Source organism: Oculina patagonica, chromosome 9 (assembly GCF_052425735.1).
Source record: "Oculina patagonica isolate OP01 chromosome 9, crgOcupat, whole genome shotgun sequence".
Classification (NCBI taxonomy): Eukaryota; Metazoa; Cnidaria; class Anthozoa; order Scleractinia; family Oculinidae; genus Oculina; species Oculina patagonica.
The window spans coordinates 7,152,414-7,403,045 of NC_135766.1; the positions used below are offsets into that span (position 1 = coordinate 7,152,414).

The following is a 250,632-nucleotide window of genomic DNA, read 5'->3' on the forward strand; positions in this document are numbered from 1 at the left end:
TCGCTTGGGCAGGTTGTTTTCCCATTACAGACCACGTTATGTTCTCTAGAGAATTTTCCTTTTATCCACATAAAATTATTTATTCATATACACGCGACTATTTGAAAATTTGAAAGCGAGAATTCTCAAGAGTATCATCACATTGTCTGTAATAGGGCAACAATACGCCCAAGCGAAAAAGGTCTATTTTTTCTGCAACTTGCAACGCAACGATGACGACTGAAAAACATTGCAAGTTGCAGAGAAGGCGACACACGCACGCAATTTTTGTTCGCAATTTGCAACCATTCTCGTCCCCATAGCCGTTTCGTTTCTCTTAGCCGGCTTGACACGAGAAAACGAAGGGCTCTGGGGACATAGGATTTTTGAATTAATTCGAGTTTTTTTATTGGCTGTTTGGAACAAAGAATTCCTTACTGGTACATAGTACATTGGTTTTTTACCAATCCGAGCGCGCGTAGTATATTAAGCCCTCTTCAGGAGTGAGACAGGGCTGTCCTTTTCTTTTTCTTTTTACGGCAGAAGTATGTCTAACAAAACTCGTCAAACTGACAGTGTAAAAGGAATCGTTCTCTTTGATAATGAAATGAAGTTAGGTCAATTTGCAGATGACACCAACCTATTTTGTGCAAATATGGCATCAGTAAAAGCGTCGAAGAAGCGGCACTGGCTGTTGTTAATCAGTTTGGGGAGAACTTAACACCGAAAAGACAAGATCCATGTGGCTTGGCAAATGGGCCAATAAGCGTGAAAAGAAAAGTGGGTCCACTGCCCGACGAGTTTCGTAGAAATATTCCTATCATTGGAGACAGAAACTTCAAGCGAATTTGGATATGTGCAGATCGAGAGACTTAACGTTATTTGAAAAGGTATTAATAATAAAAGCTCTGGAAATTTCATCACTCGTCTATTCCGCTTCGCATGTTCATGTCCCTAGTGAGGTTATAGATAATGTTAAAGGACCGATATTCCGTTTTTTGTGGAAAAATAAAAAAGATAAAATTAAAAGAGTAGGCTTGCATCAAGACTGCACTAGAGGAGGACTTCACATGGTCGATGTTGAAACATTTGTGAAATCACTGCGCCAGTCTAATAGCCTTAATCCTTATGCTCATTTGTTCCGTTCACCAACACTGGATAGTGGTTCTTGACCATTGTTTCGATAAACGAGAGGCTCAAAGTTTTTAATGAATTACAACTACAGTGGCGATTTCCTAAATGATCTTCCGAATTTCTATAAAGACGCGCCAAGATTTTTCAGTGAACTCACATCGTAGTCTAAAGTGTCAGCCGTCCTCTCGTCTCAACCCCCCAAACCCCCTCCCCCCAACCCTCTTTTGGGGGGTTGGGACGTGAGGAAGGCTGACATTTCAGATTACTCACATCACTTTATCACTTTATTCCAAAAATTCTTCGCGTGACCAACTGTTGCATAACAACACGGACATTTTAATAGGAGGAAAACCGTTTTTCAGTGGTAATCGAAAGGAGTAAGGGTGATCAGATCTCTCAGTGAAGATGCAAGCTTTCTTTCTTATAGCGACTTCGGAAAGAATAAACTTTAAATAAAACTTACTTTCTACAGTTTAATCAACTGAGTAATTTCTGTAATTCCAAATAATTTGTTATCAAAAGCGAGAACTCAAAATTCTACATCGGAACGAAATTACAAAGCGCTTATAGTCAACAAAACCCACACCTGCCAACAGACCGGCTCTAAACGATGGGAAACCGTTAGTTGTAAAATGTAATGATCAACAGTGGAACAACACCTCAACTCTAAAAAGAAAACATGCAAAGAAAACAGACTAAAGGAGTACCATTTCAAATTTATTCATAGAATTATTATTACTTAAGCCTGGTTCTCATATGATCGTCCCGATCGTCTCTGTCGCTTCTGTCGCTTCAAAAGGTTTGCTTGCTCCAATCACCTCAGACTTTGCAAACGACAGAAGCGACAGAGACGATCGGGGCGATCATATGAGAACCAGCCTTAAAAAGGAACCTCACTGGTTTGGGATAAAAGCTGATGATAATTGTCTTTACTGCGGCTAACAAGACTCGATTGATCACACCTTCCTTGACTGTCCACGCACCAAGCGCTTTGTTAAAACCTGCTTAAATTAGTTTAAGGATGCAGATGAATCACAATCTAATTCAACAACTGAGGAGCTTCTATTTAAAATAACTAACCCCTCTCCCTTTCTACTTAAAAAAAATTAACTACACTCTTATATAAATATCAAGAAATTAAATGAAGAAGCACTAATCCTTCCAGAAATTATCAGTAAAATTTAAAAGTTCAAATATCGACTGGAAAATTTTACAGTCAGTTCTTAATATGACTCAGGTGGTCAGATTTTACGCTACGGCATTTGGTACGGCTGAGAAAAGTATTTACATACTAGCACTTGCCGCAGATATCCTTCATTGAATGAAATTTTACATTGTTGATCCTCGGCGATAGAAACAAGGAAAATGTTCTCAGTGTTGAAAATCCACGAAGCTGGTTGGTTCTCCCACTGTTTTCTATTTGCTACTTTTGCACTTTTTTGGTTTGGGATTTTTTGTTTAAAGAACATTAATTCGAGATTTTGGACTAATAAAACGATCAGACTACTGTCAACAAAAACAACTATTCGCCCTTGAGACAGCTTAATAAAAAAAATCCTGTATTACTATTTTTATCGCTATTTGTTATTAGTTTTTCTTTATTCAGGCACAGCCCTGTAATGGTGCCTTTGGATTGATTGCTCCTCTCTCCGTCTTTGTATGCCTTCTCGTTACATAAAAAGCCCTTGGCCTGTATTTGTACAAAACGTGGAAGACATTTTGTGTTTCAAAAGTTGTGTGTAAAAAATATTTAGGTGCATACAAGAATACCGCATGGTCTATTGACATAATGATATGAAGCACAACAGCTAGAGTGGGAGGAGTCAGCTGCTGTCACTCATGTGAATAAGCTGTCTTGCTAGTCCCTTGTTGGCGACTTCAACCGGTGACTGGTTCATCTGAAAGGGCACAAAACAATTATTGGAATGCTTTATAGTTATGAATATGTAGTTTTGGCAACAAATTTTCCAGTACCTCTACTTTTTTATTCATCACCGGCGGGCAAAGCTACAAGGAAGGTGCTTTTCCCTTTCTTCAGTGATCAAACATATCTTTTAACAGAGGTAACATAAAACGACATCCTTGTGCAGGGTTTTTGCTTCTTTTTAAGGTCGTGTATTATTTTAGCTGGAATAACAACGTTTTGAGTAAGGCTGTGGTTTCGCAAAACTTTAAGGTATTTGCTTGTAAGCCTATTAAGGTCGGGACACACAAGGTGTCAGGTCTCTGCTCCGTGTGTACTGCTTCAAAACAAGTCGCTGCGTCAAAGCGCTTGTTCGTTGCACACACAGCGAATTTTAAGAGTGGGAATGTGACTAGTTTCCAATTCAATATAACAAAAATACCTGACACTCTCTTCATTGATTAATTTATATTTTGTCGCAGCCGTGTACACACGCTGCGGCAACGCTGCATCGCTCATTTTGTCGCAACGACAAAATTCTGTCGCACGAATGCACCATGTCACACGAGGCGACATGTCGCAGCAACTTGTCGCCTAGTGAGTCCCGACCTTTATGAAGGGAAAAGAAGGACCACAAACTGAACTTAATTGAGTTTATGCAAATGATATGCAGTGTTAAAATGCAACGGCTGTCAAAATCTGTTTACAACATAGAGACTGATAATAATAATGACAATAACAATCATAAGGATGCAATGCCACACAACACTAATAATTGACAATTAACTCCAAGGTTGTGAGGTATTACCCTTTGCCTCGAGTGGTCCCCAGTTTCCTTTCAAGGGATAACGCTCAGATTCTCTGGATACCAGAGGTTTTTTTTGCACGTGGCGAATTACTCAATGGCAGTGAAGGCCATCGCCATGAGTGACATGAGCGGCACGACAGACACTGACAACCGCACAAGAAAAACCTCTGGCACCCAGGGTGAATGCTCAGAAAGAAATTACTGGGTTACTTTTTGCCACTCTTAATAATTACCCTAGAGTGAATTTCTGTACTTTCCAGCTTCTATTGTCAGCGCTGTGCGGTGCAAAATTGCATTCGAAATTCTACCACCTTGCCACAAACTACCATGACCTGCTCCCATCTGGCCTCTTAGCTCAGTTGAGCTACGAGGAGCATCAGTGATCTAATTATAATTCAAATCCCAGATCAAGGTCAAAGAATTTTTCTTTTTACTGTCCCCCAATATCTAGGTACAATGCTAAAAAGGAAATTACTGGGTTACTTTACAGCATTTTACATTACCCTAGGTAACGTTACATAATTCTCTACTTTCTAGCTTCAAGAAAGAAAAGGTTTGGCAGACAAAGATAAACCTCTATTTTTTTAAGGCACAGGATTAAATGACTGCTATGTGACTGTCCTCACCTTATTTTGTATGTACAGGTTAGCCCCATTTTCAACCAATATGACAGCTATTTCTGCTCTTCCCTCCTCACAGGCCATGTGGCTAAAGAAAAGCAATATACAAGGATTTCATGTTATCTTGCATTGTTGATATCAAATACAATGTACTGTTTGCACATGTGTGATTCAATATGTTTTAAGGTATAATTTCAACAACAAAAAACAAGTGAGGAACTACATGTAACTTACACTTATCCATTACGGGCAAAATGAATTTGAGCCAACTCACAAAACAAGATAATTTTCTTATATCTTTTTGCGATTCCTTTTAAAAGTTCCAACCATGGTCCTCGTCACTTGTATATGGTAGTACCCCCCCCCCTCTCCAAACCCCACCATGCAACATTTCAACACATAAGGTTAACCACGGGAGGTCAGAAGAGTACCTTAGTTTAACATCTCTAATGGCCTGGTAACAACACAAATGAAAAAAAAAAAAAACTCAGAGACTCAAAGGAAGCTGATCATCTGAAAGAATGATCAGCTTCCTTTGCATTCTATCCTTTGAGTCTCTGAGTTTTTTTTTAATTCGACATTGCTGATCCTAGCAGTATGCAGGACACGTGTCACTTATCAACCTGGTAAAATGGCCGAGCTCACAACGAGTCTCTCGTAGCTCAGTTGGTTAGAGCGCCCAACCGGTATCTGGGAGGCCATGGGTTTGAACCTGTCGGGGACTCAGAATTTTTCTTTGTCCCATGCTCGAGTCATGTTGAACACTTCGCCTTCATTATTTATTATCGAGCTGAAAATTTACCATCTTTATTATTTACTACAAAACTTGATGAATTCGACATTGCTGATCCTAGCAGTATGCAGGACGCGTGTCACTTATCAACCTAGTAAAATGGCCCAGCTCACAACCAGTCTCTCGTAGCTCAGTTGGTTAGAGCGCCCAACCGGTATCTGGGAGGCCATGGGTTCGATTCCCGTCGGGGACTCAGAATTTTTCTTTGTCCCATGCTCGAGTCATGTTGAACACTTCGCCTTCATTATTTATTACCAAGCTGAAAATTTACCATCTTTATTATTTACTATGTTTTATGTTTCATGTTTATTTGCTATATTTTACTTTTAGTTAGACATTTAAACACCAGTAGCGTTCCTCCTTGGGTGTATCTAACGCTTTTAAGTACAACTGTAACACAAAAACAGACGTTCAACTACAAAGCAGACCTCTGAGGGAACATTATCTGTTAGTCGGAATAATAATGAGGATCGAAATGCACCAATCACAGCGAACCAAAATGCATAAACGTCGCGATCAACATCTCAAGGCGATTTTATCGTGAGACAAAGGATAAAAAACACCAGGATGAACAATATTCACATCTTTAATGACAAATTTGTGCGTTTGTAACAAAAAAAATTTTTTTCTTGCAAATGCTGTAACATGATACCTATTAAATGTAGTTGTTTTAAAACCATTTATTTCATGAATTAAAAAACAAAAAAACCTCTTTTGAAAGCTGATTTAAAACGTAGCACAACTAGGATATTAATTTTGTTTCCTGATCAATAGGTTAACATGCGAAGTCTAATGTAATTAATTTGTGGTTTTAACTTGGAACCATGGAATCTACAGGAATCCTCATAACTCATGCGACGCATGTGATGTTTGTGAGAGTTTCAGTATATAAGGTAGACTAATCTGCACATGCATTAAGTGCAAACTAAGTACCGGTACTTTGTTCCAGATAGAGCAATACCACGAGGAGAGTAACCTCTGTCATCTTCATATGAAGATATCAGGAAATGCCTCTAAGTCCTATCCCCACGTCCGCGTTGTAGGAGGTGGAAATAAGCAAAGTAAGGGATTGCCAGGCAGGGCGAAGTAGGGCGGGGAGTTTCACTCTCCTGGCCGCTACGGTAGCCATGAATGCCTGCTTGGACCTACCCCGAAACGTGCTGGCCAACAAGGACCCTGGTGAGGCTGACTGGGCTAATCACCCGCCAGTGGATTGAGCGATTACAGAAACGGAAACAATGTTTGCAACAGCTAGCTAGGCTGATTCTAGAAGAGGCCTCTTCAGAGAGCTGCACGACGCAATCTGATGAAATCCCGGCTGACAACTCTTTTGACGATGAAGACCAGGACTAGGATTGGGACATGGAATACATGTCAGCACCCGGTATGAGGCAGGAAGGGCCACTTAAGTGGCAAACGAGATACGCCAATATAACATCGCGGTGCTTGCTATCTGTAAAAGCAGGTGGAATGGAGCAGGTTAGGTTACGCTAGCGACTGGAGAGCAGCTGGTTTACTCTTTACAACATGCACACACGGAAGGAGTGGCGTTTATGTTAAGCAAGTCAGCAGCAAAGGCCTTGACTGAATGGAATCCAGTGTCACCAAGGATTATCACAGCAAGATTTAACTCCAAAGGCAGAAAGGTCACCATCATAAACTGTTATGCCCCAACTAACACCGCAGCAGATGACCAGAAAGAAGAATTTTATAGTAGTGTCCAAGGTGTTTTAGATCACATACCAAGATGAGACATCAAAATTCTTTTGGGCGACGTCAACGCCAAGATAGGTCCTGACAACCCCGACAAGGAGAGGGTCATGGGTTGCCACGGGTTGCATGAGTGAAAATGGAGAATGGTTTACCGTTTTTTGTGCTCTTAATGACCTAGTCATTGGTGGAAGCATTTTTCCCCACAGAGCCATTTATAAAGCCACATGGATATCTCCCGATGGACGAATGGCAAATCAGATCTAGAGACCATACGCGTTTGTTGGACGCGAGAGTGAAGAGAGGGGCCTCTGACCACCATCTTCTACTGGGGACCTTTAAGGTGAAACTTAAAGCATACCACGACTCTTTAGCTAGACCTCACAGTAAAGAACAAGTTCTCCGCCCTTGAATTTGTGGATGACGATCTCAACAATCACTGGGCAAGGCCGAAAAAGACGTGGCAAGACTCATGCGATGAAGTCCTAGGTAGAAGGGCAAGTAATCGAAAGGAATGGCTGTCCAAGGAAACTTGGTCTCTGATCTTGTAGAGGAAAGGTGTTAAGGAGGAGATTAATGGATGCAAAGAGCAGGCCAGACAAAGGGACTGAACATCATGGTATTGGAAATTAAACAAGGAGGTAATGCTCTTGCGACTGAAGCTGAGACTGCAGCAGGGCAGCGTAACATGAAGAGGTTATACAAAATAACTAGAACGATGTCAGGAAAGAAAAGTAAACAGACAAGGCCAGTTAAGAACAAGGAAGGCAGGACCATCTCCACAGAGCCAGAGCAAAGGACGAGATGGGCAGAACATTTCCATGACATCTTAAATAGACCACCTCCTCCTGTTACGCCAGGCTTTATTGAAACAAAATGGACCCCTTCTAACTGTCAGCATCCATCCACCATCTAAAGCAGAGATTGTTAGAGCTCTGAAACAAGGAAGAATGGGAAGGCAGCAGGACCAGACAAGAAGCACTCAGAATCAATCCTAACAGCGCAGCAGAAATGTTACATCCACTTTTCCTTACGATCTGCGAAGCAGAGAAAGTTCCAACAGAATGGAAACATGGTTATCCAGATGGTGAAGCTGCCCAAAAAGGGAGATTTTTGACTCTACAACAACTGGCTAGAATTATGCTTCTCTCCATCCCAAGCAAGGTATTCTGCCGCATTATCCTTGAAAGGCTTAAAGACGCCCTGGACAAACAACTGCGATGTAACCAGGCAGGGTTTAGGAAAGATAAATCCTGCACTGATCACATTGCCACTCTAATGATAATCATCGAACAATCCAACGAATGGCAGACTCCATTACACATGAATTTCATCAAGACAGTGTTGATAGGAACATCATCTGGCAACTCATGCACCATGGAATTCCATCAAAGTTCATCAAGCTGATACAGGACCTATACGAGAAGCTGACAGAATCTTTCAAAATGAGCACCTGTAGGAGTTCGTCAACGCTGTTTGCTGTTTCCGATGATCTTCATCATGGTTGTCGATTGGATTATGAGAGAGGTGGTAAGGGTAAGACAGGAATCCAATGGACACTAACAACTCAACTCTATGATTTGGATTATGCAGACGATATATGCCTTCTTTCTCAAAAACTACAACATATGCAAGCCAAAACCAACAACCTGACACAGATTGCAGAGACAACCGGTGTCCTAGCCGTTTTTGTCCCCCCTGGATTTTGTCCCCCCGGTCAAAATCCGCCAGCGGATAATGACCCCCCGGTCAAAATCCGCTAGCAGATATGGACCCCCGGGAGTCAATATTTGCTAGCAGATTTTGTCCCCCCTTCGCGAATTTTGACCCAACGTCAAAAGTGATCATACTTCGCTATCGTACTCCTGGAGTCGTAAACGAATAAAAGAAAAGATGATTAGATGTTAATACGACTATTAATTTTCATGAACATTGAAAAGACGAAATAGACGAGGTAAGTCTCGGTGTTTACCAAACACAACATGCATGCGCATTAGAAAATCTGTTATTCTCAACACGGCCCGAAGCAATGTTTTCCAATCGAAAATCAAGTGTCATTTTTGTTGATCCTAGGCTAAAGTGCAGAACCAAATTTACAATTGCTTTTTTTGTTAGTTTGTTGTATACGTCTAAAATTATAATAAACAATGTTCGGATGACAAGTCCCAGTGTCAAGTTAGTTTATTAAAATAAATGTTCGGTTGAGTGAATTTACAAAAACCTGAAAAGATACAGGACAATAAGATTACTGGACTCTAATTGCATTGGGAAATTCTTTTTGTTTTTACTTTAGACAATAGATTTCTTCTAAATAGCTTCCGACATTAAAATAGTTTTTCGCTTGCTGATAAAACAAAGAGCAGTTTTCTCGACTTTTACTCTAGACAATAGATTTCTTCTAAATAGCTTCCAACATTAAACAGTTTTTCGCTTGCCGATAAAACAAAGAGCAGTTTTCTCAACTTTTGCAGCATAAGAAGTGTTTTTTTGTAGCATAAGCTTTGTTAAAAGTTGTAAACTTGAAATAAAAAGATTTTCACAAAAAGCGCAAACGCGAGTTTTATCCCTTCTTTGAATTAGTTGTGAAACTAGAGTAAATACGTGTTCACGGTATGATAATTATTCTTATACCGAAAGTATAAAAACACATTTACTGTTGTGTGTTTAATATTCTCTCGTTGTTAGACAAGATTAACGTTTTCGATTCATTGCTAACAGGAACCGTAGTTAGACGCTGTCTTTAGTCAGGTCTTTTGTTTACGACAAGCTTTGCAATGAATTATAGTAAATTTCTGAAATAACTTAGAGACGCAGCATAGAACGAAAAATTGCATCGCTATTATAAGAAGTTACTTTATTTACTATAATAAATATGGCAGAATTATAACAAGTTTTGTGTTGTCATTCGAGGGAACGTTGAAAAAAAGTTTGCAAATGGAAAGTTTACTAAGTAAGAGGGAAACAAAGCTTAAATAACAATTGTTGAGGGGGGGACAAATTCGGCGAAGGGGGTCAATATTGGCTAGCGGATATTGTCCAGGGGGGTCAATATCCGCTAGCGGATTTGGTCTGGGGGGACAAAATCGGCGGGGGGACAAAATCCGCTGTGACACCGGCCTCAGGGTGAGCAAAGAGAAAACCAAAATGATGCGAACCAAAAGAGAGCAGTGGGACAAAATTAAGTTGAATGGTGAGGATCTGGAAGATTTCGAAAGTTTCACTTATCTAGGCAGTATCTGAGAAGGAACTGAGGAGGATGTGAAGTGCAGAATTGAAAAGCGAGACTGGCGTTCAACATGCTCAGACCAGTCTGGAATGCCTCCTCGATTTCAACCAAAACCAAGTTGCGCATCTTCACCACTAATGTAAAAGCTACGCTTCTTTATGGCTCAGAGACCTGGAAAGTGACACAAGCTCTTTCAAATAAGCTACAAAGCTTTGTCAACAAGTGCCTCAGAAAGATCCTCAAGATTCACTGGCCAGAAAAGATCAGTAACAAAAAACTTTGGAGCAGGACAGAACAAGAGCACATACCAACTGAGATATAGCAAGAAGGAAATGGGCTTGGATCGGCCACACACTAAGAAAACCAGGCACTGACACCACCAAGCAGGCCTTAAAGTGGAATCTGCAGGGTAGAAGAAAGGTTGGAAGACCTGCTAAGACCTGGAGAAGATCAACTGAGGAGGAGTAAAGCTAACATCAGCTGGAACGCAGCAGAGAAGGCGGCAGCAAATAGAGTTTGGTGACAAAGCATAGTTGACACCCTTTGCTCCACCAGGAGCCTAAAGGAATAAGTCAGTCTGAAATCTAAGTATACATGGGGGTCCTCTGCTGAGGGTAATTCCATTACACATTTTCACAGTTACTATAAATATCATCATGGTTTGCTCAATACACCTTAAAAGTAAGCCAAAAAGCACACATTATATGTACACTAACTAAGAACCATATATCCTATGATACATGTACATGTATACTGTCTAGCTAGGCCATATGTGTACAACTGAAACAATAAGGAACTTACAGAGCAGTGTTGCCTTCAGCATCCTGTAAATCACAGTCTGCATTTTTCTTTAAAAGCAACTTGACCATCTTTGTATGACCCCTGAATAATGTCAACCAAACCAGTCTACTTAGTCAATGAGGACTTTATCAAGGGGACAAAATACATGTTAATACTGAGTTAATTCAAATAGTGGTATAGTATAGTGATTATGTCGGGGAATTTTTCCTAGAGGATTAGTAAAAAGCTGTAGAAAATTCAACAAAACGTGTTAACTGACCTAGATGCAGCACGATGCAATGGGGTACCACCACTTGTTTTGTCCGGTGTATTAACATGTGCTCCATTTTGAAGGAGCAACTCTGCAATCTGACAAGATATATAACCCTCAAGTAACTGTTATAATTATGAAACAAACATTTCATATTTTATGATGAAATGGTTAAATGAATGGCAGAGTTTGCACTATTGAGTAACCAATGCATGCAAAAGGTTGCTATTAGCACGGAAGAAGCACAAATTAAGTCACTAGAGCTGATAGCTAAGAGTCACTTTAACTTTTTGAGTGCTCTGCAAACCTCCCATTAAGTGCATTCATAACTCAACAGTGCATAGGTGTGGCGTCTACTATTTGCTTTATAGCATATCTTTAACTTAAGGTGGTTTACTACTAACAGTGTCTCTGAGATCTGCACATGCAGAGGTTACTCTCTGAATTTTAAAGTAACATGCACTACACAATCCCCAACAGAAACCTAAAAAGATAACAAACTTCTGGATAGGTATCAGACAGTGTCTACAGTTAACAATGTTTTAGTGTTGCAGAGGGATGTATTCTTTTCAATTTTACCAATAGAAAATTAACCCTTTACCCCCTAAAGCAAATGGCCTTTTTTCGTAACTGAAAAAGTATAAACCAGATATCTATGTTTGAGACACCATTTGAAAGGTGTTGATCAGTAAATTGCATAAAATACTTAAGCAAATTAAAAGAATGTTATAGCTTTAAAATAAATGAGATAAAATGTTGAAAAGAAAAATATTCAAAAAGTTGTTTATCTCCGTAAATTTTAGGTTTACCCCTAAACTATATCATATTGTGCAGCTCTCAGTGTAGTCCAGTTAATTTCAGTTATGTTGCATACCACAAATGTATCAGGCAAAAAAGTTTCAAAAGTCATAGGGGTGATCAATCAAGTCACAAATAGGGGGGAGGTACAATTTTATGCTTTCAAAATGCAGATCTTTCCAAGGAAATTTTTGTACCAAAATTTCAATCAATCAGACAAATATTGACCAAGTTATGACGTTATGTGCCATTTGGCACTCTTTGGGGTTAAAGGGTTAAAGAAAGTTAAAAAAGCAGCAACAACCCATAAGTGCAAAAAGTAAACACTAAATTATCCAATCAGCATGTACACTTAACTTAATTATGCTAACAATGCAGTTAACAAGTTACAGTACCTCGTATCTGTTCCTAGATGCTGCATAATGCAAAGATGTTTGGCCCCCTTCATTTGTGCTATTAACATCAGCTCCAAAGTCAATTAGCATGGAGACAATCACATCTCTTCCAGCAGATGATGCAATCATCAGTGGAGTCCACTGTGACTATTTGATTATAATTAGCAATTATTGGATGAGGCTGAGTATGATATGAAGAATAATGCAGATCGAGGAGGGTGTTATCACCGTCAGCCTTCGGCTTCGGCGGATAACACCCTCCTCGATCTGCATTATTCTTCATGTCATATAAAAAAGCCGAATTCAATAATTGAAGAGCGGCGGGAATAAACGGCCCCTGGACTTTCTGACTAAATCGAACATTATCGAAACAGCTCCAAATTGCGCATGCAGGTTTGTTTACGTGTGCTTAACAATGTCCTGTCTTTCATTTCACTGGTCTTTGTTTTGAAAAATTACACATGCAAAAAGACAAGGTTTTTGCTCGCGCGGCTTCTTTTGTCTTTTCTTTTACAAACGATAAACAAAGGAAACCTTTTGTTTCTCAAAACGATGAAGTCAGCTAAAGTTTTGGGATTACAGGCCTAGCCCTAACCCCTTAGCTTAACCCTAGTGAAAAAAGCTTAACCCTAAACCCCAAGTGTTAGGGTTAGGGTCTGACGCTAGGGTTTCATTTCAAATTTAGGGTTAAAAAGCTAAACCCAAGTTTAAGGGTTAGGGTTAGCGTTAGCGTTTCAAAACTCGCGTTGACGAAGTTCCCGGCAAGAAACCTCTTGTTTTAGGCCTTCTATGCGACCAGGCTCAAAACTACCTTGTTTGCAACGTTTTTTCCGAAGCGCTAAACAGCGCTGTTGTACAAAACAAAGGCAGAAACATCACTCAGTTCTTCGAGCAATGCTGTAAACTTACAGGTATTCATACTTAATGATGTCCTTCAACCACCTGGCAGCCGCACTCGAGCTAAAACTATAAACTTTTCCGTTTTACTTTCACAGGCGCCATTTCGCTCAATTCAAACTCTTTCGCCTCTAACATGTGACCTCACGTCACAATGCAGTATCCAGTCCTACTCTACTCAAATCAACAAAAAACATGCGCAGCGAGTCGAAGACATGCTTGTTAAATGGTTTCTCGCCTTCCGTAGACGCTTAGAAAATCCTATAGGGAAAGATGTACATGCGATGCGTTGGAAAACTCAGACTGCTAGCTGACTGGGAGAACGTAAGCCTGCAAAATGCCTTTTTTTTTGCATACATAATTTCTGAAAAATGAAGAAAAGATCAGCCGAATACAACACAGGACAGTGTTTAGCACACGTAAACAAACCTGCATGCGCAATTTGGAGCTGTTTCGATAATGTTCGATTTAGTCAGAAAGTCCAGGGGCCGTTTATTCCCGCCGCTCTTCAATTGTTTTATTATTCATTCAAAATATTTCCAGAGCTCCAAATGCACAAAATGAATTTAATAGGGTTTTGACAGTAGGCAAAGTACACAAATACACTTGTAACAACGTTCGCTTTTAAATTTGATTTAAACTTCAAAAACTTGGTTACCTTCATTAAATTTCTTGTCCTTTTTAGTGTCGATATTTAGAACTTGCTTGAAGTGTCTATTGAAGCTAAATCTGATGACACAAAGCGATGTTTTCGAGTACAGGTTTCCATATCGTTCTTGCTTACTTTGACGTAAAATTTTCGTAAAATCGCTCCAAGTCCTCCGCTGTGGCTGGATCAGGGATCTTTTCCTCTTGAAGATATGCTTTCAAAAACGATCAACTTTCCTTTGTTGCTTTTTCCGTGTTTTGACTTTCCTTGTCTTCTAAAACTTTAAAATTTTACCTCTTCGTAATGCTCAAATCTAGCGGCCATTTTTGGGCTTTCAACCTGCTCGGCAGCAAAGCCGTTCAGTCGCGTGACGTCAGCGGTTCTTGGGAACGAGGTTGCGATCTGTTAATCATACTTGAGAACGAGGTTGCGATCCATTAATTTTTGATATTGGATGATTGACGTCATCCAATAATTGGTTGTATACTGTCTAGCTAGGCCATATGTGTACAACTGAAACAAGCCAGTTAGCTGGAATTAACCGGGGATCGAAAGCCAGTCAGAAACAGAGAAATATTTTGAATGAATAATAATAAAATTTATTGTTCAGCTCTATAGAGATCTTCAAGACATGTAACAAGCAGCTGACATGCAAGTAATTGCAAACAGCATATTTCCCAGTCGTCAGTTGGCCATGATGGCACATTCAGTTCAGTCACATGTAGAGTTAGTGAAACAATTCAGTGCTCACAAGTATTCACAACAAGACCATTTTACAAATCACAATGCAGGGTATTGACATTTTACAAGACCACTACGCATTGTTTATCCTGGAAGTATCAGGGGCGGATCCAGGATTTTTCAAAGGGGGGTGACTGTTTACCAATATTTTTTTCGGGGGGGGGGGGGTTGGGCTTTTAGGCAGTTTTTTGAAAGTAGGAGTGCAAATGAGTTTGGATGGGAGGCGCATATTTATTGGAGCTGAAGGCTCCATCCGCCTAGGGGGGTCTGGGGGCATGCCCCCTCAGAAAATTTTGAAAAGTTGAAGCCTCTTAGACGTGATTTCCGCGATTCTGAGCAGCTTTATACAGCTGTCAATTAAGTTATTAAACCACTGTTTTTCCTTGATAATTTGGCAAAATATTCTTTCTTCAACTTACCTTGAGTTATATTTCGGACTCTAGCTCTTATGAAATGAACAGTGATTGAAATTTAAAGTTGACAGGCCACGAACTTACAGGAAAGAACAGATATGCGTTTTTTGCTCACTCACATGCGTGAAAATAAAGTGGCCTGGGGACAACTTTGGCGACTTTGCTTGTTTGTGAAATCGCTTCAATGCGAAAAAACGGTACGAACACTCGCTAAAAAAGATGTAAATGGAGAAGAAAATCATTCCAGCAAGGCTAAAACAACTCTCGAAAGTTAAGAGGAATCTAATTTTTTCAAATTATACACACGTCATGTTTTGTTACATTAAGCCAGAAGTTCGTAAAACAGGCTGTCGAAAATCTCCTATTTTGGAAAAATGGCCTTTCTTAACTTTGAACGGCCGCCTGACTATGAAAGGTAGATGTACATTGTCCTTATTTTCTATTTTAATATGTTTATTTTCATTTTTCTGGTGGATCAAGGGGGGTGGCTAGCCACCCAATCCACCCCCCCTGGGTCCGCCCCTGAGTATATGCAGGACATGTGTCACACCAAGTGTCTCTCCATAGTATGAAGACCATGGGTTCAAATGCTCTATCTTTTTTTGTCCCAAACTCATGACCAATGCACATTATTTTAATCTTTAGCAAGGGTTTCCTGAAAAACCAGGGTCGAGGATCGGGGATTGAGTTAAATGTTTTTTCAATAATTTTTTATTACAAAAAATTACTACAAAGTGCCTAGTGCACAAGACATTTCCCTTTCTGCTACTGCATCATGCAATATCAGATTCCAAGAAAACCTTAGTGCCCTCGCAACACAGGAATAAACCAGGCCAGAGCTTATCCCAGTTTCTGTGGCATGAAGTAACTAGGAGTATTTAAATTACTCCCCTTGGATGGGATGCTAGTCCATTGCAGGGTTACCCCCCTCCCCAGGGGGGTACCCATTTAATATACACCTGGGTGGAGAGAGGTAGTATGAGAGTGAAGTGTCTTGCCCAAGAACACAACACAACGACCCCAGCTACATGTAGGGTACGTAGCCTGCAGAGCAGGCGTATTTAGTGAGCATATTCAAATGCATTTTGATCGGGCGCCATCTTGGATTCTTACTCGGGAGAGGATTGGGGATAGACCTCTCTCTGCCCTCATCCAACATGGTGGCGAATCTACTTGATCGCGAACTAGTACTACGCGCGCCCACAGAAAACGCCTGCACTGCAGGCTACAGCTAGGGCTCAACCTATATAGACCGCTCGATCCACAGTCCAGACACGCAAACCATTAGGCCACCGCCCTTTGCAAGTAGCAGAGCTCTATATATGCAAAACAGTAAGTTTTCAAGGACAGCTTTTTGGAACATTTTTTGATTACCGGTAACATGAAAAACCAGTCATGCTTACTTTTGTATCCTTCAAATGTTGACATGCACCTTTTTTGAGTTTGCTGAAGTTTGGAAGTGATTCTGGATACAAATAGCTACGTATACCTGCTGAGGTTGTGAGGTGGACTTTAATTCCTGGATTTACTAAAAATTAAAATGATTTTATTCGTAGATATCAAAACAATTTGATCCCCCCCCCAAGAAAAACAAAACAAAACAAAATGACACAAAACTTTATAACTGGTGTAATTTTTACATTGCACTTAAGGGAACAGCAATAAGTATAGGCTCTGTATAAGGCAAAAACTTAAACACAAAGGTCAACTTACATCATCTTTTTCATCAACTGGTACTCCAAGATCAAGCAAAAATTTCACAACTTCATTATGTCCGCCAGAAGCTGCCCAGTGCAGTGGCATCCGCTCATTCTATAACACACCAACAGATCAGGGCAATTATTTAATATTTTTATTTAACTAAAAACCTAAGAGTATTGTACACCCCCTCCCCCTCTCTCTCAAGCCATTTCTCAGTCAGCCCTTGGCCAGTGGTTTGTCAGGTTGGAACATGTGGCAAGAAGAACACAACTCAGTGCCCCAGCCAGGGCTCGAACCCAGATAGCTTGATCCAGAGTCCACCACATTGACCACTAGGCCTAGCCTGCAGTGCAGGCGTTTTCCGTGGGCGCGCGTAGTATTAGTTCGCGATCGAGTAGATTCGCCGCCATGTCACTCCTACTACCCTAGGACACGTATCTCCTATCCCCAATTGATCCTCTCCCGAGTAAGAATCCAAGATGGCGCCCGATCAAAATGCATTCGAATGCGCTCACTAAATACGCCTGCTCTGCAGGCTACACTAGGCCATGATCATGCTACCAAAAGTCAATTTAATAATTAACAAATAAAAAAGCCTTGGCCGTGCTTTGTTCTGTTATAAAGCACGCAACGAAGTGATGAGAGCACGAAAGAAGTGTAGGGTGAAACACAAGCCACAGGCGAGTGTTTCTCTCTACTTCTTGAGTGCTATCGTCACTTCCTTGAGTGCTTTATAACAGAACAAAGCACGGCCAATGATTTTTTATTTGTTTTATAATTAAGTTTTACTTAAAACTTTAGAGAAATTGGATTAAAACAAGATTTAATCTCAGGATGCGCACGTGGAATGGCGTGATGGATCGTACGAATTTTTGAAATAAAAGCACGTATAGCACTACTTGAGGTCTTATCATTAATTGTTTGATAGAGCTGAACCACTCAAACCTTAAAAATTCTCCTCGGTTTGCTAAAACAACGAGATTTGAAATGATCCACGCGCACGCAAACGGAAAAAGATGGCGAGAGCACTCGTAAGCAGCGTGCTGTATACTCTCATAAAGCACGCTGTTTAAACCAATCAGAACGCTCGTTAGATTGTCACTTTATTATAATATGGTATAAAAAAGAAATTCATTTCACCCCAAAAAAATTTGGAAAATTAAAAAAGCTTGAAACCAAGTTCTTAAAGTTGAACTGCTATAATTTTAATTGAAAAACACGGCTATTATTTGCATTTTGGGAAGCCATCATTAAAGTTTTAAAAAATGCACGTGGTTGGGTGATTTAAGGCCAGCATTAATTAACATTCAGTGGGTAATTCCCTAACACAATGCATGTGTCCCTTGTTTAACACATTCTTGTAGAGTTTGCAATTTTCAATATGTTTCCAAAATAAAACTTGAAATGCACAAAATTAAATAAGTCATTTCTCACTACAAAAAAGAGCAGAATATCAACCCTCCAAGTTTATTTTCTTTCCAAGTGGCCAATTGGCCAGCAGCTGCCAAAGTTTTGTTGCCAGTGAAAAATTTAGTCGCTCACGCTTTCAATCCTTCTTCTCAATTTTAGTTGCCAGGCTGGCGACTTCATTTCCAATTTTGTCGTCAGCTCCAAAATTTAAGTCGCTATGGCGACTAAAATGGTCTTAACTTGGAGGGTTGAATATCCATAAATTACATATTAATGCCTCCTGGTCAAACATAATTTTTATTCACACAAGCAACATAATAACAAAAATATAGTCAATGACAGCACATTTTGACATCAATTGCATGAATGGCGTGATGGTACGATTTTATAAAAAAATTTCATGTCAAAAGAAGTTTCTGATCTACAAGTGAATACTTGGTATTTGCTCCAAGACAAATTGAATAGACGTGATGCTAGATCATGCTTGCTTTTGCCGAGGAGGAACCGTTTAGTCTGTCGGACGAACTGTTCGATCGATTATTTGGGCTGAAATGCCTCTCTTATGCGCTCTAATGCACTGTCAAACCTGTTAAATTTTATACGACACGAAAAAAATTCTTGTTCTGTTTTGGTGAAATGTTCAGTGATATCAAGTGGCGTGTTGAACTTTACACCTTGAACAAACAAGAACAATGCAAATGGCACACTGTGGCGTGTTACCCTTAACGGTGCAGCTCCCAAAAGAATTTCATCAGAAACAATACCGTAAAAACCCGCAGATAAGCCGCACCTTTTTGGCAAAAATCTTCGCTCAAAATCGAGGGTGCGGCTTATCTGCGGGAACATTTGGAAAAGGTGCCGACAATTTTAGTGAATTGACACTTTTATGGAAAAGTATGCAAATAATTATTAAATATAACATAAAATTACAAGGGAAATTGGTCATTGCTTTTGCAAGTTTGACAGCCCCTATAAACTGTTTGCAGTGTCGACAATGGCCTATATTTTCAACAGAATAAAATACTGATTAATACACCACATGTGTGAAAATACAACGAGTATTCGCATGGTAGATGCAGATCATGGCCTCCTGTTTCTTCCCTGTTAAACACTTTGATGGCAAATTAGCAGTACTGATTACGAAACTCTCTTAATGCAACAAGTTTATCTCCAACGGATGGCTCCCAAGTCCCATTTTATCGATAGGATAGCAACAAAACACGAACGCCTCCATCTTGTTCTGCTTGTTCGTTCTCGCCCCAGTCCCATTTTTGCTTTTGATCAAATGCCTGGCTACTAAGCTACCTGTCAACAAATACCATAAAAAGATCAATTATACCATAACCGAGAGAATTCTCGCGCGCTGATGGGTCCAAAGTTATGGTCGATGAGAGTATAGACCATGAAAGTGATGACAGATCACGCCACGCACACGCACGGGCTAGAATTGTACAAGTTTGGCCTCCATGAATGAAAGCAAATTTCATCGTGTTTTTGTTTGAATCAAATACGCATTTGTTTTCGGAATTCAGGATTGGAATTTTACTTAGGTGATCTGTCGAAAGAAAATTGCCCAGGCTTTTGAATTTTTGGTCTAACTGAGAAGAACGGTGCTAGCGAACCAGCAACGGACTCAGCAAACTGTCGATGTTCAGTGAACGAGCGCTAACAAGATCTTCAGAAAGAAAAATAGTCTGGCTCGCTTCAAGCGATAGGCACACACTCAACGAGAGAGTAAAAGGTAATTAAAATTGTTATTCTTTGAATTCTTGTTCATCTTCTTTTGTATCATTGTCGTTTTTTTGGTCGGACCGGAATGTTTATGTCCCACCGGCAAAGTTTTTTCATGGTCAGGCATTGCTTTTGATCAGTACTTGTTTGAGTTTGTTATGGTATAAAACAAATCAACCACATTTTTCCATGGCCTACACTCTTATAGACCATAGAAATGACGCCATAAAATGTCCAAACCTTTGCAGTGAAACCACTCGCCTATGGCTCGTGATTCCACTTGAGTTTTGAACATTTTCTGACGTCATTTCTATGGTCTATAAGAGTGTAGACCATGGAAAAATGTGGTTGATTTGTAAAACATATGTCAAAGTTGACGTTCGTTATATTAAAGAGCTGAAATTGTGGGTATAAGAATGAAATATTTAAGTTTCAATGTTTAATGAGTTTATGTTTGATCGATGAAGAAGACTCCTGAAGACTTGACTTTGGTTTTTCTTTGATTTACTTTCAAAAAACTTTTTTTTCCAAAATTTCAGTTGCCAAATTCAGGGTGCGGCTTATCTGCGGAAAAAGTATGTGCTGTTAGAATTGACTAAAATGCGCACTCCGCATCGCAGCGATACAAATAAATTCAAATTTTGCGCTCTTACACACAGCAGCCAATGAAATGAGCGGAATTTTATTCAATTAGGTAAGAGTTTGTTCGTATTACGAGTCAAGTTCGAGCTCGAGTCAAGTTTGAGTCACGAGTCAAGTTCGAGTCAATTTTTTATTTATTTATTTATTTATTGGTCTTTTGGTTTTAAATTGCTGTGTTACATGCAAAATGTTGTACCACAATTGCAGGAACAGCAAGATTTGGCTCTCAATGCTGATTGCGAGAGCTGATTCCTTCATCGGTTCGCAGCTGCTTTTTAAAGAAGAAAACATTCCTTGGCATCCAGTGAATTTGATCGTTACAGTTTCCTACTTGTATTATTTACTCACAACTGAGGCAAAGGTCCACTTCAAGGACACAAACATTATATTTAAAAAACACTTAACAAGAGAACTTGAACATTGCCTGCGTAAGCGAACGGACAAGCAGCGGCCGAAATTAGTAACACCAATCGTGAGGTGACGTCTAAAATATGACAAAAATGGGTAAAGGTCATGCTTTTTTCAAAGCTTGCTTGATTCCAGCTATAAAATTTAAAGGCATTTTTCGAAGATGTCTAGACAGTTGTTGATTCTTTCACTCTTTCAGTACAAAAAGGAGTCAAGACAAAACAAGTTCACTGAAAAAATTATTTTCCCCCAGTTCGGGGACTCCAGGACACACCGACAGTAATGCAAGTGCTCCATTTCTCTCAAGTAACGCAAGATTTATGGTAAATTCGGAGCTGCCCGAAAAAAATTAATCTGAATCAAATAAAAAAAATTGAAACAAAAATTATATGAATTCCAACTGTGCATCAATATATCACTGATTGAAAACGAGTCGGTCGCCGCTTCTCGAAATAGAATGCGATGTTAATTTTGCATAAGAAGAAAAAAAATTCTTGTCGCCCAAGAAAGGCCGCTAAGAAGCCACTGGCAAAAGCATATAGAATTAAACAAAAGCGATGAAATTCATTCCGGAAAAGTTTTATAAACATAGAATTGAATGACAGAGCAAGGAATACTGGTAGTTTAAAGCTTTATATCGTTTTAAAATACAAATAGGTCTTCGCGATCGTGTCTGGATCTGAAAACTTTATCGTGTGAAAATTCTAACTGCTAGCGCTGATGAGGTCTTAATTTACCTCTGCGACATTTTTAACATTAATAGTTCTAGTCAAAACATCTTGTTAAAAAAGAAAAGGTGAGAAAAAACATTTGACTCGAACTTGACTCGTGACTCGAACTTGACTCGGGCTCGAACTTGACTCGTGCTACGAACAAACTCATTAGGTAATTAACACTTTTGGTTCCAACGGAAGATTTTGCATTTCCCCTGCTGATTTCTGCCTACTTCTTACACGAAACATTACTTAAAAGCAAAATAAAGAAGTCGCTCGTTTAGAAATTCTACGGAGTAGATTTTCCTGTAAGTCGTTGTGAGTAAACTTTAACTGTTTGGCAGCGTTTTGAGGTAATTAAAAACCGTGGCATTTTAAAAATAATCGCATTTTATTAAAACAAAGGCTTCTGAAAATCACTCACAGCTTAAACTGCGTTTGATCGCCACAAAATTTATGACTTTAATATATAATTTAAGGATTATTCTTTCAGATTCTCAAAAATCTAAGCAATCGCTTCACATTTTCCCATTTTAATGCACTTAAAAAAAGGGAACTGTCAGCCTCATAAATACCCGCCAGCCACCTTACAGTAGAAACTCTAAAGAATTGCAGCAGAAACTTACTTTTAAGACCTTTACATGTAAAAAGCAACATATGCACAATTGTTTTCTATCAACGAATACAAAAACAATGCAAGAACCAATCAGATTTCCAATGAACACAAATTTAAAAAGCATAGTATTACACTTCTTAATCACGATTTACCTATAGTGTTGGCAATATTAAGCTCTCAAATTAAAAAATTAGAACAAAACGGTTTTGGGGACAAAGGAAACATCTACACTCGCTAGCCAAGGTTATCAACAAATGTCATATTCTATATCGAAAAATTCATATTATCCTCCCAGTTCTTGTTGTTGTTGATTGTTGCTATTGTTGTTTGTATAGGTAATAGCATGGTTTCTAGGGGTATTTGGGATAAATACCACATGTGATATTTCAAAAATCACCAAAACACCACAAGTCAGGAAGTAGGGAGTGATATTTGGGGGGCTTGAAATATCATGAGCAGGTATTTATTCCAAATAGACCCAAATATTCTGTAGAAACCATGCTATTTCTTGTTTATACTACAAGGCAAAGAAATTTCGAATTTCACTTTTTTAATGAACTGGGCAATTAAGGTGATTCCACTGAAATAGAAGGAGTATTAAAAATTTTCTGAAACTTGGTCCAGGTTACAATTATGTTATGAGCATTAAAAAAATGAAATAAAAAATGGGGGTCACCGCGCTAGTTTTTGTGTAAAATGGATGGGCATTTTAGTAAATATACGACCCGCGAGATATATATTAGGAACCCTAGTAATCCAAATGGGGATCGCTATTGTTTCAAGAAAAAAATCATTCTGCATAAAAGAACTAGTCTAGTTCAACAAAAAGGACATTTATCTTATATTAAAAACTATTCTTGTTGTACAGGAATTAAGATAATGAAAGAAATTTAAGATTTTGCTCCGTGCGCACGTTAACGGCACTACTTAAAAACGTGTTTTTTACGGCATTAAAATTAAAATATCTCAATGTAGAATTTTAAACTTTTTTTAAATCGCGATATATTGTAGACAACAGTTTGACATTTAAATTAATGCATTCAAAAATGAGGGTCACCGTGCTCGTTCAAGAGAAAACAACCATTTATTTCCCTACCGAGCTTAGCCTGAAGGGAATCTCGTAGTGTTCTGCGTGCGCGCGCGCTCGTGCGCGCGCTAAATGACGCGAAAACTTATGCGCAGAAAGGATGCGCAATGCAATACCGTGGAATCACCTTAATTGCCTATGTTCAGGTATTCTAGATAGAGAAAGAAATATCATCAACCCAGACAACATTCGCCATGGCTGCACTTGGTGAGTTAACTGGGTTACTTCCAAATAATCAATTAAAGTTAACTGGGTTATCAAAACTGTCTGATGCGGCCGCGTATTTGAAGAGTTAACCGACCCTTAACCAAGTTAGTGGTTCTCATAGAAATTAATCAACTTAGAACAATGGATTTTTTAACCCGGTTAGGTTAATTCTAAACTACCTTTCTGGGAAGTTTTAGCCAGGTTAGCAGTTTCTTATGAGATTCAACTATTGTTCTACACGTCAATCACCACCGTGTGAGATGAGATTTCGTTTTCTGTCACACGCAAACATGGCGTCTGGACACAATTCATGGCTTAATTCTATAATTTCCCTCATTACTAGAGAACTCGAGAGCCAGGGCAACAAATATTTGGCTCAGTCAGGGCTGTCGTGGTATCCTCAGCAAGTTTCGCTTGCAGCTTCGCCAAAACAGGCAAGAGTGCACGGTTCATTCACGCCTGTATTTAAAACACAACATTCCTCTCAATCATCAGAGGGCGGCGAAAGTTCAACCTGTTCAACCTTTTCCTCCTGAAAGCCAGAAGAGAACGCCCTGGACAATTGTAGAGGAAGGAAATGAAATAAATCTCAAAAGCAAAAGAAGAATCGGGCATATGATAACTAACATGATCAAGCTGGCCAGCCATTTCACTTGTTACGAGTAGCTAATCATGACAACACTTCAGTCTTGTCTGATCTTAATGCGGCCTCTAAAAAAGTTTAACCGAGTTAGTTATCGTAACCATACTTTAAACGAGTTAAGTTTTGCGGAAATTTTTAACCAGGTTTCTAAAAATTAACCCAGTCAACTCTCTAAGTGCGGCCGCAGCCATTAAGTGGCTAGGAATATTTCTACTCCCCCCTAAATGGGATGCTAGTCCATCGTAGGGTACCCCCCAAGCATATGTCGCCAGTTCCCATCAGGCTTTTAGCCAGGTGGGAGTCCAGGAGTCCTATGGAGGGCCACTTTTCAGAGAAAATTAATATGAATAACTGTATACAGAGGTGTTTTTAGCAAATTTGGAAATTTATCTTTAGATACCTTTGCACTGATAACTGCAGAGAAACAGCTTGCATGCTCCTCAGGCCCTCCTATGGGGACAAAGTCAAGCCTTATAAAAATTTTGGACTCCCACTTTTTAAATCCTGGCTAAAAGCCTGGTTCCCATTTATACACCTGGGTGGAGAGAGGCACTATGAGAGTAAAGTGTCTTGCCCAAGAACACAACGCAGTGACCCTGGCCGGACCGCTCGATCCGGAGTCCGGCACACTTACCATTAGGCCACCGCGCTAAAGCGATTCCTGGACGATAATTCTTTCTAAACTTGTCGACTTTTCTCCTCTCCATTACAATACGGGCAAATCTTAAAAATATTGATAGCTAATGAAGAAAACATGATTGTATGGCGCCAAAACGTTGTCAATTTTGCATCCTGACCGCAAAAAGTGACACGTAAACAGATCCCCCCTTTCAACAACTAAAAATTTCCAGACATCCTCCACTTTCTCATCAGTCCCACCAACCCCCAACAAGTGTTTTGTGAAAGCTCCGGACCTGAAACTTGTACTGTGGGATTTTTTACTAAAAAAGGCCAATACAGTAAAAGAAAGTGTGACAGACTATCGAATTAACTTCACCGTTGGAGCCATGCGCACCGATCGGTCGATCAAGAGTAGGTCAAACAACCAAAACAAACCCTTTTATTATAAGACAGATGGTGTGAAATCTTACCTCATCTAGCTTAGTTGCCAAACTTGGTTTCAAGCCTATTTTGTTCTTCAATTCGGTAAGTTTTCCCTCATAAGCCAAAGCACAGACTTCTACACGAGACATTTTATTTATCTCTGGGTAATCTAGCTCCCAGTCCTTCCAGTGCACTTGTTCTCTAACCTACCACAGGAATCCCACAGGAATACCATCCTCATTTCTGATTAGCGTGTCGTGACATCACGTGCATCACGCAACCTGAAACAGTCCGATTGTAAGCCTGTGGTAGTCCGTCATGTTTTCAAACTTTTACTGAAACAAAAATTCATGAATAAAAAGTCATTAACGGTGGATGGCTTTGTCAATAGCCTACGTGTAGCCGTACCCACCCCCCCCCGAGGAAAAGCGCTTTTCCTCGGGGGGGGGGGGTGGGTACGGCTACACGTAGGCTACTTTGTCAACAAATCACGTTTCACTCGAAAAAATAGCCAAAAGGCCTTTTTTTTTCTTTTGGACGGGCGAAGAGGCCTGGAGCGGAGGGTCGCCTAAGGAACCCCATTTGTAAAGCCTCGGGCTATCTTTATATTTAATACTTTGACGAACAGGCTACACTTATTTTCTTCACGATATCCCGATGTTAGTTGCACTGAAGAAGGCCAGGTTGGTGTTGTGAGTTCTTTGAAATGGCGTTCAGTGCGAAGTCTGTCCGACTATTGTCGTACGTTCATCTCGTGCTCGGGATTTTGGCCATAGCTGCCGGGATAGCTTCTATGAACGTCACTGATTACTACAGCGGCTTATTTGGCATGGGAATTTGGCTTGGATCTTGGGTATGTGCTGAATCACAATTCTTAAAAGAGAAATAACTTTATTATAACGTCTGTTCAAGTGCTTGTTTCTATTTTTTCTGTAAGCTAAATGTTTGCACGTAACGCTTAAGTTATTTTAAGTTAAGCTTATGTTGTACTATTTGCTTTAGTGATAAGCTTAATTTGTGGAGATAAAATGTATAATCTTACTTATATTTATTTGCAATAAATTTGAAGGTGTGGGATATTAGTTGGTTGTTAAAACATTGGGTGTTTTGGTTCTCGGTGTCATTTATTGTCCGCAAATTTCCTGTTTCAATACTTGCTCCATGTCTGAAATGCATTGTCATTGTGTTTATGAACTTGCAGCATCGACCGATTTACGCCAATAAATGCTTCACAAGATATTAGTTTAAGTTAAAGTTATGGCCGTTTTAATTAAATTCTAAACCACGTAGATATAAAAGAAACTAACTTAAGTTTAGACTTGTCCCTCTATACTAAACTTTCCTCATGAGAAGCGATATGCAAATTACCGTCAGTCATGTTATTGTGTTTCACGGCTACGTTTCCAGTGAGTGTTTTTTGTTTTGCAAGTTTGGTTCTTTATTTTCAAAAAAATATAGCACTGGTCCTGTGTGTCGGATATTTCCTTAGTTAACTCAGTTTCTGACAACTAGATGTAACACTACAAACTTCAATCTGCTTTAATCCCTCGATCTGAGATGTTTGCCCGATAAAATTTAAAGCATGCAGCAAACTGCGGAGCTCTAGTGTAGCGTGAAAGTATTTTCTTTAACAACCCTTTAGCACCAAAACGAAGATGTAATTTTCTCATCTATATTAAAGACTGTGATATTTCCATAAACATTTTTTTTATTTCTTTTCAGTTGATGTAAAATTGGTTTCAAAATAGAAAAATTATATATTTTTTAACACACAATTGCAATGATTACGTCAACTTGTACGTAAGCACTCTTAAGGTTGTAATATTAACAATTGATTATACTATGAGCCCAAGTTTTGCATGAGGGAATAGTCAACGAGGCACAGCTCAATTACAGTAGAAAACGAGGGGCGAGTAGTGTAATTGTTTTAGTCAACTCCACTAGATGATTGCAGTCCAAATCTCACAATTTTATGCACTTTTAAGCCAAAAATCAAGAATTGTTGTCTTTATAAAGCGCAACTGACATGCGCAATTGTGTTCTATCCGCAAATAAAAAACAGTGAGATAACCAATTAGAGTTGCAGATTTCCAATAGAACATGTCTGAGTTTTTACTGAGTGTTGTTAGACTATAATCATACTTACATGATGGGTAAAAGGAAAGCAGTTTGCAGGTTAAAAAATATGATAGGAACCCCATACTGCACTATTAAAGCAAGATATAAGACTTGTGAGAAATGCAACCTTACATTTATTTATGAATCCTGACAAAACATTTTTTAACACTGCTCTGAACGATTTATGCAGATGGTGTGGGAAGTGGTTGCCCAATCTTCCAGAAACCTGAGGGACGTGTGAAAATTGCTTGACCAAAAAAGTTAAATATTAAGAAATTATATATGAAGTAATATAATTATGAAAAATCATCCTAACATACAAAACTTTGGCACATGCCTTCTACAGCATATTGCTAATGTGAGCTAGGCTTGAAGAACAAAATACAGGCTAGTGTGATCATTGCTGTTTTAAGGGTAGGTTTTATCTTTATGGGCTGAGCTCGAGTACAAGGATTAGCAGCTGCAATTTTTAACCAGCACACACAAAAAATCACTTTACCTTGCCATGTCATTCGATGAAATTCCAAAAGAAAAATTGTGACTTGAAAAGTCTTGAAATTTAGATGGGGAACACAAAGACGAACCCAATAAGCGGGGTCCAATACCCCCCCTCCCAATGTTTAGGGTCTCATTTGTCAGATAAACAGCAACTTAATGCATTTTATCCTCATTGGGAGTTAGGCACAGGGTTTATTATAAGGGTTGCTATAATTATAAGCCTTGCCTATAACAAAATTACTGAAACCAGAGACCTTTTACGTACATGTATGTGTCGAGCAGATATAATTAAAGTTCCTAAAATCATCTATTGTGAGAGCATGTTTAAAATACCAAATCAACATTGAAATCATTGAAGCTAATCACTTTTATTTATTATATTTTAAAATTGCATTAAGGTCACAGTTGCTCTCATGTTGATAGGCTCTTTTGAATTTTTCAGCTGTTGCTTATCTTGAAATCTACTTAATTTGCTTACAAGTTCTCCTCTCTTAAAGCTCAGTGACTATTAAAGCAACATACAATGTAAACCGCAGAAAAAGAGATAAAAAAGAAACCTTTAGTTAGTTCTTGCTTCTTGCTCATTGTTGTGGTAAAAATATATAATGTAGGAACACAATCTGGTGTTATTAAACTTTGAAGGCTGTCTACTTTAATTGTTTGAAATGGTTCAGGTCAGTAGCAATATTTTCACAAATAATTTGCAAAGTATCCCTGTTGTCAAAATAAAGATAAACATCAGCATTTTTTCTAACCACAATATCTGTCAAGCCTCATTTGCATTCACTTGACAGTGCTGAGTCATGGGATGAATTTTGATGTCATCTGTTAATGGTGACACGTTCCCATAAAAAGTTTCTAGTTGTAGGAATTTTTGAAATGTTTACTGCAGTCGGATATTGAGAACTTTGCTTGTGTTAGAAATGCAAAAAAGTGGGGGTCACTGACTTCGTTTCAGGGATAAAGCGTATGGAAGCTAAAAAACATTACCCTGAATTTGAAAAATTGGTGCACGTAATTAAACATGGCTTACACGGTTTGAAGTTAAAAATAACAAAGATGAAAAAACCAAGGCAAACGATCTTAGTCATTCTGTAGAAGTGCGTCTGTTGGGTAAATAATTTTAAGTGTTGCCGTCCTTTTTGAAAGACTTTACCCTGAAAAAGGCATTTGAAACTGTCCTATGGCAAAACGAAAAGCTCAAAAAGTGGAATTTGAATGCAAGTTGGACAAAAAAATCAAACTTTTACTCAATAGATTCTTTCATTTTCTTGCAAAACGTAGATGATCATTAATAAAAGTGATCTGTTAAGAAATCACCGACCATTTAAGAGAGCAAATTGCAAGCAACGTTAACAGAAGGGCTACCCACCCTTCATGTGTTTAGAAAGTTTCCTCAGCGCACAGGCTTGATGCATGACTTGCGTGATGTTGCAACGTGAATTATGTGCACAGTAAGGATGCACATAAAAATTATCAGGAATGTCCTTAAGCAAAACTTTCATCTATAGAATGTATTGCATGCAATCCATTATTAGTCCAGCATTGATGTAAGGCCGTCCCCTTTTTTTCTCTGTTTACTGTCATCTGACTGACGTATATTTTTGGGGTTAAAAAAAACTCATGGATGCTGGCAGATTACAAAGAAGCATCTAGATGGTTCATCTTTTTTTCACTCTCCTCAGCTGAGTTTAACCACAACATCGATCCTTTCTTCCTCCATTGCCGCCGTGTTGATTTTGTAGCTAGATCTTGTTGTTTCCAGCGCCTGCAACAATGATGCTTGGCCGGGTACTGGGCCTCCTAGTTCCTCCTAGTTCCTCCCTGATTTTTTTAATTTTTTTTAATTGAACTGACCAACCCAAAATTCGAGAATGCATTCGACGGTAAACGAAGAAAAAAGGGGACAGCCTTGAAGCCCTTTTTTATTGTGTTGGCTCTGCAGGTTACTTATGCAAATTAACGCCACTTATTTTTAGGTCAAAAATAATTGCTTATTATTGGTGCTTATAATGCAAAACAAGGGAAATGTAGAGAGCTGAGGCTTGTAAAGGCACTTAATAGATTCTTATAAATCAGTCATCTTGAAGAGTCCTTGAAATTGGTTAAGTTCCTTGAAAGTACTTGATTTCTGCATTAAGATCTGCATTAGTGTATGCCCTATTAGGGCCGATTCACACTTACTAGCGGACAAGTTTGAAATGCCATGACATTTTTGACAAAAACAAAATTGTCTCGACAAGTCAGAGACCAATTAAAGAGAACAAAAGGTGAAATTATTTATACAATAGCTCTGCACATGCTTCTGGCATCCCTGCACATTTCTCAGAACAGCTGTCTTGGGCAAACATCAAATATGCAGTACCACGCAGTAAAACAACTCGCATTTAAAGTACGCATTTAAAGTACGCATGTTCTCATGGTGTTGAATAATGAGTTGTCTCAAGATAACTTTTTCTTTTCTCATTCTTAAATTTGGCAAATTGCAGAAAGATTTTTTGCAGCTGAATTATAATAGTGAGAGCCACATCACGGTGTATATATACTAGCCTCAACAATTTTTGAGTGTGTGTTGTTATTAGGGCCAATTTGGGCCAAACACAATAGCCAATCAACAACGTATCGTTATCTGACATAACAAGGGCCATGAGAATGCGGGTTTTCATGAATTGTCCTGCCTAGGGGCAGGACAACAGCCCCTTTAAAGTTTTGTTCATTGTGACAAAATTTGTCCCAGTCCAGACAAGTTGTTCGCACTTGTTTTTGCACTTGCAATGTCCAGACAAGTCCAGACAAGTTGTTCGCACTTGTTTTTGCGCTTGCAACGTCCAGACAAGTCCAGACAAGTTGTTCGCACTTGTTTTTGCACTTGCAATGTCCAGACAAGTCCAGACAAGTTGTTCGCACTTGTTTTTGCACTTGCAACGTCCAGACAAGTCCAGACAAGTTGTTCGCACTTGTTTTTGCGCTTGCAACGTCCAGACAAGTCCAGACAAGTTGTTTGCACTTGTTTTTGCACTTGCAACGTCCAGACAAGTCCAGACAAGTTGTTCGCACTTGTTTTTGCACTTGCAATGTCCAGACAAGTCCAGACAAGTTGTTCGCACTTGTTTTTGCGCTTGCAACATGGACCAATCATAAGACAACTGATTCTTTGTTGTCATGAATTGTTGGCGTCTTAAAAAACAAATTTGCACTTGTTCTCTGAAAAAATGATGAAATCTACTAATTGTTACAAAACTTGTCTATAGTGCGAATTGGCCCTTACTTTTTTCTGATAAATTAAAAGATTTTGCTGAGGAAAATTTGTCCATGAAGGACTTCTAAAATATGAAAGTAACTAGCAAAAAATTATGTAGAGTGAATGCCTACCTAAAGCACAATTTAGATCTTTGCCTCAATTTCATGTGCCAGGCCTCTGATGTGGGATTGTTTGCCTTGCGGTTTTGTTATAACGGGGAACATGGCTGATAGTGTGTAGAGTTGTTTCATATTTCCTTTCGAATGCAATTCAAATGAGGGATGGGCAAATGTGCATTCAATTGTTAATGGTGATAAGTTCAGTGATGGAAAGTTTAGCTGTATCTGTATTTCAAATTGTGTTTCTGTTCTCCCTCAATAACCAAACATTAATTTTAAAATGGTATCATCTTGTAAACTCAGAATTAAATAAAGGCCATTAAAAACTACCGGTAACTGGGGAGCTCTGCTTTGAGGCTTGTCTAAATTGCCTTTAGTTTGTACTTTGGTACAGCTTTTTATATAAGTTGTTTCAAGGAGGGTCAGTACTTTAAGTGGGTTGTTGCTTTCGGAACATTACTATATAAATTTAGAAAACACCCTGTAAGATAGGGTGCACTCAGCTGACTACTTCTATAACTCGATAGGAACACAGGTACAGAACTAGCACGAGCTGTTGGCGTAATGATGGCGTGAGCAAAGAGCAATTACATTTTGATGATCTAAATAAACAAGTGATTTATTAATTAATTTTGTTTTTCTTCGCAGTGTTTTCTAAAAGAAATAGAAAACATGTTTTCAGTGTTTCTATTGAGATATAGAAGCACACCTGAAAGTTTGGGAGAACTTGAAAAAGCTGTGGAAACACTTGCCCATCAGCTTGTACACGTGTTCCCACAGCATTTCTTATTCTCCCAAACTTGCACTCATGTTTCTATAACTCGATAGAAGCACAGAACATATTTTCTATTTCTTAATTGTGAACTTTTTTTCCATGAGATGAGAGCCTCGATAATACCAAGATGACATATTATTTGGTAAACCAGTTAGCTACACATGTACAGTTGATGTTAACAGTGTGCTTGTAAATTGCACTCTTTTAGGTTTTCATGACAGGTTTGGCAGGACTGGCAAGTTCATTGAAGCCTGGCAATTTTTGCAGGGTATTAAAATTATGTTGTCATGTTAAGTTTTTTTAGTATGTAACTTAGCTTTAAACCTGTAAAAAAAAATTAGTTTGGGGCAAAGACATTATTTTGATCAGACTTCCTTCCATGAACATGTCATAATATTATTGTGGACAGGCACTGTTTTTAACAACATATTACCAACTTGAAGCAGACAAAAGTAATCTTGCAATCAAAATATTTATTTCATATTTTTTTTATGAATTGTATGCTAAGATGAATAAATTAAGTTGGTGGTCCCACCTCCTGCAGGGCTAAAACAGGTTGCAGGTTGCTTCTTTGTTAACTTTTATTTTGTTTCTACCTTAGTCTTTCCATCTTCTAACTTGATTATAGCTACCGGTACATGCACTAAGCAGTGAGAACACTATGGCACAAGATACCATAGCATGTGAAAATATGGTTCACCACTGAGGAATCAAACCCTGGTCTCCTGCTTACAAGGCAAATGTGATAACCTCTACACTATTGGGTGAACCAACAGTGATAATGGGTGAAATAGACAGGCTATTTACTTATTTTATCAATAAGTTCATGAGGTGATTTCACTAAGGATCAACTGAAGCGGCACCCTACCTTGGACGGAATGTGATCAGTTCTCAAGCACAATGGTTAAGAAATTTGGACTTGACCATCAAGTGAAATCCTGATATATCAGTATCCAGTCAATGTCATGAACTTTCCAAGCAGCCAAAACTATCAACAACTCTTTTTCCTTTTTCTGTGCCATATCAGTTACTGAAGCTAAGCAAAGAAATCAAAGAAACTAGAACAGCTAGGAACTTCTCTTCATTCATGTTAGTTTTGATATTGTGTGTACATATACAGCAAGATTTGTTCTCTGGTCTTCTCTGTTTAAAAAAAATATGTTTTCAAATAGTCCACCACAATACGTACATTTGGGAACAGGGACTGTACTGTGAATACTGAGACATATGACCTGCAACCTGTGAACTGCAACCTGTATTTTAGCCCTGCCGTTCCACACCTCTCATAACCACTGTTGTCGGTGAATACTGTACTATAAAAAAAATTAATACTAATTGCTTTGGTGGCAAAGTTATTTACATGTGTATTACTATTTTATATAACAAGTTTGGAAAGTGGAGTTGTCACCACCATTCTTGAATGTCTCAAACAGAACCCATCAGAAGATGTAACTGGACACCTTAACAACTGCCATACAAGGTGTATGTTCCTCTGTAGTCTGGGTGAGAACTTTTAAAAACATAACAAGAGAGGGAGTGTTGGTCTTCTAATGATCATTGTTGTTGCAATCTTGCAGATTGGAATTTTCCTGGGATGTTGTCTCGTTGCCATAGTCATGCTGTCCATTTGCTGCATCATAATTGGCACTGTAGTCATAAGGCACTTCCATTTTGAGTCAACTGTCACCCGTGACTATTACAAGGGCAAAGGAACCTTTGGCCAAAAGAATCATGAAGATTATAACAAACCAGAGGAATATTTTGAGGACAGACAAGAAGGTGGAATGATTGGCCTGGCTGTGTATGGCTCTCTTTTGGCTATCAACATATGTGACGTGCTGTTGTGCTGTGCATCTGTTTATGTGTGCCGTGACCTAACGCGGAATGAACAGGTACAGTACCTTGATTTTCGCATGTGTTTACTAGAAATGTGTTTTTTATAGATCTTGCTTCTTTTATATACTTCTTTTAAGATCTTTTATTGATCTTCTTTGCTTCTTAGTTAATGTTAATGTTGCAAATTATGCAGTGCAGGGGGGGCAGGAACTTAAAAATTGGACTGATGGGTCATGACAGTTTTTTTTTACCCTTGCTGAAATCTAGCAAACATCAGTTTTTCCCTTGATGACATTCTGCTTATTTAATAACATGAAAATTCTTTTGTGGTCACTGCATTGCATGTCTCTTGATGTATCAACTGGTGCTGCACATTTAATAACAATATTCTTGCAAGAAAATTATGCCAGGAAGCCAGAAATAGCATCAGAGATCAAGATTTTTATCCCCCCAGTCACCCTTTTGAACAGGGAATTGTGAGGAAAGATGGGATTAAACTCCTTTTCCCTTCTTCTCAAAAGAATCTGTGGAAAACTAAGGCATTGACTTTATCATACAGTGTAGGCTTAAGGTCATTGCCCTGAAATACTGTAGAACTGAACAGAGATTTTTAACCAAATATTTACTGGTTTATTACTTTAAGGGAACTTAAATTTTGAAATAAAAAAAGGGGGGTCACCATATTCGTTTAGAAGCAGGAAGACCTTGTATATTCCATATAATTCCTTTATAAAACGATTTTATAATGAAATAAAACGCTAAAAAATTGCGAGTACTGGCAAAGTACAATTTTTTAGCGATAATTTATTTTTTAAACATAGGAATTGATCTGTTTTCATTTTACAGAAAGAATTTGATCGCTACACCCAAAATATGAGAAAAAATTGATAGATCACCAGACTCGTTTACGAGAAAGCAAACATTTACTTAATGAAAAAAGCCGCCATTTTGTTTATGTGTGTGCGCTCACGTGCGCCTATTGCGCGTAAAATTCTGCGAAGTAAGGATGCGCCAGGGTTCTCCAGTGATCAAGCCGACATTATCACAGCTGGGCAGATATTTTAGTATAGTTCTGGAAATTGGTAAATACAGACCAGAACTGTAGAGCCGACCTCACAGAGCAAATATTTGTCCTTAAATAGGCAGCCATCAGTATTCCTGGTGCATCATTGTCTCACTACTCTCAAGGGAATGCTTCTGCTGCAGTACCTAATCCACAACTGGGGTATGGTGGACAGACCTGGGCTGAGTTGGTCTTTCAAGGAATGCCTCAGTCGCTACAGCCAGTGCCAGTTCAGTTCATACAGAACCCGGATTATCAGTTTTTTACACCCTTCAAATTACCGGTAAGATATAAGTGTGGTTTGAATGTAGAATTGTTTTAAAGGCTTCTCTTGCTGTTTTTCTGTGGTGGAACTTTCCTAAGCAGTCAAGGTCCACAAGTCAAGTTTCATTTTGCGTAGTTCATTCAGTGGAACCAGAACGTTAATTTAGTCCGTCTCAGTGTACATTTCCCCTACAAGCTGAGACAGAGCCTGCAGTTTCTGTCAGAGGAGTTACTAAACAAAGTCAATTTTCAGACAATTTATCCCCGAACCTTGGGATTATTACTAGCTAGAACTTTAATAAAAAATTTCTCTGTTACTTACTGTAAATAAGACACAGTCACTGTTTAGACTGCCATGTTTGAGACAGACAACGATAAGTAAACATGTTTAGTTTCACTAAACTAAAGCTACACTGCCCTCAGATTACAGCCAATCGCACCCTACCCGGGTGGGGGTACTCCCTATAGTGGCCTATATGGTGAGTCTCCGTCCGAAAGGGGTACCTTGTCCAGGCTGGAGGTATGTTAAAGGGTAGGGATTTCACAGTTGAAGTATAGAAAAGGGTAGGGAAATGTCATTAAGGGCCTTTCAAAAATTCTTTCTTGAACACGCTGGACGGTTGATTAATATTTTAAGGGGTTATTGAAATGAAAACTCGAGAAAAGAGATTTCGTATCCATTCCGTAGCTATGTGAAAGGGGTACCACAAGGGTATATGAAAGAGTTGTCTTTTCTGTAAAAAAATGGTATATGATTGGGTGAGGGTTTGGACCTTGGGGCGGAGCCTCTCCGTATAAAATATTTTTCGAGCCTATTGCAGCAAAGGAATCAATCCTATTTATGCAAAATGCAAGTATCTGTCTTGATAACGTACTTTTACTAATCTGCACTTTACTACTGTTTTTAAACTTTTTTCTTTTTCTCTGATCAAGAATTATGCTGAATTGTACCCAGAAGGCATTGTGAACCCCAGCGTAGCTCAGAATGAACAACGGTGTGTCGTGAATGAACCGCCACCTGAGTACACCCCAACACCAGACCCCTCAGCTTGTGAGCATTCCGTGCTCCCGGGCTCTTCTGTTGAAGTCCCCCTTAATTCTTTCCATCCGTCAACTGAGGACAATACAACAGTTGAACAATCCGCGATTTCAGTGCACACTGCCAGTGTACCGCAAACCACCGGAGTTTTAGAACACTGCTCGGTACATCCGGGGCTTTTGGAGGTTGCATCGGATTGTCCGGTGTTGTCCACTCGAGTCCACGAATCATCAAGCGTGCCCGAAATATCTTCAACACCAAATAGCTTAGCAATCAGTACAGGATCAGACACGTCATTTGCATCTTTGAACTCACTACCAAACACGATACAAGTCAATACATTAGAGGTATTGGATGATACAGCGAGAGATACAAGTTCTCAAACGAGATAGCCAAGGGACTGCAGCTGACAGAAACAAACAATTTGCAGGAATGGGTGCACTGCACTGTTTACAGTTCTCTTTACAATTCTGGGCCTGTTTGTTTAAAGCACGATTAAGCTTAACTTGAATGCTTATTTCAGCTTTAGAACTTTTCAGTGAGTGATGAGGTTTCTTTTTATCAGTATCTTCTGTCCTCCAGTTTTGAGAAAATGAAATCCTTTCCAACAACCCAGCCCTGTTCTAACGCTACAGGTATTTGATGAATACATTTCACTAGCACTCTGCTTGGCACTTGTGTTCATTTGCTTTCGGGCTGGCTGTATATTTTTAAGGCTAGAATGTTGTGTAAGACGGTGTAGATGAAGCTTTTATTTATTCTCGCCATTGTCAGTTTTAAAACAATGTTGATCTCTCGGGATAACATGTAACTAGCTATACTTGGATTATTGAACAACGCCTTATTATTTTAAAGAAAAAATCTTGATGCCTTGTCTGGAAATACGTTTGCATAAAACGAGGCCCTTTTTACAGTTGGATTTTATTTTTTAATTTCTTAGAATGCATCGGCTTTTATTTATCAACTGTAAAGTGTATATATTTTAAAATTAGAGGAAATGGATTCTTATTTGAAAGGCGCAGGTTTAAATTGTAAATACCGTGTTTGTACAGCTGTAGTGTAATTTATTTCATAGTTAGCTGTTTTCTGATAGATAACTGTGGTAAAATATCCTGTTTTGTACAGCATACAAGAGAATATATTTTTAACCATGGATCTTGATTCCAACGTCTCTTACGCAATTAAACGCAACAGGGCACTTCTCGAAAATGTCGGTTATCTAAATTTCACGTTAATTATGTTGGGCTTGCGCATTGTTCTAAATGATTTCATACGCGTTGTGATTTGGTGAAAAATCGTATTTTACGTTACATCATAGTTGGTAGCACATGGAACAGGAAGTTTGAAACAACGCAAGAGTAATGAGTTCATTAAAGGAGCTATGTCACTGTCAACACATTTTTTTTCAAGTTTTTCATTCGTAATCGTCTCAAACTTTGTCACTTAGCTTGTAACCATCCTTGTTTATTTTCGGGGTTTTATTACTTCTTTGTTTCTTTATCTATGTTAGAAAACTGTTGTTTTGAGGTTTCCTTCAACTTTTAACTTATCAGAAAAATAAATTTGAATACCGTGACATGGCTCCTTTAAACTGTAATTGGATGGTGAGCCTGTTCCAGATGTTCGGTTAGTTGGGAAGTAAGTAGCGCGAGAAACGCGTTTAGCGCAAAGAACGCTGTGGGCTTTTCCTCCTTATATTTCGGTCGACGTTTTTCACGCTGCTTCCCAACAAACCGAATGCCTGGAACTAGTGAACTCCTGATTGATAACGACACGAACAAAAAACGTTATTCTACTAAGTTATGGAATACGATTTCGTTACACAATCAGAGCATAGTTCAATCAGAGCATAGTTCAAGCGTTTTAACTTTTCAATCACATTGTTTCTAGTTTGATTTGTATGTAGGTTCATTCTAATTTTTATATTTTTATATTATTTTTACATATAGTAAACAGCGCTTTAGAATATTTATAGTTTTAGCGCTTTATAAATGTATAAATTATAAATTATTATAGTTAATAGAGGGAAATGGTTAGGAAGCCCGGCAAACATCAAAGGAGCAAACAATGAGGCCAAGACTTAGGTTGGAAGGTCCATGACCGTGCACATCTTTTGTTTTGCTCTCATACACTATGCATGAGTTACGTAATCCAAAAGTGTTTATTGGTTTGTTGCTTGAACACACGTAACCACCTATTGTATTTTGTCAGGTTTTGTGCACGGTCAACCCCCAAAATAGCGAACAATAACCTATAACAAAGAACTTTGACGGGCTTCCTAACCATTTTCCTCTATTAACTATGATCAGAGCGACGAATTTCGTACATTTTGTGCCTGTCTTATAATAGATGATTTTGTACGTAAAAATTTGTTAAAGCCAATTGACTATATAATTCAGAGCAAAAACACGTTTTTGATCCTCCTCTCTGCAAAAATATGGTCTTCGCGGGGTCTGCGAAAGGCAGGCACCATCTTCAATAAACGCAGATTAGTTATCCAGTGTATGTTAAGTTTTTATGTTTGTGGAAATTTCTTTCTCATTTAACCTTATCCTGTTATAATAAGCACTAATTTAACCCTTATACCATCAACACCTTGGAACTTTCATTAAAATGACTTTGAAGGGAAAATCCACGGAAAAAGACAATTGATTTCTCGTCATGTTACAATTTCCTTCATCTACGATCTCTCCACTTTGCTGTCAAACTAACGGCCATTTTCTCCCAACATTTGAATATTAAATTAGACACGCTTGGAATCTATAAATACGTCCTTCAGGTAAAATAGTCGTGAAAAGAGCAAACATATCCGGCAAGTTTGCCTGATACTCGATTCTGCCCTTCACATCAACTTAATGAGCTCTTCATTCAGTTCTTCACACGTAACGTTCATAAAAATTTATTTGAAAGACTGTTAGTACAATCAAGTTAAACCTTAAAACAGGAAGCCAACGGAACAACATGCACGTGTCTATTCAGGGAGACGAGCGAAATTCTAACCACGCCCGAGCGCTCGAGCTCTTATGTGACGTCAAATTGACCTTATTGTGACGCTGAAATTCGTTCGTTCGTTCGTTTTTTATCTCTAAAAAAGTGCAAAGGCTTTTCGTGATGTCATAAAGTGAGGTAAGTTTGGTAGTTAACAACTCAATCAATTCATAGTTAGTTGTACACTAACGTTCGAAAACTATTTATTGACGTTTGCTATGTGGCGCGTTTTTCATTCAGCTTTTTACACGCGCATTTTTGTGTAGAGAACTTCCTAGGGATGCAATACAGTTGAAGCTCTTTTAACCTCCCTCATCGAAGGGACAAAGCAAGGTGCCGTGTTGCTGAGGTCACCGCTGACTTCATTTTTGTCACTCTGACAGTTCGAAGTGTTGAGTAACTAAATTGAGGCCCACTCGTATTTTAACTGTCTAAATCGATTACTATCCAGCACTGAGACACGCGCAGCTACATGTACTGTATACGAGTAACGCAGTTTGAAACGTGGTTTAGAGAGATTTACCCTGATTTGGCTTTTAGTTTAACGGCAAGTTAGAATACAGAACAATGTAACGTCTTCCCGCGTGCGCTTATCCTTTTTTCTAGCTTACTCTTCGCGAAATAATTATCTCTCTAATGGGTCTGTCACTGTGCTCCTAACGAGAATGGCAGACTTTCTGAGCTTTCATGACAATCTACTCCGACCCAGGAAAACTTGTTAGTGAGCTCACTATTATAAATTCCTTAATTTAAATATAAATGGTAATTTACCTAAGCGATAAAATAAAATAAGGACAACAGATCACTACTAAGTAAAATTCCATAGCCAGTAATTGTGTCCGTTACTTACACAAACATAACTATTAGGACTTTTCTCTACCATCTAGTCATTAAACCCTCTAGTCAGTCAGTCTTATGGATGGTTTTCTGCACTTTCAGCCTTTGTCTGCTCAGTCTGTTTGTTTCAGACCTTTCATGTGCCTATGCACATGTTAGGCTGTTCATTCGGATTGTTGTTGCTGCAGTCTTCATCCGCCCGTTACTTACATCCCACAGCGTTGGAACTATTCCTTCGCCTCAAATAATCAAGAAACAAAAAGAACATATGTAGTATATGTGCCCCGTATTGCGACAGCCACCCATGTGGCCAGGTTTCTCTCGACAAGAATGAGTTCAAGAGGGAGTACCAAACAACTGTGTTTGTTGCTGGCATGGCTCACGATTTTCAAGTCTTCCCTCAGCTTATTGGTTATTCCCCCACACTATTTGTCTGATCAAACAACCTCAGTGGTAAGTATTGTAAGCTGGTTGAAACATTCCTAATAGTTGTTGTTTCTCAAAATGTATTTAGCGCAGAAATAGACAATTAATCCCTTCTTTTACAAGGTCTTTCAGCTAGCCCCGGGGGTGGTGGAATTCCCCATTATTAGCATCGCTTGATTGCAAATTCCCCCGCTATGTCGCGGGGGTGGGGGAAACAAATGACTAGTGCATTATAGCTCGAGATGCGCCACTTTCGCTTTGATTGCAAATTTATGGCTCAAGTCTCTTAACCAACAAAGTGGCCGCTCTTTGCTAGTACTACACTTATTAACTTAACAGATAGAGTGAGCCAACCCATCACCCAAAGTTATGATGTAACATCACCGCAACTACAAAACAAACTCTTTTATTAGAACGCAAAGGCGCTCGTCTCAACTCCTTGTCACTGCATAAATAACAATATTTACAACGTAATTCGTGAATTTCTTATTTATACAAACAACTTACTTCTTAAAAAAACTAATCTGGTTCGTGAATTTTAACAGGGTCGGAAGAACATTTTGATTGGCTGACATGAAGTCATTTGCCTGGCAAGCTTAAATGATATGTACAGCGGTCAGTTCCCTCGTGTTTGAGCTTGTAAGTTGGCCGTGGAACTTTTTGAGTTTGATAGCAACTCGTGACACTTCAAAAACGGTAAGCAACGTTTAAACAGTCACCATTTTTATGTAACTTAAAAAAACTGGCAAACGTACGTTCTCGCGTTTAACATGTGAATCGGATGTTATTAAGAATTCTCACTTCCACAGAAAGCAAAAAAATACACCGTCTATACTTACTCAAGAGTAACTTGAGCTGTTTAAATGTAAATATAACGCTTTGCTTAGAATGCTTACTTTCGCGACCCAAAATGTATGTTCATATGAAGGTGACTTTGTCGGTTGATGGGCTTGGAAGCAATGTGGGCCAACTCAAAATACCACAACTTGCCGCTATAAACAGAAAAAAATTCAGTGTGCTTCAGAAACAGAGGATTGTTAAAGGGATGGTTTCGCCGCTCCTCGCGTGTACATTCTATTCCACCGACTCTTGCGGGAAATTTGCTTTGAAAATTTCCCGGTGGTTAGTGAAAACGTGGCAACAGAGGTGTTATTTGTGATAAGAATTCCTTTTGTTTGTTCCGACTCCGATGTATAAAGTACCTTGTTCACTTTATTATCAACCAAACGTATTGCAGTGATCATAGAAAACTCAGGCTAAAATAATGTTTATGCACTTTTTGACAAAAGGCTCTCTCTCTTTTCGACTGAAACAACTCTCGCTCGTTACGACGGATTGGCAACATTATCTCAAACCATTTACTTTATAACATTATCTCAGATACTAATGCCTATAAACCAATTAAAACTCAGGAAATGCAATATGCTATGGCCAAAAATGTGGTCGATTTGTTAAATGCATTATGCACAGGCTATCATTTGTACAACCAGAAAGAATGATGCATTCACAGAAAATGTCGACGGATTTAGCATGGCATTCACTGTTGGCCTGTAGGAGCTATTGTGGACACACGCACGAGTTATCTACTCGCATCCGATTGGTTCACAAAAATGCAACTGAACGGGTGACATGCGCCGAACCGTGAAATCATCCCTTTAAAGAAATTTAAGATATTTTCTTTTCATTTTAGGGGAAGTGGGAGGGGGGAGCAAAATAAGCAATTTTCAGTTCTTCATTTTGAGATAACCCAATTGAATGACCCAGTTTACACTTGAGCACGTTAGTAATTCGTACCGCTCAAATTAAATCGTTGACAAACCGTTTTCTGTCAAACAACCACAGGCTAGAAATAAATAACGAATGAATAATCACAAATACTAAATACTCAAGAGGCTAACATCTTAAAATTGTCAAAGGAATAATAAAAGATAAAGACGATAACTCCTATCTGACTACACCAATTAATCTTATTAATTGCCTAATCTATTAAAATTCGATTTTACGTTAAGTTGTGTCTTTATGTGGCATCAGATGAATTCTGCTGGTCTTTGTCATCAGGAGAGGAATCAATAACTGCCACTTGTTAATCTTCAGTTTCTTTATCCAGGCTTTTCTCTCTGTTGTCCTTGCCTTCCTTTTCTGACGAGGAGACTTTTTTAGATGTCTCTTCATCATCTGCACCCTCGTTCGTGGAAAGTGCTGGATGCCGTGGAGCATCATCTTCCTTCTCTCCCTCTGAGAGTTTCTGCTCAGAGAGATCCTGCTCTGATGATCTTTCTTCTGGTTCTTCTGAAATCTGCGGTTGCTCACTCTGAGAAGATTGCCGAACCTCTTCGTTGTCCTGCTTCTCGGGTTCATTTCCATCTTTGTCATCTTCAGCTGAGGCAATTTCTTGATCTTCAGTATGCTCTCCATCTGACGACTGACCCGCGCCAACTTCAGTAGTAGCATGTTCCTGTTGCTCAGGTTGCTCTCCATCTGACGAATGACCTGCTTTGTCTTCAGCAGCATTAAGTTGCTGTGGCTCGGGATGCTCCCCATCTGACGTCTGACCCTCTCCCAATTCAGGAAAAGCATGTTTCTGTTGCTCAGGTTGCTCTTCATCTGACGACTGACCCGCTCCATCTTTAGGAGCAGCGTGTTTCTGTTGCTCAGGTTGCTCTCCATCCAACGACTGACCCGCTCCGTCTTCAGCAGCATTAAGTTGCTGTGGCTCAGGATGGTCTCCAGCTGCAGGTCCCTGCTGTTCGATACTGTCTCCAACTGATGGTTGCTCTTCTGCTTCTTGTTCAATAGTAGGATCCTGGTCCTTCTGTTTATCTTCACCTGATGGTTTTTCTCTGTCATCTGCATCTCTACCTTCTTCTTCTTTACCATGTTCCTCTTGCACTACACCCGACTCAGCCACCGACTCTTCACCCTGTTTGACTTCCGTTTCTTCCTCGTTATCTCCTTCCTCTTGTCTTTCTTCATTGCCCTCTTGGGTTGCAAGGTTTTCACTAACAGTGTCCTCTTGCGGTGTCTCTGTGCTGCCTCCTTCAGTAACCACACCTTGCTCTTCACCTTCTTGCTGTGGCTCAAACGCACTCTCCTCAGTCTCATGCTGTTCTTCACTGTCGTCAGCTTCCACAGTATCGTTCCCTTTCTCTCTTTCTTTGAGGAAATCCTTAACTTCATCCACGATTTCCTTTGATATTTGATTCATGGGCACGAGTGTAAGGTCCACAATTGACTTGTTAGCTTTTACTGCTTCAAGTAATTTTCTTCCTCCTTCATCACCAATTTTGTTTCCCTCCAAGTCAACAGAACGAAGGCTTTTACATCCTTTTATTCCTTCAGCTATGGCAACTGCTTCTTCGTCTCCAATCTTATTAAAATCAAGAGACAAGGTTTCAAGAGTACGGTTGGTTGCCATGGCCTTGCTGATATTCTGCCATCCCTCCACCTGGATGGTGTTTCCGCTAATCGTCAGTATCGAGACAGTGTTGTTATGCTCGATCAGTCTGGCGATGTGTTGGGCGCCATCTTGAGTTAGGCCACAGTCTCCTAAGTCCAAATTCATGATTGACATGACGGTTGTTCCTACAATGGCATCAACGATGATTCCTACACCTTCATCTGTTAAGGGATTCCCGTGTAATCTGAAACAGGACAACACAATACGAAACTTAGCTCCTGAATGCTTGAGGAATGCAAAGGACATCATAAATGCTACAACTTTTGTTCACAACTGTCACTTGAAGTAAGCTTATACCATGATACCGGATAAAATCAACCCTAAAACTTCCTTACCACTGCTGCCTAATAATAATACATCGTGATATTATAGAGCACATTCAAAACTTCGCGAAAAAAGCCACAGTTGAAAAGTTTACTAGCAAGGGAACTTAACAAACGGAAGTGATTGATACCAGCCTGGAGCAATGAAGAAGCTACTACAAAATCAAGTAATACTTCAAAATTATATTTGGATGTTCAATATGCGAGGGTTGTATCAATAGCTCTCCTTAGGTTCAATGTAAAATGTTCAGCAAAAGACCAAGACAGAAGCACTTACAATAACATCCTAAGTGACTTGTTTTTCCTGATAACATCAGCCAAGTGTTTGGCGCCTTCAGGTCCAATGTGATTCACACTTAAGTTCAGCATCTGAAAACAAAAAATTTGACACGTTGAATAACAAAACAAAGAAAGGACAGATTCATCCAAGTTTCCATGGCTTGTGTGGCGGCTTCCGGCTGCCAAGGCAACAGAAAACACAGAAATCACCTTTAAATTGGGAGAGTCTATCAGAGAAGCTGCCAGTATCTCTAACACACTGTCATCTGCTGAGGTATTTCTGAGAATGACCGATCCTAGATCTTCTCTGGAATCTATAATCCCTGCAACCTCCTCGTACTGCAATGTATAATAAGAAAATCAATTAAAACTACAGTGTAAGTCAATATACATGTAAAAACACTCAGTGACCAAAAAACAACACCTTTTAAGGGGGCTCAATACAGTTTTTAGTACTTTCCAGGGTCAATAGTTATACCACAAACATTTAACTGTTGCCACTACAAAAACGGTATCAAACAAATGCCAAATCAATATGAAACAAATTGTGCTTATTTTCTTGATGTATAAGCCGTTAGAACACCCTTAATTTAAGCTTTAAGTGCTTATATCTCAAATGGGGTCCGGTGACCCCCCTTTTTATTATTGAATAATGATTGGCATGTTAAGATACAACTTTTTGCAAAGTTAAAAAAATTCTGCGGAGCAGTTTCAGAGCCACCTAAAATTTTCGAAAAAGTAAGGTGGCTCTGAAACCGCGACCAAGACACTTTTTTTTCGTCGCATTAACCTGCTCTTTAGTTAGTGCAACTCCAGCCAATTCAACATCTTCTTTTCCTTCTAGTAGAGACTGGACAGAGCCCTCGTGCTTGGTACCAGGCTGCACACCAACAGCCTTTAGAGCCTGGTCTGGTAACTGACCAGAGGAAACTAAATCTGGGTCACTTCCAGGATCTTGCTCGAGTCTTGATTTTGTCTTCCTTTTCTTTTTCTTCTTGGACTCCTGATCTAAAAAGCGGAGATAAACAAAAGCATTGATATTATCCACCAGCAGACAATACAAGGCATGAAACAAACACAGAATAAAGAAACCAGGAAAAATGTTTGCACATACGCAAAAAAATCACGCCCAAGGCCTGAGCCTCAATAATAACTACTACAACAGCATTCTATTGAGAAAACTGATACTGACTGGCCATGTAATTTTAATCACTACTGTGAAACCATCTATTAGACAGGCACAAAACAACTTGAATCGTAACTATAGCAAAATTCTCGAATCTTACTGGTTCATAGCACACCCTATATTTCACCAAATAAGACTTGCAAGCAGCTAAACGATTAAATAACAAAATTTACACGTGCACTTGTTGTGTGATTTTTTCTTCTGACTGAATAATCCCTCTTGGTATTACTAAAACCTTTCGGAAACAGCCTTCCGATACGAATTCTGCCACAGGGGTCATAAATCGTTAAAAGGCTTCACTGCATCCAAATTTTTACCGCAAATGTTATCAGTTACAGAACGCGTGGACGAGTTGTCTCTGTAATTATACTTAAACAATTCGGACTCCCGCTCATTCGATTTTGTTATTCAGTCGTTTGATTACAGACCAACTTGGTCTCCATTAAAGTCCTATTACCATGACTAATACTTATAGAAAACACTGAAAATTTATTTTAGAAGAAAACTGTAATCCTAATAATTACTCGTTTCACAGTAATAATCTTCTGGCATATGATTAGTAGCAAGACATAAATATTTCACAACTACTTTTATCTGAAGCCAGGACAACAGGCCTTTAATTTTCTTTTTACACAGTACAAACTTTTGTAGCTTTGAAAACTGTCTGTTTACATAATAAAGATCAACAACTCAAGCGTTACGACCACGCAGACGTGTAATATCAAGAAAGAGTCCCGTTTCAGGATCTTGTACCGTTTATGCCTTCATCTTCACTATCACTGCTGCTGCTGCTGCTGCTGCTGCTGCTGCTACTACTGCTGTTGTCGCTAGGCTCTGAAGACGTGACGGGATCATCCCGTTCTTGTTCGTCATCTTGTTTGTACTCCTCTTCTCCTTGTCTCGGGGTTTCTTCAGGAACGTCCTCGACCTGCTCAGCTTCATCTGCTCCTGGCTGTTCTTGGTCGTTCTGTGCTGTGATCTCTTCTGGAACATCTGGATTCTAAAACAAGCAGGAAACCATCTCAATGTTAATGTTTACAATCTCCATTACACCTTATATTTCTCAGCGTATATTTTTCTCTGAGGAGGAACAAGACTATGGTTGAGGTTTGTTATGTGGCTTATCGTGTTTACTTAGTTTTGCTACAATACAACATAAAACAGAAATACCCTTGTCAACATTTAGGTTTTCTTGTAAAACTCATATTAAAGGTCGATGTATAAGTTTACGCGATACGGTTAACAACAATTTTGTTTGTAGTCAATATTACAAAAAAGGTAACAAGAAATAAGCAATCAATATCCCATAAAACCCCGCTTTAAAAGCTTCTATTCTCTAATCAAGCCTACTGTCCTGACCGTGCACACCAAACTGCAGGGATGTTCTAGTTTGAACTAGTGAACAGCACGTCTGCGAGCTTCTTGAATTGCGAAAAATGTCCTCCTACGCATTGAACAAACCGTGTTTTTAACGCAATGGGAAATACAGTCCCTTGTAATATACATGTATACAGGCAAGTAAGGTTGTATTTTAATGCTTCTTGATGAAGTAAGCGCTACACTCTTTTTATTTTATAAGAATGTAGTTTATAAGAATATCGAGGCTGAAATTTGCGAATTTTTAAGAATATTTTAAGAATAAACCCGAGGCTGAGATTTTGAAAAGAATATAGTTTTTAATTGAAACAAAATTAGGTTTTCATTTTCGTCACTATCTCTGTGAGGAATGCTTTGTTTAAAGCCAAAACGGCCAGGCTGCAACAAAAAGCAATGGTGCATGTGTACAATGTAACACGATACAGATCTGGACACCAAACTCTTGTAATTGAGTAATTGATTACCCAATACTTGCTAAAACGGAAATGTCAAACGGTATTTTCTAAGAATGTTCATAAGAAAAATAAGGGAGAAAAATAAGACCATTCAGCCTGGGTCGGAAAAACTGTATTCTTATAAAAAAAAAGAGTGTAGTCTAGGAAATGAAATATTTTTTACAACTTAAAAAGTTTGCAGACGTGCTGCTCTTTAAGAAACTGACAAAGCACATTAAAATGGACTGTGACGCTATAGTTTGGAGACCTTAGTACAATGCTGTATGAGCAAACAAAACTCCAAACCTCATCTTCATTTTGGGCTTTCTCTTCTTCCTGTTCATCTTTAATGACAGTTACGTCCTCATCAAACGAGACATTCTTGCTTTGCCTTCCTTCCGAGTCAGTTGCACTAGTTGGTCGTCCATTCTATAACGGATAGTAAACATTGTTACCAAGTCATTTCCAAACAAATTAATAATTCAACAAGTTTAAAACAAAGTAAATCAGAACCGTGACCAGGGTTTGGATTTGTGATCTTAATAGGTATAAATGTTTACGATCTTATTTCTCCTTTATTCTGTACATTAAGTTCCGATTAAAATATATCAAACACTAGAGAGAATATTTCATCCCATTAACAAGCATCACAATGTTTGTCAAAAATACTCTGCTGCACGTCTTATTTTCCACTCTTTTCTCGTTGTTTGGAAATGTAATACCTTATTATTGGAAATTAGCACTTCAGGAAATGAAGCGTTAACGTTAATTAAGTGGAGCGTTAATTTCTGCGACCTTAATTTCCATTATTTTGGCCCCAATTTTTCGATACAGTCCATTATTTCTTCAGGGTGGACACTCGAGGCGGTCAGATTCCTTCGCTTAACCCATACGTTTGGGTTTATTATCACGAACATTGTTTCCGTCCCGTATTATTCGCCTAGTGTTGAAATAAACTTGTTTCTGTTGTCTCAACAAGCGTTTTTTCTTTGTGTACGTCGCGTTAAAATTTCCTCCATTTTGAAATGTTACCCTCTCTTTCGCGTTAATTTCCTTTATTGGGAAGTAATATTTCCTTCAATTCGTCGATCGCGTTAATTTAAGTCGCGTTAATTTCAAATACCTTAATTTACACAAGCGTTAATTTGCTATAATAAGGTAAAACACTCACTCTCGTGTTTGATAAACTTTACATTACATCAAAACACTTAAATCCAAACAAACATAACAGAAAATGGACTGAAAACTGGTGTACAATTATAAACAAACACCTCTCCATCCATCGACGCCAACAACTACCCACATCTTACCAAAGTCTTCTTTACTGCCTCAGCAAAACTGACGAACGACTGTTCGACTGTGGAAACCTCCCAGCATTACAGACTTTCTATATTGTACAAAATTTTTAAAAGAACTGATGACCCTCACGATATAAGGAACTTACTAATATAACAAACTCCATAATACTTTCCGATAATATGAAACGTCCGATTATAGCCCAGACTACTATTCTGCTGAAACGAATTTCAACTCAGAGTCGATCAAGTTTATTGAAGTATAAAAGGTCAAGACTAAGATTGAAAGGTAACAAACTTTACTGACTAGCATTTTTGTGTGGTCTTAGGGAAGGCATTGCAATTATTTCTTGTATTTAAAGCTCGCAACATTTGCTGTTTTCAGCCATTTCTGTGATGAACTCTCGCTTCCCGCAGAAAAAGTTTAAGCTGAGCGGTACTTGCCGCGATCATTTCCCATATAAGGTCAAACAGGTATAATGGCTGATAACCGGGATTCAGTGAAGCAGTCAGAAAGCTAGAAATTCATTATCCGCTAATAAACACACTAGTCAACATGGAAGTAATTTTACTTGGGGGTAATTTTTTTTAATGTTATCTGTCACAGGTGTAGTGCGTAATTAAAAGTTTCTAACGTTTAATCGATTTCGTTTTAATGCTATCAGTTATTTTAGCAGAATGTTACATTACATTTAGTTGGTGTATCAGATTGTTTCCTACATTTACCTACTGTACATAAAAAAAATAAATTACTTTATTTAAGTGCCGTGTGACTGTATTTCAGAGATGCTGTATTTAGCACTGCTGTTAATAAACAATTTATTGGAACTTTAATTCGTTGGGAAACTTCCCTCTTTTACATTGTTAAATTGGTCTCACGAATTTCGTTTAAATAGTTAGATTTATTTTATACAAATTGCAGAGCTTGAATAATCATATAGTTAATAGAAAATTGAAGCTTATTTTTTATTGCCAACGAGACAGCCGAGCCAAGAGGCGAGGCTGTCGAGGCGGCAGAATCATAGAGCCGTGTGCGTATGAGTGTATAGGCAGAGAAAATCTTAAGTTCTGCTTAAGGGACTTTTTTTTGACCATATTTGGGTGTAAGTAAACCCCATATTTGGGTTGTATTGTTCTTTCCAACTGGTTCCCAGTCTCTCACTCCTTGCTCAACCAAGCTAGAGAGCAAATGACCAAAATGGCGTTCACGCGGCTCGCTGTTAAAATTTTCAATGTGGTCATTCATCCCTTTACCGATAAATACACCTTTAGGGAATTATAAATCGAAAGAGAATACCCTACAGAATATTCGACCGCCGAAAAAACGAACATCAAGGTCTTTAAAGCAATAAAATAATCTTTCGACTTTGGAGTCCTTTGATTTACGATCGAAGAGAGACATGAAAATCAAAAGCGGACTGTTGACTTCAAATAGAGTTTTCTTGACTTATGAGAATGCTGAAGTCGGGTAAATGCTTCCTTTTAGTGTTGATTTTGTTTATAGTAATTGTTTGACCGATGATTTATTCCAAATCAAATACCGTTTATATTTCATTTGGCACGCATTTTCTCTCCGCGTAGGAATAACTTCAATACAAGGCGACGCTCACTAAAATTACTGCATGTCATACACACAAGAAAGTCAAAAGTTTTTTGCTTCTAACGGCAAATGTAATGTTAACTTGAATAAAAATTTTGTCTCCAAATAATCCTTGACCGTTCAAGTTTTGTTTTCTGTTCAAATTTTTCAAGTTTTGCGTAACTGAACATGACACTTCGCATGCGAGACTTAAATCTGACCCGTGCATTACTGTCTCTGATTACTGAAAATTATTTTAAAAAAAGCATCTTAGCAGTTTTGATTTTGGGATTTGATTTATAAGAAGTTCTTGAAATGCAACTATCCCTTTTGTGGACGGAAACATTTTAACCATCGCGTGTTGCATTTACAAAACAGTGATTAATAAACCTCATTTATCGCCTACATATTTGTGACATTTTAACGTTGAAAAGAATTTAAAGATTTGTCAAGAGTTATAAATCTGTCAAACCCGTAGCCTGTTAAAAGAGTGCGCGATCGCGAGAATACGCGCGCTGGAAACTACGGCGCCTGCTACCCAGGCTATCAAGCCTGTGTCATTTATGAACACCAGAGAAATAGCACTTTTTTCGCATATTACCTAAAATACAATTTACCATATTTTGGTCATTTCAAATATAGTTCTATCAAAAACCATTCAATATCTGTTCTTATGAACAAACAGCATCAGATGACCCTGCCGATTTGGAAGCATTGACCCCCAATCACTTCTTGCTGCAAATGAAGGTGTCTGGGTTGCCACCAGGGCTTTTCGTCAAGGAAGACCATTTGGGCAGGAAACAGTGGAGAAAGGTCCAATACCTAGCCGACGTCTTCTGGAAGAGGTGGATTAATGAATATCTACCGAGTCTGACTGAAAGAGGAAAGTGGTTAAGAGACCAAAGGAAGGTTAGAGTGGGCGACCTGGTGCTCGTTTTGGAAGAGAATGTCCCTCGCAACAAGTGGACTGTGGGTCGTGTAACTGAGGTCTTTGAGGGAAGAGATTCAAAGGTGCGATCCGCTAAGGTGAAGACTTCAAGCAAGGAGTTGCTTCGTCCAATCGTGAAGCTGTGCCTATTAGATGGACAGGAATGAAAGACACTTACGAGGATTAACAAACGCTTAAACTTTGACGTTTGTGGGGCCGCTGTCGTGTCTTTCGTGCTTAAATGCACGTGGGCGCGATTGGCAACGTAACTCTGAATAATTCCGTGTTTTGCATGCACGTGACATTTTTTGATTTTGGGAACGAGTATTTTTGACTTTGTAATTAGATTGGGAGCGGTTAGTTAGTTCGCGAAGTTCGCGAAGAAAGTTACGAATTTTCAGAGAATTTCGAAGCGAAACGTAGGACGAAATGTAGGGCTGCGTAGACACGCATGACTTAGAGATGTACGTTAGCTAAGAAACTCTGATACGGACAGGACTGGCCGTGAAATTCACACTTGTCCATAATAAAGTATTTCACCGGCAACAAACAACTTAGAGTGCTAAAGATACGTAATGTCGCATATACACACATGAGAGTTACCGGTTGTGGCACAACTTGCAAAAAAACCGCTCGGGCTCGCCTGGCTCGCTGGCTCGCCAGTCTCGCCTCGCTATTTTTTGCAAGTTGTGTCCACAACCGGTAACTCTCATGTGTGTGGGGGTCGCAATGCCAAAACTCTCATGTGTGTGGGGCCCGCAAGGCCAGCCCTTTTGTGTGCGGGGCTCGCAAGGCCAACCCTGTGCTAGGAATAAATATCAATTGAACAAATATTTTTAAGGTATATACACCGAAAAATGGCTGCCGCAAGATATTCGTCAGAAGTTTTGCAAGCTATGATGGAGGAAAACCTCCGTGAATTTCAAGAAAACCCCCAAAGAAATTTAACTTTTTTATTGGCCCACACCGATTTTAACGAATGGCTCCGTGTATGGAAAATGAACATACCGGAAGCTAACGAAAACAACAAAGATCTTTACACTTTTGCAAGAAAAAACAAAAAAAAGTTTTATGAGCTTTTGGTAAGCGAAATTGATGACTTACAAAATTTAAAAGCAAGCTTTGGACTTGAAGTCAAATTTTCAAAAAAAATAGACGGTGAGACGCAACACATGGAACACTATTTCAGAGAAAGTGAACCACACCTTTTTTTAAAAAACGACAAAGACCAAATAAAAAAAGAGTTTGACAAATTTATTGACAAAGCAAAGGGAGAAATTGAGGGTTGGTCAGAGAACGGCTCTGGGTGGGCCATTGAAAGAATAACAAATGCGTACATCAACGTTGCGCGTTATCAGCCATTGAGAGGAGGAACTTATTTGCCTTTGCCCCCAAAGTTGGCAAACAAGAAAGCAATTATTAACGTGCAAAACAGAGATAACCAATGCCTAAAATGCGCTTTGAGAGCTGCATTATTTCCTCCAAGAGATGGGAAAAATCCACAAAGAACAAGCAGATACCCAGTTGACGACGGCATTAACTACAATGGAATCAATTTTCCAACTCCACTAAAGCAGATTGACAGGCTTGAGGCGCAAAATAAAAACCTTGCAATAAATGTGCTTGGGTGGGACTCAGAAGACGAATGTGTGATACCTTTAAGATTAAGCGAAAAAGAAAATAGCATTCCCCGTATATTTCTTATGTTGATTGAGTCAGGATTAACACAGCACTACTGTTTTATAAAAAGAGTAAGTGCTTTGTTACATGACCAAACCGGAGATCAGCATAAAAAACACTTTTGCATGATGTGCTTGACAGGTTTTACAAGAGAAGACTTGCTCGAAAAGCACAAAAAATATTGCAATGGCGCTAAAGGCAGACCAACAAGAATCGAAATGCCGGAGAAGGGGAAAAACACTCTTTCTTTTAAAAACTACCACAAACAAATGAAAGCGCCTTACCAAATTTACGCCGACTTGGAAGCACTGCTAAGGCCAATAGAAGGGTGTAAACGCGAAACGGCCGAGGAGCGCCAGAAAAGAAAAGACCTTGGTGAAGAAGTGAAAGACATGAAGCCGAGTTACACAGACAAAACAGAACAGCACGAGGCATGCGGATTTGCTTACACAGTTGTAAGGAGTGATGGTGAACACGAAAAAACATTTGTGTACAGAGGACAAAACGCCGTTGAAGTATTTTTGAACTGTCTTTTAAGTGAAGAAAGAAAAATAAGATATGAATTGTCAAAGCCAAAACCTCTTGTGATGACGGCAAAAGACTGGGTAAACTTCAAAAATGCAACCAATTGCCACATTTGCGAAGAAACGCTAATGAAACAAAACTTTTTGGACTCTTTGCCAGTTTGGATTGGAAACAAAAAGGAGCTTAATTACTTTGGGCAGATGCACAAAAAATGTTATTACAGAAAGGAAAAAGAGGTAAAAAACCTGGATACCGAAACCCACTATAAGCTAAAAAAGCTTGAAAAAGAAACACACAAATTAGCAGCGAAAAACCAAAAAAACTGCTTAGCGTGCCACAAGCCGCTTATCCAGCCGAACTACAAGGATGTGGTAAAAGACCATTGCCACATAACAGGCAAGTTTCGAGGAGCCGCACACAACATTTGTAACTTTATGATGCGATTAGATCCGAAAAAGGTCCAAATACCAGTTGCATTTCACAACCTGAGGGGTTATGATGCGCACCATTTAATGCAGTCAATTTCAAAGATTTCAAAAGAGGCACAGAAAGAAGTAAAATGTGTTGCAAACAACATGGAAAAATACATCACATTTTCACTTGGCAAACTGCGTTTTATAGACAGCTTAAACTTTCTTAAAGGAAGTCTTGATTCACTTGTAAAAGCGATGCCGAAGGAGGAATTAAATATAACAAAATCTAATTCAACACAGTCGTCTGATGAAAGTTTTGAACTTCTTTGCAAAAAGGGAATCTATCCTTACGAATACATGGACTCATGGGAAAGATTTAGCGAAACAAGTTTGCCTGAAAAAGAAAAGTTTTACAGCAAACTTAATGATGAGAACATAACGGATAAAGAGTACGCACACGCGCAAAACGTGTGGGAAACCTTTGGCTGCCAGACCCTGGGCGACTACCACGATTTGTACGTTAAGACTGACGTGACCCTGTTAGCCGACGTCTTTGAAAGCTTCCGAAAACTCTGTCTTGAGAAGTACGGGTTGGACCCCGCGAATTATTACACGACGCCAGGCCTTGCTTGGGACGCACTCTTGAAAAAGACAGGCGTGGAGCTTGAGTTACTTACAGACTATGAAATGCATCTTTTTGTCGAAAGGGGAATAAGAGGCGGGATTTCGATGGTAAGCAAGAGGTATGCAAAGGCGAACAACCCTTATGTTGAGGGATTTGACCCGAGTCAGCCAAAAAAATACATAACGTACCTCGATGCGAATAACCTTTACGGGTGGGCAATGAGCAAGCCGCTTCCAAAAAGTGGATTTAGATGGAAAAAGGTTATGCCAACAGAAAAAGAAATAACGACAAAAAAAGAGTATGCAAAAGCTGGATGGATTTTAGAGGTGGACTTGGAATACCCGAAAGAGCTGCATGACGCCCACAACAGCTATCCATTAGCACCAGAGAAAAAGAAAATAAACAAAGAAATGTTTTCGCCTTACCAAAACAAAACAATAAAAAATCTTGATTTGCACCCGCCAGACACCGAAAAGCTTGTTTTAACTCTTGAAGACAAAACCAATTACGTCGTGCATTACCGAAACTTGCAGTTTTATCTAAAACAGGGAATGAAACTCAAAAAAGTGCACAGGGTCTTAGAGTTTGAACAAGAGGCGTGGATGGAGCCGTACATCCGGATGAACACAGAATTCCGAAAAGAAGCGAAAAGCGTCTTTGAAAAGAACTTTTACAAGCTAATGAATAACTCAGTTTTTGGAAAAACAATGGAAAACTTGAGAAACCGTGTAGACATAAGAATAGTGCGCAGTGACGAAAAAAAGAAAATAAGAAAATTAGTTGCAAGCCCATTGTATTCAAGGCATGTGATGTTTTCAAACGATCTGGTTGGAATAGACATGCGAAAAAGTAAGCTTTTTCTTAATAAACCGGTCTACACAGGCATGACCATCCTTGACGTAAGCAAGCTATGCATGTATGACTTCTTTTACAACCATCTGAAAAAGGAGTACGGAGAGCGTTGCGAGCTTTTGTATACAGACACAGACAGCCTTTTGCTTGAGATAGAAACAGAAGACGTTTACGCGGACATGGCAAAAAACATTGACAAGTACGACACAAGCGACTACCCAGAAGAGCATTCACTTCATTCAAACGAAAACAAAAAGGTGTTGGGAAAAATGAAAGACGAATGCGCAGGAAAACTAATTTCAGAGTGTGTTTGTTTGAGGCCAAAAATGTATTCAATAATGACAGAAGACAAAAAAAATATAAAAAAAGCAAAGGGGGTAAAAGAGTGTGTGACAAAGAATAAGATAGATCATGAAAACTTCAAAGATACACTTTTTCAAAACAAGGAAAGCTTTCACGAAATGCACATGCTAAGAAGCTATGCCCACGAGTTGTGTTCGATAGTGGTGAACAAAAAATCGCTATCCTCCTTTGACTCAAAGCGATGGATAGCGGATGATGGGATACATACAAATGCTTACGGGTATAAGTTTTGCGAAACAAAGCCTACATAAACATAACGTTTAGAGCTTTTCTGAGCCCAAGGGGCTCAAGCACTAAGTGCTTGGTGGTAACTGTGTATTTGGAGGAATAACAAGCAATTCTTCACGCACGAAGCCGCGCTTTGGACCATCGTGCAAGTAATAAAGAACTGGCTGATTAGGTTTAGTAACAGACCTTTCAATGCTGTAGACTTTTAATGACCAAATCGGATCTGTAGCCCTTTTTACGCCGCCTTCCAGCTCGCCAGGTTGGTAGAGATAGCGCACATTAACGAGAGAGGGTATTTTTTTTTCTTTCTTGCCAACAGGCCTTGTATATTTTGAGGACGGTTTGGACGAAACAGCCTTTTCTTTGATTGCAGTAGCAGGTTTTTTTCCAGTAAGACTGGTAACTTCGTTGTTCAGAGCGGTAACAACTTCGGGAAGCCTTTTTACCCACGCTGTCGACCGCTGGCCAGATGGCAGGTTCATCTCGACACCGTACTGATAACCAAACAGGCGCCCTGCCAGTGTTTGATTAAAACGTTCAACAATAGCTTGATCTCTGTGAATGTTAACACGCCCGCGTCTAATATAGGTTTTGTGATTTTCCATTTCTTTAGTAACAGCTCCCATGAATTCGCGACCAGGGTCAACTTGAAGCATCTGTGGCCATTTTAGTGCACTTCGCCTGTAAATTGTCTGAAAACCTTTTGCAACCTCAGTTGAATCTTTGGAGGTCAAAGGCTCGGCCTCTTTGAAACGGCTGGCAACGTCAACAACAGTCAGAGCGTATTTGTAAACTTTTCGCCCTCGCGGCAGTTTGTCGTGTGGCAGAAAAAGAAGGTCCGCCTGGTGGACCGCGTTAGGAGAAGAAACATCAAATTTTGGGCGAGGAACGTATCGTGGTGCCGGAAGGTAGATCTGCCAAAGGGCCTGCTTAACTAGCCACTTTTTAGCAGCATCTTCGGAAACCTTGGCCGCCTCGGCTAATTTTTTTATCGCTGCAATTCCCTTCCAGTAGCCCTGGGGGCTATAGTAGACTTTCGAGATTTTCTTCGAAAAGTTTTGCTCCGCAAAAATCTTTGCATCCATGTGTATATAAGAAAAAAAGAAAAGTTTAAAGAAACCGAAAGGCAGCGTACCCAAGTGCAAGCGCGCCAGCGCCAACGAACATAAGTTCACCTTGTTTCTGCTGCTCACTTGGCTGATAGAAATCAGAGAACTTGGGTTCTTTCGGAGGAATCATTTGTTTGTCAGGATGTGCCTGGTTGTAGAGTTTGAAAGCGTAGTCTGTGTTCGTAAAGTTTTGTTTCGCTTGCTGTTTGATCTCATTGTTGGTTTCGATCCAGTCGAGAAGCTTCGTGCGGTCGCGAGAGTACTTCGCGTAAGCTGCCTGGTAAGCCTCGAGAGCTTTGTCGTGTCTTTCTTTTTCTTTCAAAGCGGCGTCATCTCCGCCACCCAAAGCTCGAGCAAGATAGTTGCCGCCAATGAAAGCAGCAGCGTTCAAGATAGCTCCGCCAGCCATAATCGCGACGCTTGCCATTTTGTTATTATACTATTCTAATTTTTTTTTAATTGGTTGGGAGAATTTTCTGGTCCTCGAGATACTGTTTAAGTGCAACGCTGCCAGCCATGACGGCTGTGAACTTTACATAGTTCATAAAACTGCTGCTTGGGTCGGATGTGAAGTTTTCTTTTACAACTTTTTTGGCAGCCCAGCCGATTCCGGCGGCGAGACCTGTAATGGTGGCGGCATCCATGAGCGTTTTCACGAGCTTGTTGTCGGACATGGCGGTTCAGTATAAAATAATAAAAAATATTCAATTGAAAAATTTTTTTGTTTATTCTTCACCGTTTTGCGAAGCAAAGTTTGCAACTTCTTCACCAGATTCAACTTCTTTTGTTTTTTTTATACCTCTTTTAAAAATTGTATCCTCATCCTTTTGCACCCGAATAGCGGTTTTAACGCAAGTTTTGGAAAATTCAAACCAAAGTAATGCAATACCAGCCATAGCTGCACCTTTAACAAGGTTGTCAAGAATAAAACCAAGGGACATTGTCGGTATAATAAATGAAAAATAAATGTTCAAAAGAAATTTTTTAATCCATCGGACGGATTCCTCTTTGTTTGCGAGGTCTAATGGCATTTTGGATTGTCGAAGGCGTGTCTGAAGAACGCGTTGCAACCCTTCCAATACTTTCTGCTGTAACTGGTGTGTCATCAGTTATAAGAGTTGGCGGAGCTTTAAATGTTGGACTTCTTTTTTCGTTGACAAAGGCTTTGATGTCTTCGCGTTTGACATAAGTTGTAACGATTGCACCGCCGATACCAAGCAAAGATATCCATTGATTTGTGGTGAGACCGCTTGATTGCGGCTGAGCCTCGGGCGGAGCTGGTTCCGTTACGGCCGGTGGTGTTACATTTCGCTTTGCAGCAGCAGATTTCTTTTCCTTTTCTTTTGCAATTATTGCAGCAGCCTCGACAGCAGCTTTTTTCTGTGCTTCACGAGCCTGTTTTGTTTTTTCAGCTGCAAGCTTGCCAGCAGCCACTCGCTTTGGATTTTTGGCAGGCTTTGTTGCTGGAGTTGTTGAAGTAACTTGTTTCTGTTCTTCTTGAGCGATCGGAGTTTGTGATTCACGTTGTTCGAGCTCAGCCATTATATAATGAGACAAAAATAATATTTAAATGAAAAATGCTCAGCAAACTTTTTTGGTCAGCAATTTTTAAGCATTGTTCAGTAATTACTTAGCATTTTCTTAGCATTGCTCAGAAAAATCTTCAGTAGTTAGTGTTTCAGCGCCATGGCGCTGGGACTCAAGAGTCCCTTTGGTTTGCAACTTTGTCAATTCGTTTAAATCAATGTGCTTTGTTGTGATGAGCGCAGCATTTGCAACGGCAAGAAATCGGCCGCATTTCAAAGCCAGACCGCCTGCCAAAGTGGACAGCTCTTTACTGATAATGTAGTCGTTTTTGAGTTCCTTCTGATAATCATTGACGTCCTTGATATTTACGGCCATACCAACGACTTTAGTTACAAGAAAAATAAAGCTGTCGATCAAGCTGTCGGTTGTTTTGGATCCAACGTATGCCTCATATCTCTTTAAGTACTTTTCAACTTCTTTATCTGTCAAGCGCTTCACCTGCTCGTGTGTCAGTTGCACACCGATTGCTTCTTTGGCTTTTCCTGTTGAAACAAGGATTGCAAGCTGTTCACGCAAAGCAGGAATGTCAGGGCCTTGAATGAGTGCCATAGCGCTTTCTGTACTTTCTGGTTCAGCTCCTAGCAGTTCCATTACGGAAGCTAATTCTTGTTCACATGCAGCGCCCTTGACGCTCTCGGGAGGAGAAGTTGCGAACGGGTCAGCCATTTATTACTCTAAAAAATATGTTCAATAAAACAATTTTGTGCCGTAAGGGTGGCGATGAGAAATGACAAGATGCGAAAACTTATTTTTTTTTAGCTTTAAAATGATTTCTTTGTAATCCTCATTGGCAAGTTCGCCAGCGTAATCCTCAAAGATTGCCTTCGTGGTCTTGGCAGAGGGGGTGTAAAAGAAAACGATTGCCGCAACATTTTCGCGGAATGAGGATGTTATGCTTGTCAATTTTTGAGTTAACACCCATATGCTCAAGCCTGCGTGGCGAGCAGAGAAAGCAAGATTCACCAACTCCCCTGTTCTTCCTTTTACATCTTTCGAAGCAGCACAGTCGTCGAGGATGATAAGCGTGTTCGTACCCTCAAAAAGAAATCTTGAAAGCCTTAACCAAGATTCCACCTCGTGCTGCTCGCAAATGAAAACAAAAAATCGAATATCTTCCTCAGCAAAGCGATAATAAGTCTTGTTGTGCTCGAAAGTCGGGCAGATGAGCACGATGTAGTCAAACTTGCCTCGGAAAGGGCCACAAAGCTGATTGACCACGTATCTTGTTTTTCCTGAGTTCGTTGGTCCCACAATGAGGGCGTTGAAGGGTATATTGGCAGGATCCATCTTCGTTCGTATATGTACCTAAGGTACACTTTTTCAAAGAAAAAATTATAAAAGCACAGATTCTAACTGCCTGCCAAGTATATTCATTTGGGCGTCGCTGATTACGTAAATGTGGCAGTTCAAATTACCTGTGCCGCTTGCTTTCCTCTCTAGCTCAAGCTGGACACCGTCCTTTGTGTTCACAAGGCGCGTGCCGCTTCCGTGCATCGAGTGGTCAGCCATGGAACGCAGATCAATAAGAAGGCCAAACTTGTCTTCTGTGTAAAACTTTTGCAGAGTCATGTGCTGCGTTTTATTTTTTTCTTTCATGTAGAATCTTTTAACTTCTCCCCAAATGTCCATTCCTTCGATGCCGTTGTTGTACAGCATGTTTGGCGAGCCGTTGACAGTGATGCTTACTTTTGTAAGGTCCGGGTTAATGTACTTTTCCGAGCTCCTTGCACCTTTGTTATATTGCTCAATAAATAGGAGCAAGATACCTTTCATGGACCTCCTCTGCGGGTTGACCCTTAGATTCAGACGTGTGTCGGAGCCTTTTGCAAAAGTCGTCACTTTATCACGCTGGATGTGGTCGTAAGCGAACTCTTTGCCGCCCGAATAAGCGCTGAACGCTTCATCTGCAATTTCCTCGCTTCTTATCATCTCGTACTCCAGCTGGATGTTTGTCAACTTGTATTTTAGTTTTGTTGTATCTGAGCCTCTGACCACATGTTCGGCTGCCGCGAGCTTCAGTTCGAACACAAGATCGTTGTATAGTGCCTGAGGATAAAATGCCCCATGGTCAGTTAAAATCTGGTGATCCAGTCGGATGCGGTATTTATTTCCATATATCTCATTCAGCTTTTTTTCGGCGTCCACACCTGAAGTTTTCTTATCGCCAGCATTTGAGCGAATTTTGTTGAGGTCCTCGCTCTGAATGCCCTCTGGCACCCTGTCGTCGCGCTCCTCCTGCGAAAGGAAAAAGTCCTCAAATATTTTGTAGATGTCATAGCCAACCGTGTCCTGCACGACGGTGCCTTCGTACTTTACAACAAACTTGTCGACCAGAGCTCGGCTGACGTTGTCAACCAGAAAGTTGTTGGCATGGCCTCCGCTCAAGTCGATGTTGAAGCGCAGCGCCAGCGAGCCAGGCACAATGACCTCGTTTTCGTTCAGCTTGGGCACTGAAACATACAACGTTTCCTCTGGATTGGCTTCTGTGCGGTCAAAAGTGATTCGTTTTACCGCGCGCTCGGCTTTCAGTGCGCCGAGTATTTTCTCTGTGCGTCCCGGTCGAAGGTTTTCTTGAACAGCAGCCATCTCTCGATTGGTTTTATTGTTAAATTGAAAAGTTTAATTTGAAAATATATATATATAAATTAAGCGATGGCAACAGGTGGTGGTGATTTTGGATTCGAGGACCCTGATTTTGACCAAGATCTTGACCACAACAGTGATAACGATGATGAAGAGGAACAAGAGGTCGACACAACCCGACCATTTCAGCCCGGGGAGGCATCCACACCCTACCATGGGGGTGAACAACATGAAATGCAAACGATGCAGCACGAACAGAGCGGGCTGCCAGACACATCCTACGAAGAAACACCTTTTTTGGGAAGCTTTATTCATCAAGATGACAAACCGGCAATGATTGACAGAGCTAAAGATTTTATCAAAAGAAAATTCCCCAAAGTGAACTTCGCAAAATTAGGCCCAATAGGTTTTAGCAAAAAGAGTGGCAATGAAACTACAATTGTATCCTTTGGATCAAAAGGTGGCGAGACCGAAATTTTCAAAAAAGACGGAACTGGCCTTCTCAAAAAATTCACAAACAAGTTTAAAGCCCCCCTTGGGCCAGAAGCGGAATCTCTGACTGCTCAAGACAATGAAGAAATAAGAGAAAGGAGACAAATATTAAGAGAAGCTGAAAGTCAAATACAACAGGCAGAAACAATTGACATGCAGAAAGAAAAAGCCACCCAAGAAGTAGAAGATTTCAGAATAAGAATCGAGCGAATAAATGCCAAGATGGATCAACTTGGGTCAAATGTTGAAAATGAATCAGAATTACGCAGACTTAAGCAACTGAAAAAAAATCTTGAAAAGGATTTTGAAAACAAAAAAAAAGAAGTTGCTGCTCTTGAAAAACAAGCTAAGCAAATGGCAAAAGAAAAAACACGAGTCGACCAACTAAGGGCAGGCATCGCTGCCAAAGAGAGCGAAAGAAACACTTTGCAAGAAAGGCTCAACGGCACAAGAGCGTTGGATGATCTAAAAGAGGAAGAAGCCGAGCTGAAGCAACAAAACGAGAAAGATCAAGCTGTTATAGAGGATGAGAATGCCTCCCCCACTGACAGACAAGCCGCGGAAGAAAGAGTTGCGGAAAGAACCGAGAAACTTGGACGCTTGCAAACGCAGATTGCCGAAAGAGAAAGAGCGCTTCCACTTCGTGAGAGGATCAAAGAGATCTTCAAAAAACATGGCGTGACATTAACAGCAATACTTCTGGCTGCTGGTGTCACGATTGGTTCTGTTATTGGAGCCATTACAAACGCGTTGAAGGCCACCGGCAAAGCGTTGGGGAAAGGCCTAAGTGATATTGGCTCAAAGGTAGCATCAGCTCTGCCTGGTCTCATTGGCTCGATTGCGAAATTTCTTTTCAAAACCGCTGGTCAAGTAATTGGATTTCTTGCAGAGCACACCTGGCTGCTTATCCTTGCTGTGGTTGCTTTTCTTGTTGAAAAATACATCAAAAAGAGACGTTAGCGCATAAGGGTGTAGAGCAAAGCTGCTGCTCCAACCGCGCCAACAGCGACAGTTGCTTTGTTTATTTCGTGTGAATCATTGGCTACGGCCTTCGTAGGTTTAGCGCTTTGCGCGTTGCTAGCTTGTGTTTCAGCAGCGCTTGCTGCAGGTGCCTGATTTTTTTTTGCTGTGGCGCTCTTGTGTATAGGATTTGAAGGGTGGCTGTTTGGTGGGTTGATTTTTGATTTTCCTCCCGCCATCAGTTTAAGAGCTGCTTTTTTTGTAGCTTTATTAACCTCATCATTCACTCCTAATTTCATCCCAACAACAGCCTGCTTAAGCTGGTTATTGTAACCAACAACGCTTTCTGTGTTTATCACCATACGAGCGGGCATCAGCCAGGCACCTGGGCAGACTGCAAGGTTAAGCCGAACCTTAGCTTCGTCGATGGCTAGTTGGTATCTTTGGACCGACTTTGCCAGATCAGGTTGCCTTATAGCGTCTTCAACCAACACGAGGAACTCACTTTGCGCTTCCTTTGCACGGCCGCCTGTTCCAAGTATGCTACTTCGAACGTTCACCTGCGAACCGAGAATACAGTAGACAAAAGCCTCTATCGACTGGTTTACTCTCGACAAACCTGCCTGAGTAAGCCCTTCAGTGCCGTTAGGACAAAACCAGTCTGCCTGTGCATATGCAGCGTCGTCTGGCTCGATGTATTGAATCAAGTTACCTTTGCTTGCAGCTCCCCCTTCGTCCGAAAATTTATCGTAATCGGGGTATTTTGCTCCAGTTTTGTTTGGTCCAATGTTAGTAATCCAGATATAAACGTTACCAAGTCCGTGGTTTGCGCCTGTTGTGAAACGGAAATCGCTTGACGGGTCGACACCGAACTCAGCACATATTCTTTTGTAAGAAGCCACGTCGTACTTGTTGTCGAACTGGCTAAACGTTGGGTCGCCAGGCAAGGCGCTTACGCTCTGAATCCCCCCCATCTGAAACAATATTCGCCTTATCGTGAAATAAACGTGAAAAAGGTAAAAATTTCGCACAATCGGTGGCAAGCTAAGAGATGAGTGTTCTTCATCGAAAATTTCTCGACTTATACCGCAGCCTGTTGTCGCGCACCATACCGCAAAGTTAAGTTGCTGTGGCCAATAGGCCATATTTTGGCTAGCAAGCCACCTTTTTGACTCTTTTCCTGATGTATGCTTCAGTTTTGTTTTTTGAAAAATCTCTCTTAATTTCGTTGTGAAATATTGGTCTGGTGTGACGTAGATGTTTATTTGGCTGTTAAATATTTTTTTCAAACTCGGTGCGGCTTCGTGAAATCCAACCGCGGGAATTGGCAAAGATGAGCCTTTTGCGCCGCTTGGTGACAGCTGTTGTGGAAAACCGCCTGAAATTTGATTCACCCCCAGTGCTTTTTTCATCTCTGGGCTCCAATATTTGCTGTCAGAGCCAAAAACATTTATCAAATGGCCTTGCCCTGCCTTGTAATAAATGTCTGCCGTTGCTGTGTGGTTGTACGCGAACTCAACCTGTGCAACAAATTTTGTTCGGTCAGCGTTTGGATATTTTGCAAGAAAAGGTTTCCATGCATTGTCTTTTGCCGCTTCAGAAATTGTAGTTGCTTCTGGGGTTTTCATCCACTTCATAAAATCTCTTGTTTTTGCATCCATGGTCCTCTTTTATATTAAACATTTTTTATTTTTATTTAATATAAAAATGGTTGTGCTGACTGTTACCACAAAAGAAAATCCGAACACTGTTTATTTTGACCAGCCTATTCCAAAACTAAGCTATATCCGGCTTTTAAGTTGTTCTCTTTACAACAGCTGGAATAGTTTGGAAAAGGATGGAATAGTTTTTTATAAACAAGTGAACAAGGAAGAGAAGGCGCGTTATATACGGCAAGGAAACTTCTCACTCGATGACATTGGGAGTATTTTTGAAAAAGGATTTCCAGAGAAAAACATGTTTTCTGTAACAAAAGGCATTGCAGGTCGTTTATTGATAATAAAAGCAAAAGAGCCCAATTTAAAAGCTTTTGGACTGAATGAAAGTCTTATTAAGTTCTTTAATTTGCCTGGGTTTGAGAATTACGCAAGTATTGAAAAGGAATTTTTTGAAACAATTGAGGTAAATAATGTTTCAAATCCTAAAAATTACTTCATCAACTGTGACCTTATCGACAAGCAACAAAGCTTGCTAAATGGTAAGCCATCAAGCCTTTTAGCGTTTTTTGACATACGTGGAAAACCGTATGAAAAAGTTTATTACCAAAATACACATTTTAACGTCTTGCGCGACGTTTCTGCTGAAGAAAATGTATCATCTCTGACTCTTTGGATTAGAGATGAGAATGGAAAGCCATTCGATTTTAACGGCACAAATCTTACATATGAGTTGGAATTGAATTAAATTAAATACAAAAATAACTTTTATGTATACGAGACCATGTCATCTGCTAATGTTCTCCCGAGTGCCCCTGCTTATGGTGATCGCGAAGAAACACAACTTTATCCAAGCCTCCCAACAAATGCCGAGAATTTTCGGCTGACTGAAATAAGTAAAATTGAAAAAGAAATATCCGCTGAAGCTGAGCATTACAGGCTTGTGTTAAAAAAATATAAAAAAGTCCGGAAAGTTATTCACTATTCCGTGGTCTGTCTTGGCGCCGTGACGGCAGCTCTGTCTTCTGGAGCTGTTGCCACTTCACTTACTGGTGTTGGAATTGTTATCGGCGTTCCTGTTGCAGCAGTAGCAGGTATATCTGGCGCAGCTTCCACTGGCCTGTCAGTTATCAACAAAAAGCTTGAACGTAAAGTTAATAAGCACTCAAGAATCCTCGCTCTGGCTGTTGCAAAACATGACTCGATAAACAGCTCTGTCTCACAAGCTCTGAATGATAATCTTGTTTCTGACAAAGAGTTTCAACTGATCACACGAGAAATGCAAAAATATCGCCAACTTAAAGATACTTTACGCTCAAACTTTGCAAAAAAACAAACAAATTCACTCCAGCCAGACATCGGAAAAATTCGGGAAGAAATCAAGAGAGAAGAACGCAAAAGATTGGAAAAAAAACTTCTCGAAAGTGCCACCGACATTTCGAAATAAAATTTCAGTCCAATAAAACATTTTTTCATTTTATAAAAGAATGATTGTCTGCGCTCATCTTGTCGTTTACTTTGTGATGGAAGCATTGTCGTTCGAGTTGCAAAAAAATGTTCGAGACATCACAAGAGAGGTTGTTGTTTGCCTGAACGAGGCAAAATAAAAGGTTAAAGCGTGCTTAAAGTGGCTTTCAGCCGAGTCGAAATCAGAAAAAAAATAAACACTTGATTTAATCCCCACAGTCAAGGGCTTGTCTGAACAATGGATGCAAATTTTTTTTGTGTGTGTGGGTGAATGTCCCACAGCGTCAGACTTATGCAAATCAACAGCTTTTTAATGATATAATAAGCAATCAATAAACATTACAAGTGTGTTAAGTAAAATAATTTTATTCAGTTGCTAAGTTAAATGTTCGTTGACAACGGCGGACATCTATGGCCGCGGTATCCAAGGTAAATTGTTCGTTGACAACGGCGGACATTCATGGCCACGGTATCCAAGGTAAATTGTTCCTTGACAACGGCGGACATCTATGGCCACGGTATCCAAGGTACATTGTTCCTTGACAACGGCAGACATCTCATGGCCGCGCGGCGTCTGTCCTTTGATGACTTGACAAGTTTTTTGTCAACTTTGTAAACTTAGCAAGTTTTTGTCAATTCGGGTTACGCGTAACCCATTGGCATTCCAATGTGATGACGTGTTTAGGCTTTAACTTGGCCGATTTTTGTCAAGTTTGAGAACTTGGCTGATTTTGGTCAATTCGGGTTACGCGTAACCGATTGCATTCCAAAGTGATGACGTGTTTTGGCTTGTAACTTGGCAAATTTTGGTCAAGTTTGGCAAACGCTTTAGTTGTATTAGGCTATCGTTTGACATCTACAAATGATTCATGTCGATAAACTGAGTTAAATCTTCTTAATTTTGATCGAAAAATGTTTGAAAAACGTCTACAAGCATCCGATATACTTAACCTTGCGACCAAACTTCACGACCAAGCATCTGATTGTTGTCCGTAATTGCTAAGGTTTCGCGAAGCGAAGGCACGAATAGCTGATGTAAAATATTATAATCAGATCCTAGTTTGTCGTTTCCAAATGATTCATGTCCGTAAGCTGCGTCTTTGCTTCTTTTTTCGATTAAAAAGGTTTGATAAACGTCTCCATACATCGGCCATAATTGTTTGTGTAATACAAAAAAGCTTATGTGAATAATATAAAGTTATAATTTTAACTGTGATTGGTCACAAAAGACGTCATTACATCGGGAAATAACCTATTAACTAAAAATAGTAATGACGCCTGGTGAATAAAATTACCGTGATCTTATATTGTTCTTTTATGTGCTAGAAAGTTCTTAGCTCAATATTTCACGGTATATTTACATGTTAGTCAAATTAAATATTGTTGTTGAATAAATCATAGCTCTCAAAAAACACATACAAAGAGTTTGAGTTGTTTTCCGGCTAAAAATATTCAAGATGAAAAAAAAACAATTTGATTACGTCAAGGGGGTTTCCCACGTAATTGACACAGGGTAAACAATGACTTCCTGTGTTACTCAATAATTTATGCACTCACCGGAGCGTGCAAGTTTTGTTTAGCTTGTTAAAACGTTTGCGACAACACTGCTGTCTAATTTTTTTAATTTTTCAATCAGCTCGTCTGTTAAAAAGATTGTTATTTGTTTTTCATTTTCTTTAGTTTTTTTGTATGTTGTAAACGCTTTTCCACGAGATCTTTTCAAGTTTTTCTTTACACTCAAGTTAATTTCTCCAGTTCTCCCTCTTCCCATCTTCGTTTACTCAATAAGAGCATTTGTTCAATAGGAATTATTTCTGGCACAGCAATTAAAGGTTGGTTGTAATTTAATACAATGGCGCCATACAACGATTGGTACACTGTCGGGTCCGGCGAATCTGCTTCAGGAAGTTAGGAATGTAAAAGCCACTCACATTTTCCTCCTTTCACACAAAAGGGCTGGCCTTGCGGGCCCCACACACATGAGAGTTTTGGCATTGCGACCCCCACACACATGAGAGTTACCGGTTGTGGACACAACTTGCAAAAAATAGCGAGGCGAGACTGGCGAGCCAGCGAGCCAGGCGAGCCCGAGCGGTTTTTTTGCAAGTTGTGCCACAACCGGTAACTCTCATGTGTGTCATATTAACAGAAGTTGAATTATAATCTGCAAAGTCTGCAAAAAGGGCAATTATGTTATTCAACAAATTGTCACGATAACCATAAATTGTCGAGGGTTTCAATCGGGTTAGCCGTTAGCCGCAATATGGCCAAAACTGTGGCCGTTAGCCGTAAAAATTGAACCTAACGTCCACGTTAAGATGTTCGGCCATTATCTTTATTGTTTTTGTTGTTGTCAGGTTAAACTAAGGGTTTGGCTACCCTCTATGGATCTAGATTATCAATAAAATATCAGTAACAGTAATATCAGTAGCTAGTCGAATGAGGTGTCCAAAAAAATCTTACAGAGTATTTCTATTTCTTTGATGAAACAGAAAATCATTTACATGATGTCCTTTTGATGCTGAGCAGTTTTTTAATTTATGTATTCAAGTAGCTCAGTTAACGGAAAAGTGACCATTTGTTGGTCACTTAGTTCTTGATCCATGTTGATTGCGAGGTGGGGGGAGGCTAAAAAAGTTGACTTGATCCTAAAGGGGGGGGGGGGGACAAAAAGTTTACTTGAGCCTAAAGGGGGGACATAAAAAGTTTCTGATGTTGCCTTCTCCCATTCACCAACCACCCCTCCCTATAAATAATGACCACTCCATTATTATTGTCCAATACCAAAAATAACAGCTAGTGATATTGTCATTTTGACTAATAGGGTCCCCCAAAACGATTGCACCTTATCCGCTTTATATGAGTCCCTTTCTCGTTGAGGGGTTTCGCTTATTAACATGTAACATAGACTTTCTCAAAGTTAATCTGTTTGGCTTTGAGGTTGTGTTATTGTTTTGAAGTGACAATACTGTTTCAAAACAAAACAAAAATGGCTGCAAAGCCAAATGGGTGGCCTTTTAAGGCAAGAAATTACACAAATGCCTGATGTTCTACACCCTGTTGGTCTTTCTACTTTTCTTGTTTAAACACAAAAAAAGGTTTGTTTTAAGATCTTTATGTTTTGTTTACATGTTTCATGATTGCAGTTGCTAAAAACATAACATCAATCCAGGCAGTAAACAGGATATTTCTCATAGGGAACTTCAGTGTAGGGTTAACTTTCACAAGCCTTGTAGGTCAAAAGCAGAGCACCTGGGATTTACTTACTGGGATGTCATAGGTTCATTGCATGTTGGGAAATTTGAAATTACAAGTTAGCCTGTGTCACTGACTGAAAAATAACCATGATCATTGAATTGCCAGGCATGTTTCTATCACTGTGCAGCAAAGCTTGAGTTAAAAATATAACAGTGGCACCTGATCCTGGCATGAACAACATACCCGGTATGTAAATACATAAGTGATCATTTTCACCTGAACTCTGAAGTTCAAAACCCAAAGATTGCTTTTTTGCTGCCATCAATCACAATAATGGCAATAACCCACAAACCTTAAAAAACAAAAACAAGCCAACAGATTTGACCTGGTTTAAATGTCTCCCGTGACTGGTCCGCTTTGATGATTGACAGTAGCAAAAACTGTAAACCGGTTTAGCGGTTGATTGAGCTGAGTTCGTGTTACTGAAAAGCACAATAGATATACAGTATCTCAATCTGTATTATCAAAATGAAGACGTCATTGTTTTTCAAAAGCATTTTGATAACCACTTGTCAATCCATTAATTAACTTCATCCCATTTATTATCACACATGGACTGAGCTAGACTGGGCAGAGGCACACCGATAGGTACATTTAGTAGTTAGGTTTTTTATTGCGGGCCCAAGAGAGGCCCGCAACCCTAATCTTGACAGTGACCAGCGGATTGCGTATTACGCGTGCGCGCTACGTTCATAAAGGCTATCTGCAAACCGAAAGTTGAAAATTTTGTTCTTCCACTAAGAACGATCGGAATGCAAAAAACGTGTCAATCACGACAGCTTGTCGTAACACCGGAAGAGAAAAATCTTGTCTCCAAGAGCGATAAGAATGCGAAAAATCAACAGTTTGTCACATTAGATCGAGGCTTCTGTCTTGCAGACATTACGTTTTGCAGACGTTGTTTTATAGGTGTTGCTTTTGAGAAGATCTGCTGTGATTGTATCACAGATAAACTACGGCAAAGCGAATGATTCCAACAACGGTTATTCTCGAGAAATTCCTTATAACACTGACAACAAAGCGAGTTTGCCGACGGAGGAAAATCACATCTCAATTCACACCGCGTGCTCGACTACACTTCGCAAAACTGTCAATCAAAAAAACAACTCTGATTGGTTCGCGGCAAAAGGAAACGATAAAAAACATTCGTGACTTAAGCGTGGCGCGTTACTCGACCTTACTCGGAATAATTTTCTTTTCAGTGATTTATCGACACTGTCAGGCCCGCACTTTCTAACCTGTGGTTACCACTAGTTTAATGTTAGATTTATTTTTAATGAGCTGTATATCCGTTTAAATTGCGCACTACACTTAGAACTTAACTTGAGAAAATTTTACTGTTATTAAACATTAGTGCCAAGGTGCTGTTGAATGGTGCTTTATATAGATCTCTTCTACTCGCTAAAGGTTTTGATTGTTTTATACGTTTTTGACAAATTGCTCTTAGTGCTTTCAAATGTGTTAACCAATCACAAGCATTTTGATATCTAGCTTGACCTCCACGTATATTCTTGGCTTCTGATTGAAGATCCATCAGTGTGGATGTTTGTAAGCATATTTGTTTATTAGTCTTCGGTTCTTCCTAACACTGAACTGAAAAAAGGCTGAGAATACTGTTTACCATTTTGCTTTAAAACAACAAATACAGTGTGGGTAAGTATCATAGCATCACCAGTTTTCTGTTATAACATATTAATATACAATCTTCGTTCACTGTCCAAAATCCACGCGCGCCATAGGTTAAAATCGAGCACGTGATTTTCCTTTACCTGTCGTCAGCAAACTCCAACAGTGCAGTATTGACAATAATGCACAAAAATCGTGCATTATTGAAAATGTCTTCAGCTTCAAGGCTTGCAAAAGTGGAAGAAAAAGATATTCCTCAAATTATCAACGATTCAATACCAAAAAATACCAAGAAGAAAACAACCTGGAGTGTTTTCATTTTCAAAGGTAAACTGAAGCTGAATTTTTTGTGTGCGATTGACTTGCTGGCTTGCAATTGTAAAAGCGATCGGCTCACCTTGAACAAGCTTCTCGCTGACTGTATTTATGAACGACTCCAGCTAAAGAACAATTTAATGGACCATTTTGAGCTTTATTTAATTTTCAGCTTATTTTGGATTTCTGTATTATTGATCTTTACAGCCTGCATGTATAATTATGTACTACTCAAATTCTTATTATTATTCATTAAAAGTCTAGTTCAAAGTTCGGTGAATCGTGTTTTTCTTGCAGTGTACTCAGATTGTATATTAAAAGGGTTAGAGACTGTTAGTTCTTGTTTTGTTGACAAATACACGCACTTGCTGGCCGCACAATGAACTCGAAATTTTTAATACTGCACTCGGCTACGCCTCGTGCAGTATTGAAAATTTCTCGTTCATTGTGTGGCAAGCGCGTGCGTGTATTTGTCAACAAAACACTCACAACAGTCTCTAACCCATAATTAATACTCACAGCGTCCTGTTGTTCTTTGTCTGTTTCATCTTCAACCTCTTCAGCATGTTCTTCCTTTCCAGCCTCAATCTTATCCTCAGTTTCATCTTGAATATCATCTTCAGCATCTTCTTTTTCACTTTCTTCCTCCTCATCATCTGATTTGTCTCCTTCTTTCTCTTCATCAGATTCGAAATCTTCCTTGTAATCCTCATCTTTTTCGTTCTCCTCTTTTGCTTCTTCATCTTCTTTATCGCTCCTTTCTTTTGCGTCACTCTCGCTCTCATTCTCCTTGTCCTTCTCTGGGACTTCTTCAAATTCTTCGTCATCGTATTTGTCAGCTCCAGATTCTTCAGCTTCGGTACCATGTTCATCTGACAAAAACAAAGTATTCTGAGACTGCCAATACCACACAGCCAAGCACTAGGGTGCAGGCTCATATAACACACCAATCCGAATTCAAGCAGCAAAGTGAATAGGGTTGCAAGCCAGTTTAAAAAAGCAAAAAAAAAAAAAACACTGGTTGGATTATGTTCATTAGACCTTGTTGTCAATAAGTTTGTAAAGCTTTGATGTTTTCAAGTCAAACCACAAAACAGATAAAAAATAGATTTGTCCAGAGGAGTTAAATTATCTTTAAAAAGACAGCATATAAACTTAAGGATTTATGTCTTTTTCAACACCAACAGAAACACTCAAACCCATTACCTTGTTTGTTTTCTCCAGGTACACTGTCTGCAGATCCAGCGGTTTTGTCGTCGTCACTTTTCACTTCTTCATCTTTATTGCTTCCTTCATCCCTGGGAGTCTGGGTACTATTGTCCACCATTCCACCTTCATCTGTGTAAACATAATTCCCGGTAAGATTGAACCTCAAACAGTGACAACCCCTAGAATAAGCCCTCTGAAGCTGGCAGGATGCAAGTTCTATTTGCACCCGTCAAGTGTGGATGAAAAGACGATACAAATTATGTGGACTGAGATGGAAAGAGAAGCAGTGAAAACTCCTCAAGATACATGTTCACATAACAGACACAAAGTCCGCAAGCACAGAGAATTGTTTGAGTGGGCCTGGTGGGCGTTTTTAAACTTATCACGAAGCCGTAGGGCAGAAAGCAGAAAGCAAAACCATACGACACTTAGTTGAACCCCCCCCCTCCCCTCTGATCAATTTGGGATATGACATCATTGATTTACCTACAAACAGAAACGTCCATTCACATCGTACACTTCTGTATTTCCATTGTTTCTGCTCAAGAAACCAGCTGCTAACCGCCCCCCTCCCCCTCCCCCTCCCCCTACCCCTCGGCCGCTCATCCCTAAAAAAAGTTTCGTGGGTTCGAACCCCAGACCGGACCAACACTCAGGGTCTTAAAATAACTGAGGAGAATGCGCTGCCTTTGTAATTACATCTGCAAATGGTTAGACATGGTTAGATTCGGAAAAGGACGATAAACCGTAGGTCCCGTCTCCTGTATCTTCAGTCTTATAACAGGGGACATTAAAGAACCCACACACTATTTGCAAAGAGTAGGGCACAAAGTTCCCGGTGTTGTGGTCTGGCCTTTGTGTAGTAAATTACAGTATGTGTACAGCGCATTTGAACATTACATATGGAAAATGCGCTATATAAATTGATTATCATTATCATTATGCCCATGCACCAGGGCTCCACGTGGCCAAGACTGAGACATGCTTGAATTACAGTGATAGCATTTACAGTGAGTGTTTTGTGTGGAAGCCCGTCTTCAAGGCTGTTCCCTCCCTTTCTTTCCACTGTTTAATCAGTGTGATGGGTGCCTGTTTCCCCTTCTGCGTGGCGTCCCATGGTTGGGTTGCAGAATTTGCCAGCCATGGGAGCGGTCTCCATCTAGGACCTGGATGCCAATAGTGGAAGCTCCTGGATGGAGCTGTTAACGTAGCATATAGCAGTTATCAAAGTAATCCATAGTGAAATAATTAGCAATTATTGGATAAGGCTGAGTATGATATGAAGAATTATGTATGATATGAAGAATTATGTATGATATGAAGAATTATGCAGGTCGAGGAGGGTGTTCCTCCTCGATCTGCATAATTCTTCATATCATACGAAAGCCGAATTCAATAATTGTTTTATTATTCATTCAAAATATTTCCAGAGTTCCAAATGCACAAAATGAATTTAATAGGGTTTGACAGTAGGCAAAGTACACAAATACACAACAACATTCGCTTTTAAATTTGATTTAAACTTCAAAACCTCAGTTACCTTCATTAAATTTCTTGTTCTTTATAATGTCGATATTTAGCACTTGCTTGAATTGTCTATTGAAGCTAAATTTGATGACACAAAGCGATGTTTTCAAGTACAGGTTTCCATCGTTCTTGCTTACTTCGACGTAGATTTTCGTAAAACTGCTCCACGTCCTCCGCTGTGGCTGGATCAGGGATCTTTTCCTCTTGAAGATACGCTTTCAAAAACGATCGACTTTCCTTTGTTGCTTTTTTCGTGTTTTGACTTTCTTTGTCTTCTAATAACTTAAAAATTTTACCTCTTTGTAATGTTCAAATCTAGCGGCCATTATCGCTTTTAACCTGCTCGGTAGCAAAGCCGTTCAGTCGCGTGACGTCAGCGATTCTTGGGAACGAGGTTGTGATCGGATAATCATCCTTGAGAACGAGGTTGCGATCCAATAATTTTTTTATTATTCAACAAATGCGCGTGCTGCCCATATATGGTCAAAATGGTAACGATATCTGTCATCCGTATATAACAGATATCATGCGATATACGTAGGTTGCGAAGATTCGTCCGAACTCTCGTAAAGCGCTGCATAATTAGTTTTTCGAGCTGCAAAATGTGTTTCGCTGACAATTTGTTGAATAATAAAACAATTATCCTGCTAAATCTTGCGGAATATCGTCTGATTTTAGCCCACTCGGCCTACGGCCTCGTCGGCTAAGTATCAGGCGATATTCCGCGCCGTTTTGCAGAATAATTGTTAAATATTGGACAGTTGCGATCCAATAATTGGAATTTCTTCCAAATTTGGTCGGCGCTAGCCGAATAGCTGGAATTAGCCGGGGATCGAAAGCCAATCAGAAACACAGAAATATTTTGAATGAATAATAATGCCAATCAAAAATCTTCTTTCTGGTTAGGTTGGTTACATTTACTTATTAGTTGACACGTTTTACAACAGATTGTTAAGCAGTTGCATTTCAGGTGAATATTTAAATGTCAGTAATACCTTAGCAAAACCTTGTTAGTAGTTTTAGACCAAATAATTCAAGATTTGTTTACAATGAGGTTAAGAAAGTTTTAAAATTTTATTCCACTTTACTTACGATAAATTATTTTAGAATAGCCACTTGCAGGGAATGCTTTTACTATGAAGGTCTCTGGATCTGTGTTAAACAAAGCATTAATCTTCTAATTTAAAGACACGCAATTTAAGTGGATATTTTATCTGTATTTTACAATTAATAATTTTAAAGAGAATAAGCAAAACTTCAAATGTCGAACTTGTGGTTCTCTGTGAACCATATATCAAACATGACCATTTCAATTATACAATGTTGGATTCAAAATCAACACAGTTTGACACAGTATGTGTATGATTTTAACAGAAACTGCAAACATTTGCATGCTGCAGGCTTAGCTTCAAAGCCTTTGTTACAGAAGATATCTAAAGAGATTAACTAAAACAATTGAACATAATTTCTTGGGTTACCTAACTTTCAAGTAAAGTTTTTTTATATATCTGTTCTACTGAAGGTCTCTTTTAAACTTTTTGAATCACAACCATAATAATATTGGTATGTCGTACGAAACGAGCAGATCTGCAGCAGATCTGCAACAGATCTGTTTTGCCAAAAACAGACTAACGGCAGACTAATTTATCGTCTGCAGAGTCTGTTTCAAGTCTGTGCAGACGCAGTGCCTTGATCGTCTGCTATGATTTTGAGCTGCAGACGATGAACAGATCAAAAACAGATCTGCAGATTATCTGTTAAGTCTGTAGTCAATCTGCAACATGTACTGTGATGAAACCAGCTGGTCGATCTTATTTTTCCCTGGCATCAACTAGCCCGAAAATTTAATTGCTGCTCAATCACTCAACTCATGTACCTTGTATATTCATTTGAAGGTAATGCGATTCATCCGAAACGTGTCATCTGGCATCCCAAAGTACATTTTTCATCTGTGAATTGTATTATTTATATTGCAGTGTGTTTACAGCTAACATAAATTTAAAACTGCAGTTTCCTTTCCTCCCGCGTGCTTTTCCATACATGGTTCCACTGTTGAAGGTACAACGACTCTACAAGTATAAATAAAAGCGCCCCGCATGTGGTTTGAAGCATCAGGTTACGTGAGTTCGCACGTGATCAATGGTGGAATTTACATTCAACCAGTTGCACGCAACAGTTTCAAACGTTAACTAAATTGTTCATACATAAATTTTAGTTTTACACTCTTTAGTTAATTGAAATGTATCGCTTACTTGCTGAAATTATCAGATAAAATATGATTTAGTCCAGGTCTTAAGAAAAACAACTCCCGATGTGTGTGAGATGTGACAATGTCACGCGATCTCGATCTGTAAACCTGACACTTCTATTTACGCTGTTTTGGCGGTCAAGGTTTGAAAGTTATAACGATCTGTTAACCGAACGGAACAGTCAGACGCGTTGTTCAGTTTGGTTTTTAAGTTACAAGGTAATTTTCAAGTGGCAAAATGGTCCAAAAGCAAGAAACATGCTTCGGAATATGTGGTATATAGATTTTCGTGCAGCAAATGTGTTTGTTTATTGTACGCGTCGCATTTGAGTACTGGTTTCAAACTTACCTCACACACAAAGTGATGCGTGGATTTTAATGAAATCGATGTTGTGCAAGAGGAAAGGATATATACAACACAACATTTACAGACAGGCCTTTGGAATTAATTCTTATAGCGCTGACTGCAACTTCGTACACATGCAGTCATGTATTGATGTCCACGGACTGGCGGGCCGGTAAGTGACCACAAATTCGTCAAGTAACAACTTGATCGCCATTTCTTCAAAGTTAACTTTGAACAGACAGAACATTAAAATTTGATGTTTTTAAGTTCACAAGCCATTTTTATTCGCTTAAGAAATCGCTTCTGAAATGCTTGGTAGTCGAAGAAGGGAAGTTTAATTGGATACAATTATTCAGCAGATTTTTGTACAGTCTTCAGATATATAAATTTACCAACTGTTCTCTAAAATGTAGAAGTACAGCAACAGCAGTGCTGTTTGACAGTCTCTCCAAATTAAGTTGACAATAATTATAAATAGAGCACATTTTCAGTTAAATGTAATAATGTTTTGTTTTTGGTGTGTTTATTTGCAACATTTATACGCCTTTGACAGTTTCGCTTAGCCAGCCCTCCCATTTGCCCGTTATAATTCGTTTTCGAGGTAAAAAAATAATTGAACAATTTCATTGAGCAAACAGAACCGTGCAGCTTACACGTATGTTGCAAATAAAATACGCCCTCAATGTTTCAATAATGTTTAATATTTTGTTATCGTGACCATTTGTAGAAAAACAGTTGCTACTGTAAGTGTTGCATGCAGGGTATCGGAAATACGTGCAGAAATGTAGTAGTCGATAGTAGTAGTACATGTAGTTGAAATTTTTTAAAGATACATTTGACTGCTTATCAGCTGCAAACAGGCCTGAACAGTCAAAGGAAACAATTTAGCTGTTGATGAAAAACAGATCCTTTTGTATCGCTTTTTATTTTAAAATAAATGATTTTTGATTGGTGTAGGTCGTCTGCTTTTTGTCTGCTATTCGTCTGCAGAACGTCTGCATATTCAACAGACGTATTGCAGATTAGTTCTGCAGACATTTTACAGATGTTTTGCAGATATTCTGCAGACATTCTGCAGACATTCTGCCGATGATCTGTAGATAATCTGTAGATTATGTGAAGACAATCTGCAGATCTGCTACAGATCTACTAGCAGATCTGCAGCAGACTATAAACAGATCTGCCTGTTTCCTACGGGTAATGCAACCAGAATTGAGAAAGGCCTAGAACTCGACAAAGCGTACATGCCGGTATTTTTTTTACAACAGGCATGCCAACTGTAGCGTTCTGACGACCTATTTCCATACATTTCTTACAAAGATCTTCTGTGTTATGTGAAAATGGGAATCCTGCAGTGCTAGACAGAGATGATAAAGAAAGGGGGGAAAAAATGATGTTCACCTCCTTTTCTCCAAATTATTTTGATTCTGATCTCATGATCATGTCCTTTAAATTTCCAGCTATTTTGTTATCAACCATTTTTAATGTTCATTTTTATTTAGTTTACTTTAGTTATCAATGAAAATCAATACTCGCTCAACATGTTGACTTTGATTTATAATTTTTACTGATTTTATTGATAATTGATTTGTATTTATTGGTATCATTGCCTGGTTTTGAGTGGCATTTCTCATGGTGATCTCAGAAGCCGGTCTGCTTGTTCACACAAGGTGATAAGGCTCCAGTATTGCACGATGAACGAGGGACAAGGTGTCTACATGCTGGCTGTGCTGCATGTGTCACGTTCGTGTGGAGTTAGAAGTTGTCCTATGTAGCACATACATAACTTGCCTTAACGTCGTATACACTAATAATTAGTGTATACGACGTTATTGTTTATGAGAATCCTAACTGTCACATCACATTATGCCACATCATGCATTGAGCACACGCGTTGAGAAAACGTCAAGTTCTAAACACATGTGGGTAGCCTTGGGATAACTTTGCTTTCACTTTCCCGTGACCCTTACATCTTTCGGGATATATCACCTTTTGTGATAAATCTCTACAGATCTAGAAAAATGAGCCAAATTTGAATGTTAGAAGTCATTTTCTCTTCTGATGCCTGGTAAATCAGTCACATTTTGCTTTTTTGAACGCTTGCAAATCCAATTGTAAAAGACAAGATTTACCCTAAGGAACTTTAAAAGTGAAATTTATTTGTTTAATAGACCCACTCAAACAAACTTGGGCAAAGGAAGTTGGCCTGCCTCAATTCATTTAAAATAATTTGTTGCCAGAAGCAACAGAGGTCATAGTGAGCGACAAAGTCAAGTTTATCCAAATAAGCACATTCTTTCAGATATAGTATGAATTCAGTTACCCCCATTTTTTTGACATTTCTGTCATGAGTGAGTAACTTGTAAACTAGCAGTGGTGAAAGTTTAAGAAAAATCTCAATGTTAGAAGATTTGTGCGAACATCCTTCAAAAAACCACTTTAAATGGGGACATGTTTAAAGCAATTTCTTTGTGAAAACAAACCTTTCACTACTAACCTACGGCTTGTTTGCTTTGAATGTACTCAATAGCTGCCATGTACTCAGGCAGAAGGATTAGTAAATGACCTTTAAATAGGTCACATAAAGTGGAGGTATTTCACCTTTTTCTTCATCTTCACCATCAGCAGAATTAATTTTGGTTATTATGACATCAAATGTCTCTCCTTGTTCTTCTTCCTCCTGTTCATTGGCAGTCTAAAATAAAAAATATAAGCAAGGTCACTTTCCATGCACCTGCAATTTGTGGTGTATGTTTATAAACACTCTCAGACTGCGACAGAAAGAGCAAAAAAGTAATGAAAAAACTTTGTTTACAACATTTCATATGTTCGCTTCCATAAAGAACTTTGTTTATCACTGTTGTCTCTGTGTGGAAGGGACAGGCTAGGAGAATTCGCCATTCCAGTCATGACTTACTGATTGATAAAATATTCGAAAAAACTACAGAATGATGTGAACAACTTGCAACAAATTAAGGTAAAGACTGAATGAGGGTCCTAAAAAAATCATTTCTTTTCTTGTCATTTTTCGTTTTTAATTTGTTGTTTGTAATCTGTCTGCCAATCTTAACAATTTCTGTTCTTTTTGTTTATAACTTACGTTTATACCTTAGCGAGCTGCTGTTTTGAAATTTCTTTCTGTTGAATAGAATTTTATACTTTAATAGCGCTAAATCTTTGTGTACATCCTGACCAGGCGCGCCATTCGTGTGATTTTAGTTAGCTATTTTAGTTATGTGATCTCTTCTCTATTCACTCAAACTATATAGTTACTTTTGCAAACGTTTGCAAAGGAAAAGCCATTAGCCTGCGAATACAGCCGCCTCTCATTCGCTTCCCGCAACGAAGAGCGAAACACGAAGAGAGACGTCTGCGATTCACGGCCAGAAATTCCATACTGATGACGTAAATCTGTCCAGAATCCGGACAGGAGCGCTGATTGGTCAGCTAGTTAATTTACATAATGTATGCGAAATATAACACTTCATTACACGAACGGTAAAAAACCGGATGTTATTGCGGACTAAAAGTAATTCATATGTAATTGGGGAACAAAAAGAAACTGCTTTATAACAAGATGAACGACCTCAAAGATGTACCGAAAGGACGCGCCACAGCGGCCGTTAAAAATAGATCAATTTTGTCACCTAACTTTTATTGTTGACATAAAGGCAGCCGGTGTCACAGCGGATTTTGTCCCCCCGGACCAAATCCGCTAGCGGATATTGTCCCCCCTTCGCCAAATTTGTCCCCCTCCCTCAACAATTGTTATTTAAGCTTTGTTTCCCTCCTACTCAGTAAACTTTCCATTTGCAAACTTTTTTGCAACGTTCCCTCGAATGACAACACAAAACTTGTTATAATTTTGCCATATTTATTTTAGTAAATATAGTCACTTCTTATAATAGCGATGCAATTTTGCGCTCTATGCTGGTCTTTAAGTTATTTCAGAAATTTACTATAATTCATTGCAAAGCTTGTCGTAAACAAAAGACCTTTGAGTCTCTTTCTCACGGTTGAAAGTATAATTCTTGAGAAGAAAAGTCCTACTGGTGTGGTTCATTCTGTTGAAGCAGAGAGGAATAGCGCCCTGTTTTCCTTTGGTTCATGATTTATGCAAGCTTTTTAGTTGAGACTTTGAGACTTCTGATTGCAACAACATTTATTTCAATAGAACAAGCATAACTCATCAGTTTTTACAATAATTTCAGACGTATACAACAAACTAAAAAAAAAAAAGTAATTGTAAATTTGGTTCTGCACTTTAGCCTAGGATCAACAAAAATGACACTTGATTTTCGATTGGAAAACGTTGCTTCGGGCCGTGTTGAGAAAAACATAGCTTTTCCAATGCGGTGTTTGGTAAACACCGAGACTTACCTTGTCTATTTCGTCTTTTCAATGTTCATGAAATATTTGTATTCACATTTAATCGTCTTTTCTTTTATTCGTTTACGACTCCAGGAGTACGATAGCGAAGTATGATCACTTTTGACGGGGGGACAAAATTCGCGAAGGGGGGACAAAATCCGCTAGCGAATATTGTCTCCCGGGGGTCAATATCGGCTAGCGGATATTGTCCGGGGGACAATATCTGCTAGCGGATTTGGTCCGGGGGGACAAAATCCAGGGCGGATTTGGTCCGGGGGGACAAAATCCAGGGGGGACAAAATCGGCTAGGACACCGGCAAAACAAACAGGCAACAAAAATGTGAAATACAGATAACCTGAACGACCTGAACCATCCACAACCAAAGAATAAATGCTACAGAAAAACAGAATTTTAATTTGACAAACAGCGGGGAAAGAAGAAACTAACTCAGAAGAATTGTTATGATTGTTGCGGTATCGGTATTTACGGCCCAACACCTCCGAGAGTTGCGCTCAAGTTCCAAAACAATGTCATCTAGTGATTTCGCAGCTTAATTTTCCAAATTTTACTAATGTGCAACTTTTCGCGATGAAGTTGTCCGGTGTAAATGACCCCTAAATATGTCGTTGACTGCCTTGAAAGTGTTTGTGATCAAGCAAGTGATGTGCGGCTGAAAGCAAAAAATATAATTATGCAAGACCAACTGCGTGTGGTGTGGGAAATCTAATTAGTGGTTAACGTCATCAGTATGGAATTTCTGGCCGTGAATCGCAGACGTCTCTCTTCGTGTTTTGCTCTTCGTTGCGGGACGCGAATGAGAGGCGGCTGTATTCGCAGGCTAAAAAGCCATGCATGCCTGAGAATACATTAAATGACAATAATTTAAGTGCTAATGAACATTTAATTTATCTAGCTTACTGAATACATTATATGTAAATTAGATCTTTTGTGTGAATATTTATGTTATGTTTTCTTTTTCCTTTTTTTCCTGTAAATATTTGTGTAATGTATTGTATTTTGATGTAAATAAATGCTGTTAATTAAAAAAAAAAAAAAAACTATATAGTTACATGTAGGAAATTTACGCCTCAGTGTTTCAAAGCAATACAAACTACGTATACCTTAAGTTATACCCAAGCAGTCTTCATAAAAACTGTGGTTTTTTCGTACAGTTTGTCTCCAAATTGAGTACAGTATCCCCACCTCCAACAACTTTTTGGCCGTTCTGACACGAGTCACTCGCTATCTAACTGCAGAGAAGGATTTCAAGAAAACTATGCGTGGGATGATTGTGGCTACAGTTTAGTCTGCATTACTTGCCTCAGTCATGAAGGTTTTTGATCTGTCCTCATCTTCACCATCTCTAGAACCCTGTGTATTTTTATGCTTATTCTTTGAACGTTTATGAGCGGATGCAATTTGACATCTGAATAACAAACAAACAAACAAATCACTGAAAATTATTACAAATTATACACATCATACGTGTACACTGCCTTCACATGTCTCTGCATCGAATGTTCATCATCTTGTAAGTAAATTATAATCTTGTATATTAGGTCTCTGGTAAAAAACTAAGACAGGACACAAGGAGTATGGTTCACTAGAAAAGGATTTGAAAATTTTAAAAATACTTTTTAATGTTCATTTCAGCAACTAGATAAACTAAATCTTGACATGTACAATTCACACCACAGACTATAACAGTTTACCTGTAACATGGAGCAGCTCCCTCCACAACAACAAACTGAAAATGCCCATTTTTCCCACCCAAGATATGACCAGGCTTGTGTTTGTACTCACAACACGAACTCAGTCGAATATCTTGCATACCATCGATGTAAAATGTCAAACCAAATGGGGCTCCTCTGTGTCGCCGTGAAATAAATGTAAAGATTGCTGCAAACAAACATTGATAAATTGTGTAAACAAGGGTAGACTGTCCACAGCCTCTCGATTTTTCAACGCAAAAAAGCAAACGAAGCGAGCGCAAAAGGGCAAACGAAGCTAGCTGTTCTCTCGCCATTCTCACCGCGCGCTCATTGATCGAAAAAAACACGAAAAAATAGAGGGCTGTGGACAGTCTAAAACAAGGGTGAACCATTGGCTAGATTGAACTTAGATCTAGAAAACAAGTGAAATGTAAGAGAAGTTACCGGTAAATCTTTTTTTCTGAAATTATTTTGATAATTTATGTTTCCCTTTTTTGTACTTTCTATGAATGATAAAATAAGGATGGTAGGAAAATGGAAATCACGTATAATGGTTGGCCAGAAATAAATTAGATCTAATTCTGATTTTGCTACGATGTTAAGAAATGTGTTTGCTTTTTAGCTAGGTAATATTTTATCATTGAATGCATGTTTCAGTTTCATTAGGTCTTGAGCCCATTAAATAGTGGAACCTTTACCTGCTGTAGGCCTTTGATTACACACTCCACTAAAATGCCTGCAAGTACCTTAATTTTTGTGACATATTTTTTCGACACATATTTTTTTACAAATTTGAAGAGTTCAACATCTTCTTGACATAAAACCATGGTTAAAAATATTGGGAAACATTTGTACAATACATTAAGCTACCTAGGAATATGCAGAAATGTGTTAGGTATTCCCGTCTTTGGCATTCTATTGCTGCTACACCTGTAATGTTGAGCTTAAACTTCAGAACATTCCTTGTAAAGGTTTTACTAAATTATTAACAAATTGGAGTCACTGTGTTGTCAAAATTCGTTGCCATGGCAACCTCAAAAGTGGTCAAAGATGCCTCATTTTTGTACTCTAAAACTAGACGGTAAACTTTTTTGTTTTTCACATAGTTTTGTCTAAAGGAAAAAAGAACCAATCTGACTTTTTAAAAAAAAAATCTGTCAGAAATGTTCAAAGCCACCTTAAATTTATGCAAAAATAACATAGCTCCGGATACTTTTGACAGATTTCTTCAAAAATTTGCAAAAATGTTTTTTGTCAGTTGGATAAAAACATGTGAAAAAGAAAAACTATCACTGAGTAGTTTTTGAGTTATAAGCCTCGAAAGATCCATTATTATTCAACACATGCGCGCGCTGCCCATATATGGTCAAAATGTTAGTGATATCTGTCATCCGTACATAACAGATATCCTGCGATATACGTAGGTTGCGAAGATTCGTTCGAAATCTTGTAAAGCGGTGCATAATTACAGTTTTGCTTTCTGCAAAATGTGTTTCGTTGACAATTTGTTGAATAATAAAACAATTATCCTGCTCAATCTTGCGGAATATCGTCTGATTTTAGCCAACTCGGCCTACGGCCTCGTCGGCTAAGTATCAGGCGATATTCCGCGCGATTTCGCAGGATAATTGTTAAATATATGTATCTTTACCCTCATATGATGTTGCCATGGTAACAGATTTTGACGTCACCATGACCTCAAATTGTTCATTTGTCCATAAGAAGAGTTTAACAGGAAAGCTTAGGTGCATCTCTTATCATGTGCTAATTTTGAGTAAATTAGTTGAAGCTTACTGTTTGGTGGCAGCAACTCTCTGAAGACACACAGGGTGCTTCCTCCACAGTGCTGCTGTAGAACCATGACTTCTGATAACCTGTCTTCTGGAAACATGCTGTTGGTGAGAACAAGGCTTGGACCAAGAAACTTCATTGTCACTTCTGCCATTGACTGAAGCTAAAAGGAATTTAACATATGCCCATCAGTCTTGATGGTAATGGTAATAGTACAGTATGGGGCCCAGTTCTCGGCCGGGTCCAATTCTCGGCCACTTTGTGTTTAACGCGATTTTTCAAGCTCCAGTTGAATTAAAAGAAAAAGGTTTTTCCTTCAAATGATAGACTTTTTTTTTTTTTTTTTTTTTTAATATTTTTAATTTCTTGCCATACAAACATACAGTACAACAATACAAAGAAAAAAGAAACACTACTTACAATTTAAACATTACTTACAGTCCTAACGCTACTTACTTACACTAATACAATACTTACTTACACTACAACAATAAATTATTACAAGCTTAACATTACTTACTACAAACAAGCGCACGTTAAAAAATAAACAAGGTATATTATGCTATGGAGAGCAGAAGAAAAAAGAGACATGCAAAGCAAACACCAGCTTTCTAAACAAAAGGTCAAAAAGCAGGTTTCGAAAAAATAGAGTGACCTAAAATATTTTCGGTTGAGTTTTTTTAAAAGGTAGAGTGGAAAAAGGAAATAGTCTAACTTAATACAGGAATAAAGATATTCCATTTTCTGTAATGTTGAGCAAGTGTACCTTTTTTCCTGGCAATGTAAAATTCTAATTTAAGAGTAGCTCTTAATTTAGCCTTAAAAACTGGTAAAGAAGGTTTAATCTTATCAAGCTTACACCTATAAATAAAATATTTTCCAAGAAGAAGAATATGGTTAACTACCATAAAGTCTGTATCGATATCAAACTTACCAAACAAAACATCGGTAAGAGAAAAATTTAAAACTTCATTCTTATGGATGGCCAACCACGACAATACCTCTTTCCAGAATACCTCGCTTGCTTTACAAAGAAACAATAAATGCTCGAGGGATTCATCTTCAGAGTAACAGAAAGCACATAATGGCGAGTCTACAATCTTAAATTTATAAAGTCTGTCATTTGTATACACAATATGGTTTAGTAATTTGTACTGAAAAGCTCTTAACTTTGTATCCAAAGTAACACTAAACGCTAGAGAATAGATTTTCTTCCAATCGACGGAGAGATTTGGATAGTCATTTTTAAATTTCTTTTGGGCAGTAGAAGGAATTACTTTACGAGAAAGAAACTCTTCATAAACTATTTTGGAGGGAATGTTAGAAATATCCAACATTTCCCCCTTTATTGGCACTTCAAAAGAATTTGCAGGGCAGGAGTATGGTTCACGGTATATACTCTCACCTTTGATAATGGAGCGCCATTCCTTTGGAATGGCACTGACTACTCCCATTAAAAGGAAAAATTGACTAGGTGATAGTTTTGACCTGAGAACTTTATCACTTTCCAGAAACGTATTGTCTTTAGAGACTAAATCTCTCAAATGATAGACTGATTCATGTGCTTTAAGTATCTTGAGTTTGATCGTTCAACTCGATATTAAAAGCTCACACGTCGAGTTTACGCGGAGGTAGGTGAATTTGTTTTCCCGAAAAATTTGTTTGTTTACGGCTCCTTACATCTGTCCTTAAAATTTATGGATGTACCGGTAGTTAAATTCGTATTTTATCCAAAAGCCCCCACCAAACGAGCTAATTTTTGGCATGTGAAACAAAGAATAATTCCGCTTTCTGCTTTAGTTAACTTTTCGTTGAACCGTTGTATTTTTTGGTCTTAATTTACTTCAAAAATGTTTCTTGCAACGTTTGCGTATTTGCCAGTTCTCGGCCACCCTGCTCGCTATCACAGCTTAGCGCTTGGTTTTTAATATAATTTCATCTGCTGCTGCCAGAATGAAAGAAATAAATGTTTTAAAAATAAAGTTCAATCTTATCTCTAAGTTTTGAGCTGACTCTTGTCTTGTCTAATATTTCTACAACCTAACTCTTTCAAGACCTTTTCACTGCAAAATAAACCATTTAAATGCATTGGTCACACAATGCGGTTTTGCCAGAACCTGCACATAGGCAACTAGGCGCGTTAAAAACCTTCTTTTCTAAAGTAAAACAAAGCCTCATAAAAATAATTTGGGATCGATATAACATAAATAAGTTTACAGAGTGATTTTATGACTGTGAAAATTAATTGAGCATTTTTTTACAGATAATTACGCACAAGTTTTTTAGTGGCCGAGAACTGGGCCAAGGTGGCCGAGAACTGGGCCCACAAATGGAGCTTTTATTTTTATTATTGCTCTGGCAAATTAATTTTTGACTGGTCGATAGCTTTACACCAAAAAGCTGAATAATGTAGCTAGCTCTGGGAGTAATTTCAAGTTCCTGCGGTTCTTCTGAGGTAAGAAATACAAGTTTACGTCAAAAGTGGCCGAGAACTGGGCCCCATACTGTACATGTACTTCTACAGCACATTTACCAAAGCTCAATGTGCTTCACAATTACAGCATGGGACGAGATTGGACATCAGCATATTATACATGCCGCTGGCAGCCGCTATCCGTCCTATATGATCTCGTCCCACCACCCAACAACATGGATACATGTGAATAGGCCAGACCACAACACCAGGAACTCTGTGCCCTATACTACTCTTTGCAGTAAGTGTAGCATAAAGTGATCATGTTCACTTTATGATTGATAACTCAAGCTATAACACTGAGATACAAGGGCAGAATTTAAAAAACGTCTGCTTATAATAACTTTTTTTTCCAAATATTTGAGATCAAGTTCTTTGTGCACGTGTAACTCATGGCAACACCCAATTAGTAGCTTCAGTGCACTAGTAAATTAAAGTAGTTTGCAACAAAATAAGACCACTATTTGTAGCTTCCCAGAGATGTAAACAGATGTCTTTTGGCTGCTGAATTTTCAAAGAAATACCCATGGCAGTGTGGCCTTATAGCTCAAAGTAGTTGAAAATGGTTGAAAATCATTTGAAACCATGTACTGCTATGGAAGTCTTGGAAAAAATGTTTCTTGACATCAGAACTAAGAGAATTCCAGTTTTTTGAAGCTATTTTTAAATAATTTACATGATGGCAACTGTGTGTTGGCATACGTGTAGATGTAGTAATTAATAAGCACAGGTTAACTGTAGTAGGCATCCAGTTAAAAACAGGAATTTTTAAAATTATGATGATATCATCATACCTGTACTCTACGGGCAACAGCAGGTTCTGTTCTGGCCAGATAGTGAAACTAAAACAGAATTTTAAAACATGATAAGTCACAAACTTCTTTGCACCAAAAGAAACAAGAGCTCTTAGAGCTTACAACTGCGCTGGTCTCGTGAGCACTTTTTATGTATGTTTTTTCTTACCATCTTGTTTGTCAGTCGCAACATTGTTCGACGCAGGTAAAGGGGATAAGGGGAGGGAGGTGCATTTTTTGTTCCCCCCACATGGCTCCCCTAAAGTGCTCACGAGACCAGCACACTGTTGTAAGCTCTAAGAGCTCTTGTTTCTTTTGGTGCAAAGAAGTTTGTGACTTATTGTTTGTGAAATTTGTGAATATTGGAGCAAATAATTAAATCAAATTTGAGAAGAACACTAGACCTGTGTTTTGCTGAATGGGAATTCCCCGGGGAATTAATTTACTAAATAAATGACGTAACCCTTGCAAGTCAGGGCATGTTTGTCTCTGTCAGTGGTTTTCCATCAGATTTTAGAAATCCTATAGATGACACAGTTTCAAAAATAAATAACGCTAAAAAGTCGAACATTTCACACTTGACATGCTAAGTTTAGACCAGAGGATTTGTTTAGTTTCCGTTTGTAGCAGATTTAAACCTTTCAGAGCTTTGCGTGATTCTTGCCGATCAGTGCCTTGTGAAAGTAAAAATTTGTTAACGCCAGCAAATTCCAGGACACAAACGTAATGTAAATAAATGTAAATTCTTGCCCGCTAAAGCGTATTTATTTAAAGCGTGAAATTTTAGTTTTTTCTTCGATTCAAACGCTTCAAAATACTTCACACTGAATTTTGTAAGTAAAGATTAATGGATTCGCAAAGATTTGAAAGGTAGCTGATAATAGCTTCGAGGTCTAGCCGATCGAAAGTGAAACTTGTCATGTCAGCACATTCTTTTACACCAATGTAATGGTATTTATTCACAGATTCTGGCCCGCTGAAATATATTTTTCTTTCAAGATTTCCTCACATACCCTTTGAAGTCTGACACCTTTTCTTGGTGTACCGGCAGTCCTGGTGCGTCGGGGAGTGCCTGATGGGGGAGGTGCTGGGGCTGGGTAAGTAGCCGGGTAGGCCCTGGTGTATGGAGATGGACCAAGTTCCTCTGTTTCATCTTTAAGATAGCCATTCATCTGCGGTGAACTTGAATCAACCTTAAACAACCAAAGAAAACAAAAATGTCAATCAAAAAATCATCAAGTCACACCCTCCTCATGAAGAAAGCTGTTATATAGTCTCAGGTGTTTGATGTTGTCTTCCTCAAGGCTCACTTTAACACGATTGTAATCTTATAATGTTTATCTATTTATTTGTTTCCTTTAAATTGAGGCCCTTTCACAACTAAAAAGAGAAACAAATACCATAGAGATAGGTCTCCACTGGTTCAGGCATTAAATTTTCTAAAAAATTATCCAGTCAGTAAAAATAATGACCACTGACAGATTAATTAAGTGGTGTTAGTAAGGTAAAGGTAAAGTCTGTGTCCGAGCCAAGTGGCCCATACAGCTGGAGCTTATCCCAGTTTCCATAGCATTAAGCGACTGGGTGTATTGCTAGTCCCCCCTGGATTGGATGCTAGTCCATCACATGGTTAAGTGGTGTTGACTGAGAGTTTATTTAATTAGTTAACATCTTAAAAGAGTAATTGAGCCAGTGGCATACTTCCTTCTACCCTCATCTTGTTACATTGATATCCAGTCACTTCATTCCACAGTCAAGTTGTTCCACGTCGAGTCATTCCACATAACACTCAGATCATTTGACACAATGCTCAGATAATTCCACCAAGAAATAGTTATTAAAGAAAATCGTTAAGAAAAAAATGACAAGTTGATGGAATGCTCGACCTTGCCTTGTTATTTTCTGTGTTGAAAATTCGTACGCATGCTGTTTGAAGTTGTTATTGCATTCAGTACTCTATTAAGAATTACCCATCTGCATCTGCAACTGAATGCTGCTCACTTGGTCGATCAAAACAGTAAATCATTAAAAAAATAAGATGTTTTACATTTCTGCTGGAACACTTATAGAGTAACGCACAATAAGGCTGTTCTAGTAAAGTGATAGTCAATGAATGCAGGCAACTCATTTCAAGCATAAAATTATATATACATGTACACATTCAAAAACATTGAGTAGGGAGTATTTCTTTACATTTTCATTGAGCAACATATTTTCTTAACATTCTTGTTATTTTAAAAGTGGAAAGATCTGACTAATCTTTGAAACAACCTGATGTGGAACAAAGTGACCATGCGAAGCATCTCAGCAGTGTAATAAGAAGTTAAATATCATGTTTGTGTCACAATCTGAAGCAAAATATTTTCCAGCCTCAAGGCTATCTCACAGATCATTACCCTGTAGTAAATCTTCTGTGTTTCATTGTCATAATAAATCTCTGAGGGTTTCAATGGTGCCTCCTCCTCTTCACCATGACCAGTAAAAGTTGCTGGTGCAGTAGATGGTCTTTCCCTGTGCTGTGCTTTATGCATTTTCCGAGCTGTTCTCTCTCTGGGAGAGAGGAGAGGAAGAATGTCTTCATCACCTTTTCTATTTCTCCCTTCCTAAAAAATGCACAAAGGGTTCAGTGTTAATGAGCTTAAGCATTAAGATCAACGTGCAATGCTTAACATGCCCCGAAATAGAACTGAACATATATTTTCAACCAAACTTTGCCTACTTGTTGATTACCTTAAGGTCATTTCCCTGTATTGCATTGTGCATCCTTACTGCGCAGAATTTTACGCGTAATTAGCGCGCGCGCACATCAACAAAATGGCGGCTTAGTCCGCGAGAGAAGTAAATTGTCACTTTCTCCTAAACGAGCCTGGTGACCTATCAATTTTTGTGTTTTGCTGCAGCCGCAATGGCTGCAAGCAAAACACATTGAGAGCTGAAGTTTGTGCCGTAAGGTGTAAGGTGTAAGTGCCGTAAGGTGTAAGTGCCGTAACAGAGGAGAAATCTGAACTACCGATGTCAATCAAATCCATGAACAAACAAAATCGAAACCAATGAACCGTAGCGCTGATCGCATTCGAAGTTACGGGCCAAAGTATTCGAACGCAAACCACGTTGGACACGTTGGAAAACAGAAAACCGATTTAAAAGTATATCGCATTGGGAAAGAAAACAAACTGTGGCGCGACCACTCCAGTTTTATGAGAAAATTATTCTGCAGTTTTCATCATTTACGAAAAGAGCGAAGACTTGGAACCTCGCCGAAGGTCATAAATATTTTCTCCAAAGGACCGGTTAGTGCACAGTTTGTAAACTTTCGCTTTGAAAATAAACTTACCCTCACCTTGTCTACACTGTCTACAGCATACTAGTACTGTATTAACTCTGAACTTCATATTTTAAAATAAAATGTATGAACGTGTAACTTGTCACGCAAAGACAGCTGGAAAGGAATATACCATGCTGGTAGGTTGCACCGCTAATTGTAGCTGTATTCGAGCTATATAAAAGACAGCTAGAAACGAATTAATACTAGTAACATCACAATGGGAAAGAAACTTATTCAGTGGTGCACACCGTCGAAAACAAAGAAATATTAAAGGAAGTTCTCATTCACCAGATTCACTGCATCAGATGCAACATTCGTCAGTTCGTGTTTAAATGCGTGGCGACCAGTTTGTTTACTAGTTATTAAAAAATAATACGGTCTTCATTTAATAAACAGTTCATCCTTAAATTTCAGCTTTTCTACGACTGACAGGTAGGTACTATAGTATAAGCCCCGCTAAAATAGCTGGAAAGGGAAAGTTTTTTGAAAAATGAATTTTTGACTGCCAGACGCGCTGGCGCCACATGTTTATTTTGTGAAGATTAATTAAACGCCGTGAAAAATAGAATTTGATGTCCAGCGAGCCACTGCATCTTCGGCTACGCAGTCCTCAGTGAATCCTCCAACTTCACAAATTTCTAAAACTTTAAGAAAACGAACTTTCGCAGAATCAAAAATTGGTCCTTATCGATCTTCCGATCTTGTTGTGAAGACACTGAAATTTGACGAGTGTTCATGCGTGAAGGGATGACTGACGAATGATAATAATTATTTGTAAACTTTCGCTTTCAAAATGAACTTTGCGTTACGTTCAACGCCGTCTTTCTGTTGTTGTACGCCGGTGCGCGTGCGATTATTTATAATTTCTGAATTTTGCATATTTAACTCAGGGTGACACAACAAGTTTGTTAAGAGTTAGTTGTTCCAGTGTTTAATTTGGGTGAAAGTGGTTAAAGAACCACTGTCTTGTCACTAATAAATATATCACATTGAGTTCTTATAAGGTCAATAGATTCTGTCTTTTTCGTTGTTGTTAAAACGCTACCATTGTGACAATGATTCCAAATACAACTAACGGTAACCAGTGAGATAACGCCACTAAAAGAATCACATTGAGTTCATTGAGATTTTTTTATAATGTTAAGAGTTACTGTTTTTTATCAAAGAGACAATCATGTCAGACATTACGTTAACTTACTAGTAATTAAATTATGTTTGCTGTCTTTGATTTCAACATAACATTGATCAGTAAAATTATCAGGATTGAATTAACACAAAGTGACTACAATATAGTGCAATTATTAACCTGCACACAAGTGACAGACAATAAAAGACGTTGGATTTCAATCTCGACTCACTTGTCTTTCATCAACATGTTCCCTAAGACTTTGCTCTAGCAGCAAAACACATGGACCCATTGGGGCCCTATTTTTTCTCATATTTTGGGTGTAGCGATCAAATGCTTTCTGTAAAATGAAAACAGATCATTTCATGTGTTTGAAAAATAAATTGTCGCTAAAAAGTGTACTTTGTCAGTAATCGCAGAGGAATTATAAAGGAATTATATGGAATATACATGGTAAACGAATCTGGTGACCCTGCTTTTTTATTTCAAAATTTAAGTTCCCTTGAAGTAATAAACCAGTAGGCGAAGTTTGGTTAAAAATCTATGTTTAGTTATATTTCGGGGCAATGACCTTAAGGGAACTTAAATTTTGAAATAAAAAAATTGGGTCCTCATATTCCTTTAGGAGCAGGAAGACCTTGTTAATCCCGCATAATTCCTTAATAATTCCCTTGCGAGTACTGGCAAAGTAGACATTTCCAGTGATAATTTATTTTTCAAACAATAGTCATAAGAATTGTGATCTGTTTTCATTATTTTCACAGAAAGAACTTGATCGCTACACCCAAAATCTGAAAAAAAATTATAGGTCATCAAATTTATTTACAAGAAGGGACGATTTATTTTTCTCATGCAGTAAGCCTCATAGAAAAAACCCCGCCATTTTGTTTATGTGCGCACCCGAATTACATGAAAAAATCTGCACAGTAAAGATGCACAATGCAATACAGGGCAATGACCTTAACAGGTCTTTTTCCAACTGACAAATTATAATTATTGTAACTTATACATAATAAAAATTTGAGCCCTGTACACATGTATAGTTACGTAGCAATGTACATCTTGCAATGCAGGATAACAGAGCAGGTGCCAGAGAACCTCTCAGTGTACTCTTATTTTATACCTTACACCTGTACCTTATTTTATCCGTGAACAACAAAATAAAAATACAATTTAATTTAAAAATCAATACACCAAGAATCCATCATTAGTACACAGCATTCAAAGGAGAGATTTACACAACAGCAATCAAGTTGAAAAGAGTTAAAGAATCCTACTAAAGATGTCACTGTAGAAGCAACATTTAAGTTAAGGTAAAGTCTTACCTTAAACTTAGGTTCCAACATCTTAAGATATGAAGAGAAGAAAATTATACATAGAGAGAAAGAGAGTTAAGAGAAGATTAAAGAAATGAACCAACCATGAACCAGGGTGCAGAGAAGGCATTCATACACTTCTCAATAAAAGAAAAACATGACATTACGAGTTAGTATTATTTTAATGTGTGAATGATTATATATCAATTGTACCGTAATGAGCATTTTACGCAAACCGTTCACTGAAACGAAAAATCAATTAATCATGCAAAGGATAAAATTATTCGAGAATTTAATTTGTATATTAATTATTTCTTTTATGGCAGTCAAGTACAAATGTATTTCAATTTGGAGCTCAAATTTAAACCTATGAAGCTTAAATGCTGTAAGTTTTATGCAAAATACATGAGGAAATGAGAAAGGGCTTATGGTGGCATGTGGCTGATGGCCAATCAACTGTTAGAAATTGTCGCCACATACCTTAATAACAGTTACTATTTTTTTGCGGCTACTTATTTTAGAATTTTTTTCAGAGCAAGATTTAACCACTATTTAAAATAATTTTGAAGTCGACTATGCTTAATTTTGATTCCCTTTGGGGTGGGAGGGGGGTACTTAAATTTTACGAGTACTGTAAATACTTGCAGATAAACTACACCTGGAGATAAACAGCACCCTGAATTTAGCAACTCGAATTTTGGAAAAAAAAAATTTCAATCTAAATTATAATTACATTGTTGTGCATGCTCAAGGGTTGCTAACATTGCTTCACACTAATTTTGTTTACAAGGCATTGGATGGAAGTCTATTGAGAAAATGTACTAACTCATAGTTTTTGGAAGTTAAAACTACAGCATTATCTGCTCTTTAAAATGTGTTATGGGTAAAAATTTCTTTTCAAATGTTTAACATAAAACTGTGCCAGATTGTACATTTTTGCCTGAGCTTGCATCAGCTTGTGCATGCAAATTCTAACAAGCTCGCACTAGCAACACGCGCAGTTATAATCATATCATCATCATTACAATAAACCTACATAGAGCCACCTTAAAGCAAAATATCTTTGAAATATACGTTGTATAATATTTTTAACAAAAGAAAAAGGCTTGATATGAAATTTGCAATTTGCGGTCACTTGTGATGTTTGCCTTTAACTAAAGCATTTGCAAACATCATTTCTGACATTCTTTGCAGCGGATCGTGCCCTTACATAGCCCACTTTCGAAAATAGTGGAAGCCTGGGCGGGAGAAGGCGTGCGCTCAGTTGTGGGATCGTTTGGGGGCGCACAAGGTTGAAAATAAATGCGTGAGCTCCCCCAAAATAATTTGATCCCCAGGTTTACACTCTTTTTGAAAGTGGGCTATTATTAGAAGTCCTTTTGGATGTATATTTCAAAAGATTTTGGTGAGAGGGTAGTATGCATATGATAAAACAGATAAAAATATACAGATGGTACAGATTACGTATTAAGACAACTTTAATAGCAACGATACTCATTCATATATAATCATATATTCGTATTAAATAAACGTACTAGAAAAACATTCTCGCAATTTAGTGCGATTACTCAACTTGTTTGTCCGTAGAAAACAGTAAGAAACCTGCAATTTTCAAAACTTTAACCTTCAACAATAACAGTCTATTAAGAGTTTTCAGATTCATTTTATCAATATGAGGCTACTTTATTCACGTCAACAAAAACAAAACAAACCGTAACAGAAACGTAACTTTATGACAGTTCATGTCCTCTTTATTTTCTCCATCCATTTTTTCAGATAATATTCCGAATGTAGAACCATCCGGCGATCCCAGTATATAGAAGTCTCACCCACGCATTTATCCACTGAGGGTGGTCAATTATGGTCTTAATTGCTAAAACAAGGCCACTCGCTTTCCCACGTGTTTTACAAATCTGCTGCATGCTGTGGTAACCTACGCATGCATCCTGATAAAAAACAATTGTGCGTTTGTGCCGCCCAGGACTCTAAATTTGGACCCGTTTAAGAAATTACCGTACCCAAATTCGCAAGTAGCCAATCAGAAGCGCGATCTACTGTCCTGATATCCTACGATATCAAGTCACTGACCTGATATGCCACCATATCATGGTCACTTTGAAGTAAAGTAGTGTTACTGTACGATGAATTGAAAAGAGGTTTTACCAATAAAACAGAACTTCGTAAATATTTAAATTTAGCGGTGTTTAAAAGAGAGAAACTTTCCCGCCAAAACTTAAAACTTGAGCGCCCTCGCCAATTGCGCGATGTTTGCCGACGAGTACAGAGACATTCAGACTGAAAAAATGGAGTCGGAATTTCCAATTTTTCGCTTAATTTTGATTTTAAAAATTTAGAGAATGAAACTCTAAACAAACGAGTGGAAAAAAAGGCAGAAGAAGAGCTTAGTTAAAGTGTTGAAGACCAATTCAACACAATTTGCAGTACGTACCTTGCAAGCACGACTTCAACAGAGCGATAAATATAACCGGATTTTTGGCTGAATTTGGGTATGGTAAATACCTAATCGTACCTTTTTGGTATGCTTCGGTGGCATATCAGGCTCAATTGGTCTCGCCAAAATACGAACCATGGCTCAACCAATCTTGCCTGATATGCGGCCAAAACGTACCAAAAAGGTACGATTAGGTATAAGAATTTGCCCTAAATTTGATATAGTAACTAAGTCAATCTTTTTATACCCCATTGTAAACTAAAACGCACAGAACCATGCTCGTAAGCTAACGATGCGCAACACAGGGTGCAATAGTTTTAAATTCGTACTTTTAAAAGCAATCTCTCATTGAATAATTTTAAATGGCTGCTTTCGTGCGTTTAAAATAGTGTACCCCGTTTTAGGAAACGTCTCTAAAATGGATACCCCGCTCTAACTCAGGAGCTCCAAAATCACGACCCCATTGGGCGGCAAATACCTGTATAGGTATTGTATGGGAGTAACACCCCGGGGGTTAATCTGCGCCTAACGGTTTAGTTAGTAAAGGGGATTAACCCTGATTGGGTAATCCGATAATCTATTGATCAGAAGTGATATCATATCACTGATGACATTATTACATTTGAGGTTAACTTGTATTACATTTACGGTTGGTCACCTTTTTACATTTAGCATTAAATTGTATTACATTTACGGTGGGGTAAGTTATTACATTTAGGGTTGATTTTTATTACATTTGCGGTTAGTATTTCATTTAGAGTTAATTTTTATTACATTTGCGGTTGGTATTACATTTAGCGTTGTTATTACATTTAGCGCTCGGTGATACAGCAGTGTTATGCATGCTCTCGGTTTGCAAACATTGCTTCGCACTTGTTTACAGGGCATTGGAAGGAATTCCATAGAGAAAATGTACTAACTAAAAGTAATTATCACATTTATTTAACAGACATTAATGGATGGCATACCAAGAAATACACAGCATGGAAGTGTCCACAAGGACCTGTGTGAATAAGATCGGCATGACTTTGTGCAAAGCCAAGACAGCCAAAGATTGACAGACATGGGAAGACAATTGTGGGTGCGGGATGAATAGGAAATAACTATATTGATGAGTAAGTGTAGTGAGTCAGTTCAGGTTTACATGTAAGAAAAGTGAAAGGAATTAAACTGCGTACAAGCAGTTTGTGGAAAATGAAAAACAAGAAAGAAAAAGAAAACATTGTTTCATCAGGCAGAAAATGCATACATGTATTGTTTACCACATATTTCTATTGCTGATCTGGCAATAAATAAGTTGTGATTACCTTGACCCTTCTGACCAATTCCACTTTGTAAGTTTCATCAAGTCTTTTTCTAATCTCATACTGTCGTACCCTCTACAAGAGAAAGTACAGGATTCACAACAAAGAAAAACTCTTTAGTGCATGTACTTTTTATTTAAGGTTCTTTGATTACCTTCTATTCAATTCAGTATAAGTGTCAATTTAAACGCTTAAGCCTGGTTTTCGCTAGCAATGCAAGCACAAGTGCGATCACGCAAAAAGCTCAAATTTTGACCCTTGACCTTGTGCTTGTTGCAAGCACAAGCACAAGCATCCAAATGCAGTGCGCAGATACTTTTGCTTGAGTTGAAGCCATTTTCACAGAGAAATAAGGGCCGTTATCCTTGAGCTTGTGCTTGCATCGCTAGTGAAAACCAGACTTTAGTTTTGTATGCTTTGAAAAATATTATAATATCTGTTTGGATATGCTAGCTGCATGAACTTTCAAACTTCAGAAAATTTTAGGAAATGAAATGTTAATACCCAAATTTCAAAAAAATGGCTTTGCTTTCAAAAAATTTAATCCGAGCTGGCCTTTAATTTTCATCACTCTTTAATCCCAAAATCAATTGTTGGCAATTATATATGACAAGATTCCGAACAGTTATTTACTGAAACGGTCTGTTGGGAGCCCCTGAAATTCATTTGGTCTTCTATAAATTTACATACATAGTGCTAAAGAGCCAGAACTTAAAATAAAATATTATTGGTTTACATTTATTAACTCAAAACAATTTAGAATGTCCTATCAGTTGATGAAGCGATTGTCTGAAACAATGTGCATATTGACACTTAAAGCGAGGGTTTCACAGCAATGCGCATGCGTGACGTGACAGCTTCTAGAATAAATCATACGGGTCAACACTAAATTCAAAGTAGCCACCGTTTGTTTAATCCGAATGAATCTGTCGTTAAATATTGCCATCCGCCGTTCCGCTTAGTCAAATTGAAGTCAGCTATTTCTCAAGTACCCTTAAGTGATGTTTTGTCGACTGATTAAGGCGTTTGGGCAACGAAAAAGACATTTAACATACGGAGTCTTGTAGGCGATATAGAGATCGACCGGCGACAGGACGTTCTCAGGAGTACTTTAAGATCAAAAAGCTAAACAGATCAGTCTGGTGTGGTGCTAAGCGGTCTTGTGTGGCTTACAGATGGATCTATCATTTGCAAATTCATAACTGTAGAATGTACGGGTTGGTATGAACAGTGTTTTGATGCGATTGAATAAAATTTATAGGTGTGATGTGATAGTGGACGTGATAAGAAACAAACGCGCGCGAGTGATCACATAGATTGTTTGCTCACTACACAAAGTTATCTTGCAAAACAAAACAAAGCGGTAGATTGTCGATACCATAAAGAAAATAGCTACAAGGAGGTACAACTATTTTAGATCACGGCATAAGCTAAGAAATCATATGTCCACATCGACGTTTTCGCGATTGTATTTTCCCGCATCTCAATTCGAACGTACGTTTCTGCCGATTTATCTTCACAGCAACTGCATGAGATTGGAAGAATTCTATCATAACAAAAGCGTTGAATGTGCAAGCTTTAAAGTATAAGGAAAACTGAACATCGTTTCTCTTTTTTACGCCTTTTTTCAATCATACCGGACAAATAAACAAAGCAATGCAGAGGTATCTTGTCGTGTAGTTCGCCGCGCGATTTGCAAGGAAAATCATTCGATTATTTTGCTTCCATCTTTCCAGTCACAGTCTTTTCTTGGTCACACATCATAACACTGGCAGCTGAATACTTTGCTAGAAGCTGGCGACATTTTCAGCTTGAGCTTTGAAATTGTAAAGAGAGTCGATTGAACGAGTCAGACGAGTCGATCGACCAGCTTACGCGAAAGTTCCGTGACACGGGCAAATTACGCGCTGGATTTGCATATTGACATATCGCTTCCGATTGGTCTATAAACAATAGAAGTGAGTTTGCTTATGTCATAGCTTGTACATGCGCAGTACCGTGAAACGGTCCCTTTAACAGTACAGAATTAGACAATAACTACATTTTCACATGATGTCTTGGTGGCCATTGTTGTAGTTTACTCTAATGCATTCCAAGGAAGTACTTCCAATTATTTGGGAACACCAGATGAATTTGGCTACTGTGAAAACATCCTGAACACACAAATCAACCATACCTCCATATCTAATGTCTTGTGAACAATTGCAGTTGCTAAAAGGTCACGAACATGTTTTCTGTGTTCTTTTTTGGCCATGTTAAGTCTGTATGTCTTCTCATCAATGATCTTGCCATTTCTGGTCACCTGTTGGCACAACATAGAAGAAATTTAATTGAACACTAACTGATTTATTAAGAGGTTGATCGGCTGTTTTAGGTTTGTTTTTAAGGGACTCCTTAGTATTGCATTGCACATCCTTACTATGCAGATTTTATGCATAATTAGCGTGCACATGAACAAAATGTTTTTTCTTTTATCTTTGCGGTTTGGCTCGTGAGAAAGATATCTTCAGATATCTAAAAAATTAGTATAGGAAATCAGGGGATTCATTAAGGTTTGGAGTAGGTGGGTATCAGGGAATGGCACCTATGCAAGGTATCAGCAATGCCGCCAGACTTCCCTCTTTGGTAAACTACCGTAAAAACTCGTGTATAAGCCGCACTTTTTTGCTGAAATTTTGGGCTCAAAATCGTGGGTGCGGCTTATCTACGAGACAATTGCTTTTGAGGGGTGTAAATTGCCTAGGCTGGGGTCAGAAAAAGCACTAAAAACATTGAGTAAATAATATTTAACATCTTGAAACCTGCTGCTGTCGATCTGGGCCCTATTAAAGCAGCCGTTAATTCCTCAGTCACGAATTGTTCGTCAGTTGTTCTTTTAAAGGATTTATTTGCACCTCTTTTGAGCAGCAAAACTTGAGCTGACATGGAATCTTCATTCCTCCACAAAGCTACCTATTTGCTAAACTCCCATTGAGCAGCAAGTTATTATCAACACAGAGCTGAAATGGTTAGAAATCGAACTAACTTTTCCATGTTGTTTAGAGGACCGATCACCGATCGAACACGACGAACGTGACTCAACCCCAGACTTCTCTCTTTAAGTGACTGTGTGGTTACTAAGCAAACGTTTTGTATCGTTCTCTATCTGTTGTGCTCGTCATTTCCAGTCAAATTTGATCGTTTTCCACATTGGACTTTAGCAATAAAGACAATATATCGTCAAAGGAGCTTCCTTTTTAAAAGGTATTGGGATTTCAAGTTTTCAAGTTTTTATTTTTTTCTCAAAATCAAGCTTTAAAGTTTTGGTGCGGCTTATCTATGAGTGCGGCTTATACACGAAAGTCCTGTTCAATTTTCCCTTTGCCTAGCCCATAATGAAACCACTGGGAAATTGCACAACCTTGAGTACAATTCGTGATAATTAGTAGGTATGAGTGATGTTTTGAGAGTAATTCTCAAAAATACACGAGCCTTTAGGCAAGTGCAGTTTGACAACTTTCAAAACATCACAAGTACATGTACCTATTACTTACGAATTGTACAAGAATTTAGTGCGATTTCTTATTTATAGTATACACTGTACTTAACAATTATGATTCGCAATCAGTAGGGTAAGCTTTATAACTCATCGCTTTGTCTTACGAACCTTTTAGGTAAACTTCAGAAACCTAAGTCTTTGCCAGCCAACATAAGCAAAATCTTTAGAAGACTTCTCAATAATTTAAGAAATCTTAGAAATTCAAAGTCTTTAGGTCAACTTTAGAAGTCTTCGGTAGACTTTGGAAATCTTCAGAAGGCTTAAGGTCATCTTCAGAAAGAAAAGTAATAGGTACTCATAGAGAGTACAATTTGGGATTAATTGTACAGCTCCAGAAACCCATAAGGGTTGAAACGTGTAACTCCCTATGATTCGCATTGTACAAAGCGTTTGCACATTCGTTTACACTAAGTACCATATTTGGAAAATCACGAGAAACATTAAACCAATCATTACTATATTTGGATTAAATTCACAGTGCGCGCTAGCTCCCGCTCCCTGGCGTAATCTTGTTTTTGAACAAGCTTAGTTGAATAAAGTTAAATTTGGTTAAATTCTCCTGTTTCATCTTCTTGAAGTAGTCTGGAGAACTTTGCTTCGATACACTTAATGTATTTCTTTAGTTTCTATAAGAAATTTACGGCGTTTAGGTCGATAATCAAGCAACTTACCGCAAAACCAAAAATTATGTTGCGTGTGTCGTTACGTGTATGAAGCATTCGCGTACAAATTCTTCGTGTTTCCAAATAAGGTACTTAGCGAAATGAATACCGTAAAAACTCGTGTATAACCGCACTCGTAGATAAGCCGCACCCCCAAATTTCAAGCATGATTTTGAGAAAAAAATAAAACCTGGCGGAAAAATGTCCAGTTGATTGTGAAAAAATGCTGGATTATGAGGAAATTTCAACAATCAATAAAAGCTAAAGTTGATTCCTTGAGCCTTTCCAATCGATGTGCAGGATGTACTATAAACACATAAACGGAAAACACTTCAGTCTTACCCAGAATTTTAGAACTTTATAGAATAAACATCATTTCTGCCAACTTTAAAGTGTATATGACATGAAAAATATTTTCTGCTTATTTGAAAGGCCTTTCGAAATACAGAAGAATGGCGTTTTTCTTTTCGAAATATCTTTTTTCGTTTCAGAGATATTGACGTTTTTGTATTATGCAAATTAGATCAATGATGACGTCATAAGATTTGACTCTAGAAAATGGTAAAATACTGAATAAACAATATCTCTAAAACTATTGAAGCAGTGTTCTTGAAACTTGGCACCACAAATGTGCATCACAAAAAGAACAAAATGACACCCTTAGTATTGTTGCCATAGCAACTCTTTCAGCTCCAGTCTCTCTCTGTCAAAAAGACAAATATCCCCATATCTGACCTCTAAAGTAAAGCCTGGTTTTCATATGTCGGGAAAATCCCAGACGATCGGGGATTTCACTGTTTCCCGACCGTCCCAGACTTTGCCGACTAATGAAAACTCGAAATCGTAAATATCCCCGATCGTCTGGGATGGACGGGGACAAATCTGGAGAATCGGGAGCGTTTCTATTTTCCCGACGGGTCCCAGATTTCTGCGATGGTCGGCGATCGTTCAAGATATATGAAAACTCCAATTCTTAGTGTCGGGGACGTCGGCGATAGTTTTAGCTCGTTACCAATCTTTTAATTGCTTAGCTCCAGTCTCTCACCGCCCCTCACAACTAAAAATGGCGTCTGTTATTGCCGATCAAGGCGACTCTGATCCCAGATTTTCCCGATATACGGCAAAATCTGGGATGGTCGGGAAACGGTGAAATCCCCGATCATCTGGGATTTTGCCGACATATGAAAACCAGCCTTAAGACAAAGGGTCCTGCTTAGAACAGACATAGTTCCCATATTGTCTTAATTCCCACCATCGGTTTGCCTGCGCTAGATGTTCTTGGTTTCAGACAAAAACTGGGGATTTCAGTTTTTATTGAGATAGCACCAGCGGCAAAACTGTTGTCATGGCAACAGCCCTAAGAGTGACATTTTGTTTCTTTTGTGATGCACATTTGTGGTGCCAAGTTCCAAGAACACTGCTTTAATAGTTTTAGAGATATTGTTTATTCAGTATTTACCATTTTTTAGAGTCAAATCTTATGACGTCATCACTGATCTAATTTGCATAATACAAAAACGTCAATATCTCTGAAACGAAAAAAGATATTTCGAAAAGAAAAACGCCATTCTTCTGTATTTCGAAAGGCCTTTCAAATAAGCAGAAAATATTTTTCATGTCATATACACTTTAACATTTTTTATCTTTTTCTGCCATTCGTTGACAGATATTTCTTCGTTCATCGCAGTTTTTACATCAAATTTTGCACCTGATTTTGCGCTGTGTTCGTGAAAGCGTTCGTAGCTTAGTAACCAGGCACTAGTATCCAGGCCCATCGCCAAGAGACACGTGGAACGCCTGGGGATTTAAAATTATTCATGGAAGAAAAGCGTGGTTTTCGTCGCTGTTTTGAGAGGAAAAACTTTTTCAAAATGATCAGTCTCCTTGTTATTTTTGTTTGTGAGGATAGTAAAGAGCTGCTTTGTCGCTTATATGGAGCAATTTTTCAGTTTTATGCGCAAAAATGCGCAGAAGATGCGGAGGATGCAATGTGAGCGATTTATGCAGATTTATGTGGACCCGCACGGCCGCACCACCGCATCCTGTCAGATGCCCTGTAAAATTGCATGCAATGGTCTCGTAGATAAGCCACACCCACGATTTTGAGCCCAAAATTTCGGCAAAAAAGTGCGGCTTATACACGAGTTTTTACGGTATTCAAAGCTGTGCGCGCACGTTACACGTTTCAACCCTTATGGGTTTCTGACAGCTCTCATCTAATCAGAATCCAGTAATTTTGTTGAGGGTACTATAAACTGCTGTTATTTTTTAAAGAATCATGACTATAATTTCAAATTGCTGTGTCAATTGCTTTGCAATACCAGAATGGTCAGAGCCCATTGGGTTCTATATTGTATGTGTAGTAAAAAAGAAATTGAAGATATAAAATGTTTCATAGCAATACCTCTAAGACAGTGCTTATTTTAATAAAAAGAACTCAGCACAATTGCCTGCACAGCCTAATATTGCAGATGTAGTTATATCTAAAAGTATGTGTAAAATACATGTCAACTTTATAATTACAAATCTTACCAATCCTGACTTTTTCAAATGCTTTTTCATGCGAGAGTTGGAATAATATCCAGCTAGATGCTTGTCCTGCAAGCTGTTGTAGGCAGCTAAAGGACTGAAAAACAAAAGGACAGGTCATTAATGAACCATTAAGTTGTGAAAGTAATGACGTAAGTTCAGAAATAAAAGAAACAACCCCTGTAATTGCTGTGTGTTGGACTGGTTGGTACCGGTAATAAAGGGGAATTGAACCGAATTGAACCAAACAATTAACTCTTATTCCACCATCACAACTGGTGTTCTCCGACTAAAAAAGTCAGGCGGTACTTACCCCGAATGCAAGGATCAAGGTTACTGGTACTTTTTGATAAACAGTCTTTTCAAACTGCTGTTAACTCAGAGGGTCCAAACTTCTGAAGGGGTTGATACTTTTGGGTTATTACCAGCAAAAAAAAGTATACCAATGTTTAACAAAATGTTTCAAATTTACATATATACAGAATATACTTTGTATACAGTCAATTTCTCTTAACAGACACCTCCATAACACAAACACCTGACAATGGTCCCAGTGCCTCTTTTCAGTCATTTTACTGTAACTAATAACGTAACAGATAACTCGCCTCTGCTAAAGTGTTACTGTGTATGGGCACCAAAGGGGTAGATAACTAATTACTACCGTGGTAAGTAGATATCTGGGTACGAGATTATAACAGTATAATAGTTTGAAGAAACTCTCAACTCTTGCTTAAGCAAGCAAGTATGGTCTTTACATTACTCTTGTTCAAATTTGCTAAGTGTATAGTTACAGTGTAAGCTTTAAGACTACAAACTGTGAACGTTTGCTTGAACAAGGGAATGCATAACATGTTACAGTATGCAACATGTAAGTACTGATCGTTATCATATTCAAAAGCAGCAAACTATCGATTGTAAGGAAAAGACAAGTCACATTTCTTATATTATATTTTTGTATATTTAAAGTTAGCGCTTTTAAACAGATATTAAAACAAAGGTGTGTTTATTGTGCATAACCATAATTTTGGCTTTATTATTTCGGAGTTACTAGTGTCACATTACCTCGACTCTCTATAAGGCGGACACCTCTCTAAGACAGACAGTTGGGGCCAGTCCCAATGGTGTCCATCTTAGAGAGAACTGACTAAAACAAATAATATAAAATAATTTGCCAAGCTATTTATTTCTTAAGTGTGGGGCTGACTTGGCAATACAATAATTTAACTTTGCAAGATCTCTAACTATCATAGAATGCAAACAAGAAAACACTAGTAGTGAATGCTTACTTCCTCCTAGATTTCAATCATATATTTTCTTAATTAACAATACATGTAATTGAGGGTGCGTTTCTTTGGGAAAATCCAAAATTGGATCATTGATCTCAGATCACACGGATACTTTGCTCCCAAAGAAACGAAGAATCCGAAAACGGATTTTTTTCCATGACAACCCCGTAAACACATTTCGCACAGAACATAAAATATCAGCACAAATTTATTTTTCGTCGAATGTATCCTACCTAAAATAATTTAAGCATACAAAATCTTTTACAAAAACCACACGTCGAAGTAGATCTTCTTTAGCGTTAAGCACAATGTGGCGAGAAAGCATCTGAGAGCGAAAATGATTGCGAAATGATCAGCGCAAATTTCACTCGTGACAATTTCAAAAGGATACAACTTCCGTAGGCACACAGTGGCTGTTCTAGAAAACCTGTATCCCGTTTAAAATGATACTATATACCTATCTGAAGCTACCGTTTCCTTTTATCGTGAAATATTTTTGTATTTTGATCGAAATAACCGCCTAAAACTTTCCGTATGGCAGTGTTTACAAAGAGCGAACCTGTATTTTCACAGCAAAGACCGCTGGGCCAAGGTACTTTTTTCGAATCCTTTCCCAAAGAAACGCACGGATCATGAATCCTAAAAATCCGGATTCAGATATGATCTGATGTATCCACTCGAAGTGTGGATTCTTCAGATCATTGATCCAAGATTAATCCATTTTCGGATATAGGTAAAGAAACGCAAAATCCGTTTTTGGATCAAGAATCCGGATTTGGATTTTTCCCAAAGAAACGCACCCTGAAAGGCTGTGGGTAAAACCAACCTATGTCAAATTTTAAGCTTTTCTTTACGTTCCAAAGGATTTGGTTTAAAAATTGAATGATGAAAATAACAAACTAAAATTAAACTGTACTTGTGTTATATTGGGTAGGGCATTGTTGAGACAATAACCATTTTCTGATAACCGACCCGAGGTCCCTTCTTTTTATTCTATATACTTGTAATTGATTCACTGATAAAATACAGCCAGTGAAAACACAGATCTGGTTCAAATCCCCCTTGAGAATTAATAGGTACCGGATATCATATTTAAACTTATAATATACAAAGCAAGAAATTTAGCCAAAGACAAACTCATGCAACTGCATGAAAGATGGGAGTTTCCATCAGAGAGTACATTTGTAAGGTACTTAATTATTTTGCGAGTGCGATGCTGCTGGAAAATTATCCCAATTTGCATCACATGACAGCATGCCCTGAGGCGATCATAAGAACTTTATAGGTGCAGCAAGATTCAATTAGATAGCGAAGTAAGTTGTACATGTATACGCATATGCAATTAAAAGACATGTCTATGAAATAAAATCCAATTAGGCGATTCAGTAGCTTTATTTATAACCATGAACAGGAGAAACAAATTACACAAAAAACAAGAGTTTGCAAGGAAAATTTAGCAAGACCAGCTTTTCTCATAGAAAAGTTTGCTAAGTATAACTAGAACAATACAGGGAAACCTTTTCCTCGATCGATTCATCTTAAGACAAAAAATCATTCAAACATTTATAGCTAAGTTAAAGGTTAACCTAAATATGATCTTTCTCGGTTTTATGTTTTATAGCGAAGGCGTAAAGTTTCTGTTGAGGTTGGAGACCAAATAAGAGCTTAGTTTACTAATTTATCTAAACTTAGACGAAAACGAACACTTTTTCTTACAATCCGCAATTTGCCTAACCTGACACAAGTTTGCTTCAAACGATAAAAGATTTTAAAAACTTACCCTGGATCTGCGTGACTCATAATTTTAAATCGTCCTGCAGACTCGATCAGCGAAAATCAATAATGGCGTCGTTTCTTTCCCACGTTACTTTCCTCGTTGTCAATTCAAACAAATATGGCCATCCATCGAAGTCAAAGTGGAAGCCATAGAGACCACAGTGCTATGTACACTATCCCATTTCGATAAGACGAGATTTTAGCAAGTGATACTAGAGTTTACACTCGCATTTGAATATATTCCACACTGAGGTCTGTTGTCAAGGAACGGTGTGTCGCTAACACACACGTGACGTCAGCTTCTTACCCAGTTCGCCTCTGAGACCCGCCACTGAAGTCAATCAAAGAGCTCTTTGAGCCACGACTGAATTTTTTTCACCAAGTGTTACGTTTAGTTTTCATTCTTTGAAAATACATGGGCAGCAGGTGATTCAAGCATTTCTTTGATGCAATAAAAAAAGCAGAAATAAAGAAACATTATAAGAGATAATCGGCTTAATGTCTATTACATTATTACATTATTGTATGTAACATGCATTTAATAATTACGTAAGGCATATAAAAGGAGATATGAGGTGAGGAGGAGTCATCACGTAAATATTGAATCAAGAAGGGGGGGGTCACTTGCTACTAACATGGCCTGGAGGGGGGGCCTTACAGAAATTTTGATCTTTTCAACATATTTTCCCTCCCCCCCCCCCCCCCTCTACATAAATAATGACCGGTCCTTAGCTATTATGCAACGTCTACTGCAGATGGCTTTCCTAAATCACCTTGCACCTGTTTATAACTTCTACCCGTATTTCTTCGCTACACTGTTGAAGCTTGATAGTTTGACCCTTCCTCTACACCAATAGTCTATGCCGACAATCAATAAAGCTCAGTGCGGACATACATTTTCTGTGCGGCTTGGCTCGCGAGAGAGAGAAATCATCGTTTTCTCGTAAACGAGTTCGGTGACCTAGCTATCATTTTTATCTCTTAGTTCGAAAGTAGTGATCAAATTATTTCTATAAAATGAATACAGATCAATTTCTATGGCAGAATAATATATTATCCCCGAAAACGTGTATTTTGCCAGTACTCGCAAAGGATTTATATGGTAAATACAAGGTCTTCCTGCTCCTAAACGAATAGGGTGACCCCCCTTTTTTATTTCAAAATTTAACTTCCCTTAAGGTAAACAACCAACTGACAAAGTTTGGTTGGAAATCTATGAGCAGTTCTACTTCAAGGGAATTACCTTAAGTAGATATGAGGCGTTTATTAGAGAGAGGCGTTTATTTCACTTTAACTGGAACAAGGTCAACAAAACAAATAGAATACGTACTTTGCTGGCGGAGTAAGATACAACAGCATGAAAACAGAGTTTGTGAGTAGTAAACTAATCGAATCTGCGCTAATGCAAAGCCTAGAGAAGTCGTTCATAGTTTGATATCGATGTCATCGGGGTCAACCATGTTGGCGTTGTTGGCTTCTTCGATGTCCCAGTCAAGCAAGAAACTAACTATATTGCGTGATTTTACTCTATGGAGCATTTCCTTGTTTTTTGAGGTGATTCTTGGAGGAGGCGTCTATTAGACACAGGGCGTTTATAAGAGGGGGCGTTAAATACAAACTTTACACTTCAGGCGTTTATTAGAAACGAGGCGTTTATTTGAGAGTGGGCGTTTATTAGATCATTTGCGGTACGTACGGGTAAAGCGAAACAAAGTTTTTTTTTCTTGCAGCTTGGCTTATTTTGTAGTTTATGTGTAGTTATGTCATTATTTACGGAGTTGGGGCTTGCTGTCGGGTGACCTGTTAGATAACGTTTTGCGAATGAACTACCATTAACCAAAAAGCAATAAAGCCCATTTTATTTGTCTGTTAGAAGTGTGTTTTCTTACATAAGTCTGTTCCAGTTGTTCAGTTTGTTGGGGAGCAGCGCGAAAAATTGCGAGTGAAAAATAAGGGGAGGGTTAGTTGGCCGGAACAGCCTTTACTTTAAGCTGCCCAGCTAACCCAACCCCTTGAAGAGGTTTAGAATAGACTAGAATCGCTAGATAATTACTGCCGGCATGGAAAGAGACCCTATACTTGGCTATCGAGAAAACGCCGTTCACATAGATAAGTAAATATAACTAAGTTTAGTACGATAACCAGTCTGCTTAGTTTTGTAAGTAGCTGTTTTTGTAAGTAGTCTTTTTTGTGCGTGTATGTTTTGCAATAAACTTATTAAAAAAAGTAAATGAAGAACCGGTTATCGCCCAAGAAGCTTAATTTAACTTTGCTAGAATTCACGTATGGTTATTACTTTTATCTCCAGTTCACAATGAACAAATCAAAAACGGAGTTATTTGATAGACTTGAAACTTCCGAGCAAAAGTCGAAAGTAATCCCAGTCAAGCCTGCGTTGCAGACGAACTAAACCCCGTTGCAAGAACCAGAATTTGAGTTATCGGGGTAAATTTGACCCAAATTTTGATCAAGGGAAACGAAATTTAGTTCGGTTAGCGGGGTTTTCGAGTTATCCGAGTTCGAGTCACCGGGGTTCTACTGTATAAACCGTTTCAAAATTCTTGTTCATTTCTCCCGTTTCCAGTCTCCGAATAGAAAAAACAATAACCGGCAACTAATTGGAATTAGCATAACCACACTGACCGTGTATTGGTAATCGCGCAATCTGATTGGCTACACAGTTGCCCAATATTGATCGGTAGACGGCACTCGGAGCGCACGATCAGTTTTTCGCTGAATTTTATTAACCAAAACATTTAATAAATCAATTCTAGCGATATTCTGTGTTTAATAGATTGGTCAGTGGGTTATGCTAAAACAATAAGACGGCTCGCTCTCGGTTTCTACCGACTTTGATAGTTGGCTCGGGTTTACTATTGTAGTACCCCAGCCTAGCCCCTATGCATTCTCTCGTCCTATTGTCCGTGCGAAGTTTGGGCGAGTCTCTCTCGCTGACGTCATGCCTCACAAGAGGGTCCGGGTTTGGCCGAGCCGAGAACGCCTAGGGACTAGTAGTTACCAAGGAAGGGTGAGAAGGGAAATCCAGTGAAAGCAATCACTTGTCATAACACAAATGTGGAGTGATATAGCGAGTTTCGCCCAGAACGTGTTTCGCCCTCATCGTTTCGCCCATAACAACAATCGTTTCCCCTAGAATGTGAATGGTTTCGCCCAGAATCGATCGCGAGTGTTTTCAAAAAAGTTGAACTGGGTTCAACTTTTTTCGCGGCTGTCTGCGGTTATGCAGCGATTTACCCAATCACACTTTTGGATTTTGTCACATGACACCACTTACCATGTGGAAAACCATTTTGTTTTAAATCGCCGTCGATTTACATGAGAAAACATTCAGATGTACGCAGTGGTGAAAGAAAACGCCTGGGGTCAGGTCACGGAGGTTTTGAACCGGCAATCCGGGAAGGTCGCCTCAAATCTTTCTTTTTTCTTGGTGTCTTTCGAAGTATTTATAAAATGCCTCTTGGTCATATTCATGCATTTCTTTTACTAGCGTGTGGTACAAAGTGTTTTCATGGCAGCCATGTTGGAACAGTCAAACAACATGATATTTGCATAAAAATGTTAATGATTTTTTTCCCAAAGGAAAAACAATTTGTTTTACTCCTCCAATATGGCCACCAATAACACACTCAATTCACCAACTTGATAATTCAGGATGGCGGGCATTTACGTACGTTCAACGCACGTAAAAAAGAAACGCTTTTTATTACTTTTTACGCGACAGTGGAAATTTGCCTACGTATCTTTTTTTACGCACGTTTTACGTACGTAAATATTTATGCGTCAGTGGAAATCCCCCACCTTAAGTCTCGACAATCTCTGAGTCTCAGTCTGGGCGAATCGAGTCTATCTCTGGGTAAAACGATTCTCTATCTGGGCGAAACTCGTTCTGGGCGAAACCCGGGGCTTCCCCCCTTAGTATGTTATTTCATGTGTTATTGACGATAGAACTCTGTTTTAGGAACTGAAAGTTCTGTGACCTGGCTTTCAGACTCCAAAACCCAAACAATAGATTCTGCGCACAGAATATGAACCCCCTGGAAATAAAGGGCATTAGGACAAACCCTACTAAGGATTCACACAGTGCCACAGGGTCATCTGTGTAATCAAATCAACAAGGTGCCACAAAGTGTTTTCCAAGTTGTTTTTTATTGAGTGCTGCTTAGTCAAACAGTCCAAATCCCATATCATCATCACTCTCCTCCTCTTCTTCCTCCTTCTTCTCTTCCTTGGTCTCCTCTGCCGGTGCAGCATCAGCTGAGCTGGCTGCCGCAGGAGCCAGAGCAGCAAACGCTTCAGGATTCTCCAGGAAAGCTTTGAGCTAATTTCAAAACACCAACAATTAGAATTAGCCGCTTCTAAACAACACACACACAAAAAAGATAGAAACAGCTAAGAGTTTTCATCAAAAGAAAGAACTCTTGCAAAACTTTTTTCAGAGAAGAAAATAAACAGGATCAGCTATTTTTGACCCTACTGTGTACTTTCATAGGTAAAGAAACAGTGGGGTACATTGTAATGAACTACATACTAGTTATGCAACGCTTTTGAGTGGTATACTATGGAATATCCCATGAGTCACTTGTATTTTTTCGGTATACACACGAGCCTTTTTGGCTCCTGTGTATACCGAAAAATACAAGTGAGATCGCAGCGCACGATGGGAAGGTTGGATTGAATACCGTCAAATATACAACGGCTTTCCTGTATTCTGATTGGCTGTATTTTCTATGGCATGGTATAAATGATTGTATTCCACCTTTACCTGTTCAACTTGTGGGAAGGTGATGTTTGTTTCAACAGCAACAGCAGCAACATTCTGAAAAGAAGAAAATTATATTAAAACAACACAGACAAAATTCTAAACTGATCGTTAATGAATTGCAATAATCACTAAAATATCAATAATAAGCGCTGGGCTAATTTTCTGTTCAAAAGGCTTTTTTGGTTGGATTTTAGTGCTCTGACTACTGCCTGGCGAAACTCTCTAAACATAACAATATGAAACAAACATGTTCTACAATCAGCAGAAGACACAGAAAGTCTGAAATATTGTAATAACATAAACTACAAAATATTTTCTACAGTAGGAGGCTTTAAAATCAAAAGGAATCAAATGATCACTCTATTTAGAAGGGTGCATTATTGGCATTTGTTAACGCACTACCAACCTTTAAGAACCCTACGATCATCACACTCTTCACGCCTTAACCCTGTCAAATTCCACCTTAAGTCGTATGGGTCTCGAGCTTTTGCTGTTTCGTCGCCTGAACTCTGGAACAGTCTACCTCTTTTTATCCACTCATGTGACAATTTAAGTTCTTTTAAATCAAAACTCAAAACTTATCTTTTTAAAAAAACTTATTACTCTTGGCGATTTTTACTTTTTATTACTTTTAATGCACATTTTTAAGATTTATTCAGCTAATTTTAACGAATTTTTATCGATTTTATTATATTGTGATTTTAGTGATGTTTAATTTTTTTTAACATACAGTATTTGTAAAGCGCCTAGAGCAGGCCTGGATAGGCGCTATAAAAATGTTATTATTATTATTTTTTGTCTCAGTGTTGGGGAGGGGTGAGAGGGCTTATAACAATTTAAGGATTTCATATCTTTTTCAATGTGAAAACGCAAATGTTTTAGTTTTTTAAGTCATTTTATCACTTTTAATGAATCACACTATTATATACAAGTTGGCATTTTTCAGGTGAAAATTGTAAGTCTTTTAAGCTATAATATGTAAGAGGACTAAACTCGAATATAAATACATCAGGAAAATATGCTATGATATGTATTGTCTGCAAAAGAAACATCTTAAGATCTGATGTTTTGGCAACCAGAGTAAAATTTAGTGGTTCATCAGCTGACAGTGTGAAGTCTTTCATTATAACGCAATTTTTCTTGCAACTTGCCATGCAACATATATTGCACTTCCTGTTGCCCAAAAAGTCCATCAAGTAGTAATGCCCTCTACTGTTTGCAATGTTGTGGGACAAGTAGGCTGTGCATGATCTGTCCATCACTTTGTTCAAATAGGAACATGGACCTACTCTACAGCTATTGCCTCATTACTGATTTCCATAGATTTTTAAAGGTTAGTTCTGAGAACTTTGTGGATCCTTTTGAATGTACATGTACTTGATGACTGGCTTTATTTTTTCTGATTTCAATGTTGATAATTCATGCAAAAAGAGTTTGTAATTTAGAAATTAACACACCTTGAAGCCATTGATAATTGAATGAGGTACAGAAGCCACAGTTGGATAACCAATTTGAAGTGACACTGATGCCACATTCACAATACCCTGCAAAATAATTCATTGTAAAATTAAACTAATAGTACAGTCACCTTAAAGTGTAAGGTGGGAGCACTTTTTCAAGGGGGTGGGAAGGAGGAACTTATTTACAGTAATTTTTCCCAAATCATTACCAGAGGGTTTTCTACTTTTTGGCAATGTTACATTTAGGTATTAGTGACAATAAACTATCTATTAACCCTTTGTCTCCTAAATTATTTTTATTCAGCTAGGTCCTTAATATGTTCAGAAAATGTCAGATTAATGTTGTGGGACAAGTAGGCTGTGCATGATCTGTCCATCACTTTGTTCAAATAGGAACATGGACCTACTCTACAGCTATTGCCTCATTACTGATTTCCATAGATTTTTAAAGGTTAGTTCTGAGAACTTTGTGGATCCTTTTGAATGTACATGTACTTGATGACTGGCTTTATTTTTTCTGATTTCAATGTTGATAATTCATGCAAAAAGAGTTTGTAATTTAGAAATTAACACACCTTGAAGCCATTGATAATTGAATGAGGTACAGAAGCCACAGTTGGATAACCAATTTGAAGTGACACTGATGCCACATTCACAATACCCTGCAAAATAATTCATTGTAAAATTAAACTAATAGTACAGTCACCTTAAAGTGTAAGGTGGGAGCACTTTTTCAAGGGGGTGGGAAGGAGGAACTTATTTACAGTAATTTTTCCCAAATCATTACCAGAGGGTTTTCTACTTTTTGGCAATGTTACATTTAGGTATTAGTGACAATAAACTATCTATTAACCCTTTGTCTCCTAAATTATTTTTATTCAGCTAGGTCCTTAATATGTTCAGAAAATGTCAGATTAATGTTAATTTCCAATTATGTCAGTTTACCATTTGTGCAAAAACAACACGACAATTGCTATGTAATTAGACTTTATTGTCAGCAGAAAAAAGAAAGGGAGGGGTGCTTAATTCAAAGTTTGGTACATAGGGGGGTACTTTAGCATATAAACTGTTTTTGAAAAGAGATAATTTTCTTGGTCTGACCTACCTCAACAAAACGAGCCATGATATCTTCTGTAGTAATGTCCAACACATCAGGTGAGAAACAAGCACCACCTTCATACACTGAAACCATACGATGATATCAGAATTATTGCATGTGCATTTGTTGTTTGGAGAGGAATTTACGAACATGCTAAGTTTTTAAGAGCGGAGTAGTTTACCTGAAGTATCCCTCAGAGCATGACAAGAAAACTAACAAACTCAAAAAGTGCTTACTGCTAAAGAAATAGATCACACATGTGTTTTTAGGCTACTCTTTTCCTTTTTTACATGTTATAGTTTAATTATGGAGTAGCTTAACTGGGCAAAAAAAAGTCAGAGTATAATAATCAAACATTTAAATCTTTTGCCAGGAACAACTGTTAGACAATTTAATCACCATGTTTGTTTATAAGTGGGACCTTTCAAACAATATAAAAACCATTGTAAGGGTGAATGATTAGGCATGTCCAAGATAAATTGAGCAGGATGTTTCCACAGATTTGAAATTTTTCATGTCAAGAAAGATACAAAGCAATTGGAATTCTTATTTCTTCTTTAATGTAGATGGAAACTAGTGGCAAAGTTGTAACTTAAAAGGAAGTTTGAGCCCGTTAAACCCCTTGTTTTAGAGGTAAAATAATTTGACTTAATATCATTACATGGTATTGGCAGTTCAATAAAATTGTGCCATACCTTGTTGGATAACAAGACCATACGAGAAAGGAGAGATCTTCAACATAGTCAACAGCGTGGACTCTGAAGCTCCCACTTTTTCATCCTTCTTGATCAAATGCACATCGTTCTAAAAAAAAAAAAAAAAAAAAAAAAAAAAAAAAAAAAACAAGCTTAAGCAGCCTTTAGAAACCAAGGGCTATTATTTCACTTTTATTGTCTCCCTTCATCACAAACTAAAAGTAGGACTGCCACGAACACAGGCCAGTAGACAAGAGAGATCAACAAGCGAGCACTGCTCTCCCACGCTAAAAGCAATGTTAAAAAGGTGCTTGAAAAAGGATTTTTACGATAATTACGAAGCAGTGATAACAGAAGATTTTGAGAGACATTTCAAAATAAATATCAACGCTATAAAAACATGACATTTCGGCGACAACATGTAAAATTTGCATTTGATAATGGTGACATGTCGTCGCCGAAATGTCATGTTTTTATAGCATTACTATTTATTCTGAAATGCCGAAGCAAAAAACAAATTTCGGAATTTTTTTTGCTGCTAAAGCAAGCCTAGACTACATTCTTTATGTATGCCTAATATCACAATTTTGGAAAATTTGACCTTCAAACCTGTTCAGTAACCTTATGGCCTTTCAAAAATACTGTGAGCTGCAACACTTATTTATTACCAATCAGAAGATGATAAAACTCACCAAGATTTCAATAGTTCCTTTAGCAATCTTGGTTGGAATGGCCAAAGCCTGGAAAAATGAAGTCTTCTCTGGCCCCAGACCAGTGTTACCCTTTGGAACAAACACGTCAATGGGAGCAATCGCTCCAGCCTTGGCTGGGGCAGCCACCTTGTTTGCCAGGATAAGATCCCGTACGTCAGTAAGCTCTTCCTTGGTAAACACAAAGCCAACATTTCCTTTGATGTGTGGAAGCAACCTAAGGGTCAACAAAACACTTGTTACAGCTACCTTATAACCTAAGGATAGTACTCAGCTGATGAAAGCTGGATTTACTTGACCTACACAATAATTAAGTTTTTTACAAATTGCAGAGGCTGAAAATTTTCAACTGTAGATGTACCTTGTCTCTCTGTAGTTACGATCTGATTCCATAATATTGAAACACTTATCTGATTATTTTTTTTAAATATATATTTTTGGACTCCAGACACCTCTTAATGTCAATATAATTGCATTGATTCATTCCCAAGGAAACCAAAAGGAAATTTATAAGGAATCTTGAAGAAAAAAACTACTGAAAAGATTAATTTTATTCAACAGCTTGTGTGTATTTTACACTCTGGACAAGCTTTAACGCTACATTTTCAAAATTCCCTCACTTTTCCAAGGCAGGATTGTTCTCCAAGTGTCCACGAATGGCTTTCCTGATCATAGTGTTCTTGCCCATAAGAACCTCGGCTCTTCCACGGAGAGACTGTCGGATCTGCTGCATCTGTTTTGACCCTACATTATCCACACCAACAAGAAACATCTTTGGATATTCATCCATACATTGCTGTTGAGAAGAAGAAAAATGTAATATTTTATCACTTATTCACCAAGCTGCATATCTACCATCTCTTATTTATTACAGATATCAAGCTTTTGACAATGGACGTGTGTCACATATGAACCTCAAAGCTGTGCTCTTGGAATAATATTGCAGGGTGCCCAAAGGCTCTTATGTAAGAAACCTTGGGTGCCCAGCTCTTAAAAAGATTCATGGTAGCAAAGTTATGCAAGTCGCCCAAAGGCAAAAGTAAGTCGCCTGTGGCACCCGGGCACTGCTAGAGCACAGCTCTGAACCTAGTAAATGGCCCAGCTCACCACAAGTCTCTCATAGCTCAGTTGGTGAGAGTGCCTGACCGGTGTCTGGGAGGCCATGCAGGGCTGCAAATAATTTTTTTCACTTAAAAGGACATATGTCTTACTAAGACACCATCTTGGTTGGACAAAACAACATTTTGAAAAAATGAAAACTTACAATGATCCTCATAAAGTAGTTTGACTTCCATGTTGCTTTGTCTTCCCTAACCATTTTGATTGGTGAAGGATTGCGCAGGTACAGCGTTTAAAGACTATTTAGAAAACAAACAGAACAAGATGTTAACCAATCCGTACAAGCAGATAGGTATTGAATAACAAAATCACCTTTACATTCTACACAATGTTATCTTAGCCTGAATTTAACATCTTTGTCACCAGGTGTATCGAATCGAACCAAAAACCAATCAAGCACCAGTCGTTCAATTGGGATTTGGTAATTAAGTAAAATTCCCCACCCCAGGGAATTTGCCAATTTTTTTTAAAGAAATGCTAATGCCCTGGGGTTAGCCCGGGGGGGGGGGGGGGGGGATGGGCACTGCTGGAATTGACTGATGCATAAAAAAAGACTGTTTCCACTAAAATATCGACTTCATCTGTTCCTTTAAGTTTATTCTTTTATTTTCGAACCTAAAAAAATAGGCATTCTTTCAAGGAGAAAACATTTTTAAAGATCAAGGAAAGAGGGTAGAAAGGGAGACTTTAATCGTGATTGAAGATTGTTGTAGCTATACTAATAGGAATGCTTCAATTAAGGGAAACTGAAGCTTGTGTAAGATAAAAATTCGTAAGTAAAGCAACACCAATGTGGAAACTGACAATGCGCTTTGCCCGTTTTTTATCAAACCATCCGACAGCCAAAAGGTTCTGTGTCTTATTATATTCTTTATATCGGAACATATAAAAGCAGAATAGAATGTTTTGCTAAAATTCAACAAGCAAACTTCGTTTACAACTTACTTCAAAGACAACGTGAAAGAAAGAGAACGAAGCACGTGTCCACGGCACAGACCATAATAATTCTTCCCTACCCATAATGCATCTATCATTCTCGGGTCTTCGGTCTTTCTCGGTACACTAAAGATCGATATCTAGTCGTTGCCACTGTCCGGCCGGGTTGCTGTTTGGAGTTAAACTTCCATCCAGGAAACCAAAAGCGATAAGAAAAAGAGATGCTTCAGCTTGAGTTTTGGTAAGCGAGAAAATTTGGGTAGCGATAAGCTGCAATAAGGCAACACGTGCATGGTCCTCACAGAAGACGGAAGCTGGGCTGCGCATATTTAAGCTTAAATGAGCTTTAAGCTCAAGCCTATGACTGAGGTTTTAGAGATTTTAAACTTAAAATGATAACGAAAACATAAGCTTAAGCTTTATCATTATTACTTTTTCCAAAATTTTGGAAGTTTTCTATGTGCACAGAATATGATAACACGCTAAAGGTCTTTCTTGCCAGCCATGCCCCCACCCCCACCCCCACCCATTATATATAGGAGGGCATTGCCCCTGCCAGCCTCGAGTCCAAAAAAGTTTTCGCCCTTTATTGGTTATTGGTTATTGGTTTGAACCCTCCCACCCAGTGGAAGTTCCAGTTTAGCTTTATACTATCTTTGGTTTTTGATATGCTTCCTTCACTTTGGAATTTTCACAACCTTTCTGGGTATCAATATAATATTAGACTGTCCACAGCCTCTCGATTTTTCAACGCAAAAAAGCAAACAAAGCAAGCGCGAAGCGCGAGCGTGCAGGGGGAGGGGGCGGTAGGCGAGGGAAGCGAGCCAAAGAAAAATAGAGAGGCTGTAGACATCTTTGAATACAAGTGGAAGTATTAGACTCCTCCCCTTGTCTTCGCCTTGACCTTTCAATTAAATTGGACCAATAAAAATTTGAGCGGTAAAGCACTTGTTTAATTGACTACAAGTGTCAGTTTACAAAACAACTACACGTTTGGTGAAAAAAACACGTGAGTTTTTATTTCGGTGTTGATATTTATAAATGTCGTCTGAGACCACTTCTTCAACCCCCCAAAAACCTGCAAAAAGAGGCAGAAAGCCAAAATCAGGTAGTCCTTCCGATTTTTGCAGACTATGGTGCTCATTCGCGACTCGCTTGGGGAACTTCGGCAAAACATCGTACATCTCTACGGAAAATTTATTTGTTGAGCCAAAACGCGAAGGTGTTTTACGGCGAAAGTTGGCAGACGTCTTGGCCGATTTGGGAATTGTACTGCAAGAAGACGAATTTCGTTCTAGTAGAGTGTGTTCATCTTGTGCATCTTAAGCTAGAAATGCAGCAAGCAATATTGAATTTATAAAAAAATCTCTAGCGTGACCGATAGATGGTGTAGAATCTCCTACAAGGCAAGTTGATCGTGACAAGCGATTCAAAAGAATGACACATTCGCCTCACACATCTTCGGCGAGGCAAAAGTTATGCCGGCCAAATGATTCACCAAAAGTTATGCCGCAAAAGTTATGCTGGCCAAGTGATTCAATTTGATCATGCATGATGTTTTTTAGCGGCGAAACAACAAGAACAACAACATTCCATCTTCTTGCATTTGTTTCGCCGTAGCATACAGCTGGTAGATAAGGCTTTTCCCGAAGCCAGTCGGTAAAATTCCAAGTACGTCCTTTGAACAAAGAAGGTGGGGAACAGCCTCTTTCTGCTCATCTTTGAGCGATGAATCGTTTGGAATTTTCTCCAACGAGCATTCCAATAATCAATTCATCGCAATTCGCAAATCACAGCATGTCAATAGTGATGACAACTCAAGCAAACCGCAAGACGCCTCCTGCAAGCAATCATGATCGGCCGTTGTCAAGGTGATGACACTTTTGTCGCCTTTCAACCAATGGGAATTTTCCGTTTCTGGAGAAACGGGAAATTCAATATTTCCAAAGATGTCTACAGCCCCTCTATTTTTTTCACTCCCCGCACCCCACCCCCTTGCTTCGTCCGTTTTGCGCTGGCGTCCAGTTCTCTTGCTGTTCTCACTGCGCGCTCATCGATTGAAAAAACACGAAAAAATAGAAGGCTGTGGACAGTCTAATATAATATATAATGGTAATAGGACTGAGTGGAGTCCAATTCAGTCTGTAATCATACGTCAAGAGATTAACTCATTTGTTTAATCATGAGTATGATTACAGAGAGAACTGGATGACACAAAGTCCTGTTACCAATTAATCAAAACTATGGCAAAATTTGAGAAACAAACTTACCTTTGGTTGAATATAAAAATGTTGAAAATATAAAAATGTTTAAAACAGATCTAAAAATATAAAAGGATACTCTAAATTTTCGATCGCCTTCTGCGGTCTTCTTCAGAGAATGATGGATTTTGCAAGGTTCGCAGAATTCTAATAAGTTTGCATTGACGTTATTGTCCGTTGCCCCCCTGGGGAGCAACTAGCGATGCATAAACCCTTGGGAAGGAAAGAATGTAATACGATAACTGTCTATATCAAGAAATGGAATTTTTTACAAAACATTTAGTTTCCTTTTGTTTTTGTTTCTCGCTACATCGTTCATTTTCTTTCGTTTTCTTTCTGGTAACAATTATAGTGATTGGGCAATGTTATTTGTTATTTCTTTTTGCATTGTTAGCCTAAGTGTTGTAATGTTAATAGTATTGACTTCATAAAGTAGAGTAATTTTTGTAACTATTTTTTCACACTGTCTAAGCTGTACTGTAAAGTAGCTCCTTTAGTAAAGATTTCCAGTTTCTTTTGCTTTCCCCAATGTATGCAAATGAGCATGTCCTGCAAGTCACTTTGTATACGATTCCTTTCAACTGCTCTTTATTCGGTCGGTCCTTGGGCTTTTTTGAAGATATTTCCTAACGTTCGTACTGGTTTAAACGCTGTCTTGATGTTTCCGCGGCTCAAAATCCGTCGACCACGCTCCGACACTCCTTTCACATACGGGATGGACGTGTATGCCTTCGGATTCTCCTGGGTTCTTGGTTGCGTGTTTGTTTTGTTTGATTCGCCAGCTGACTTGATGAAGCTCTCGGGATAACCGTTAGCTTTTAAGTCATTAATAACGTGTTGTTTCTCGTTTTGTCTTTGCACAGTTGTTGATGGAATGCACTTAGCTCGGTCCATTAGAGTCTTAACGACAGCTCTCTTGCTTTGCGCTGGGCTGTGTGAATGGAAGTCTAAATACTTGCTCGTATGTGTGGTCTTGCGGTATACACCCACCTCGATCCTACCATCCTCATTAACGGTGTTGTTGGTGTCCAGGAAGGCTATGCTGTTCTTGCCCATAGTTGTTGTAGGCATCTCCACTGTAAACTGAATGTTTGGTTGAATAGTTAAATGTCTTTATGAATAAAAAATGGATACCCCGTTCAAAAAATCAGGACCCTGTTGGGCAGCACATAATTACCCGTAAAGGTAATTTGAGAGAGTACCCCCCCCCCCCCCGGCCAACAGAGTTCAATTACCAGTACAGTTGTATAAATTTATTTTCCTGCAGTGTTTGACTCATTCTTAACTTCAATTTTCACAGAAAGCTAAGACTGGTCATTCTTTTTTCAACTGCCAAAATAAAGTTCTATGATGTCATTTTTCAGAACATTTATCCAGGATGTTGGCTATACATGCACGCAGTCAGATGCTGAAGCAAGCAAAGCACTTGAGGAGAATTGCTCGGCTGATATCAAGAGGTTCCCTTGGACCTGGACCAGCTGGTCTCAACAGCTTGCAGGATCGACTTATTCAAGTCTACCCAGAAGTTGCAGAGGCGATTGTCAGTAAAAGGCCAGTTGTTGCATTGGAATCAACAATTATAACACATGGAATGCCATATCCTGAAAATCTTAGGTTTGTGGTTGATATATTACAGTGGATCCCCTTTATCCAACTGCTATAGGGCCAGCGGAATTTGGTTGTGGTCTGTTAAATGGTGTTCATAAGTAAAGAAAATGCCTGCAGAAGTTTTGTTGGGACCAATGCTTAAATCAATTCCCTCCCAAGCTCAATGTATTGACACCTTTAGTTACTAATGCTTGGATATCAATTAACTAATATGGTCTTGATTGATTGATTGATGCATTCATTGTACGCAGTGTCTACCTGTCAGTCTGTCTACCTGACTGAATGTCTGACTGTTTTATCCATTAAATATAAGAATCATTGGTGGAAGGATAGATGGACTGATTGCTTGCCTGAATGATAATTGACAGAAATTATGAATAAATGAATACTGACAATTATAATGATTGAATGAACTACAGTCAAAACTCGAGATCGGACACCCTCGGGACGCGAAAAAAGTGTCCGCAACTGGAGCTGGCCGCTTACAAGAATGCTTCTCGTAAGCGGCCACTAGAGGTGTAGGGGATAGATGGCCGCTTACCGGAGCTTGCCCAGCTAACATAATGCTAAAATGTGTGTAAGTGGTGTTTCGAAATGTAACCGGACGTGGATGACGACAAAACGAACACTGAAATACGGTACTGTAATTACTGTAAATTACTCCGACGAACGGCGATGTGAAGATAATTGATGAAAATAAAATACAAAGGTTGTTAATAGGATTTTATTTGGGCTTAAAAACAAAGAAAAAGTTTATGTCGTAATCTCTGAAAGTGTCCGCGGCCGTTTACGGGAATGCCCGCTTACGAGAATGTAAAAATACAGAGTTTGTATGGAAGTTAAAACGGGGTTTCAAACAAGGCGGCCGTAAGTAGAGCTGTCCGCTTATGAGAGTGTCCGTTAAGAGAGCTTCGACTGTAATTATAATATTAGCTCCTAAGCGTAGCACCATTAAACCATGAAAGAAGGAACACTATCGAAATGAGTTTTCATGGTCAACATGGATAGCGGCATGGTTCACGGGCGTGTACGTACAGTGTACATAAAGAGGTTTGAAAAGAAAAACAAGAAGCAATGAAACAAAATGTGGCTGAAAATTACGTGTAGAAAGTAATCAACCGCCAAAAAAGTGGACATTGAGAGCCATAATCGATTGATGACTTTCGTGTCTATCTGTAAAGACAGCATCGTACATGAAAGAGCATTCGAAAGCTAAATCGGGTTGATATAATAAACTATTGCTAGAAAGCAGATAATTTACTGTTCTCTAAAGTAATTCTTTGTGCCATGAGTATTGATTTTGCCCTGCTTTAATATTATTAGTTTTTGTCGTACTGCTGACATTCAGTTTAACCGTGAGCTATTTAAATTTGTCTTGCACCTATAAACCGCCATAAACATTAAGTACTTTGGCCGCTTATTCACTAGAATGAAAACATTGTAAGCTCCAGTGAAAATTAAATAAATGGGGAGCTCCGCTTTTAGGCGTGCCTAAATCTATATATTATTAATAAACAAGAAGATAGATGAAGATTAAAACCACTGGTAGTTGGCACTGTTTACCCTTTACCACCAGTGTCCTCTTTAAAGGCCACTAACAAAGACTTCCCTGAACACTTGTGACCTTTTTACTGGCCAAAGAAAAACAAGCTCTCTTCTTTTGGGAAAAACTGAACTGCTTACCCCAGGTGCCCAGTTATTTGTTAGTGAGTGAGTTACATTATTAATGGTTTGTTTATTTTTTATTGATAATTGAAGTCTTACATTACATGCTTCTTTCAAGAGTGGCCAAAGAGGTTGAGAAGATTGTGAAAAACAATGGAGCAATACCAGCCACTGTGGCCATTATGTCTGGAAAAATACATGTAGGTATGTACAGTATGCAGTATAATCAAGTTACTTATCAATGAAAACATCTTAACAGATGTCATCATTATTTATTATAACACATCATTCAGTAGAATTATTTAAAGTTCTACGGGGGACACAAGCCAATTACCAATTCCTGAGACTCAAAAAGTGCTTGTGAAAGCATGATACATGATATTTACCTTATTTTCCTACCATGAAACCAAAAAAATAATGCATAATTGAATGGGACAACAGTAAGAACCGTAGTTATTTGTTGCTTTTTGTAATTCCTAGTTAATCGAACATTGGCCTTACAAAGGCTGAGTGTCTCTCAGAATAATGCATAGCAATGACAGCGAGATCTCACAAGCAATCTTCAGACACTGTTGATTTGGAGCAGGTCTTCAAGAGTGAAAAGAACTGCTCAGCTTCTGCACTGCTGATTGGAAGGGTGCATGCAATGAGGAGTCAAGGCCATGGTTGTTTGGAAAAGGATCCTCGCCACACGCCACACGTGCTAGTTAAAGATTTCTTGGAAGTTCCTCCTTTACTGTCTGCCACATATATAGTTTGCCATCTTTGCAGCTCATACTCAAGGGATTTGGGAAATGGATTGTCTTTCAACCAGTACACCCGGCCTTTTGTTTCATCAGATAGCTCCAGGGTGTTTTTGACTATGATTGATGTTAATACAAACAAGCTGGTGGCGGGCGTGGCAATCCTCATCAGAAAACCAGTTTTGCATTTGAAAAAACAGGATATCATAAAGAGAAGCCAAGAAGGGGAACAGCCACAATTTTTTGTAACATTTGATAGATTGGACTGAAACTGGGAATGTTTGAGCAATTCCTTCATATGCTTGTTTTTCTTAATAATTGCCAGTTGCCCGGCAAGGTCTAATATTCCTTTGTACCAATCACATCTGATCCTGATACAATCCAGATACATGTTAATGTCCTACACAGCAGTCACAAAATGTACATTATCTTTCCTTAATTGAACAAATAGTCAATGGGTGGAAGTGAAACAACTTTAGTTAGTATAAATTAATTTTATTCTTACTATTATTTTTATTTTTATTAAGAGTCAAACAACTAAAAAATGCTTTTTAAAGGGGGCAGGGGGTTGTAACCCCTGTTTAAGCTTCACACAGTGAACACGCCATTTTGAGAGAAGCACATGTATATTTACTTGATTGACAGGTTATACAACTCCAGAAACTACCGGAAATACATGTATCTTGTAACATCTCCCTTTCTTTTTTTTTTTGAAAAAAATGAAACATCAAAACAATAATTATAATGAAGTGATCAATAACACGTCTGAAATACGCTTAACAAAAATAATATATCCTAAAGAACCATGTTCATGTAAACCAAAAAATAAAATAAAATTAAAAGAAAAACAGTGTCCAATGTTCTGTTCCTTGTTCAGTGTTCCATGTTCCGTGTTCATAATCAGCTTAAATGCCTAAACATAATCTTTGAATCTCACTGGTGTCCTAACTGTTCTCGTACGGGTTGTCCTCGGTGGTGTACTGAGATTCTTCTGCTGGGCATCGCTGACTTCCACTGGTGTTGTCACTTCACTGTGACTAGTACTGGTCAGTGCTGCTTGTCCTCCTGTCTGTGCTGGTGCAGGTGAGGGTGGTCTTGCTTCAGTAACAGCTGTCTCATCAGTCTTCTGCATGTCATACTTGGGCCTCAACGCTTCTCTGTTTCGGCGTACTGTTCCTCCATTGACTTCTACTAGGTATGAGCGGTCCGACAGCTTCTCAACACAGGTACTGGCTTCCCAGATTTTGTTTCGCTGTCCGGCTACTCTGACTTCCTGGCCTATTTCAAGCTCTGGTAATGACTTGCTTCCTCGGTCATAATAGCTTTTAGCATTCTGCCTCTTGGCCTTCAATTTCTCTTTGACACCCTCTTCCACTCTGGGGTACAGAAGATTTGTTGACATGGGTAACAGTGTACGGGTTCTTCGTGACATCAGTCTCTGTACTGGGCTGGAGTTTACACCTTGGGTAGGCGTGTTGCGCTGATCTAACAATGCCATCCACGGGTCCTTGTTGTCCCTGTAGGCTTTTTTGAAAATCTTCTTTGCTACTTTCACTGCGGATTCAGCCTTGCCATTGGATTTAGCATGTCTGGGTGATGACGTCACATGTTTGAACTCCCATTCCCTGGAAAATTCAGTGAACTCTCGGCATGCGTATTGCGGCCCGTTGTCAGTGACAACTACATCAGGTATACCATGACGACTAAACTGCTCCTTGAGAAAGTTTATGATGGAGACTGCAGTTGTGCCCTTTAACTCGCCAACTTCTATGAAATCTGAGTAGCTGTCTGTCAGCACAATGAATTCCTTAGAGTTCAGGGTGAACAAGTCTGAGGAAACTCGGCTCCATGGTCGATCAGGTATTTCGTGTGTCTGCATTGGCTGCTTTACATTCTTTGCTTGAAACTCTGCACATATCTCGCACTTTACAACAGCTTTCTGTATCTCTTTGGTCATGGAGGGCCAGAAGACTGCGTCCTTTGCTCTTCACACACTTGCTTCAATTCCTTGGTGACTGGAATGAGCTCTGGTGGTCAGCTCTGCTCGCATAGCTTTTGGGATGAGGACTCGCTGATTCTTGAAAATGATGCCATTATGGAGCGTCAATTCCTCTCGATAATTCCAATATTCTCTAATATGGACTGGTACTTCTTCTCTCTTCTCTGGCCAACCAATCAGAATGGTGGATTTGAGCGTCTGCATGACAGGGTCTTGTTCTGTTGCCTTTTGTAGTTGTGGCAGTCTCTCGCTACTTATCTTGATGGTGTCGAAGGGGTTCATCGCTTCCAATTCCAGAGCGAAAACTTGAATCTCTTCTTCGTCAGGACTGGTGTCTTTTAGGAAGGCCCTGGAGAGGTGATTGGCCACGAACATCTGTGATCCCGGTTTGTAGACTACTTCAAGATTGTATCTCTGAAGGCGAAGCATCATTCTTTGGAGCCGACATGGCGCGTGCAAAAGTGACTTCTTGAAGATAGACTGCAGTGGTTTATGATCTGACTCAATAGTGACTTTCTCTCTTCTCGTGATGTATTGCGAGAACTTCTGGCAACCAAACACAATAGCCAGGCACTCTTTCTCGATTTGTGCATATCTTTGTTCAACTTCAGACAGTGTTCGTGATGCAAAGGCGACTGGTTGTCCATTTTGTAGGAGTGTCGCACCCAGACCTCGTTCACTTGCGTCACACTGAATAGTAACCTCTTCATTGATGTCATAATACTTGAGAACTGGATGGCTTGCCACTAGTTTCTTTACCTCGTCAAATGCCTTGTCATGCTGCTTGGACCATACAAATTGGGCGTTGGCCAGGGTCAATTCTCTCAAAGGCTGTGCTACTTCAGATAGTTTTGGTAGAAATTTGGCCAGATAGTTGATGAAACCAAGCAGACTCGGTGTTTCTTTCTTGCAAGTGGGCTTGGGCATGTCCTTTACGGCTTTAACCTTATCTGGATCGGGCTTGAGTCCATCCTTGCTAATTACGTGACCCATGAACTTGACTTCTGGTTTCTTCAAATTCATCTTCTTGCTGTTCAGCTTAAGGTTGACTTCTCTAGCTCTGTCCAGAAGCTTTCGGAGATTTTCATCATGATTTGCGTCTGCTTCTTCCTGGGTGTCTCCATACCCAACCACAAGTAGATCATCTCGAAGAATTTCTACACCTTCTAGATCGGTAAGTTTCTTGTGTAACTTGCACTCGAATTCCTCAGGGGCGAGGCTAATACCGAATGGCATTCTTAGATATCTGTATCTGCCAAACGGAGTCCAGAAAGTTGTTTTCTTGCTGCTTTCTTCATCCAATCCAATTTGGTAAAAACCATCTTTAGCGTCAAGGGTAGAAAAGACCTTCGCTTTGCTGAGCCTGGGGAGAATTTCTTCCAACGTTGGCATCTGGTATTTGGGTCTCTGAATTGCCTTGTTCAAGTCTCTGGGGTCAAGACAAATTCTTATCTTTCCTGGCTTTGAGACTACAACCATACTACTAATCCACGCAGTGGGTTCGACCTCCTTTTGTATGATCCCTTTCTTCTCCAACTCTGCGATCTTCTCTTTGACTTCCTTTTGCAAAGTCACAGGTATACGTCTTGGTGCATGTTGTACTGGGGGGTAATCTGGGTCGATAACAAAACTGCTGGAATCTCCTATGTGGCCAAGGCTTTCGAACACATCCTTGTATTCGGTCACGATTTTCTCTTTGGTCAGTGGAGCGCTAGACTTTACTGGCTCTGGACCCACGCTGTTTACTTGTACTGTGTCTGGGATGGTAAGCTTTAACAGTCCCAGTTTCTCACAGGTTTCCGCAGATAGTAGAGGCATGTTTGGGGTGTCTACAATCTGGAAATCTAACTCTTTGGTTGTACTGTTTCGGTGTATCTTCACGGTGGCCACGCCATAGGGCTTCATGAGGGAACCATCAAACAACTTAAGTTTCACTTTACTGCTTCTGAGCGGGGGATTTCCTGTTTGGTTAATGACTGCCAAGTCGCGGAGCCCCATCACATTGCACGTGGCGCCAGTGTCTAACTAACATTGTAACTCGGTGAAGTATAACTCTTCTTGGTCTGAAAAGGTTATTTTGGCGTTGAACTGCTTGCCTGATGTCTTCACACTGGAGACTTCTTCGATTTTGAAGAGCGAATCTTCACTATCGGTCTCTTCCTCCTCGGATTCATCGGTTTCTTCTGTGACTTGCTGTACTCTTTTGTGACCTTTGTGTGCAGTCTTTTTTTCCGCTGTCTTGTTTTTCTGAAAACAGACAGATGCAAAGTGATTCGGCTTTGAACACACTAGACATGTTTGACCATATGCTTTACATTCTTCTTTCTTGTGTTTCTTTGGTCCGCCACATCTGCTGCAATTCTTCTTCGTGTATTTTGCATCCTTTGAATCTTTCTTCTTGTCGGGCTTCTTGTCGCTTCGCCATTTGCCATCTGGTCGTTTCGCTTGAGTGCCCACGGCGTTGACTTGCTCTTTTGTTTGGCTTTGCTCCTGTTTCATGAAATCGAGCTGTTTGGTCGCTGCTTCGTTCGATCTGCACATATCGAGCGTCTTGTCTAGATCCAAACTATCTTCTTTGAGTAGTCGTAGCTTTGTAGCTTTGTCTCGGATTCCTATTACGATCTTATCTCTGATCATCTGGTCCGTGAGTGCTCCATACTTGCACGACGATGCCATCTTTCTCAATCTGTTTACGAACGCATCTATTCCTTCTTCGGGATTTTGCGTGGCTGAATTGAACAGGAATCTTTCGTAGACCACATTTGTTTTCAGTTTGAAATACTTTTCCAGAGCGGCCAAACTGGAGCTTACGCTTTCTCTCTCCTCCGGGGTCAGTTTTAGATTTAAAAATATCTGAAGACAATCTTTCCCCATGACTGATTGAAGCGTTGCTAAACGGACTGATTCTGGACGGTGTTCGAGCCCGGTGCCAAGCTCGTAATCCTCCCACTGTTGTCTGAAGAACTCCCAGTTTGTGACTCTGTCCCCTGACACTTTCATTGGGCTTGGAACTGGAAAGTTCGAAGTAAAATTTAGACCTGGAGCGGTCGGTTCTGGCGGCGCTGCTGCCGAAGCGGTTCCTTCGGTAGGCATGTCTTCTCCGTATTTCGTCTCGTTTTCGAAACTCTGTTGCCAAAACTGCTTTCGTCTTCCTAGACCTTGGTTTTAACGGCTTTTTGTGACGAGTTCCAACGAACTTTACTGCTTGTAGACCTTTTATTCTAGCACTTTACTTCTGACACCATGTTTAAGCTTCACACAGTGAACACGCCATTTTGAGAGAAGCACATGTATATTTACTTGATTGACAGGTTATACAATTCCAGAAACTACCGGAAATACATGTATCTTGTAACAACCCCTCCCCTAGATCCACCTAATTATTGTTTTCCAAATACGACACTCAAAAGATAACAATATTATTTTTTCTGTATGTCTATCTTGGTTATGTAGTGACACTTGACTTTGTATGTGTAGGTTTGTCTGAAGATAACTTAGAGAGACTGGCTCAAGATACAACTGCTATAAAGACATCCAGGAGGGACTTGCCTTATGTTATAAGCAAGGTGGCAATTTTTATCATTGATATTTAATTACTGTTTATTAAACATTACATTATTTTTTATAAGAATGTGACACAGAAATCCCTGTTGTCCTGTAGCTTTCTTTTAAATGTATCAACGCAAGGGACCCATGGAGCTTTAATTCTTTGTGGCAAAAAACAACAAACCGCCAAAAAAAATAATAATAATATAGCTTTTTCAACAGAGAAGACCAGGTTTTACAACATTTTGACAGGAACTTGCACAAGCCTGATAAATTATCTGCTTGTTAATGGATAGGTGCAAGAAAGCCTTTCTTGTACCTTTCTTCTCTTCACTAAGTAAATGTTGATGCCAGCTAAAACCCTGCGGACATGCAGAATATTGACATGTTGACTGTGTTAAACTTGTCAGGGTCTGACTGGTGCCACTACAGTATCAAGTACCATGATTGCTGCTAATACCGCAGGCATCCCAGTGTTTGTTACAGGAGGCATTGGCGGTGTACACAGGGGAGCACAATCAAGTAAGTTCAATAACCCAATCAAGCCAGTCCTTAATTTCACAATCAAAAATGGCAGTAAATTATTTCAAGTAGTTTATTGTATTTATTTTTAATTATTGTGATCCTGTTAGAGGTTAAAAAAAATTTAATTATAATAATTATTGTTAAGTTGTCATTTCTCTATTTCAACAGCATTTGATATAAGCGCAGACCTAACTGAGCTTGGTAAAACCCCTGTGGCTGTAGTGTGTGCTGGAGCTAAATCTATTTTGGACATTGAACTAACTCTGGAATATTTGGTAAGTCCACTGAGCAGACACACTCATCTTATAACTATCATTATCATTATGATATTACTAAGTATTGATTGTGTGTCAAGTTGCCAAAATAATCGCAACGTAACTCCACTTTACACTTTTGCCTGCATATTACATCTAGTTTTGTCTGTATCAACACATTAGCCTGGTTTGACCTGTGTATGTTGTAAGGAAAATTAGTTTCAGGTTAAATCTCAGTGTTTCAAAATGTACCTACATGTAGGATTATCTGTTTCATTCTGAAGATAACACTTGCAATCCCATAAATCTATTGAAATATATTAAAAATAAATCCCAATCAATTAATTCCAAGTTAATTATCAGAGTGTTATCTTCAGCCGAGGTTGCAGCAATTTTTTGACAGTTGTTGGTCACGTACCGGTGTCAAACAAGTCTCATCTCATACTTTTTTTTTTCATGCATTGTGATAACTTAAACAAACAACTTGGTTGAAGTCTTAAAAGCCGGATTTAGTTGTAGCTGATATATGTTGCTTCCTGTGATATTTTGTAGGAAACACAAGGTGTTCTGGTTGCAACATATGGAGCTTCTCTAGACTTTCCTGCTTTCTTTACTCCACAAAGTGGATTTAAGGTTAGTACATATACAGTAACAAATAAAACTCCTGACCAATTGTAGTATTGAAGGGTATGGCACCTTTCAACACAGCACTATAAAAAACAAGAGCTCTTAGAGCTTAAAACTGCGCTGGTCAAGTGACCACTTTAGGGGAGCCATGTGGAGGGAACAAAAAATTTAACAACCCCCCCCCTTATCCCCTCTACCTGCGTCAAACAATGTTGCGACTGACAAACAAAATGGTAAGAAAACACTATGTGTGTCATTTCGTGGTTGACTAGCTCCATCTGCAATTACCATTTTTCTTATATGCTCATGCTGGCCAAATTTAATTTCCATGATCCTTGCTCCTGAAGCCAGAAATATCTGATTAAATCAACATGCAGAGTTGTATAGAATTTCTGTTTAAACATTGAATTACTTGTTCCAAAAAATAGAATATTGAAGCAAATAATTAAATCAAATTTGAGAAGAACACTTGAGCTGGTTTGAGCTGAACGGGAATTCCCCGGGGAATTAAACTACCAATGACGCAAACTTTTCATGTCAGACTTTACAGTAAATGGTCAGAATTTATCCTCTTGATGACCCAGCTTGTAAAATAGATAATGGTAAAAAGCAAACATTTCACACTTAACATGCTTGGTTAAGTTTAAAGGATTTGTTAAGTTTCCTTTTGTAGCAGATGTATAGCTTTTGAGGCATTGCGTGATTCTGGCCAATCGTCGTGAATGCCTTGTGAAAATGAAAGTGCAACGCTAGCACATTCCACAACACAAACGTAATGGCGTTTAAAAAATGTAAATTCTGGCCCGCTTTTATTGCATGGAATTTTTGGTAATTTCTTTGATTTAAATGCTTCAAAATCGCTTCAAAATCGAAAAAAAGACTAAAGTATAAGAAAAATCCCCATGTTACTGTTTTCTAGCTTCCAAACATTACGTGACTTAAAGTTTGACCGAGTGGAGGTTTGGGTCTGGTCACCAACAAAACTACGACTACAACGACGAAAAATAATAAACTCCGTGCAGAGCAAGAACTGCGCAGCGCAGTTAAAAAACTGTGTTGGAGATAAACCATCGCTGGATAGGTACATGAGAGGGAAGGGAGAGGAAACAAGTGAGTGAGCAAGCTGTTCAGTGCAAGGCAAACCACCCCCCCCCCCTCTATTGTTGTTTATAGTGGACATATATTTAACTTCAAGATAGCTATTTTCCAGGCATGCCACTGAAACAGAGGAAATAATTATTTTAAATAAAGATAAGATGGTTAAAAATCTGAACAGGCAGGAGGCAGTGACCAGTTGGCTATATGCAAAGCATGCCACTTATGTCCAGGATTTGAATACAGGATCACTGAGAACAAATCCAGCTAGTGGCAGGGTGGGGAACCTGAACCTGGAACCTTAGGATTACACTCAACTACACTGCCCTGTGACCAGCAATGGCCTGATTATGGCTTTGCTTAAATTTGTTGCATACATAACTGCCAAAACGATCTTTCATATGTTATAACTTATTAAATCTTTTCCTTGCAGTTCAAATAATTATATGAAATTTCATATATTTACCTTCATATCCTCATCTTCTATGGGTATTTTAATTACTTATAAAGCGACCAGCTCCCAGTTGTGAAGAGCACTGCATCGGTATCAGTGCGGAGGTCATTAGTTCAAATTCTGTTCAACCCTAAATTTTTCAGGCCTCACACAACCCTGGATCTTTCATGTGTTAAATAAGAACAAAAGAAACAGCGTTATCCTCAAGTAAGCAAAACAATTTGCAGAAAACTTGAATAAACGGCAAACTTGTGAGGGAGCAGGTTGTACAGTGTAAAGCAAAATCACACTGCTGACTATAGCTATCATAGGCTTAATTTTGACTTTGCTTACACTTCCTTATATTACTCTTAAAAAGTTTTCATCTCATTTTTACAAAGACAAATTACAGAGAATTTTACAGAGATAAATTTGGTGCGATCGCATAAAAGCATTTATTTGAAGAGCACTTTTAATGAAAAACATTAACAAGCTCCCTTTGCCTTGCTTGTTTGTTTTAGTCTGCTTGCAGTATACAGTCCCCTGTGGAGGCAGCCAGACTGATTGGTGAGTTTCTGTAAGACTTCAAGCCTCTTGAAAGAGTGTTAGTATAATATTAATTTCTTCTTAAACGGTGATGTCATAATTTAAGTGAGCACTTTGAAGTATTACTGCTTTTCATAACAGTTTAATCGCCATCTTGTCTGGTAATATACCAACAATTATCGATCATTGTAGCAAGGTTTCTTGTAGCCAATGGAATGGCGAGCCACTCCTTTATGCGGGCTAAATATGAACATGGAGTTCGTATTTACACTTTATAGGTGTAAATATAAGATTTTAAAGGGGTCTGATCATGTTTTAAATATTTCAGATGCCAATCTGTCGCTTGGATCAAATAGTGGAATTGTTTTAGCTGTACCAATCTCCAAAGAGGAAGCTGCATCTGGAGAGGATATAGAGAATGCAATTCAGCAGGCTCTGAAAGAAGCTAGGTAACACTCAACGAGTTGCACTTGTAATGCCATGTGATATAACTCATTGACCTTGCACATGTTATATTCTTTCCAGGGAATCTAGTGTTGTAGGAAAGGAAGTTACCCCTTTTGTACTTCAGCGAGTGAATGAGCTCACTAAGGGACAATCGCTTCAAGCCAGTATCCTTGTAAAACCTGTTTACATACATGCATTTCTGTGAGTTACAATATTTGTGTTTAATAATATTTTTGATTGATTTACCACCAACGTACCTGAGTTGCAGTATGTGAATGTATGTCGTTACCAAACTTATATCTTTAACTTCCTGTGTCAGATATGGCGCTGATAAAGAACAATGCCAAAATAGGAAGTTTAATTGCTGTTGAATTGTGCAAAATACGAAAACTCAAAGAGAAGAAAGCTGTGGTAAGTGATACACTGCATGCATAATTTTAAACTGGATTATGGTCTCATTCAACCTGTGGACTCTTTCTAGAAGACTCTTCTAAGCTGATTTTACCAGCATTGCTGAAACTGAACAAAGAAACTGCCAGGGTAACATAGTCGGCGTAATTAAGTAACATGGTTCGAAAACTACAAGCCCACTATACTTTCACTTTTTTCCCGCCTCAATGACAGTGGCTCACACGCACCTACCTTACTCTGTTCATAAATCCCGTACTTGTATCTTGTACTCTGATTATTGTTGTACTAGTATACTGTAAAGTTCCAAAGGCAAGGATCCTTGTTACTTTCGGATTAAGCAGCCTTTTCTTATCGTTACTGTCGAGGGTCACAACACTGAGATAGCCAAAACGTGTACCATATGCAGATCGATCCATGTTAATAAAATAAAATATTTTGAAACCTTTGTAGTAACTAATCATCTAAATCAGACATGAGATCAGTTTGGTGCTGTATTCGTTATCATTGTTTCTTACTAGCAAGTCAAGTTACGTTTGAGGCCGTTACTTTCGTAGGGAAGCGTTCGGAATTTGTTAATAACCGTGAAATTTTGTCGCTACTTTCGCGGGAGTCGTTTATTTAGGAACTTTACAGTATTAAGTGTTTCTGAATCTTTAATAAGTTTCTTTATTGAGTATGTTGAGATCTTCTCAAACTCATGAATAATTTTTTAAGTTTCAAAAAGAGAATCTAATCTTGACTAGCATAGATTTTTGTGGTTTTCTTTCTCTATTTGGTCTATAGTTTTAGTTTAGAAATATATCAAACACTGGAGACAGCGTCTTGCACATTTCAAATACCTCCAATCTCATTACAGTCAAAATAGACAGCGCGTGCCGCCTAGTATTCCAGAATAGTTTTGATTAAAGGGGAACAGATTGCATTATTCGTTTCAAACATTCAAATTCAATTTGAATATTGGAAATCATCCGACCGTAAACACGCGAACACGTGAACCTGTCAAAAATTAGCCTACAAGCAGGCTCTCTATTCGGGGGCAACATGAATCTCCTTCTTCGAGAGCGCCGAAGGCCCCGAATAGAGAGCCTGCTCGCAGGCTAGTCAAAAATTAACCAATCAAATTCGATAATTTTTGACAGGTTCATGTGTTAACGTGTTTATAGTTGGATGATTTCCAATTTTCAAATTGAATTTGAATTTTTGAAACGAATAATGCGCGGCACGCGCTGAATAATATGCGGCACGTGCTGACTGTTTTGACTGTAAAAATACTCAACTGCACGTCATATTCAACTTTTGTTCTCGGTGTTTAAAACACTGTCACTCGTGTTTGAGATGTTACTTTGAACACAAGACAAAACCTTTTCCAAACGTCACTTGACAATTGCTATTATCTTGTCAGAATGCTCAAGGTAAAGTATGGGGCGTTCCAGATTCAACCACAGAGTGGAACAGGTTACAAAGACCAGTAAGTCAACAACTGAGAGGGGTGACTGTTACACTCCTTCTTATAAAAGCGTGAACACTAAAAAATATGTCTGGAATGTTTGTGTTTAGCCAATCACATGCGAGAACTTCAGACCGCAGAAACCACAAACAGTAAATGGGTTTCCATCGGTCACGGAGCAACTTTAGTTCTTATTTTGTTTCAGGATACACGCTCTGTCTTTTTTAAGAAATTAAAGAACTGCTATTCTTTCGTATCGAGGGCCACATCCAGAACATGGTTTCAGGGATTTTTGAAAGAAAATCAAAGATCTCTTCGAGATATCGACTTTTTTTGCATGAGGTTAGTATGAGTAGAAGGTTTATCCTGGGCATTGTTGTTCGAACATATCATGGAAGAATTCAAACGTCTTTCAGTTCAAGCATTTTTTATTTTCGCGGAGTAAATGCTGTATTTGTCAGTCGCGACGACTGGGTGCTTTGCGACTCATATACTTTGACTTGGTTAAAAAAGGTAAACTTTGACGTTTGCCTTTAACATGTTTAATCGAAATAGTTGTTTCCTTTCGAGTTAGAAAGATTTCTACTCGGCCTAATGCAGAAAAATAACGCCTGATCGCAGGTTAGGTTACGCACGACAGAGTTACCTTTGTCTCGTCACGCAGTCTTAACCCCACATTGAGAAGTAAATTTTCGTTTGGATATTACTAAAAGCCGCTTCTCCTCGCGTTATTCTTTACCTTACAGCTACACATGCCATTTCTAACGACTACATTTCCAGCAAAACAGTTGCTGTTATTTTTCTAATGGCGATCGATGCATTTACTTCTGAACAGAAGAAACGTTTACTTACTGCTTCCACCGGAAGTAATTTCACAACAGGCTACAAAAACACTTATAAATATCACTTAACACATTTAATGATGTTGCAATTAGCGAAGCGCACTAATGACGTCACAGAATTTGACCCCCGGTGTGAGTCAAAATTCAAACAAACAAACCGCTCTCTGTAAGAGCAATGTATGGTTGGCGGGCACTTTGGAGGCATATTTAGCGATTCAGGGGGGGTACTCCGGCTTGTAAATGACGGGGATGATCGAATGGAGGCAAAACTCAGGACCCAAAAAAATCCCTTGCCAAAAAATAACCCCCCAAAAAAATCCCTTGTCAAATTACCCCTAAATTGCCAGGAGGGGCAGTAATCTAACGCAAAGAAAACCATAAAAATTGAACGCTCGTGTTTGTTTATTCATCATACCATAAAAACGCCAAGGCCGTGCCAGGGCACTTTAGTTCGTTTTTTAAAACCAAAAAAATCCCCTATATTAATCAAGTCAGCCAAAAAATTACTTGCCAGATTTTCCAACCCAAAAAAATCCCGTAATCGAAAATTTCAAACCCAAAAAAATCCTTCGATCATCCCCGTCATTTACAAGTCGGAGTACCCCCCCCCCCCCCCTGGGGCGATTGTTTCACAAAACCATGGCCAGATTGGCTCGGATTTCGAGAGAAAGCCTTACCTGTGCAACGTAGAAAGCTCAAACCGTGGTTTGAAACAAAAGGTTTGTCAAACAGAGCGATTATTCAATTAATGTGTAAAATGTTTTACTCTCAGTTATTGAATGGATTATAAAGGCCCGATTTGCTGCCGGGATTTGCTGAAAGAAAACATTTATTTTTATGAGAAATGCAAAACGTTTACACTGTTCTTAGTGGCACATTTTCCAACACAACAGAGCTAACCTCAGATTTATGCCACCACAAAATTACACAAAGAAACGCTCGTCCGATCGGTCCCCTTGCCTGACCCAAATATTTTAAGAGGTCAATTTCGTTGCACAATTGTCGCGGCAAATACTATTTAATATACACTGATCGAGCTCGGCAGCTGTAGCTGCAGTCTGTAATAGTAATGGGGATAAATAAGAGCTTTATTAAAATCAAACCCGCCGTCAATTCCATTAGAAAGGCGTTTGAATAGCATAATATTTTCGCCCTCTATCTATCATGTGTCGAAACAGATCGGATGACCGGCGATCAGTGCCGTCAAATTCGGGAAGAATTCTGAATTTCTTGCAACCGACGATCTTTCCGGTGCCTAAATGAAGCAATCCTTCGCAATTATATAATTCGATAGTAATTCGCTATCCGCCGCTTAAATTTCTCGGCAGCCTGAATAATTTTGCAGTGGGAATCAAGGTGTTATTGCCGGATCTTCGACTAATAAATTCAATTTTGGGCCATTTTTTGGATACCTTCAATCTGTTTTTACTTACTAAAGCAAAAATGTTTGGAATCTATCATTTTTCGAGCCTTTCGAGAATCTCGGCCTCACATTGTGCCTTTCTCGCCCCTTTTTTCTTGTCAAGAACGCGTCCCCTCCATACAAAGCCTTTGCCCAAACTAAAATTGTTGTCCGACTCACGCGGGGGGTGGGGGGGGGGGGGGGGGGTATCATGTGGCGAAATCTATTTTTAGTAATAGTGCGCTTCGCTAGATGATGTTGCAATTCTAAATTGTGCAACTCAGCAGAAATAATCAATTGTCACGAAATGAGATCCCTTTGGTTAACTATTAGCAACGTTTTAGTGTGTGAAAGACTTGTACGAGTATAAATTTGCGTTGTTAATCGTTTTAGGTTAAATTAATATTAGCGCCTAAAGACTTGTACTAGTAAAAATTGCGTTCTTAATCGTTTTAAACTTCACTGCCTTCGAGCGCTGAACCGCTTACATTCTTAATTGGTTATGTGACGTAAGATTTGGGCTACTCACGTTTTTGATTCTTATATAATGTTTGTAAATTTGACAAGTCACGTTTTTTCTACAAGAACGGAAGTGCTGAAGCACAATTGTGCAACTCAGCAGAAATAATCAATTGTCACGAAATGAGTTCCCTTTGGTTAACTATTAGCAACGTTTTAGTGTGTGAAAGACTTGTTCGAGTACAAATTTGCGTTGTTAATCGTTTTAGGTTAAATTAATATTAGCGCCTAAAGACTTGTACTAGTAAAAATTGCGTTCTTAATCGTTTTAAACTTCACTGCCTTCGAGCGCTGAACCGCTTACATTCTTAATTGGTTATGTGACGTAAGATTTGGGCTACTCACGTTTTTGATTCTTATATAATGTTTGTAAATTTGACAAGTCACGTTTTTTCTACAAGAACGGAAGTGCTGAAGCACAACTATAGAGTGACACTTACAAGTCACGCGCTTTGATCACCCACAGCGGAAAGTATTCCCTTGTGAGTTAACAAGAATGCGATCCCTTCCGGTTCAGATTTGAGTCCACTAAACGCTATTCTCCTACTTTTTTGCTTGTAAACAAGCAAAAAAAGTCGCAAAAAGGACGGTTTCTCTAGCGACGATATACGACATAGTTCAGTGCATGCAGTATGTTGTAGACATGTCTAGACATAAGATGTAAACACGATAAACCGAATATAAAATACAAAATTGTGGAGTTTTCGTTACTGATTGTAAATCTTTTCGGTAGAACAAGGGATTCGATTTATTTCGGCAAAGGATTTCAACCCTTAGGCAATTAGAGGTTCCGTGATCGTAAGACTGCAAACTGCAAAGGCTCCAGACGAAAATTATTCAAAATGTTGGCGTGATTGGTGCAAAGTAAACACCTCAATCGCTCAATCGTTTGATTTTCGCTTTTCCTTCCCGCTATCGTTTCGCTGTTATCGAAGAAACAAACCTTCCTTCTATCAGTGTTTAGGTCTGCTACAATAGTTGGGGTGAGATAAAAACCGGAAAATGCAAGCTTACCTCAGTACAAATTGTAACATGCCATCAGGCGAACGGTAACTGCAGATACGAACTCGTTACAATTTTTAAAAAATTGGCGGCAACTGGGGCAAATCGTAGCGTCGGGCGCATCGGTTTTTCAATTTTTTCTATAAAAAAAATCACTCAAACCTATTCTTCAGTGGAGCAGTGAATGTTCTCAAAAAGGAAGGAATTACAATTAGTGTGTTTACTTGTAAATTGGAGCGAAACGAGAACCAAATATTGTTCCGTGACCGATGGAAACCCATGTGGTTTCTGCGGTCTGAAGTTCTCGCATGTGATTGGTTAAAAGACAAAGAACATTCCAGACATATTTTAAGTGTTCACGCTTTAATAAGAAGCGGTGTAACAGGTGTTAGATAAGGTTGAATATGACAGCGGGAATTATCAAGGTCGTCGTTTGAGCTGACAGCTAACATCAAAGACTGAAGCTGATAACACAACCGGAGGCAATAGCTAGTTTATTGTAACCAAGGCAATATTTCTGGCTAATCTTTACAGCAGTTTTTGGCCATTTTCTCTCCTCCAGTATCCCAGTGCCCAGTATCCATGAACTGCTTTACCGAAAGTCAGGTCGTGATGTACAAACGGAAGTATTTTTAAATTGGGGTGAAATTGTTTGATTGACAATGACGATCCGACTAGTTCGTAAGAGACTTCAAAGAAAACCACGACCTAAGGAGTAAAGAGGAAGGTGAAACTTGTTGACTGATTGTGACGCTGGATACAGTGAACCAGACAAACTTGAAGTATACATGATAAATTATGCCAGCACTACTAAAGAGCAAAAAGAATAAAGATCTCAGTTGTCGCAAGTTCCTGAACCTGACTTAATAGACATCTCTGCACAATCACCCGTTTGCAGTCTCTGAAATAGAGTTGATCAATTTCACAGTGATTTTTAAAGTGTTTTCAATCAATGACACCACATCATCAGTGTGAAATGCTTTCAATCTCAGACTTGTTTCATGGGTGTTCAGAAATTCCCACCTAAACCTAAGCCCTGTATTACTATGGGTTAAAATCCCTTAGCTCATAACATAAAGCAGTTTAACTGTTAATTCCCTTTGCCGTTTTAGGTTGTAATTGGTGGTTCTAATGTGGATTTTATTGCAACTGCTGAGCAAATTATAGTAAGTGACCATTGTATGTGATCTTGGAAAATATTCTTCACAGTCTGAACACTCCAAGGTTATTTGATTTTTGACAATATTTGTAATGGCAGCTCTGAGCTGAGTACAGAGCACTTGTACCCAGAGACAGGTATTTCTACATCCAGCCGTGTTCATACACATGACATGTGGTTCAATTTGACCCTTGGTGCAGTTGCTACTTTCGTTTGTTCTGGTGTGTGGCAATATCACAATAAATATAAAACATAGGATAATACCAGTTTGTACACAGGGAAAATTTGAACCACAACATATATATATATATATCGGTTAACACTTTCGTATTTTGCAGGATTATTGCAGGTGTATTTCCATAGTTCATTTATTAATATCACAAGTTTGTGAAGAATTTGAACTCATTGAACTGTTTTATGTAAATAGCCTGAAGCGTCCAACCCTGGCCAAGTGAGGATGAGTTTTGGTGGTGTTGGAAGAAATCTTTCAGGTAGTTTATTATATTCATTATCCGTAAGCAACAGTAGTTCGCTTACAAATTCCAAATAATATGTAATATCTTTTGCACTGAATATCCACTTCAGCTTTGTCCTGTTTTACTCGCCGGTATCGATCTATTTCTAGTCCAACTCTAGTGACAGTGTAAACACCAGTGCAGCTATTCAGCAGGCGCGCGAGCGCTTCTGGAAAGACGCAGGAACTTTAAAAATGGCGGCAAAACTAAACACGCCACAAACGATCAGTGTTACTTTATGACTTGGTAACAATTTGTAAGCTTTGCATTTTTGTTCTTTTATATTGTCTACTCAAATGAACGCACGCATGCAAGCGTGCTAAAGTGGTTCCCAATCTTCCCGAGTGTTTGGACTTCAATTATGGACTACCCTTGGTGCCAGAGGGTTGATAGAGTGGCTAAGCCACGATCGAGCGAGCTTACAACTAGTGTCTTTCCTGGAAAAAAAAAAAAAACCCTCTGGCACCCAGGGTAATTATGGACTTGCAGGTCGAGTTAATAAAGAACATTACGAGTGATTACGTGTGGCGACCATCCAGCAATGATGACACAACGAAACTGGAAAGGTCTTTCACAAACTGTATGTCTATGACGGTTGGTTTGCAGATCAAATCATACTCGCTATATACAGCAAAAAACTTACATTTTGGAAGAACGTCTTGTACCAGTACTTGTACATTAATTTTGATTTGTGGTATGACCACTGTATGTAAGCTATCAAAGATATATTTGTGTTATTTTCGACAGAATGTCTGGCTCGTCTTGGCTTGAAGCCGGTGTTTGTATCCGCCATAGGAAGCGATCCTCTGGGAGTCATGATGCTTAAACACTGTGAAGAAGTTAACATGGTTAGGCTTTCTTTTTCTTTTCTAACAAGCACACTTCATCTTAGAGTGATTAACTTCGAGTCTCTCCTTGTAATGTCAATTTTAAGTCAATCAGACAGATAAGGAGACCAACACGTGTATTCTATCAACCAAATGTATCGAAAACCAGTAAGGAGAATTTGTACGTAGAGCTCCACTTATTTTAACACAGGAAAATTGCTACTCCATTGTCACTGTTTGTTTTGGTTCCCAGGTCACACGCGGTATATACACATCCAAGGTGAATCACACTGGAACCTACTCGGCGATACTGAGTCAAAATGGTGACTTTCACGTGGCTGTCGGCGACATGGACATTCACAAAGTTATTTCGCCTGATAATGTAAGAATTTGCTACTACATTCAACGCTAACAATATCTGTGACGTGTGTACGACAGAGGTACTCACTCATCTGTAAATTTGGTATTTTATGAAGATTTAGTTCAATATTCAGCCTATGTCTGTGACACGCAAGGCAGTCACAGCGCTGATGAGGTAAGTGCTGTACTACCATTTGACTTTTGTGTGTACTTTGTTAGATTTCAGCTTTTGAAGAACCAATCAAACACGCACCAATAGTAATGCTGGACGGTAATATCACTGAAGAGGCCATTGATCATGCGTGTCACTTCTGTGCAGCCAATCACATTCCAGGTAAATAACACTCAATCTGTGCAGCCAATCACATTCCAGGTAAATAGCACTTAATCTGTGCAGCCAATCACATTCCAGGTAAATAACACTCAATCTGTGCAGCCAATCACATTCCAGGTACAAAGCACTCAATCTGTGCAGCCAATCACATTCCAGGTAAATAGCACTCAATCTGTGCAGCCAATCACATTCCAGGTACATAGCACTCAATCTGTGCAGCCAATCACATTCCAGGTAAATAACACTCAATCTGTGCAGCCAATCACATTCCAGGTACAAAGCACTCAATCTGTGCAGCCAATCACATTCCAGGTAAATAGCACTTAATCTGTGTAGCCAATCACATTCCAGGTAAATAACACTCAATCTGTGCAGCCAATCACATTCCAGTTACATAGCACTCAACACGACGATTTGGTGACGTGGCTAGTACTATTCTAGTGGTATCCCGTGATTTGAGATTAATTTTTTAAAAAATATTCGGTTACATATACAAAGGTTTGTTCAAAAGACACCGCAACTTCAGCATAGCACAGCATACTTTCAGGCCCTGTCCGCGTTAACCTGGGTAAATTTGAAAACGGAGAAATTTGAAAACGCCGTTACAACGCATGCACAGAGCTACTAATTAAACCGTTTTGACAGAGAATACATGACTATGTGACGTCAGCGTTTTCAAAATGTCCCCGTTTTGACTTGTTCCCGTCCACACCACACCACCTAGCCGGCGTTTTCAAATTTACCCACTTTGAAAAGTTTTTGAAAAGTATCGTTTTCGGTGACCTAAAACGCCGTTTCAGTGTGGACGGTTGGCCTATCCGGGCAAAAAAAGATGCGTTTTCAAATTTACCCGGGTCAGTGTCGACAAGACCTCAGGTCACTTTACCAAGGAAAATTCAATCATTTCAAAAAACAGTCGAACAATCAATCAATCAATGAATCAATCAACCAACCAATCAATCAATCAATCAATCAATCAATCAATCAATCACTTTATTCAAAAATGTTTCTCAAACAAAAAAGGTTTGAAAAGGTAGGGTGGAGAGGAGCGGGGAGATAGCTACAGGTCGCTGTGTATCAGTCACCACACCCACAATAAACTAACCAATCACTGAGAACTAGTAAATACTGCAACGCTTTTTATGCGCCATGTTTCATAAGAACACGCTGTTTGAGACCGAACACGCTGTTTGAGACCTGGTCTCGCCAGAGAGATAAAATGGTGACCTTAATAAAGTTGTTGACTGATTAGTACTTGGCGCTTTTTAACTTGCTGAAGGTCCTTAAACGTGTTTGAACGAATAAGAAGCAAAATCAAACCGTATCGCCCGGGAGCGCCTTCATCATTTGACTTGAAGTTCTGATTGCAGTGATTGGTTATTCTCGCTACATATGTTTCTTAATTTTGGTTTTAAATAGTAAAACAAAATCCAGTCGTTGTAAAATGGCATGGCATGTCTAATAACGCTTATGTTGTTTTCCAGTGTGGTTCGAGCCCACTTGCATCATGAAAGCAGAGAAGCCCTTCCTTTCTGACGCCTGGCACAGCATAACTTACGTGTCGCCGAATCTGAAAGAGCTTCGAACTATGAGTTCTGCTATAATGAAACAGGAGTCGCTAAAGCACAAACCTCGTCCTGGAAACAACAACGCAGATGATAAAGACCGACCGCTGGAGGATATTATAACCGAGTGTTTGCATCTTTGTAAGCCGCTTTTGAAGCATATTCATTGCGTCGTTGTGACTCTTGGAAAAGATGGCGCCCTCGTTTGTAGAGATACTGCCGCTGACACTCCGTTTCCGACGGCTCATCGTTCAAGTCATTTACCAACGCGACAACATAGTTTGGTATCAGCGCGACATTTTCCCGCCTTGGGCCCAGGCAGTCACGTGCTAGTGGGCAATGTCACAGGTGCAGGCGATAGGTGAGATCTTGTGATTCAAATTAAAACTCCTGTTAGTTTTTTCAAACAATTATCCCACAATTCAGAGACTGTGAACGTCGCGCAATGAAAGGTCGGTATGAGTACTGGCGCGTAGAAAGACGCGCCCACTAAACTGCTTCACGCCTGGCCCAAGATTTATTTTACCCTCATCACGGCGATTGAACAAGCATCTTCGAGTTATGTTTGGGTGTACCATATGATCATGATCATCACACCACATTCCTTAAACACAAGTAACGTCAGCGCGCTTTAAAAGTCAATGAAAGTTCGAAAGTCACAGCTTTCGATAGTACTGATGACAGATTTTTGAGAAAAAGTTTGACCGTTTTTTGTCAGTTATGTACAGTCTACTGAATCACGTGATGTAAAAAGTGGATGACCCATCAGTCAAAGTTACCATGCGAGGCATTTTCTGTGAAGAGGGTAAAAAAAAAACCTTGGGTGTCGCGCTGTTTTGGAATAATAATAATAATAAAGACTTTATTTAAAATGAGGGTAACACTAAATAGCAAAGCTAACAAACCTGTGGCCCTCCCTAAAAATTACACTAGAATATTATAAAAACACTATATACATTGAAAATTGAATACGAATATGCATAATAGTAAACTATATATGAAGCTAAAAAGTTAAAACTATACAATAAAATGATGTAAAAGCTGCTGCTCCGAAAACACCCGATCTCTGAGAGATTCTTTAAAGGGCTTCGGCTGTTCGATTCGCCTTTTTTGAGATAGGGAGAGCATTCCAAAGGCGGGTGGCAGAAACAGAAAAAGTGCGCCCGCCTTCTGTCTCCCTTCTGAATTTCGGGCAGCGCACCTTTCTACACTGGTTACTTCTGATCAGTAATGCAATATCGATCAAGTAGAATTTATCCATTTCCAAAGTTCTTGCCCCATTCTTCAAAGTGTGAATAACTTTATCCATTGAATAAATCCCTGGCTATCATGTGAAATTGTTTATCCCTCATAGTTCCATAAATTCAAGGTGAGATGTATGCTGACCTTTTGTTGTTTGTTTCTTTCAGCTTTGCAGCAGCAATGGCTTCCTTTATAATTCAAGGTTTCTCTCCGGACATTTGTGTTAAGGCTGGGATACTAGCCGCCCAGTATTCTCTTCAATCACAGGACGCTATTGCGCCGGCAGTTTTTCCAGAGAATTTTACACCTGAAAATGTTGAACTGTGTATACCTTGGGATGCGAATGACATAGATATTGACATTTCCTAGCATTTTGCTTACATGTGAATATTTAGGGATCTTACACGTGCACTGGTCATTCCACTGAAGCACGAGTACTGCGTTCTCAGCGGTATCTTACACGAAGGCAAGTTGCTGGAACTAAGAATACTCTTTGCTGGTGCACTGAGCTCATTCCAATGGTCATTCCAATGCCTATGCAGTTGAATTTATTTTCGAGATACAAGCAGCACAAGTACTACCGGCACCTGATTAAACTACTTATCCACATGGTAGGAGGTTGATCACAGTACAAGGATCATCGTCGGCTGGGAGAAAATTTCTTTGAATTATATTTTATTGTGAACCAGTGCTGCGATCAATTTGCCGCTATGTAAACGAGCCCTTAGTGATAAACAGAAGTCTTGACTGAATCACAAACTTTGCCTGCAGATTTTCTCTTTGTTGGTCACTTAATCTTTCTTCTCCAAAGAACCTTCTCTGGAATTACAGTCGGTATAAACTGATCGGATGTTTTTAATGGGGAATAAAAATTTTGTCTTGTGTTGAAATGCGGGAACTCATTCCATAATGAAAACTGTCGTAAATAAATTGAATGGTGAGGTATAGAGCAGGATACGTACAGATATATTAAGGATTCTTGAGCAGTAAGACATAGTGCCACTCTTACTGCTGTAACATTCCACTTCCTTATTCAAGACAACTTCAGTGCGATAGTTTACTTCTATTTAATAATGAAATTTGCGCAATTTATCTTTGTTTCATATATGATAGTAGCTACAACTATAGTTGTCTACGTACATTAGTTGAGTTTAAAAGGGCGTAAATTTTCTATCAAGGCCCCTTCCTCTCACCACTTCCCGCACAATCAAAACAAGACCAGCCCCCTCCTCAAAAGGGAATAGAAGATTTACGGTGAATTATCGCACTTCACTTTCGTAATTTCTTTGTTACCTAAATTATTGGATATGCAAGATACAAAACTAGCTTTTCAGTGACTGTTCTAACTCTTGGCTTGAAAATTGAGGTTTTCAAAAATTTTAACGTTTATTAGCGACAGTTTTAATAGCGAAGCGCGCGAGTTAGAAAAGACTTAGACAAACTGAAATGACGGACGATTTCCTAAAACACTCTAAAACAGCCGGTGTTTCAAAACACTTTCATAAAACGAAAACTTCGACTAGATTTCTTCTATTTATCTCAAAACATATTTATCTGCATTCTATTTTAAGACCGCGCGCTTTGCTATTGGAACTGTTTGATTGCTATGTTCTCGGCCGCAAGACTGGTGGGGCGAGCAAGGTGTGACGAACGTACAGCCGTTTTTCCTGGTTATTTCAGTTGGAATGGAAAAACAGGAATTCCATCTTTTTCGATAGCGTCTTATTGAAATGGCCTGTAGCTTGCAACATTTCGTTAAATGGTCCAAAGCAACTAAATATGACGACAACCGGGAACGGGCCTGTTAAATCTATAATGAGCCATAAAAGAACAGGGTGACCCACATCAACACTACCCAACAAAACTTAATTGGCATTTGTCGAATCTTTGCCTTGAACACGTACTGAACAATGTTCTAATGTGCTCCTCAACTGACTTGCGCATGCCTGACTAATAGAAAGGTCGCAAATCTTGTCTAAAATTAACCCCGCCTGCACAGGTTTACACAGGATAAGAAGACTGAGGAACGACAACTGTAAATCTCGGAATACGACATTTTTTCCAACATACTCAATAAGCTCATTAATGTGCGCGAATTACCTGTCACACCGAAAGCGACGTAACATAAGCTCGTCTCACCACGCATGCGTTTCTCACTGCAGATGCACTGCAGGTACTCTTAAACAGACGAAATGAAAACTATTTGTTCTTCAGTTGTGTTTGTTTTCAGTTTATTGTTTGCTGTGGTAGGAGTTTCTCCAGCCCACGACAATCGGGATAGCATGGTGCTTTCAAAAACTGTTTTTCGGTTTGTATCATTCCCCAGGGATCGGTCTCTTGAGTTCGATGACGTTCTCCGATGACTATATTCTCTTTTAAGGGGAAGATTTCGTAAAGCCTGCCAAAAGTCACGTTTAAAAAACGTATAAAGAAGAGGATTAGTAACGGATGTCGTGTATCGAACGAAGGCGAACACTTCGGTGGCTTTTAAGATTGGTTCAGAAATGTCCAACTTGAGATAATCCTTGATGTTAAGTACTAAAGCAATGGTGAAATACGGTAACCAACAAAGCGCAAATATCGCCGCCATTACTGCGAAAACTAAAATGCACTTTCGGTCATTGATGCTTTTCTTGTGTAATCTTGACGTGTCCCTGTAGCGAGTTGACGTTGGCCTTGTTTTACTGGTGATCGCTTTGAACATAACTATGTACGCATAAATCATAAATGCATATGGGACAGCAAAAACAAGCACAAGACAAACTGAAGAATGGATAATCAAACAAAGAAGACGCGACTGGCTGTTTTTCCAAGCTAACGGAATGACAGCAATGAATGCGGATGTGATCCAAATTCCAGCCAACACTTTGAACACCATTTTCTTGGTTACCAGGTAGTGTTTTAGTGGCCTGATAATCGCCAAGTACTTTTCCGCAGTTATGATGAGTATATGATAAGCGGCAGTCACTGCCATAACAGTGTGCATGATGTACAACCAGTAAGAAAAGTCTGCCAGCATGGTTTGTGGCACAACTTGAAAACAAAATATAATAAAGTATGGAATATTGACTGCACCTGTAATGAAGTCGCAAACCGCCAAGCCAAGCAGTAGGTAATTGGATGGAGTTCGTAGATTTTGTCTTCTGTAAAACAAGGCGAGCACTAGTCCGTTAGCCAGAGTTATTGCTATGGCAAGAGGAAGGAGTTTATTCAACGCTTCCATACCATCATAAGCTTGCAACGGAGCTGAAGCTGAGCTGTTATTCATAGTAATCCAAATGCAAAGTACATGAAGAAGAAAATCTAAAAGGAAACAAAATTGTGCTGGAATGTCAGCTTGTTTGAACACATGTATGTGTGAAAAAACGTGAAAAATTAGACACTTTTGTCATTATTGCTCGTTGCGTCATGATTTTGCTGCAAATAATTCGTAAGTTGTGTCTACCTTTGTGAAATGACAGTTCTTTTTTAGATATGTCGGCAAGGCCGCAAGGGGACAGTAGGCGATTTAAAAGTTCCACTTCACCAAAACCAAACTCGGTTACCGCAAAATATCGTAATTTATCAGTGTCTCGGACACCAATTATTTGTCTTATTTGCCTCGGCCGAATAATTTATCTGCTAACCTCTGACAACCAAATTAAGTCAAGACTATTAATTCTTAACAAAAACAGTGTTCGCCTCTCTCCTCTGCAGAGGTTCTTGGACCGTTCTATGGGCGTTCACGGTGGAAATCCGCTGAGCAAGGTGAGTGCAGGCGCAAAAGAGTAGAGAGATTCATTAGAGTGTTGGCTATGAAAGTTTGCAATTTTTCAGAGCGCCGTGAAGGTTAACAAAATTTCTTGCAAGCACAAAAAAGAAACAAACAACGCATACAGTACAAACACTAAAGCATTTAACTAAAAATACAGCAGAATAAAAAAGTCAGTAAGTACAATGATACATTAGTCGAGGGGAGGGGAAATAACAATTTGAAAGTTATTTGGGTTTGCCATAGTAACATTGCATACAAAATATACTTAACAATAAAACATTTCAGGGGCACCCAACGAGGAAATTTAGGCAAAAGTTTTGAAATGTTGCTATTCTCGTAAAGTATATATATATATATATATATATATATATATATATATATATATATATATATATATATATATATATATATATATATATATAACTTCAGTGGGTTCACACTGATAAATCAGAATAGTGCTCAAATGAAGGAGCGGAATACAGTGATTCACCATTCGTCATATGGGATCAGGTCTGTTTCGAGACCAACAAAGAGTTGATCCACTCATCAGTATTCCCACTCGCTCGCTAGGGTATACATCAATGGTGTGATCGTTACTCCTAAAAACAAGATTACTTTGTCTATTGTGAGGACGCGATGATAAGATTTTCGCTTGTGCCGAAGTGATACAAGTAGTGTAGAGTTGCATGTCCGGTAAGCGACAGAACACGTGGAAGAGATTGCCTGCAGTTTCCCGTGATGTGTGTAGCAACGTGTGTCGATCACACTGATGTATCCCAGCGATGCGACAGTGAATGGATATGAGTGGAACTTGTGTCGAACGACCTGAAAAGCATAACGAACGAGAAAATCATTATATATATATATATATATATATATATATATATATATATATATATATTTATATATATATATATATATATATATATGTAAACTAACGCAGTTAAATCTTTTCGGATTTTCTAGCTAAATATTAAAGTTGTAGACACTTTTGGGGAACAGAATTTCATTATCCGAATTTGCGAGCTGTTGTTACCTTTACAAAAATCGAAGCTGGCGTTTTGCCGTACCCAAAACAACATTTTTTCCTCTCTGAAAACAACAGGTGTTATATTTCCCATATTGAAGGTTAGAGGTGACATTTCACTAAAGAGAATCCGAGGGGACAACAGGCCTTCCAGACCCTTCCAAACAGATATTCACCGAAATGATCCGTTCGGTGCCTCTATTACTTGTTAATTTATCTTTGCTTCCATGTTTGACTTTCAAATATTCATAAACCTCGGTTCGTGTAGTTATCTTATTGGTGACCAATATTATATCTTCATTGTACCACATAAGCAATGCTTTCTTCACCTCTGAATTTGTTTACATTACTAAACTGTTCAGAATTCTCCGGGGTTCTGTCAAAACAGTACTTGAAATGAAATGCTAGTGCTTTTATATATTTTTCTTCATTGTTGTAGTGTTCAGTGTAACGGCCAGCTGAGCTGAATCCATGGCGAGTGCATGTTTCGGGTCAGGTGTTTTTCGTGATAGCCCGATTCAGTTTGCGGATGTTTTTTGAGCAGTTTAATAGAGATCAGCCAACTTACCTTGTATAAGATGCTTTAGGCGGCGACTAGTTAAGGAAACAGCTTCCAATTCTTTGCAAATACAATCTGAAATGTAGTCACGTTGTTACGAGCCGTCAGATCCTAATGACTCATTAAATATTGATATCCCTTGGCCCTAATTAAGGTTTTACTTCTCGTGAATTAAAAACGCTGGCTTGATTGCTACACTACTACTTTTTATATTATATTAGATGTTTGTTTAGTATTTCACGCCAATTTAAGCCATCCGGCCACCCGCTAATACGCGCTAATTAATTCATTTTTTATGTATGTTACCCTGGCAGGGCCAAAAACGTTTCATTTTTTACTAAGTTTTGCATAAATATGAGGACGTTATTTAATTGCCAAATGAGTTTTTCATATTCCTAAACGAAATTTTTTCTCGGTACATTGATAATATTAGTGAGAATCATTTAAAAAAGTATTGGATCTAACTGAAGAAAAACCTTGTGAGAAGTTTCCATCGTATCCACAAACTGTTTGTGCTGTTTAGTTCGGGTTTTTGTTTCATAGTTAGGTTTCGTTTAAACACATTTTCTTCCAAATTGACAAACGCGAAATGAATAAATGTCGACATTGTCAGGCGTTGATTGGCTTATGATCAATAATAGGACAGTCAGAAATGTCTTCGAGCCCAATCAGTTTTAAATTTGTGTTTCATCTTATTAGGTGACATAGTAACATTGACAGAATAGCTTGCTGTTGCTGCCAGCCCCCCTATGTATATTTGACAATGTCGTGTTGAAGCTCGTCGTCAACCATTGATGTAAACAACAGAAAAAAACTTACTTCATTTCTTACGTTTCGAAAACTGACCAGAGAGGTTTACAAATAATTCGAATAAATAAATGTTTCAAATATCTGCGCTCATTTGCGACAAGAAGCTGGCGGTTTTAGGTTTCTTGTGTTAATTAAGTGGACAGTAGCCTGAAATAGGAGACGGCTGGCTAAGTGGACAGCTGAAGGGAAGTCGCATTACCACTTTTATTTTAATTTGTTAATCGTTTCGCCGAAGGCCCAGTTTAAATGATAAAATGGAAGTTTGTTTCGGTAGGTTTTTGTCTCTAATGACAGTGACATTAAACCCAACTCGCACCGCCATCAGCTTTGCTTAATTGGATGAAACTTTCAAAGAAAGATTAGAGGTCTTTCTAAAAAAAAAACAGAAAAGTGTAATTAGGTTTTTGGACTGAATGTTCATCTGAATGTTTGCCGACCATTGTATAATGGTGAAACATCTAATTTGTCTTTTAGCAGACTTCAAATTTGCAATGTCACCAAAACACAATGAGAACCTTTGCTGTGGCGAAACTTCTAGATGTTTTTAGTAACGTAAACTTGATCAAGTTTGTTCTATACCTTGTCTATATATATTCTATTCCGCGACAATGCAACAATAAAATGTTTAATATGTGATCGATCGCTTTGTATTTCCTATTTTGTGTCTGGCCCGAGACCAAGAACTGTGTTACTGGGCTCAGTTTATTTATCAAACAATCTACCTTGTCTATTCAAAAACGTAAAAATTTGTTCTAATTTGATCGGCTCTGACTTCAAATCATTTGGTTGAAATCAATCAACGTGCAAGGCGCAAATTAATTTTTTCTTTCCTTGAAATTATTTATGACTGTGCGAGAAAATAAACATAGCATCAATAGTCGAGTAAATAGTCGTAAAACTTAAGCAAGGAATTTTGATACCTACATCGTGCTCATTTTACCTACAAATTGAAGCAAATTCTACATTTATACTGCAACACCAAGATTTTAAACGCTAACAAAAGTTCGAATATTATGATTCATATTCATATTCAGGTGCTGTAATTAAACACTTTGTTTAAAGGCGGCATGATCCTGTCTGTCATCAACCACACTGAGTAGGAATTAATGAAGAAGCCGGCAATGCCAAACTAAAATCCGAAAAAAGGCTTAAAAACAGGAAGTTCCAGTACACAGGAGATGGCATCTCTTTTGTAAAGCCTGTTCGATACGAAAAGGCAGCCAGCGAGTAGATAAGCATGGACTGGGACCGAGACAAATGTGAAACAAATGTGAGACCGAGATGAATAAACATCTACCAGCTGTGTCCTGTAATTCAGTTGATAGCAATGAAACTCCGAGAATCCAAGAAAATCTTTGTCTCAAACAACTTCCCAATCAATCTTTGATAGTTTTATTCCTTGTGAAGCCAATTTGATGTGTACTGCCTTCAACCCTAATGATCAGCTTTGAAATTATAATTTAAAAATAGAACTCAACTATTACGTGGAAAATATTCAGCACTATGAATTTTGACTTCGGTGCATGACGAACTGTGTAATATAAGTCAATGTATCACGAGGTATATTTATATATTATTTAATGTTGGGCTCACTTCAGTCGACAAAATTCGTGTTTCTCTTTGCTCTCAGCATCAGATTTTTGTCAGGAAATTACATTTTTAAACCGGCGACGGTGTAAAATAAACAAGCGCCGAAGTATTTATATGATATGGAATTAAGGAAGATTTCAAGTTGCAGCCGAAGCATTTATTGTAGAAGAAACATCGACCGTAAAGACCACTCGCCTCTTGCTCAAGACATGAAGTGTTTTCCGCTTTTATTTGGAAAGTTTAAATTATCCGTGATGTTTCATTCAATACCAAGTCATAGAGAAATTTACAGCAGATCAATACAGTCAACTCTCGCCTTGCGGACAACCCGCTATTGCGGACACTCGCTATTACGGACAAAATCCAGATCCCCGGCGAATAAGGTTTGACTGGAAATTACTCCCGCTATTACAGACTTTCGCTATAACGGACACTAAACGACGCCCCGAGCGTGTCGAGTTGACTGTATTTAAATTTCGATGACGAATTTAACGGACATATCACGATATCTAACGGACATGTTGATTGTGAAAGTTATCTTTCTACTTACCCTAAATGATCCGTCGTTATAAAGACGAAGAATCACCAGCCTGTCAAAAGTCGTACATGTCAAATCCAGATGGTCAACCAAAATATATGTTTTTCTTTTCTTTCGAAAGTTAAGTGATCCAGATGTTTTCTATTGAATATTTTCTTTTTTAGACTTACTTCATCCAGCAAAATATTAAGTTTTTATTGAATTATATAAATGTTTTCTGTCTAATCCATCATTTTAAGTTGGTGTTTAGATAGAGTCGATTTTAGCTTCAATCCTTGTAGTTTTTGAGGTTTAACAATTTTTCTAAAGCAAACTTTACCTAAAATATATTATTTGCTGTTACTTATGTTTTAGGCATTATGGAAGAAACCCTGAACAGTAAGTCTCGAGATAAGTACTGTTAACAGAAATAGGCAATGAGTGATTGGTGATTTTAAATTTGAAAAGGAGGGAATATTCAGATAATTTCCGTTCAGTTAAGACATACTTCATTGTGTTTATTTGTTTTCAGTTGTTTTGTTTTTTAATGTAAAACGCTCTATTCTCGACTATTCACCGGACAAATCACTATCCAGTGAAAAGCGTTGTATGTTTTGTCAAGACAGTTTATCTGGTGGATAGCGTCATCCGCCCGGCTTTGAACGACTAATTAGTTTTTAAGGTGCTGTTTGGGAGCCAGTTCCGGAAGTTAAGGCGGGTCACGGTATTTTAAATCGTTGGTAGGAAATGTGACTGATGGACGGATTGTACTTTGACCTTTCCTCTGTTGAAGTAGATTGAAATTTTCGGCTGTGTGTCGCTAGCACAAAGTACAGTAGTTTTTGCTGATCCACTCGGGATTGTAGAATCAGGTGTGTGATGTTGAGAAAAGGGATGAACATCACAATCGGTTTCTTTATGTCCCTAGCATTTGAATGTAACACTGAAGAAGGGCTCAGCCCGAAACGTCTGTTTAATTTTGATTTTTTGACACTTAAAAGAGTTTTTTCTCAAATTTCTTTATTTGAATGTATTGTCAGAAATAAAATAGAATAGAAACTTTATTGAACACTCTCAGTACAGGCTTTTCGGTGAAAATGGATTAAAATGTATACATATGTGCATTAAATTATATTTACGAAAATCAATGATTTCTGGCCAGCAGCGGATAAAGGAATGTTTAGTTGCTGTGAGTTTCTAGTCGTTGTCATTTGTCCTCTTGTAATTAACTTGTTGCGGAGCAGATTTGCCTAACTTTTCGTGTGGGAGAAAATCTCGTAGACAAGAGAAAAACTTGTCCGATTCGGATCAGCAATCTTTTTTATAAGAGCTCCACATTTAACCGTAGCCGGGCTTTGAATAACTAGTCACAACAAACAGACGAATTAGCGTCCACGCACTGAGCTGTGATTGGTCAATTTGTCAATTCTCCAAAGATGAATGAAAGCACTTAAGACCCTGGCAAACAACCACGCATTGTCGCGGACACAAATGTTTCCATGTTTGCCTGCGGACACAAAATTTGTGTCCAAGAAACCAAAAATGGATTTTTTTTAAAGAAACATTTTGTGTCCGGAACAATTTTTCCCGGTTGGTGTCCGCTCGTTTGCTCACCCAAGAAACATCACGAGCAGCAATGTATCCTCGTTTGCCACGCCGCCGTTTTAGAAGCAGCGGACTACTCTGCACTCAATTGGCCAGCAACCAATTGGCTATTTGCGGAGAGCCTGCTCGTAGGCTTAAAACCAATATTTTAGACGCAAGATTAATTGAAGTCTTTTCGTCTCGAAATTCTGATAATGTGACGTGAATTATTTTCTTTATTATAATTTTTCTCTTTAATAGATAGGCAATTGTTAACAGCAGCCACACCCCATCTTTCTCCTGGGCAAAGTTTTTTCTATATATATTCTAGTTTTTTTCTTTTTATCCACTCTGTTTATTTTTGACCGCTTTAGCCGTCAGGATCAGTTTGCCGTCTATATTTCCCATCTTTGTTCTTAGGCACTCATTCGTCCAGCTGTTGGATCTGTCCTGATGTCCAAACGCAATCTATGCTGCATGTCCTGGAAGGAAAAATAATTTTTACTCGATCATTGGCCGTTTTTATGCTAGAGACGTTAAAGCCGTCTGAGACGTTAAAGCTGTCTCGAGACGACATTAACGTCTTGTATAAATATATAGCTGTTTTTATTTCTGAGATTTGTTTAGTTCTAGTGACAATGCTTTAATTTTTGCCAGTAGCTTTCACAGATTTCTTCAGTGAGCTGAAGGGGAAACTGATGAAAATAAGCTTACGGTAGCACCGCACATTGGCATGTTTTCTAACGCATCGGCACTACTTTGAAAAATATTTCGGCGGTTTCGGATACTTGCTTCAGGCTTTGTATATGTTTTGAAATAATTTACTATGACAAACTTTTTTTATGTCAATTTACCCAGTTTCTGTTACTGCAGTTTATTTGAATTCCGTGATTGGAATATGATTCTAACCGAAAGCTAAAAGGGAACTAAACTCGCGTAAAATTTTGCCGCTAAACTGAGAAAACCGGAAATAAAATTGCACTTGCGTGGCAACCGCGTAGCTTGGCAACGAGATACTGTAATGGGCCCTTAAGGTGATTCCACGGTATTGCATTGCGCATCCTTTCTGCGCATAAGGCCCGGTTCAAACGTCGAACTTTTCATGTGCCGAACCTAATACCTATTTGGGTCGACCCAAATAATTAAGTTCGGCAGTTGATTCAAACGTCGCACTTTTTCATGTGCCGAACTCATTCTGTGGCCAGAGGAAAACAATGACTTCTCAAGTCGCGCACTTTATAAAATGAATTAACAAGAACACTGTTCAGTGGGAGAACATATCTCTTTGTGGTTTAACATAGATCAAAAACAGCAGTTCTTGAAGTACAGTTGGTCAAATGTGTTTAGTATCAACCAGTTCTGTAATTTAACTACTACCTTTAGTTTCCAGTCTTGCTTTTTGTTTCCATTTTAGAGATATATTCAAAAACAAAAGACGAAAACATGATACGAATGCAATCTACTAACAGCGAGAGTTTGAGCGTTGGAAAGCAATAATGATTATTTCGCGGTCCAGAGCGTTACGTGGCGCCTTAAATTTTATGCATGACCGCGTTCATGACCTCTCACTAGCCAATCACAAACCCTCTTATATTTACAAATACATTAGCGTAATTTATGCATTAGATTCGGCACATGAAAAGTGCGACGTCTGAATCAGTGTCGAACTTTTGCCGTTCTATCCGACTGGGCCTGTCGGATAGAACGGCAGGTCGACCCGAATACAAATCTGTCGAACCTAATTGATTCAAACGTCGAACTTTTCATGTGCCGAACCTAATTAATAGGTTCGGCACATGAAAAGTTCGACGTTTGAACCGGGCCTAAGTTTTCGCGTCATTTAGCGCGTGCACGAGCGCGCGCGCACACAGAACACTACGAGATTCCCTTCAGGCTAAGCTCGGTATGGAAATAAATGGTCATTTTCTCTTAAACGAGCACGGTGACCCCTATTTTTTAATGCACTAATTTAAATGTCATACTGTTGTCTACAATATATTGCGATTTTAAAAAAAGTTTAAAATTCTACATTGAGATATTTTAATTTTAATGCCGTAAAAAACACGTTTTTAGGTAGTGCCGTTAACGTGCGCACGAAGCAAAATCTTAAATTTCTTTCCTTATCTTAATTTCTGTACAATAAGAATAGTTTTTAATATAAGATCAAAGTGTATTTTGTTGAACTAGACTAATTCTTTAATGCAAAAATGTTTTTTCTGGAAACAATAGCGATACCCATTTGGATTACTAGGGTTCCTAATATATACCTCGCGGGTCGTACATTTGCTATAATGCCCATCCATTTTACACAAAAACTAGCGCGGTGACTCTCATTTTTTTATTTCATTTTTTTTAATGCTCATAACATAATTGTAACCTGTACCAAGTTTCAGAAAATTTTTAATACTCCTTCTATTTCAGTGGAATCACCTTAATCGCTATGGCTCCCCAGTAGCTCGTGTAAGTGGCAGTTATGTGTCGGGAAGCCCACAAGCTAATCATCCAGGCAGAGTGGTGAGTCGCAATAAAATTCTTACTTCGGTACCGGTAAAATTGTTTTGATCTACTTTCTCGTTCACGATTCAAACAGAAATATAATTAGAAAGTTCTATTTTATGTTGGCTTGTTTCAGACATGCCAAAGCAAGAACACTCGCAGCCGAAAAAGCGGAAAACACTGCGGTTGTGTTTGCAGAGATGCGAGCTTTGAACTTGATCTCCCGAAACTTGAGTGCTCGGCGAACTGCGTATGTGGCAGCAATGTCAAACCGTGCAGGAACAACAAAGCTGCCACGACTTGGCCATAGATGAAACAAACAGAGGTGAAGCTTTAGTTAACGACTTCGCTCTGATTTTTGTCGTTCGCGAAAAATAGAATTCGAAATTGCAGGAAATTGGCGTGCGGTTCATTTGTCGTTCAAATGCGTGTTTCTTGATCAAAGAAATAACATTTCCGGCCCTAAAATCAAAGGGAGCATCCAACTATGAATGAGAACGTTTTAGACTCCTAACCCTAACCCTAACCCTAACTAACTATGCCCTAACTATAACCCTAACTATTTTTTTCTGAAAAGCCGTCTACTAAATGCGTCCCGTTTTTATACCAGACGCCTTTAACGTCTCAGACGTTAAAGACGTCTAGACGACTTTATCGTCTCTAGCATAAAAACGGCTATTAACAATTATCTATCACAAGATATGAAACTAATCCATTGCACTTTTGATCAATGGCAACATCAACTGAATTGTTTTGCTGCCGCCGTCGATAACTGTCACCTGTGTCACGAATCAATTTTACTGGAATTTCTTTTCAAACATTCCAATGCCGTAAATCGCGCATTGCTTCGTTGCTATGCCTTACCAAAATGCAAGATATTTTACACCAAGTTTTCGGTCAATTTGTAAAGCCAGGAAATGTTCTTTGGTACCGACGCATTGCGTTGGTCGCCAACATTATTATTTCCTGTTTTTAAGCCATTATTCAACTCTGGTCTTCTTTAATTAGCTTTTTACTAATTAGTTAATTGTGGTAAGCAACTTTTGTAAAAGTTGTAAAAGGTCTAAAAGCGATCTCCACCTCCGGTTTGAGTTCTCCAGTGTTAAAGCGACGAAGACTTTTACTTGTACTCGTTAAGGAAGTGAATCGTGTGATTATTTTAGTAATTTTAGTGTGTTCACTTGTAAAGTGAGTTGTTTCAGAGTAAGAACGTGAGAGTATGGATAAAGGAAACTGCGGAAACCTTGGTTTCCGCTACAATCGAACAATGAAACATTCTGCAACGCAATTAGAAGTTAGCTTACCTCTGCAAAATATCTATTCTATATTTTATATTTGTCTATCCACAGCCGTGAATGGTACCAAAATCTACAGTTTGAAAATTAATGTGAGATAAGCGAACCCTAGACCGGTGTAAATCGTTATTCTTTCAGTTTCTGCCTTGAGTTCGAAGACGCCGCTGCTTACGAATTGACCAATCACAGCTCAGTGCGTGGACGTGATGCGAGGGGCTTTGTCGTAGATTTTAACAGATTTTTGAACAGTCAAACAAACCAGAAACTGTTAACAAGCGTCTGTAATTGAAATAATATTTGCCCCTGAGTGTTTCAAAATGCTTTGGAAAACTTTAAGGGGGCGAGGCTACCCAAACTGGCTACCCAAAATACCTTTCGCTGAACTAGAATGGATAAATACAGTTAGTTTTCTATTAACGGACACCTCTATAGGACGGACACCTCAAGACGGCCACTTAGTGTTGGTCGATCCCGTTTCTGCCGTTTTTCAGTCATTTAACCGTAACTTACCGGTAACTCCCTATAAGACGGACACCTTTCTAAAACGGAGAGTTGGAGCCGGTCCCGACGGTGTCCGTTTTAGATAGAGAGTTGACTGTACAGGCCCGTAGGCTGGGGGGGTTCGGGGGGTTCGGACGAACCCCCCCACCGCCTGAAAAGGTCCGGTCTGAATGGTGTAGCATTAATGTACCGGTCTGAATGGTACAGCATTAAAGGTCCGGTCTGAATGGTACAGCATACATATGGCCTACGCGCATAATAAAATAAAAATAAAAACATACTGACGTTATTTGTATTGATTTTCAACAATATCGACTAATTTTCAAACGTTTCTCGTGTATTCCCCTCTTTTTCGGTTTTCAGACTGGAACCATTAGCAAAGTGTGACTCAAGTTATAACTGATGTTGATTTCACCGATTTGAATATGTCGCGGTCGTATAAATAAATTAAATATATCTGAAGCTAAGCTCTGAAGACTAACGCAAACAATATAATTGACATCCAATTCCCCTGGACAGCGTGACATTGTGGAGGCCCATGGCATGATCACAGAAGTTGCTAGTTTCTACCGAAAACAAAGGGAAGATTGTGACAAAACCTTTTCAGCTGTTTACACTCAAAGTGTTGCAATGGCAGAAAAGGTGGGCACTGCTGCCGAAATGCCTCGAATTACGTCGAGACAACAGCATCGTTCCAATACCGAGGCTTAAAATCCTAAAATTTATTTCCAACGAAACGTGGCAATTCCTCTCCTTGATCACATCATCATGTGCATCAATGAGCAGTTTTCACCTTCGGCGACCGTTGCCGCGTCACTGCTTGGTCTCGTACCAAGTGTTCTCTGTTCAAAGAATGTTAATCTTGAAGCAGCTGTTAACAAGTACAATGATGATCTCCCCTCCCCTGAAATGTTTGAAATGGAGCTTATGCGATGGAGAGGTCGATACCTGGCGATGGAACCGGAATTAAGGCCAGCTTCACCTGCAGTGGCAATCAAAGATTGTGATGATGACCTCTTTCCAAACATCAGCATTCTTCTAAAAATTGCCTGCACCATACCAGTAACATCATGCGAATGTGAACGAAGTGCAAGCACGTTGTGACGACTGAATAACTACATGCGAGCGTCAATGGGAAAAGAAAGGTTGTCCAACCTTGCGCTTCTGCACATTCACTACGATACCCCCGTGGAGCTAGACACGGTAGTCAACTGTTACGCCCACCTTCACCCCCGTCGACTACAACTGGAAAATCTTCTTCAGTAACGGTATTTTTTTAAAATTAGTGGGACACTGGTAACTAATGGTCCGTTCTAAAAGAAAACGAACCTACCCGGGCAAAAACCAGCCTACGGGCCTGCACTGTAAAATACTTCCGAAGAAAAAGAACTTACAGTGCATTGACGTCTTCGGGCAACGTCACGGAATTAACTTAAGAACTAACGTTTTCTTAGTCCATTCAGTTATGTGCTTCTTTTTTCGGCTTTTAATTAATGCATGTCACTTTCAGTTTCGGGCAATAAGATCTCCGCCATCCAGGCCCGAAGGTGCCTTTACGCCTATGACTTTCTGAATTCTGAACGAAGTGGATGTTCAATGCTGCTTTCAACTTAAAAGCTCTTTAGACGCTAAAACTCTTTTTTTTATACAAGAATCTAGTTTACAAGAATATCGAGGCTGAAATTTGCGATTTTTTAAGAATATCTTAAGAATAAACCCGAGGCTGAGATTTTGAAAAGAATATAATTTTGAGTTGAAAATTTGTAAATACAATACAATTAAGTTTATTTTTAGTTGAAACAAAATCAGTTGTTTTCATTTCCTTCATTGCATCATTGTATCTCTGTGAGGAATGCTTTGTTTAAAGCAAAACGGCCAAGTGTTATCTGACGCGACATCTTGATGTTGCTGGCAAAGCGATGGAACACCTGTACAATGTAACACGATACAGATCTGGGCCCGGTTGCATAAAACGTCCACTTAAGTGCTCACTTAAGTAGGACACTTACGAATCTGCTATGGGTACACTTACGGGTGTTGCATGGAACATACTTAGCGCACTCGTAAGTGCCTGCCTTACGGGGTAACTTACGGGCACACTTAACTTTGTGTAGACTTTATCAAAGTCATTTTTATTTTTTTTTCTGACTGAATTTTTTGTTCATTTGAGATGTGTATAAAGGCTTGACTTTCTACATTACACATTAAATGAGACAACAAATGAGTGGATGTGATACTCAAACGTGATTTTACTTTGTCATCTGTCGGAAATCTATATATTTTTTTCATTTTGCCGATGACTTGTTTAAAACGTAAGCAGTGGATAACAAAGCGCATTTTAAGTATCAAATAAAGACAGAAACCTTCCTTTTCACCTCTCAGAAAAAGTTCTCGTCAACTTCATTGAAGATACGGGACCTATGTAGGTCCCGTAAACTTACGTGCTATTTTTCACGTAAAAAAAGTTTTATGCAACACCCGCAATTTCTGTTGCATAAACGACACTTAAGTGCACACTTACGAAAATCGTAAGTGCAGTCACTTACGTGTACCTCGTAAGTGGACCACTTAAGTGATTTAATGCAACTCACTTAAGTTACGAGTACACCTACGTATACCCGTAAGTGTTACGGGCGTTTTATGCAACCGGGCCCTGGACACCAAACACTTGTAATTGATTACCCAATACTTGCTAAAACGGAAATGTCAAACCGTATTTTCTAAGAATGTTCATTGCCAACGAGACAGCCGAGCCAAGAGGCGAGGCTGTCGAAGCGGCAGAATCATATAGCCGTGTGCGTATAAGTGTATAGGCAGAGAAAATCTTAAGTTCTGCGTAAGAAACTTTTTTTTGACCATATTTAGGTGTAAGTAAACCCCATATTTGGGTTGTATTGTTCTTTCCAAATGGTTCCCAGTCTCTCGCTCCTTGCTGAGAGCAAATGACCAAAATGGCGTCCCCGCGGCTCGCTGTTAAAATTTCCAATGTGGTCATTCATCCCTTTACCGATAAATACACCTTTAGGGAATTATAAATCGAAAAAGAATACCCTACAGAATATTCGACCGCCGAAAAAACGAACATCAAGGTCTTTAAAGCGATGAAATAATCTTTCGACTTTGGAGTCCTTTGATTTACGATCGAAGAGAGACATGAAAATCAAAAGCGGAGTGTTGACTTCAAATAGAGTTTTCTTGACTTATGAGAATGCTGAAGTCGGGTAAATGCTTCCTTTCAGTGTTGATTGTGTTTATAGTAATTGTTTGACCGATGATTTATTTCAGATCAAATACCGTTTATATTTTATTTGGCACGCATTTTCGCTCCGCGTAGGAATGACATCAATACAAAGCGACGCTCACTTAAATTACTGCATGTCATACACACAAGAAACTCAAAAGTTTTTTGCTTCTAACGGCAAATGTAATGTTAACTTGAATAAAAATTTTGTCTCCAAATAATACTTGACCGTTCAAGTTTTGTTTTCTGTTCAAATTTTTCAAGTTTTGCGTAACTGAACATGACACTTGCGAGACTGAAATCTGACCCGTGCATTACTGTCTCTGATTACTGAAAATTATTTTTAAAAAAGCATCTTAGCAGTTTTGATTTTGGGATTTGATTTATAAGAAGTTCTTGAAATGCAACTATCCCTTTTGTGGACGGAAACATTTTAAGCATGGCGTGTTGTATTTACAAAACAGTGATTAAACCTCATTTATTGCCTACATTTTGTGACATTTTAACGTTGAAAAGAATTTAAAGATTTGTCAAGAGTTATCAATCTGTCAAACCCGTAGCCTGCGTAGCAGACATCTGTGTACGTTTTTTAGTGTGTTTAAAAGAGTGCGCGATCGCGAGAATACGCGCGCTGGAAATTACGGCGCCTGCTACGCAGGCTATCAAGCCTGTGTCATTTATCCTGAACACCAGAGAAATAGCACTTTTTTCGCTTATTACCTAAAATACAATTTACCATATTTTGGTCATTTCAAATATAGTTCTATCAAAAACCATTCAATATCGCAACAAACATGAGTATTTCGCTCGTTGGCACTTACCGATAGGTACAACTAGTAAGAATATTTTCAGCCTAAAATCGGTAGCCTGCGTTGCAGACGAACAAAACCCCGGTATAGCAGGCTAAAAATCGGCAGAAAAATAAGAATATTCAGCCTGGGTCGGAAAAACTGTATTCTTATATAAAACAAGACAGCTAAAAAGAGTGTATTCATTTACCAACATTTCCTTTCCTTTGAAACGTTTGAAACCTTGGCATTAATTACTTAGTGGAGTTAATTGTGACATTTTATTTGATTTTCGAAATAAGGTAAAACTCGGTAATTCCCCCTTAAAACTGAGATTGTGAGCCAAGTAGCAAACTTGGAATGCAATCATCGAGGAAATCCCGGCCTTAGTACAGTTGTGTCGCCTGAATGCCGAATATCAAATAATTCTTCTGGAGGGAAATTGATAACTTCTCGAATAATAAATGATTTAAATCGGTTACTTAGCAAATTTCTTCCGTCGGGATGAGTCTGTTTTTTTTTACTGCATGTCCTAACCTGCGATGGATTTGGCTGGAGAGGGAAGGGCATGATCTCAGGTTATGTATTTCCAGACGTCTGAAATGCGAATAATTCTTGGTGATTTAAATGATATATGATATAAACTACTGACGTATAATCCGTTTAAATCTATTTAATGCTGGGACTGCTGTGGGGGGGGGGGGGGGGGCACTCAAAAAAGTTTTATACGGGTAGGCTCCGCCCCGAGCTCTGACCCCTTACCCATTTATATACCATTTTTGACAGAAATTGTACCCCATTCGTATACCTTTTACTGAAAAAGGGTATCCCTTTCATATACCTAAAAGACATGGGATAGACTTAGGATAGGACGTTTTCTTGTCATTTTCACGTAGCGCTTAATACATTAAAATATTACAGCCGTAAATTACGTCTGTTCGAAATATTTTAATTAAAGGCCCTTTTAAATACCTAAATGACAGATTTACATACCCTTTCATATACTAAAACTCGTGAAATCCCTACCCTTTTATATACCTGAAGCCTGAAAAAGGTACCCCTTTCGGGCGGAGCCTCCCCGTATAGGCCATTATAGGAAGTACCCCCCCCCGGGTATAACAGAACAATGCGACCCAGCAGCTGTTTTTAATGCTAATCAAAGAAGGTTTATTTAAAACGCAAGCCACACCAAGAAAAATTCAAAAAACTCTTTTTGATGACCGTTATCTATTGACTCTCTATTGTGTCCGTTGGTAAGAAAAGCGATCCGCAAAGATTGAGCGATAGGTGGTCTTACATTGATGACAAATTTTGCTATTCAAGAAAAGCGCTTCGTCGCATTCCCCTTTTTTAGCTTTTTTTGGCAGCAAACAAGACACGTATATTTTTTCTTTTTTTTTTATCATTTGTACTTCCAATCTGCCTTGTGCTTATCAATTGATCTGTTTTCATTTCTCGAGCACTGTTTCCGGTTTTGTAGATCACTCAATCTCGACCCCGAGAATTACAGCAAATTCCTCAGCGTAATACAGAGGAGCTTACATTACGTATACCATTGTCTACAGCCTGTTGGTGACCAACGAAGTCAGACTTTTAGCTCTGCTCTCAAAACATTCAAGATCCAACTCTCTTCGGTGTCGGAAAGGTGTGTACTGGAAGGGAAGTACCGTGAGTTTCCTTTTCTCTGAATCTTTTGGCTGTACTGACGATTTTACTCTTTTTCTTTCCCTGATTCCATCACGAGCTTTCATTGCTCTTCACGGCTTTTTTCAGTCTGTGCCCAATCAATCACTGGGTGTTTTTTTAAAGTGACAAATTTCTAACCAAATCCCAGCGGGAATTTAGCCGTTTTATTTGAAATTATTTTGCATATCTTCTCAATCATCGCGGGATTCAAAAGTAATTTCATACCGACAATTGAAATATTCAAAGCCATTCGCACTTCAAAATGGCTCAGTGATGTAGCTGATGTGTTTTCATTATCTCCTCTTTAGGTTTTGGCTGCCTTGATTTCAATATACACTTTCAAGCAATCAGCCCAGCTTCGCGACCATCGGAATTTATCGTTTTGTTCGAAAATGGCGAAAATCTACGTGGTTTTCGTTGTGCTCCTGTTGTGTGATTTCACGTCAGCTGCACGCAAACCAAAGAATAATTTCCGAAGCGGTACAAGATCCACGGGTAGACCCAACATAGTTTTTATTCTCGCAGATGACTTAGACAGTGAACTTGGATCTCCGAAAGTCATGACGAAAATGCTGAAAATTTTGCAACGAGAAGGGGCCGACTTTGTGAATGCGTTTGTCACAACACCGATGTGCTGTCCTTCCCGCGCCAGTATTTTGACAGGTTCGTATGCTCACAACCATCACACGTTCACCAACAATTTGAATTGTTCATCTCAAGCGTGGAGGAAAGGACCGGAGAGAAAAAGTTACGCAAGGTACTTGGAATCATCAGGATATGTAACGGGTAAGTGAACACATACACACTTCAGACGGCTGTAATTAAGCTTAATCATCGCGCCGTTCGGTTGATGTATTTCATGTATTATAAACTTTTACAAGACAAAGAAACGACGACATGAGCAAAATTGTAAAATCGACACCAGCACTTTGTGTTGAGATTTCGTCCGATGTTGAGCTCCTGAAGCTCATGTTACAAAGGTCTATTCCACAATTAAACTAGCACGGCTTGCTTACATTCTTATTGTTCGTTGATTTTCAATCACTGATCTATTGTTTGTCGCAGTTATTGTATATTGTTTATACTGTAGAACTGACTTTCCATAACTAATTCATTAAAATCGGAGTACAGGAGCAAAGCGCAACTTGAATATCGCTGATGCGCGTCTGATTACAGCTTGCGTGTTGGCCTGTTTATCATTGCCCACGGATCTCGGTGGCTTGGTTAGGTTTGGTTATCATCGTGCTTCACTCAAACGCTCTTGTACGATCACTTTATCGATTTTAGATATCCGAGCGCGATACTTTCACAGCAAAAAATAGTGCAGTCTTCTTCATTTAGTTAAAATGGAACACAAAACTTTGAAAACTTAATCCTAAAGAGCAAAGTCTAGTATATCTGAAAATGGTTTTACAGGTTTTACATTTAAACCTTTGTCTAGCGAGCCTGTTGCGCTTTCCAAATATTTGTAAATTTTTTTGTAAAGTTCGATTTCATTTCACAATTCATGGAGAATTCGCCACATTGGATTGTTTTCATTTTAGGTTTGTCTTTCAGACAAGTTATTCAAGGAATGTCGACTTTAGGTTTCAAGGTTGTCTCATCTGATCAAATCAGTGGACCATGGATAACCGTTTATATTTTTTCGTTATTATAAGCTTAAGTACTGTCAGTCGATTTATTGGCCAAGAATGTTCAGTACCATTATGTGGACAACGTTTTTTCCACTTGGCAAAACATACATGAAAAATTGTGAAAAAAGAAAGCACAATTTTAACTTTACAAAAGAGAAACCATTGCATTGTTATAAAGTTCTGTAAATAGACTTCCCTTGCGAAACATCCATATCCGCAAATTGAAGTTTTTTTGGCCCCCAGTGCAGGTAGGAATTCTTGATCGTTATCAAATTTTCCAGCAGACTTCCTGTAAATGTGCCAAAAACATCACGATCTGGCGGGTTTCTACATGAACATAAATGTCAGAATTCATAACTTTCCTTAAAATTTCGTTTGTAAATAAATATATCAAAAGTATTAAAAATTGCAGACTGTCTGAGAGATTCGCGCAATGAAATCTTGTCCTTGTTCTACTTTTACGATTGCAGACGGTGATGAGGTTCGGATTTTTCTTCGTCATTTAAATTCCCCCTTTTTCGTCAGAAAATCGGTAATCAAGACTGTAATTGCAGAAATCGGAATTTCATTTCGAAAAAAAGTAAAAAACAAACAAAACGAAGCGAGACGCGCGTTCGAAGTCTTAATTTCACTGTTAATTATTCTGTATAAAGTCTATAAAGTTTAATTTACAAGAATGAGCAAGAGCCGCTTTCTTGAAGGTAACCCACCTTTGCCTAATGTTACAATACTGTGTTTTTGCCTTCGTTCGGTCTTGCTCACCTTCCAGTAATGTGTTAACATTATCAATGACCATAGCATCGACATAGCTACCCTTGTCAATATCTGCCCAGTACATTGTATGTAAAAAGACGTCTATAGTGCACATTCACCTCTATTTCCTGCCAGTATTAAACAGCAAGCTTCCTTTATTCAAGTGTTTCATAAACGGAAAGTGAATTCGCTGGCAGACAGTCAAGGGGAATTGTAAGGTTTTCAGAGTTTGGTTGGTACTTGACAGCAATTCCCGTGCAAATGGAGGACGAAAAATAACTAAAACGAGTTAATATCTAAAAATTGGCACAATCTGGTCCTTGCTAGCTGTAAAGAGAAAACTTCTTGAAACACTGTAGATAAAGTGCAGTGCAATATAGGTACCGACAACAAGGCTCTACTGTACCAGAGTGATCAAAGCTAGCAAGATGCGCACAATCGAGATTCTAGACGGTTTTCTTTCTGCAGTCATGTACTGTTCATGTAATGAGTTTTTTTTTTACAGAAAAGCGAGAGGGAAGTCAAGAGTAAACAGTGTTCTTCCACAGAAAAGTGCTGACTAATGTTTCTCGTAACAAGCTTTAAATAAACTCTTTATAAGAATTAATCTCTTTGTAACTGACTGACCAATTAATTTTTCAACTATCGGAATTCTTTTGTAAATCAAAACAACAACTCAATAGTGCAAGATCAAGGGCAAGTCGGTTAAATGACAAGACGCCTACCTGCCCCCATGCGTGCTAAACAATGCATTCCGTCAGTTCAATATCCATTTATTTTTACGCATAACGTTATTGTCGGTGGCTGACTGTCGAGTGAATTAAAGCGGGATATCAAATTATAGTTTCCAATCTTAAAATCGATCTTTTTTTAACAGGTTTGATTTGGATATCAAATAATTCTCTATCCGTAAATGATGACATTAATCTTGAAACATGATTGTTTTTGAAAATCTTTCTTGAGCCAATTATTTAACTCCCTTGACTAAGGGAAGTGCTAATATTCTTTTAGACTTCCCAGACTGCCACATTCCATCACGTTTTACTCAAGAACGGAAGCTAGAAAGTTCTTTTTAACTACCATACAATGTCAAAATAATATAAGTACATATATATGGCGTATTGTTCATCAATTGTAAACAAGATATTCAAATACAAAACAGAGGTTCGGTTTCCTAGAAAGACTGGTTTAAAAATGAAAAAATATCCAAGTGCGAAAATGAGTAATTTTGCATCCGTTGAAGCAGTTTGTGCTTTGCGTTCTTAAAACGGAAGAAATAAATCATCGAGTCAATAACGTTTGAAATAAAGTATTAAATCACATACCCTGATCACGTCTTGCTCACGAAATGGAACTGAAACAATAAAACGAGTTTTTTTTTACGACCCGAATGATACCATGGATTGAAAAAATTGGGATTAACACACACAAATAAAAACTCTAAAACCTAATTCTAAAAAGTCTTAAGTAACCAGAACTATTAAACCGAGAAGTAGCCTTAAGACCTCAGGCGAATATGATACTGTTCTGCTCACAAGAATAGACACAGACATCCTCTTTCTGCTGATTCAAACAGTTGATTCATTGCCAAGTTTCTATTTTTTCCGAGAAGTGTTAATTTAATTTTCACTTAGCGCTAATTTCCATTTTCTTTGAAATTTTTAAAATGGCTGAAGTAAAATATCGTCACCTACTTGTGTTAAAAAGCATCAATTGAATTTCTGCCTAGAAATCCAATTAGGAAGCCTCTAAATAGCTGCGTCATTAATTAATAGATCAATTTATTAATTGTGTTTTCCTCCTTATTGAACCTGAGATACCAAGACTACTTTGTAATAAAATCCTTTAAATATTGCGTGGTCAAAAGAAAATATCAAAGTCCTCTTTGAGCATTCGACACGAGTTTCCAAAAAGTTTTTCTCTCATTATTATATGCCGTTATAATTAGCCGTTGATCTCTTCATCTTAAGTGCATATATATCTATTCAGAAACTTTTATTTGTGTTTTGAAAGAGGTACTTCAGTTCTTTTTTTAATCATGATATATGGCCCTCATTGTCAACATTTTTTCTTGAGAAATCGTTGACATCCCGCTTCTCTCACTCAAATTTATTCGTGCTTTTCCTGTTGAAATAAAGAGAAGTAACTAAAACTGTCATTCAACACGACAAAGTACGTCTCCTCTCCAGTCCGTACGTAAGAAACATTCGTTCGAAGTTTTACAAAGTGCTGCATAACCACAGTTTTTTTAGCTGGAAAAAGCATTTTGTTCACAATTTGTGAATTAACAAAATCTGATTGTCCTGTTTAGACTAGTGCAAAATCGTCTCAGGATACTACGGTCTCTTGGGCTCGGTATCTGGTGTAGCCTGCCAGCAGACTCTCCTGCTGACAGGCTATATCTGGCGACATTCCCTGTGATGTCACGGAATAGTTATCACATATCGCCTTTTCACCGGGATTGCGCCATCCGGAGAAATACAGAACAAAACCGCAAAGCTGTGAGGACTTTTCACATTTTAGTCCAAACTATTCTTTGGCATTCAAATGAAATATACACCCGACCACACAGTGACTGTGAACAGTGATTTTCTTTTTTCTTGACCTCACAACCCTTTCGTTATCTTGAATTCACAGGTCGACGCTGCTTACCAAAGCGGCCTTTTAATGTCTCCTCAAAAGTGCTGAGCCAGTTGGCTAAACAGTTTTGTTTGTCACGGAGCGATCTAGAGAATTCTATTTCGATGTCAACACAGACGTTTAAAACTTCAATTATTTCTTATCAGCATTGTGGACAGCGATAAAATTTCATTCAGAACGCGAGTCGAAGCCTTAGCAGTGCTCAGATTAATGTTTTTTTATTAGGTAATGTTCATTTTTTTCAGCTTTTTTCAAACCTCTCAGCGTCGCAACAACTTTTTATAACTAGAAACTAGAAAGCAAAACGTAAACACTTAAAAATACTGACAGCAAGGAAGATGATAAGAGCAAGTTATTCTTCTCAGTCTGCTGCTGCTACTGTTGCTTCTCCTCTTCGTCCTCTTCGTCCTCCTCCTCCTCCTCCTCCTCCTCCTCCTCCTCCTCTTCCTCCTCCTCCTCCTCCTCTCCTACTCGTTCGGCATCTCTTTGTTCGAAGATGCTTTACTGTTAGGATTTGTGTCGAGTCTCAGTGTTGCGCCATAGTCAGTTTTTGTCTACGCCACTGTTAAAGGCAAGTAGACACTCAGTAATGTTAAATGTTTTGCGCAAAATGTAAACAGTGCATTGGCATCTCTGACAGGAGCAAACTGCGTTGTGTTTAAGAAAAATATATATACAATAATGCGTGGGTAATGCGGAAGAACAAATACAAGTGAGTAAAACATTGGATTTCTCGCGATGATGTTAACTGTGTGCAAACAATGTAAGGAAATATGATATTGTCCTTGTTTATTTCAAATCTACCTCACCAGTGCATGTATCGAGTATCAGCTACTCAGTAGGTGACATCTAGTACAGTTAGTCTGTGGTGACATCTAGTAGAAAATCTTCTACGTTGATAGTCTTGCCTTTTATTCAAAGCAAGGTCTGCTAAACGCCCATAACGTCTGCCGTTCTATGTGTAAGGTCATCTCAGTGATAGTTCAGAAGTGTGACCATGTGTACCTATTCCGTTCACCGTCAGACTCTATCTGCCTTAAGAGTTGTTATTTTTAAATTTACTTTCGCTATGCACCCAGGGTATGTTTGTAGCAATTCAAACTAATAATCCTTTTTCCTTTCCCAGGTTATTTTGGCAAGTATCTGAACGAGTACGACGGAAGCTGGGTCCCAGTGGGCTGGAACAGATGGGAAGGACTGTTACACAACTCCAAGTTTTATAACTACACTCTAAGACACAAGACGTACAAAGAGCGACATAAGATGAGCTATGAACACGATTACTTCACTGATCTTATCACTAACCGTAGTATTTCATTTATACGGCGAACCAAAGCAGCCAAGCCTGACAGTCCTTTTCTAGCTGTTGTGAGTCACTCGGCTCCTCACGGGCCGGAGACAGCTGCTCCTCAGTATAGTAACGCATTCCCTAATGCGCATGCTCCAAGGTATGAAATGACGTCAAATACAGTGTAAATCCCGATGTAGAAAACTTGCTTCGTACCACGAGGAGACGTAAATTGTGTTATATATCTTTGGGCAATAGGTTATTTTTATATCCATAGCGAAATGTTCATTACGTCCAGGCTAGCGTTTCGCGTCGTACCTTGGTTTTGATTAGTCAATGGGAAAAGTCCCGTAACGATATTTTGTTGGGACGAGCGGGAATAAGTATTCGCATTTGACATTGTCATGTAGGTACTAGTAAAATCACCAGTGATTTTTAACGTTTTGCAACTGAAGTACATTCACATCTCCAGGTACTGATCGTGTGCCCGACAGTTGACTGAGCAATAGAATAGAATAACGTGACAACTTTCTAAGTGCTTTGGCTTTTTTTGATTGGATAAATAAGAAATGCCAGCTTTTCAGTTATATTCACAAACATTTTCCAAAACGGCTGTTGCTGTACTCATTAGGGGTCGATTTTCACAGGTATGACAACTGGAATTTTATTTCAATGGACAAACAGTGGATCTTAAGGGAGACGCCTCCAATGGATGCACAGAAAATAGCGTTTGTAGATCTGTTACACCGTCGCCGCCTTCAAACACTGCTTTCAGTTGATGACTCCATCGAGCGAATCTTCCACACACTACAGGCTCTTGGAATTGAAAACGAAACGTACATCTTCTTCACATCAGATCACGGCTATCATCTCGGGCAGTTCGGTTTGGTCAAAGGAAAGTCCATGCCATTTGAGAGCGACATTAGGGTACCTTTTTACGTCAGAGGTCCCATCATTCCCAAAAATATCAGGTGAGATATAGTGCGCGGAGACCAAAGTCTACACTGATGCATGCCGGCTGTCAGCTATGTCACGATAAATATTTGATGTTCAAACTGAAATTACTTTCAGAAGAAAAACACCAACGAAGTTATTGATTAACCATAGAAATAAACAAGGTTGGTTACGAGTGACGAAGATTAAGATGGATTGCAATTTGCAAACGACAAACTTAAAAAAACTTTGCCACTTTTTTCTATGATACTCCTTCCGTAAAGTAACTCCACGAGTCGACCATTGAGCCAGGAAAGGGTTTATTCTGCGATGTTCCACAATATCTATTCAGCAATGACAATTTTGTTCGCTATAAACCTTTCTTAAATCCTAACAGGATAATAGCGCCGAGTATGTATTGTTTGTAATGTTTGTAAGTTTTTAATGTAATTAAGAAATTAATCACTGGCAAGAAAAATCACATAAAAATTTTCCAAGTTTGGGATCGAAAAAAAGTGGTGTGCAATAGAAAATTAGAGAATCTGTATGATCATGTCACAACTAGACAACAGTGCGCATTTGGAATGTTTTCTGATCATTATAGCCCCCAGTGGGGGGGGACCCCGGATAGTCACCTGGATGCTAACTGACGAAATATCGCCAAATTTGGTGATATGTTTGAATGCTAGTTGACGATGTCGTCCGTTACCTTAAGCCCTTATCTTTATCAGTAAATTTCGTAAATCTCGAACAAATAATAGGACCTTTTCTTTTAATCAGAGCCTAGACTTTCTAAAAGTCGTTGGCTTCTCGTTTCCTGTTTGGTGGTAGTAGACTCCGGTGCGCTCCGCGCTTTTGTGAGCTCGACTTGTAAGCAAGTCTAATCAGAGCCAGGACAAATGCAGTCTAGGTTTAGGCAATAATAGATTGTAGAGGGTATCTTTAAATAACTTTGAATTTTTTTTGACTTGATATTTTTTGCACAAAGTTTTCATCTTGTTCCACTTAAATTGATTAAGAGATATCATTTAGAAACCTGGTGCATATGTACTTTCGGTAAAGTACCCTTTCTTCTTTCCTAAGCTGTTAAATCGTTTGTCATGTAAACGCAATCTAACTTGCTCAATTTTGTTTTTATCCAGGATGAAAGACATGGTTTTAAACATTGACTTAGCACCCACATTTCTGGATATTGCCGGCGTGAAAATTCCTAAGGACATGGACGGTGTGTCTATTATGAAACTCTTCAGAAAGACAAGATTCGGCAGGAGAGCCAAAAGGTACATGTTTCAACTTTTAAATAACTATGAGCATGTTTGGCTGCACTCACAGCTAGAACCCTGACAGCTAGTGCTCGTTAAAACAGGTATCCAGCTCAAGTGCATTCAACAATACGTGTAGCTTCACGTACATAACAAACAGTAAGGATGCCGAGATCACAGACAAATCTTAGGCCCTGTCCACATTAACTGGGGTAAATTTGAAAACGATACGCTTCCGAGTAAAAAGATACGTTTTCAAATTTACTCTGGTCAGTGTCGACAGGGCCTTACAAAACATTTGTCGTGTCTTTGAGTACTTTTCTAAGAAGCGTCAAAGATCCTAAGTGATAGCGACAAGGTGACAGTAAAACAATTAATATGCCCCGTGCAATCAGGATTTCCGAGTACTTGTACAAGAATTTCCCAGAAGCAGTATTAGAGGCTTTGTAACTAAGCAAAAAGCTGGAGGTAATTTCTGAAGTTTTTTTTTTCGTAGGAGGACCCATGTTGTATGGAGGGACACCTTTCTAATTGAACGGTCACGCGGGTAAGCTGAAATGAAAACTGGTTGATGTTATTTACACATAACAAGGGGCTAATTTTCCTGCATCTTTGAACTTGTTATCAAACTGGCATTCGAGAATTATAAACCAATTCCTATTTTCTGCATTTAGTGCAGTAAATTTTTTTAATTTATTAGTTTTCAGCTTATATCAATGTACGAAACGTCGTATGTACGTAGAAAATTCTGAATAGCTAGATAGGAGCAGATAGAAGACCCCAGATCTCCCGGCGCCCGCCTCTCGTTTGAGTTTTACAAATTTATAAAGTTCCGTTCTTAAACAACTCTGTTTTTGACTTTTGTTTCTTGTTTGCAAATGTGTTGAAAATTCCACTCCCTCCCACAGTCTGATTTTATAGTCTGCGTTGAATATAATCCTCCCGCCTTGTCTCATTGAAGTACTTAACAGAGGATTTTACAGCTATTGTGTCAGCATAACCCACTGGTACATTACTATTTAAGGTTTCTCGTGCATTTTGGCCGTGTTAATCAAAACCGTCATTAAGTCAGTTTTATCAATGTTTACAGAACAGCCACTGGGTTATGCCCCGTCTCGGTTTCTATCCTCTTTGATGGTTGATTCTGAATTCGCCCCTCGGAAACTATCAGCAGATAGAAACCTCGAGTTTGCAGTCTAAAACAAGTCCCCAGCCTCAAAAGGGACTGATGATCAAAATCGTTCAATTTGTCACGTGCGTTACGTGACAACAAAAGTCTTTTAGAATACAGGCACGTGACTAATTTAAATACTGTACACGTACATTGTAGAAATGTTGGCAATGTATCATTTTAGCTGGAGGAGGACAAAGAGCATGTTAGAAGGAAGGTCAAGGAACAAGACAATAACAGCTAAAGAAAACAAGATGACCTTACTGGAGAGAATCTGCACCAGGCCCAAGTACCAGTCACCGTGTCAACCCAACCAGCTGTGGGAATGCGTGACAGTTGATCGCAGACCAAGACTGAGAAAGTGCAGGAGAGATACCATGGTTACAATAAGGACAACCCCAACTACCCGACCCATCCCATCCACTCCTCCAACCACCCCTGTGAAAATGTGCGTTTGTATGAAGCCGAGACCGGGCACTGAAACGAGTGAAAATCAGGGGGACATGCTTCCATATGATGGTGAGTGAAATACAGTGGAGCGGCCTGGAAGGAGGAGGGGGAGGGGGGTAGATTTAACAGCGATTGTCTGCCTGTCCGTAATGGGGATGTTTAACTGTTTTTGTCGACTTTCTAATAAAACGTCATTGACGTTTAGTGATTCTTAATGCTCTGGGGTGTGGCACTTAAACAGAAAATCTCAGTTACGTTCAAATCGCCCGCCCATACTCGCCCCCCCCCTACCCCCTACCCCCTACCCGCCAAGACAAATAGAAGGATATTTGTTAAGCACATTTGATATTCATATTTTTTACGATCTTATAGCACATAACGAGTGATGCGAATATGTAATAAAAATCAGAAACTGTTTAGGTATTTTAACAAGATACCAGGAACTATGGGAAATAATACGTGTCAGCAATACATAAAGTATGTTGTTATAAGTACTTTGGATTCAGAGAACCTTCCTCAAAACTTCAAACTTTTCTTTCATGTTAGGCATCACTTGTTGTATATCTGTAGAAAAAAATGGAATGTCCTCAGTTGTAACTTTATACTTTTGGAGTATCATTAGAATTGTACTTACGTAATGTGCGTTATCCACCATCTTGCAGATGAATTAATTGTGAGTGGCTTGGATTCTTTGACAAGAGAACTCCGACGATCAAAGAGGTCTCGCTACTCTACCTACAGCGCAAGAAAGAAAAGAAACGAATTCAACGCGAAAAGATACCAGAAAGAACTGGCTAGGGCGATGAGACTTCAAAATCGACGTGCCAAATCAAAAGCGTTCATTCGTACTCCCGATACAAACACGAAACCGGAATCTAATACAAGTGGTATTGCTGTGGGTTTGTACGAGTCGTCTGAAGTACAACAAGCCGTGGAGGAAAAACTTGGAAAACTCAAAGAGAAAATTCAGGGAATAAGAATGCGCCTGGGAGCTTTGCGTGACCGGAGGAAGAAACTGCTTCAGATCAGCGCGCGCGATCGGTTGATAGAGTACCCCTGTCCTTGTAACCACGGTAACGCTACCATGCCTGAGGAGGCGACAACAGAAAACATTGAAAATGGCGCCCACGATCAAGATGACGAGCAAGGTGATGATAGTGAGTTACAGACATCCCCGCTGAGACGACGAAATAAGCAACTGAAGGCGACATCCCGCAAGTCAGAGACCAAGAAGAAGAAGGTTAAGCCGAGACGAAGTAAATGTGCAAGTCCAGGCATGAACTGCTTTTACCAGACAAACTATCACTGGAAACTACCACCTCTGTGGACAGGTAACTATATTGTAGCCTTGCTCGCTGGTTAACTCACTTTTACCTCGTTAGCTTTTCTTTTCACTTTTTGATTAGGATTTTTGGTAATAGCTTTTCTTTTCTTTTATATTTTTTTATAATACTACCCATAAGATCAACAATACTTTTGTATTGTTTCACATTATATTCACATTATTGTTTCTCATTATATTCTTGTTTCAATTTTTTAACTTCATAATTACGTAAAGTAGCGCCGAAACGTTATCGGTTATAGAACTTTAAATTGTTTTTTTATTTTGTGTGTGTTCAATTTTGTGATAAATAGTTTTCCAAATCTCTTCTCTTACGAAGAGCCATTAAAGAATTATCCTGTAAAATTGCGCTCTAATGGACCATAGAAATGACGTCATAAGTTGTTCAAAACTCGAATGGAATGTTTGACCGCAAAGTTCGAAGCCGACGCTGCAGTGTATCATTTTTCTGTGAAAGTCTTCACTACGAAGCATAAAGAAGTTTAAATAATAAAAGACTATGAGTTATAGAAGTTTTCCCAAATCAGTGAATAGGTTATATATTTCATGTGTGTACACCGCGCTATACATGACCTGTTCTTGAACCTAATTTATTTTTCTTTAATACTTGATGTACTTTACTTGCTTGATGTGCTTTAGTTAGCTAGAAAAGTAAATTTGTTTCTACAACAAGTGATGTATATGACTCGATGAACTAAATGCATTCACTAATGAAGTATATACCGAATAGTTCTTCAAGGTTCTTTAAACATTTTGTAATATCTTTGTATGTTTTGTTTGTTTCTTGTTTCAGGAGGAGAATTCTGTTTCTGTCCCAACGCTGCCAATAACTCTTACTGGTGCCTTCGGACAATAAATTCTACTCACAACTTCCTCTACTGCGAGTTCATCACACATTTTTACGAGTACTTTGACCTCAACAAAGACCCATACCAGGTACGGCAAAAAAAAAAAACAAACAAAAAAACAAGAAAGAGTACTGTCAACGGACATCCTGCAGGGGAACATAGTTATAACGTAATCATCGCAGTGCTAAAAACTTCTCTTTACTCAATACTGATTACCAGACACTTATGACTCAACCGGCTGAAGGACTGGAAATGAATTCGTCTAACTTATTAAATAATAATAATAATAATAATGATGATGATGATGATGATGATGATGATGATGATGATGATGATATGAAGTTCTTGTGGCGCGTTTAAAATTCCTAACGCGCTTACAAATAAGTAATGTATTACTTTTGAAAAGTAAGCCTTTTTTTTTAAAAAAAAAAACGTCTTCAGTTGATTTTAAAAAATAGAAAAAATTCCAGATTATTAAATATCCTTTGGGAGAGGAATTAAATAAAAAAAGTTGGCAATATGTTGCTGTATACGCTGCAGGAATCTGAAGGTTGTTTTTAATATAATAGCGCATTTGCACGATGTCGTCATTTGACTACAACTACCAGAATTCATTTCGCTTTTCCTTAATTATTTAAATTTTGAACCACAGTGGGGTTTGAGAAACAATTGCTCTAATTTGAATGATGAAAAAAGAAAAAAGTAAAGGATTCTGGTAGTTGTAGTCAATAAAGCCATCATGCAAATCGCCTATTTGAAGAACTAAGCCGTTCAAATGGCATTGTCTACAAATAAGTTTGCTTTCTTAGTTTCAGTGTTCTGACGTTTTATTTGATATTTATTTTCTAGCTGTACAACATAATCGATGAAGTTAGTCCTGCTGTTTTATTGGAGCTCCATCAACAGCTGACCAAAATGAGAGATTGCAAGGGAGAGCACTGCACTCATTATCACGGCAAGAAGTATCCGCAACTTAAGACTTTACCAACAGTATCAACCGCGCCGGTATCTCACACACCTGAATCTTTTGGTAAAAGCAATGAACGTCACTTACCAACGCTGCCGTCAGAAAGTTCAGCTAACCCTTTGACATCCGAAAAATCTTCGGAAGTCCTCGGAAATCGTTCGGAAGTTGTCGGCAATACGCCAGAATCTTCGGAGGATTTACCTTTTACAACTCATGTGCCAACAGAAGCAATAGTGAGTCACTCGACAGAAAGAATTGCATCCAAATGGCTAAAAGTGCAGACTTCTGAGAACAGAGAAAGAGAAGAAGAAGAAACGTTTGTCGAGAAACAGACACAGCAATTTTCAATCACAAATAGTTCGCCGTTGCCAACAGAAAACACAATGAGCACAACTGTCTCGGACAAAATATTAGAGTCACAGCGAAACTTTTCAAACCATTTCATTGAAAACGAGAGGCTTGACAAAGAACAGATAAATGTCGAGAAACCACCACAAGTTACAGTAGCACCTGTGGCTGGGTCCGGTGACATGCCGATGACAGTCCTCGTGAGGTCTTCGGAGCCCGACATGAGTTCTTCGAAGACGAACATTTCTTCAATTCCGCCAACATCAGCTTCAACCACTCTTACAACTGAAGGGAATACAAGCGAAATGAATTTAAAGGAGCATTTTATAGTAAAACCAACAAGAGGAAAATCATCCAAGCGGCGAAAAAATGGGCATCGTGAAGACAGAAACAGAGAAAAAGACACGCATGGGGATAAACAAAAGCAAAAAACCTTAAAATCCAGGAAATCGAAAAAGAAATCTTCCGCCCGGGAACAATCACCTGTGCCAACAGAAAACATAAAGGAGTTTTCAGTTTCTGAAAATCAGACAACATCAAAGTCATGGCAAAATGTTTCAAATCATTTCAATGAAAAACCGGACAAAGTAGAGAAATCATCACATGATACAGTGACACCTGTGGCTGGGTCCGGTGCCGTGCCGACGACAATAGTCCTCGTGAGGTCTTCGGAACCCGACACGAGTTCTTCGGAGACGAGCATTTCTTCAATTCTACCAACTTCAGCTTCAACCACTCTTACAAATGAAGAGAATACAAGTGAAATGAATTTAAAGGAGCATCTTACAGTAAAGCCAACAAGAGGAAAATCGTCGAAGCGGCGAAAAAATGGAGAACGAGAAGATAATTTTTCTAGAAAGGGAACTCCAAAAACATCCAAGAAACTAAGAAAAGCAAAGAAAAAATTATCTGAAAAACAAAACTCTTTGACGACTTTGAACAGTGGATCATCGGACGAAAACAAACAAGGCATTAGAACTGCTGAAAACCAAACGCAGATCGAGCCAAAATCGGAAGGTGAAAGTGGAGCCGAGTTGGAAAACAAAGGCAACGAAAATGGAAACGAGCCACTACCGGACATTCCACGGAAACGAAACAAAAAGCCGACGAGTAAACGATCCTCTAATCGGAATTCCAAAGGAAGATCTAAGCAAAGACCGCCAAAGCGCCAAAGACCAACTCAAATCAGCGAGGGAGGGGTGGCTGAGGGTGAAGTTGAACCCTCTGTAGAAAATGGAGCCGAGTTACCCTTCGAGCCGACCACTCCCCCGCCCGAACCGTGACCTGAATACTTGACATATTTGAACTGAGTTAAACTCGAAGGCATAGGAAACTTGCTTGCCTTAATAACATCTTATGCGGCAGGACGACCGAGTCTAGACGTTTACAGTTTTTCAACTTTTTACAAAAAAATATTGTGGTACCTTTAGATTTAGATTCGATATTTGTAGGTTTGTTAAACTTTCAATTTTTCTCCTTTACAGATTTTAACTCGTGGACGTGTTATGTTTAACATCCCACCAATAACAGTGGAGGGGAATGTCGTTCTAGATAATGTTTGAAGAAGTTGTTTGAATATTTCTACCAACCCCACCTCAAACAGGCCATGGCAGTGCTAGTGTGGGCTCGCTCCATGTGCATGTTCCCTCGGCTGTTATGATAATGACGTGCTACCCGCCCGGGTGTTGGCAAGAATAATAAATCTAGCTCAATCTATTGCATTTGTTTTAGTTAAGTAAAGTTTTAGTCCAGTTGAAAGGCTTTGCTCGTAGTGATGATGAAAACAGAAAATCAGGCCTAATTCAGTGCGGGAAAGTTGTTCTTCGGTGGCTGCCTGCGTGCCGAAGACGATTGCTCGTCACGTTTTACAAAGGCTTTGCAGTGACGTACAGAGTAATGTTACCCGAATAAGTTCGTGTTCCTACAAAAGCGTTCTACTGGACTACATAGGATAACATTCCTTCTTTGCAAAGGACTGCTCCTCCAATAGTCAGTTGCCTTTAAGTTTGGAGAAGATTAATATTTTTCTTGAAGCTGTGTAATTTTTATTCTCTTGACTTTTTGTACAACTACATTCATTTTAGTAGTTACTGACTGAGAGATGTTTTAACTGATAATATTAAAAAAATATTTTACAGCGGATTTCTGGTGAAGAAATGAAGGCGCACACTAACAGTCTAACTTTTCTACCCTAACCCTTGGTAGGTTTACAAGTTGACAAGTTCATAATTCTTTCTAAGTTTGTTAATAGAATGTGTAAGAAGTTTTTGAATGAGACATATTTTTTGTTTTTGGCGAAAACTAATTACATTCTTCTCGTTTCACTGAGAACAAGAAAAAACTTGCTTAAAATTAAATGCTTTCTAGGTTATTAAATTTTTTGGAAATTTTTGTATACAGTTTTCTAAGTTATTTCAGAGATTTTGTATGGTGCTGGTGTAAATAAAAATCAGCCAAAGTTTGTCATGTGTGTGTTTTGATAGTGCACAACTCTGCACCTCTACGGGGGTTCTGAAAGAACACATCAACTGACAATTGCTGTCATCAGTACATGGCTGGATTTATGGGGGATAGGGGGGTCCTTTTCTTGGATTTGTTGAATCAAAATTGTAACCAACTGTCTTTCGAGTGGTTTTGTGCAATCAGGGTTGTGTTGTCAGTAAATTTTGGCCGACATTTTTCACCCACCCCACCTAGATTTTCTGGATCCGTCCCTGCAGTAAACATTTCAAGCTAAGCCCCATTTACGGGTCTTACAGGGGCTAAAAAATTAACCTGAGTATCAGGCGGCACCGCGCGTCAAAGTTTTGGGTCTGTTTGTTTAGGTCGGTTGGTCTGTTCGAAATAAATATATTTCGAAAGGTCCTTTTACATGGACTGTAGAGTGGCAAAGGAACGTGAATGAAGATTCTGCTGGCATCAACCAAAAAAGGTCATCCCTGTGTCGTTCTGGGCTATAGCGAACGACATATAAAATGAAGGCCTGCGTAGAGCCTGGAAGCGAACGGGTTAGCGCGAGTGTTCAAATCTCCGGTTGCGGCCATGTTTGTCGTAAGATTTGATAAGATTAAGATTCACGGATTTCATACACCGTGAGATGAATTCAGCGTGCGACGATGTGAACGAACATACACGGTAAGCTGACGACACGAACAACATTAGCTATACTTTATACAGTTTATAGGATCACAACCAAAATTAGCCTGTTTCAGGCTCTCGGTAATTGGGGGAGAGCGAAAAAACGCCGGGCGAGCGAGGAAAAAACGAGGGCTCGACGAAGGCGTTTTTTCCTCGCTCACCCGCGTTTTTCGCTTTTTCCTTCAACTACCGAGAGCCTGGAACAGGCTTAACCAAAATATAAAGCTTACACATAAGCTTATCTCTCCGCTCTATAAAAGTAGACATCCTTTAATAGCAAACGAGAAGTGGAACTCGAACACGGATATTTTCAAGGTTTTGTTGGTTTAGTGGGAGATATAGAGGTGTTCTATTTAACCGCTAGCGCTGCATGTATGCGCGTGATTGAAACTATTTGACAGTGTTTCTTCCAAGGGGGCGGGGGGGGACTCCCACATGAAAGGGGCGGGGGAAGCTCGTCGAAAATTTATAAAGAGACCAATCTGGGCATTGCTCAAGTTTTTCGGACCCCTAAAAAATAGCAAAATATTAAAAATAGAAGTTATATTTGAATGTAGTCTGAAATTTCAGACTACAGAGGTGGGCGAGAGGACGGCTGACATTTCAGACTATTTTTGTGTGTTTTTGTTTGTGTGCAACCCTAACCGAGACCTTAACAGTTAACAATATTGGCATTTTGCCTGGAACACCCCTCACCAAAAATCCAAACTTTACACCCCTAAGCATGATGATGAGCATCCCTGACCCTTGGGAGTCCCCCCCCCCCTGCATTGTTGCTGTCAAGGAACTCTGGGATGATAGTTACCCTGCAACATTTGAAGTTCTTGGAACAAGTATTGCTAATATCCTAGTTTTAAGAACATCAAATTTGCAAGAGGAAACCATCAGACTGATGGTTCAGAGACAATAACACTTAATAATCTTTGTTTCTCATTTAATTTTCTTTCCTGACCCTATTCAAAAACAGCATCATGAAATATTTTTCACCATCATGTCACATATCAGTTTTCACGTGATCAATTTAATAAAATTCAAATAGAATGCTTTGCAGGTTTACTGCCCCAACCCCATCAATACCCTGGGTACCAGAGGATTTTTCTTGCACGTGGTGGGTTACTCTTCGGCGGCTAAAGGCCATTGCCACGCGGAACTGCACAAGAAAAACCTCTGGCACCCAGGGTACCCCCCAAATAAAAAAGTGAAATTGTCAATATCTTTTTTGATGAGACATTGTCTTTGACATAAGGTACTTTGGTGGTGTCAAGACTGTTTTATATTTTTTAATTCTATTTTGATATGTGACAATACAAAACTGAATTGAAGAACCATTGCCAGAGGGTGTGACGACTCTACAAAAAAACATACAAGTATTACTAAATGTCAGGACTTACAAACAAATCAATCCCACAATCACAACTATGAAATAAAAGAAGTATTACCTGTATACTGAAAATATATTTTATTTCAGAAAATTGTTTTTCTACTATGTTGTAACAAAATATATCCATTGCTTAATTTTCTTTAACACAAATTTTGAGAAAGGGAAATTGGACCAGCAATGTCATTATGCAAATAAAACAATAATATAAGAGTCCTTAAAACACAACATAATAATAATAATTATAATAAAACCATTGATTTTAAGTGATCTGCAAACTCAGAAGTTTAGAAGCTAACAGAGGATTGTATTTTGCAATGTTGTCAATCATTTTAAAAACTACAACACTAACAGAACCTAATTATTCCAAATAGAATTCATGCACCCATGCTCAGCGATAACTGCTTAGATAATTTTCAATGCTTTGTCATCAAAACAAAACAGCCACATGCTAATAAATTACAACACATGCTATTGTCTCATTGATTGGCTGCGAGTAAGACAAACCAATTTAAAGATGTCAGAAGGCCATTAACTTGCATATTACCATAAATTTATATTTTCCTTTTAAATCACAGATTTGCCTCAGCCAAGACTTTTAACCAAGAGGCACAAAATTAGCAATACAAATTACCAAATAAAAGCAGCAGTTTTATTTGAACTGCATGAGGTGCATAAACGGCTCAGTGAAGTAAAATAATCAGAATAATAGGCTGCACACTAAGTTAATTGCCTGTTGGACAAGTACAGGTGAACTCTGAGCTTTTGAATCTGCAGGACAAGCTCACAATTCTATTTTCTTTACACAATTATATTCAGGTAAAATAATAATTAAAACAAATCACCACAACATGCAAATGGAGTGCTGGCCACCATTTTAGTCATTATTTAATCATGCTGTTCTTCATAATTTTTTTTATGTAACTCAACAAATATATTTCTGATAACATCAATTGCTATTACTTCTTTTTTGTCAAAATTACAAAATCTCCCACCCACAAAGGAAATACTGTCTCATCATCCAATGTATGCACATTCTCAGACAGACAGACTTTTTTAAAAAGACCATATTATGGCAATAAGTACTTGGAGAATTATTAGTTTATATCATGCACTTGGCACTGAAAAGGTTTACAAAACAAACATCCTGGTTAGTTTTGCTTAAAGCATGTTTAAGAGCAATTAAATAACATCATGAGATAAAGTCAGACTAAAGACATTGCTCTAAAGTACTTAATTCCCATTTTAAATAAAGATAAATTTTGGTACTCTCTGTCTCAAAACTTGAAATGAAATACAACTGTAGCAACATTTCTGAAACAAACATTAAAATATCCTGACTGGCTCATAAATATAAAAATAAATTGAAACTTTGTTTCTAAAAATATATAAACTATTATAATAGCAATATTTACATGGTCTGCATCCAGTCAGTCCATACTTATTGTCAGTATTCAAGAATTCCCTCTTCCCTATTTTAAATATCTCCTTCTCTTACCCTTTTTGTCACAAACCTCAAATTAAACACATAATATTTAATTAGATAGATGGAATGTTGGTACTCAAGTGGAGATCATGCTTATGACACGAGTATGTAGTTCAATAACAAAATCACCATAATTTTTTTCAGCTAGTGTAAAGGATGCACCAATCAATTTGCAATTGCTAAAAGGGTCTGGATTTTGCTGTTTCTCAAGATCTTGTTTATTCCATCATCAGAAGATATTAGCTTTCAATGTGTTTCTTGAGGAGGAGACAGAGGGAGGGGGGGGGGAGGGGGGAGAGTTGCCTGCAGGCTGATATTGAAATTTCATATTGATTGGTGTGTAACCTATCCCAATTTAAGGTATACTTTAAAGGTACACATGACAAATTATTGTGACTACTAAAGCTATTAATATATCTATCTGTAACCCTGATACATTATTTAAACCAGCGACACTTTTTTGTGCTTCTAGATTGGAGGACTCTTTAGCTCTGCCATCACTTTGAGGTGTTGTGGCTGAAGAGAAAATGACAGTATTTATAATTAAAGGTGAGATTTTAAATTAACTTTCCTCTATTAAGCTGCTCTCTATGACTTAAAATAATTAATAAGCCCTCCTTCCCTATTATTGCCCTCATCTTCGCCCTGCTGACTGACTTGACTTATTCCTTTAGGCTCCTCGTGGAGCAAAGGGCATCAACAATGTTTTGCCACCTTCACCCTGACTATAATGCAACAAATGCTGGCTCACAACAATTTTTGAACAAAAAATTAGAACTTACATGCATTTTTCAATTTTACACCTTATTGGTCAAAATAATGTGACCATAGATTTTACAGATTATGCTTTGGTTGAGCTACTCTTAGTTCAGATATAAGTTGTTATTTATTCAACAAATTCATAAAATGCCATATATGTTCATGATCAGAATGTCAGTGTTATCCATCATGGCCAAGGACTGCTTTTTTCTTTAAATTTTTAGGACATCAGTTTCCCTGTAAATACACATTAGGCTTCCTTTGCACAGTCAATTAATTGATACTAGGTCAAGTTTTGATGGAGTACTGGTCGAGTATTAATGAAACAAATATCGGCAGAGTATTAACATGGTATGAGTGAAGAGTCGGTGTAATGCTAATGATATCGTCTTATGGATACTGGAAATGATTAAGTTTGTAGGAACAGTAGAGTGCTTTGGGCGACTACGTTTTCAAGATAAATATATTTTTAAGAACTCAAAAATTAATTGTATGTCCGTGTTTAAAAAATTCTAAATAAATTTGATCAAGATCACTATTTAACAAGTTCAAAGTTAGTAGAGTTAGTACAAACCTTGTGATGGATGAGTTGAAACAATGCTTATTGAATTATGACCTGATGATAAAACAATTTTAAACATGTTCAAAATTGAGTTATTGCAGTCAAACCTGTATTTTGTTTTTCCAGAAAATATCCATATCCCCCACAGGTGTTTTTTTTTTTTCTGTTTAGACCCCCAACTCCAACCCCTTTAGAAATTGCAGTTAAGCTTCAGTCTTCTTCTCTCAAAAAATGGCTTTTGAGACCCACCCTGTTGAAGACGGTCTTGAAATTTCTGATGACCTTCTATGCAGTGTGACGTGTATAGCATGTGCAACAAAATCACTGAAATTGAGTTGCTAAACTGACAATTAAATGTAGATGAATTAAGCCAAGCATTGAATATTTGGATTAAGCCTAAGAAGGCTGAGAGGTTTTGAAGTTTAAACTATCAATTTAAGTGGAGTAACAAAATTCTCTTATGATTCACTGTTGGAAGGAACAGTAAGTTTTGATAATAAACATTTAGAACTTAACTGTTGTGGTATATTAACTGAATGGTCAAGCAAACGCTTACCTTGCATTGTTGGTTTGGAGACCACAGACTTAGCTTTTGAATTCTTCTTTGAACTTGTAATTGAATTTTTTGTCATTATTTTTTTCTTGATATTGTCTAAAGAAAGGAAAAGTAGCAGGAAAAATAACTAACATAGTGGAGAAAACAACAACAATGATTTTATTATTATTATTATTATTATTATTATTATTATTATTATTATTATTATTATTATCATCATCATCATTATGATTATTATTATTATTATTATAATTTATTACCGGTATTATTATTATTATAATAATTATCAGACCATTTTTAAATGAAGAAAAATGGAAAAGCCATGGGTTATACTAGAACTCTGATTTTTTGAACCTCCTTATAGTTTGAACCAAAAGTCGTTTCCCCAGGATTTGCTTCATTCAGTTGAACACTATAATTTTACCCCAATGCCCTGACCTCTGCCCAATTTTTGTTTTCCTGTGGGATACAAGAAGTCACGTTTCATTGTTTTAAAAACAATTTTTTTCTTATTCATCTGTGGGACAGCTGGCTTGAGGGCCTATTAATTCCCTCCACGGATCCAGGTAGATCATTTAAAGTAACTGTTTGACCCTCAGTACCTTCTGTTAAAGCTGGCGTCCGAATTGTTAATGTGACACGTTTGCTTCTGAGCCTCTTTTCATGCCCGAGTATAATTGCTTGAAGTTCAAGCTTATAGGTTTTGTTAGGCTGAAGCTTTGTGATTGTGTACCGGTGGATGTTGCCTTTGATGCGCTTGTCAATCACTTGGAAAGATTCAAATTGGTCCAAAGTGATGTCAGGTCTCATGCTCCATGACAACTTGTATCTATGGATGAGCAGACCTGTCAAGCAAATAAACAGATTGATTGAGTCATTATCAACAAACAGTATCTGGAGTCCTGAACAATATTCTAACCATTTTCCAATACAACCACCACCACTCCTAATGATATACAGTAAGAAACTTCTGATTTTTGTGCATCATTCACAAAACAGTACATGTACTCAATCACCTCAAATAAACCTCTGAAACGACAAAATAAAAAAACAACAAAATATTAAATAAAAAGGCTGATGTAAAGCCATGTCATAGTCATACACTCAGGTACATGCATTTCGTGCCCAGAATGGAAAGATAATTGTTTCTATTTGCAGGTCTTACCAGCAATATTATCAGGCTTCTTCCATGATACATCCACCTCAGCAAACCCCTTGACTGTTTGTATGGACAGCACATGGAATTCGCGCGGTGGACCAAGCCGTCTAAGGTTGGCATACTCCACTTTACTTGGTAGACTAAACAAGCTTGTGGCATATTGGTTCACTGCCAATACTTTGAACTGATACCATAGCAGTGGCTGTACATCCACTTTAACAGACTGTGAGGTGGTCTATATACACATAACCAATAAATCCAATATAAGAAGAATTATTAAATTATTATGATAAAGGTAAATGTTAAGCTTGGTACAAAAAATGTAATATAACAATAAAAGAGGCACATTTGGTCAAAGACAAGCAAGTTTCTAAAACAAGAGTCAAATCCATTACTGTCTGCTAAGACAATACGTCATAAAAAAACAAATTTGTTAAAAAACAGATATGTTGAGAGCCGTGCAAAAGAGAATGTAAATAATAGAGAATAGAATAGAATAAAGTCATAGACTACATGCAACCCACGTTAAGATTATGTTGTTTTGACAGAGTGTTCAGCACATCCATGTCCAATACATGTACACCCAAACTGAGTCGATTTGTCTAGGGTAATATTAAGGTGGCCAGCTACAGGTTCCAGCACTTTCCACCACTTGGGTAAGCCTCATCACAATTAATCAGTTGATACAGCTATAAAAATGGGTGTAGACAAAACGTGGATCCCCCTTTCTGGGCCCCCCTTCTGGACCCCTTGAATTTTTGGTAAAAAATTAATAATTACAAAAAAATTAATATAAATATTAAACAGGGCACGTGACTCATCTGTTCTTCAACCGGCAAGTTCAATTTCCTGGCTAAATTCCACAGCTTATTCCCGGTTGAAGTAATATCTCCTTTTTGCAATCAACTACTTCGTCTAATTCCGTAATGTATTTGTGCGAAAACTTCCCAAAACGTCCAGATGTCAAGCGTACAAGTTCATCGATCGTATCCGCTATTTTGTTTCGAGCCGCCATATTAATGGATTTGCCGCTGACCAATATACCCACTCTTCGACAGCTCGCGTCCTCCTCGTGCGCAACCACAGGCAGACAATCCTCTCGCCAATATCAAATTCAAATTAATTTATTCAGAAGTTAAATTACGCGAAAACAACTAGAAATGCACTATCTGAAGTAAATCAAACTCGCCGGTCGAAGAACTGGTGAGTTGTGTGCCCTGTTTAATATTAATATTTTTTTTTTTTACCCAAAATTCAAGGGGTCCAGAAGGCGATCCAGAAAGGGGTCCAGAAGGGAGTCCAGAAAGGGGGTCCACGTTTTGTCTACACCCTATAAAAATAGTATCAAACAAATGCCCAATCATTAATTGGTACACAAGTTGTGGTGACCCCCACTTTTTATTATCCAAATTGTGATAAGCATTGTTACATATCCAAACCCTCCCTCCACCGGGAGGATATGGATGTTTTCTGGAGGCCAATAATAAAAATAGGGGGCACTGAGTTCATTTTTGAGTCATTAGCCTTTAAAGATAAATTAAGGCTTTTTTGGACAGGTTATACTGTTGCTATGGCAACAAATTATGTCAAGAAAATAAACACAATTTATTCAACGATGATCGGGCATTCATTTGGTACAATTTTTGTATTATCAAGTGAAAAAGAATGCCAACAGTGACCCATCAAAATATTAGACCTGGAAAAAGCTGGAAACTATTGTCAGCCACCTCAAATGCATAAAGTGAAATGTAGTTTGCGCTAAAGGCAAGGAGAGGAATGACATTTCAGGCTACAATCATGCCTTCCACACACATATTACACTACACATATATAATAGGACTTAAGATGTGTAGTTTGTACCTGTTTTATTTCTTCCCAACTCTGCTGTGAGGAATCTAAGAACATTATTCCCTTTTTATGCCACCTTGACATCAAAACAAAGATCGTATTTAAAGGCCACGACCCATTCCAGCTTATTGTAAATTTCCCAGACTCTTTGTTTGTTACAGGGGCAGACACTTGAACATTCTCAGGTCTCATAAGCACACCTAGTTGTACAAAATAATACAGTAATTAAATAAAATAGTTATTGGATACAGTGCAGTAATTGTACAGACACAACTGAATATAGTTACTGTAATAATTGGCAAAACTGAAGCATCAGTAAAGTTGTAAGTTAGTCATCGTTTGATATTTAACTGTTCATCAAGATTGGATAATGCTTTATGCATGCACATTGCCTATTTATACAAATTTAGAAGAAAACCTACATTCACTTTCTTCTGCTCCAGTTGGGCAAGAGGAATTGCTGTGACCTATATATTATTTTTTAAAAGAAAATGGTTTTCAATAATGCATCACAGAATACAAAGGGATGAAATAAATGGTATGATGAAGAGGAGTTGTTCTAAGATTATTCTACTTGAAAAAAAATTAAATTAAATAATTGAGGTACATCCCTGCTTAGATGTGATCAAAAGTTTCTTTTTCTTTAAATTTCAGACCTTATGATCAGAATTGTTATTTAAATCAATCCAAGGTGAAGAATGAATTGTACTCTCTACTTGTTATACATGACTAAGACACGAGAAGGCACTCAACTGAAATCAGCAGGGTGCAAACAAATTGAATTTTCCAGGTTGCACCTTCAGGCAGGCTGTAGCCAGGATGTACTAGCCTGAAATTCATTTTTACTACCCCCAAAAAAATTCTCAAAAGCACAATGCTAATGATGCTTCACTAGCCTGTCGGGCAAGTGAGAGATTAAGTCCACTAGCCCCAGGCTTTTAAACACTAACTTTTTTGCATGCTGATCAACCAGACTGTGTTTGGTAAAATAGATATAATTAAATACCTCACTTTGTGTAAAAAAATTAGTTTCTACAATCATGGGTGTAATTATTATGAGTCTGAGCTTACCTTCAAAATGCAAATGTTTTATAAATCTGCACGACTCTTTGCAAACATTTTTTCTTTTTGCATGCACAAATGACCCCTGAAAAGATACAGAAACACCACTAAGTCCTTCACTCTAAAAAAATTAAAAATAATTCAAGATGCTTGTTTTTAAACGGGTGCATGAAAGACAATTCAGTGGTGAACAAAACAGTTGCAGTATCGTTCTCTCAGAACTATCTGTCAGATAGTTGGGACCCTGTGAAAATTTGAAGTTCTTAAAACTAGCATATTAGCATTCAAAGAGGGGGACATGGGGGTTCGTGATGTTGCCCATTTTTTATGCAGTGTTGCGGTGAAAAACATCCCACCTTGTGGTGATCTCGAAACCTATGGTGTGCTATGTTTGGGTTGTCAAATTTTCTTGTGGTGATTGTGTATCGTTTTTGCAGTGTTGTGGTGTTCAGGGTCCCTCCCCCATGTCCCCTTCTTCAAAGCTATGCTTCTCTGGCTAATATTTCAAGGGGCATGCATACAACTATCAGTCGATAGGTTCTCAACAGAAACACTCTGTTTAAATTTGCTCTCAGTATTTATCAAGTGAACTTTGATAGTTGACTTGGGGTTTCACCCCTCATCGTCAGCCAATAAAAGCCATTGCTTACAGACAGTCTAATACTGTTATATAGAATTATAATCATTGTGACAAGCCTATCAGAATAGTTTACTTACACATAAAAGTGTACATGACAGCAATCCCTTTTTCTCTTGTCGACATGGTTTCATACACTGAGGAAAAAATAATTTATTAATGCTTTATAGTTACCCACAGCTTTAATGTTGTCCACTTGACATGTATCATCACTTCATTTGATGGGTGTTTACAGGGTTAATACTTGAATTCGAGAAAATAAATCTTTGTATGCTGAATGACACTTGTTAACAGGGTTAAGCCCTGCATCAAATCCACTGGTACCCATTTATATGCAAGGGGCCAGTTGTTCAAAAATTAAGGGTGGATAACGCTAAAATTCACTCTTTGGACACCTGGGACCTGGGTGGAGAGAGGCACTATGAGAGAAAGTGCCATCTTGCTCAATGACTCAATGCAGTAACCCCAGGCTCTAGATTCAAACTTAAACCACTTGATCTCCCATCTGTAGTCCAGCTCGATCATTAAACATGCAGTAAGCCACCATGCCTTCTAAAGGGTTGGTCAAATTTTTCTAAACAAGAAGCTGTGGTTTTACCTTGCTCAAGGAGAGAATGACTGAAGGCAGTTTCCTTTATTTACAGCACAATTTTGCATGAATTCAGAACAATGAAAACATTTAACTTACTGCTGAACAGTCTTGTGTGATACAATCATCATCAGGGATTGCAGTTATCTAAATAGAAACAAGAGTATTGTACTGAGTGGAGTTGAATAACAAAATCAGACAACTGAGTAGCAGGAGAATGATTTAATCATGAGTATGACTACAGACAGAATTGGATGACATGAAGTCCCATTACCAGTTAATCATAAGTATAACAAAATTTGAGGAAAAAAAATAGACAAAGTGAGGCATGTTGGTGGTTTATCATCACTGTAACAAAAAAAGCCTTCTTTGAAAACTGGAAGTTTTTTATCAAGGAGTATTAAGTCACAATAAGATATCAAATAAAGAGCAGTGCATTAACCTTGTCATAATGGACATCTTGTTACTGGACTCTAGGGCTCCAAAAAGAAAAAATAATTCCAGTTTGCCCTTTGAGCCAGCAGATCTCAAATGTCTTGCCTTATTAAGGTGCATTTACACCACAGAGAAAATTAGGTATGGACCAGACAAAAAAATAGTCACGACTGCCAATTGTGTAAAGAAACAGTCAAATCAAAAGGGGCCATAAGGCGTGTTTATATAACAGAGAAAATTGAGTATGGACCTGTCAAAAAATTGGCCCTATTTTGATTTGACTGTTTCTCTACAAAAGTGGTCAGGTTCTGACCAATTTTTTGACAGTTCTGTACCCAATTTTCTCTGTTGTGTAAACACGCCTTAGTTATATTTTTTATGATTCAGTGGCCAGACAACTTGCCTGTGCTCTTGCCCAACCAACCAGGCTATAATCTTAAGGAAAAGGTTTTCAAGAAATTTTAGGGAGCAGTACACCATCATTTTCACCTGAAATCAAGAACCTGTCTTGCAGTGTATCTGCCATAATAGGCACATACATGAGATCTTGATGTGGAAATGCGTGCTAACAACATTGGGGGTACTTTAACAGCGTAAACCACACAAATTAACAGCGGGATACTTGCATGATATGAAGCAACAGGAAATAAAACTCCACATCTCTCAGCAGGCAGTTAAATTACAAAATAGTACGACCGCACTCGAACTACCAATAGCAGTACAGTATAGAATGTATTGTGCAATAATGACCCAGAAAAAGTTTAAATATAGGCGAGATATTACAATGAAGATTTTTATGTCTAGTGATGTAGATTTTGCGGTGTTGAATTATGTTGTTTTCAGTTGCTTATAATATCTCGCCTTGCGGTGAATTTGATGTTGAAGGATAAAACGAATAAAATGTATAAATCGTGACTAAGTTTACCTTTAAATGCAAAACCCATTTTTCTACACTTTTCCCAAAAATTGGCGATCGATTTGCAGCAAATATCAAATCAAATAGCGGTGAAGCGTCGAGGATTATCCTTTTTGCAAATTATCTTGAAAACTATTCGATTTGTCTGTTCATGAACCAATATAGCGCATTACAGCATCACGCTGCAGTCTTGTCACTTCTTATCGAAACTTTTTATCGCACATTTTTTAGTTTTAGGATCGAACCGAAAGCAACGAAATGAAACTTTGGTAATAAATCTTTAAACTGAAAAAAGCAAAAAAACAAAGCATCCATAAGGTAATCAAAGAATATATCTGCATGACAAAGCCGTGCCGCTTGGTTCCGCGATCGATCGAGTGCCATGAAAAAAGACAAAAATTAAATTCTTCACAGCCCCATTTAATTAAAAGGTGCGATGCTAAAATAGAACTTATATATAGGTGAGAATAGGAAAGGCGTAAAAAGCTATTTTCTTTTACTGCGTTGAGTTGGAATGCAAAGGCTTAACTTTGTATGCAAAACTGAGCTCGTTGACAAACAAACACTGCTTTAAAGTCATATATGGTACTCCAAGTATGCTGACCAAACTGAAACTTTTCACGTTGCTTTTATTGATTCTTTCTTATCATTACGTTGCGTTTTCTTTTCTAAGTTATTCCTTGTTAAAAACTTGATACAACGGTGTGAATTTATGCGGTTGTTGAAAGTCATTTGCTGCATTGATCTTCAACAAATCTGCATACGTACCCAAATTTGCCAACGGCTGTTATTTTAGAAATTTTCTAAACAGAGCTCAAAAGAACGGAGATTTGCCAGCCTATTACATTCTACGTCGAGGCTAGTTACTCACTGAAGTATTTGAATAAACTATTGCAAATCTAACTTACATTTCTGTTTCTTTGGATCTCCTGCCGTGTGATTTCCAAAGTACGTGATGACGCGCGAAAGCGGGCCATGCAAAAACAGAAAAATAAGAAACAAGAAATTGTTTAGCGAGATTTTATAAAGTTTTAACAATGACAGATCACCTGCAAAATTAGTAACCTAAGTACAATTGGTGCTACATTACAACCTGTCAAAGTATTCAGCGACAGGTTCAAATCTTTCAATCGATAATTCGATTACTCACCTTCGCCACACACCGACTCTTGCATCGCGACGAAAGCACGGTTGCCGAATTCTCGTTAAAAGTGCAAATATGAATTAAGATAGAAAGAAATAACCTTAAGCAAAGTTTCATGATTTTAAAAGATAAAAACTTAGTAAAAGAAAATGGGAGCTGTCAGCTTGAGTAAGAAAGATTAGCAACAAGCAAATTAGCATAACAAGCCCGGATTGCTACAAGCCGAACACGTGCTGCTCGGGCCTGAGACAGAACGTGTAACTGTATGATTGACACAAAGGAGAATTACCAAGCCGATCACGCTAGCAATTCATGGTTTGCAACGCTGTTTTACATACTTTAACGGCTCTTTAGACAGTTGAAATTTGTAATAGAAGTTTATTCAGCGTTTTATTTACCTTCAAACTAAAAAGGTGAAATAACTATGCAGCTATGAATTTTTGAAAAATAAAGCAACCCATGAATGAAAAAAGTTGCTGAACCGTGATATTGCTATTTTTTGTCGACCAAAGCGCTGTTTCAACCCTAGTTTACACCAATATATGTAATGGACTTTTTTGAGTGAGAAAATATGCCAAGTGTTATAGTTTTTTGCTAGTTCAAGAAGTTAACTCTGTAAAGCGTTGAAAGAAAAACTATCCGCGATCCTAATTAAAATCTCATTACTTACTCTCCTTGATGAAAAAGACTGTGTCAAACAAAGAATGCATTGTATTATTTTATAGCAGTTCATAATATGCAAAGAAATGCTAATTTTTGAGAAAAAATAATTATTGTCAGTCTTGAGTTTATTGTTCCGCAAACAATGCCATACGGACGTGTTTAGGCGAAAACAGTGAGCACAGCCTGAACTTTGATCATCGATGATGAATTGTTACTGGTGAAAGTGTTTCGAATTTTTTATCTACAAAAAGCTGTTTATAACTGTACGATTGAATTTAAACATACACCACACACACTGAACATACTGTTTCTCGTAGCCTAAGGTTAGGCTCTTGACGGTTTTTTTATTCGTTTGTTAAATTTCTCAAAAGTGAAAATCAGCTAAGCGAAGATGAACTGATTTTATTCGCTTTGGAAGATTTAAGGAATTCTATTTCGTTCGTCTCTGGAAATCAGTTATTTGAGTTAAAAGAGTAATAGACCAAGAGCATATTTCCCTATGAAACAAATAATGCTGTTTTCTACGCAGATCTGTCGCTTTTTTTCAATCAACCAAATCAGAGTTAATTCTGACCGAATCGACGATTTTTTCGACGACAAGGGAAAATTCTAGTGACGGTGTTTCGATAAAAATAAACATGATAAAACATGGTATAACCGTGTTTGGTGCCACAGATCTTATGTGGGCAGCCTATGTGATGTTATGAGGAATACTTATAAATACTACATACTTGTTAATCTATTAAAAGTCCTGACAATATCCCAGACAATGTTCTTGGATATTGTAAGAAACAAAGGAACAGACAAAACAATGTGACAAATGCACCTTCCATCCGAGTAAACACCCACGATAATTTTTGCAAATGCAGTTGAAGGTTTGAAAATGTAAAATTATTTAGGAAGCCAATGTTCGATATACACCATAATAATCAAATATGACCAAAGTTCGATTTTTTGTTGAGTAGGGTGGTCGTTCTGAAAATGAAAATTATCAAGGAAGCCAATGTTCGATTTTTGCCAAAATACACCATAATGATCAAATATGGGCAAATTGTATTATTTTACTGGTCACAACGATTGTCATTTTCTTTTGTTTTCAAACAAGCTTGATTTTCTCGAAATCTAGTTTGACTCTTGGTATTTATTTTTTGATATGTTAAAGTAGATTGACTACCTGTAGACAAAATTTTAGAAAAATCTGTAAGAGCGTTTAAGGTGGCCCGCGGGTATTTATGAGGCTGACAGTTCCCTTTTTAAGCGCGTTTTAAGACGGGAAAACGTGAAGCGATTGCTTAGATTTTTGAGAATCTGAAAGAATAAAGCTTAAATTATATAAAGTGATAAAATTTATGGCGATCAAACGCGATTTGTTTAAGTTATGAGCGATTTTCGGAAACCTTCGTTTTTAATAAAATGCGATTATTTTGAAAATGCCACGGTGAATTTTTTTGTAATTACCCCAAAACGCTGCCAAACAGTCGAAGTTTACTCACAACAACTTAAAGGAAAATCCACTCCGTAGATTTCCTGAGCGAGCGACATCTTTATTTTGCCTTCAAAAACTGTTGTTATGCGTCTGTCTTGACCGTCGCATAAATGTGATACTTATAATAACCCAGTACCAGCCAGTGTTGAGGCAGATGTCACCTTAATATTGTGTGTAAAAGTTAAAAAGATCGTGTATATACATCAAATGTTAGCAGTCAATAAAGATGGATGGTTTTCAGCCGAAGTTTTGAAAATATCAAACAAATGACGTTATTTCAAATTGCGAAAAATTTGTCGATTTTTTTTGCATTTTTTTAAAGCTGCAGCTAGAACAGGATATTGCAAAAGTTTGTGCCGAGTTTCAGCGTATTCCTTTCATACGGTTTGAAGAATTTCGGTCGGAAAGTCAGGTACATCTGCTTTCCAAGTTCTAGTCGCTTTGTAAACCCCGCATTTCGAATGAAATTATACTGTTGTTTTCGAAGAGAGGTGTTACTTTAAAATTCCGCATGATCTTCTGCCACTTGGAAATAATACAGCCTGAAATAGTTACTACTAAAATGACAATTACCGTTCATACACATGTATTCCCTGACGGCAGAAAATCGTGTGGAATTTGGAAGTAACACCTCTCTTCGAACAACAACAGAATAATTTCATTCGAAATGCGAGGTTTACAAAGCGATTAGAACTTGGAAAGCAAATGTACCTGACTTTCCGACCAAATTCTCCAAACCGTATGAAAGGAATACGCTAAAACTCGGCACAAACTTTTGCAATATCCTGTTCTAGCTGCAGCTTTAAAAAAATGCAAAACAAATCGACAAATTTTTCGCAATTTGAAATAACGTCATTTGTTTGATATTTTCAAAACTTCGGCTGAAAACCATCCATCTTTATTGACTGCTAACATTTGATGTATATACACGATCTTTTTAACTTTTACACACAATATTAAGGTGACATTTGCCTCAACACTGGCTGGTACTGGGTTATTATAAGTATCACATTTATGCGACGGTCAAGACAGACGCATAACACAACAGTTTTTGAAGGCAAAATAAAGATGTCGCTCGTTCAGGAAATCTACGGAGTGGATTTTCCTGTAAGTTGTTGTGAGTAAACTTCGATTGTTTGGCAGCGTTTTGGGGTAATTACAAAAAAATTCACCGTGGCATTTTAAAAATAATCGCATTTTATTAAAAACGAAGGTTTCCGAAAATCGCTCATAACTTAAACAAATCGCGTTTGATCGCCATAAATTTTATCACTTTATATAATTTAAGCTTTATGCTTTCAGATTCTCAAAAATCTAAGCAATCGCTTCACGTTTTCCCGTCTTAAAACGCGCTTAAAAAAGGGAACTGTCAGCCTCATAAATACCCGCGGGCCACCTTAAGAGTAAAACAAGAATAAAGTTTTTGTGTAACTTCTTGTAGTTTCCTACAATCGGCAGTCAATATATTTTAACAAATGAAAGCAAAACCTCTCTCGCCTTTAGTTAATGGTCATTGATGGTGTAAGTATATTTATATTTTATTTTAAATAACTGCACTCAAATACTACGAAACAATTTTTTGGCGCCTACCTCACATTAAAACGGGATTTTTCTGAAAAATTCATTTTTGATTTACTTAAAAACGCTTTTACAGATTTTTCTAAAATTTTGTCTACACTTAGTCAATCTACTATACTTTAACATATCAAAAAATGAATACCAAGAGTCAATCTGGATTTCGAGAAAATCAAGCTTTGGAAAACATCGAAGATTGGCTTCCTTGATAATTTTCATTTTCAAAACGACTACCCTTAGGGCTAAAAATACAACATCGAGCCCTCTTAAGTTTTTACTCGCGGGTTTTTACTGTATTACACTTTGCAGACAAAGGAGAAGAATGATTGTGTTCTTTTCTCCTCGTTTTCTTTTTGTCCTGACCTTTTATATATCTACTCCCGAGTTACCCTGGCTAAGCTAACTTTTTTTCAGACAACCGTCTGAACTCGTCTTTCTGGGCGAGACAACTCGGAGAGGCGAGATGTCTCATAACCTCGGTATGCGGGATATAACCCTGGCAAGCAGGACAACATTTTCCCCTATCAACACTGGTTTGTCCATCCGGAACAACTCACGGCGTGTCGAGTGTCACGTAAAATCTAGATTTTAGGTTTCAAAGCACAGATTTAACAAAATGTGAGTCAGCAAAACCCGCAGTCATCGTGCGAGCGAAAGAAACTCAAACGAAGAAAGATAATTAAAGATCTGAATATTTAAAATGGCGTTATATGTAATCACCTAGAGTCAACTCTGTTTTGGTTAGTGAATCTTCGATAACATTTTTTAGGGGAGGGGGTGAGGGGTGGCTCGGGTACCCGATACTAGGTAAATGAGGGGCCTAATTAGTCGGTTTGACGCGGAACACGAACTGTAGCTAACTGTAAAGCCGAGAAACAATTCCTTACCCCTTCCCCGTAACCCCGGGGGGGGGACTCCTATATAAAAGGGACGGGGATGCTCGTCGTCTCGCTTAGGGGTGAAAACTTCGGATTTTGGTCTCGCTTAGGGTGTTCTGGGCAAACTGTCATTATTTTTAGCCGTCAAGGTCTCGTTTAGGGTTGCACGCGAAGAAAAATCCAAAAAGAAAGATCCTAATATTCATTTCAAATATTAGGATCAACATTCTTATATTCATTTCACTATGGAGAGGGAGAGTAACCAGGTTCTTCCTTTTCTTGATGTGCTATTAAACAACAAATCCCCACAATTCCCTGTCACCACCGTATACCGCAAAAAGACCTTCAAGTTTTACACCCCTTTGCTACAAAATGGGGCTGGTTAAAACGCTCATTGACAGGACCTTTAAGATCAACAACACGTGGTTGGGTTTTCACAATGACATTCAGAATTTGTTTAATATTTTGCGTAAGAATCTCTATCCCGAGCGTGTATTAGACATGTTACTCCACCGTTATGTCACGAGAGCAGTAGTAGGGAACGACACACGACCTTCAACAAGATCCCCTACATCAGCATTTTTCGGGTGTTGCACAACAAAGGGTGCGCAAGCTAATCGATCGATTCTGTAAACCCATCGACATCAAATTTGTTTATTCTACTTTTAAAATTAAGAACTTGTTCAACGTGAAAGATCCTCTCCCTGACAGGCTCCGTACGCGCATCGTGTACAAATTTTCTTGTGCAAGCTGTAATGCTTGTTACGTTGGCGAAACAAGCCGACATTTCTCCACGCGCGTACACGAGCACTTGTCATCGGACAGATCTTCTCACGTTTATAAGCATTTGCAGGCTTCAGAGTCATGCCGTACCTCTTGTAACTTAGACTGCTTCAAGATCTTAGACTCTGCACCTACCAAGTACCAAGTTAAGCTTAAGGAGTCTATGTACATCAAGTGGGAAAAGCCGGACCTTAATCAACAGGTCAAACACATCAATTTGACGCTTTCCCAATAACTGCACGCGCGCACGCTTCTTTTTTCGAAATTTATCTAGCGTATTGCTTTCCAACGCAATGTAACGTATGATTTGTAACAGGCACGTCACAAGCTTCGGCCACGCCCAGATTGGTCTCCTTTTGGGGTAAAATTCCAAATTTCCGACGAGCATCCCCGTCCCTTCTATATGGGAGTCTCTCCCCCGGGCCCGTAAATCTCTGACCAGCTCCAACCTGGCTCCAATTGTCTGATGTCCGGTTTATAGAAAGTCGAGGTAACGTGACGCCAGTAATTCTGAGATGATAAAACTGAAAAATGCTCACTCTGCGTCGAGTTACCAATCGTGAACAAAAATGATATTAGAAAACTGGCTCAGTATAGTTTGTTCATTACAATAAATAATTTACTGCTTCTAAAAAGCGATCTGAGATGTTGCAAACTGGAACACGTCGTTGAGGGCTAACAACTAAAATAACAACCATGGTGCAGTCGCCTGATATGCCGTTGAAGCGTACCAGAAAGACAGGATCAGGTAGAAATTAGCCTGCGTGGCCGGCGTTCAAAGGGGAAGGAGAAGGGGAGTTCGAGCGCGAAGCGCGAAGTGCGAGGAGAGAGCGCAGGCTAGGTAGAAATCTTCCAATGTGCAGTGTGGCCAAACGGATGCGGTGCAAACACGGTCAAAACGTTTAGAGTTAAGTTTTTAACCTCTCTCTCTCGACAGCTGAATGCGACATGTAGTTTTACCATTCTTTTTTACGACCAGCCCATTCCAAAGTGCGGCCATGTTTTTGGGCCAAGCAATGCGCCGGCCCAAATTAAGGAGGCTCCAGGTAGTTTTTTTTTAGCCCTATGGTGGACGTTTTGAAAATGAAAATTATCTAGGAAGCCAATGTTCGATTTTTGCCAAAATACACCATAATGATCAAATATGACTAAAGTTGAATTTTTTTACTGGTCACTTAGTCAGAAAGATTACCTTAGCAACGATTGTTGTTTCCTTTTGTTTTCAAACAAGCCTAATTTTCTCGAAATCTAGATTGACTTTTGGTATTCATTTTTTGATATGTTAAAGATTAGTAAATTAACTAACTGTTGACAGAATTTTAGAAAAGTCTGTAAGAGCGTTTTCAAGTAATTTCAAGAATGAAATTTTTAGAAAAATTCCGTTTTAATGTGAAATAGGTGCTTTTAAATTGTTTCGTAGTATTTGAACGCAGTTATTCAAAATGAAATATAAATACTTACACCATCAAAGACCATTAGCTAAAAGCGAGAGAGTTTTTGCTTTAATTTGTTAAAATATATCGACTGCCAATTGTAGGAAACTTCAAGAAGTTACAAAAAACTTCGTTCTTGATTAACTCTCAAACGCTCTTACAGATTTTTCTGAAATTTTGCTCAAAATTCAAAAAATAAATACCAGTTGTCAATCTAGATTTCGAGAAAATCAAGCTCGTTTGAAAACAAAAGAAAACGACAATCGTTGCTATGGTAACCTTTGTGACTAAGTGGCCCGTCAAAAATTCAACTTTGGTCATATTTAAGCATTATGGTGTATTTTGGCAAAAATCGAATATTGGCTTCCTAGATATATATCATTTTCAAAACGACCACCCTAGGGCTAAAAAAACTACATGGAGCCTCCTTAAGGCTATCCCGCATTGGCAACCTTCTTTTTCATTGTCACTGAATAATCAGAAATCAGATTTTATGCACATAGAGGTGATACTTTTCCAAGTTCTTTATTCCAAGCTTAAGTGTTTGGGCTCAACTGAAAAGCTCTTTTAATACCACTTTTCCATTGTTTTTGGAAAAAAATAGTAATCAAAATAGTAAAAATACCCCCTCTGCCCTTTATACCGTATGTATTAGCTTTCCCAGCCCCCTCATCTAGTAGTTATTTTGTACAGTGAGACAATCTCCGTTTTTATCGCTCTATTTCTGGTCATTTCTGTGTTGACACGGCTAGGTGACACGCTCTCCCCAGCCCCCACCCCCTGTTTTATCTTTTCTGTTTCGAAAGTTTGGAGGGAAGTGGGGAGCAAACAAACGGAATATTTCTTTTCAAAAATGATCTGGTGGGGGGCACATGTTAAAGAACACTGTATGGTAACACTATCGGCCAGACATATTAAACGGTGGAAACACAATAAGGGGGCTTCCATTATTAGTGCATGGCGGGAAGTGGGGGTGGGGTAGCAAAATCACTTGGTAGGCAAAAATTTCACATCCCCCTGTACTTAATCCTTTTTATTTATTTTTCATTTATATTTTACCCATAAATTGCTGTAACTTCCATTTATCTTCCACCTTTTATGTTGCGAACCCCTGCCAACCCCGATACCAAAGTTCAATTTTTTTGCGCCTCGCGCCAATATACGAGCGGGAAGTTGTTGTTGAAAAGAAACTGGGAATGAATTGACCGGAAGGGCTGAGGAGGCCAGTTAAAGCATCTCATGAGAACTTATTCATTGCTTGACATCAGCTCAGATAATGCAGGGTTTCAGATACCTACATACTTTTCTTTTCATTTCAACTCTTGGCAGTGTGTCAGCAGCTAACAGTGGTAAGTACATGCAGATAAATTTACTAGATAAATCACTTCTGATTGAACGAACAGGTATCTTCGAATTCGGCACGATTGATGCAGTAAAGAGCCACCCAAAACAACCATATATTTTATTTGTCTATTCATTGTTATGAGATTACATCTTTTTAAACTTGCACAAAAAAGAATAGCTCTTATGTCGTGGCCCTTCAACTCTTTTAATAATTCGTGACACTTGAGAACTTCGTTCGATAGATATGGGCTCAAGTCCACCACCGCTAGTTTCTTTTAGCATGTTTTGGCAAGAATTCTGGTGTATAAGCTTACTCTAAAATGAGAAAAGTTGAAATCAATGAAAGTATTCGTGTGAAACAGCCAGCATTTGCTTGTTTTACCAGATCATGGCATCACTGACTAAAACATAACCGAGATGCATCTACATAGATATTGTGCAGGACATGTTATTTCGTGATATTGTTCCCGTGTTGCGCCACTGAAAATTATTTCCGAGTTGCAGTGTTGTGAACATAAAGAAAAATGGTTGGTTTCTATTTACTGTCAATACAAGCTCAATCTGGCCATTCAGTCACAATTATATGCTACATACATGGGTATATACAGGTAGCCCATCAATTGCAGTTTGGTTGTACCTCTGTAGTAAATTTGTCACGTTTAATTACCCCAAGATAATTTTTAGTACGGTGAGACTAAAATGATTGCCCAGGAACCACATCGAAAATACTTTAAGGCTACTGTTCACTGAGGGCCTGTTTATATTGGGAAGAGTTGTCCCTGGTAGGAAGGTTAATTACCCTCCTCCCAAGCCATCTATCACCAAGCGTTCATATGAAAAAAGTTGTCCCTGCTGACTGAGCAAAAAATGCTGTGTATGTCCTGACCTGTACCAGGTGGGCAAGTCAAACATTATCCAAAGTGTTTTGATGGAAGAAACTTGGCAGGAGGTCACCCTCTTCACAGGGTTAGTCCCTTCCTCACCGAGTCAATTTTGTGATTCAGGCCTCATGGAAACAGTTCACTGTCCTGACATGATTGGAATTTTAATATTTCGACGAACTGAAAAAATGTTTAACAATTATTGGATGAGGTTTTTGTGATATCCAGAATAATCAAGGTCGAGGTAAGTGTCATTTGCTGAGGCTGATAACGCTTACTGAGACCTTGATTATTCCAGTATCCAGAGATGTGGCTAAGGGCTGGCTGCCGGCTAATTTCAGCTTAGTGACTCTTAAGCTACTTCCCTGGGCATCACAAAAACCGAATCTACTAATTGTTATACATTATACATTGGAACCTTGATATAACTAAGGGCCAAGGGACTGGCAAAATATCTCATTTCCAACAAGCACAAGTGGAATATTTAGTTGTTTTATTAAAACAACCAAAGAATTACAATATTTGTGCTCCCTGGCTGCTCTCGTTAATGTGAATCAGCTACCATTTTTGTGGCCAATGGTATATGAGCTCATATACCATTGCCAGTTAACCAATCAAAACTCATGAATTGCAATATACCATTGCTAGTTTTTAATAATGGCTGATATCATATCCAAAACTCTGGAAATACATAAACCATTGCCCCAGTGTTAAATTTGGTTATTTCATCAATGAATGATTTTTTTTGGATTTTTTTTTTATTTAAATATAATGTTTACAATACTAAAGTTATTTAAAAAAGTTAACATTACTTACAAAATTTAGCATTACTACATGTAAATATACAAAAATTATTGCCAGTACCCCATGTTACTTACTTTTATTTCAGATAAGGTTGGAGATGTGTTGAGACGTTATGAAACTTTACATGCAGATGATATTTTGCATGGCTTTCACAAAAGAGATGTCAGTAAGCAAGAAAAAATTGTTTCCTTCACAACATTGGATAGGTAAACACATTTACTACTGTTGCAATTACAGCCTACATGTACTGTAAATCCTGTATTAACCCCGCCCCCCTTCCCATACACATAATAGGAGAGGGGAGGGGCTGAATAGACTTAATTTGACCAATAATTTGGTGAAATGCCAGACGCTTCTCAGTTTACCAGTGACATAAAGTGTTTTATTATATAAACATCAGTGAAATACCAGGAAATCTTTTGCACGAAAAAATCATATCTTCACACGTGAAAATAACGTGTTATTTTCACATGTGAAGATATCGATTTCGAAACATTTTCTGACAAGTTTGCCCTGTTTCAATGCTGAATAAGCCAACGAAAATCGATGTTAAGTTGAAACATCTTCGGATCTTCCTCTGCAATCTTGGGCAATCTTGGGAAATTTTCGGAAAAGTTTGGAAAATGTTCGGAACCATTCGTATGATCTTCAGACAACATTTTGAGAATCTTCAGAAATCTTTGGAAAATGGTCGGAAATCTTCGGAAAATCGTCATAAACATCGTAATTAGTAGGTTTATAGGTTTACAGAATATTACATGGTTGCTTGGAGATATGAAATTTATCTTCTCGTGTTCAAAATCAATATCCCACTCGTTCCCTGCGCTGACTCGCGAGATATCGATTTAAACACTCGAAGATAAATTTCATATCTCCGCGCAACCATGTAATATCCTCTATATATTATATATGATACTGGTACGTAAGTTCAAGTAACAATATTTCTCCCAATGCTTGCAACTAAAATCTATTGGCTGATCAGACAGGAACTTATCCTGGGGTCCGTATACTCTCCAATGGATGCAACACTAGTTCTTTGTGGGTTTTTCCCTAACGTTAAATTTGCTGGTACCCATTTACATGCATATACAGGTGTAGATTGAAATAGTTGTCAGTAGTATAGTTAAATTGTATAAGAAAATATATTTTAATGTATCATGGACTAAAAAAATGTTAATCAAGTGCAACTTAAGTAGGCAATTTTGATTAGATTTATTAAAAGATTAATTATTTTTTTGTTCGTAAAAAAAAAACAATTTCCAAAGTAGTGTTGTAAGTTCAGCAGATGTGTATAATCCAAGTTTTTCTTGCAGACATTTCAGACTTCATCTGACTCCACACAGTGATCTCTTTGCTGAAAATTTTCATGCTTTCTCAATTGGAGAAGATAATCAAAGGAGAGAAGTGAGAGTAGAAAAGGAGAACTTTTATAGAGGCTATGATGAAGGTACTTATCTCATTACAATTAATGCAAACATGTTCACTGTTTGATGGTCAAACATAATTTCTTAGGTGCAGTGGCCATACATGTACATGAATTTCAGTAGACTCTCCAGAGATCTATGCATATTCTGCAAAGTGTTACGTTATATTTCTACCGTTGCCTTGCTGTAGTAAAAGAACTTTGCACATTTTGTCCTACACTAAACCAAACAAAATAATGATTGTGATAGGACCTTTGCATCTGCACTATATCCTTTGAGTCTCTGAATAATTTTTAATGATGATATCAGGTATTATAATTAAGAAAGAGCCTATTTAGCCAATTATAAATGGTGTGCAAATTTTTCTTCTAAAAGTAACAATTCAAATTGAGCATTGAGCTTGTTTATTAAGAACACATCATGACAATAACTTAACTACTTAATTAATGTGCAGTGACTTTCTGTTTTGTTACTCAAGAGTGAACCATGAAGGTAAAAATTAAAACAATAATAATTTAAAACATAATTATAGTACTTTGCAGAGCCTCAGTCTTGGTAGAGAAGCATCACCACAAATATCAACCCTACAGATTGACCAAATACCACACTTTTATAGAAAGCAGTTAAAAAATTGTAAAAGTCTAAAAGTTTTGTGCTAGTTTAAAATTTTTTGAACTGGTTTGTGAAAAATTAAACCAGAGGTCAAAACCGATTTACAACATATATAATGACTTTTTTTTCTTTACATGCAGGTGACCCATCATCCCGTGCAAGTGTTCATGTTGATCATGGAGTCATTACAGCTTCCATAGCAACAAAAGATGACATTTACATTATTGAGGTTGGATAACTTTTACATCCAGTATTCTGACCAATCTTAAGCCAGATCTTTTGGTTTAGTTTTTTATGATACTATTTTAACCTTACCTCTAACTAACTTCAAAGAGTAGACAACCTTAGCAGTTATCATTATCAAGTTATCAAATTTGTACAACAGAGAAATTTTAACTGCTAAGGTTGTCTACTCTTTGAAGTTAGTTAGAGGTAAGAAAACTTATATTGCTGCATAATGTATTGTGTTTGTTGTAACAGAGGTTTATTATTACCGTGGCCTGTTTCCATTCATTTTACTGTTCCTATCTGCTATTTTGAAAGCTATGGATTATAGTAAAGGCAAAGACAAGTCAGGGTTGTCGCAGGTCAGGAAATGGATGGGGTAAAACAATTCTCGAATGTCGGGGAAAAGTCAGGAAGTTTTATCTTGGGTCAGGGAAAATTAACATTTTGAAGAAAAGCTAGTCAGGGAAAATTGGAATAATTATAACACCGTTGATTTCATACAATTGATGGCTGGAAGAAACATTTCAGGTGATCTCAACAATGTTTATTTTTCTCCGAAGTGGACACTGGAGGCCACTATATCTGACATTTTGTATATATTTGGTCAGGGAAGTTTTATTTTTATCAGGGAAAAGTCAAAGAATTTTGAAAACTGATGTCTGTGGCAACCATGCAAGTGAAGAAACTAATATTTTCAGTCGACATTCGCTGAATAGGCAAATAATTTCAGATTGTCCATTCTTCAGTTCCCCAGCATGAATGGTGAAATTTTTGATAGATGTTATTATGTGTTGCTGTAGACACGATGATTCACTGTTGAAATCACATGTATATTGGCATTTATTTTGTAGCCAGCTTGGCGGCACATTGGAGAGTTTAGCAATCAACAGATGATTTCATACCGACATTCTGATGTAAAATCAAATATAACAAGTCCTCAAGGGGATCCAAAGTGAGTAGTTTTAATAGTCCTCTTTAATTTTTAATGCTTAGATTTTTTCTCGCTCTAGTGAAATAATTTGCTCTCCTAAAAAATAAACAAAAAAGTCTTGATTTATATTATTTTTGGGGGGTTTGTGCCACTTGGCTTGGTGTACAACAAACACCCCCCCCCCTCTCTGAGATGAATCTAATATTATGTGATTCTTCACAGGTCACTCAACGTTTCTAGTAGGTGTTTCTTCTTGCTGCAAAGCACTGTGGTAAAAAAAGACAATAGAATGCAAGGGATTGTGTTAGAAAACGAAAACTGTAAAGTGAAGAAATGATCCTCCCAGTGAATTGCAATTAAAGAAATTACAATGAAAGAAACCAGAAAAAATATAACGTCTTTTCTTATTTTTCTGTTTTCTTTCTTTGCAATTAATATAATTGCAATTTACTGCGAGGATCATTTCTTCACTATACATCTTATCCGCAGTTCACATGATTTATATGAATTATTTCATATACTTTACGTCATTCTAATCCTTTCACAGGAAAATATGAACTCACAATATTGACCACGCTCCCAATGTGTGGCTTCAATAGCTCAGTTGGTAGAGCATCGCACCGGTATCGCAGAGGTCACGGGTTTGAATCCCATTGAAGCCAGAATTTTTTCTAATTTCTTTCTTTGCAATTTATTGCAATTCACTGCGAGGATCATTTCTTCACTTAACATCTCATCCGCAGTTCACATAATATTATATGAATTATTTCATATACTTTATGTCATTCTATTACTTTCAAGGGAAAATATGAACTCACAATTTATTGACCTCGCTCCCAATGAAGCCAGAATTTTTTCTGGTTTCACTCTTTGCAATTCCTTTAATTGCAATTCACTGCAAGGATCATTTCTTCACTTTACATCTCATCTGCAGTTTACAATGAATTATTTCATATACTTTACCTAAAAATGAAAACTGATCAAATAGAGATTTCAAGCCCAGGCATATGCATGTACAATGTTGTAAGTGAGATAATGCTGCTTGGTTTGCTACGCTTGCACTGCATGTGCAGCAATAATTCGCAAATATTAATTTAACTTTCATGATAAAATTAATAATGTGATATCATTGCATTCAGGGCTGTATTATTAATCAAATTCAAATTTCTGTTTGCAATATGATTTCAGAAAGAAAAGATTTAGCTTTTGTGGTCATGATTCTGACCATTCTACTGTGCTTTACACAAAGGATGGCAAAGGTGAGTTTGTATGTTAGATGTAGCCAGACATCCTTATGTGGCTAAGTGAAACATTGGTAATGTTAAATAATATTAATAGACTTGATATACAGTCACCTTCCACTACGATACCATAAAGCTAAACTGGAGTTTCTGGATGGGTGTGGTTGTCAGATGCAGATCATGTGAAATTTTTTCAGGTCACATGTTGAAAATCAAACAATGCTAAAGTTCAGTTTCAAATGGCGGTTTCTCCACTCTACCAGGTTTTGAAAGCACATGTAATTACTAACAACAAAATGGAAGAATTTGTCTTAAATGTGGCTAATATTAACTTCTTCCTTAGCACCAGACATGCCAGCTGAGCGAAAGAGACGTGCACTTCCAACAAAGATAAGGTGTCGTCTTGCTTTGGTGGCAGACTACAGATTTTTCATTGAAATGGGTCAGCGTGAAAAAGAGAAAACCATCAATTATATGGTTAGTTGTAGGTGTGGAAGCCAATTATCATTTAAAATAATGTGGAATTAATGCAGGCAAGGGTTTAAAATAAACAGCCATCAAATCAGACACAATTGTCCAAACAGAGTTTTCAAATCTATGCACTGATCTTCCATAAAAAGACTGAATGTCTTATAAAATTTACATTATATAGGTCTTTCATTATGTCTCACTTAAGTTATTGTGGCTCTGTCTGGAATGACTGTCTTATGGAAGATAGTGATAGATTGGAAAGACTGCACAAGAGGGCACTTATTTAAGATAGTGTATTTTAAGGTTTTTTCTAGTGCATAATTTTTATTATAATTTGACCAATATGGTAGGGTATTTGTTAGCAATTAGATGTATTCAGGATATGCTCATTGTGTAGTTCCACAAATTGTTCACACCTCCCCCATGAAAGGGATTTTTCCTGACCCCCTCCCCTTTGGAAATTCCAATTATTCTTCATACATAATTTTTCCTTAAAGTTTTTGGCCATTGATGAGACCCCTCTTACTCCCAGGAAATTCCAATCCCTTCTGTGGAAGGGCCATGGACATTTTCTGGAACCACACATTATTATTTGTAAGGCCCACAGCAAAAGATTACCTTTGTTCACACTAATGGTTAATAATAAGAATCTCAGGGGAATAAACAAACTTGTTCTACCTAGAGTTAGGTCAATCTGGAATGGTTTAAGATCAACTTCTATGTAGCTGCTTAGGCATGGAGCTCTTTGCCAGATAATCTTAGATTGATGACAATAATATTGGATAATGTAAAAAGGCAGTAAGAAGAATTAACTAAATTATTTATAGCATTCTTATTTTTTTTATTATATTATATGTTCTCTCACACTGAAATGCATTTTGTCTGCCACACAACAATGCAACAGCACTTTATTGACAACATAACCAAAGCTATAATTAATATATACCTATTAAGCTCATTCTCATGTTACGTCATAAAATTCTGAAATCAAAATTCACTAGGCCTACTAAATTTTCGTTGTCATTAGACGTAAGATAAACTAAAAATATATCTTTTTGCAAATTTCCAGATCGATAGTGTCATTCGTTTTTTAAACAGAGCATTTTGAATATTTGAGTTCTCCGTCGTATGTGACATCAAGCTGAGTGCCGTGACAAAGCTGTTTTGTTTGAAAAAAGGCCTTTCCTTTCCATTTTCAGCAGATTGAACATTTCAGTGGTGTTTATGTGAAACTGTACTAGCTCATGAGCCAAAGATTGCCGCTGTTGTAAACAGAATTGAGTTCCAGATGGTTTCTCTGACATCACGGCAGCCATATTTGTGTCCCTCGGCAGGACACAGTTATGGCATCTCCATACTAAGCTTTATAAATTCGCGTGGAAAGGTTCGGAAAATAACTCGCGAACGGTACACCGCACAGACCTGAAACTTGGAGAACTAGTTTATCTAATTATCGTCTATATATTTGAAATTCATAGCTTCTGTAGTTCAATGGTTTCGAATTTATTTTTTGATTGTGTGACAGTGAAAACCAGCAATATAGTGCAACATTAAACTTATCGGACTGGCAAAAGGGTGGGGGGGGGGGGAAGCTGTTGCACTGGAGGCAAGAACAAAAAACTGAATCACATGACCGAGCATGAAAACTGATATCCTGACTAGGACCCAGGGTCTTCCGTTCAGTGTGAGAGAACTTCATTTCTTGCCTCTTACGCAGGCTCAGCAGGCAAGAAAACCATTTATTTTATTTTAAAATTTACTTAAGAACTTAGAAATCAATTTCATTGTAATTTTTGAAATGTATATTTATTTTCTTGGTTTCATTAGCATTGCATGCCTCATAATACCAAGGGTAAATAAAGTTCTCATTCATTCATTTTATGTCGCCAAGTAAACGTTTGGAAGCTGGACACAGGTGTAACATGAACGGGTGAAAATTATTTCCAGCCCTGTCATGAAAACAAATGAACAGACCACCAAGGGTCTTTGTTGTTTGTCCCTGAACTAGAAGCATATGTATGTTTATTTATATTTACTTTTTCTGACCACATGTATTAGCCTGGAGTATGCCAAGCAGTATAACTAGTAATGACTAATTTGAAAATTTCATTTTCAGTAAATAACAGACTTGTAGCATAAGCTGCAAAAATTCAAATTTATAAATTGAATCATAGCTGGTCATAGTTCCATTTTAACTGATTAAATTTCTGTTTTCTGTAGATCGGTGTTATAGACAGGGTGGATGGCATTTATCAAAACACAGAATGGTCAGATGAATACAAAGGATACGGATTTGAAATTCAAGAAGTAAGCAAATGTTATGACATACGTATACATATATTGTAGCTTTCAGCACAATAAATAGTTATACATCGTACTTTGCAATTGAGGGTCTCTGATCAGGAAAAAAGTTTATAGGATTTTCCCTCTCTGAAGCGGCCACCTCCTGGGGTAACCACCTAGGCTTGACAGTTTGGGTGGTTATTACTTACAGTGGGTTCAACTGTACTTACTTTTCATTGACTAGTTTGATTGTCTTATTTACAGATAATAACTGTCTTATTTACAGGTAGTAGTTCACGTGGAACCCAGTCCTGGTAACCACTACAATATGAAGACAGATAAACCATGGTCTATCAAGACTCTTCTGAATGTATGTTGATCTGTGGATTTTAAGCCTGTTATTAATTATGTTATCTCTCAGAATTAAAGCCTAATTTATCATTTTCTGGCCTGCCATTGCATCAATTCCAAACTATATAGATATCATACCCTAGGGGGTGGGGGGACATGCCCCCTCCCGCCCACCAGAGAATTTTGAACAGTTGAAGCCTCTTTTGCCATGATTTCTGCAATTCTGAGCAGCTTAAAACATCTTTCAATTAAGTGATAGATTGCAGGATACCAGGCAACCTCTAATACTAGTCCCCCTGCCAGCTTCTACTGTGATTTTCTCATTCTTAAAGCCAGCTGTTACACAAAGGATAAGTTGGTAATTGGTAAATGTAGAGCTACTATGTAGAAATGTTACCAATAAAACCATTATTTTTTATTATTATTATTATTATTATTATTATTATTATTATTATTATTATTATTATTATTATTATTATTATTATTATTATTATTAAGTGGAATACATGTGTCTCATAGATCCTTGTCCTATTAATTGGTTCATGATGAAAGTCTTCTCTAGGCAAAGACAATCATTATTAAACCAGGAAAATAACTGAAATCATAGAAGTTAAGAGATACCATCCCATCTGACAAAAGAACCATATCATATTGATTTGAAGACCCCTGAAATTCATGAAAAAAATGCTTATTGTAAAAGATTTCTATTGACAGGTTGGGTTTCTGCATGTGTTACCCTTGTGTTTCTCTACAGGCTGTAAAATGTAAAAACTTAAATTATTTCAAACTTAGTTCTGTGGATCCGGTGTTTATTTGAATGGTTAAGTTTATTTGAGCAAAATGTTTATTAAAAAGGGGATTTTAGTTATTATTTGTGACATAAATGTATCTTGCCATCATACCTTAAGCATATTACACCTCTAAGAAATGCCTGAGAGGCTTACTTACCATGGCCACTCTACCTTGGAGACCCGGCGTTTATTCGGGGCCCGGTGTTTACTCGAGAAAATACGGTCTACAGGTTAATTATGTCCCATTGATTACTCATTAGTTGTTCATTGATGTCATTGATTCATTACATTTGGAGACAGTAATCAAGCAAGAGATCCGAGAGAACATTACATGACAGACTGCATCAACAGATCCTTAAAACTCTACCTCTCCCTCCAATAAGTACCCACCCCTATGATAATTAATTGCTCTTCATAGAGTGTGCTTCTTTTTTTCTTTAGACATTCAGTCAAGATAAACAGTGGAAGGAGTTTTGTCTGGCACATTTGTTCACATATCAAGACTTTGCTGATGGTGTCATTGGACTTGCTTATGTTGGCAACCCCAATACAAATGCTGTTGGCGGAATTTGTACTAAAAGTAATTTGCCTGCTAATTCAACTTGATTCTAAGATGATGTTACAAATTGTGGTGATGGTTGCTGCGGGGGTTGTATTCCACATGCAGACTGAACCCATTATGATGATTGAATAGAACTATTTTCTCCCACTGCCATGGTTTTAAGGTTGCACTGTTGTCCCAGAGATATAATCATGATTCAAATGTGATCTTAAGTAAATGCATCAGAAATATGAAGGATCTAAATAGAGATTCATTTTATGAACTGCTGCACACACAAGCCTTCTAACAAAAACATTATTTGTCCTTGGCTGGAGAGATGGCCATTCAAATTTGTGGAGTTAGTTAAATGTAAAGTGTTTTTCTTGTTTGGTAGTTATATACACCTAATTGCAATAAGGTTGTCATAGAAAAAAGGAAAAAGGAAAAAGTCAAATAGGAATTAATTAAGCGCATGCATGAAATTTATTTGTACAAATGGCCTCAAAATGCTTCAAAATACGAATAAATCAATTAATCTTATTACAGCATAAAAATGTGGACTTAAAAAGTGCAGATAAAACTTGTGAAATTTCTGTAAATGCTACCAGTTATGAAACTAAGCTAATTAATTCCTATTTACCTTTTTTCTTTTTTACTTTTTTCTATGACAACGTTATTGCAATTAGGTGTACATTGCTTAATAAAAAAAATAAATTTAGAATTACATCCCAGTTAGGTTTTATAAGGAACCAACAGCAATAAAATAGGATAATACAAACTGTTCAGCTATACATTAATTTTTTAAGCAAAACATGCTCAAAAATGTGATTGCCGGTACATGACACAAAATTGCAGTATATACTTGCATTAATTTTTTTAGCACTTGTAGTGGCTTATAGACAGATGTTCAATTTTAAATGTGTCTTCTTACCCTGTAAGCTGTTATTTTTAATTATAACTGTTTTGTTGTTTATTTTTTTAATAGCATACTTCGCAAATCAAAAAACGTTGTACCTGAACACTGGGCTGAGTAGCAGTGTTAATTGGGGAAGAAAGCTGCTTACAGAAGAGGCAGACATTGTTACTGCTCATGGTACTAATGTAGCTATAAATTACATGAACCTGTGAAAACCAAAGTTATTGCAAAACTTGACCCCATTTTTCCATGTGAGCTACACTTTTATGGACCATAGAACTGACGTCATTGAAGCTTTGGACATTTTATGGCATCTTTTCTATGATCTACAAGTCAATGCAGACCACGGAAAAATGCGGTATATTTGGTTTATCAAATGACACAATAAATTTACCAGCAAATAATGTGTGCCTGTGTGACACAAGCTCGTTAGGGTCCAGTTTTTGAACATGAAGCCGTCGAATGTGTGGGAAATGTCACCTTAAATATTTTAGTTTGTATCTTACAACTTTGCCTTACATAATTTATGTTACAGTCTACATCATTTTTGTGGCGTTTACTCTCATCGATTATGACTTGACCAATGAGCATTATGTAAAAGATGCTAGAACCTGCATTTGAGAGTTTAGTTATTCAGTGTGTATATATAGTGTACACAGTGCAGCATTTTTGGTTCAAAAATACAAGTGAAAACAGGCAGGGATGGCAAAGGAAGGAGAAAATGCTTGTGTGCAGCAAATGCCCCAAGATTTGTTACACTTGACAGCTTTTTCTCAAGTGAACGGCCATGCCAATGAATGAGACTTGAGTTCACAAAGTTTGGCATTCCGCAGAACATTGACAAGGTGTGATAATCATCCAGGTAGAGAAGTCTGTTGATAACATGTGGAACATTACATTTTTCTCATTTCACTACTGAGCTTACAATTCACCATTTTCCCTATATTTTTCACCACTGGCATTACAATTGCTGTCATATAAATTAATTTTCCATTTAAAATGTTGCCAATAAATATTGTTTTCTTTTTCTATTTATGCCACCCTGGAATTACTGGAACATTTTAAGAAATTGGTGAGTTGAAGCGTTTTTTGACAGTTGTAGCAAAGTGGCAAGTTCTGTTTTGCAGAAAACGTGTTGTAATATTTCTCATTAGTTGGGGATTTTGTTATTGCCTGGTTGCCTGCCTGAGGCTTTCTGTTAGCTGGGGAGCAGTGGGAAAAACGACAAGTGAAAAATAAGGGATTTTTACCACTTATCCCATTTTTAATGCCGCCTCCCAACTAATTGAACTCCTGGAACAGGCTTGAGTCCTGGTTTTATTGCAGCAGAATTTCCAGACTGTAACTCTATCTGTGTTGTCCGCAAAATATCCGGCGAAGGTTAAGAATCCGATCCAAACAACGCGTCGGTCAACACGTCGGCCAACGTGTCGGCCGACTGTCGGTCGACAGTCGGTCGACTGTCGGTCGACAGTCGGCCGACACAGCCGAAGTCGCACGGGTATTTTAGACAGAAAACCCAGGATATTGTGTGGTGCGGGTTGGTGGCGCGACCTTGAAAAAGAAATTATTTTTTCTTTTTTGAGTCATGATTAGTTTTGCTGAGTGATGATGTGACGCCGTTCTAGTGTTTTGTGTGATGTGTGATTGTTTGGTCGGGGTTGTTTTTGTCGTGATGTGTCGGATTGTTTGTGCGTTGTTTGTTTGTCGGTGATGGTGCGACGGGAATGAGTGCGACGCGCGTTGGGGGACGGGGGTGGGTGGGCCGACCGGCCGGGCCGGCGTTGTTTGATCGGATTCTTAACCTTTTCCAAATATCCATACCCCCCACAGAAGATGTTTTAAATTCCAGCATACCTGTCTGCTTGGTCGATAGCTGACTTTGATCACTGCTTGGCTTGCAGGACACAATTTTGGCAGTGAACATGATCCAGACACAAATGAGTGTGCACCTGCAGAGTCCGACGGAGGCAAATTTATCATGTATCCTGCTTCTGTAAGCGGTCAGTGGCCAAACAACAAGGTACACATGCTACCTGTAAAACTGTCTATTAAGTGAGCAGAGAACTCGGATCTTGGACAAGTACCTGTGTTCCAGATGGCTTACTAGTGCATTTTTATTCAGGCTTCTCATTAGACTGCAAAACAGTTGCTGAAGTTAATACAGACAGTGCATGCATACATATTGATTTCATGTACACAGAAACTTGTAATTTGTATAACCAAATGCCAAGGGCTGAACATAGCAGTGTTATCAAATTAAATACAGCTAGCTGCCTGGAAGTTAAGAGGGCATGAATGAAGCCTACCTGTAGCTTGAGCTGCAGCCGAGAGAAAGTCTAGCTTCATAAGTACTGCTTGAACTTCCTGAAAGCAACAACAACCACATTTTCAATAAACAGCGCCAATTCATTTTCAACATAGCAACTAAGAATGGTGGAAAACAAAGTTTGTTGTCTGACTTGAAACAGTTATTTGAAAATTGCAATAACAGAGAAATGATGCAAGAAACGTTACAGTTTCAAAATATTACTTGATCCTGATAACCACTATACTGAAGCAAGTTAACTACTTTTAAACATCATAAGAGAAGTATGTGAGCATAATTTAAAATTTCATTTCATTTCAAATTAAATTCATATTGCTGTATAAATTAGCTTTTAATAAGAACTTCACTCCTGTTATTGTCTTGCTCATTTTTGTGCCTCAAGACAAAGATTTGCATTTCAATAATTTGCCACTTTCTGTATGTTATTTATTTCTCATAATTCTCCAAATTACAGTCAACTCTCTCTAAGACGGACACCGTCGGGACCGGCCCCAACTGTCCGTCTTAGAGAGGTGTCCGCCTTATAGAGAGTCGAGGTAACGTGACACCAGAAATTCTGAGACGATAAAGCTAAACGGCTATGCACAACGACTACACGTCTGTTTTTAGTCGCTTACGTTAGCAAAAACTAAAGAGTGGAACAAAAATAATATCAGAAATTCGACTTGTTTGTTAATAACAAACGGTAATACTGTAAGTAGAAAACTAAATCTTTGGTGCCCACATACAAGTTAAAGCAGAGAAGTAATGCATTTTAGCGGATTGTTTTTGGTAAGTTTGGTATTCTAAAGGCGCTGGCCTACTATGTTATATGTCGATAACGTTTTGAAGTATTATTCACTAAAAAATAACTTTCTGTGCGTGTCCGTTGGCGGTATCAAAGTGTCCGTTGTCCGTCTAAGAGAGGTGTCCATCTTACAGAGAGTTTTCTTACAGTAAAATGACTGAAAAACGGCAGGGACAATAACCAGGTGTCCGTCTTATGGAGGTGTCCGTCTTATAGAGGTGTCCGTTAAGAAAGAGTTGACTGTACCATGAAACTGCTTTATTCATAGAAATATGCCAAGGCCATATTATAGATGTATGTTACTTACACACCAACCACTAGAAGAGTATGCTGACAGACTTACAGCTTGACTGAAAACATCTACTTACTTTCTTACTTATTGCTCTTCATGCTCTAAGGCCGTATTTTTTAAGGTTTCTGTAGCACTAGTTTTTTTACGTGTCACGGTCGCTGGCCCTGCGCACAACCCTCCTCCTCTCACATCCTGGGCTTGGGACCAGGCAAAGGCAGAGTTGATAACATCTACTGGTCCTCTCAGAAATTCACCCCACCCCACCCCTACTATAACTTGGCTTTTGACACAGGTATTTAATCTAGTTAAATAGTACTTACTTACAAACAATTTCAAGTTGGGAATCACTGAGATTTTTGTTTGACACTGGATGCACGTACACAATTTAAATTCTGTGCAGCAACATTTTTCAACTTGCAATAATCCTATCCAGCTTGCTGTAAAGTAAAATATTTTTCTGGGTTATGTAAGTTTAAATGAACATGTGTAATTGGGATCCGATTGTCTACTGGATATAGGGAATACACAAACTCCATCCGTTTTGCCTTGTTAGTGGTTGTATCGGCAGGCTGCCCTTAAAAGGTTCTTGCATGGAAACTGAAACATGAATACCTAATCAAGAAACTTTTGTTCCAGTTTTTTTCTTTTTTTTTTACAGAATCTTTTGGTTGTAATAATGCTACAATACGTTATCTGGTCTTTTCACAGCTTTTCTCACCATGCAGCAAGCGTAGGATTGTTAATGTGTTAAAGACCAAGTCAGGTTGTTTTAGAGGTATTGTGTCAATCCTTAAAATCCCCAACAGAAATGAGTGTAAATTCTTCTAACAATTTTACAGTTCTTACTTTAACAAATGAAGGAAGTCTTTAAAATTTCTCACGTAGAAAAACTGGTTAATATAAGAGAAAGAGTAAGTTTTGTTTCCCTGATAATTTCAATGTCCCAAAGGCAAAGCTAAGGAAAACATTGATAAGCTACATCAAAACTAATGTCATCAGTCAAGTAAGAATCGAATTGCTTGAGGAAGAGAGGGCAATTTTGAAAAATATTCAATAAAGATGTTAAGGGTGAGGTGTTAGAGAGAGATTTTTTTTTTACATAGTTTTCATGCTAGTTTCTTTAATAAAAAACTGATGTAAGACTGATCATTAACCCCTACTACCTGCGGGTCAGTCCACTAGATATTGTAAATAGGACAAATTTTTTGTCAACATTTATTACTTAGGTTTGTAACTGTTGTTTCTAAACCAAATGATTTTGTTAAGTGTTTAAGCGTGCTCGGGCTGCAAGTGTTTGTTCTCAACAAGTTTAATTGGAACTTCATTACAGAACCAAGGAATGAGATTTGTGGTAACTACAAGAAAGAAAAGGATGAAGAGTGTGATCCAGGTGGCATTGTGCCCCGGGACACCAAGTGTTGTACTAGAGACTGCAAGCTGCAACCCACAGCTCTGTGCAGGTATAAACACAACGCTCCTTCAGGTTTACTTTCTAACAAACTTGCGGTCCATGATGGTGCAGCTATCACTGGGTTTGCATTTGATAACACCAAGTGCAGTCTTGAGACTTACCACCACCTTAATCTACAATATCACTGACTATGTGATATGAACTTAAAATAGATGGGGCTATATTTGTATTGTTAATCTTGTAAAGGCTGGATTCTCCAGAGGTGTATAAACTATGCTTCATCTCCAACATTTGAAGCACAGATCGGCTGCATTTGTTTGCTGTGCTGCAGAAAAGGCAAGAGTAGTTATGTCAGTGTGGAAACATTAACTGTCTTGCTTGATTAAGGATCCCATAATTCTTCACCAGTAACTATTATGGAAAGCAGTTTTTAATGACTTAAGGGTGCTCCATCACCTGTTCCAATACAACATTAGTTTTACTGTTGTTGTGACTGTGCCAGTTCACCATGTATGTATTCCTCTTTTTAGTGATGGCTATGACTCTCCATGCTGCAAGGACTGCTTGTATACCAATACTACAGGCATTAAGTGCCGTGATGCTGACCCAACTAACTGTAAAGACTACACATTCTGTGATGGTACCACATGGCAGTGTCCTGCAGCACCTAGCATGACTGACGGAACCAGCTGTATTGACAGGTTAGTTTGACAGAGAAAATGACAAGAATTTGTCACTGGCTAAAAACTGCAATGAAACTTGTTTTGTCAATTGTTTTTGACTGGCACTGCATGGGGATATTTTCTTATTGTAAAATTTTACAGGACAGTAATCTCAGAAGGATGTCTTTAATCATCAGCCACACTATTTAGTAGTTGTACTTGTTATAAAAGAATAATATTCATTTTATATTTGATTTTAGAGCATGGTTTATACTTTATTTTACTACTGATAGACTAATTAAAGAATATTTAACATTTTATACAATTTTATAGCAATAATTTCAAACAGTTCTTTTATATTTTTAGTTAGCTATCCAGTTCAAACAGATTTTTAGTAGTTCAAAACTAATTGTCAATTAATGAAGATGATTTTTTTCAGCAATGACACGAGCATGGGACAAAGAAAAAATTCATCTTCATTATTTAAAAATTCATCTTCATTATTTATCACCGAGCTTAAAATTTACCATCTTTATTAATTGTCAATTTTTGAGCAATGTAAACAATCAATTTTCAAATTTGATTTGGTGACTTTATGTAATATATTTGCAGAGGAACGTGCATAGGTGGAGAGTGTAAACCATTCTGCACTGCAAAGAACATGAAGCCATGTAAATGCTCCAAGGTTGAAGATGCTTGTAAAGTTTGTTGCAAAGGTCTGGAATCTAACAGTGTTTGTACTCCATACGTAAACAACGAGACTGGCACAACAATGGACATTCTTGATGGCCGATCTTGTCAAGGGGAAGGACAGCAGGGAACTTGTGTACAGGTAATCAACTTCTCCGTGATTTTTCAGTGAACCGAAAAGTTCAGTCATGTTATTCAGTCTGGGGAATAATTGCCAGTTTTAGCAAATCTTTGTTGAAGCACTCGAAGAATTTCCGAATTATTTCATCCAATCGAAAACTAGCACGAGCGCTCACGAGTTCGCCGAAAGCCGTCGCGTGTATGAAGACGTCATGTTGCTAAGCACCTTCTGGGACTTCTCGGAGAAGTGATGTCGCCATCAACTGACACTTGTTCCCCCGACTGTGTTAGGTCATGTGATGACTCAGTTACTTGGATGAACACGCATGCTTCCATAGTTTTATGGGAACAAGGAAAGAAAGCTTTCTTTTTCGTTTATTTCCAAACACTCTATATTATTTTCTGTGTTTCCAAGGAGTTATGATTCTGGCTTTCAATCAATCACAGTCCGAGCATTATCTTTTATGATGCATGAACGTCACTCAGTTGTTCGGACAGTAATTTGGTTGCCGCCAATAACACGTGTGTTCTGGAACTTTAAAATAAAATAAATAAATAAATCGTCTTTATTTTACGAGGGTAGCACGTAATAGTCTTGCGACTAACAAACCTGTGGCCCTCGGATTCCCGATCGAATTGGAATTTAGAAGTATTGATTTTTGTGGAGGGAGGAAAACCGGAGAACCCGGAGAAAAACCCTCGGAGCAAGGACGAGAACCAACAACAAACTCAACCCACATATGACGCCGGGTCCGGGAATCGAACTCGGGCCACATTGGTGGGAGGCGAGCGCTCTCACCACTGCGCCATCGATCAAGTGTTGGAACGTTTTTCCCATACCAGGCCCCCCATACCAGGCCCCCCTTACCAGGATATCACAAAGAAAAGCTTTTAAAGGCGAATATTTAGCTTGCTTGCTAACAGAACAAACTAATTAAAATAACATATAAATAAACCCGTGTTGTCTACGGGTAAACACTACTGCAGGGATCCGATTTAAAGAACGCGTTGCGTGACTCTCTCGGCTAGTTCTTATTCGCCGGCATTTATAGACTCAGGAGTAAGTTTAACGTGAATGACGTGTTAGAAAACCTTTGTCCGACTACTAGATAGCAAATAATACATAAAACTGTTTAATACTTAAGTTTATAATAAAGTGACAATCTAACGAGCGTTCTGATTGGTTTAAACAGCGTGCTTTATGAGAGTATAAAGCACGCTGCTTACGAGTGCTCTCGCCATCTTTTACCGTTTGCGAGCGCGTGCAGCTTGTGGATCATTTCAAATCTCGCTGTTTTAGCGCACCGAGGAGAATTTTCAAGGTTTGAGTGGTTCAGCTCTATCAAAAAGAAATGATAAGACCTCAAGTAGTGCTTAACGTGATTTTATTTCAAAACTTCAGACGCGTTTTTGAAATAAAGGAATTTGTAGATCAAAACAGTTTTGACGCCGTCGCGTACACGCAATCCGTCACGCCATTTCGCGCGTGCATCCTGAGATTACATCTTGTTTAAATCCAGTTTCTCTAAATTTTGAAGTAAAACTTTATTATAAAACAAATAGAAAAGCCTTGGCCGTGCTTTGTTCTGTTATAAAGCATTCAAGGAAGTGACGATAGCCCTCAAGAAGTAGGGAGAAACACTCGCCTGCGGCTCGTGTTTCACCCTACACTTCTTTCGTGATCTCATCACTTCCTTGCGTGCTTTATAACAGAACAAAGCACGGCCAAGGCTTTTTTATTTGTTAAATACAAAGTACTAATTTGCCTAATGTGACAGGGGCCTGATATGGTAGGTCGGGGCCTGATATTGTATGTCGGGGCCTGATATGGTAGGTTACGTTCCAAATCTATTAGGCGCCATCCCTGCTCCCCTAAAAAGCATATAGAAAGAGCCTTACTGTTTAAAATAAGAAAAACTTTTGCAATCCAATGATTGTTGAGTTAACCTCATTTTTTTTTACAAGGGCAAATGCGAGAAAACAACTCAAGACTTGGTGGAGAGATTCTGGACTTTTCTGACGTCATTGGACAGCAATATAGTCGCTCAGTTTATGAAGGACAACCTGGCTGGCACAGTTGTGGTGTTCTCGTTACTGATCTGGATTCCAGCGAGCTGTTATGTCAATCGGATTGTAAGTGAACTGCTGTTGCTGCCAATCTACTCATGTAGTTGTTGTCCCAAGAATTAATGGAGGAGGCCAGCAGGCTGCTTGGTGCTAGCGGATGGATTTGTGTTCGGTTGTACCGAATTCAACCCCTCTGCGCTTTGTAAATGGCTGACTGGTCAGCCTCCTGCCAAATAGGACATAAAACAAATTTCTGTTACATCAGTAATATTTGTTTGCTCGGTTCACAGTTAGCACAGCAGTGTTTGCACGTGCCCGATTTTGAAATAAGAGAACACAATGAAGTTGTAAGGTGAACTGAAATTAGGTGATGTTTGGTTCACTTTTTCTTTCATTGTATCGTGCATTGTAGAGTTCTATTGAGATGTAATGGTTCGTGAACATTAAAGCTTCATTGTGTTTGGTGCACTTTTCCAGCAGCGTTATAAACTAAAAGCCTGTCTTTGCTTCTTTTGTCGGTCATTTGATGTGCTTAACACCGTGTGGAATAAGGTGTCATATTGAAACTGAGTTGTTTGTGTCGATATTTTATTTTATATTTCGAAAGGTGTAATGTTCCTGCTATTGTCCTTGCCCTTTTAGAAGATATAGATGGTTGGCTTGTGATCCCACGATATAAATAGTACTTTTTGTTGTTTATTTTGTAGGACAAGAAACGCGACAAGAGAGAATCTCTTGAGGCAGAATGGAGAGATCCCAAGGTATTTAACAACTATTTCACGAGCGCGCGTTGGATATGAGATGGTAGATAGCCAACTCGGCGCTACCGCGCCTCGTTGGCTATAACGATGTCATATCCAACAAGCGCGAGTGGATTAATTGTTTTATTAAAAACGCCCAAAGAATTGCAATATTTGAGCTTCCCAGCTGTTTTCGTTGACGCGTATCGGCTACCATATTTGCGGTCGATGGTATATGAACTCATATACCATTGCCTGTTAACCAATCATAGCACACACTTTTACGCAGGCTATTAAAGAACTGGTATTGAGTTACCGTATATCTGGCTAAAGATATTGCTCTAAAGTATTAAACATTCCCCGTGCTTATTGCTGTGTTTTCCTGATTGGTTGCACTTTTTCTGGCCTGGAGTGATAAGCGAGCGAGTGAGCAATGCCTCTGGAACTAACCCGGGTCCCCTGGGGATTGCCTCACCCTGGATCACTCTGGTGTCAGTTTTGTGGCGCAGCAAGTAAGCCAAGTATAAAGAGTGAACACTGTTGAAGTAACAGTTTATGACTCTGCACTGTTACTGACCCGCAAATGTTGACCGACGAGAGACGTTTTCTAAATTTTCGTTGCACTATCTAACGGGTCCCTCGGAAACCGGTTAATTTTGAGATTGAGATTGTCGGTAAACAAAATTGACTGTTTCCCTCGGGAGCAGTTACTGTGTATAATGTCGTGTCTTGGTACTTCTCCACAGAATACTCAATTGCTGCGCCAACCAAAGCCAACAAGCAAGGGAAAGTTTATCTACAGACAAGACTCGATAAGCAGGTCGTCAAAAGCCGACAGGCCTTTCAAAATCAAGCCAAAGAACATCAAGACTCATAGGATGCCACAACTTGAGTACCCTGTTCAACGGGAAAGTAACTTGTGAACACTAGCCTAGTCGTAAATCTAAACAGCGAATGAAATGTTCCAGTACAGTGTTATTACAGTGCCTCTTTCTGTCAAGGTTTGTTACAAGGTAACCCGAAAGCCATTGTACTACAAGGACGAATGATCTCGCACTTGTAAGATATTAGCAATGCTCGTTGTCGCTTCATGTTACAGATTAGGCTCGGAAAATGTCCTAAAAAAGGAGCTACGTCACAGGGATTTCGCGGATTTTTGCTCTGTACTATTGAGGATGAAACTATTCTGAAATTAGTGGTAGGAAACTTAACCCATTATGCACTTATTTCGAACAAATTGTTGACTTAAAAGTAACATGTAATAAATGGGCTCTGAAAAATGTGAGAGATTACTTCTCATCTGCATTTTTCTTTGAATTGCCTTGTGATAACAAAATTTAAGCAAATCATTTCGTACAGCAGAAAAATGCATTAAAATTCATAAACAAACGTGTTCTTTGTAATCACTATAATTTGGACAATTTTGTGTCCAAGAATTCAGCGCAGATATAGAATTTCATGGGCTGGCACTGTAGGGAGGTAAACTAGGAATACTGTAGTGTGTCACGACAGAAGTAGAATTCTAAAAAAAACGCTTTTAGAAAAGGATAGAAGACATCAAATTCAGGGATGACAAACTTTGCACATTTAAACGATTATTACTTGGTGGCAAACTTTAAATAAAAAAAAACGCTTCTGTCATGAAACACTAAAGGGCTTGAGTCATCATTTGTAAATTATCATAAGTTAACATCTAGGGAGGGGAGGGGTGTGTTCGTTGCCTCTCCTGCATTCACGAGTTGCTCGTAGTAGCCTTTAATTTTTTTTATAAAACACAAAATCAGTTTTCCATTCCAGTTTGGCACTAATGGGGCTCTTGCGTCGCCGTAAAGCGCAATCTACCAAATAAAAGACGGCATTTCTCTATCTCTCTGTAAATTTGAGCTCAATTGGCTCAGTGACAGATGGGGTACGTAGTGCTACTACAAATTCAATTATATCATCAAGCACTAGACTTTTAATGCAAGACGTTATTGCGTCCACGTCCAATTTAATGAACATGTACAAAATTCAGCACAGGTGAAAAAGGCCGGGACAGTCTTAAAAAGTTAATTCACAGCTGAAAAAAAAATTAACTTACCATAGGTAACAAATTCTTGTTAGATTCCTGGCACTAAAACCTGTAAAACGTAGCACAGCGTAACACAAAGACGTTACGAACGAGAAACTTCGGCTTTGGTTTGAATACCGTAAAATTCCGGTTATAAGCCCCCCCGGTTATAAGCCCATCTACCTGGAAACAAAAAAATACATCCGATTATAAGCCCCCCCGGATATAAGCCCCCCTCTACCGGATGACAGTACTGAACATGGCTAAATGTTGCTTTATTATGCGTTTTTAACTTAAAACGTATTTCGATGAACACTCCCGTGGCTCGTTTCGAAACGATTTTTTCATTCCGCTTATAAGCCCTCCCGGATATAAGCCCCTCCGCTTATAAGCCCACCCAAAACTTCTTACGAAGTTGTATAAGCCCAGGGCTTATAACCGGAATTCTACGGTGTATGGCAAAAGAGCAACAGCTTTGCGCATGCGCGGCTGTCTAAGAACAAAACACGTGAACGCTGCATAATACAGTAAGCATTACGCAAGCGATTTGTAATCTGGTCTCTATGACACGCTTAACAAAGTTCTCGAAATCCATAGAATGGTCAAACTGAATTGTGTGTGCAATTTCAAAGTTGCTGTCACAACACGGACTGCCCTTCCGTGTTCATTCTTGTAGCTAAAGCTATAATCTGTTTGAATAAAGCCTAATCAAGGCAGTTGTACACCACACATCCAGACCGAATTGTGGCGAGTTTGTCCTTTGGCCCGAGGAAGCGTGTGCGCGACGCGCTGAGCGGTTTTTAGTCAACTTTGACCCCGTTGTTGATGCGTAGAACTTGTACAGTGGAAGACGAAGCCTAACACAGCTTATTTATATGAGTCACCATCACCGATTGACATGTTTTCATCTAACCAGGACCCAAGATTTTTTACTGATGTCACTGGGACTATACTTGTTAAATTATTATTAGTATTAGAACCTTCGATACGTATTGGAAGTTCTGCTGCTTTCATTTTTGCTATAGCCTGAGTGCAGACGTCTCCAGGTGAGGATCCAGTGAAAATGATGACAGTTTTCTGAAAACACGAGCACTGAAGGCGTAACCATCCTGGGGGAGGGGGAACGGTCCGGGGGAATGCGGAAAACGTTTTAAATTTTTATTTCCTCAAGTGCCATTCCCTGACATTTTTTTCTCGGATAAGATATTGACCGGTTCTCTTTTTTCTCTGAATGAACCTTTGAAAATTTGTAGATGATTTTAGTAATTTATTTTTGAATGAATTAGTGTTGCGTTTTATTATGAAAAATATGACCGATTTCTAGTCTCCTACGCAGAAACGCGTGACGAGCCCAAAGAACGTCTGCGTAGGAGGCTAACCGATTTCCGTAAAATGATGGAAACCGGCCTGAATTCGTGCCTGGACTCCTATTTACTTCCTGCGTAGTCTTTTTACCCGACAAAGGGACTAAAATTCACTAAATAGGAGATGTCTGCACGCAGGCTACTGTACTAGAGAAACAAGGAACTTTCACATGAGATACCCATTTATCGCCCATTTAGCATTACCATACACTCCAAAATGGCTTGCTAGTTATCCATTTCATTTGTTCATATGTAAATGGTATTTTCATACGTAGGATTATAAAGAAGGCCATGTTATCTCTAATTCTAAAAAAAAAAAAATTCGGAACACGGTTTGGGACTGGAACTAGTTCGCGTGCGCGCAATGTCAACTCTTCCTGGTAATCTTTTAGCGTCTCTCTCCAGTCTCACTCACAGTTTTGTCATTGACTCCAGACCTCTCGCTGTCGTTTGAAGACCGAGCGCGTTCGCAAAAGATGCGACTGTTTTGCAGTCTAGGTAAAGTCTAACCTGAGTATCAGTAATTTTAAATGCACGGCTAGTACGACGACACTTGTGTTGGACAATTTATTTGGCCGATATTTCGACTAGTCAACTAGTCTTCTACAGGGCCAGAGCTGGAGTGAGATAAAACTTAACGGCTCCTAAAATTTAAATTAAAGTATATAAGTGGATAATACGTAACACGATAGCCATATAAGGAAAAAGCATAAAATACAGCGTCGAGGGTGTAATATATACGTATAAAGAAAATACACGCACTAATAATATATAAAAGATGAAAAAAATATAAAAAATAAAAAATAAATAAAAATAAAAATAATAATAAACTAAAGCTAACTTTCATATAACGATCTAAAGATATAACATATCACTGTTCAGAGCGTCTATTGAGGCCATTAGGTTCAAGAGTTTTGCCTCGGTCTATGAGATATGCTTCTCTTGCTTTGCGACGAGAAGTACTTTTAGTGGGTAGCAATTCAAGAGGAACTAGAGACATGTCTGATGTGCAGTGCCCTGGCATGTTGAAATGAGTGGGGACTGCAGTGGCTGCTTTCTTGTGCCTTGGATTATTGCTGGCCTGCCTGTGCTCAGTGAAACGTTCCCGAAGAGTTCGTTTTGTTTCTCCTACATATTGTTTATTACATCTTTTACATTGTATCATATATACAAGGTTAGTTGAGTTGCATGTTATGTGATGTTTAATCTGTCTGACTTCGTTAGTACTGCTGAAGGTATATGTTGTTTTGCCATCTTCGATGTGGGGGCAAGTGAGGCATCGATGATTTGAGTTACAGCGGAAGGTGCCGGGTGGCGGCTGACTGCATTGGTTAGGGCCTTTAAGTTTCGCTCGGACGAGTAAATCTCGAAGGTTGGGAGAGCGCCGGTAAGATACCACGGGTGTTTCTTTGAAGATTTCTCTACAGTTGGAAGAGGAGTTAAGAAGAGGTTGTTTGTTGTGAAGTATTTTCTGAATGTTACGAAGTGCTGGATTGTATGTGATTACTAAAGGAACTCTATCAGATCGTGTTTCGCGAGTGTGTTCTTGCAAAGACTCTGCCCGTGATACCAGGCGTGCTCTGTCGATTTGCTCTGAAATAAAGCGTTGTTTGTAGCCTCTTTTAACTAGATATTGCTGAAGTTCTTTAACGCGATGTTCAAAAAAGTTTTCAGTGGAACAGATTCGGCGTAGACGTAGAGCAAGACTGTAAGGGATTGACCGTTTTGTATGATATGGATGACTTGAGGTGTTCAGTAAGTACTGATGCTTATCTGTAGGTTTAGAGTATAGGTCGGTTTCTATTTTTCCATTGTTGAGGTGAATGTTGACGTCGAGAAACGGAATGGAGGTGGTCGAGCGTTCACTGGTGAACTTTATAGTGTGGTGGATATTGTTAAGATATTTTATGAAATCATCAAGCTTGTCTTCTCCTAATGTCCAGATCATAAAAATATCGTCAATATACCTCCACCAAATAAAAGGTTTGTCCGGGTACGAATCAAGTGCCTTTGTTTCAAAATCGCCCATGAATAAGTTGGCAAATGCTGGGGCCATTCTTGTTCCCATCGCTGTACCGTGCAGCTGCATGAAATTTTCGTTGTTAAACTCGAAGTTGTTCATATTCAGAATAATGCGTATCAGGTCACAGATAGCTTCAGTGCGTATATCCTTTTGAGATCTTGCATCTAAGGCTTTTCTACAGGCATTGATACCCTCATTAGTAGGGATGTTTGTGTAAAGCGAGGAGACATCTAAGGTAACAAGGAGAGCGTTCGGAGGGAGATCAGTGATTTGTTTGAGTTTGTTAAGAAGATGTGTAGTATTTTTGATATACGATGGTAGTGTCTGCACCAGAGGATTGAGATGATAACTGACGAATTCAGAGATTTTTTCAGTAGGATGTCCGTTTGCTGAAACGATAGGTCTTCCAGGATGCCCTTGTTTATGTAGTTTAGGTAATATATAGAAGCGGCCAGGTCTGGGATTGACGGGAGAAAGATATTTATAAGTGTTCTTATCTATAGCTTTATCTTTAAGTAGTCCGTCAAGATATTTCTGGACTCTTTTATTTACATCTGGGGTCGGATCCTTGGTGACCTTTTTGTAGAACTTTGCGTCGTTTAGCTGTCTGTGACATTCTTTTAGGTAGTCTTGTCTGTTCATAAGGTAAAGTCGGATTTTGCTCGCGTCAGATGTGTCAGAAATCTGACGTCGACACACAACGCGACTGCGCATGCTCGGCAATTTAGTGGATGAAAAGCTCACTTGGCCGTTGTAAATAGGTCATGAACCACTTTCCTATACAAGACAAGACAAGTAACACAATCTTGAGATAGAGTTGGGGAAGAAAAGAGCCGCCACTCATTTTTTGGTGATGAATTAAAACACTCAACCCAGCCTTCAACGGCGGGGAAAAGCGCGCACTGTGTTTGACGCGTCGCGTACAAGCTAGCTGTACGCGTCAATCGCTCGTCAGATTTGCAAAGTTTTTCATCCATCTTTTTACCCACAAATATCGTCATTTTAAAATATTTCAGTACTAACAAGCTTAAACTACAAACTGTATCTGTAGGTAATTCGCATTAGTAACGTTCAAAACTTCAGAAAGTTCTTCCGTCGAAGCGATAAAAGAATTAGATAAACTTCGGTAATTTCTTGACATTCTCTAGAATCCAAGATGGCGGAACATGCCTGACGAGGCTGAGATTTCAGCGAAATTTATAGCAGTAAACAAAGATATTTTTAATATTTTAACTCCAAAATCGTGCGTTCAAAGAATAGCAAAGACAGAGAATGTCAAGAAATTACCGAACGTTCAAAACACGAACGCGTTTTTAGATAAGCCTCTTAATCCAAATATTTTCTAACTAGCTAACGTACGGCGAGCGCGTGCGAAACGAAGTTTGCATCATTCGCGCGCTAATGCTGAAGCTTTTCATCGAGCAATCAGATTGGCGAACTGAACGCACTTGACCAGATGTGTACTACCGTGGTAAGTAGCAAACTGGGTACGAGATTACTCTCCCTGGAAGAAAGTTGTGCAAAAATCCTATCCGTTGGAGGTTTGGTTTCCAAAATTGACGGTCAGAAATCTTTCTTAGCAGCAAATTGATAGTTAACAACCTGAATTCGAATGAAATTTTAAGAGGTTTGAAGAAATTTGAAGGGATTGAAGAAAGAAAGAGAATTTTTTTGAAAAAAAGAGACGGGATGCATTTTGCTCGAATTATTTTTAGTGTTTTTTTTTTCAATTTTACTGTAATATTAACATGTTAAAAAGCGTGTTCTAGCTTGTAATGGTTTTATCTAGAACTGTTAATCGAATGTAAATGCCAAAACACGGTTGGTTTGTGACACAAACTTTCTGCAGGGGCTGATCTAAGCGGATTAAAAAAGTTGTTTACAAATAAATAAATATATTAATTAATAAACATTTTTGCTTCAAGAAATGGCATACTTTACAAAATGATGCATTCGTGATTTCGATGATTTTCTTTAAATTCCTGAATATTGAATTTTGTCATAGATGTTGACCTCCCCCTCCCCGAAAAAAAAGGTATGGTCATGTTATTTCACTGACAGCCATTGTCTTCTACACCAATGAGAAGTCTCGATTGCTCAATGCAATAGGGGTGGTCGGCCCACATTTCCAGGGTGCTCATTCGTTAACACGTGCGGAAATTTCTTCACTTTGCCCTTCCCTTTGCTGAATCTACTCTGGCGAGGTTTATCCTTTCGTTTCGTCAATTTGCAAGCGCAGCCATGTCCAAGCCTCGATGTTTTTTCGATATCTCTATTGGTGGTCAAGCAGTTGGACGTATCGTAATGGAGGTAAGCACACTTTCTGTATCTTGCATGTCGATTTGCATGTGTCCTGCATATGACAGTTGTTCACAGGAGCACGTACTTAAGCTTACCTTCCACCATTTTTTTTTGTTCATGGTAAGTTTGCTTCACCTCTTCTGTCAATTTATACCATTTCTTGTTATTTGCAGCTCAGAGCTGATGTGGTTCCAAAGACTGCAGGTCTGTATAAAGGTTGCTTAGGCCTAGTTATTGTACAATATGTACAATGGAACGAAGTCCTCGGTATTACCAACGACATTCTTCCCTCCAGTAACAGTGAAACATTTGGGAAAAAACCGCGATTTAACGAATCCTCGTCATAGGCACCATATTTTGCCAGTTCTTTGGCCATTCGTTTTATCGAGATTTCACTATACGCGCGTTCGAGTTCCACTCGGCGATTGACGTCATTGACAAGCGAAAGCAGCTCGACACATTGCTGAAACACTCGTTAAATTAAATTGGTTGTTGGCGTTGTCAACTTTAGACTTGTGTTTTTAGCAAACCTCTTCTCTTTCGACTTGTCCCTTCACGACATGGAAAGGCAGATATTTCTGTTGGCATGTTCAAAATAGTTTTTTGCTCTTAATAAGAAACTTGCATCTGGCACTTAAATGTGTAGCAAAAGTAAGCATTCATTATGCATGTTTCAATTTGACCTGGGGTGTTTACCATTTACAAAAACATTCTTGGTAGGATGTAAATGGAACACGACTTTTCGGTTCGTCCCACTGGAAAATTCCTGAAATAAACGGACAACCTGAAAAGGTAGTCCCAATTTCCCGGTGGAAACTTCCCAATGGAAATTCGTTTTCCATTTACAGATTTCTTGTCTTTCTCACTAGTCCCAAGCCTTTTTGGGCAAAGCAAGTATATTAAATTCATCGATCAAATATGCTGGTTACAGGAGAAATAAAACCATGCATTAGGCAGGCTATATTTCCGCCACTCTCTCAGGTCCTTTTTCCTCCCAGGGATGCGTGAAATGGCTGATCGTCTCTGTGAAGTTAGTTCAAAATTTATGCATCATTACTGGTCACTGGAATTGTCATCAGACACCAAGCACATGCTTTCTCACACTAACACTGCAGAATTTATGACTAAAAGAGATTATCAGCCTTGATAAATTGATCCCAAACCAAACTTAAAACAGCGATAAAATTTTATTCACCTCCATGCGTCATTTTGGAGCTCGCAAAAACACAGAGACTTTGTAGAAATTCTTATGAAAAAACATAAAATTGTCGAGTAAAATGTAGGTTTTCAATCTGTACTGTTACGTGAGGGGGCCTTTTTCTTGGTGCAGAAAAGCGGTAATTTGAGATGATAAAATTATCTTCAAATCACGGCGGTGAAAAAAGCACAAAAAAGAAAGCTTACAAAATATTATTACAGAATTCTGACCAGTAAATAAACACTAGCACCTCTTTCTACACGTTCCTTTACTATCAATTTTAATAAACATGCTCCTTTGTATATTCTGAAGCACTGTTGTAATTTTCTAAAAGGTAGACACAATTCAAAGCAAAGCTAAAGTATGAAGAAGCAACTGTCCCTGGGTCTCCGAGGATGATTATTACCAAGGGTGACAGTGCTGCATACGGCATGTTGCAATCACGATTTTGTGACAAACAGAACTGAAACACTATATGAACAACATGGGAACAAGTAAATGTTACGAATATAAAGTTTTAGGTCCATAAATGGCAACGCCTGGACCTCGAATCAAATGCCCTCCAAGTCCGTGATTTGAATTCAAAACGCACTTGAAAGTGCCATGACACTATGTCTTCGCAGTGGTGGAAGCAAAGTCTGATGAATCCTTCATCAACAAGGTTTTAGCACTCTGTACTCCATGTGTTTCTTCTTTCCGTTTTAAGTCCCAAAGATGATATTATGTGTGTTCAGAATCAAAAACAAGGCCTTGGAAGTTTGAAAATACAAGCCACATGGCATAATAACTTAACAAAATATTTTGTAGCTCTAGCCGCTATAATCACTAGAACATTCTCAGCGCCACCTTGTTTTCTTGGCCTGTATTTCAGACGTCACCATGACTTTCAAGCAACATGTGTTGTTCCTCCTCAACTTGCAAACTTGGGAAGTTCAGTTGCGCCAAAGTTGGGAAGTTTGTTCCAAAGTTTGCAATTTAATTCCCTAACTCGCAACATAATTGGCTACTTTGTAATGTTGTTCCCAATGACCTTCGTAACGCGGAATGGTAAAGTAATGTGAAATTAACTGTAAAGCCCAGTTCTATTTCCAGGAGATACTGTAGTAATATTGACATCTGATGTCCTCAAGTACTATTTCTTTTTAACTCTTTCTTGTCACGCACGGCCATTTACCGGTCCTTTTGGACCGGTAGCGCGAAAATTCCTAGAAAATTTGCCTTACTTCCGTTTTCCTCCAAATTTGGAGAACAGGAAGCTGATATGATTAGCCAATTACAGAGCGATTTTGGGCCAAGACACTTGAATGTGCCTTACATGACCAATTTTTCCAAGCGAAAAAAAAAATTCAACATGGCGGACGTGACTACGGAATCAGTCGAATGATAGCCTGAGTATCAGGCTTTTCTAAGGGGTAGGGGGAAAAGGAAGGAGCGCGGACGGAAAGAAAAGCCTGACACAGACGCTTTAATTCCAGTCTTCCACCCCTCACGGCGTGATAAGCGTCAACCAATCAAATTCATTTCCGGTTGTCACTTGCGAAGCCGGACCAAGATAAAACTGATAAGACACAATACATCTTGCAACAATATTTATAATGCCGATCCCGGCATCAATGAAATGCAAGTAATCAACGTTTTCACGGAACATATATCTTGTCCTTACACGGCGAAAATTTCGAGAGTTTAAAGTATATCTTACAAATAGAATTGAGCAAAAACAAGCTAGCAAAACATGTGGCAAAGAAGTGTGAAACAAACAGGAAACCACGCAGCGCAGACAATTATGCAATGACCTCTAGACATTTCCTTGGCCACAATCTTACGGCTCTATTTAATACATAATGCCTCTAAATAAAACAGTGCCCCTCAGAAAGAAGTGAGAAGCAAATTACGTCGAAAAACCGAATTTAACACAGAACGGCAAGGGTACAAATGTCACAAACGTAGGCCCGTCACCTTTATTTTGCTAAAACTCTGAGGACGTCGACTTTCCGTTTCACAAGCAGCTTTCGAGGCATAATTTCTGTCCTCTATTACGTCTAATTCCAGGAAAAACTGTAGAGCGCCTTTACGAGCCGTTTTGAAGTCGTCGCCTTCCATAAATACACTGAAATAACGCTGAATAACGTCGAGCGAAGTTTTCGTTCACTGTTCGTTCGCGTGGACATCAGTTCATTGAAGACGCCGTTATGAAATTTTTATTTCCGGTGGTGTGACGTCAGGGCCCATTGTGAATTACCCAATCAGCGCCACATCCAGAATCTGGATGTTTGACATGACCCAATCAAAGCGTTTGTGTCAGGCCTTCCTCTCCTGTTTCCTTCCCTACCCTCCCCCCTCCCCTTAGGAAGGCCTGATACTCAGGTTAGTCGAATGAATTTAAACTGCTTTTAAAAGCCGGTGAAGATGGTTTTTGAGAAGGAAGTTGATCCAGAAGGTTTTTCAAGTCTCAAACAAAGTTATTTGGACAGTTAGCTCGAAATTCGAAGCGAAAAATTGAGGTAAATGATCTTTTATTTTGCTTCGCACATGTTTGTGTCTGTTTGCGATATAAGCACATGTTGTTCAAAATGCGACAAAAAACCGTTCAGATCGCCGTTTTATTACGTTTAGAAACTCGCCTTTATCATAAACAATTTGTCCTTTGTCGAGTTTGGGAATGTAAAGCTCAATTTCTTTGATAATCGCTCGTTTTGTAGGGATTATGCAGCCGTGAGTAGCCGCATGTAACTTGAGCTCTGATAAGTCGTTGCCATGGAAACTGAAATGCGATCCTTCTGTTTACGTAAGAAAAAAAATTAATAATTAATTCCCTGTTTGGAATTTTTTCATCCGGTCGATTGTCTTAGATCGGAAATGATTACTTGGATTCCAGTGGGGCGTTGACTTCAGTTTTGCCTAAATTTTGTGACTTATTTTTACTGATTTTTTGTGATTCAGAATTTTTTTTTGAAACGTTTTAAGTATCCATGAAGGAGATTATATTTTTTCTAGAAAGCATATCTTGTGCCCTTTCAAATGAGATATTGGAGACTTTATAGCTGTAAATACTTTTGGAGTTTTTAAATAAAACGTGCGACACGGTCAATTTTGCATTATTTTTGATGTGACAACAATGAGTTAACCCTTTCACCGCACTAAACCGGAATACCGGGATTCCGTTTTCCCACTGGAACATACTAAACCGCTTTTCCGGGAATTTGACCGCTTAAGATTTGAGATCAGACCTAGGAACTAGGCTCCTATAGGGGGGTCTAAGATAATGTAAATTGAAAGCACATGGTCAGACTTCAAAATGGCGTCCTTGAATCGTGAAGTGAAGGAAAAGAACTCAATAAAAACATGAAGTGAAGACTCGCGATTTAACATTTTCCGCCATATTTAAATTGACTAAGACGATGCTCTTTCTAAGAGTTAGAGTTTCGAGGCCAGTTTTAAAACTTGGAAGGAATTATTTTCACAATTTGTCAATGGTGAATTATGGCTCAAGTTATTGAAGACTTCTTTGAACCTCTGATGCCAAGATCAAAGCCGTACGGACTCAAACTGTCCTACCGTTTTCTACAGTCATGTTTTCCTTGCGGTTGAACAACGCGGTAAGAGTTATACAAAGTTTTCATTAATTTTCCGCTCTTTTTTGAATGAAATAAATGTTCTAATTTATCACGATGTTTTGGTCTATGATTTTCTTGCTTGCGTTGTAAATTTTGGAATACAAAAGCCTATTTGAAGCGCACAAACCTTGTTTATAAGATCATTTCATGCTATTTTTGACTGAAAGTTTGACATAGCTAGAAATTTGCTGTTCCAGGGGATTTTTGTACTAGAAATAGAATGGTGAAAGGGTTAAAATAGGTTCTTGTTCTAAGTCTGGTGAGATGGATCAACTTTGGCTTTGACAAGTCGTCATGGCCTAGTCAAATTGTCAAGATCTGTCTTGCCAGCATAGTGCCCATCATACCCTGTCTTGCTAAATTGCCTCCTGATCATCTGCTGTGCTCCTAGTGAATGTCTTCTATGTTGACTATGTTAAGTTGAGTGGTGACATTAGTGACCAAGATCAAAACTATTGCAGTTCTATGAGGAAACTTAAGGAAGGTTGTTTAGATTGTCTGACCTAAGAGAAAGCAGCCAAAGTGATTTTTAGATTGATTTCTTTCAATCCAAAATTTTGAACACATGATGGGAAGTTGAACATTTATTACCAGGGCTCAAAATAATTTTTGGACAGATGCCAGTCATGTTGGTTGGCCAAACAGATTTTACCTTGGTCATGTGTCGTGACTGGTCAAAATATTGAAAAAAGCCATTTTAAACTACCATTCGTTTCTGCTGTTTGATGGATCGTCTTTGTTTGTGTGGCATAAAAAGACCCGCTATTTCTTCACTGTTTCTTAAAGCGAGGGTTTCATGGTAATGCGCATGCGTGATGTGACAGCTTCCAGAATAAGTCATACGGGTCAACACTAAATTCAAAGTAGCGATCGTTTGTTAAATCCGAATGAATCCGTTGTTAAACATTGTCATCCGTCGTTCCTCTTAGACAAACTGAAGTCAGCTATTTCTCAAGTACCCGTAAGTGATGTTTTGTCGACTGATTGAGGCATTTGGGCAACGAAAAAGCCATTTAACATACAGAGTCTTGTAAGCGACATCATGATCGACCGGCAACGGGACGTTCTCAAGAGTACTTGGCGATCGAAAAGATAAACAGATCAATCTGGTGTGGGGCTAAGCGGTCTTGTGTGGCTTACAGAAGGATCTTTCATTTGGAAATTCATAATTGTACAATGTGCGGGTTGGTATGAACAGTGTTTTGATGCCCTTGAATAAAATTTATAGGTGTGATGTGACAGTGGACATGATAAGATACAAACGAGCGATCACACAGATTGTTTGCTACACAAAGACCACAAATTTCTCTTGCAACACAAAATCAAGCGTTAGATTGTTGATACTACTTAGAAAATAGCTTCAAGGAGTTAACTGTTTTGGATCGCGGCATAAGCTAATAAATCTTGTGTTATCATTGACGTTTTCTTGATTGTATTCCTGCATCTCAAAACTGAATTCGAATGTACGTTTCAGTTGATTTATCCGATTTATCTTCACAGCGACTTCATGCGAGTGAGAGAATTCTATCATAACAGAAGCGTTGAATGTACAAGCTTTAAAGTATAAGGAAAACTGAAAATCCTTTCTCGTTTTATGCTTTTTATCAATCATTCCAGACATATAAACAAAGCAATGCAGAGGTATCTTGTCGTGTAGCTCGCCGCATGATTTGCAAGGAACATCATTCAATTTGTTTCCAACTTTCTAGTTGTCTTTCCTTGAGCACACACCACTGGCAGTTGAATGATTTGCCAGATGCTGGCGACATTTTCAGCTTGAGCTTTGAAATTGTGAAGAGAGTCGATTGAACGAGTCAATCGATCAGCTTACACGAAAATTCCATCACACTGGCGAAATACGTGCAGGATTTGCATATTGACATATCACTTCCGGTTGGTCTATAAACAATAGAAGTGATTTTGCTTGCGTCATAACTTATGCGCCGTACCGTGAAACGGTCCCATTAATGCCCTTGTAAGATGTGATAGTGACAAGTCAATAAAAAAAGTCATTAGAATTTAAGTTAACGCTTAAAATGTAAATTTGTATTAGAAATTTTATTTTGTTTTTAGTTTTTTTCTGGTCATCAGTTACCATGTATGTCACCAGTCAAAATGACCGTTAAGCCGAAACTTTGTCCAGACAAATTGTCATCTTGATTGGACGTTGTCTGTTGACCGGCCATTATTTTGCGCCCTGATAACATGCAGAGGAAGAAAAGATGTCTTTCATTGATGACTTACAGGGCCACCATTAAGCATAATGCCATGTGTAATTTCTGTATTAAGAAATCTTTGCAAAAGGGATAACTCATCAGACTGCATATCATGTTTTAAATTATCCCAATAGTTTTGATATCTTTAATCTGTGCAACATCAATAATAACAGCAGATGCTTGCAAAGGACACTGGTTGACAGTGTGCTGTGTCCCTTCAAGTAGTTGTAAAATTTACAGTGTAATTAAAATTATTGTAAAATTTATATTTTCAGAGAACTTCCGTGCACTGTGTACTGGTGAGAAGGGATTTGGTTTCAAGGGAAGTAAATTCCATCGAATCATTCCAAACTTTATGTGCCAGGTAAGGTTACACTTATGGAATGGTCAGTGCTGGTCATGCTTTACGGTCAGACTTTTAACAATAAATCACCAAGAAAAAATGTATTTTCCTTTCATTTTTACCGAATGGTAATGAAGGTGTAGTGATCATTCTCGAAGTCACGTGTTTATTAATTTCCCTCACTCGCTCACTCCATTCTGATATTAAACCGCAATTAATTCATGCATTCAACGGTGAACGTGCTGCAGAAAGGTTCTTTAAAACGCCATTCAGCGCATGGCAAAACAAATTATTCTCCAACCTCAGTTCCCAGAGTCTCTCTTTTTCAGGGAACTAAATTGAATTTTCACAAAACAAATCGAATATGGGTCAGTTACACTTATCCTCTGGTGATAAAAGAGAATAGAATTTGCTCTACGAAGCCTCAGAGCATAGGCTATCAATGACCCATTCATGTAAGAAAACATTCAAAGACGCGTTTTAGTAAACACAACAATCATGCACTTTTTTGTTTCGCGTCACATCATCTTCGTGTCACGTCATCCGTTCTTCATCTTTTTGAGTCGTGCAGAAACGCGCATCTTTCTCTCAAATTTTATTCGCTGCTCAAAATAATGCTTTACGTGCTGGCAGAAAAGTAAACATATTCACAAAACAAATTTACTTAATGCTAAAAAGGATCAAAGGGTGCACTTGAATATTTTTGTGATGAAATAGAATTCGCGCTACGAAGCCTGAGAGCACGAACCATCATGACGCAATTCCCATGGAAAAATAAAACATTTACAAGGAAATAAAGTGAGATTGTGTTACATTATTGAACGCTTATTTAAAGAAAAAAACTATCAATGACCCATTCACGCAAGAAAACATTCAAAGGCAAATTAAGTGAGATTGTGACATTACTGATAGCACCTACCTATGAACTACATATAGTTACGCTTAAACTGTTATAAAAAATTATTACGCTCGCCATGTGACGCGTTTTAGTTAACACCACATCCACGGCACGTTTTTGTTTCGCGTCACGTCACCTCGTGTCACGTCATCCGTTTTTCATCTTTTTGAGTCGAGCAGATACACGAAGTGCTCGGGCGTATCTTTTCTCTCAATTTTTTTCCGCTGCTCAAAAATAACGCTATACGTGCTGACAGAAAAGTAAACATATTCACAAAACAAATTAACTGGTAATGCTTAAAAGGATCAAAGGTAATACACTAATCGGTAAATATTTTGGTTGTGAAAACTGAATAGCGCTACGACCCCTGAGAGCACGAGCCATCAATGACGCAACTCACGTGGAAAACTAAAGCAAAGTGAGATTGCTTTACTTTATTGGACACTTATTTAGAAAAAAGTGCGGAGGTCGGCACTTCATTCATCGAATTACCATGAGGTTGCTCGAAGAGCCTTTGATTCTCTAAAAAAGCTTTTTGGGGAATTTTAATTCCTTCTCCAATTTGTTTGAGTGAAAAGTCCTTAGGACAGAGTAGTATTCAGCTTACAAGGGGGCATGGTAATCTAAATGTAATCTCTGTCAAAATTGCGGGCATCAGATAAGGGGAAAGACGATGAGAATTTTTCAAACTACATGTATGAGTGGGAAGGTGAGGCAACTCGTCTTTTGAGAACTAATAATAATAATAATAATAATAATAATAAAACAATCTTTTAAGAGGAAGCGCCCGTCACGTAAATACATGGTTTTCAGGGAGGTCCTCCATGTAAATAAAAAAAGTATTAAAATCTAAAAGGAAGTACAAATGTCACAGATCTAAAATATAAAATACTGAAGTGAAGACTGAAAAGTGTTGCATTCCTACTCCCCACCACCTTCCAACCACATACATCGAGCGTGTATGCTGAGGAAAAATTCTAAATGTGTTAGTGTGGGTAGCTGTATCGTTAACTTCCCTCACAGTTTCACTTGTATATAAACTTTGGCATTGTGGTAGCTTGTGGCTGCAAGGGAACTTGCGTTGTACTGTTGCTGGTAGCTACCTTCTATCATGTTTCTTAAACTACTATACTATAATTTTATGGGAGAGATATCTTATAGAAGAAGGAGAGGTGTGCTGATTTTCATTCTGTTAGGAGTTCATTCAGTTAAAGGATAATTTGAGGCAAAATGTTAGGCTTGTGACCACTATCACCTTGCACAAGGACAGTCATTGGGTGCAAACAAACTGATGATGCAGTTCCAACTGGCAAAATATGGTTGTGTCATCCGTAAGTGAAGTGTAATAATAACTGGTAGTATGTTGGATTCTTTCCAATAGGGTGGAGATTTCACTAGGGGTAATGGAACTGGTGGCAAGTCCATTTATGGTGAAAAGTTTGCTGATGAAAACTTCACCCTGAAACACACTGGACCAGGTAAGAGTTAAACACAGTAAGCATTAAAACAGAAATTAAAGATGATCTGTTATGCCTGTAAACTGAAATGCATCAGTTGGTTAACCCATTGATGCCTGAAGGTTCATGCATGCACCCACCCCAAAATACCTGGCTCTTCTATGGCTTTCAATGCAAACCTACCAGTGGAAAAATAAACCATATGTGCAGTTTATCCAGGCAAATAAATTGGTTCTGAAGTAAACTTTTTTCCAACTAGATATGTTGAAAGATTAATTTGTAATTTAAAGAGCTTATCGGTCTTGATAAATTGTTCCCAAACCAAACTGTAAGACAGCCATAAAATTTTATTCACCACCATGCTAATCATTCTTGATGGAAGAAGTAAATTTTCAACTTCAGGTTAAGAACCTCATAAAAGTAGCATGCAAGTGTGATACACAATCAGCTCAGTGGTCTTTGTCAAGATTATTGTTGCCTCTCTTTGGCCCATAATAAGTAGTCTGTATGAGGGCAAAACAATGTTTACAGTTTTCAGATATCACTTTCACTTTCCAGCATCGCTCAAATTTTTAAATTATGTGGTCACTCCGGGTTTGATTAAAATAATAATTACTATTGCCGGTATAACTATTTTGGAAGTATGTTCTAACTGGAAGAAAAATATTAAAAATAGCAGGAGTTGAATTTGAAAAAAAGACCACAGTTTTTGACTGTTTCCTTTAATTTAGTAAGAAAAATAAATTCACTCTTCCTAGCTTGTTTTCTACAAATGTAAGTTATGTCTGATTTCCATTGGTCAGATAGCATATGATTTCTAGTCATTTGTTTACTTAAGAAAGTATTTGTCATAAATTTCAGAGGTAAAACAGTTGTAAAGATCCTCTTGTAGATAAAACAAGGAAATGCTCGGGTTTATATGTACACGAAGCTTGGGTTCTTTGTAGTCAACTGTCTTCTTCATTTTAGGGATTCTATCCATGGCTAATGCTGGCCCCAACACAAATGGATCGCAGTTCTTCATTTGCACTACAAAAACTTATCACCTGGATGGAAAGCATGTTGTATTTGGAAGTGTAGTTGAGGGGTATGATGAAGTTGTTAAAAGAATGGAGGCTGTCGGCTCTGACGGAGGCAAGACCAGTAAGCCAGTGGAGATTACAAATTGTGGTCAGCTGTAGTGGGAAATTCAGTTTCCAACACAAAACTAAACTGCAAAATGTAGAAGATAGGAAATAAAATTTGATTCCAGAGTTTGATTATCTGTTATTGGTCATTTGGAAAGTGTTCTGTTAGAGTACCTGACAAACCGTTCAAAGCTGCTTTTGTTGATGTTGTTGTCCACTCTGACTGATTAAAATAATCCCATAAGGTAAAGAAGAGAGGAACTGTGCAAAAAATTGCTTGGAGGGAAGGGAGCTGGAGAAAACAGAAAACAGAAGGGAACACAGCCTCTTCTAATATTAGAAAGCAACATAACTATTCTCAAACATTAACCCATGATATATGAATTATATGACATGTAACGATAAAGGGTCGTCGTTGTTATGGCCAAAACCCTAAGTGGGTATAGGGCCAGAACGACAAAGGGTAGACATGACATTTACAATTGGAAAGTACAGTTGAATCCTGATAACTCAAACCCTTAAAAAAAAATTGAAACTACCTGCTAACTTGAACCTTTATGATTCCTCCCTAGGTCATTTTCTTACTAATTTTGCTTTTGATAACTAAAACCCCCTATATCCGCCGCCGTAGTATACACCGCGCGCGAGAAAAAATCCTCTGATTCCCAGGGTACCCCTTATAACATAAACCGTTATTGATTTTCCTTTATGGATCTAGTTATCGGGGTTTAACTGTATGACAGAACAGAAGGAGATGTGTGTTCTTATAGTCAAGTGGGCTAGCAAAATCATTGTTGCAAACCGAACAAAAGCACCAAATTTGGCACAGTCCTTTCAGCTGGAGCATTCAGAAAATCCAGTTCCAAGAACATGGAACACAAGAAAGGGCAATCATGTCATCTAAGAAATTATGTCATATTTGTATGTCATTTTCGTAATTTTTTTTTTTTGCAAAAAAAAAAAAGAATCGTGATTTAGATAAAGCTCAAAACAATCTCGTTTATTGTCAACACAATTTTCACACTATTCCATCGCTTACACCGCTTCTTATAAAACCGTGAACACTTAAAATATGTCTGGAATGTTCTTTGTCTTTTAACCAATCACATGCGAGAACTTCAGACCGCAGAAACCACATGGGTTTCCATCGGTCACGGAACAATATTTGGTTCTCTTTTCGCTCCAATTTACAAGTAAACACAGTAATTGTAATTCCTTCCTTTTTGAGAACATTCACTGCTCCACTGAAGAATAGGTTTGAGTGATTTTTTTTTATAGAAAAAATTGAAAAACCGATGCGCCCGACGCTACGATTTGCCCCAGTTCCCGCCAATTTTAAAAAATTGTAACGAATTCGTATCTGCAGTTACCGTTCGCCTGATGGCATGTTACAATTTGTACTGAGATAAGCTTGCATTTTCCGGTTTTTATCTCACCCCAACTATTGTAGCAGACCTAAACACTGATAGAAGGAAGGTTTGTTTCTTGGATAACAGCGAAACGATAGCGGGAAGGAAAAGCGAAAATCAAACGATTGAGCGATTGAGGTGTTTACTTTGCACCAATCACGCCAACATTTTGAATAATTTTCGTCTGGAGCCTTTGCAGTTTGCAGTCTTACGATCACGGAACCTCTAATTGCCTAAGGGTTGAAATCGTTTGCCGAAATAAATCGAATCCCTTGTTCTACCGAAAAGATTTACAATCAGTAACGAAAACTCCACAATTTTATATTTTATATTCGGTTTATCGTGTTTACATCTTATGTCTAGACATGTCTACAACATACTGCATGCACTGAACCATGTCGTATATCGTCGCTAGAGAAACCGTCCTTTTTTTCTTTCAAAAATCCCTGAAACCATGTTCTGGATGTGGCCCTCGATACGAAAGAATAGCAGTTCTTTAAATTCTTAAAAAAGACAGAGCGTGTATCCTGAAACAAAATAGGAACTAAAGTTGCTCCGTGACCGATGGAAACCCATTAACTGTTTGTGGTTTCTGCGGTCTGAAGTTCTCGCATGTGATTGGCTAAACACAAACATTCCAGACATATTTTTTAGTGTTCACGCTTTTATAAGAAGGAGTGTAAACAAATAAAATCAAAGTCTCTTCGAGATACCGACTTTTTTTCAGGACAACTCGGATTAATATTAATCCGTGGATTATAATAATAATAGATTATAATAGGATTATTATAATCCAGTAATAGATTATTATAATCCAGTAATAGATTATTATAATCCAGTAATATATTATTATAATCCAGTAATAGATTAAGGCACGGCAAAAAATTGGAAGGATTAGATTATTATTAATATTATAATCCGGATTAATATTAATCTCTTTTATAATCCCGATAAAATTCCGTGAATGTTCGGATAACAGATATGTCTATTTGACTATCTGACAGATAGTATATGACAAATGTATATGACAAACACACTGCAGACTTACAACACAGGTCTGACGAACATAAGTCACTAATCACTTCCGTCACATGACGATCACTTTTGCATATGCTAAAGCTACGGATTAGACGATGTTGTTGACCCTAGAAGTAAAAGAAAAGGATCAAGCGCCTCTGGGTCAGCGAATTACAATCAAAGGCTCTTCGAGCAACCTCATGGTAATTCGATGAATGAAGTGCCGACCTCCGCTTTTTTCTAAATACAGTCGAAGCTCTCTTAACGGACACTCTCGTAAGCGGACAGCTCTACTTACGGCCGCCTTGTTTGAAACCCCGTTTTAACTCCCATACAAACTCTGTATTTTTACATTCTCGTAAGCGGACATTCCCGTAAGCGGCCGCGGACACTTTCAAAGATTACGACTTTGACTTTTTCTTTGTTTTTAAGCCCCCGTAAGCGGACACCCAAAAGAAAATCCTATAAACAACCTCTGTATCTTGTTTTTTCTTAATAACTTTACATCGCCGATCGTCACAATTATTTTACAGTAATTACAGAACCATGTTTCAGTGTTTGTTTTGTCGTCATCCACGTACGGTTACATTTTGAAACACCACTTGTTAGCTAGGCAAGCTCCCGTAAGCGGCCATCTATTCCCTTCACCTCTAGTGGCCGCTTACGAGAACCATTCTCGTAAGCGGCCAGCTCCAGTTACGGACACTTTTTTCGCGTCCCGAGGGTGCCCGCTTACGAGAGCTTCGACTGTAAGCGTCCAATAAAGTAAAGCAATCTCACTTTGCTTTATTTTTCTACGTGAGTTGCGTCATTGATGGCTCGTGCTCGCAGGGGTCGTAGCGCTATTCAGTTTTCACAACCAAAATATTTACCGGTTAGTGTATTACCTTTGATCCTTTTAAGCATTAAGTATATTTGTTTTGTGAATATGTTTACTTTTCTGTCAGCACGTATAGCGTTATTTTTGAGCAGCAGAAAAAATTTGAGAGAAAAGATACGCCCGAACACTTCGTGTATCTGCTCGACTCAAAAAGTCTCTTCGAGATACCGACTTTTTTGCATGAAGTATGAGTCGAAGGTTTATCCTGTGCATTGTTCTTCGAACTTATCATTACGGTTGCTTTGTAGTTTAGTTTAACAATTTCCTATCTTCGCGGAGGAAATGCAGCCATATAATTTTGTCAAAAATGGCTCGTCCGCGCCGGGTATTTATACACATATTCCTCAACATTACACAAATAAACAGTGCAAATTTCACCGAGATCTGACAATTCTATACTTTAAAATTGCAAGGACCTTTCGAGGCAGTCGATTACGGCAGCGAAATTAGCAAATGAAACAGCAAAATATGCGTTCGACGCTTTGTTTTTGTGACGCTATATTTGAATTGTTATAGGTAGACCGCTGTTCAATGTGTTCAAGGCCGTATCGTTACGATTGCTCCACGAAAGAGCATGAAAAAAATACGGATATTTCCGACTACTGTCGGAGAAAACATTGCGTAAACAAATCGATACACTCAAGCTGCGTTTTTTCGCTCCCCGCCCCCCACCCTCTTGCTTCTTCTGTTTTGTGCTGGCGTCCAGGTCTCTCACCGTTCTCACCGAGCGCTCATCGATCGAAAAACACGAAAAATAGAGGGCTGTGGACAGTCTATGCGAGGGTCGGATATCAAGACAGCTTCTTCGTGGGCTTAAGAAGGATTAAAAAAAAGCCATATATACAGTGAATGCTATCGAATTATATTTGGAGATGAAATACGAAGGAATTTTGCTGTCTTTGACTGGAATTCCACTCGAACTGCGTAGATACGATCGCATGTTGTAAAGCCGATTCATGCAACATTGCTGTCAACGCGAGGTCACGTCCCTAACGACCTAGGCTGATGGCGAAATAGAATGGGCGCTTGTAGCGACCAAATTTGGCCTAAAAAAGAAGCCTTAAAAGAAGCCCCCATCTCTTGCATTTGTTTTAACTTCAATAATATCTTTGAAAAGAGCAAGTTTTTTGGTATGGTTTATTTTTGACGTTTGTAATTTTTAAACGATGTAAGTGCTAGTGGCTATTTATTCGTGTTTTAGTTACGCAATCCATTGTTTGTGCGACGCTTTTTATAGATCGCCTTTCAGACACACGTGCGTTGAGATAAGAAAGCTGACATGTCACTTTTAACATTGTTATATAACGTTTGTAAATGTGACAAGTCACGTTTTTTCCACGAGATCGCGTGATCACCCACAGCGGAAAGTAATCCCTTGAGAAATTAAAATATTCCCTTGAGAAATTAAAAAAGTCCCTTGAGAGTAGACAAGAATGTTCCAAATTTTGCCCCACATAACTGCTATTCTCCTATTTTCGCTTGTAAACAAGCAAAAAAAGTCGCAAAAAGGCTGTATGATTCACTTCTTTTGAAATAACTCATCTTTGTTCTCGGCCCGGTGGGGGGGGGGGGGGGGGGGACATGCTCGTCGGAAATTTTGAAAAGAACCCCTGAAAGAAACCAAACTGGGCGTGGCTCAAGCTATTTTAAACCCCTAAAAAGATACCAAAATTTTAAAAAAGAGGATTTTTTGTTGTATATTTTTTGGTGTGTAACCCTAAACGAGACCTTTATCGACCTCGTTCCCTGGGAACGAGGTTGGACCTTTATAGCTAAAAATGCGAGACCAAAAATCGGAAATTTACACCCCTAAGCGAGACGACGGTCAAAACCGAGTCCCCCCGGGGTTCTCGATATCCAAAAGAAAGCAATTCCATTTTTAGGACTCTTACCTATGCTCCTCGGCCCTTGGGCAGATAGAGATCTCGTACTGCAGTCGCTCTTTTAACAGTTGATAATTCCTTTTACACTCAAACCTGCAGTCATCAGTCTGCTTTTGTTTCTGTATCTTACAATAGCCTGAGCAGACCCAACTTGTTAATTCCCAAACAAAGCTCACCTTAATCATCTATTGGATGGGGGAGGGGGGGGGGGGGTGGGGGAGACAAGCATGGCTCTCTTGGGCAAAATATTCCTTAATGTCAGATGTTGGTTTTTGCACTTTTCTGTCTGTCTAAGGTTAAGACAGCAAGTTTTTACCCGAACTTTGTTCGTCATCATCATAAAGAAAATAAAGAAAAACAACCAGAAACACCAGCGTGACGTAATAAATGACGTCACCGCCTCCAAGTGAAAAGATTTTTTTGGAGCATTGGATTTTTGGAAATGATATGGTCAAAGGATTTTGTGTGGCAAGTTTGGTGCTTTTGTCCGGTACTAACGATTTCCACAAAATTTAGCACTAACCCACTCAAGAGAGGATAAGGGGACAGAGAGGTACTCTCCTAGTCTAGTCCTTGGGATATGTCAAATCCACTTAAGTTATATTTAGCCGCGTGCAAAACGGAAGTGTCTGTTTTTCTTGGCTTCCGCAGACGCCATTCATGATCAAGGCGTGAGAAATGTCATTAACAATAGCGGAAACGTTTCATTGATGAGAGCAAGTTGTGAAATAAAATTTTCGCAGGAAATATTAGGAATAAGAGATAGATTCTACAATTTATTTTTTCAAATCCAATGGCTCGCGAAGAATAAAGTCCAAACCATATAAATTAAACCTGCGTAAACACAAGGCATAACAGATAACAGATCCCAGTACGCCTAGAGATAATCTTGACAATCTTACATTTCATTCATGCGGTGCCAGAGCATACGTCCCCTTATCCTCTCTTGCCCACTAGACTACAGTCCGACCTCTATTAAGCGGCCACCTATTAAGCGGCCACCCTCCATTAATCGGCCACTCTCCAAAGTCCCGATTTATTTGTCACTAAACTGCTGTATTTGATACCTCTATTCAACAGCCACCTCTATTAAGCGGCCGCGGCCACCTTTTTGCTGTCGCAAGTGTATTATTTATATGGTTTTCTACCTCCATTAAGCGGCCAGCAAATTATCTTTCCAAGCGAAATGGTGACAGATGATATACATCGTCCGTGAAATATCTTGAGCTTTTTTTTTCACGTACTAACCGTTGATGCAGAAAGGCCTAAGAAACTTGTCAATGATGTTTTGCATATTTTTCTGTACATTATCAACGCGAAGAAATACTGTACATTTCAACTGCGTACTCTTTGTGTTAGAGCTTAAAGAATTATGCATGGGCTGGAAATGCACTTGATTTTTTGTTACAATGAATTTTGGATTTATCATTGCCATTCCTGTCCAATTTATATTGTACCTCTATTAAGCGCAAAGTCCCGAGGGTGGCCGCTTATTAGAGGTCGGACTGTATTTACTCTGCTGGGTTAATTTTTGACGCACTTCCACAGGGGCCCTTATATCAGTTAAAAGGACAGATAAAAGATGGTATTGACGCGCGTTTTAGGTAGCAGGACGACTGACACTGATTTCAGACTAGGTCTAGGACCGAATAAAGATGTTCTCACAACTCTTCCACTGTCCGCCATGTTGCTGGTGGTGAAATTATCGTTTGCCAGTTCAGAATGAGAGGATCTGCTCTTGCGCTAAAGAAGTATCCAGCCGCTGACTACTGCCCAAATGATTGTTGTGAGAATATCGTTCATATAGAGAGTTGCTCGCTCCCCTCATGTTGTACTGCGCGTTTTACCTCCTGTACGAAGTTGAACTCGTGTGTACTTAGTACAACATGTTGCCGCAACTTGCAACACGGGAGGAAATAGGAATGATTTTTTTCGAGTGTAGACATCATGTACTCCCCCATGTTTAGAAAGGGTAAAATGTTGCGTCTTTGTATATTATTTGAAAATAAAAATAAAAAACATTACCTTGCAAGCAAAAGTTTTAGGAATTTAATTAAATAACCGCGCGACTGAGACTCGACTGGAGGAAACACTCGTTGAAACGTCACTACAAAATGTAACCCAATATCTTGCATAATTTTTTTTTTCCATTTTGACGGACTTGGTTTTATACCGAGAGCTTGCTTTTTGCCCTTTAAATGTCGCCCCAGGGACGTCTTCTTCGGTGAGAGTAATTTTCATTACCTCAATCACGATTTTCTAGGGAAAGCAGGCTTGATGACGATTCAAAATTTCCCGGGATCCTTACTACAACAACCAGAAGTCTTTGCTCATTTACGTCATAATGAAAATGGTCTATCGAATTCTCTATTTTCCAATTGCCCATAATACACTTTGGTGGCCCCCAAATTTTGCATAAACTATTGTTTTCAAATTCTCTTGGGAGGACTGCATATTTCCAAAACAATAGTTTATGCAAAATTTGGGGGGGGGGGGGGGCAAACAAATTGTATTATGGGCAATTGGAAAATAGAGAATGGTAATTGCTCAGTCTGCTGAAAGATTGATGAGAATTTTTTCTTAGTGAACGGAAAGGAATAGGCCTGAAGTTTGCTGCAAATGTACACTTTTCGATTAAAAAAAATTGGAGGGAAAGATGTGTTTTTTTTTGTTGTTGTCCCAGGCGCGTAGGAGGGGGGGGGGGGGGGTTCAAACGAACCCCCTTTGGAGGTCAATAATGGAGGACTGAAAACACAAATTGTTGATTTTCAGCTTTTAGCAAATAGTGGGGGAATGGAAAACAAACTTTGAGTGTTGCAGCTTTTAAATTACCCTAGTTATTTCCTTACAGGCGTTCGGGATTTGATAAATGGAGTATCAATGGACGAAAGGGACATCGAGTGTTCACTTAAATAACCTACGAAATTCAAGATATAACCTCTTTGTCCCTAGACCGAGCACTGAAGCAGGAAAACGAAGCTTCCAATATCGTGGTTCTGTTCTCTGGAACAGCTTGCCTTTGAGCGCTAAGACACAGCCCACTCTCGGCTCTTTTAAATCGTCTCTGTCATTAAATAATAGTTAATAAAGATAGTTTTTTATAATTTTTTTTTGAAATAATCTTGTACAGATAGGTAATTTAGTTAGATATTTTTAATTAGTTTATTGATTAATTTAGACACGGCTCGATGGAAGAGCATGTAACATGAATGGATTCCGTGTATAAATAAAGTTTTACCTAAAGGCGGGGAATACAATTTCGGGGGACCCAGGTGATACGTGTATTTAGTGCATATTGACACTGCTTTTAGTACATTGACGGTGGACCCGGGGGGTGGAGGGCTGAAGCTGAGATGCCTTTGCAGCACATGCGTAGAGCTTTTGTAAAACGTTTAGTGTACTAAGCCGGTATGTATGTATGAATGTATCAAGTTAACAAAACGCCGGAAATATTGTTGTTATGACTAAAAATACCTGTTATTTTACACTCCATCGAGTTTGAAATATTGACGTGCACAATGCTGAGAATAGCATTTCGGGGCCTCTAGATTTCAAAATATTCTGGGGGGACATGCCCTCAGACTCCAACTAGAGACTCGCACCTTCGACGCTCGTATTTAATTACTCCCCTTGGATAAATATTCCTGTCAATAGGAACACCCTTCCAAAAACCTCAGTTACGCACCTGTGTCCTATGAAGTAAAAAACGGGCATTTTCGGATTTGCTACAGAAAAACAACCATATACAATGAAAATTATCACTTTGCCATAACAAGAGATCACTACTATTATGTGTCCAGATATGTGAAGGCTGCAGATTTTTTAATCGCTGCTGGTGTTTTCTACGCAAATATGCGTTGTTGGTAGATTAAGGGTTATTGTAA

General features: G+C 38.5%; 12 protein-coding genes and 2 long non-coding RNA genes across 16 annotated transcripts; 6 read left to right on the top strand and 8 right to left on the bottom strand.

Moving 5' to 3' along the window:
• Positions 1–1,817: 1,817 nt before the first annotated feature.
• Positions 1,818–25,503, bottom strand: LOC144666782 (uncharacterized). Its single transcript, XM_078528172.1, has 7 exons — positions 25,367–25,503; positions 16,831–16,929; positions 12,418–12,564; positions 11,234–11,322; positions 10,975–11,055; positions 4,451–4,532; positions 1,818–3,011 (listed from the first exon to the last, which is right to left on the bottom strand). The coding sequence occupies exons 1-7, from the start codon at positions 25,466–25,468 to the stop codon at positions 2,937–2,939; spliced, it is 675 nt and encodes a 224-aa protein (XP_078384298.1). The 5' UTR covers positions 25,469–25,503; the 3' UTR covers positions 1,818–2,936.
• A 391-nt stretch (positions 25,504–25,894) lies between these two features.
• Positions 25,895–38,775, top strand: LOC144666768 (uncharacterized). The gene is made up of 5 exons (XM_078528158.1): positions 25,895–26,172; positions 32,279–32,338; positions 33,648–33,962; positions 35,049–35,252; positions 36,167–38,775. Exons 1-5 carry the CDS (start codon positions 26,026–26,028, stop codon positions 36,662–36,664), a joined length of 1,224 nt encoding a protein of 407 aa, XP_078384284.1. The 5' UTR covers positions 25,895–26,025; the 3' UTR covers positions 36,665–38,775.
• A 2,138-nt stretch (positions 38,776–40,913) lies between these two features.
• LOC144666757 (uncharacterized) lies at positions 40,914–107,168 on the bottom strand. Of its 2 annotated transcripts, XM_078528139.1 has the most exons (19): positions 106,910–107,168; positions 103,847–103,940; positions 99,291–99,416; positions 97,118–97,189; positions 89,988–90,194; positions 88,605–88,784; positions 87,592–87,639; positions 84,328–84,487; positions 82,534–82,720; positions 82,142–82,247; positions 79,051–79,144; positions 72,326–72,457; positions 71,639–71,991; positions 47,886–48,008; positions 46,522–46,768; positions 45,373–45,590; positions 44,793–44,921; positions 44,581–44,672; positions 40,914–44,164 (listed from the first exon to the last, which is right to left on the bottom strand). In XM_078528139.1, exons 1-19 carry the CDS (start codon positions 106,927–106,929, stop codon positions 42,607–42,609), a joined length of 4,146 nt encoding a protein of 1,381 aa, XP_078384265.1. In that variant the 5' UTR covers positions 106,930–107,168; the 3' UTR covers positions 40,914–42,606. The 2 variants fall into 2 exon arrangements, with proteins under 2 accessions (XP_078384265.1, XP_078384266.1); XM_078528140.1 differs by lacking the exons at positions 103,847–103,940; positions 106,910–107,168 and adding an exon at positions 100,009–100,413.
• A 3,885-nt stretch (positions 107,169–111,053) lies between these two features.
• LOC144666785 (large ribosomal subunit protein uL10-like) lies at positions 111,054–117,762 on the bottom strand. Its single transcript, XM_078528176.1, has 9 exons — positions 117,717–117,762; positions 116,917–117,010; positions 116,273–116,448; positions 115,635–115,869; positions 114,943–115,051; positions 114,254–114,330; positions 113,724–113,810; positions 111,689–111,742; positions 111,054–111,244 (listed from the first exon to the last, which is right to left on the bottom strand). The coding sequence occupies exons 2-9, from the start codon at positions 116,968–116,970 to the stop codon at positions 111,086–111,088; spliced, it is 951 nt and encodes a 316-aa protein (XP_078384302.1). The 5' UTR covers positions 116,971–117,010; positions 117,717–117,762; the 3' UTR covers positions 111,054–111,085.
• A 63-nt stretch (positions 117,763–117,825) lies between these two features.
• LOC144666763 (uncharacterized) lies at positions 117,826–145,971 on the top strand. Its single transcript, XM_078528150.1, has 19 exons — positions 117,826–117,948; positions 121,333–121,582; positions 123,360–123,445; positions 129,461–129,549; positions 129,940–130,051; positions 130,223–130,329; positions 130,861–130,941; positions 132,985–133,030; positions 133,338–133,458; positions 133,535–133,620; positions 133,776–133,867; positions 135,270–135,335; positions 140,192–140,245; positions 140,666–140,729; positions 141,501–141,601; positions 141,834–141,962; positions 142,160–142,274; positions 143,759–144,200; positions 145,249–145,971. Exons 2-19 carry the CDS (start codon positions 121,347–121,349, stop codon positions 145,448–145,450), a joined length of 2,229 nt encoding a protein of 742 aa, XP_078384276.1. The 5' UTR covers positions 117,826–117,948; positions 121,333–121,346; the 3' UTR covers positions 145,451–145,971.
• On the bottom strand, positions 127,986–129,136 carry LOC144666774 (uncharacterized). Its single transcript, XM_078528163.1, has one exon. It carries the CDS (start codon positions 129,074–129,076, stop codon positions 128,009–128,011), a length of 1,068 nt encoding a protein of 355 aa, XP_078384289.1. The 5' UTR covers positions 129,077–129,136; the 3' UTR covers positions 127,986–128,008.
• Positions 145,972–146,019: 48 nt separating the features above from the next.
• Positions 146,020–150,478, bottom strand: LOC144666772 (5-hydroxytryptamine receptor 1F-like). The gene is made up of 2 exons (XM_078528162.1): positions 150,431–150,478; positions 146,020–148,384 (listed from the first exon to the last, which is right to left on the bottom strand). The coding sequence occupies exon 2, from the start codon at positions 148,347–148,349 to the stop codon at positions 147,261–147,263; it is 1,089 nt and encodes a 362-aa protein (XP_078384288.1). The 5' UTR covers positions 148,350–148,384; positions 150,431–150,478; the 3' UTR covers positions 146,020–147,260.
• A 4,729-nt stretch (positions 150,479–155,207) lies between these two features.
• LOC144666786 (uncharacterized) lies at positions 155,208–169,168 on the bottom strand. The gene is made up of 3 exons (XR_013573226.1): positions 168,803–169,168; positions 168,642–168,670; positions 155,208–155,404 (listed from the first exon to the last, which is right to left on the bottom strand). It is a non-coding gene; the product is annotated as an uncharacterized LOC144666786 (long non-coding RNA).
• Positions 164,762–181,026, top strand: LOC144666758 (extracellular sulfatase Sulf-1-like). 2 transcript variants are annotated; one of them, XM_078528142.1, is made up of 10 exons: positions 164,762–164,888; positions 165,238–165,715; positions 171,083–171,404; positions 171,892–172,215; positions 173,320–173,457; positions 173,936–173,986; positions 174,795–175,129; positions 175,723–176,391; positions 177,196–177,338; positions 178,100–181,026. In XM_078528142.1, exons 2-10 carry the CDS (start codon positions 165,322–165,324, stop codon positions 179,846–179,848), a joined length of 4,125 nt encoding a protein of 1,374 aa, XP_078384268.1. In that variant the 5' UTR covers positions 164,762–164,888; positions 165,238–165,321; the 3' UTR covers positions 179,849–181,026. The 2 variants fall into 2 exon arrangements, with proteins under 2 accessions (XP_078384268.1, XP_078384267.1); XM_078528141.1 differs by having other exon boundaries at positions 164,820–164,911.
• A 551-nt stretch (positions 181,027–181,577) lies between these two features.
• On the top strand, positions 181,578–187,735 carry LOC144664597 (uncharacterized). The gene is made up of 3 exons (XR_013572834.1): positions 181,578–181,700; positions 185,040–185,116; positions 187,603–187,735. It is a non-coding gene; the product is annotated as an uncharacterized LOC144664597 (long non-coding RNA).
• Positions 183,148–194,439, bottom strand: LOC144664596 (anosmin-1-like). Its single transcript, XM_078525716.1, has 12 exons — positions 194,241–194,439; positions 193,999–194,019; positions 191,839–191,886; positions 191,231–191,287; positions 190,523–190,598; positions 189,874–189,918; positions 189,464–189,651; positions 187,610–187,838; positions 187,047–187,289; positions 186,445–186,540; positions 185,901–185,942; positions 183,148–185,083 (listed from the first exon to the last, which is right to left on the bottom strand). Exons 1-12 carry the CDS (start codon positions 194,349–194,351, stop codon positions 184,935–184,937), a joined length of 1,305 nt encoding a protein of 434 aa, XP_078381842.1. The 5' UTR covers positions 194,352–194,439; the 3' UTR covers positions 183,148–184,934.
• A 7,835-nt stretch (positions 194,440–202,274) lies between these two features.
• On the top strand, positions 202,275–224,614 carry LOC144665625 (ADAM 17-like protease). Its single transcript, XM_078526889.1, has 20 exons — positions 202,275–202,401; positions 204,167–204,287; positions 205,395–205,528; positions 206,258–206,346; positions 207,197–207,297; positions 208,465–208,535; positions 208,861–208,994; positions 211,209–211,295; positions 211,558–211,641; positions 212,855–212,993; positions 213,940–214,047; positions 214,937–214,942; positions 215,775–215,893; positions 217,987–218,053; positions 218,609–218,738; positions 219,220–219,390; positions 219,964–220,183; positions 222,127–222,294; positions 222,936–222,989; positions 223,715–224,614. The coding sequence occupies exons 1-20, from the start codon at positions 202,329–202,331 to the stop codon at positions 223,889–223,891; spliced, it is 2,253 nt and encodes a 750-aa protein (XP_078383015.1). The 5' UTR covers positions 202,275–202,328; the 3' UTR covers positions 223,892–224,614.
• A 2,639-nt stretch (positions 224,615–227,253) lies between these two features.
• LOC144664914 (uncharacterized) lies at positions 227,254–229,119 on the bottom strand. Its single transcript, XM_078526115.1, has one exon. The coding sequence runs from the start codon at positions 229,117–229,119 to the stop codon at positions 227,254–227,256; it is 1,866 nt and encodes a 621-aa protein (XP_078382241.1).
• Positions 229,120–230,554: 1,435 nt separating this feature from the next.
• LOC144666836 (peptidyl-prolyl cis-trans isomerase-like) lies at positions 230,555–241,691 on the top strand. The gene is made up of 5 exons (XM_078528239.1): positions 230,555–230,715; positions 230,880–230,910; positions 238,010–238,098; positions 240,357–240,453; positions 241,402–241,691. The coding sequence occupies exons 1-5, from the start codon at positions 230,647–230,649 to the stop codon at positions 241,611–241,613; spliced, it is 498 nt and encodes a 165-aa protein (XP_078384365.1). The 5' UTR covers positions 230,555–230,646; the 3' UTR covers positions 241,614–241,691.
• Positions 241,692–250,632: the final 8,941 nt, after the last annotated feature.

Bases quoted from the DNA above. Each gene is read 5' to 3' on its own strand.
- LOC144666757 (XM_078528139.1), bottom strand. From the start codon at position 106,929: ATGAGTCACGCAGATCCAGG. The intron at 99,417-103,846 runs GTAAGATTTGTA...TTGTGCCAACAG, and splicing joins ATTTGAAAAAGTCAGGATTG to GTGACCAGAAATGGCAAGAT. The intron at 82,721-84,327 runs GTAAGCTTCAAC...GTTTGTTTGCAG, and splicing joins AGAGTTGCTGCCACCAAACA to CAATCTTTACATTTATTTCA.
- LOC144666763 (XM_078528150.1), top strand. From the start codon at position 121,347: ATGTTGGCTATACATGCACGCAGTCAGATGCTGAAGCAAGCAAAGCAC. The intron at 123,446-129,460 runs GTATGTACAGTA...TTGTATGTGTAG, and splicing joins GTCTGGAAAAATACATGTAG to GTTTGTCTGAAGATAACTTA. The intron at 133,621-133,775 runs GTATCCTTGTAA...TTCCTGTGTCAG, and splicing joins GGGACAATCGCTTCAAGCCA to ATATGGCGCTGATAAAGAAC.
- LOC144664914 (XM_078526115.1), bottom strand. From the start codon at position 229,119: ATGCGCAGTCGCGTTGTGTGTCGACGTCAGATTTCTGACACATCTGAC.
- LOC144666772 (XM_078528162.1), bottom strand. From the start codon at position 148,349: ATGAATAACAGCTCAGCTTCAGCTCCGTTGCAAGCTTATGATGGTATG.
- LOC144664596 (XM_078525716.1), bottom strand. From the start codon at position 194,351: ATGAAACTTTGCTTAAGGTTATTTCTTTCTATCTTAATTCATATTTGC. The intron at 190,599-191,230 runs GTAAGTAAACTA...GTATCTTTTCAG, and splicing joins TGTCATGTACACTTTTATGT to GGGTCATTTGTGCATGCAAA. The intron at 187,290-187,609 runs GTAAGACCTGCA...TTTGCTTGACAG, and splicing joins GAAGCCTGATAATATTGCTG to GTCTGCTCATCCATAGATAC.
- LOC144666758 (XM_078528142.1), top strand. From the start codon at position 165,322: ATGGCGAAAATCTACGTGGTTTTCGTTGTGCTCCTGTTGTGTGATTTC. The intron at 173,458-173,935 runs GTACATGTTTCA...TTTTTTTCGTAG, and splicing joins TTCGGCAGGAGAGCCAAAAG to GAGGACCCATGTTGTATGGA. The intron at 175,130-175,722 runs GTGAGTGAAATA...ACCATCTTGCAG, and splicing joins GGACATGCTTCCATATGATG to ATGAATTAATTGTGAGTGGC.
- LOC144666774 (XM_078528163.1), bottom strand. From the start codon at position 129,076: ATGCCTACCGAAGGAACCGCTTCGGCAGCAGCGCCGCCAGAACCGACC.
- LOC144666785 (XM_078528176.1), bottom strand. From the start codon at position 116,970: ATGGTTAGGGAAGACAAAGCAACATGGAAGTCAAACTACTTTATGAGG. The intron at 116,449-116,916 runs GTAAGTTTTCAT...TCTTCTCAACAG, and splicing joins ACTACTTTATGAGGATCATT to CAATGTATGGATGAATATCC. The intron at 111,743-113,723 runs GTGTGTTAATTT...TCTTCTTTTCAG, and splicing joins CAATTATCAATGGCTTCAAG to AATGTTGCTGCTGTTGCTGT.
- LOC144666782 (XM_078528172.1), bottom strand. From the start codon at position 25,468: ATGTCTCGTGTAGAAGTCTGTGCTTTGGCTTATGAGGGAAAACTTACC. The intron at 16,930-25,366 runs GTAAGATTTCAC...GGTGTGTTATAG, and splicing joins TGGCAACTAAGCTAGATGAG to AATGAGCGGATGCCACTGCA. The intron at 3,012-4,450 runs GTGAGGACAGTC...GTGCCCTTTCAG, and splicing joins ACCTGTACATACAAAATAAG to ATGAACCAGTCACCGGTTGA.
- LOC144666768 (XM_078528158.1), top strand. From the start codon at position 26,026: ATGGCGTTCAGTGCGAAGTCTGTCCGACTATTGTCGTACGTTCATCTC. The intron at 32,339-33,647 runs GTATTAAAATTA...GCAATCTTGCAG, and splicing joins AGCCTGGCAATTTTTGCAGG to ATTGGAATTTTCCTGGGATG. The intron at 33,963-35,048 runs GTACAGTACCTT...GTCCTTAAATAG, and splicing joins ACCTAACGCGGAATGAACAG to GCAGCCATCAGTATTCCTGG.
- LOC144665625 (XM_078526889.1), top strand. From the start codon at position 202,329: ATGCAGGGTTTCAGATACCTACATACTTTTCTTTTCATTTCAACTCTT. The intron at 211,296-211,557 runs GTAAGCAAATGT...TCTTATTTACAG, and splicing joins ACGGATTTGAAATTCAAGAA to GTAGTAGTTCACGTGGAACC. The intron at 222,295-222,935 runs GTAAGTGAACTG...TTTATTTTGTAG, and splicing joins GCTGTTATGTCAATCGGATT to GACAAGAAACGCGACAAGAG.
- LOC144666836 (XM_078528239.1), top strand. From the start codon at position 230,647: ATGTCCAAGCCTCGATGTTTTTTCGATATCTCTATTGGTGGTCAAGCA. The intron at 230,716-230,879 runs GTAAGCACACTT...TGTTATTTGCAG, and splicing joins TTGGACGTATCGTAATGGAG to CTCAGAGCTGATGTGGTTCC. The intron at 240,454-241,401 runs GTAAGAGTTAAA...TCTTCATTTTAG, and splicing joins CCTGAAACACACTGGACCAG to GGATTCTATCCATGGCTAAT.